General features: G+C 41.0%; 4 protein-coding genes across 6 annotated transcripts; 3 read left to right on the top strand and 1 right to left on the bottom strand.

Annotated features, from left to right (window-relative positions):
• Positions 1-135,385: 135,385 nt before the first annotated feature.
• On the top strand, positions 135,386-237,827 carry MCPH1 (microcephalin 1). Of its 2 annotated transcripts, XM_033142992.1 has the most exons (14): positions 135,386-135,485; positions 137,787-137,878; positions 138,189-138,307; positions 142,908-142,992; positions 143,715-143,829; positions 145,971-146,111; positions 146,874-146,969; positions 147,548-148,495; positions 154,536-154,645; positions 157,973-158,010; positions 159,252-159,414; positions 164,692-164,769; positions 236,365-236,602; positions 237,727-237,827. In XM_033142992.1, exons 1-14 carry the CDS (start codon positions 135,437-135,439, stop codon positions 237,786-237,788), a joined length of 2,334 nt encoding a protein of 777 aa, XP_032998883.1. In that variant the 5' UTR covers positions 135,386-135,436; the 3' UTR covers positions 237,789-237,827. The 2 variants fall into 2 exon arrangements, with proteins under 2 accessions (XP_032998883.1, XP_032998884.1); XM_033142993.1 differs by lacking the exon at positions 138,189-138,307 and having other exon boundaries at positions 135,404-135,485.
• On the top strand, positions 155,571-155,998 carry LOC117043387 (small ubiquitin-related modifier 3-like). The gene is given in 4 exon segments (XM_033142995.1): positions 155,571-155,699; positions 155,702-155,783; positions 155,786-155,834; positions 155,836-155,998. Coding segments are annotated over 4 exon segments (273 nt in total). The 5' UTR covers positions 155,571-155,585; the 3' UTR covers positions 155,864-155,998.
• ANGPT2 (angiopoietin 2) lies at positions 165,217-207,875 on the bottom strand. The gene is made up of 9 exons (XM_033142994.1): positions 207,120-207,875; positions 186,219-186,374; positions 182,855-182,976; positions 179,078-179,310; positions 176,598-176,728; positions 172,769-172,870; positions 171,832-171,998; positions 168,197-168,327; positions 165,217-166,131 (listed from the first exon to the last, which is right to left on the bottom strand). Exons 1-9 carry the CDS (start codon positions 207,408-207,410, stop codon positions 165,971-165,973), a joined length of 1,494 nt encoding a protein of 497 aa, XP_032998885.1. The 5' UTR covers positions 207,411-207,875; the 3' UTR covers positions 165,217-165,970.
• A 21,388-nt stretch (positions 237,828-259,215) lies between the features above and the next one.
• AGPAT5 (1-acylglycerol-3-phosphate O-acyltransferase 5) lies at positions 259,216-285,884 on the top strand. Of its 2 annotated transcripts, XM_033142989.1 has the most exons (9): positions 259,216-259,296; positions 259,603-259,844; positions 262,926-262,995; positions 264,206-264,321; positions 271,198-271,287; positions 272,311-272,401; positions 278,472-278,633; positions 283,116-283,239; positions 284,036-285,884. In XM_033142989.1, the coding sequence occupies exons 2-9, from the start codon at positions 259,626-259,628 to the stop codon at positions 284,259-284,261; spliced, it is 1,098 nt and encodes a 365-aa protein (XP_032998880.1). In that variant the 5' UTR covers positions 259,216-259,296; positions 259,603-259,625; the 3' UTR covers positions 284,262-285,884. The 2 variants fall into 2 exon arrangements, with proteins under 2 accessions (XP_032998880.1, XP_032998882.1); XM_033142991.1 differs by lacking the exon at positions 283,116-283,239 and having other exon boundaries at positions 284,036-284,122.
• Positions 285,885-288,358: the final 2,474 nt, after the last annotated feature.

Below are 288,358 nucleotides of genomic sequence, written 5' to 3'. Positions count from 1 at the left end.
GGAGGCAGTGGAGGACAGGAGTGCCTGGCGTGCTCTGGTCCATGGGGTCACGAAGAATTGGACATGACTAAATGACTTAAACAACAAGCATGAAGTAATGATATTTTATTTCCTCTCAGTCATATGTGTTTGTGGTGAGTAGAGGGCACAAGGAGAAGGGGACGACAGAGGATGAGATAATTGGACAGTGTTCTCGAAGCTACCAACATGAGTCTGACCAAACTGCGGGAGGCAGTGGAAGACAGGAGTACCTGGCATGCTCTGGTCCATGGGGTCACGAAGAGTTGGACACGACTAAATGACTAAACAACAACATCCACTCTGGCCATCTGGAAAGAAACAATAATATCCAAGAAACATGTACATTTTCTGTGGGGAAGGAAAACCCTCTTCCAAATAAGGATTTTAAAAACATTTTGAATGCCTTTTTTGTTTTTAATGATCTTTGAAGTGTCAGCTTCCTGCAGTACAAGAGACAAGCACTCTTCTGTGGAATGAATTGTAGAAAATAAAAATAGAGAAAAAGTTATGTTCAGCATCTGAAATGCAGGGGTTTTCTTGCTGTTGTTTTTAAAATCTTTTACATGTAGAATACTTCCTCGCAGTCACAAAAGAAGGAAGACCCTTAAAAAGCCTAACTGAAAAGAGCTATATTATCTCTTGCTATTTTTCACTGGGAACAGTCGTTTGCATGGTGCTGTGTCCCAGGGACCATCGTAAAAGGATATTGCAACAGTCCCATTGGAAGCCATTCTGCAGCAAGGAAGCCCAGTCACAGCAGAAGGAAATCAGTGTAGCCTGCCCAAGATAACCCAAGATCACAACATTATCACTTCACCTACTGAGGTGCTACCGACGAGGCAAAATGTGTTTCATGGAGGCTAAGACTATCAATGACTACTAGCTACGATGGTTATATTATCTCCAGTATCAGAGAAAGGGAGAGCTATTGCACACTCCCATGAGCATCTGGTTGGCCACTGTGAGAACAGAATGTTGACTAGATGGACCTTTGGTTTGTTCCCACGGGGAACAGCAGATGAGAAAGATGCCCAAATCCGGCCTTCACAATTCTTGTCTCTGCTGCCATCAAGTGGACATCAGCTTCCTGCTATTGAGGAAGGGGACAACAAACTTCATTTCAATTATTCCTCTGCCCACGATGACCGTGTTGCTACTGTATGTTTGTTTCACACTACACAATATTGCATACTGGCGACAATGCCATTACTTTCTTTTCTTCTTCCTCTCCTGATGCCTGACTGCTACCTCTAAAATTATAGGTAACAGAAGGCAGATAACAGCCTGCAAAGTTTGTGGAGGCAGGCACGCACATTATTTAGCTGTGCCTGTCTGCGCCAACACAAGTATTTGTCATACTTCTTGCTTATTACTGAAGTAAAGTGCCACCAATGAGGAAAGTGCCAGAGATATTTAGAAACTGGCAATGTGATCCAACTAGAATACCTCTGGGCTGTGTGCAGTGATACTTTGAAACTTCCAGCAAGTGATCAAAGGGACAGCCTACTGGCTTAGAGTGAGTGCTGCAACTGATAAACACCTAAAACTGTGGACTCTGCAAGCTGCACAAATCAGGAAATGACTTGCTTCACAGCAGACGCAGGGAAAATGTACCTTGCTCAATGTGCTTAGGCTGGATAATATATTTTAACGCTTGTTTCCCCTTGCTTAGTTCTCTCTGGGGCATGGCTTGCTATCAGCTCGATGAGTGACACCTCATGAACAAAATTGGATGGGACAAGGAGAACCTATCCTATAAAAAGGAACTGAAAACAGGTTGTTTTTTTAAAAGAGAGATTTAATAAATAATGGTACCATGACCAGGCTAAGTAGAAAGGCATGAGATATCCACATCATTTTCTTTAATGGTTTTTTTATAATAATAAAAATTACCATTATATTATCCTATATTATGTGCATGATACAGTAGGTCAAATTATGTGCAAAGAAAATTACTAGGAGAGCAAGGGATGGTTGTTTCACATGATTCTGCTGGCTCACCTAGAGCTACGCCTTAATTCGTTAAGGGTAATTCACAACTGAAAGCAGGCTCCTATGAAATATTCTCAACTGGATGGGGAATATCATACACAAGTGGGTGGTTTGTATACATTTCTGCAGCCTGATCCAACTGCTACATCTCTGTGTGTATAATTCTCCATGGCAGCCTTCTCCAATCTCATGCCCTCCCAATGGTTTGGACTACATATCCCATCATCCTTGACCATTGGCCATAATGACTGAGTCTGATGGGATTTGCAGTCTGAAATGTCCAGAGAGCACCAAGTTGGGACAGGCTGCTCTGTTGGGTGAGGAAGCCAATTCCACAGCTCCAGGGGTTTGAAATGCAAGTGCCCTTAGGATTCCATTGATTAAATTTGCCATCTGATATCTTTATTATTTTGTTGAAGTTATATTGAAAAGTGAAGTTAGTGCATTATCTGGTGGGAGAAGAAGAAGAGTTTGGATTTGATATCCCGCTTTTCACTACCCGAAGGAGTCTCAAAGCGGCTAACATTCTCCTTTCCCTTCCTCCCCCACAACAAACACTCTGTGAGGTGAGTGGGGCTGAGAGACTTCCAAGAAGTGTGACTAGCCCAAGGTCACCCAGCAGCTGCATGTGGAGGAGCGGAGACGCGAACCCGGTTCCCCAGATAACAAGTCTACCGCTCTTAACCACTACACCACACTGGCTCTCCCACACTGGGAGGAAGAGAATAGCTCCACTGAGGATCAAGGAAACTTCAAAGCAGAGACAGGGGACCTGTGGCCCTCCATATGTTGGACTACAACTTCAATCAGACCCAACCAGCACAGCCTATCATCAGGGGTGATGGAAATTTATAGCCCAAGAACATCTTGAGGGCCACAGGTTCCCCACCAAGCTCTAAGGCCAACCTGGATGAATGAGGAGAAGCTGCCCTCGATGGAGTGGGGGAGAAAACAGTAGAGTTTTGACACCAATTATACCTCCAATACACTAATGACTTTTTAGCCACTGTGTATCAGCCTAAAAGGGCAAATACCTAACAACAGGGCTACCGGGAATCCCCTACAATACGAATATGAGCACCATGTCCTGAACTAGGTTGATTAGTTCTAGCATTTTTGTCATACTAGGAAAGATTTTCAGTAATGGTCATGGTTGCCTATTAGGGGCATTTCCCCTCTTCCTCCCCAAACCCCTTACACAATGCACATGCGCCAAAGAAACCAGTTTATTTTCTTGTTCTTATGACATTTTGCTTTGCAGCTTCTGCTTTTTGCCTGGCGACGCTCAGGCACATTTCCTGCATGATTCCTGGCTGTGGGGAATCTTCATTCAGATGGGCTTTTCTGCTTCAGAGCAACTGATCATTCCGTTACCAGCTTCATTAGTATAAATTACTGGACCATCTCTCTTGTCCCCTGAGTCTTACTAAAGGTAGCTGTGCAAGGAAATTAGATCAAAGTTAAAGCTTAAGTGCAATAAAACACTACTAAACTTTCTTGAGAAGCACGGAGAGAAATTTACATGCATTGTATGTGAAATATAATTTTTAATGACTCTCATAAATAATACGCTAATCTCATTTTCTTTGCACTAAGCCTTCTCATTTTCACTGGGAGCAGATTTACAGGATGTGAGTTCTGTAATTAAGGCAACTATGTTTTTTGGGTTTTTTTGTCTTTCTAGGTTAGGGTAAATCCCTTTTGTTTATGCCCACCAGCTACATATTGACCATCTTCATTTGTATTAGCAAAATGATGCTGTATTTTAATTAAGTAAATAGAGTTTCTCATTAGGCTAACACTTTGCAAATGTACTCAGGGCACATTATGTTTGAGAATGTTCTTTATCATCCGGCTTAGCCTTGTGCACATGTCGCGTGCAATTACCAAGCCCTGCTAGCAGCTCCAAAGTCCACCAGAAGAACATCTTTGCTGGACTACGTGGCTACAAGAAAAGAGAGCTATTTTTTCCAATTATGGCATTTGAAATATAGTTCAGATGCCATAGTTGAAATATTTCAAAGCACCTGCAAACTTATATGTGAATTGCATCCTTGTAGTGGGCTTCTATGCATGTCTACTCAGAAGTAAATCCAAATGAGTTCCATAGGATTTACTCCCAGGCAGTCAGCAGTATAGTGGTGCTTACCTGAACACCCACCGCCAGCATCTCTGCAGCTTACTGGTGGTAAGGTTGGTGTGGTGCAAAAGCACCAGTGCAACTATTCCAGCACTCTCACAGGTGTGTTTGCACCATGCCACCCTCACTGCCCCTCCTCTCCCTTCTGGTAAGCTCTCAGGTAAGCACTGCCAAGCACTCAGGTAGGGACCCTGCCAACTACCAATGTTCCCAAGTAAGCATGTAAAGGACTGCACTCTAAGCATATTAATAACTGGACATTATTTGGTGGGAATGGGTATTTATTTGAGCTCTGCTGCAGCTCTTGAAAGTGGCTGGCCTGAAGTTCATAAGATTCAGCTACAGAAACTATATGCATTTTCTCTACCTATGTATGGCCTGGTACTGCTACTAGACCTGAAGCTAAACACTAGGTTATTCATTATATGCTAGGACTAAAGTGGGTGATTTACCCACTTCCTGATGACCTCAGAGTTTCCTGTTTCTTCCACGTGACTTCTACCTGTATACAATCCAACAGCGTATGTATAGACCAGCAGCAACTGTGTGCCTGTATACAATTTTTCAAAAAAAAAGGCTGAAATTCCAGGGATCAATTATTTGGCAGCAGATATCGTTCTGTGCAGTGCTGCTCCACAAGAGAATTATCTGCAGATAAGCCGCCTGCTAAAGAGTAAAAAGAAAAAAGAAAAAAAAGGTAAAGGTGAAGGACCCCTGGACAGTTAAGTCCCGTCAAAGGTGACTATGGGCTGTGGCACTCATCTTGCTCTTCAGGCCAAGGGAGCTGGCGTTTGTCCACAGACAGCTTTCCGGGTCATGTGAACAGCATGACTAAACTGCTTCTGGTGCAATGGAACACTGTGACAGAAACCAGAGAGCACATAAACACAGTTTATCTTCCTGCCACAGCGGTAAAAGGTAAAGGTAAAGGACCCCTGACAGTTAAGTCCAGTCGCAAATGACTCTGGGGTTGCGGCACTCATCTCGCTTTACTGGCTGAGGGAGCTGACGTTTGTCCGCAGTTTTTCCAGGTCATGTAGCCAGCATGACTGAAATGCTGTTTACCTTCCCGCCGGAGCAGTACCTATTTATCTATTTGCACTTTGACATGCTTTTGAACTGCTAGGTTGGCAGGAGCTGGGACCGAGCAACGGGAGCTCACCCCATCACGGGGATTGGAACCGCCGACTTCTGATCGACAAGCCCTAGGCTCAGTGGTTTAGACTACAGTGCCACTTGCGTCCCTGCTGCAGCGGTACCTATGGTTTTTTTCAAACTGCCAGGTTGGTAGAAGCTGGGACAGAGCAACAAGAGCTCACCACCATCAAGCCGATTCAAATGGCTGACCTTTTGATCGACAAGCCCAAGAGTCTCAGTGGTTTAGACCACAGTGCCATCCACATCCCTTCTGCAAAAGAGTAGTCTTCACCAAACAGGATAGGTGCAACAGCTGTTGAGAGGAGGCATTCATTCTGTGGGGCTGACTGTCATGCGAGATGGAAAGTCAGGCGGCACTGGGCTCATACCTTCTCCCAAGAAAATGCAGCTGTCAGTCAGGTAGGTAGGAGACAGCTGAACTCCCCCTCCCAAGGCATGTCCAACTGCTTGGTCATTCCTAATGTAGCCCTTTGAATCTTGACCACTGGTGATTTTATTTTATTGATTCAAAATGATATTTTAAAAGTTAACTGAAATGAATTGATTTTATACTTCTCAGTCTTTGTTTATACATATCTGAATATCAAATAAGAGCATAAGAATGGTCTGCTGGATCAGGTCACTGATCCAACTGGTCCAATCTCTTGTTCTAACAGTGGCCAACGGATGTCTATGGAAAGCACCTGAACAGAATCTAAGGACAACAGTACTCAACCCATCTGTGACTTCCAGCAACTGGTATTCAAAGGCATACCGGTACTTCCTCTGACAGTGGAACCTCATCCTCCATGAGTTTCTCTAATCCTTTTTTGAAGCCATCCAGGTTGGTGGTCACCACTACTATTTCTAGGAATGAAATTCAGGTGTTAACTATGTGCTTTTTGAAGGAGTGCTTTCTTTTGTCTGTTCTGCATCTTCAGTTTCTTTGAATGTCTTCAGTTTCTTTGGATGAAAAAAAGCAAATTCGTGGAACAATCCATCAGAATCAGTCCCCCATGTGCAAGTGTCCTTGTGCGGGATTGCAGAAAACAAATATTTCCTTATTTGTTCTCCAAGCACACTGCATCTGCAGTTTCTTTGGATGAAAAAAAAAGCCCAAAATCATGTAACAATCCATCAGAATCGGTCTCTCACGTGCAAATGTCCTTGTGTAGGGTTGTAGAAGACAGATGTTTCCTTTCTTGTTCTCCAAGCACAATGCTTACACTATTCTATAAGTTTTTCAAATCTACACAGATTTGCTTATGTGTTAAATATGAATTGATTGGTCCAGTTAAGATCTGACCATCTCACAAATATTCATGAGAAGCATATTACAAATACAATAACACCTGCAATAATTTTAGATATGAAATAGTATGACGTATACATTGATAAAGTGGTTCTCTTTCCTTTCTGCTGCAATTTTTCATAGTAAGCAGATACGGTGACAACATGTTTAATCTTTCTTACTATCTCTTCCGACTGTAGCTAAAGCATATGGATAGCATTTTTAATGAAACTCTACAGTTCCATAGAGAGAATTTATTGCTGCCTTGTCCTCGAGGTAGCCCGTTATAAATTGGACAATTCATTTCAAAAGATACTCTTTTTATAATAACAATCTCAAACAAATTAATGTTCAAACTCTCTGGATATTTTAATTTCTAAAATAAATCTCCTGTGGGCAACCAGTAACCCTTCCCCTCTTCTTATTGCATCTCTCTGTGGAAACAAATTCATTCTACTCCTTCACTATTGCTTTTCATAAAGTGGGGTAAAGTAGATTAGGATTTGTATAAATTTGCAGAAATAAAACATTTATTTGTGAACTCCAGTTTACAATATTGCCCAAAAAGCATGTTTCTAAGCCAGCATGATTCCTAGTGAAATGCGGGCTCTGATTTGCCCTAATGATACAACCTGCAGCCCTGTCCTATGCATGTTTTTGTACTAATTATTTCAGAAGGGTTTATTTTCAAGTAAGCACTTATTGGATTGGGGCACTAACAATCAACCTATCTACACAGACAATCTACATTATGAAATTGAATTAGGCCCAGAAAGAAGAAGCCTTTCTCCATGCTAAAACACAACTGCAAATCAAAGGTGTATGTTGGGTGCGGAGGGAGCTGGTATGCTCCTATCTGCTGACCACTTCTCACATTTTACATTAGCCTTATTATAATGACCGAACCACATAAAGAGGGGGAAGGAGGTTTTGGTAATGATAAAAGCCTCTGAGCCAAGATGAACTGAGCTACGGTGCTTATGCCAAAAGGAAAAAAAATAAATCACAGGCACAATGAGCATATCAGAAACCTAGTTTAATGGAAAGGATTGGCAAAGTGCAATTATCCCTGGAAACAAAAGTATGGAAAGGAAAGCCTATTGTGGGGTTTTGCTCCTCTGTCAATCAAGAAGTGTAAAGAATCCAATGAACTGGAGAGCTTCAAAGAGAGAGGACGGAGACAACCTGAAGAAGCACTGTGGGTGCTGGCAGACCACAAGATTAAGCAGGGAGCAATTTGAAGTGACCCCCCCCCCTTTCCAGGAAAAATTGCCAGAGCTCTCAGAATCAGACCAAATTTTGGCTTGGGTTTTGGGATTTTTCTGAGGCCAGTGCAGAACCCCAGGAAATACCCTCTTAACTTTAAAAAACAACAAAAACAACAAATACTCTACAAAGAGAGATCAAGCGTTCATCAAATATATACCTGTAAAAAACAGAATTGTCTTATAAAAACTTCAACATATTAAACATATGGTGTCCAACTGACTCAATCCAGAACATCCAGCTGTGGCATCTCATTCTAGAGCTTCCTGTGGCTGCAAATTCCATGAGGCATAACTACTTATAAAAATGTTGTTAACAGTTTCTATCAAATGGTTATCGGAGAGCCTTTCAAAATTTCCAGGCACTCTATGCCATGCCTGCTACCCATAGTCAATAACTTTGATCCAATGAGAGTGACTCGGACAAGGGAACAGATTCTAGATTTGGATAACTACCACTGTCATTTGTCCCTTAGTTTAGACCACCACTAGCATCAGAACTCCATCACACCCTTTGTGCTTAGCTAGGCCTTAGGTGCTTAACCAAGGTGCTGGCTTCTCCTGAGCCAGGATACCTTGAGAGAAGCAAGTTATGTGCAACAGCATCCATATAAATAGCTTTTGTGTGTGTGTGTGAATAGAAGAGTTTGGATTTGATATCCCGCTTTTCACTACCCGAAGGAGTCTCAAAGCGGCTAACATTCTCCTTTCCCTTCCTCCCCCACAACAAACACTCTGTGAGGTGAGTGGGGCTGAGAGACTTCAGAGAAGTGTGACTAGCCCAAGGTCACCCAGCAGCTGCATGTGGAGGAGTGGAGACACGAACCCAGTTCCCCAGATTACGAGACTACCGCTCTTAACCACTACACCACACTGGGTGTGGATCTGTATTTACAGATCTCAAGAAAGACTAAGAACCAGGCATTTGGAGGACTGAGGGTATCTTACTTTTTTTTTCATTTTAGGATTCTGTGGGAACTTCAGTACAGGTATATAATTTCCTGGGTTTATAAGTGGAGCAGGAGTGGCAGTGCTACTAGTAGGTAGGGGCTTATGCAAGTGGGAGGGCATGCAAGAGAGGTCTTGTGGATAATGTGGTTTTCTCCCGTGTAAGTGGGCACAGGAATGCAACCAAAATAAATAAACAGGATATTTTTTTAAAAGAGCCATAATAGCAGTTAGCTGAAGCCATTAAATGGATTTTGCACAACATGTCGGAGCGGCATCACACACTGAATCAATTTGCAATACAGAGGTTACATTTTTAATATGGACATTTGCACACTATTAAAAGGTTGCCGTAAACACAAATTGGACGCTTGGTAGAAGATTAATCATTTACAGCTCATATAACATGCATTTTAAAGGATGTTATTATGAAAGAATCCTAAATGAACAAATTCCATATGGGAAGGGAAACCCTTTATTGTATAACTTTAAAAACCATACACAGGAAACAATGACAAGTAAATAAATTACCGGTAGATTATACCTTCGTTTAGAAGTGAATGTGGAAGTAAATATGCAAAGGCAGCAGACAATATTATTAATATTATGATTACTACTACTACTACTACAAAGCCCTACAATTGAAAATAATGCTTTTATAAGAATATATGCACTTATGCACGTTTGTTTTTAAATGTATAAAAATTTGTTTTTAAATGTATAAAAATTCAGATGTGCTTCATTTTGTAGAGTAAAAATGAGGCTGTGCCTTATTTGAGATGGTGTTTATGTAGGAATTTGGCCTTCACAGGAGAAAGGCATTTCGTTTGGGCCTGAAGAATGGACATAAGTTTGAACAGAAGGACCAGAGGGCCTGTCACCACAGACAGAAAGAAGAGACTTGAGTATAAGCAGCAGTTCATCTAAGGACACTGTACTATAACAGCATGGGAACTACACTGTATTACAATACTTCACCATTTGTTCTAACTACCCAAGTACTATATCCTGATAGTTGTGTTTGTGTATATATATATATATATATATATATATATATCTTTTACACCTAAATTTAACTCAGCACTACAAGTGTGCTGTCCCCAGGCACACTCAGGGATGGTTTTGTCACTTTCAGTTATTTCAGTTTCTCATTTTCCCGGTCATAAATTCAGTTCTCCACATTTTGTAGCAATTCCCTGCACCATCATCATTCTGTTTCGGGCATCTTCACATCACTGGGAATTCTGTAACTTATACAAAAAGAACAAGGGATAGCCCCAAACAAAATATGTGCATGTACTTAGATGAGTCGTTTGCATGACATGGCACTTTATGAATATTCAGGCACACTGATAGAGATGGAAAACATTGGTATAACGCCTCTAAGCATTTGGTCATTCTTCCTTTTGCTTGCTGTTTTCGTTGTTACGTTTCCACTAAGTTAACATCCAGCAGTAGAAAGTGAATGGGAAAGCAGCATTAACTTGGAGCTGAAGTTGCAGTACCCTGGGGTTGCTCTCTCCCTCTCTCTCCCCCAAATGGGGATAAACAGCTACGTTTCATTTGGTTATTTTAATTCATTCGTATATGTGCAAATTAAAATTACCCACTGATTAGCATTAAGGCTGAGTTAACGTAAAACATCCAAGAGGCAGTAAATAAATAAAAATAGCAATCAGAACATTTTGAAATCTGCTGTGTTGACATACATTTGACTTTCATGAGTATGCTACGGATAGAGGTTTCATTTAATTAGTGTATATGGCTGAAGTTTTGCACCCAGGCTACATACACATTAGTGGCTTGAAATGTGGCGAGGTCACTTTTTCCCTGAAAAAAATATCTGTTTGCAAATTACATGGAAACTTGTGCTATGTTCCACTGTATTTATAGAAGTGAAAGTATAGAAGTGAAAGTTCTTTCGAGTTGCGCTGGCAGCCAATTAGCTACAGGACTAAGTTCAAGGTGCTAGTTCTGGTGTATAAGGCTTATATAGCTTGGGACCAGCACACCTAAAATATTGTTTTATATACACAAATGATCAGGTCCTTCTGCAGATGCCCTCTTATCAGGAGATCTGTTCCACACAATATGAGAAGTGGGCTTTAACTGTCATGGCACCTATGTTTCAGAATTCCCTCCGATTTAATATCAGTCACCATCTCTGCTATCTTTCATTGCCTGCTAAAGACCTTCCTCTTTTAACTGGTAGAGCAGTTTACCAGTCTGCATCTGTAACAGAATTGTTGTTGTTGTTGTTGTTGTTGTTGTTGTTGTTGTTGTTAACATGTGTTTTTGCTGCCCTGGGCCCCTTTGGTAGAGAGGGTGGGATATAAATTTAATAAACATATATGCTACAGTTATGGGGGGGAATAGCTCCCAGATAAATGAATATAATACCAAATAGATTTTAAGTTTCTTTCTACAATCCAAATCAAAGGAACCACCAGATGAAATGAGAAATGTTTGGAGATGGAAAAAGTTACCTGCTAAGGGTGGAATATCACAGGCATGACAAAGTAATAACAAATGCTTTAAAAGAGTCTGTTTCTTAAAAGGAAAGCTGTATTATGACAACAGTTGTACTGATTGCTGATTCTTAAATAGGCACAGCATGGTATGTATTTTGATGTTTCAAAACTTACTGGGGTTTTCCTCAGATTTATCTGGACTGTCTTAAACTGCATTGGGGGGTGGGACTGGATTGAATCTTAAAATCCCAGCAGGAACTGCACTGGGGGGAAATGTAGGATAAACTGTGTATGAATGGAATATATGATTTGGAAGGGCCTTATTGAATTATATGTCATACAGAAAGTTCCCAATGATCCATCTTCAGCAATGTGAACCTTCCGATCAGTGTTTAAAGCTGTTTTGCTGCAGATTATAAGGAGTAACCTTTCTCCTTTTAAATTACCACAGAGTACAATCAATATCTTAAAAATGAGGAATGGTTTGGTGTACCTACAACCTGATTGCATGGATTTTCATTTGGAAGTACTATGCAACACTATCCATTTGTGTTTGTTTGTTTGTTTGTTTGTTTGTTTGTTAAATTTGTATCCTGCGTTTCTGCGAAACTAATAATTTCATTACGGTACTGTAATTAGTTAAAATGCTATTCCCTTGAATTGAAAACAACAACCTTTCTTCGGGGAAGTACTTTCACAACATTATACCATATTGGATCTCTAATGATGCTAGTGAAAGGATCTCATTAAGAAGTTGACGGTTCCTCATTAAAAAGGCACCTATTACTTCCTTTGATAATAATCGTAATTCTAAAAGTATGTCATTCTTCATTCACCTGGTTAAAAAAAAAGAACAATGGAAGTGGAATGTATATTTTCCTACAAAGTCCAGATTCATCTGATCCAATAACCAAGGAGATATTTGACAAGACAACGATTTGTTCAATAGTGCAGCTGCTATTGCTTTGACATTTAATAACAAAATATACTATTTAGAACACTGAGGCAATCACAGGTGGTTATCATGTGGCAATTTAGTACAGAGTGAATAACCCATGAAAGTAGCTGCTATGCACATACATCCTATTATATTGCTGCTTCCTCACATAGACACTCTCTGTTGCTGGAGACAGGGCAGCCAACCATGTTTGGTGAAGTGATCCAAGTTTGTAGCATCCAAACAAGTCTACATGTTGAGAGCTATCATAAGATGCAAACTTTCTGGGGCAGCAGAAGGTCACATTCAACATATCTGAGCATTCCCTAATATCAAAAGTTCCTTCCCTGTTAAATAGATTCTGCTCCAACTTTATACCTGATCTACTAGGTGTAAAGAGTCTTTCACTGGTGGAATATTCAAACATACCTACTGTCATTAGCATTCTGAATGATGATAATGATTATTTTTCTCTAGGAATAAATGGCACCTGTGTTGGCATTCCAATGTTTGCTGCCACTCTGGACCAAACAAGAAGCAAGAAGGAAAAACAACAGCATTATTTCGAAAAAGTTAAAAGGATAACACCAAAAAACCAACAACATTCCAACATCTAACAATTGAATTAACAACACGGCTGAATATAAGGCAACAGTGAATATTGAAATTCATATGGAATAATAAAAGATCAAGGCTATAAATGACAATTCTACATGATGAGAAAGGAAAGAGCAGGACTTGGAGTTCCAAATTTAAAATTATTCTACAGTACAGATCGTATAACTTGGCTAATGGACTGGATTATATTTCTATATAGTATTTCTGCAAGAGCTTCGTAGAAGTTGCCTTGCATGTACGCAAAAGACCATAAAATCACATAAAAATGCTATCCTGCCAAATGAAAGCAGCATTCAGTCCATCTGCTGCCCTACTGCTTTGTAAGCTGTGCACATTGTATATTTCGGCACAGCCAGAAACAGTCGTGTACAATGAAAAAGAAAAAGTAGGCCAATGCCTGCATAATGCAAGAGAGTCGCTAGGAGAGTAGGGGCTCTGAATAGGAAACAAGGGTGCTTACAATAGAATATGAGCATCCATGCTTGTTACAAGGCAATCTTCTTGAATATGTAGCTAGACTTGCAGATTCAAAATATTTTTGTATCTCAGCCCAAAGGTTAGAATGGATTCCGGAATGGTTGCTTGATAAATCAGTCCTCCTGCACAACTTCCATCCAGCACAGCTTCTTGGGTAGACTTCTCAATGCCACTTGCACCCAAAATTGATGATGGCACCCAGAGGCTGAGCTTTGGTTTTATTTTAATTTAACGTAGATATTTTGGAAATTTATATCCAGCATGGAAACTTTTTGACCCCGCTTGATGAGCATCTCTCTCTTTTGACTTATAGTTGTATTTCCAACAAACTTTTTTGGGGGGGTGGGTGGTGGTGAGCAATACTAAGAGGATTCTTATTGGCCATATTTTAATGCAAGAACGGGTAGCACATCTTGACATAGGTGGAATATTTCAATGTGGCATAACAATGAAAACAATTACCGTACACTGATTTCACATATAAAAAATGTTTTTTTAAAAAAAAAATTCATTTATGAAAACATTTTTTTAAAAAATCTAATATAAATACAAGACACGTTACAAACAAGGGACAGGGACATGGGTGGCACTGTGGTCTAAACCACTGAGCCTCTTGGGCTTGCCGATCCGTGAGATGAGGTGAGCTCCCATTGCTCTGTTCCAGCTCCCATTGCTCTGCCCCAGCTTCTGCCAACCTAGCAGTGTGAATAGATAAATAGGTACAGCTGTGGCAGGAAGGTAAATGGTGTTTCCATGCACTCTGGCACTCGTCACTGTGTCCCGTTGCACCAGAAGCAGTTTAGTCATGCTGGCCACATGTCCAGGAAAGCTGTCTGTGGACAAACACCAGTTCCCTTGGCCTGAAAAGTGAGATGAGTGCCACACCCCATTGTCGCCTTTGACTTGACTTAACCATTCAGGGGTCCTTTTCCCTTTACAAACAAGCACCAAGACCTGGAAGCATACAGGTCACTCAAGCTTCCTGTCCCTTCCAAGCTACATATATATTCACATAAAGATCCATTTCACATAAACATTTGAGTTACACTCACTGGAAGACAACATGGGCTGACACCCAGTATTCCACTAATGCAGAGATGTCCAACAGGTCGATCGGCATCGGCTGGTCAATCCCCAGGAGGTTCTGGTGGATCGCTGTTGATCGCGGGCTCCTTTTCCTTTGCGTTGTCATAATAGCATCCAGCCCCACCCCCTTGCCCTGTCCTCCATTTTCGCATGATCGCTGGAACGGAAGACGTAGTTTTCGCTGTGAGGTAGATTGTTTATTTCATGATCTTTTGGTGATCGCCTTTCCCGCTTTCCCCTTTACTAAATTTTCCTCTGAAACACGGGACTTTCCTCCCAAAGAGAAGCTCAACAAGTTTGTCCTGAACCCCACAAAAAGCAGGACTTTACTCCCTAAAAATGACTCAACAACTTTGACCTGAGCCCAAAAGGTCTCCAAAAACTTCTGCAGCAGATTTGGGGTGAGGTGCTGCAGTGGAAAGGAGGAGTTTTTTCTACTAACAGTGTCCATTCCCCTGGCAGATGGAAAGCATGAAATTTCATCTACTACATTTACAACAAATCCAGTATCCCTACCAAGAAAACTGCATGGAGAAAGACAACAAATATATATATGACAATACTAAGAACAGGGGGAGAGGGACAAACTTATTTTAGCTAAGCCATCTCATTTTTGATAACTGCTCTCCCTCCTTTGGTGGCCTCAGAAGAAATCTGGACGGTTTTACACTTCTTTTCAAGGAGGCTAAACTTCTATGCATTCCCCCACCCCACCCCCATCTGGACTATAGGATTGAGCCCACAAATAATCAGAGGCTTTTCAGCGCAGTTAAAATCTTCATGTGAACTAGGCGACTATGGGGTTGTGGCGCTCATCTCACTTTCAGGCCAAGAGAGCCGGTGTTTGTCCACAGACAGCTTTCTGGGTCATGTGGCCAGCATGACTAAACCGCTTCTGGCGCAATGGAACACCATGATGGAAACTAGAGCACACGGAAACACCATTTATCTTCCCGTCGCAGTGGTACCTGTTTATCTACTTGCACTGGTGTGCTTTAGAACTGCTAGGTTGGCAGAAGCTGGGACAGAGCAACGGGAGCTCACTCCGTTGTGTGGATTCGAACCGCTGACTTTCTGATTGGCAAGCCCAAGAGGCTCAGTGGTTTAGACCACAGCGCCACCAGCATCCCTACCTCATGTGAATTACAGCACACATGACAGTGTCTACATATGATCTCCCATGCTGACTTCAATGCAAAGAAAAGTGTGCACATTGAAATGAATTGAGTACATTTTGTGGACATGAAAACATCTCATTCTGGACTCCTGGACCTGCAGTGACTCACTAAACTGAAGTGTACCTTTAATTTTACCGCAGAAAAATGCTTTGGAAGAAAAAAGAAAATAAATTTTATAATTAGGCTTCGATGAAAATTAATTGGATTTAAATTATGGATAATGACTATAACTAGTGGATAATGAAGTACATAGCAACAAGAACAACTGGAATGGAGGTTATAATTCAAAGACAAGGATTATGGAGATTTAATTATGACAAATCTTTTCCTCCCACCCACCAGCTAGTTCTCAAACAAATTTGCAGCATTTTACTTTAGCAGAAACATTTGTAGAGTGAAACAATGCCCAGAAGTCTTGCACACATTAAATAACAAAATGTCTATAGAAAGGCATGTAAGTAAGATACAAAGCAAGACTTAAGATACAGCCAGTGTGTTGTGGCCATATAAGAGTGATGAACCATTTTAAAGCACTGACTATATTTATATCTTCATTTTTGGGTCACTGGGAAAGGTATTCTCAGTTTTTTCCTTAACTACAGAGATCTTGGAGATCAAGGGCCTCTCTAGACTGTTGTAGGTTTTTTGTGGATGTATTCTGCAACACAATAATAGCTAACTAGTGGTGGATTAATACTGTACCATCCATGCATTATTCTGCTTTATTAGTTATTCTAGGTTATAGTTAGTGTAGTGCGAAGGTGAAAATCCCATATGGAACCCAAAGTTTTCTCCGTTTCCTCCCCTGTGCACCCTCTAAATCTGTTCTGGGAGTTCTCCCAACCCTCCAGAGAGGATTTGAAGTTAGGCATGGGGCAAGCGAGGGGGGAAATCACAATGTACTTGTGCTAATCCTTGCACTAACAAAAACAATTTCATTGAATACCATGATTGCCATGTGGAGTGGCACTCTTGCATTATAGCACAACAAATGTCAAACAGACCCCCTCCCCAAAACAGTTGTGGCATTAAAATTTGCAAGGTTTCAGCAGGAAGCTATGGGACAGGCAAAGGCAAACTCCGGCCCTCCAGATGTTTCGGACTACAATTCCCATCATCCCTAGCTAAAAGGACCAGTGGTCAGGGATTATAGGAACTGTAGTCCCAAACATCTGGAGGGCCGGAGTTTGCCTATGCCTGCTATGGGACATGCACCAGTTGAAAACAAACCACTAAGACTGCCCCCAAAATATTTGCAGGCACAGGGAGACACCAGCTGAACCTCTCTGGGGAGAGCATTCCACAAATGAGAAGCCACTGTGGAAAAGGCCCGTTCTCATGCTGCCGCCTGTCGTGGAGGAGGCACACAAAGAAGAGCAGCAGATGATGATTGCAGAGTCAGCTCAGGACCACCTGAGGAGAGGCAGTCCTTGCTCTGAGGAGAGCATACAAGTTAACCCAGCATTCTGAAATACAAACTTCTACTACAAAACTGAAGTTGTTCAATTCAGTTTTCTCACATAGTCTGTTTCACGCAGAGGCTTTTAGAAATTGTTGCCATTTCTTTCATAATGTATTGTACCTTTCTGTGTAGCCCGCTTTGCTTTAAATATATATACAGTGGTACCTCGGATTACAGACTCCTCAGGTAACAAACACTTCAGGTTACAGACTCCGCTAACACGGAAGTAGTACCTTGGGTTAAGAACTTCACCTCAGGATGAGAACGGAAATCACGTGCCGGCAGTGTGGCAGCAGCGGGAAGCCCCATTAGCTAAACTGGTACCTCAGGTTAAGAATGGTTTCAGGTTAAGAACGGACCTCTGGAAAAAATTAAGTTTGTAACCAGAAGTACCACTGTATAGCAGAAATCTGAGGCTTATTACACAGTGCATACAAGTGTGCACAGCCATTGGACTATGCAGAGGCGTAGAAAGGTCAGGTGGTACCCAGTGTGGAAAATTTCTTGTCAAACCCCCCCCCATTGATTTCCCCCCCCCCTGCAAAAAATGTTTTTACGTTATTTCATATTTTCTTACAAAGGAATAATAACAAGTAATAATAATAAAAATACTTTTATTTATATCCCGCCCTCCCCGGCCGAAGTCGGGCTCAGGGTGGCTAATTTGGTATAAAATCAAACAATAATTAAATTACCTCCTAAAAACATCTCAAAAATCAAATTAAAGTCTAATTAGATGGCTTTCCACAGGGTTAGGGTTGGGAACAGTAAGTGCTCCAATGAACTGAAATTTCAGCCTTCGCGACATAGGAAAACAGCCAAGTAAACAGCTATTTTGGTGGAGGAGAGTCAATATATTAACCGATATGCATGAAATTTCATATATAGCTATATAATCCCTAGTATAGTAAGATAAGACCTTTGGAGCAGACATTGGTTTTTTTTAAAAAAAAAAATAAAGTTTTTTTTATGAACCGCCCTATTAGGGCAGTAATTGTTCCTTGATAATTTGTCACCCCCTCCATTATGGAACATGGGGCGAACCGCCCCCTACGCCCCCATTTGCTATGCCCCTGGGACTATGGATTCATAAGCGTAGTGTACCTTTACATAGTGGCTCTCTCCATTAAGAAGTCAAGTTTGGTGCATGACAAAACATGCCTAAGTATTCCTCCTGGTGGCATGAAGGCATTTCTGAGGAAGTTTTCTTTCAATGGAACAACAACAATTTTGAATTGAAACTGCAGCCCTGTGAAATGCAGTGGCAGTCCTCTGGCTATTGAATTTCCATGTGTATTTCCAGAAATGCAGAACATCATTATCCAAGTTCTGAACAGACTGGTGTCCTGTGCACAGAGGCATCTGCTAATACCCTATATAGTTTAGTTTACTTTACTTCTCTCACTGGAGTTTTCGTTTAATTTCTTGTATTATTTGTGTGACATTTTAGGGAGAGGGGAGGATGAAGCTCTGTCCCGGAAAAATTCAAAAGATTAAACAGTGTCTCCTCATATATTACTTGTTCTTGAGTGGGAATGTATTTGCATTCAAATACGGATTTTACTTTTGTTCATAATATAATGCTTTAATTCCATTTGCTTAATTAATTCTTAGCACACAAAATTTAAGATTTGGTACTTTGGTAACTAAATAAATAATCCCTTTTTAAAGACTTCAAAGTCTTTTCTAAAAAAGAAAACTTTTCTAAACTTCCCCCCCCCTCTACGAAATTAATTTCACAATCTTAAGGTTACTTAAGCCTCCAGTTGGTTGGCATCTGGAAAACTGATTAGCTGCAATTACTCAGAATATGAGGGGAATCAAAATCTAACTTCCCATTCGAAACTATGGAGGGTGGGGAAGGAATAGTGTAGGGCTGTGGAAGAGTAATGATTAATAGCACCAGAAGCCACCCATCTGGAAGCAGCCAACATCTAATATTCTGGACACTGGCCAACAATGGTACAGGGTCATATTCTAACACTTTGGCTTCGTCTAGTCTAGGGCCTAAGCAGATTGGCTGGAAAAAGAATATTGTATTATGCAAAATGGTCCAGGCACATAGAAATATTTCTTGAGTTCTCTGTAGCACTGCTAGTCTTGTTGTGACTTTCTCTTAGGGGCTGTGCAGCAACCACAAGTTTTGCCTTGTACTTGTAGCATTTGGAAACAACCTAATCTGCTCTGTGTCATTCCAAATCGATTGGCTATTCAGATACATATCCATTCTGTCAAATTCAAAGATCTGTTGGGCCCCCATTGACTCCAATTGGGAATCCAAAAATGACTATACTGTACAGTAATCTGTTTCATTTTCACATAAGTGGATGAAATTTGCAAGCAAAGGAGCACTTTGGAGTGGATTAAACCAGCCAACTTACAGGTAGATCCATCTGTGGGTGGGTGTGCATTTAAAGTTACATTTTTAAAAGATAATTTTCAGCCAGAGTTAGATGCAGGCATGAACACGCTTTCTAAAGTGATGAAGACAGTCGTATGCCAGATAGGTGCAGTTGTTCTCTCACAAGATGTCAGAGAAGGCAATGAGGGGCATGTCAGGAGTGAAAAAGGGAGACTTTGGATTTGCTGGATCCAAAGTCCATCCGTTCTATTAAACATGCTCTCAGAACAGGATGAACAGGACGAAAAGTATGTCACTCCTAGAGCTGGAAGGCTAATTTTCCTTTCAAAACCTCTGGTTTTGTAAAAGGTCAAATCCATGGAAAGCAAAGTCTTTATTATCTTTACCCCGCTGGTGAGAGTCTGACAAGGTTTTGCATGTGGTGTTTCAACTGCCCCAGCAGATCCCTTCTGGTAAAACTGCTCAGCACATGTGTAAACATAGAAAGGCAGAGAGAAAGATAAACAAAGACAGGCAGATAATTTTTTAAAAAGTGTTGTCAGGAAGCAGAGAAAGGGTTAGAAGAAGCAAGAGGAAAATGTATTATATTTTCTCCCTTTTGAAAACTTCCTTCCTCCTGCCCTGTTTTCTGGAGTAACCCTCCTCCTCACAATCTCCTCTGCTCCAGTGTAAATGTGTTGGGGGTTTTTTTCCACTGATGGTTTTGTACTTTCCCCCCTCTTAACAATTCCCTGTTCAGATCTTGTGTGTGTGTTGTGTGTTGTTGTTTTTAAATCCCTTGCCCCTTTGAAAGCTGACATCGTGTGCCGGTTTCGTAACTTATGATTTTTATATGGTTACATTCATGAGGGGAAAATTATAAGAAAGAAGTTGAAACAAACAAACAAAAGAACCTTCTTAGCATTATGAAGCACATTAAAAATCAAGGTCCAGTTGTCCTCTTTCTATTCTTTTTTAACTCCTTTTTCGTGCAATTTAAGATTTGCAGTGATAACTGCTTGCCTCAAGCCTCAGCACAACCCATAATGGCAGCCCAGATGCACTTGCTCATGGAGCAGATTGTCACCACTAGCAAGTGAGCTAGCTAGCCCTTTGACAGCCAATAAAATGCTTTGCTATCACAAACAATGACAACACAGAATGCTGGTTGGTTGGCTCCTTTCCCAAGCTGCTCGGAGTCAGGGAATGCCGTTTACTGGCCACATGGGAGAAGTGGAGAGGGAGAATTTTCCAGTGGAGAAGACGACAGGGTCTAAATCCTGCTTCAGCATTTGCTTGCTGCATCCTCAGATAAGGACATGTGCAGCACAACATGTGTGCTGGCCAGCATCCAGACCACACTAGGAAGTTTTGGAATATGTCCCAGATTTCAAACCTCAGAAGGAGATGACTGGAAAGAATGTGTTGCTGGTCTTCTAAGAAATAAAGCTAAGGGAGGAGGGGAAAGCTATTCAAACTAAGAGGAAATGTGTAAATGGTGCATGAAAACAACAGTTTAATAAACTTGTGGCAATAAACTGTCAGTAGGACAAGAAAATGTTTTGGGTTTTTTGGGGGGTATTGCAGAAATTATCGCATAATGTGTTATGTCCAATGTAGAAAACCAGCTTTATAGAAATGAAGTTCTGGCATGCCCTCATAGGGGGGGGGGGAATGGCTCATCTCTGATGAATTTTGGCACAGTCTTCAAAGACCTTTGAGCCAATATGCTAGTGGTTAAGATTTCAAACATGCTGTTGATAGGTTTTCAACCACTCAGGGAGAATTCAGTCGGAGTGAATAAAAAACTGGAAGTAAATTGTTCGGCCTACAAACCACAGTGTTGTGAAGGCCAACAGGACATCTACTACTATAGCACTCCTGATAGATGAAATCCCCCTTCCTCTCAATTTGGCAAAATTGTGTTTTTAGTATAGAGTTTTACCACCATTTTCTGAGGTACAAAAGTCTCAATAATGGGTGAATACCAGGCAGTGAGAGATTTCACTTTCTTGGGTTCCATGATCACTGCAGATGGTGACAGCAGTCATGAAATTAGAAGACGTCTGCTTCTTGGGAGAAAAGCAATGACAAACCTAGACAGCATCTTAAAAAGCAAAGACATCACCTTGCCGACAAAGGTCCGTATAGTTAAAGCTATGGTTTTCCCAGTAGTAATGTACGGAACTGAGAGCTGGACCATCAAGAAGGCTGATCGCCGAAGAATTGATGCTTTTGAATTATGGTGCTGGAGGAGACTCTTGAGAGTCCCATGGACTGCAAGAAGATCAAACTTATCCATCCTTTAAAAAATCAACCCTGAGTGCTCACTGGAAGGGCAGATCCTGAAGTTGAGGCTCCAGCACTTTGGCCACCTCATGAGAAGAGAAGACTCCCTAGAATAGACCCTGATGTTGGGAAAGATGGAGGGCACAAGGAGAAGGGGACGAGATGGCTGGACAGTGTGCTCGAAGCTACTAACATGAGTTTGGCCAAACTGCGGGAGGCAGTGAAGGATAGGCGTGCCTGGCGTGCTCTGGTCCATGGGGTCACGAAGAGTCGGACACGACTGAACGACTGAACAACAACAACCAGGTTTTGGTTTTTTTAACGGGAAGTATTCACCCTCAAGCATACCACACATGGCAAACTAAAAGGAAAAACATTTCAAAGTAAATATATAGCTGCTACAGGGGGTCTGCATAGATCCAGGATACAGGCAAGGGTAGACAGGTGTTCAAGCCTGGAGCCAGGAGAACTCAGGTCAAAACCTACCTCAGCCCCAAACTTTCAGGTTAGCCTTTAGAATCACTCTGTTTCACTTCTTCAACCCATACACTGGAATCAATTGCCTTGGAAAGTTTTCAGCTACCAAAACAGGAATAGTTGGGTTTCTGTATTAACACACAAAACTCTGGAGAGGGGAGGATTACATGTTTGTCCTTGAACCTCCAGCCCAAATGATATAACAAAACATGTGCAGCACATTTGCCAGTGAAACAAATGGGAGCTGAGAACAGGATAACGAGGCAGTATTAACCTATTAAAACCATTATGTTTGCACTGCTTTTACAATTACAGCAAAGTAAATTGATTTCAAACACAAATCACTTTTTTGGCATTTGTTTATTTTTTTGTATAAATGGTTATTGCACTGCGGTCTGAGATTTGCAGTGTTAACAGCATTCAAATAATGAGCACTGGCATAGCAATTAATTGGGCTTAGAAGGAAAACAAAACTTGTGGGCTTTCATTGAAACCAGTAAGATTTATTAGTTGAGAGAGAGTATTTGCCACTCCCATCTCCATGATAATGTTTCCTTCTCTTGCAAAGTCAGGGAGCTATATGGCAGAGTAGCTGTGGCTAGGGCCATCATGATGCAAACAGTAAGAGAAAAAGCAGTCAGTGCCTCAGGCAAGAAAACAGCAACAAAAATGAGAGCCCTCTTAAGGCATTCAACCCTCACACCAGGATCTTTTGGACAATAACTCCCAATATCTCTTGCCAGCATAGCCAACAATCGATGGTGAAGGGAGATGGGAGTCCTCAACATCAAGAGCATTCCATATTGGCTCCTTCTACCTCATGCAATGAATGGAGAGCAGCAGTCGAATGGACATCCAGAACGGATTGAGTTCAAGAACCAAGGTGCCATTGTATGCTGGAACCAGTTGCAGTGCCCTAAATCCAACTCTGAGATCAGGGATGAGCCTGTTAGCCTCACCCTCTTCATTGTGTTCTTGAAACCAGCTCCATTATCTGCATGATTTAAAAGCCAAGTACAGAAGGCAGATTGTCTCATAAGTTCCCTTCCCATCATGTGGAAGGTAATGAAGAAATGGTGTCATGTTGCTTTTTGATAGCCAAGTCAGGCTGGCTGAATCAGTGCAGCTGGTAATTCCAAAATGCTGCACCAGGTTAACGTGTCTTTCCCGGAGTTAACTTTCGTCTTCCTATCTTTTGGAGTGGTACATCAGGAAACAAACTTAATGTAGGAGGAATCATAATGCATTCAAGAAAGAAGTCTCAACAAAGTAAATATTCAAGCAGTCTTAAAACAAAAGGCATCTACTATACATTGTGTTTGCAATCTGTACACACAAACGCAGAGGCAGATCAGTTGGACTGCAGTGGACTTTGATGTCAGTACAACAAATATTGAAAGCTCAACCAGCATCTAATATCTGTATTAAATCAAATAATAGGAGATGCTGTGTTTGATTAGCTGACAAAGTGGCATTTGCCAATATACGTTTTGCAAGCAACCACAATAGCAAAAAGAAAAAAAAGGTTATGGAAAGAATGGATGCTGTGCCATTTGTGAAAAAGATTTTCCGTTGAATAATTTTACAGAAAGAGAAATAACCAAACAGAAAGCAAATTAGTAAAGGGACATAATGTGCTTCCCTTGATCTTTCTGTTGATCTTGAATTGTCATTGCAAAGGGTGCTGCTTAAGGAATATAAATGGAAATGACCTCTGTGTCACAGAGGTAAATATTAGAGATTAAAATTAGCAAGAAGAAAAACATCTTATCATTCGAGGGGGGAGGGTTAAAGAGATGCTGCAGAATTAGTTCTGTTCTCCATTAAAAATAATACTTGAGATACCTTGTGAAAGATTACATAAAAAACAGACTTTTCCCTTTTTTATTATTCATCTTCATTGATTTTATCCATTGTATGCTTTTTATAATTTCTTTTTATGTGGACAGCTTGTAGAGTTAGTAAATTAAGGAGTATATAAATTCCTTAAATAAAGTTAATTAAATTAGAACTATTGTTGAATTTAGGCAATTGGTTTATTTGAAAATGAAGTATTACTGGAATGGACACAAGGATCCCACCCACCCACCCATGCAGATCCTCTGCTCCCATGGATGTTGATATCTTGATCCCAAATACACTCAATTACTGTATAAGTGAGACGCTTCAGGCATTCTAAACAAGGGCAAGTAGAGGAAGCGCAAATGAATGCAAAATGTCTGTAGAATGAATGAATTTAGAATGTCCTCCACAGGCTGCCTCCTCAATCGAAGTACCTGCATGAGCTATAGAGTATTTATTGGCATCCGTGTGAGAAGTTAGCATGTGCTCAAAGTCCCTTGATGCTTTTCAATTATGGTGCTGGAGGAGACTCTTGAGAGTCCAATGGACTACAAGAAGATCAAACCTATCCATTCTCAAAGAAATCAGCCCTGAGTGCTCACTGGAAGGACATATCCTGAAATTGAGGCTCCAGTACTTTGGCCAGCTCATGAGAAGAGAAGACTCCCTAGAAAAGACCCTGATGTTGGGAAAGATGGAGGGCACAAGGAGAAGGGGACGACAGAGGATGAGATGGTTGGACAGTGTTATCGAAGCTACTAACATGAGTTTGGCCAAACTGCGAGAGGCAGTGAAGGATAGGCGTGCCTGGCGTGCTCTGGTCCATGGGGTCACGAAGAGTCGGACACGACTGAACGACTGAACAACAACAACAAAGTCCCTTTGATTTCAACAGAGCTTACATCTGAGCAAGTTGTTTAATGTGGCTCTTGATTTATTTTATTTTATTTATTGATTTATATACCACAACACAATATATAAAATATAGAACACAATATATGAAATAAAATAAAAAACAATAACCCAATAACATCTCCCCCCCACCCCAAAGAGCCACATTTTAAAAGGGTATAGGATGTCAATCAGGTCAGCCAAAGGCCTGGTTAAAAAGGAACGTTTTTGCCTGGTGCCTAAAGGTGTATAATGAAGGCACCAGGCAAACTTCCCTGGGGAGAGCATTCCACAGACGGGAAGCCACTGCAGAGAAGGCCCGTTCTTGTGTTGCCACCCTCTGGACCTCTCAAGGAGGAGCCACACAAAGAAGGGCCTCAGAAGGCACCACATATCAAGAGCAAAATGCTTTGAGAGTATTTTAAACAACCAAGTGGTATATATATATTTATGAAATAAATAAAAATAAATTAACAAATTGCGGCAAAACATTTCAGCGACCAGCCAATGCTTAAAAGGTGTTAAGTAGGTCTTTATGTTATAGAGATTGTGAGAGGAATTCCAGGTTGCACGAAGGCAATTGCTCCATCAGGTTTTTCTGCTTACTAGGAGCTATCTCCCTCTCCCTGCCTCCACATGCTGTTCCAGGGGTTGTCCTGCCTCCCCCCTCCGAACACTGTAGTGGGGCGGGGGAGGAGAACAGGGGAAGTCCTGTTTCACAAGTGGAAGTCCTTGCACAGCGCTTCTGCTGACAGGCCTCATTAGCTGAATCCAGCTCATCAACTTGGGTTGTGAAAGAAAGTTTCACAGCTATGTTGTACTCATAAATAGTTACAGTACTTGTCTTTCTAATTTATACCTGACCAATGGTGGAGGGAGGGAAGGAAGGGGGAAATCACAATATAACAACAGGAGGACACTGCTTTGAAACAGATAAAATAAAACATATGCAAATCAAAGCAGTATCAAAACCAAAGGAAGCAACATAAAGACAGTAGAAATCTTCAGTTATAAATGGTCTGATGAAATGGAAATCTGTCCAGGACCCATCTAAAAACCAGAAGAGCAGGAGGTCCCACCCGTTCTGTAGCTCTCCTACACACTGAGTCGAAGCAGAGAACACCTGGGAGATGGCAGCTCAGACTCCATGAGCAGGAAGTTCGTGAAACCTTCCTGGATTCTCTCATCGTATCTACAACATTTTATGCATCAACACTAAATCATGGGAAGAGACACAGCTCCCAAGATGGAGGCTTCAGGAGGATGGGGGAAAACTGGGCAGAAGATCAGTTTAAGCCAGGGGTAGGCAACCTAAGGCCCGTGGGCCGGATGTGGCCCAATCGCCTTCTCAATCCGGCCCATGGGCGGTCCAGGAATCAGCATTTTTTTACATGAGTAGAATGTGTCCTTTTATTTAAAATGCATCTCTGGGTTATTTGTGGGACCTGCCTGGTGTTTCTACATGAGTAGAATGTAAAATGCATCTCTGGGTTATTTGTGGGGCTTGTAAAATGCATCTCTGGGTTATTTGTGGGGCAAAGGAATTCGTTCATCCCCCCCCCCCAAAAAAAAATAGTCCAGCCAAACACATGGTCTGAGGGACAGTGGACCGGCCCACGGCTGGAAAAGGTTGCTGATCCCTGGTTTAAGCCAATGGCATCTATTTTAGGGCAAGGGGTCAAAGCCAGATCCACCAATCCCAGGGCTGGTCCAAGACATTTTACCGACTGAGGCAAAGAGCAAGATTATGACACACACACACACACACACACACACACACACACACACACACTATGCCACACTACGTCTGGCAGTTGAATCTCACTTCAGCACTGGCAATGGAACTATATTTACCCCCAGACCTGAGAGCAGTGGGCCAGTTTAGGTGGCCCAGAGCAGCCTGCAAAGCATACCCAGTTCTATCCTCCAACATCTCACTGCTATTCCCTATCTGCCCCCCTCTAGCATCTGCCACCTGAGGCAGCCACCTCACTCTGCCTAATGGTAGGGCTGGCTCTTCTCTGCATCTCTAGAAAGAGCGCCAGGAAAGCCCATTTTGTTTAAGACAAAAGTCTGGGACTCCACGGCAGAAGAATTGCTTCCCGTTTTTGAATATTGAGCTTCATTCATTGTGAGTGCAGGAGATCACCATCCATTTGCAAGTAATCCTCTCTTTGAATTGATACATTCCTCTAAATAGAAAGAAAGAAAGAAAAGCAATCCATCAAACATTTAGTGATTGACTGTCAAATGAATTAGTAATTCCGGCAATAAAAAGGCTGACACGACATGTGCTGCTTTACCAGTGCACGTCTGTTCTGGGATTCTGAGCATTGTAACAAGCTCGGAAAGCCATGCCTTCCTTTTGGAACATTATCACAGAGCTTTCAATTGCGAACGTTCCAAAACTGATCCCCCCGCCCAACGTCATGCCAGCTATGATTATAGCATTTGCATGGCAGCTTGGTTTAAAGAAGAAAAAGTGTGCTGTTTAGAGCCAAAAATGAGTAATTGAGAAGCGTAGCCAAAAGGATATATTGGAAGTTATCTAGTTCAGTATTGTTGCACACCTTACTCTGCTTTCCCAAGTGCCAGAAAGTTCCATGGACAATGTCACTGTGTTCAGTTTCCTTTGGATGGGAGAGATCACTAGAGACTAAGGTCACTTGACTGTTATACCTCCACAACAGCCTTGGGGGATCCAAGGATATGCAGTTTGTTAAGGTGCTGGGAACTGTAGCTCTGAGAGGTCCACACCCTTAACAAACTAAAGTTCCCAAGATTCTCAATTTCAGCTCACTTCAGGTAGAAAAAAAGAGAGACGATGTTTTCTTTCCCTCTTGTCTTCTAAAACTGCTGTTTATCTCACAAACACCTGCCTTCTCCTTAGCTGGAGGGGTGTCACTTTCTACAAGCTCTGATGGGTATCTCATTCCAATACACAGAGAGATTCACCAGCTATCAAGAAACCATCTTCTCTCCATTAGCCCCCATTGATGAAACATCAACCATCCATTCTGGGCTGTTAACCAGTAAATCTGCCTAACAAAGAAACCATCAAGATCAGCAGTCAATAGCGTTATTTGTTCCCAAGCTATATTGTACATAATTTCATAATTGATTTACTCATGAAAGGGTGACTGCAAAGCAACTGGAGATACTTGGTGATGCCTGTACATTTCAGTTCTTCAGAGGGTGTCTAATTATATATTCTAAGCTCCTCGCAGCAAACAAAACCCTTCCATTTTGTTTATTTCTAATGTGCTTTGTGCAGATCTGGAATTCCTGAAAGCACCTTTGAAACAAGATTTTAATGACTCAAAACATGACATCCACAACAAACTGAAACAGTATAACAACATAATATAAGTTTGACAGCTGCTGAGGAATATTTGTACATGGAATTGTGCCTTCTTCATGCCTTGTCATTTATTTAATATTTAGGGTGGGGGGAGTATATGGCTGGCACTGCAATGTTTGTGAATTATTGTGAATGGGTCTCCAGCAGAAGTTCTATCTAGAAGGGTCGTCTGATGGGAGTTGGCAAGTTGACAAAATATCTCTCGTGTTTCTTTAATGGCTTTGGATGTTTCCCTGAGCAGGAATTCCCCAACAAAGTTCCAGACCAAAGCTTTGAGAGGGTGTGTGTGCACACACATTGAGGGAGGTAGAGTGCTTGCAGATGAAATGAGCAAATAAGAAGAGAGAGAGAATGACAGTACAAATATCATGAAAAATGAAAGCAAGTGGAGGCCCTGGGCTAGGAGACCTTGGGAGGCCCAAACTTAATAGCATCATCACAAGAAACAAAATTCCATTCTCTTCTGTATCTACACAAGTAGAACATTGCTGAAATTTTAGCATTGATAAAAATTTTGTTTATAAATTTATTACTTTTAATAAGTTTCCAAAAATATGGAATTAATGAAGACATCCACACAGAGCATATTGTGGTTGTTAATATTGCACATTTGGAAGCAATAGGGTGAATAAAAACGGACTCCTCTTGGAATAAAAAATGTCCAGACCAAAAAATATGGTTTTAAAGCTTTGCTAACAGAATTTGTTCCAAAACAGACACCAAAAAAAATCAATCCAGATAGTTGCATAACATCTTGTGCTTATTCAGCATCTTAGAAGTACTAAATTACTACAAACAGAACTGAAATCAAAGATCTTTCTCTACACAGACTTCATTAGCCTGCATTCTAGCCTGAAGCTACTTCCTCCTTGAGAGAGATCATTAGTACATGTTTCTTCTAAGGTGGCTGGGAACAGAGACAACACCCTCAAAATGGAAATTTGCAACTGAATGCCCCTTCCATGTGATGTAAGTTAGATACCATGTGAGAGCTAGCAGAGGCACATTCTTAGTTAAATTATCAACTTGTTAGGTGCTCAGAGAGCTTAACATAGCTTCAACAGATTTTTCTGTTCCCTTTCACCATTCACCTACAGAGTCATTTTCCATTTCAATGTACAACTAAACAATTATACTTAACAGAACATTCAGAGGGGAATCATAGCTATGTTATAACATTACACTATATACAAAGTCAGAACAGTTTCTTTCAAGCCCTTTCGGATGCAAGCTTATCAATTATATAATTAAAATCAGTAAATCACAGTTTATCATTTTCTATGCAGAGAATGTTTAGATTAGACAGCCATTCTTGGAACGTTGTTGATCACAGATCATTCTTTATCCTTTTTAGTCCAGAAAATTATCTTTCACCATTTTATCTGTAACCATTAAACAAATTTGGGTTAATGATGGTAAATAGGTTTACTAATAAACAAATGAATAATATTTATTTGAAAGCAAGGCCTGTTTACTTTACTGTGGCTTACCCGCAAGCAAGGGGGTTGGGGACAGAATTGCTGCAACTAGGAAACCAGTAATAAAAAAATAAGGAAAATGAAGGCTGGTGGCATTCAAGTCACTGAAAACATCACACACTTCTAACTTCGGCATTTAATATTGCAGGACTGGAACAATAATCCTTTTGTTACATGCTTTATCAGGTCGTGAGATTTCTCAGTGCTTTCTGTTGTGCTGACCCGCCCCAATACATGCCACACTGAATACGTTTCTTGTCTAAACCAGGATGCCATAAGAGAACACCGTTTTCAGCCAGAGTATATTAATATTCAGACCTGTTCTGATGGCACCGAAGCAATGACAGGCAAAAGGAATATCCTCAATGCTAGGCTTAATGTCCTATGTAAGAATTATTGCATTTAGCCAGCTCGGTATAAAACGGACATATTGCATTATTCAATGAGACAGCACTAGCTGCAAAGAAATTACTCCTTCTCCATTGCTGAAAAGAGGCAAATTTTATCAAGCCAAGGGCACTCAGTTTGACAATTTGTGGGGCCATTTGTTCTGCACACCAGCAGCTCCTCTCTTCACCTTGGTTAAGACGGCTGTCAAAAAGAGAGAGAGAGAACATTTATGATTTTGTGCTCTGCGTTCTGAACTCAGAAGTGAGATCTTTACCATTGTGGGAAGCAGCTCAGTCCAGATTCTGCTTTTCAACCAACTAGGAGCCTTGCAAAGGAGGATGCTACCTAGGTTAAGCAGACTACATTTGTTGCTAAAAACCAGTAATCAATTCCTTTTTTAAAACACACACACACACACACACACACACACACACACACACGTAACCTGTTGGTGAGAAATCTAAGCATATGTGAAAACAAATGACATTTTTGTTACGAGTTCTCTTTAAATCATGTGAGTGCTCTAAAAGAACTAATTAGTTAAAAGGTATGTGAATGAATGAGCATAAGAAGCTGCCACATACCGACCACCAGTCCCATCTACACTAGTGGCGAAAACTGTGGAAACCTTTTGGAAAAAGTGTGTTTCTGAAGTTTGATGACTCATAACACCACTTTTTCTTTGGAGTAATGCTATAAAATTATATATCAATGGAAAGATAATTTAATGAAGAATGTAATGCAACAAAGTTTGTTCAATTATCTGTATTCTATCAAAAGCTGTAGCCAAATAACCAGAAAAGGGAAGCACAACTTGCTTAGGTTGATATGCAGTAGCTTTCCTTCATTTGAATGTAGCTAATGAGCATGAGTGTTTAGAGAGCCAATCAGGTGTTATGAGCCATCAAACCTCAGAAACACACTTTGCCCAAAAGTTTTCCACAATTTTAGCCACTAGTGTAGTTTGGTATTGTCCACACACTGACTGGCAGAAGCCTTCTAGGGTTTCAGTCTTACCTAGAGATGCAGTGGATTGAACCATGGACACTAAACCTGTGGTCTTGATATTAAAGCCACCCACTGTTATTTGAATGATGCAGAAAAATCCATGCACCCCAATCCTGGAAGGGAGATCCAGATAGGTAGCTGATATAGACATGCTTATCTTCGTCACAAAGCTCATCCAGCAACACTCAATGGACATAATGGCTGGTGCACATAGTGATGTGGGTCCTTATCTGGACCTTAGTCAAGTGCAAGGTGTGGCTAGTTCTGGGTGAGGATCTTTGAATTACTGACCATCTCATTGTTAGGCCAGTACTAAAATTATTTGGAAGATCCCTGATCAGCATTTGCATGTGATTTCTGTGTTATTCGGTGGTGTTTGCACTCATGGAACAAAGTTTCACTATTGGCTCTGTAACTCCAGCGTAATTGGTAGTGATATATTTACCAGTCTTCCTAATTCTACACTGCCAGAAACTCCAAGCACACCAAGAAGAAAATATATAGATATTTCTCATATATTTCAGGCAAAGAGAACGCTACTGAATTTCAGGCTCACATTGGAACAATTTGCCCTGTTTGCTGTGTGCTCCAGATTTTTGCAGTGATAATACAAAATTGAATTCTATAAGCTGTCAGAGACTTCTATGAAAGATTTGGCAGCTTATTATCACAGGACCTACTCTGCCTTCCACACTTGCAAAAGGCAGCTTGGCTACTTGCGATAAACACATCAGCTGGCCATTTCTGATGAAGTGTTCAGCATAGCAGCCGCTCGCCAAGTTTCAGAAATAAGATGCTTACTTGGAGAAATTAGGCTGTTTTATTGATCTGGGTTTCCAGGCAAAAGTACATTTACATTTGATGAATACTTTCCCATTCTATTCCATGGCAGCACTATGGGCAGATAAGTGCAGGCGCTGTCCCCTAGCTATGTCAAGACAATTGCCTCCTTTGCACATTAATGACACAAGGTGCATCGTTGGCCACGTGACTTCCTAGCCCCACACCCAACAGCCCCACATTAGGCACTGGACCTTAACTGCAGCCCATAGCCATAGATCTCTATTTATGTGAGCTTCCACACATTCTTAACCCTGATATGTATGAAATGGATAAATGTCTGGGAAGTATAGATGTTCATACCTAATGTGTGGATGTTGGAATAGGGCTAGGACATGGGTAGGCAACCAAGGCCCAGGGGCCGGATCCGACCCAGTCGCCTTCTAAATCCAGCCCGCGGACAGTCCAGGAATCAGCATGTTTTTAGATGAGTAGATTATGCCCTTTTATTTAAAATGCAACTCTGGCTTATTTGTGGGGCCTGCCTGGTGTTTTTACATGAGTGGAATGTGTGCTTTTATTTAAAACGCATCTCTGGGTTATTTTGGGGGGCATAGGAATTCATTCATCCCCCCCCACAAAAAAATATAGTCTGGCCCCCCACAAGGTCTGAGGGACAGTGGACAGGCCCCCTGCTGAAAAAGTTTGCTGATCCCTGGGCTAGGAAGTCACATGATGTCAGGGTGGGGTCAATGCTGCACTCTTATTACATAAAGCCCCTTTGCATTTGTGTGATTTATGTGCAAAGGCAACAATAGTGTCCCACAGTGCAGGCATGGAATAGAGTGCACTATCATAGAATACCATAATAACTATCCCGCTTCCGTTCACCTTGGGGGAAAACTTTGATCTCCATTTCTGAGGATCCATCAGAGAGCTGGTCTGGAAGAGACATAGATGCATTTAGAGTTTAAATGGAGATACTGTACAGTTTTGCTATTCTCTACAACAGATGCCCTGATTCTCTACCTATTCACACTTGGGTGTTTATTTTTATGCATTCTCAACATGTCTGATTCTGAGTTCCCAACCCCACTAAGGCTCATAAGTGGTGGTTTTGTTTTCCTTTTTTTTAAAATAAAAATAAAAATGCAACAGTTCCTATGCTTCACAGGAGCTTATCATCATAGCTGTCAACTTTTCCCTTTTCTTGCGAGGAATCCTATTCGGAATAAGGGAATTTCCCTTAAAAGGGGGGGGGAGTTGACAGCTATGCTTAACATCCTGAACCTGTGCTAATCAGGTTGATCAGGTCGTGCACACTGACAAAGCATTTTCGGCAAGAAAATAACCATTTTAAGTGGAAACTAATATGTACTCTTTGAAACTTTCAGTCCTTGGAAGTTCCTCAAGATACGTGTGTGTGTGTGTGTGTGTGTGTGTGTGTGTGTGTTTATAATTTAGAAAGCAGTTGCCAACAAGTGTTAACTACCCCATGTATAACCCAACATGAGCTGCATTTATTAAGTGTGACGCATTTCTTTTAAATAGCTGGACTTAACTGTTTTAGTTTAACCATTACCTACATGACTCATCAGCCTCATGTTTATGTGCAACAGACAGGACCAATCAGAAGGATATAATAGTTTTGGTGGTTAGACTTTGTACCGTAGATCTGGCACCGATTGTGATCAAGCCCCGAACGGGTCCATTGCTATCATGTAATGGGAGCAGGGTCATCTCAGCCATGTTCCCTTTCTACTTCCAGAAACCCTATTTTGATGCTTTCTGCTGACTATGGCTGGTGGGGATCCCACACCTGCACATTCAGTGAGCAGGAGGAAGAGCTCAACACCAACACAGAGACACTGGCAGTCAGTGAGATACAATGGAGTACAGTGGTACCTTGGGTTACAAACACTTTGGGTTACAGACTCTGCTAACCCAGAAATAGTACCTCGGGTTAAGAACTTTACCTCAGGATGAGAACAGAAATCACGCGCCGGCGGCACAGCAGCAGTGGGAGGCCCCATTAGCTAAAGTGGTACCTCAGGTTAAGAATGGTTTCGGGTTAAGAATGGACCTCCGGAACGAATTAAGTTCATAACCAAAGGTACCTCCACCCAGTTTAACTCTATCTCCCAAACATAGCTGTCAACCTTTCCCTTTTTTAAAGGGAAATTTCCTTATTCCGAATAGGATTCCTCGCAAGAAAAGGGAAAAGTTGACAGCTATGTTCCCAAAGCAGGTTTGGATTGATCTGTTATTCACTATCCCTCCACCCCACAAAAATGCCCAAACATGGTAGCCTTTCCTCACAAAAACAGTTCACCAAATGTGGGATGTATGTGTGTAGAGCAACCCTTCAGCTACAGTGGTGGAATATCTTCTCATTACAAGTTTCCAGGCCTAGACTTCCTATTTCCACTCAACATATGTGTGGGCTGCCCTTTGAATCAGGGCAGCAAGTCAGAAAGCACTGTAACAAAACAGTGAAGTTAGTGGACATTCTGCACAGCTTCATGTGTGTAAGCATGGAAGGGTGTCTGGCTTGCTTAAGTGTAAAATTGGTTTGCAGAGGCTGATTTGATTAATGGGGTTTATCTTTTTCTAGGCAGCAGAGTTATGGTCCCCTTAAACTCAACGTATCTTTCCCATGTCATCTTTTTGCAAACAGTGATAGCTTCTTGTGGCGCTTGACTCCGATGGAGTGAACGATGTAAATACTTTATTGCAGAAGCATACATTAGGAAAATAACTGCCTTTGGAGTCAGATAGGTAAGCGTAGGACTTACTCTCCTGTGCAGTGTTTTCAGAAATTATTTATGACAGGACATTAAGTCATACTGAGAGGATCACAAGAAGCTTAATAGAATCCTTGTCCAGATTTACATTCGGTATTATCTAAACAGTTTGCTGAAGCCTACAACTGCTAGGATCAACCAATAAATACTTGAAGAATAAGAAACCATTTGTACAGGACTCCCAAATAGCCAACAAACCATTCAAGCTGTGATTGTGACAATATTTAAAATCTGGATCAGAGGACACATTCTGCAAAGAAACCGCACAAGCGGAATTAGTTTTGCTTCTCCAAATTAATAGAAAGTGGTATTTTTAATGGAGCAGGATAAATACCTAAAATGGCTGTTATGTAATAGAATAAGTGTAAATCTCTCTCAGATTCAGTTGTCCCAGATATCCCATTTGCCATTCTTTTCTTCTGTATCTAATAACTTCACATTTTGCATTACACACTTTACATATGAGGACCTGGCAAGTTAGAAGATGCGTTCTATCTTGTCTTACCATACCTAAGTTACTTAGACATATGAAGCAGCACCTAATCAAGGATCAGTTTCCACTGTTACTGTGCTAATGTTTACTCATCCAGTGATGTAAACACCTCTAAAGTGATTGTCCTGACTATGAGTGCTAGTTCACATGATTATTTATTTTGTCTGTCTGTCTGTCTGTCTGTCTGTCTGTTTGTTTGTTTGTTTGTTTGTTTGTTTGTTTATACCCCGCCCATCTGGCTGGGTTTCCCCAGCCATTTCTGTCTGGAAACCCTGGACCCATAGTGGTGCATTACCTCCACCTCAGATGAAATGTGTAATGAAGGTTATATAAGTTCCTAGTTCCATCAGCCTTCCAACCCTACCTCCTCATTTTTTGTGTGAGAAGAGAATATGTACATATTCACCATGCCATGTGATATCATAGGCATCAAGGATCCACAAAGTAGGGCATTTGCTGAGGACCTACACCTGGATCTGCAGAAGTGAGAAGGTAGGCTCGCAGAGGAAAGGGAGGCATGTCTTCTTCAAGGGCCGTCTTCAGAATATCGGTGATCCACTGTTTGTATAATATCTACATCTGTATCCATTTCGCTGAGGAAGCCAGAGATGGCGAAACAGGGATAGAACAATCCGGATATCCTTGTCCTTTTCTTACTACCTTATGGAATTGCTACTCCCCACGTTTGGATTATTATTGAACTCCATGAAACATCATATGTTTTCAATTTGTCATCTCATGGAACTGCTATATCCAACGTTTGGATTGTTACTGGACTCTATGAACCTTTATATGTAAAATGTACCTTTGTGTTTGGCTGTGTTTTCATTATCTATGAAGTTACCATTTTCCATGCATTGATTGTTTTTGGGCCATATAAATTCAATATATATGTGGAATGAACTTTGAAAGACTTTTATATTTCATTTCTAGATTGCAATACACATTAAGTGATTGATTTGGTGGTTCTTCTAACCTCTTGTTTACACTGCATATTTCATGTAATGGTGATAATAGAACAATGAGATACTAGAATTATGATAATCATCTGGTTACGTTTAGTGTGGTATGAAAATATTCTGTACATAGCCTAGGTTTATTGTTGTGTACTGAAGTGAGAAGGTAGGCTCGCAGAAGAAAGGAAGGCATGTCTTCTTCAAGGGCTGTCCAAAACCTGGGATCAAGGTTTGTGCATCAATGTCCCATGAATCTACAGGTGTCATTGCATTGGATGGTTTAACTAACACTGCAACTAACTAACTAACATTTACTTAGTTTAGTGTTTCTCAAACTTGGGTCCTCAGCTGTTGTTGGACTACAACTCCCATCATCCCTAGCTAGCAGGACCAGTGGTCAGGTATGATGGGAGTTGTAGTCCAACAACAGCAGGGGCCCAAGTTTGAGAAACACTGATTAGTTCAATGGGGCTTATTCCCAAGGCAAGTGGGCACAGAATTGTAGACAGATTGTCTCAACATCCACTTAGAATGTTTTTTGAAGGAATAACGGAGGACATTTGGAAAGGAAGCAAGGTTCCCAATAGGTTTTCACCAGCAACAAAATAACTTACAGTCGGGACTTTTTTGGACAGTGATCACCAGTATGGACTAGCGACACCTCTTTTTTAGCTTGTGCTGACATTAATGACACTTTTATCGATACATGAGTACCAACACCTCTTTTTACCAAAAAACAACAACAAATGAAATAAGAATATATGTTATGCTGCCATTAAGATATTGCTACAGTCATACCTCTGGATACGTTCGCTGTGGGTTGTGTTCGTCACAGGATACGAACACGCCGTACCCGGAAGTACTGGAATGGGTTACTTCCAGGTTTGGAGATTCACGTGTGTGCAGAGGTGTCAAATCGCACCACGCACATGCGCAGATGCGGCGCTTCATGTTGCGTTTTGCTCATGTTGCGAACAGGGCTCCAGAACGGATCCCATTCGCAACCAGAGGTACCACTGTACTTATACTAGCAAAAAGCTGACATAAATTTCACAGGACTAAAATCATACCAGCTAAGCTTCGCAATAGGCTATGGTTGCAATGTAAGATTATCTGTTTAATGTCACATCAGTTAATCAAACCCTAATGATGGCAGCACATCTGACTATCTTAAATAATTCTAGGATATAATACTGTATAAAGGTTGATGTGACTGAAAGTTTGCCAAAACGTAAAATTTTGCTGAAGATGTACTTGCTGAAAGCTGGGAGCAGTGGTAGAGAGAGTTTAAAAAATAATAATGAAAGCCATAAGAATAACTCTTTCCCTGTGTTCTATGGCTTCTTCATTGGTTTCTGATGCAATACAGGCTTCTCTGTTAATCTAGCCATCTGGATCTCTTCCTCAATTTCAAGCTTACTGACAAGAAAATAACAAATGATACATTTCAGAACACGAGACAGTCCGCCAGAGAACAAACCGTGGACAGGTTATTAACAGCATAGACAAGCAACTGCTGAGGATGAATCAGAAATCTAATCCACACTCACACAAATACCTACAGATGTGGTTTTTCACTCTTACTTTTTGCTACTGCGGCTATGATAGGATCAGTGCTAGAGCCCTGTCTGGTCAAGTTGCATGGAATCAATTTCAATCCGTTACCCCCGAGGATGTGGACAGGCTGCTTGGACGTGTGAAACCAACCACCTGTCTCCTTGATCCTTGCCCATCCTGGCTAATAAAAGCAAGCCGGGAAGGGCTGGGCAATGGGCTCTGCAGGGTGGTGAATGCTTCTCTCTGTGAGGGAGCATTCCCAGATCTGATGAAAGAGGCGGTTATTAAACCGCTTAAAAAAAAAAAAAAAACATCTGTAGACCTGGGTAGTATGGCCAACTATCGCTCAGTTTCAAATCTTCTATTCTTGGGCAAGGTGATTGAGTGGGTGGTTGCTGAACAACTCCAGGCACGCCTGGAGGATGTGGACCATTTGGATCCCTTCCAATCAGGATTCAGGCCTCATCATCGGACTGAAACTGCCTTGGTCGTGCTGGTTGATGATCTCTAGTGGGCTAGGGACAAAGGTGATAGCTGCTTCCTAGTTCTGCTGGATCTCTCAGCAGCCTTTGATACAATCAACCATAACTTCCTTCTGGACCATCTAGAGGAGCTGGGAGCTAGGGGCACTGTGATGCAGTGGTTCCACTCCTTCCTCCTGGGCCGTGTCCAGAAAGTGGTGGTGTGGAATGAGTGTTCAGACCCCTGGGCCCTCACTTGTGGGGTGCCTCAGGGTTCCATCCTCTCCCCCATGCTTTTTAACATCTACATGGAGCCGCTGGGAGAGATCATCAGGGGGTTTGGGCTAGGTGTCCATCAATATGCGGATGATACCCAGCTCTACCTCTCTTTTAAATCAGAACCAGTGAAGGCAGTGAAGGTCCTGTGTGAGTGCCTGGAGGTGTTTGGAGGATGGATGGCGGCTAATGGATTGAGGTTGAATCCTGACAAGACAGAAGTACTGTTCTTGGGGGCCATGGGCCAGGCTGGTGTGGAGGACTCCCTGGTCCTGAATGGGCCCCTGAAGGACAGGCACACAGCCTGGGAGTCATTTTGGACTCACAGCTGTCCATGGAGGCACAGGTCAATTCTGTGTCCAGGGCAGCTGTCTACCAGCTCCATCTGGTACACAGGCTGAGACCCCTACCTGCCTGCGGACTGTCTCGCCAGAGTGGTGCATGCTTTAGTTATCTCCCGCTTGGACTACTGCAATGCGCTCTACGTGGGGCTACCTTTGAAGGTGACCCAAAAACTACAATTAATCCAGAATGCGGCAGCTAGACTGGTGACTGGGGGCAGCCTCTGAGACCATATAACACCGGTCCTGAAAGACCTACATTGGCTCCAAGTACATTTCTGAGCACAATTCAAAGTGTTGGTGTTGACCTTTAAAGCCCTAAATGGCCTCGGCCCAGTATACCTGAAGGAGCATCTCCACCCCAATCGTTCTGCCTAGACACTGAGGTCCAGCGCCGAGGGCTTTCTGGTGGTCCCCTCACAGTGAGAAGCAAAGCTACAGGGAACCAGGCAGAGGGCCTTCTCGGTAGTAGAAGAGCTTGGATTTGATATACCACTTTATGACTACCCGAAGGAGTCTCAAAGTGGCTAACATTCTTCTTTCCCTTCCTCCCCCACAACAAACACTCTGTGAGGTGAGTGGGGCTGAGAGACTTCAAAGAAGTGTGACTAGCCCAAGGTCACCCAGCAGCTGCATGTAGAGTAGCAGAGACACGAACCCAGTTCCCCAGATTACGAGACTACCGCTCTTAACCACTACAGCTATCACCATAGTGGCAGCTGCCCTGTGGAACGCCCTCCCATCAAACGTCAAAGAGATAAACAACTACCTGACATTTAGAACAGTGTTTTTCAACCTTTTTTGTGCAAAGGCACACTTGTTTCATGAAAAAAATCACGAGGCACACCACCATTAGAAAATGTTAAAAAAATTAACTCTGTGCCTATATTGACTATATATAAAGTAATTTTTCAATTTTTCCCACGGCACACCAGGCAACATCTCGCGGCACACTAGTGTGCCACGGAACAGTGGTTGAAAAACACTGATTTAGAAGACATCTGAAGGCAGCCCTGTTTAGGGAAGTTTTCATTTTAATGTATTTTTAATCTGTGTTGGAAGCCACTCAGGGTGGCTGGGGAAACCCAACCAGATGGGCAGGGTACAAATAAATTGTTGTTGTTGTTGTTGTTGTCGTCATCATCATCATCATCAAGCAAGTGCTCTTCTTTGGTGTTTAGAGTAGGGTTGCCAGGTCAGGCGCATCCCAGACCCTGAGATTTCAGGGCCTAAACCTGAGACCTAGAGGCAGCCACTGTTGATGTTACAGGGGACCATTCGATCAGAGATGGACAGTGCCTTCATTTCAGTTTATTTAGAGCTCAAAGAATATTATTTGTTCTGACTGACCATTTCTTGTTATTCTTGTTACTCGGGAATTTCTTAAATTCAACTCTCTTAAAAGCAATGCAAAATGAAAAGTCTTTGGTAGACCTGTGCTTTATGTTTACTACGCAAAGTCAAATATGTGCAAAAGCTAAGTGGCAGCATCAAAGCCCCATCAATAATAAGAGTAGACTGTAGATGTGAAACATGTTAATGCAGTCCATGTTGAATGCCTCTGTGGCTGCCCTCAACAGGCTTCTTTTAAGCGTATGCCAAGAAGCACTTAGATAGAAAGTCAATACGGCTGCCTCCAGTGGTGCAGACATTCATGTTATTTACCAGTCCTTGGAAAACTAATCTGGGGTGCATTCTGCATGGATTAAGAGACAAAGAGGGATTAGTGTAAATATTGGTAAACAGTGTATGACAAGATTAAAGGCAAAAGGAGTTCAGACTTCTTGCGGTACATATGCCATGATAATGCAGTCAAACAGCAATTCCCAGTGGAGACAGAAGACGGTTTGTTTAATTGTGCCGTTTCATACTTGGTTCCTGCATTGCACTTAAATATTGTGTGCTATGAGGAAAGGTTGCTGTATTTGAGACTTTACAGGGAGAAGGCAAGTAAGAGAACAGAAGGTTATAGAATTAATCATGGCATGGAGAAAGTGGCTGGAGAAAAATTGTCTCCCTCACTCATATAAAAACTCCCTCACTCACACTAAACAATGAAGATAAATGTTGGAAGATTTGGGGTGGAACTGGCATCCACAGAAGACAGTGATAGCAAGCAGATTGGATGGCTTTTTTAAAGGATTGGAAAAATTCACAGAGAATAAGGCTATCCATTGGGTACTAGCCATACTCCACAATCAGAGCCAATAATGTTTCTGTATACCAGTAGAGAGTGCTTTTGAACACAATGCTGGACTAGATGGGTCATTGGCCTGATCCAGCAAGCTCTTCTTGTGTTGAACTCTGTAAGACTGTGAACTCTGAGAAAGTAGTCTGTTCACATCTCACCTCAGCCATACATCCTCCTTGTACCCTTCGTTTCAAGTTGTCTATGTATAGAGGTAAAGGGTATGTATACCTCTATGTATAGAGGTAAAGGGACCCCGACCATTAGGTCCAGTCGTGGATGACTCTGGGGTTGCAGCGCTCATCTCGCTTTACTGCCCGAGGGAGCCAGCGTACAACTTCCGGGTCATGTGGCCAGCATGACTAAGCCACTTCTGGCGAACCAGAGCAGCACACAGAAACGCCGTTTACCTTTCCGCTGGAGCAGTACCTATTTATCTACTTGCACTTTCACATGCTTTCGAACTGCTAGGTTGGCAGGAGCAGGGACTGAGCAACGGGAGCTCACCCATATAGAAGGCATATGCAAAAAAAGGAAGAGTACAGCGGATGTCTGCAAAGCCACATCTACTCATGTCCAGCTGAACACACATATGGGTTCCATGAAAGCAGGACCCCAGCATGATCAAGTCTCCCAACAACGTGGGGCACTTATGCATGTTCAGATGGGCACTTGGATTGCATCCTGGCTCAGCACGTGGTTGTTGAATGTGTGGAGCCATTGGTGCATGCAACACTGAGAAACCAGCTGTGTAGCCACACATATCTTTGATGCGGATTATTTGCAACGATGGATCCCATAACCTCAGATAAGTCATTATCTCTCAGCCCTCATTTGGGAAGAAGGGTTAACCACCTTAGAGCAATGTTTACAGGGGCAGTCACATGTTACTTTCAGTGAGTGTACAGTCTGTATACCTATGAGATCCTTATGCTTGTAATAGTAAGTTCACATGTGGAAATTTGGGATGCAGCTTCACTCAGAGGCATCAGTTAATTGTGTGAGCAATTTAACATATGTGTCAGTAGTTCATTCATTACCGTTACTGCAATATCTGTGTTTGTGGAGACCTCAAAGTGCGTGTTACACATTGTTGTGGCTACGATCCCTGGGTTGTGAGCCCTTCAAATAGCTATATAAATCCTTTGAGTGACAAAAACAACAAAAAACAATACACAAACTGGCTATCAAAATCTGCACTGTACCAATAATATTGCCACATACTTCTAAGTAAGAAGACTGGTAATGAGAATACACGAAGACAAGATCGTCTACTCTCAACTAAGTGTTGAAATTAAGTGCAAGTTTGACATTTTGGTGTCATGTTTCTCTACCTCAAAAGTGTCTTATAAAATGGCACCTAGCATAACAAAAAAATTCTAATGCTGATGCTGGCATAATGTGGCATTTAGAAGAGTTTAGCCAAAACAAGTTGGCTTAGGTTCCACTTTCAGATACTGGCCTTTGAATTTCCCCTGCTCATCCAGCATTGCAATCATGTCTAGCTACTTATTTCTACCTGACTTTTGGGTACACATCCTTTTCTCACTCCTCCACCCCGTCTTCCTCGGATTATATTGATTTTAGAAAATTGCAGTGTCCTTCTATGGTGATTTTCAAATATGTAAAAGCAGTGGTGGGGAGCCCAAGCCAGCTGAATGTTCGAGTGGGTCTCATTTTATGCCATTAACCCTTTTCCAAGAGTTGACTCAGAATGTTAAAAAGAGACGAAGCCCAAGAAAAACAATACAAATTGCCTAAAACAAAAACAAAACAGCTGATATTTAGAAAGAACATAGCTTTCCACCCTGCAATCATCACCTTGAAGAAATGGGGACTCATAATCAGAAAAGGCAGTAGTATATTTACAACACCAGCTTTCTGTCTGTATACAAAGAGTGCAATTGTCGGATGTCTTTATTTTCTTTAATGCGGAAACGTAGCCTAGAATAGAAATTCCTGCATGCAGGCATTTCACCTCTCTGATTATAATGGGCCACTGAGTACAGGGACCTTCTGTTGCCACAAATTACATCTTCAGAAAAGCCACTGGAATCATGTTGCATGAGCCTCAAGTCTGAAGGATGAAATTATGACCTCCACAACCAGAAAAAAGTATCCTTAACAAGGTTCCCAGATTTGCTGGGATGAATGCCAGGGAATATACGAAAGATGCCTTCCAACTCTATAGTTCTATGAGTCTATGATCCCTAGGGTTGAACCAAATCACTCATTCCCACAGCTTCATAACCCCAGTGTGGCACCTGCTAATATGGGGATGAAGTGGTCACCAATTTACATGATTTGTTAACACCCAATTCAGAGAGTCCAGATTCCACAAGCATTCTTGCCTTGCTGCCTCTTCCGAAACCTCACTTATCAGGGTTGCACAGCAGCGGCTTCTAGTGAGCCCCCCAAGATCTTGTGAGAATTCACAGGGCTCTTGCTACATCTTGCCAGAACCTGGAAGCTTCCACTGCAGCTGCTTCTCCTTGCTTCTCCAGCAGCAGTAACCACATTGGCACCCCTTGAAATCTACCACCCGAGGCAGCCGTCTCAATATGCCTCATAGATGGCCCAGCCCTGACACAAAGTCCATTGTTTAGTTTTGAACATATACCAAGCTCATCTTGAAGAGGCCTGAATAAAAAACACTGGCAGAAGTAATTTGAATGAAGACACCACCACCATCACCATTTTATGTTTTTATGAATTTTAAAGAAAAGAAATTATATTAACTAGGCACTGTTTGACAGGAGTGAACATCTGTGCATTTCCAAATTACAAGGTGGTGATTTGGGTGAGGTTTTCACATGCCCAGATCAGATTGTCCCACTAGTAAGGCATCTTGAGTCAAATTAGGGAGTCCCTAAGGTCATGAGTCTGTGGAATTGAGTGCCCTCCCCCAAATGGTACATCTTTAAGTGACTACTGTCACCCTATGGTTTTTATTGCACAAGACCAGCATTGTAAAGTCTGACCTTGCAAGACAATAACCGCAGCTATCATCCTGAAGTTTGGCAGGCTTTGCCCCTTCAAAAGTGGTGTTGATGCCTGTAAATTGCAACATGGCCTGACAGAAAATTAAAAAGTGTTTTTCTTTCTTTTCTTTTTGAAAAATGAACTTTAGAGGTGCCCTTTCTGAACACACACACACCCCGGATGTTTCTGCTTACCATTTGGCAGGCATAAATCACTCCGGAGCTGCCCCCATGCAAGATTTCAACCACTTCTGTGGAAAGTGGGAACTGGGGGTGGGGGAGTTATAGCAATTTTAAAATTCCCTGTTATAATGAATGGGGGAGAAGCAGAGCTTCATTTTTAACAGATGCAGTTCGGTCCTGAATAACGAGCTGAATTGGAAAGACACAGAGTCGCTCTGGAACAGATTGGGATGCTTCCCAAAGGTGCAGGTGCCAGTCAAACCTTGTGGCCGATACAACACCAGCCAAAAGAGTCAATTTTCAATCATGGCAGATTTGGAAATCCCTGGCAAGCTTCCTGCCTTATAGAACAAGCAAAGGCAAAAACTAGTTTTGCTCAAAAGGGCAGTTTGCTGAGCTAGAAATGTTGGTGACGGAGGTGAGGACCAATAGCTTTTGGATGAAGTTCTTCCTTGGATGGCGAGTGGCTAAGGTTGTGATGCATCACTTTGCATTTTATGGCTGTTTTATTACATTTTTTATTTTACTGCATTTGTATTATTGCTTTCAGCCAATTTGAGAACCATTTGGTGGAAAGGCAGCTTGTTGTTGCTGTTGTTGTACATGATTGGTGTACCACCCTTCATTGGAAGTTCCCAGGGCAGTTCACAACAGAAAAATACTAAGTAAGAATATGAAACACAAAACAAAAACAAAAACAAAAACAAAAACAAAAGCAGATGGTTTTGACTGATGTAAGAGATAGATTGCTGTTGGGTTGTCTGAATTTCTGCTTTCTCAATATATTGGTTTGATATTTGCTTTTGTGTCGATTTGTGTATGTTAACATACAGGTATTGTTTGAACTGTCATGACCTTTGACAATGTAATAAATAAAAAAAATTAAGCTAAATCAACTACAAAACTTAAATGCAGAGGAGTTGAAATGATGGTAAACTTCAGACTGAAACACCAGGTTACTTTTGCAAAGGCTGAAAAAAAAAATGAACGGAAGCAGCAGAAGTCCAGTCAGACGTTCGGCTTCTAAAAGAACATTTGAAAACCAGAATACAGTACTCACTTCCGGGTGTTGATCGTTCAGAAGCCGATTTGTTCAGGATTTGACATCCAAGGTACGACTGTATTAGTGTTCCAAAATGCAAAGAATTCATCAAAATCCAAACTCTTGCTATTATTATTTTTATTAATCTTTTTTTTAAAACAACAGCAACAAACTGTGATACCTCAGACTTTCCCTTATTAGCAGATTTGTTTATTTTTAAAAAAACACCTTATGAATTCTTGTAGATAGGGAACATGAATCTAAAGACTAGCAGGTAAGATCCTATCACTGAGCTCACTGGGATTCACTTCTGAGTAAACATGTTTGTCATGATGGCACACTTGGCATATCTGAAGCAATATTATTCCTTCTAAAGCATAACTTTCAGGTATGCAAGAGCTCATGGTGATGCAGCAGAATCAGGGATATCTGACGGATATATCTATAATCGGAAATCCAGATCAAGAGGAATGCTAATTACAAAAGATTCCATTGAAATGTGGCTACTCTGGGGAGAGACTAGGCATTCTCGAAAGTGGATAATTAGTGATACAACTCATCGACAACCTATACACATGGTAATTGGTTCAATAATGACAACCGTTCTTGCATTAACATTTAGTGCTTGCATGTGTTAAAAAAAGATGCAGTCAACATATGTTAGAATATTTCAAATGGCTGGAGTGCTGCATGAGAATTATTTATTGCAATCAGCATGTGGAAATTATTATTTATTAATTATATTTCTCACCATAAAATACTCCTCTTCCAAGAGGGCTGTGCATACTTTATCTCCATCCCCATTTTATCCACCGCTGGGAAGTATTTATTTACAAGATTTTTACACCACCCTTCCTCCGAAGATCTCAGGAAGGTATACCATAATTAAAGCAGTGAAATAAATCAAATAACAACACTTATTGTGCCGTAATCCTATGCACACTTGTCTAGGAATAATCTCCACTGAACTTGATGAGACTTAGTTCTGAGTGGATGTGTAGAGGATTGTACTGTCAATAGCTACAAGTACAAAAACAGGAACCTAGCAAGTGGCCAATGTGAGAAGGGTTAAAATACTTCACCACAAACACATATGACTGAGAGGAAATAAAATATCATTACTTCATGCTTGTTGTTTGGTCGTTTAGTCATGTCCGATTCTTCGTGACCCCATGGCACACCAGGCACTCCTGTCTTCCACTGCCTCCCGCAGTTTGGTCAGACTCATGTTGGTAGCTTCAAGAACACTGTCCAACCATCTCATCCTCTGTCATCCCCTTCTCCTTGTGCCCTCAATCTTTCCCAACATCAGGGTCTATTCTAGGGAGTCTTCTCTTCTCATGAGGTGGCCAAAGTATTGGAGCCTCAGCTTCAGGATCTGTCCTTCCAGTGAGCACTCAGGGATGATTTCCTTAAGAATGGATAGGTTTGATCTTCTTGCAGTCCATGGGACTCTCAAGAGTCTCCTCCAGCACCATAATTCAAAAGCATCAATTCTTCAGCTATCAGCCTTCTTTATGGTCCAGCTCTCATGCTTAAAGGATAACAAAGGTGGCACTAGGCAAACCTTATTGTGGAGAGAGTTCCACGGACCAACTGCCACAGCCAAGAATGCTCTTTCTCCTTCTGTTCACTATCCATTTTCATCTCAGATTATGGGGAATTCCCAAGGGGGCCTTAGCAATTGACCTTAGCATCTGGGCAAGTAGGCATGGGAGAAGACCTTCCCTTTTAAATCTGGGTCTCAGTGCTGTCATAATGTAACAACAAAGAAGAAACTTGTTTCCCTTTCTGAAGACTTATTTCAGTTCGGACCACATGTTCTTGTTGTTTGCAAATCAATAAAGCATAACTATGCAGCTCACAAAGCGAGGGAATGTGCTAGCAACCTAGCTATGCTAGCTATTGTTTCAGAAAATGTTCTGCTATTTAATACAGTCCCCAGCTGTTTGTCACATAGAAAAGAGAAAAATTGGCGGTTTCAGTACAAAATTAGTTGTAACAGTATTTTAGCTAAGTGACAGACAAAAAAAACCCCCACAAAAAATATTTTACCAAGCTATTGCATCAAGACACCTGCCCATTCACTATGGAAGAACCTACGATCACCAGTGATCGCTAACTGACTCAGGTATTTTTCCCCCCTGAGGTATTGTCTGCTTTCACAAGTCCTCTTCCTAATTTGTGACACTTCGTAAAACTTGATTGTCATGTGCACAATTTTCATCAAGGCAAAATATAGTGTCAAGATGCACTGAAGGCAGAAATGTGGACAGAGAATACATGAAGCATTTGTGAAGCCAGAGGATAGTGATACAAGTCACTTGCTTGGTGTGCTATATATTCCTGCTTCATAAAATACGCTGGATGGGTAATATCCAATGTCAGTCATACTCAGAGAAGATTCTGTTTGGAATATGACTCAATTGGTCAAGAATATCTGCAGGATCAGAGGCACCACGACTACGAATACCACCCACTGGAGAACAACAGTGGTCTATGGTATGATCCAGTAAGGATGTTCTTATGTTCTTAATAACTTATGGGTAGCGAACCATGGACCCAAGTGCCTGGAATTGGGATATCTTAAGGATAATCTCTCCTACTGGCATCTCCTGCTTAGAACCATATCAGCGGTCCTTCTCCACATCTCTCCTACAACCTGACATTCAGTGGCTGGGTGTCAGAGACACTGAATTTTGAGGCACAACACTGTTTTTATAGAATACCTTCCATGGGTCCATCATGGTGTAGTTTTCCACCATGATTTTTTATTTTAAAAGGGGGGTTCTTTGGTATGGCCTATGGTAACTTGACCGCAGGCGAAAGCCGTTATTGTTTTTAGGCATTTTATTTCTTTTGGTATATAAAAATTTAGGTTCCTATTTGAGGAATAATCTGTTTTATGTAGAAAAAAAATGGAATAGACCTCCCTGGACTGACAAAGAGCAAGAGGCATGGGGCAGAATATGGTCTTTTTAAACTCTTAAATCTGCATCCTTTTAGAGAGCTTGCTTTTAGATTGTCTCTAACACCCTGTAAAATCTCAATTATAAACAAGCAATTTGCCATGTACTGCTGGAAAAGAAGTGGCATAGTTCCACACATTAACAGTGCAATCTTTTACCCACTTACCTGGGAATAAGCCCTATTTAACTCAATGGGACTTCAGAGCAGGCATGTACAGAATTGCCTTTTAAACAGGATACCAGGTATATTAGTTTCCTTTTGATCCCATGATAGCCTTGTTGGGAGGAGGAACCAATACAATAAATTACAAGGGAGTTATTGCCAACACATTTCCAAACTGAGGAGAGATGAATGTTTAGCTTAGAAAATAACACTCTGTTACTACGAATGAACCAACAGACAGGGACATGAGCTTCATCACAACGCTTGGTATCACACACCTTTCTGTTTATGGACCTTACAAACCCACTCTGAATCACTGCTTCTGGTCCCTGTGATAGCAAGCAGAAGATATGTGAGATACACCTGTAAGTTAGCTAAACACAAACACATACACACACACACACATCTCAAAAGCCAGAGACCCTAATTTTCCCTGAACCAGGAACAACACCCAGCTGGATGGTACAGCCTGCACAACCTCCACCCTGAAGACTTTCCACCTTGAGACCATGACGCCAAGGTTGCAGGTTCAATCCCCGTATTAGACAGCTGCATATTCCCGGGTTTTTTTTTTTAGTGTTTTTTATTCTTTTCAAATTTATACATTTCGTTAATTTTACAATCCATTTAACATTTCAAAATTTGACTTCCTTCCCCCTCTTTCTGCAGTTCCTTAAATTTATTTTTTCATATCTTCTGCATATCCAAATTCATTTAACTCGCTCGTTAGATTATCTACTGTAAATATATACTCTTATAAAACTGCAAGTTGTTACAATAATCATGATAATGTTTTTATCTGTTTACAATTTATCTGTAAATATCCAATAAACCATTTCCATTCTTTTATTTAAAAAGTTTGTTATCTTGATTTTTTTATTCTTCCGGCAAGTTTCACCATTTCTGCATATTCCATAAGTTTTTGTATCCGTTCTTCCTTTACTGGGACTTCTGCTTCTTTCCATTTTGGGGCAAGTAACATTCTTGCTGCTGTAGTAGCTGACAGCTGCATATTCCTACATTGCAGGGGGTTGGACTAGATGATCCTCAGGATCCCTTCCAACTATACAATCCTATGATTCCATGTACAAGACGGACCTGACCCCTCTCTGACCATGTGCTGGCAGCCTGTGGTCAAAATAGCTAAGGAGGCTTGGCACGCTGCAGGCCCTGTGGTGAGTGCCGCCTGGCATTTTGTCACACACACCCCCTCAGTGGGGACAACCGGGGCGTACCACCACTACCGCACCCCATTCCTCTGCCCCTGCCTAGTTGCAACCAAAAGAATCATCCCCCTTCTCTGGAGGTAGGCCAGGGGGAGAGAGATTTTATTTCTTACCTTTCCCCCACATTGTAAGAATCTTCCATACAATATGGCCACTGGCAGAGGCTGATGGGATTGGAGAGCCACAGGTTCACCATCCCTGCATTAGATTGTAGTCCTTCTCTCTGGTGAGAATCTCCCTTAACTACCGTATGCATATTTTCCCATTGTCAACCTGCAAATGGTTAAATAGCAGCCTTCTTCCTCAATCTATGTTGTTGTTGTTTTAAAAGGATTGTTTTAACAGAGAACAAGAATTATTGGCTTTATTGGCAAATCTTATGTTTGGCTATATCAAGTAAAGAAGCAAAATATTGTTTAAACAAGAACAAGCGACTGTTGCGTTTGAGGGTGTGTGTTTTTCTAGCTAGGAAATTGTCAATCTAGTAATTAAAGGCGTTGAGACTTGGAAGTTTCCATTATCCTTTGCATACAATATAATATTTCCACAATAGCTCTGGGACTGGAACAAAGCAGAAAGGTAAGAAGCTTTTTTGATAACTTTTTTTGCCAGAGAAATTCAGCTTGGGAATACTGTACCCTCTAGCTCTCATCACAAGTAATTACCCTGCAGAAGGAACACAGCCTGAGAAAAGTTAGAACATTACTATTATTACTTTTTGGGATTAAGTAATAAATATTTAAGGCAGTAAAGTTAGCCCATACGGAATGATGAATGAGCACACATAAAGAATCACCTGCCTTCATCTACAGCAGAGGCCTTCTTTAACTAAAACGAATAGCCAAAACTATTATTTTTTTATCCTGCTGTGGCCTTTTATTTTTCATGACAGATTCAACCTTCTGACAACTTCAAACTCTCTTGTGATATTACATGCTTTTATAAATGTTTGGGGTCCTTTGGCACAACAGATCACCATCAAAACCTATTTATAGTGCAATTTTATGAAAGTCTGTACTTGGAAGTAAGCTTCATTAAGTTCAGCGGGAATTATACTCACATGTAGGTGTGTGTAGGTTTGTGGCAACAGGGTGCCACCGAAATTTGATAGCCCAGAGTATGCCACTGAGTGTAGGTTGGGGCACAGGAGAGAAAAAGGGGGCAGTGAAGTACATTAAGTAAAACAAGCTAGTTCAAGTAAATGCTTTGACAAGTAAACTTTCAGAGTTTGTGCTGTCCCAAATTTGTACAATGCTCTATTTGGGCAGGGGCTGCAAAAAAACAAACAAAAAAAAAACCTTCTACCTCCCACTCTTCTGTGGGTTTCTTCAAGACTCCTTACAGACCTTGTTCCCAATACCGACTGCCCAAGCCAGCATTTTCTGTCTACACAGCCAGCATACTACAGTGGTACCTCTGGTTAAGTACTTAATTCGTTCCGGAGGTCCGTTCTTAACCTGATACTGTTCTTAACCTGAATCACCACTTTAGCCAATGGGACCTCCCGCTGCCGCTGCGCCGCCAGAGCATGATTTCTGTTCTTATCCTGAAGCAAAGTTCTTAACCTGAAGCGTTATTTCTGGGTTAGCAGAGTATGTAACCTGAAGCGTCTGTAACCTGAGGTACCACTGTACACTGGCATCCTTGTCGCTCACTAGTACCATGTGATAAGATTCACCCCCCTCCAATCCAGCTCTAGCCACACATATTTATTTACAAATGGCTAGTTGGGGCAGAATGTTTAAGTGTGTAAGCTGTGCAAAGGGGTGGATGGCAGCTGGCTCACGACTGCTTACTGGAACACTGCAGGCATGGGGGAGGGCAGTGGTGATATTGGGTGGGAAATTATGGGAGGAATTCAAAGTTGCGCTAAGGCAACTGGTCTGTCAGGGAAAGCATTTTGACTTGCCAAACAGAACAATTCATCTCCTCTGATTGCATGCTGTTCTGGGGGTTCTCCAGATTCTCCCCAAAGCCCATTTTTGGAGAGTACACAGGGGAAGGAATGGGGGAAAGCTCCACTGCACAAGTAGAAATACTTTTTCAAGGCTTCCACAGACATGGCTCAGTTTAATGCCACCCTAATATTCACAAGTACTGATTGATTGATTGATTGATTGATTGATTGATTGATTAAATGTATATCCTGCCTTTCATCTCCAAGGAGCCCAGGTGGGCAAACTGATAACAATTTAAAAACAAAAGCAAAGCAAAAATGTCCTAAAACAGAGATGCAAGAAGGAACAAATTCCACCACAAAGTGTCTTCAGCACATTCAGTGTCATTTCCATTCCACTGCAGTTTGGTTTCTGCCAAAGACAACATTATCCATGTCCCTGTTATTAATTACATATTAATGTAATTTATATAATGTTACCTAATTTATATAAGTTATGGGATGCAGGTGGTGCTGTGGTCTAAACCACAGAGCCTAGGGCTTGCCGATCAGAAAGTTGAAGATTTGAATCCCCACGACGGGGTGAGCTTCCGTTGCTCAGTCCCTGCTCCTGCCAACCTAGCAGTTCGAAAGCATGCCAAAGTGCAAGTAGATAAATAGGTACCACTCCGGTGGGAAGGTAAACAGCATTTCTGTGCACTGCTCTGGTTCGCCAGAAGTGGCTTAATCATGCTGGCCACATGACCCGGAAGCTATACACCTGCTCCCTTTGCCAGTAAAGCGAGATGAGCACCGCAACCCCAGAGTCATTCACGACTGGACCTAATGGTCAGGGGTCCCTTTACCTTTACCTAAGTTATTAATATAATGTAATCGATGTAATTATTTTCACATCATGTATTTCAATGTAAAGGAAGTGTTAAAACAATGTAGAAAAAAAATCATCGTTAATTTCGTATCTGTTGCAGGCTTTTAGGGAGAAGGGAACCAAGAATGTTGTGAGCAAATACCAGTCATATTTGCTGGATTGCTACCAATCATATTTGCCCAATTAATTTTCATTCTAGACCTAGGATGAAAGCACAAACAGTGGCAATTTCCTCTTCCAGTTCTGTTTTTGACAGAATCTTCCAACATCCCTATTCACAAGTAATGCCTTGCAGTAGGCAAAAAGAACCGATCCAGAGTTCTTAGCACTGATTTGTAAAAAAGAATGCATCTTGTTTAATTGGTGTGGATTAAACCTTTTCATCTCAAAATGATAGGTGTGGTTTTTTAAATTCCTATTTTGTTCCCATAGAGAAGCACCATAATCACACCCCTGAAGATAACAGATATGTGGATTGAGGGGAGGATCCCAAGCAGAAAAGTTGCCTGTTTGATAAAAGGTTGCAAAGACTGAATTGAAATAACATATTCTGTAACATTAGTTTATTCATGTAACATGAGTTTGGCCAAACTGCGAGAGGCAGTGAAGGATAGGTGTGCCTGGCGTGATCTGGTCCATGGGGTCATGAAGAGTCGGACACGACTGAACGACTGAACAACAATTCTGTAGACTTCTTGCCCAGGTGAAAAGGACATAGATTTCAAAAAGCATATCTCAAAAACAGGCAGGTTGGCCAAGCAGCGTCTTGATTGTACACAAGTTTTTATTCTGCTGCAAAAAGGCTTCACAATAGCCACAAACAAGTCAGCAGGAGTTGAGTCCTGAGATAAAAAAAAAAAATGATACATGGATCACCTGTTATATATACTCAGGGCAAAATTTTAAAAAGGCCCTTAACTTGCTTCATATCCTTCATGAAATACTAGGGGCACGAGCTGCCAGGAGCATGTCTCACACAATCTCATCAAAATTAATGGTGCTTTCACAAATGTATCATAGTTCTCTTGAATAACTCCAGTTCATTCAATGGGCTTCTATATGAAATGCAATATGCTCTTTTATTAACTTTTCTAATGGCACTTTCCCAAGTGAAAGGTACTTGACCATTCTTCATCTCTACTCTGGACACCCTAGTCGCTGGGTCACACAGACTGGGATTTCATCAACTACTATCCATAGAGAGACGAAGTTTGAGGAGACACTTCAAATATTGTAGTTACAGGTAGGTAGCCGTGTTGGTCTGCCATAGTCAACACGGTAGGTAGCCGTGTTAGTCTGAAGAAGTGTGCATGCACACGAAAGCTCATACCAAGAACAAACTTAGTTGGTCTCTAAGGTGCTACTGGAAGGATTTTTTGATTTTATATTTTGTTTCAAATATTGTAGTTCAAGATATGCGCCTGGTGCAGTGAGAACCCACAGAAAGCTGGCCAACTAATTCTAAGGTCTGTGGATGGTTCAAAGTCTATTTTGACACTGCCCAATGCAATTCATGTACAATTGAACTACTATATATATGGTGAGCCAAAATGGTGCCCTCCAATTATTGCTGAACTCCAACTCCCATCAGCCCCAGCCAGCATGGCAGGGATGATGGGAATTGGAGTCCAACCGCATCTGTCAGGCACCATGTTGACTTAGCTCCCATCGCTAAGCAGGTTCCTGCACATAGGTCATCTGTCTCTATCACTTCCATAGCAGAGTACATTTGGACTCTGTTGAGCTGTTTCAATGCAGACTTCCACCGATGATGTGAAAAGCCCCTCAACAAACAAATGAGTTGAATCAGCCAATTTCAAATGATCTGAGCTAGTGGTCCCTACTCAACAGAAACTGAACAGGCACGGAGAAGGGAAACAGTGCATGACATTAATGCTACTCCATTGGGCAGTGAGCAGAAATCACATGCCAATTAAAGCATCCCAATGTGGCCATCTAGCAGCAAAGTAATACGGCCAGACTCCAATGCTCAGAAGCGTCCCAAGCTGAGGGGGAAAAAACCCAAACAAACAAAAAGCCATCTTGAAATCACGGTTATCTTTTTATGCGTTTTATTGGGCTCCGGAATTTCCCAGTGGGCTGGTTACTGTTGTTTTATATATTAACACACTTGCTACGGAGTGAGAGTATTGAACTTGAATACATTACCACTTGGGTTGGTTGCCGGCTTGTTGCTTACAAATGGCATTTTAACAGCAGCAATAATGCAAAAAGCTTTTGGTTTTAGAATTTTGGCCAAGCTCATGCTTCATTCCCAGTATATAAAAACAGATATAACCAGGGACGTATTATCTACCAAATTAAAGGAAAGTGTGTTTGTCCAAAGGCATGTTCACATAGTCTATTATTGTCTCTATGCAGTACTCACCATCTGACCCCCTGGGGTGAGTGCATCAAGGCAGTGAATTCAAAACGGCTCCTCTCTTTACTCCTTGGGTAATTTTCACAACCCAGCAAGAGCTTGTAATCAGAACAAAGAGTGATTCCCATGTGTCAATTAAACTCTCTGTTCTTAAATTAGGCTCCATTGTACATTAACACTCCAGAAGAGCCCTCCTGGATAAGACCAAAGAATCAGGCCAAAGCTTAGCAAATAAGCTTAGCGTTTAGCTTACCATCTATCATATGCTTCTGGGAAGCTGACCGACAGGACTAAGAAACCATCACAGGCTGCAGATGCTCAAGGGTATGGAGTGCCAACTGACCTAACTTAGCCTGCTGCAGTCAGCTGTATATTGTACTCAGTGTGCCATTGGTGGTTCCGAATAAGTTTTATTTATTTCTTCAATTCAATTTATAAACCTGCCCTTTCTCATACTGAACCTGTGGTAGGTTACAACAACAAAAAACACCAGCATGAATACAAAATGGGTCAGCACCACACAGGTTTACAGATTCCCATTAGAACAGCTTAAAACCTAGAATGGCCATTTAAATTACCGGTAAGTCTAAAATACATTTAAAAAGTAGGTGGTGGACTCTAACGATAGTATTGCTGCATTCAAATGCTAGTCTTGCCAGCTTTTGTACGTGGAGTGGGTAGGGAAGCCATCTTATCTTTCGCCTCAGGCAGCAAAATATCTTGGACTGGCCCTGCTGACAGGCCAGTGCTAGAGAAATCGTCTAGAACTGGGAGGGTTTATTTGCCACATAGAAATATTTATTATCATTAAATTCAAGACGGTAATATTTTTGCCATCTTGTAGCTATGACAACTTGCTATTGGGGAATGATTAGGCGAACATTTATTAACGGGTTTTTCTGCAAAAAGGCACCTATCACATTGTTTGTGGTGCTTATTTTTAAGCACCGCCGAACAACAACAAAGAGCCACTTAGCCTTGAGCTATCGATGCTTCTGGGAAGCTCTGCTCATTATGCCATTCAACATAATATTAAATGTTAAGTTATTTGCCTTAAATGCGCAATGAAACATGAGGAGAGGCTTTCCATTGAAACAGCAGCACTTATTTAGGCATGAAAAACAGCAACGAGTAGCAATGTAGCATTCACCTATACAAAAAGAGAAAGTAGCTAGCAGTATCATCTATCTTTGCTACTGTATCCAGTAATACTTGTTCCCACACATGTATACCATTGTTGCCAGCACATGGGCTAATGGGGGCAACAGGGTGGATGAAAGGAAGGAGGGGTGTGAAACAGGCATATTTGTAAGCAATAAATTAAGTGCAATTATTATTATTATTATTATTATTATTATTATTATTATTATTATTATTTGCATGGTATGCACTAGCAGAGATGAAATGCTGCTTTTGCCAGTTATACTCAAAGTACTTCCAGAGGGAGATGCCATTTTAGCTGTCGCTGAAAAAAAAAGCAAATAATCTTGAAGCATTGTCAAGGCTAAGTCACTTGCCCCTTTGCTTTCTGTTTGAATAGAATGAGAACAACTTAGTAGGGATCGAACCCTAACAAATTTATCATGGCAAAAGCTTTTTGTTTCACACACTGTTGTCATTGCATTTGTTTCATTTATGAATCGTTTCCCATGAGTGATTCCCAAAGTGATTATATAATGAAATATACAGGTGAAACTTGAAAAATTAGAATATCGTGGAAAGGTTCTTTTCTTTCAGTAATTCAACTTAAAAGGTGAAACTAATATATGAGATAGACTCATGACATGCAAAGCAAGATATGTCAAGCCTTTATTTGTTATAAAATGATTATGACGTACAGCTGATGAGAACACCAAATTAACAATTTCAACTTCGAGGTTCTCATCAGCTGTACACCATAATCATCACAATTATAACAAACAAAGGCTTGACATATCTCACTTTGCATGTCATGAGTCTATCTCATATATTAAACTCCAGTAGCTAATGAAAACAATGGCTTACATAAATGGACTTTTCCATGATATTCTAATTTTTCGAGTTTCACCTGTATAATATAATGAAAACATATACCACTTCCACAAGGATAAAAACAGTTAAAGCAATTGCATGCATAAAACATTTCAACCCGATGGAGATGATAGAGGTAGAAATAGAGATATAGACACACACACTTTTAAACCACCTGCACATACATAAAATAAATTAAACCCAATATAGGTACCAGCTGGGATAAAGTTCTCGTTTTAGAAGGATTGTTGAAAGATGAACATCTTTAGTAGGCATCAAAATGGTAACAGGGAAGGTGCCTCTCAGATATATGATGAGAGGGTGTTTCAAAAGCTAGGTTCCACCACACTAAAAGCCTGATTATGGCATCATGTGGAATGGACCTCCTGATAAAATGGCATCGTCAGGGGCATGAAGTGGTATCCAACTACAGGTCATTGTTAAAACGTAGATATGCAAGGGACTATGAAGGGCCTGACCACCACTTCTGTTTTTCGACAACACATATAGCAGGATCAAGTTTCCAGAGAGGAAATGCTGATATTATGGTGCACCTAAATGTTGACTCACTATATCCCAAGGTCTATGCAATATTCAGGTTTTAACAAATGCAAAAAGCAAAGTGGAATAGACATAATCATCAAAACACACGAAGTCACTCTTCAGATGTTAGAAAAGCATCTTCCTCTGCTTGTAGCAGTGCTATCTTTCTAGAAAAAGAGGTGCCAGAACTCACCATGAACGGCTGCTTTGTTATTGTATAATGGCAATGGCGCCCACCTGAGAGGTGCTGGAACTGAGTTCCGGCTGGGGAAAAAAGCCCTGGCATATTCCACACAGAACTGTTAAATTCAGTATTCTCCAAGGCACATAAAAAGTAAAACCAACTATATTTGTCAATAACAGAGGCAGGGGACAATGACTCAAAAACTGGGCAAAACAAGGAATCTCCCTTATTTTTGCTGCTGAGTGCTGATCTGATTAAAATCCCTTCAGTGCCTCGTGCTTCCTAAACATGGATCCTCATGTCTAACACAAACAAATTGTGGCTCACCTAATTCAGTGACAGTGATTGGAACGCTTTTTTTTTTCTCCTATGAGAGGAACTTATTCTCTAAATGGTTCCTGAAATTTCATTAGATTGTCTCCTGCTTGAACTACAGGCCTTGTCTATTTGATTAGGGGAAGCTAACAGTAATACCAGACTATTGGAGCTAACACAAAAAATGAATTTATCTCAAATGCAGGTAGGTCCAAAGAAACAGGTATTATAAATAGTGCTCCAATATCCAGTCAATAACTGAGCATTTGTGTGAGCCATCCAAAGAAACTTATGTTATAGGGAAGCTGCACAAATGTGGGTTTGGGTAGCCTATGTCAGTGTTTTTCAACCTTTTTTGGGCAAAGGCACACTTGTTTCATGAAAAAAATCACGAGGCACACCACCATTAGAAAATGTTAAAAAAATTAACTCTGTGCCTATATTGACTATATATAAAGTAATTTTCCCACGGCACACCAGGCAACATCTCGCGGCACACTAGTGTGCCACGGAACAGTGGTTGAAAAACACTGGCCTATGTTGATCTCTACATAAAACAACTCTTCTTCTGTAAAATTTACTCTTCTGTAAATTAACATGACCCAGAAAATTGTCTGTGGACAAACGCCAGCTCCCTCGGCCTGAAAAGCGAGATGAGTGCCACACCCCATAGTCACCTTTGACTGGACTTAACCATCTGGGGTCCTTTACCTTTTTACCTTTACCTTTACTCTTCTGTAAACATTTCATTTGGCACTCCAAACCCCTAAGCCCTTTTATTGGCCTGGTTGCTATTTTGTCTATATACTTAAATGTACACTTTTATCCGAATCAAGGTCGATGGTGTGTGATTTTTGGCTAATTCCTCCAAGTAATAAATCTGAGCAGGAAAACAGTGCAGTGATTGGGCCCCTGCCGCCGCACCCACAGTGTGTAATGATCTCTGGATTTAAGACCCCAAATATCACACCTTCATGGTTAAACGTGGATAAGATGGGCCTATAGTCTGCCTCAGTTTCTGGATATTCCAGATATTGTGAGCTAAAGCTCCTATCAATGCTCACCCTTGGCTATGAGGGCTGGAAATTATGAGAGTTGCTGTCACGCACACCTGGAAGTCACCATTTTGGGGGAGCCTGGTCTGCCTCAATCAGTGTCACCTTTGAAATCCTCCATACATTATTTCATCATATTTATAATTATAAGGGGTTGCCTATTTCAATTCCTTTTTGTTTACACCTGCAGTTGTGCTGCTACAAAATATTACAATCATTTTCAGGCGCAGAAGGGTTTTCTGTTAGCTGCAGATGTTGAAAACAACCCACACTAGTTTTTCTCATTGGTATTTATTTGCATGTGGGGTTTTTTTTTTTAAGCATTAGGAAAACAGGTGTGCAAATAAAGCTCTCATTATGTAGAAGATTTTTATTTGACTGCACAGATTAATAAACATTCTCCATCATGAAGAATCCTAGGGAGATGGGCAACAAATACTCTCTGATGAATATGGAAAATGTTTAATGATAATCTTGAAAGCTACATAACCATGATTCTGACAAATGATCGAAACAATTAGATACAGCATAGAAAACTAATTTCTTATCATCCGTAGCAAAGAGTTATATTTATTAAGCATTAATCATGCACTGCACAACACACAAGGTAGGAAACAGAGTGCAATGAGCTCACAGGCTATAACTAGCAAAAACACTAAACACAAAGCATGATTTTTGATGCTGGGAAACAGCAGCCTCCAGGCTGGATGCAATTCATGGAGCCTTCATACGTGCCCTACAGCTTCCCCTGCTCCCCACAGCAATTATGCTCGAAAACAGCCTCCTATTGGGAACCAATGGGAGGCTATTTTCAAGCCTAACTCCTGCACACAGGCCATGGGGGGAAGGTCACAGCTGGGGAGGTAAGATTTAAACCTTCCATCTGCAATGGATGTCCTCCACTACCACCAAAATAACTCCCCATGTGCAGCCGGAAATACAGTGGTGCCCCGCTAGACGAAAATAATTCGTCCCGCGAAAATTTTCGTCTAGCGGGGTTTTCGTCTTGCGGAGCGGCAATGGGAGCCGCGCTCCGCAAAACGAAAAAAAAAAAAAGACGAAATTTTTTCGTCTTGCGAGGCAGCCCCATAGACTTTTTCGTCTAGCGGGGCAGCCTCCCGCTAGACGAATGCTTTCGTCTAGCGAGTTTTTCGTCTAGCGAAGCATTCGTCTAGCGGGGTACCACTGTATACCAGAAATTTGGGTTTACTCAATGTAAGTGGATTAAAGTTGCCTGTAACCCCCTAGAAAAGAATTGACTTTTCTGGTCAAGAAAGCGATGGGGAAATGCTCCAAAAACTATGGCGAACAAGCAATTAATGGGAAGACATATAAACACTCCAAAAGCAAAGTAGGATGAATGCTCGGTGTCATGTAACTTTTAGAAGGGGTTAGTGGGGACCTGGAATGATTTTAGACATTTGATGGCAGAGGGGATGGAGAATTGTTGAGGGAGTGCAGTTAATGGGAACTTGAATAATTTGACAGAGAGAATTAAGAGTAGGGGAGGATTTTAAGAGGCTGGTCGACAGGGCTTGGTTGGTTGTGAACAGAATAGGAGATAGGGTTCGTGAGGTGCTGAGGTGAATGGATTGACAAAGTGAAAGATAGCAAAGAGGGTATAGAATGGCTGACACTCTATATTTGATGAGGGGAACTGTAGAGCAGGCTTTATGTCAGGAGGATTGTTTTGTATTTGTATTTGTAAGCTGCCTTGAGTTTCTCCTTTGAGACAGAAAGTGCAGAGTATAAACTATCCAAATACATAAGTAAGTAAATAGATCATAGCTAGGGCAGGCTGTAAATAAAAAATAATATTTTTATCTTCCAGTTTCTGTGTTTCTGAAATCCTTTAGTCATTCTTGACAAGTTTATTGAGTGTCATTATTATTGCCACTATTATAGTTTGCTTCCTGGTTTTGGTAATTATTTTCAGCCATATCTGAATATGAAAATGATCGTTTCTACAATAGCTTTTTCTTATGGATGAAAACTATGTAATAAATTAATACTGAATAAAGTTCTCTTTCAGCAACCATCTGGCCTAAGAAATTACTGCAATGCTGCTGTTCTATTAATGCTAAACTAACAAATCATGTGCAGCAGTTGGTATGTGACTCTCCTTTTTTCAGAATTCTCCAATGAACACATCAGCGGTGGTGCTATATCTATGTCAGAATACATACTGGCTTTTGTGATGAAAACACTTTAGCATCTTACATTTCTCTGACTGGCACGATAAGGAGCTCCTGATAAAAGGATAGATGTTCCAGACAATCAGGGGGGGTGCACAGTAACTCCCAGTCCTTATATATGTCATCTTTACAATGGGACCACTGTCATCATAGCATTATTTGTATCCACATGGCAAATATGTTAGTGCCTGCCCTAATTCCATGCTACTGCTTTAAATATAGGAAGGGCAAGCAGAGCCTCTGTCGCTGTAGCTAAACTGGCATCCTGCATGAGGAAAATATGCCAATAGCATACTGCTTGCCTTTAATAGCCCTCAATAAATCTTTTACCTATTTTGGCTTGCTGGAATATTGCTCCAGTTAGCAGGAAAGCAGTCTCGAAGATGCTGGGTTGGAGCTGCTGGTCCACACCTATGGACTATAGACTTTGGAATGGCTGCATTCTGGAGAGCTGTTTATTGTGATATTAGTGTTGCTGCTCCCTGCAAATATTTCTGCAGTATCTACACCACCGTTACAGCATCAAAATGCTAGCCTGTATTTTTAACCATTTAATCAGAGCTTACCTTTTCCATGGAAAATTCTGCAATTTTTTTGTTGCCACTGACCCGAGTTTTGGGATGGAAGCATTAATCCACTATATAGAAGCACACCAGAATGTAAAATACAGAATATTTTGACTGCTTGTGGATTGAATACTTTGGCCAAGGTGGGGACTGCTGCCATCACATTTCCCCAGCCTTGTCTCATGCTAGAAGCTGATGTGGGCTGCATTTGCACACAACACTAAGCTAAACTAGGGCTTAGTGTGAATGCATGGACATACAGGTTCCCAGCGAGTAGATGACAGCTGGTTTACTCCTCCTCGGCTCCTTTAGCTTGGTGCAGCAAACAAACCACAGTTTAGTGTGTTGCCCAAACCCAGATTCAAGATTCAACTTTCTTCTCCTTCACCATAAGATGTACCCAAGAACACACCTTGGCTGTAGCAAATGGTTAAGGAAGAGGAGAACTTAGCCATGATCCTGGGCTTGGACAACATACCATGGCTTTACTGCCACATCATACTGAGTTAAAAGGACCAGGAAGAAAGAAGCAAAGCAGATGAGAGTGTTTCTCCAGGAGTTAGCATGTTCACATGGTCCCGGGACACCCTAGTATGGCTTACCGTGTCGTGTGAACCAGGTGACACAGAGAATAAAAGACAGCACTCGGTGGCCATGTTTGAACTCAGTGTGATCTACATCTGAGCAAGCGGGCATAGGTTTGCATTCTAATGTATCCACTAAAGTTGCTTTCGAAAGTATCCCTTTGGCAGGATCCAAGAGACTATGCAACAAAGTTATCCAAGTCACGCACAGGCACCATCTCTCTCTCTTTCTCCACTTGGACAGGTATGTTATAGAAGTCTCTTTTAAAAGAGGGAGAGACAGAAATCACAATATTGAATTCAAAGTATAACCCAGAATCTTAAGTTTAGGAGGAGCAAAATAAATATATAAGCACAAGGGGAGCACGCAAAATGTGTCACAGGGTAGCTTTCCTTCCATCTTGTTCAAATTCACCTGAATCACTGCCAGACACTGCGACAAAACATAGGCTGCCTGCAACCGAAGCCTCGGGAGAGTGGGAGGGAGGTGGGATATTGTACTGTACGTGGTGGAGGAGGGTAGGAAATTGAAGCAAAATGAAGCATATAGAATGAAGGGTGAGAATATAGAGAGTAAGGTGGGAGGGGACGAGGCACTAAATTTTACAGAGTGCTCTGGGGTGCTCATATAGACAGACACACCATATCAGCCGTAAGAAATGCAGTGGAGAGGGGATGGGTTTTTGGCTCAAGCTACTAGTGCAGCTACAAAGACATTACTGAAAATCTTATTATGAAGTTATAACGGGATTTTCCACGAGCATCAAGAAACTGCCTCAGCAAAAGATGGTAACAGATTTAAAAGTATGGCCTGGAGCATGAGACTCTAAGGCAGCCACACACATTCAGAATTGCATTTATTTTATGTATTTTCAAGAAGCCAAGGACAACAAATTTAAGCTCTCGTGAGAGAACATAGTTTTGTGTGTATGCCTGGCGTTTATGAACTAGTCCTTTGCACGTCTAGCCCAACTAAATTAATTTATTATATAACCCACCTTAAAAAAAAAAAAGCTGAAAAGCCTGTCCTGGAATTCTTGTTGTTATTTCAATTTCTTACCTGCGCTTAACCATAAGATGCCAGGGCAGGTTACAGCACTTTAAAAAACGCAATATTAAAATCAGTTCAGAAGAAATCCGTGGTGTTTCTAAGTACACTGCTGGGGGAAGGAATTCCATTGAATTCAATGGAGCCTAGTTTCAAGTGAAGGGCTTTGAATGAGTGCATAGGAAATAGGGGATGAGGTATATTAGGAAAATGTTTTATACAAAGGTATAGAATTCATGCTTTACAATTCTGTTACATGAGCTCACAAAGATAAGGTAACCTCTCCAACAGCGGGTAGATTGAGTTCTGGTAAAGTATGTTCCCAGGAAAGAGACTGAGGAAGATAAGTGCTGCACTGCACCATAGCAGAAAATAAATCTCCAGTCTTGTCAAAACATTTTAAGGCAAAAGGCCAGGCAGAACCTCCATGTACGCGCATATGATCCTCTTATAAATATTCTAGGCACCTGAAGCCCTTAAAAAATGTGTCAAGTAATCCTTGCAAGATTCTTCAGAGACACATAAAAATATAGACAAGCGAACTAGGCAGAACATGGTTAAATTAAAGCATCTTTTGTAACGACAACTACTTAGAGTGAAGCCTACCAATTGCAGGTTGGTACAAATGGGGCATGTTTGAACTGCAGTGCATGGAAGACGGTTTTTATCAAGGCTGTGGTGAAACCTCCACTTCCTGTGCACTGTGGTGCAGGTCAAAATGACCCTTAAATAACAATAAAATTTAACAAATAACTTAAATCAACAATTAATTTTAAAAATCACAAATAAGGAAAAATCAGTGATAAGATTCAAAGCAGTGCAATTAGCATCATTTGCTGTCAAACTAACACTGACAATAGATGTCTAAAGGTAAAGGTAAAGGAACCCCTGATCATTAGGTCTAGTCACGGACGACTCTAGAGTTGTGGCACTCATCTTGCTTTACTGGCCGAAGGAGCCGGCGTACAGCTTCCAGGTCATGTGGCCAGCATGACTAAGCCGCTTCTGGTGAAACCAGAGCAGCGCACGGAAATGCCATTTACCTTCATGCCGAAGCGGTACCTATTTATCTACTTGCACTTTTGACGTGCTTTCAAACTGCTAGTTTGGCAGGAGCAGGGACCGAGAAACATGAGCTCACCCCGTCGTGGGGATTCGAACCGCCGACCTTCTGATCAGCGAGCCCTAGGCTCTGTGGTTTAACCCACAGCGCCACGTCTACTCAGAAGTAAATCAAATTTAATGGTTATTAACATTGGTAAGCGGGCATAGAATTGCGATCTTGGTCTGGATCTAATCCACTGAGAGTAATGAATACAAAAATTGTTGCTATTTGTCAGAAACCTTAACTTATGTGAATACGAACCAGTTTTCTTGTATGGCACGTAATACATTCTACCCAACCAGAAATTTGTTTATTATTACATCAGAAGCATTTTGTTCATATATACATCCTCCTTAGCTCCTTAGCTCTCTTATTGTTTTCCTTTTCTGTCATAATTGAAAATAAAATTCTCCAAAAAGACTTCACTTTTCAGAAAGAACCAGACAGAATCACAAAGCAGACAAGGCAACAACAACAACAACAAAAGTGGGGAAGGCAGGTAGGTTTGTCCTGAAGTAAAATTGTGGGCTTTTTTTGTGAGGTACAATTGTGGGGAAAGAGGAAGTCTCTGAAAGGAAACTGGAAAGCGGGGGGGGAAATAGGTCAGAGGCAATTTTGATGATTGCATGAATGGTCTTTGGAAATCAGCCTGCAGTTTTACAAGTCAACTAATGTAGGCCAAAGGCACATGAAGCAACTTGTAAAAAATTGCTACTGAAATGCTTTCGCCAGCTGAGGTGAAGAAACATAATGAAAACTATCAGAACTATATATATGTGGGTCAGACGGTCTTTGCACTTCAACATCTGGAGGAACAAGTATCAGAACTTCTAATGGAGTCTGTTGTCTCCTGCAATAAATTACTTGCATGTAGCCAGGGATGCAGCTCTTGCTAACAAATGGAAGAGAAGAATTTTCTGAAGTGTTATTAATGGGAAAGGAATAACGGGTTTTTCTTTCTTGGCAGAAAACAAAACAAAAAACCCAGGCACATCCATCTTTGTCACAATTTTGATCTTGTTTACCACAAGCATGGATGACAACATAATAAAGATATTTTTTTTGCCAAGTAGAAGCAGTTACCATGAAGTAAGTATAGTGAAGTCCGAAGTCTTGTGTGCCAGCTTGTTCCCTTTTTCCTGTGTTGCTTTTTCCAATTTTTCAGAGTGTTTTGCCTTTTCTGTGCCTTTTTGCTTAGTGGTTTTGCTTAGTATGTTGGTGTACAATTACTCCCTTCTTTAGACTCGGGAACGAGTAATGGGAGTATTTGTTACAGGCAGGTAGCCGTGTTGGTCTGCCATAGTCAAAACAAAATAATATAAAAAATTCATTCCAGTAGCACCTTAGAGACCAACTAAGTTTGTTCTTGGTATGAGCTTTCATGTGCATGCACACGAAAGCTCATACCAAGAACAAACTTAGTTGGTCTCTAAGGTGCTACTGGAGGGAGTATTTGTGTGTGTGCATGTACAGCCAGTAAGTGAGAGAGGACACCTAGGGATTCCATGCCTGAAAAGGGATTTAAACCCAGTCCTTCTAGGTCACAGGTTAACACGTTGCCCGATACACTGTGCTATCACCTTGTCTCCTGTCAACCTTTAACACAGAAATGGGCAAAGGATGAGGAATAATGGTTAAAAAGTGCACTCAAAGGTAGCCATGACCATGTTAGCCTTCAACAAGGTGGCTATGTGAACTATTTTGCAGAGGGCAACCCTCTATTTGAAGGACTGTCAGAAGGCAGCCATCTACTTAAGGGTTCCTCTGTTTGAGGGATGTCCAGCCCAAGTCTGGTTTAAAGATAAGGAACAACTGAAAGGGAGAGCAGTCTTGAACGTCAGCAGAAAGCAGGCTGAGCAGGCAGCACAGGGCAACAAGTGCCTTCTCCACTTAAGGTGTAATGTATTACTATTTAAATTATAGTAATTATTTCAAAAATGATGTCTGAGCATATAAATTACCACATACACACAATTTGCAAAGTTGAGTCCTTTTTCGTTGGTGCAAGCTATCTCTTTCTTTCTTTCTTTCTTTCTTTCTTTCTTTCTTTCTTTCTTTTTTGACGATACACAAATGGCCAATGCGTAAGTCTGAAAAGATGCACCTCTTGCAGCTCTCGTTTTATTTGTCTGGATCAAAGTTGTGCCTTAGGTTCACTCAAAGGCTTTCACTGGCCTATTTTAATATTCGACACTCCCCCTCCCTTGCCCCTGCCTCAATTAGATAGGCCACGTTGAAAACTAGATACATAACATGATGCTCAAGCTGGGTGCTCCTCAAACCCTTGTGGCTGATTTCCAGTGACCAGGACACCAAATTCAAATCTGTATTAGACATTCAGTATACATCTGGTTTTATTTGATCCCAGACTCCTGATTTGTATCTTCTGGTTTGCTGCTGGGCTGTTGTTGTTTTCTTTTTTTTAATCTCATGTGTATCTCCCAAGGTCTCCTATCTCTGCTCTTGACTATAGTGAAGGACAGCAAAACCAATCAATAATAATAATTTTTAAAAGCCAAGAAGAACATTCCATTTACTCCAAATATAAATTGCACAGCTTAGGCTCGATAGCAATAAACTCTCAACACCAACAAAAAAATCCAGTTACTAACTGGGGATAAACTACCCACTTAAAAACAGATGAAGCAATAGCCACAACTTTCCCAAAGTAATGCAGTACACCCTTGACATTGCCGTGTGTGCTAAGGGAGGCTGGGGGAAGGCAGCAGCTAGAATTCATGGGGAAACTTGAATGCATTTAATTTGGGAGTCCCCAAAACTAGCAAATCATAGAATGACTTTATGATTCTGAAAACATGGGTTTATAATGTAAGAAACAATCCTCAGTGACAACAGTGAGATCTAAGTGCACTTGGGATATTCAAAGCATATGACAGCAGTAAAATAGTGTCTTCCTTTGGTTTTGATCCTTTGCATAACTTCATGGAACATGAATTGATAATAACAACAGACAGTAGTTCTTTTAAAATCACGTTCGCCTGCAAGTTTGAGAACAGCATTGTTTTACTTATTATTTGTGTACTTATTTTCAGCATTTATATTATATTTATTTTCAGCATTTATATTATATTTATATTGGATGCCCAATAATAGATCTTTGGGTGGCGCATAAAGATAAAAGAATGAAATGCAATTTTATACATTCACATTATTGTTACAGTTGCATTTATATTTGTACCCCACATTATCTCCAGGGAGTTCATGTGAGGTCATCTTAATGAGAACTCTTTTATACATAAATGACTGACATTTATAATGGCAGAGTACAGACATCACAGCAAACCATGGTTTATTATGAGAGGAAAGAGCCTGTGTAGCCAACCCATAGATTTTAAAAAAACCACCCTGTGGTTAATTCAACTTCAAATGATGGATTATGAAGCTACTCTCTTTCAACAAGTCACTGTTTATTGTGACATCTGAAGGCAGCCCATTTTGTAACTGTAAGCTATCAGTCCCTATACTCTAAATTCTATCATCATGTGCTTACCTTATTATGTATTAATTGCATGCATTTTAACTCATATACTAATGTATTGTACTGGTGAGACTAATAGAAGCTCTCCTTCATCACATAGTGATATAAGCTGATGTGTTTGTACAATTACGTAAATAAAAATTAACACTTTTGCCCACAAGATGCAGGTTCCTGATGTTTAATTGGAGAAATGTTTCAGGGGGAAGAACCTTGTGTTTGAAACCACATATATGAAATGGAAAGTTTCTGACAGTGAAAGTGGTGTGTGTGTGTGTGTGTGTGTGTGTGTTGTCCACTGCATAGAATGAATGTTGAAAATGTGTGACTCAGCTTAAAAGTCTGAGCTTCTTACACAGTCCAAGGCACTATCCAATATAAAAGACAGTACAAAAACACAAGATATCACTGCCTGCAGGCTTTCTTACAACCTGCCTGGAGGCTTCAGGTCAAACTAGTTGTGACTGTAACTGTGTAATTCTGCCCTGAGTGCAGAGGTTTATTTCTCACAAATTGCTAGCATATGTGGCTTGATCTGTATCAGAACCATAGTACAGCAGCTTAGCAATTTTAACCAATTTGCCTCCTGCTGCATTGGAGATCCTTATCTGCCATTTACATTGCAGAAAAAGGAAGAAGAAGAAGAGGAGGAGGAGGAGGAGGAGGAGGAGGAGGAGGAGGTCCTATTTATTTTAGTGTGTCCTTTTTTGCACCAACTTCAGCACCTTTCCAGCAAGATCTCATTTCACAGGGTCTCACAATGCACAAAAGATCTCATGAGATCTTGCCAGATATTGCAGGGTAGGCGAGGTGGTGGTGACAGTAGGACAGGCCTCAAACGGAGTTTATTTGGATCCTGTCCTCTGGAACAATGCAAAGTAAATTTGCTTCTTTCATTTATATGACATTCCTTCAGATATGAGTTTTTGTTTTGTTTTGATTACTCCAATTTAACAAATAACAGAAGTACTGTGTTTGTCATTTGTGGCTTCTAAAACCTTGAGCAAGACTCTGTGAAGGGGTTGTGGTTAACTTGAGCACTCTAGTTTCCCCCTCCCAGAACCACAACTCCTAATACCCTTAACAAACTATGGTTTCCAGGATCCATTGGGGGAAGCCATGTAGAGTTGTACCTTGGAAGTTGAATGGAATCCACTCCAGAAGTTGATTTGACTTCCAAAATGTTCAGAAACCAAAGCGTGGCTTCCGATTGGCTGCAGGAAGCTCCTGCAGCCAATCGGAAGCTGCGGAAGCCTCATTGGATGTTTGGGTTCCAAAGAACGTTCGCAAACCAGAACACTCACTTCCAGGTTTGCGGCGTTCAGGAGCCAAAACGCCTGAGTACCAAGGCGTTCAGGATCCAAGGTACGCCTTACTTTACTGGATGTGCTTTAAATGTACGGTTTGGATCTGCCCTGGAGATCTCATATCTCTGTTCAATTTTCCCACTGCTCATCATTATATCATTGCAACATGAAAATGGGTAATGTCAAATAAACCAAAGGCAGTAAAGAGACACCTGTTTTACATGGCTTGCACTTTTTAAACTGACAGAAAGAAGAGTCATATCAAGCGCTGAAGGATATATTTATTCTGCTTCACTGTGCGCTGCGTGCCTTGAAAATTACCACAATAAAACAAATGTGCAGTTACTCACTAGATGATGAGTAAATGTTGCTCAGTGCTGTGTATAAGAAAATTGATGGTCTTAAAAGTGTGTCTCAAAAGGGGTTATTTTAGAGCCTTTGCTGATGGAAGAATGAACGGATTATTGGATGAACAAAGGGTTGTCAGCAAGTGTTTCATATGGGCAGGTGCACTCATATGATGTTTAATGCAAAAGTCATCCTGATGACAGTCACTCACATTGTGGTTTGAGGAAATTACCCAGTTGTCGGTAGAAACTAGGCTGCATCTCAAAACCACTGAAGAGTTGGCATAACTGATCGAATGGAAGTTGACCTTTGGAATTAGTGCTAATGGGTATATAGTATCACGAAAAATAATAGGTAATGCTCCTAGCAGAACTTTAAGTGGTACAGACATTGTGGAGGAGGAATCAATTAATCCGCAATCATGGTTACTTAATTCTTTTTGAGAAAACACCATGGGTGGTATTCAACTAAGTTTTGCTTAGAATAAACCCATTGAAATTAAGGAAACTAACTAAATGTTCGTTAATTCCAATATGTCTACTCTCAATCAGTGGTGTAGCATGGGGTGGGCACAGGAGGGGTTGCCCAGGGTGCAAAATTGGTTTTTGTGTGTGGTGGTTTTTTTTTAATTGCTTTATTGAACTTAGAAAAACATAACACAAAATCAAAGTTATCTATTAAAAAAAAATATCAAAATCTGTTACACTTTTTAACAGTCTTCTTTTGGTCCCAACGACTTCCCACCAATTCCATATAGCTTTAAGTGTGTATTTATCTAGTGCACTATTCATCTCTGTTTTTTATAATTACTTATCAAAGATATTGTACTTCCTTAAACTTATTCAGTGGACTACAGAAGCTATTCAAAGGCTGCCACAGACTTCATGCTATTACAATCTTTAATGTAACTTTTAAATAAACCCCATTTATTAAAGAATGCTTGGTCTGCATGGTCTCTTATTTTTCCTGATAGCTTAGCCAGCTCTGCATATTCCATTAATTTTTGTTGCCACTCCAACTTTGATGGTATTTTTCCTCCTTTCCAAAATTTCAACATCTGGTGCTGCCTCAATTCAGCTGCGCACTTCCATTGCTGTGCTCCATTGAAAACAGCTACTACATATAAACCAGGAAGTGACCTCTACAGGCAACAGAATGACTCTTCTTTTCTTATCTCTGTGGCTCCGATCTCCTGGATGACACAGGTGCCATTAGGCTGTTGAATGCACATGCATACTCCATCAATTTCCATCCCTCACACACACCTTTCTGCGCAGCCCTGGACTCTGGCAACCCACGCTGCACCACTGCTCTCAGTAAAACATAGTTGAATGCCACCCACTACCAGTATCCCCACAGGGTCAGCTTTGTTGTTCAGTCATTCAGTCGTGTCCGACTCTTCGTGACCCCATGGACCAGAGCACGCCAGGCACGCCTATCTTTCACTGCCTCCCGCAGTTTGGCCAGGATCAGCTTGGTAGGTTTTAAAGGCCACTGCATGAGCAGAATGCCAAACTAATCCACAAGGAGCTCCTCTAACATTCTTATCTATTGATGGACTACAGCACCATAGGTCAGTAGTGAAGGAACCAAATGCCTGAAGCTTCTCTGTATTTTGAAGGCCTCTTAGAAGCCTAGAAACCTTTTTCTAACATGCTAGTTTTGTATGTCTGAGAAGTTTCCATGTGGAGGAAGCATTCAAACCTTTTTATCCATGTGTGCAGCTTGACATTATTTTATTAATATTTAAAACATTTATAAGCTGCTTTTTAATAGTTCTCATAAAGCTGTTTCCATAAAACTGCAGATCAACGCCAAACACCGTAAATGATATGGTCCCATGTGATATATTTCACAGAAGGCCTGCTGATTGTGCAAAGCTAGTTGTTCCCCTGTCTCCTTTCTGGAGCAAACCTTCTCCATTCTGCATAGCAGAAAATGGGATCTCATACCACGCCAAATTCTCTGTCTACATGGTTGACTGAGGCAAAAATTAGGGTGGTAGAGGCTGAGTGATTTTGGTTAAGAGCTGAGGTGTGGTTTCATTATCAGAAACAACTATATGTTATGTTTCCTTATATACACTGTGCATCCATGCTATCAAATCAACTGGGCTCACAATATGGCAGTCCACAACAACCTTTGAAAGCACCACAATCATTTTTTTTTAAAGCATTTAAAATGATAAAAAATTAAAGTTGCAATACTATTCTTTTTATTTTAGATAGCCAGACAGTATTACAAGTATTATACAGTGGTGCCCCGCTAGACGAATGCCTCGCTAGACGAAAAACTCGCTAGACGAAAGGCATTCATTAGCGGAAGGCTGCCCCGCAAGACGAAAAAGTCTATGGGGCTGCCTTGCAAGACGGGGGGGGGGGGGGAATTTCATCGCAAAAACCGCTTTCTGCCTTGGTGCTTCGCTAGACAAAAAAATCGCTAGACGAAGACACTCGCAGAACGAATTATTTTCGTCTAGCGAGGCACCACTGTATTAACAATTATAAGATTAGAGCATGTATGAATCATGTACAAAAGTATATCAAAGTAAAAATCGCTCACACATTAAAGTATAAATAAATCATCTTAGTTATAAAACACTTGTGTTATTCCAATTTGCAATATATTACAACATTCTTAAAATGATATTAGAAAGAGATGTTGTAGTATTCAGTTTGAACAGATACTGCAATACATTCCCAAATAGCAAATGTGAATTAAATCGATCTTATATTCTATCATTCCAATACAAAATGACCAGACTCCATTTGTCTATAAACTTGTTATCATTTCATCAGCCTTTTGTCTTACTCTAATCAGATTAGTGAATTTGGCCACATTAAAAAGCCACAGTCCTATGCACACACATACAGGTACCTTGGAATAAGTGCCATGAAACTCAGTATGGCTTGCATATGAGTAGATACGATGTCAGATTCCACTGTAATTTGTTGTTGCAAATTTTTATTTGCACTTAATTTGGAACCCATTGGGAACCCAGATTAATTACAGATAGAGTCCAGTGCACAGTGTCCTCAAGGAGCCTAATAGGCTCCAAGGATGGATAGGCTTAGAATTCAGGTAGTCTTAGAATTCAGCTCTATTTCTCAGACTCAGTGGGCAGGTACAAACACAGGGCATTTTCTGCCAACCAACAGTGAACATCTGAGTTGAAGTGAGCTTCAGTGCAAAGAAGTTCACAGAATGATAGCTCACATTCTATATGACTGACAGCAGCTCCCCTTGGCATTATATTTTCTTGACCCTTGCTACTGCAGGGATCATCAGATCTACATATCTTGTATCTGTAAGAAAAGTTCGCTAAAAGTGCTAGAACTTAAATAAATATAGCAAAGCCTAACAGCGTGTGTCTCCTCTTACGGTTTCAGCTTGGGCTATTACCATGGGGAACCAACTAGATATGTTGTCTAAATCCTTACCATGGGAGCCAGGCTAATTGAGATGGGTTTGATGGCATGTGGGTTATGCATCTTCCAGCTATATCTAAGTGCCTTTGTGCTATATTTAACCATATATAATATAGATGCCTGCAGGCCTTATTTAGTGAAAGAATCCCTTTGATGACAGAGCTCAAGAGTACAGTAAGGCACATTGGTTGAAAATGCAAAGATCCTATATATAATTATATATTCACTGAATGCCTAGTACAGTGGGGATGATCTTCCTTGACTGGTTCTTCTAACCATGACCAAAATGTGAAAAATAATGAATTGTGCAACCAATAAAATACAGCTTGGTGCAGGGAATGATCTGGCATCAGCAATAATTGCCATATCACTGAAGCTAAGCAGGTGTGGACCTGATTTGCGACACAATTTGGATGAGAGACTACAGCAAGCTGCATCCCCCATCCACCCCAATGTAATAGCCAGATATATATAATAAGTAATTCTTTTTTTAAAAAAAACCTAATAAAATATAGATATAATTATGAAGCAAATTGCTGACTGGTTAAAGGTACCTCTCCTGGAGGTTTTCAGCTATTAGGGAATAAGCTTGTTCCTTTATTTATGAATATTTCCGAAAATTATTTCAGAATACTACCTTAAGTACAGTACTGGTTCCATTTGTACCAATGACACTTTTTCAAAGCTTGCCGGACATTCATGGCATTGCTTACTACTAGAGATGGGGAAGAAAGTTGATTCAGTTTGCATTTATAGTCAAACCTACCTGATTCACACTTTCCGAAACAATACACAAACCAAAACACGGCCATCCCTCAAAAATCACACTTCTCTGAACTGTGCAGTGCCGTTTTCCAGCCAAGTAATGCATACGCAAATGCATATAAAAGGGAAAACCTAAATAAAAAGTGCATGCATTAGCGAAATAGCATACGAAATGCATTACAGAAGGGGAAATGGTTTTGTGCATATTACGCAAGATTGCATACAAAAATATGTATACAGTCGTACCTTCCAAAACGTTTGGAAACCAAAGCGCAGCTTCCAATTGTCTGCAGGAAGCTCCTGCAGACAATCGGAAGCTGCGGAAGCCCCGTTGCACGTTCAGCTTCCAAAAATAGTGCGCAGACCGGAACAGCCACTTCCGGGTTTGCAGCGTTCGGGAGCCAAAACATTCAAGAACTAAGCTGTTTGAAAACCAAGGTACGACTGTACAGTGGATGCTCAGGTTGCGAATGTGATCCATGCGGGTGGCACGTTTGCAACCCACAGCGTTCACAACCCACAACGCCGCATCTGCGCACACGCAGGGTGAGATTCGGCGCTTCTGCATATGCGCAAAGTGTGATTTAGCGCTTCTGTGCATGAGCGTGTGCCGAAACCCGAAAGTAAACCCTTCAGATACTTCCAGGTTCGGCACGGAGCACAACCCAAAAACACATAACCCGCAGCGAACACAACCTGAGGTAAGACTGTATTAGGGTAAATTTGCCCCGATATTTGCCCTAAAACAATGCTGGGTTTGCATGAGGACTTAAAAATATAATTACAAACTAATATGGAAATGGAGAGAATTGAACTTATCAGTGGAAAGACTAAAACTGAAATTGATAGATTCTCCACCCCTGCTTAAAACTAACAGAAGAGGATGCCTTCACTCTGGTATGGCTCCCCTTTATCACATACACAGCCCAACAATAAGACAAGAATCTACCAACAGCATACGAATCAATATGGCTAACTTGACCCAACAATACTCCCCCACAAAAAAAAATCTCACTGCAGCCAATTAAGGATAACCAACTATGCCCTAGCCCAACACCCACTACCAAGGAAATATAACAAGCAAATAGAAAGAAAACCTACCCAGGTGATGCTGACACAAAACCCCACACCTATGCTAAGTGAAAGAATATAAGTCTTACCACCCCACCCCACTCTCCTCTCTTTTCTTCTCCAACCGTATACTGCTATAACACTAATGTCTCACAACAAACGTAATTGATCTCTAGAGAACACAATCTGAAAAAGAGACAATGCACTTACTTTTGTAAACTAAGAAAATCTTTAACATTTTTTTTTAAAAAACTGACCATATAGACTACTGTGAGTTTAATTAGAAGGAATGCAGAAGTAAAATGTATCACGCAAATGTCTGTTTAAAACCAGAAATCTGATTTCCAGCTATAACTTATGGCACAGGAAGAACATAGTCTCATTTGTGTTCTCCTTTGTTTGGGGGGGGGAGGGAATCCATGATGACACCTCTGAAAGAGCTCTAGGGGAAAGGAGGCGAAAGATTGACAGAAATCTAATGGCTTTTACAGCCTTAGATAACAAATTTGACGCTTTTGGTTCCTGCACAAGCATTAATCAGTCCAGTACATCTTTAGGGGGAACAGAAGGGGGCCTGAAAAAAAAAATGCATTGGAGAAGTATACGTGGAAAACAGCAATTTGAGCATTATGGGGGGTCAAATGTTTAGAGCCGAATATAATTGCTTTAGAAATTAGTTATACAGAGAAAACTACACATGATTAAAATTACATTATGAAGCATTATATATCAAAACCTTCTGAAGTGGTAGCTAAGCGCTCAGAAGCAAAAAAAAAGGGGGTGTACTTAGATATGAAAACATGTATTTTTAAAATTGGAACTAGAAGAATCAAGCTTTTGACTGAATAGTCATTTTTGTGTATAAGCAAATGATAATGGGTGACTAATGTGAGGGCCATAAAAGGCAATCCTATACAGTGGTTCCTCGGGTTAAGAACTTAATTCGTTCTGGAGGTCCGTTCTTAACCTGAAACTGTTCTTAACCTGAGGTACCACTTTAGCTAATGGGGCCTCCGGGTGCCACTGCCACACGATTTCTGTTCTCATCCTGAAGCAAAGTTCTTAACCTGAGGTACTATCTCTGGGTTAGCAGAGTCTGTAACCTGAAGCGTCTGTAACCCGAGGTACCACTGTACATGCTTACTCAAAAATAAGCCCTGCTGAGTGCAATGAGACTTACTCCCAGATAAGCTTCTAAAGGATTGCAGCCTAATATACAAAACCCTCAGAAATCAGCGCAACAGAATTTGTCCTTTAAAAATAATCTCCTAATGCTTTAAAATCAAATAAAATATTTTTGAACCACTCTTCAACTCAGAATTAATTTTATGCAGCAAAGTTGCCAAGTTTGCTCCTATTGCTAATAAATATTAACTAATAGTAGTTGCTTAAAATAATAGTTGCTTAAAAAGCAGAGACATCACCTTGCCGACAAAGGTCCGTATAGTTAAAGCTATGGTTTTCCCAGTAGTAATGTACGGAAGTGAGAGCTGGACCATAAAGAAGGCTGATCACCGAAGAATTGATGCTTTTGAATTATGGTGCTGGAGGAGACTCTTGAGAGTCCCATGGACTGCAAGAAGATCAAACCTATCCATTCTCAAAGAAATCAGCCCTGAGTGCTCACTAGAAGGACAGATCCTGGTGGGAAGATGGAGGGCACAAGGAGAAGGGGACGACAGAGGATGAGATGGTTGGACAGTGTTCTCGAAGCTACTAACATGAGTTTGGCCAAACTGCGGGAGGCAGTGAATGATAGGTGTGCCTGGCGTGCTCTGGTCCATGGGGTCACGAAGAGTCGGACACAACTGAACGACTGAACAACAACAAAAATAGTAGTGATGTAGCATGAATACAAAACAGTTGCTAAGCTGCTGTTAGCTTCTCCAAAAGTTCAGCAAGGCACACGCAAATTTAGTTTATTTGCGGCATTTGTATGCTACTCCATAACATCAAGTTGTTTGGTTGGCTTTGAATAAATAAGTTCTAAAAGTATTAACATAAAATCAAAAGTTACAAGATACAAGTACGTACACCTTTTTCTAACAAAAAATAAACTTTTTTTAAAAAGTACAAGCTTTTTGAACTACCAAATTTGCAAAAGGTGTGTGCTGCTCCAAGCCAGGAAACCTAAGGTCCATTGTGGGCATGCATGCAGGTATTTAAAAAAAAAAAATACAGTCAGATTTTATATACCAGATTTGCTTAGAAGAACAGTCAAAAATGAATTTTTGTGTGTGTGTTGTTGCTCCAAGCCAGACAAGGATTTGGTGTTGCTCTCTTGAAAGACTGTTACTTCCTCTCCCCTCCCTTTTCATCCCCACCTCCTGTACCTGCAAGGGCAGAATTTATTTTTAATACAGATGTTTTGTGCGACAGCAGTTCTGTGCAAAAGAGCTGTTTTAAAAATAAAAATATCAGAAACGTGCCTTCAGCGACAACAGTTGGAAACAAGACAGGCTACATTCTTTGCTTTGGGCTGAAGGAAACAAAATGGAAGTGTTTAACAAAACCAAAAAAAAAAAAAAAGTGCTCACATCATGTGCTTCAATCCATCTACACTGGATTATGTAAGGAGTAGGAAAACCTGAATTTAGCAGGAGGGTTTGCATGATTTCATTTGGATGAAAAGGATGTTGTGCGAATGCTGCAAAGGAGAGAGAGAGAGAGAGAGAGAGAGAGAGAGAGAGAGGAGCAGCTTCGGAATTCTGCAAATTCTGAATTATAGATGCAGGCCAAAACTGTCCAATATCATAGCTGAAATAACCTTTGCACCTGCTGCTGTAGCAAGCAGTAAAGTTGCTTTTTATGACCTGGCTGGGTGAGCATTTGTTGGATAAAATGGAACCTGATGATGTGGAGCAGAGTTGGAGCTCCCGACAGTTCCAAAAGGACGCACTCAATATAGCATTGCTGTTGTGACTCTCCAGCTTGATGTGTTTTCCAAAATAAGACATCACAACGAGAGCAGCGAAAGTGGGAAGCAAGAAGCGTCATTTGCCACTTTCATTGAAAGGTTTCCGACTTGTTGAACTCTGGGGCTTGACTTACAACTCGTTGGCATGCGTTGAGGCAGCAGGTGAAGCCAACCCAACAATTGGAAGGGAAAGTGGTGTCTGTGTAGGAAAGCAGGGGGTTGCTGGGTTCCTGCCATTACACAGAAAGATAAGACATCACATAAACTAACACGAAAAAGGACGGAAAATTGAAAGACATCTTAGATGACCGAAGGTCAAAGCAATGCTTCGACTCCAGAAATATGGCATCAGAATCAGATTGAAGCTCAGTTCTAAATGTACTTGGACCTAAATTATGTTGAAATCAGTGGTATGTGCTTCTGAATAAATGTGGTTAGGTTCAGAGCATGGGGAGGCAGGGAGGGGCAGCTGCTCCTCTAATCAGTAAAAATCAATAAAAAAATACATAGCTAACTGAGGTTCTTTTTTTTTTCTTTCAAAAAATTTATTGGTGTTTCCACATAAAAAGACAACAAATACAAAAATAACCCCCCACAAACAAAATGCCTGCCCCCCCCCCCAACAAAAATCCTTGCTACATCTATGGTTCTGAGCAGTGCTTTTTCTGGGGGTATGAACATTTTGTGAATCTAAGTTTGGCCTCATTGAGGGGGCACTATTTCAATATGAGTAGGCTAAATGAGAGTGCGCCTAAACATCTTTTTAAGGAAAGGGGAAAAAAGTGCTGGTTCTGAGTATTTATGAAGACATAGACCCAGTGATCACAGTTAAATTCCTGGATATGTTTTTCTGTTGTTGTTTTAAATGGAAACACCTCATTTGCATTATCTTGTCAAGTACATTGGGGAAATGTATTTCAGATACAGTATATACAAATCTGTTGCTGGATAAAACGTAATAGTCTGGCACACACAAAAAATGTATTTCACTATACTTTTCTCATATCTCCAATCACATTTGACTTGAATAAGTGAGATGTCTGGGGATTTGGAACCGATCCCTCTTGAAAAGGGAACGCAAAGAGCCCTGTGTTTGTCGCTACGCATGGACACAGACATCTCATCTTAACTCTTGGCACCTGTGATCACAGCATGTCCAGCTGCTGACAAAATGGCAAGGAACGGAAAAATATAACACCTTGTCATACTGACATCTATAAGGTGTCAACTTTTGCTTTCGCTTCTTATTAAAAACTAAGCTAGTGCCATTAGAAATGACCTTATTAAAGGCTATCAACCTTCCTCTGGTCACAAGTTATTAAAGCCACCCTTCCTCTGGTCACAAGTTAAACATGAAAAAGCTACACTGAAAACCTCAATGACTAAGATATAACCAAGCTGAAATAGAAATAAATACATACATTTTAATAGAGACTGTGAAAGCAGCTCCTGGTACTGTGTTCCAAAAGTGTTTTTTTTTATAAAAACAAATAAATCCTAATATAAGGCTAGAGCAATGTCATCACACATGTGGGCAATGTTCCCATGTAGCTCTTATACCATGATGACATCTTATATATGTCTGATATGACTTCTTGCTATCAGTGGCAAGTCGGCCTCATCATGCATAAACGATGTATGTATTTGTTTATATTTCTTACCTGTCCTTCATCAAAGGGCCCTGGCATGTGTGTATGTGTGGCAATAGCATATACAATAGCATATACAAACTGGCCCAGTTACAAATGAAGTACAGTGGTACCTTGGGTTAAGAACTTAATTTGTTCTGGAGGTCCGTTCTTAACCTGAAACTCTTCTTAACCTGAGTTCCCACTTTAGCTAATGCGGCCTCCCACTGCCATCACGCCACCGCCGCACGATTTCTGTTCTCATCCTGAAGCAAAGTTCTTAACCTGAGGTACTATTTCTAGGTTAGCGGAGTCTGTAACCTGAAGCGTCTGTAACCCGAGGTACCTCTGTAAAGCCATTCCAGGTGGAACAGTACAGTACAAATTCAATACAAGTGGTGGGTTCATTGTCAAAGGCCAGGGTAAAAAGGTACACCTCCAACAGGTAAAAAGGTAAAGGTAAAGAACCCCTGGACGGTTAAGTCTAGTCAAAGGCAACTATGGGACGACGGGGGTGTGGTGCTCATCTTGATTTTCAGGTTGAGGGAGCCGGCGTTTGTCCACAGACAGCTTTCCAGGTCATGTGGCCAGCATGACTAAACCACTTCTTGCACAACAGGACACCGTGATGGAAACCAGAGCGCATGGAAACGCCATTTACCTTCCCACCGCAGCGGTACCTATTTATCTACTTGCACTGGTGTGCTTTTGAACTGCTAGGTTGGCAGAAACTAGGACGGAGCAACAGGTGCTCACTCCGTCGAGGGGATTAAAACTGCCAACCTTCCAATCGGCAAGCCCAAGAGGCTCAGTGATTTACTTTACATCTTTACCTTTACATCTCCAGCATACGGTCAAATTGGTAGACACACCTCTGTGGGGAAGGAGTTCAGCAATTTAGGGACTGGGAGAGAAAATCCTCTCCTGGGCCACCATTCATTCACACTTCAACAAAACTACCAAGAGAGACGCCTCTGCAACTCTTAACTCCTGAGAAAGGATGGAGATGGCCTTTCAGCCATTTGTAATGGAGCCCAGAAAGTCCAAAATGAGTGCAGAATGGTAGCACAGCTGCTCATCAGAGGGAATTCCAAAGGGTAGATGCCACCACACTGAAGTCCCAATTCCTATATCTACACAAAAAGGTCTCCTGAGAAGATCATGTCTGTAGGAGGTAATCTCCTGCAGAGTACAGTGATTGATTGGATATGTAAGGGGTGAGATTATTTTTCAGGTATCCCGGTGGGAAGGAGGCAGAAGACCAAAGATGGAGTATCTGACATATACCAAAGTTTTTATCTTCGGCAACACAAATGATAAGACTTCAGAAACCGCAGACCCTCAAAAACTCCAGCAATTCTGGCAATGAAGTTGATCGATGATGAGCTGGGCTAAACTGTCCTCGCCAAATGTAGGAGAGGACATGAAGAAGCAGAAAAGAAACAGTCAGCATTATAGAAATAGTAATCATGAAATTCTCTTTCAAACAAAATACATGTATTGTTCAAACCAGTAGCTTCGAGAGTGAAGTCAATGTCCTGTGACCCTTGTTCATTTTCCTTGGTCACCTAAAGCATAACTAAGTTCAATCACCCATGGAACATTATCAGGGTGGTGAAAGTTGAAAGCATAAATAAACACGGCTCCCCAATTCCTCCCCGCCATTCTCTCGAAAACAGCTTAAACATTTCACAAGATATAATAGAGAGTGACTGCTTCCTCTAAGGGCCCAAATGACAGAAAGACAAAAGGGTTGCCGTTGTCAGGTTTTATATGGCTATAAGTAAGTATTCAATCAATAACCAACTTCAAAAGGGGCCTGTTTAAAGAGACTGCTGCTAGCTGTTAAGGTGGACGTATTATGCATAACTTCTGCCTGAGCCGGGAATTCTATGAATCAGATATGAGGCTAAAGGATGCAATTTCTAAATTGAAAGCAGGCAACTACCAATGTCACTGGAGGCAATCTATAATGTCTTAGTCCTATCACAAAGAGTGCTTTCAAAATGACTTGTTCGGAAAACTAATGTTCCCTATAGTACAGGGAACAGCAGGAATAATGAACCGATACCCCCATAAAGCATTTTGACAAATACCTGGTTTAATTGGTGGCTTTGTTGGGATTAATCTTATCAGAAATGGGTTGGTTTCTAAGTGTATTGGCACCAAGTGGCCAGCAAGCAGCAAGTAGATGTTCTCTTAAGCATAAAAAATGCCTATTAGTATCTCCCTCATTTCTATAAATAGGAGCCCAGCTCTCCACAGATGATAGGACTCAAACCATCATTTCACTGAAGGAACGACAGGTCAAAGATAACTTCACATATGATTGATGATGTTGGTGAAGTGCCTATTATCTGGCTCTTGGCATGGCCTGTCATATGTGACAAGTGGCTCCTTTATTAAGGCAGCCGTACCGCCAGCCCATTCCTAAGAGCTATTTTCCTTGGCAAGGAAATAAGGCAAGCAAACAATTCTGAGCAATTACACACCTGTTCACATGTGTAGAGTTACACACAATCCCTGACTGAATAACCTGGCTTTTTTTTTTTTTTTTAGTACCTATGACATTTATTTAGGTTTTATTTGAATGAGGTAAACATTGCCAATATAAATCCTCAATGCTGGCTTCCTTGTTTTCTGTTTTTAATTAAATCAGCTGCCGAATCCAAACTCCATATGCAACTGTTAAATCTGTCTTAAAGGTCTGCTCTGATACATTTTATTTGAAAGCCATAATAACAAGGCATACAACAGACCCTCCGAGTGTCCCTATTTTCCAGGGACAGTTCCAGCTTTACAGAAGCCGTCCCGATTTCTGATTTGATCCTGGAATGTCCCACTTTTCCTTAAGACGTACAGTACCTATTTTCATTGGAGAAATGTTGGAGTTTACAGAATTATGCGACTCCCGAGCCAAGGAGATAAGTAACTATACAACCTTTAGAAGACACCTGAAAGCAGCTCTGTATAGGGAAGTTTTTTAATGTTTAATGTTTTATTATGTTTTTATATATGTTACAAGCCGTCCAGAGTGGCTGGGGCAACTACGTCAGATTTGTTATATCAAGTTGAATCCCCAAGCTGCAAATAATATGTTCATTCACTATTCATCTACCAAGGATTTGTTATATCAGGTTAAATCGCCAAGCCACAAATAATATGCTGATTTATAGGCTACCATACAGAAGAGTAACTGTGTCCAGTTGGCTCTTCGGGGCCATGGGGTTTCCATACACACTTTTTTTCTTCATTTTAAACATTATTTCTTTAAATTTACTTTTATGGAATATTGCTTTTGAAATATTAGCCTTCCTGAACTACCGAGGAGCAGGTAAAAACTGGAATAAACACAATATATATATATACAACATAATAAAACAAGATGGGGAAAGTGGATTGAGAGACCTTTGCCATACCTACGAATGCAGAGCAATCTTGGTTTGTAAAGAAATCGTGGTGTGGAGGTAGGGGGAGGAAGTTCAAGTGATTTAAAATGGAATCCTAAGCGTGTTTTCCAGATCCAGAGTTCCTCTGTCCTCTGAGGCTTACTTCCTTACAGAGATGGTCAAAGGACTTCCGGTTTCCCGCGGATCGCTAACAGACGCTAGTTTTCAGAGCTCTGAAACAAGCACTCTCCGAGAGGCTAAAAAAGGGGGTGCCGGGCTTCGCAGCCCCCCAAAAGGTCTGGGAGGGCATCCCAGACCTGACAAGGACACGCTGTGGTGTTGGAGGGGTTCCCGCCGTTGAAGGGGACCACAGACGCCGAGCCAGCGTTCCCGCCGCATGGAGAGGAAGCCCGATTCTGGGAGCGACCAAGCGGAGAAACCCCGTTGGAAAGAAAACGCTGGGAAGCTCACGAGTTTAAAAAGGTCAGTCTAAAGGAGCTTAAAAGGAGGACTTTTGCTTACGAAAATAAATTAAAGATTCCTGAAACATCGGGTTATAAGGACGTGAGAGGCTGAGCTGAAGAGGTTTAAACAAAGGAACTTAGGTGTGCTTTCCCAGGCGCTTACGTTACGAGAAAAAGGAGGGGGGAAATCCCTTTGCTTTCTACGCAAATAACTCCGAAAAAACAATATCCCTTTGAACTTTTGGGAGCTGGAAATTGCATGCTTATAACAAAACGGGGGGAATGAAAGCAGAAGAAGAGTCGGAAAGTTTGGAGACGTTAATGTGGGACAAAGTATATTAAAGAGACTCACGGAGATGGTGGTGTAAAAGGAGTGGGCTTGAAGCTCTAAAGAACGTTCCAAGTCCCGGCCAAATGGGGTGGGGAAGGAGAGCGAACTAGTATTACAAGGATTTACCCAGTGCTATAAGGAAAATTTTGAAAGGTTTTGCCAAATCTTGAAGCCTCGGGAGGAGTGAGAGTGAGAGCGAGAGGGGACTGGATACTGTTGTGTGGAGAACGATTTAAACAAACTACCCCGAACACAGCGATTTGAATTAGCACGTTGATCTGCAGAATTGGTCTTGGAAAATAACATTTTAAAGCAAAAGCAAAACAAACATAAAAGTTTAAGCCATATGAAGTGTGCCCCCTGGAAAGAAGGGAAAAAGTGGAAGAATCTTTGATGTAAATAAAAAAGATGAAAGGACCTAAGAAGCTTTGACAGACACCACCTACAGGAAAGAAGAGGAACAACAGATAGGCTAAAAAAAAAGGGGGAAAAAATACAAAAGGAAGTAAGACAGGAAAGCTGCTGCTTTTGGACCTGATTGAAATATAGTGTCGGATCCTTCTTCAGTTTCTTCTTTTTTTATCTTTATTTCTTTTTTACAACCCCTTAGGATCTGCACTGGCCCTCCTCTTTGTGTTTGTTTTCTTTATACGAAAGTTTGAGACCATTGTACAGGAAGGAAATTTAGGAAGGAGGAGGGAACAGAACAGAATTGAATATTTTAATATCTTACTCCAAGACTGCCTGGGTTAGTAGGCTGTATGAACTATATCAGGGCTTTAAGGAAATTGTTGAAAGATTGTGGTTGCCGATATTTAAGTTGTTGATATCGTAGAGGGATTCAGAGTGAGACCAGACAATTAAATACAGTAGATATTGCTGCCATGTCTAATGCGAATAAGAAATCTTCCAGCTCCATGTCATCGGCTGTGACAACAAACTCCAATAGAAGGAACTCAACACAGGAACAAGAAATGAATTTGGAACTGAGAGAATTACTCTTAGGACTTAAGAATGATGTTGCAGACTTAAAAAAGGAGATGAACGACAACACGAGATCAACGGAACAAAAACTGGATAAAATGGGACAAAAAATAGATGAGAATGCAAGAATAGTCTCTGAACTTACAGGGAAGATTAATGACTTGGTGGTTAAGAATTTAGAAACAACTAAGATAGTACAGGACCTAAAAGGGAAAACAAATGCTTTGGAGGAGGGGGTAAAAAAACTTCAAAAGGAAAATAGGGAAAAGAAGGGGGAAATGGAGAAAACTAAAAAAGAAATATCAGACATGAAGCAAACCCATGAAGCAGTCCTCGATGCCATTTCAATGATCGAAATGCATAGAAGGGAAAAAACACTGAGGTTCAGATCGATACCAGAGGAAGTAGATGAGGCAATACAACAAAAGTTGACTGTAGAATTAGCAAAATGGATTGAAATGGACGAGAAGGAGATGGAAAGCAAAATCGAGAGAGTGTTTAGAATTAAATCTAGAATTGCTAAAGAAAATAACTGGCCAGGGGACTGCCTAGTGACGTTTGTCAACATGGAGATTAGGGATAAAATTCTGCAGACCAGCAGTAAGAAACGGTTCAGGATACAGGAGTCGGAAATAATCATACATAAGATAGTTCCACCAAGACTCCTGAGGAAAAGGGACAAATTCAAACCTCTGGTGGAGGTGTTAAGGAAAAAATCGATTGCTCACAAATGGGAATTCCCTGAGGGAATATCTTTTTTCTTCAAGGGGAAGAGGAGAAGATTTCTGACTTGGCCCGAGGCAGATAGATTCTGGAGGACATATAAAGATGAACTGGGAGGTAAAAGACAGCTGGGAGGAGGGACGGACGACAATAAAAACTTATCAGAAGATGAAGAGCTTTAAGCCCTTGAGAAATTTTATTTAGTAAGACTCAGTCTATTTGGGTTCCCCTCTCGCTTTCTCTCTGTTTTATTTTTTCTTTCTTATTTAACAAAAAGTACTCTATAACAAATAAAGTTAATAATGGATATAAAGATTATGACTTGGAATATCAATGGTCTAAATGAAAAAAAGAAAAGAAATAAAGTAGAGCACATACTCGGCAAACAGAAATTAGACTTAATATGCTTACAGGAGACGCACATCCAAAAGCAACACACTAGAGTCCTCTGCAATAAAAAATTAGGGATAGATTTTGTATCTTCAAATAAATCTAAAAAAATGGAGTTGTAATTTATGTAAAACCATACTTGGACCCAAAATTGATTTATACCGATCCACAGGGGAGGGTTGTGATTGTGGAAATATCAGTAAAAGGGGAAAGAATTAAGGTGATTGGTTTCTACGCACCAAATGAAAAAAAAAGTGAATTCTATCAAAAGCTGTCTAAACAACTAGACGTTTGTATAGGAGAAAAGATTATTTTGTTAGGAGATCAAAATGGGGTAGTGAATCCGGAATTAGACAGATCTGTAAAGACAGCCAAAAGAAAACAATTAAAATTACCAAAAACTTTTTTTCAGTTGATAGATTTATTAAATCTGGAGGATGCATGGAGAACCAAAAACCCGTGGAATAAAGACTATACGTACTTTTCATACCCAAATAACTCGGCAGGAAGGATTGACGCCATTTGGCTAACAAAAGATTTAATAACAAAAATATCTAAAACAGAAATCCAACCAAAAACCATCTCTGATCACAACCCAGTGCAGGTAAATTTATCATGCGGGTCAAGAAAAACTACAAGGTGGAGATTAAATGAATTAATACTGAAAGATGAAAAAATAATTGATAAGGCCAGAGTGACGTTAAAAGAGTTCTTTGATTTCAATTTAAACAAGGGTACAGATGCAAATACGGTCTGGGATACCAGCAAGGCGGTCATGCGTGGCTTTTTCATTCAACAAAGTATAATCCTAAGGAAACAAAAAGAGAAAAAGAAGCAAGATTTGCTGGAAAGTATTAAGAAGAGGGAGACTGAACTATATGAGAAACCAAATAATTTTCAAGTTAAGAAAGAGATAAAGATGTTGCAATCTCAATACTCAATGCTATTAAATGAAGAGATAGAGGTGAAATTAAGGTATTTAAAGCAAAGATATTTTGAGTATGCAAATAAACCGGGGAAACTTTTGGCCTGGCAATTAAAAAAGAAAGAGGCAGAGGGATTGGTAAGCAGAATAAAAGTAGGGGAAGAGATAATAGTGAACCCTAATGAAATAGAAAAGAGATTTGCCCAATTTTATAGAGATTTATATAGGGAAGGTAATGAGACGGGTGAAGAAGTAACTGATTATTTAAGAAAAAACTGCCTGCCAAAATTAACTAAAGAGCAAAGAGAAAGTCTAAATGGCCCAGTAACACCATATGAAATCCAAATAGCAATTAAAAAGGCGAAATTAGGAAAGTCACCAGGGCCGGACGGCTTATCAGCAGTATATTATAAGAAATTTGAAGATATTTTGAGTGAGCCATTAAAGAACATCATGAATAATATTCTAAAGGAGGGAACTATGCCGGACTCTTGGAAACACAGCTATATAGTATTAATCCCAAAACAAGGTGGGGACCCTGAATTAATGAGTAACTTCAGACCGATCGCACTCCTCAATAATGATTACAAATTATACGCAAATGTATTAGCAGAAAGATTAAAAAAGATATTGCAGTCTGTGATACATGAAGACCAGGCCGGATTCCTACCAGGGAGGCATATGTTTATGAATACTAGAAACATTATCAACCTGCTGGAATATTTGGAATTAGAAATCAATAAAGAAGCGGCCTTTATGGCGATAGATGCTGAAAAAGCCTTCGATAGGGTTTCCTGGAGGTTTATGATAAGAGCTCTAGAACAAATGGAATTTGGAGATCAGTTTGTAAAAGGAATAGAAGCCATTTATTCAAATCAGACAGCGAAGATCATAATAAATGGAAACTTGACGCAGGAATGCGAAATAAAAAAAGGGGTCAGACAAGGGTGCCCACTCTCCCCACTAATTTTTATTCTAACGCTCGAAATTTTATGTAAGCAAATTCGGGAAGAGAAGGAAATAAAAGGAATAACGCTCGGGAAGAGTAGTTACAAACTTAGGGCTTTTGCGGATGATCTCATAATTACAACGGAACAACCAATTAAGAGTCTGACAAAGGCACTGGAGTTAATTCGAGAGTATGGCAAGGTTTCAGGCCTGAGGTTGAATTTAAATAAGACTAAATTATTAGTTAAAAATCTTCCAATGGCTCAGAGAGACGAATTAGAAAAAATAACACAGATAAAGATCTACCCAAAAATAAAATACTTAGGATTAACAATAACAGCAAAAAACATAAATCTGTACAATGACAACTACTCCAAATATTGGAACGAAATCAAAAAGCAATTGGAGATATGGAACAAACTAAATCTTTCACTGTTGGGACGCATTGCAGCTATAAAAATGAATGTTTTGCCAAAGTTTCTCTTTTTATTCCAAACTATGCCAATTTTAGGAAAAATCAATAATATAGACAAGTGGCAAAAAGAAATCTCCAAATTTATCTGGAATGGCAAAAGACCTCGAATAAAACACAAGATAATGATAAATACTGTAGAAAAAGGAGGACTGGGCCTTCCGGACCTTAAGATATATTATGAAGCTGCCTGTTTTATGTGGCTTAAAGAATGGTGTATACTCCGTAATTGGAGAACATTAGATTTGGAGGACCACGATTTGCGTTTCGGATGGCATGCGTATTTAAACTATGGCAAAACAAAGGTGCACAGAGGCTTCTGTAACCACATAATAAGGAATGCGATATACACGGTGTGGGAAAAATATAAAAGATATATTGAGACAAGGGTACCAAAGTGGATCTCCCCCTTTGAGGCAGTGGCAATGAAACGAAAGAATAATGAAAAAGCAGAATGGATTACATACAATATGTTGCTAACAGAAAGAGGAGATGAATTGGTAGTAAAAAAATATGAGGAGATTAAAGAATATTTATCAAGTTGGCTGGATTACTTTCAAATAAACGAAATTTACAAACAAGACAAGAGGATTGGATTTGGGAAAGAGCCATCAAAATTCGAAAAAGAATGTTTAAATACCAACTATAAAATAATATCCCATATGTATAAGATGTTGGTGGAACATGAGGTAATGGAGGAGACGGTAACTGCCTCAATGACAAAGTGGGCGCAGGATCTGGGCCACCCAATTATGTTTGAAGACTGGGAGAAATTTTGGCAGGTCAATCTAAAATTTACTGCAAACCAGATTATAAGGGAAAATATGTTGAAAATGGCCCATAGGTGGTACCTCACACCGGCTAGACTCTCAAAAATGCATAAATGTGTTGCAAATGTTTGTTGGAGATGTGGAGTGGAAAACGGAGATTTGATACATATGTGGTGGAGGTGCCGAAAAATTAAAGCATTTTGGGGGGAGATATATGATGAATTGAAAAAAATGATGCAAATTGTTTTCCCTAAAAAACCGGAGATGTTTCTATTGAGCATAATAGATAAAGAGATACCGAACAAATTTAAGGAAGTCTTCTTGTATGCAACTGCAGCGGCCCGTTTAGTAGTGGCAAAGGTTTGGAAACAGCAGAATGTACCAAGTGTCGTTGACTGGCAAGTTAAGCTACAAGAACTGGCCGAGATGGCTCTACTTACGAGCAATATTAGAGGAAAGTCTAAGCAGAGATTCATTGAAAAATGGGAATGTTACAAAAATTATGTGTTGAAACATAACAAAAGTTTTGTCAGTATGCCAGCTTTCGAGGAATAAGGGAAGAGAGGTAGGATAAAGGGAGATGGTGGAGTAAATAGATTTTAGAGAATGCATGGGATAGTAAATATATGATAAAGTGCGATGTCGTAAGCACTCAAATTGAATCTCAGTTAAAGCAAGGGGATTTACCAGGAAGTTGGACACAAGGGTTCATATGTATGGGTATGTATATGTATGTATATGTGTATGTATGTAGGTATGTATGTATACATATATGTATATGTAGGTGGGTATATTTGCGGTTTTTTTTTTTTCCTCTTTTTTTTCTTTTTTTTTTCTTTTTCTTTTTCTTTTCCTTTTTTTTTTTTACATTGGTTTCCTTTGGTTTATTTTCTCCTCTTTCTTCCCCCCCCCTTTTTTTTTTTTTTTACTTTTTCCTTTTCTTTCTTTTTTATCTCCTTTCTCCCCTTCTAATATAAAAGGAGGTGGCAAAAGGCAAAAGGTACAGAAGGATGAAAAAGAGACATAAATAATCACTAAGTAAGGTTCCAGATTTTATTAAAATCTTGTGTTTGATGGAGTTGGTTTGGTAAATCAATGAATAAGATCTAAATGTATAGGCGATATGGATTGGTTACTTTGTCATTTGGGAATTTAGGGGGGAACAAGGTATTCTTTCGTTGTTTGTTAATAGGAATTTTTCTTTTGGTGTTTTTGGTTTGATGTGTTTATTAAGTTATTTCCTTATTTTTTACTATGTATCTGTCTATTTGTGTATGTCTTGTGTTTTTGCGGTTTAATAATAATAATAATAATAATAAAATAAAATAAAATAAAAAAAAAAAGAGATGGTCAAATTTGTCTGTTATGGTTCTGTACATTTCTCACATTTGCAGTCTTGATTTCAGTTCTCCACATTTCCTCATGAAATGCTATTAGCACTTTAGTGTGAATTTCTCCTAATAGACAAATTTTAAAGCAATTTTGACTAATATGCACATTTTATCAGGCAATTTCCCCATACGAAATGCATTTTGTGTATGGTATTTTCACTAATATGTACGTTCTTTTGCACATCTTTCCCTTGTGCATTTTGTTGTTTATGTTGTTTGGTTGGAGAACTGCATTGCAAAATTCATAGGAGGGCCCATTCCAAAGGACAGATGCTTTGAGATGTGGAAATTAGGAAGTTTTTCACTGAAATGCAAATGAAACTTCTCCACCCCTACCCCCGTGTGTGTTTAGGGCCGCACTGTAACATCTTCTTTTTGTACTTTCTGTACCGAATGTCTAAACAGGAAATTTCATGTGTTTCTCATCTGCTGAGAATAGGAATAGGAATAGGAATAGGAATAATTTATTATTGGCCAAGTACATTTTCCAACATACTTGGAATTTGTTTCAGCTACATTGCAATGTAAACATACAGACACTGTTCCTCTCACAATACAAAGAAGTAAAGAAACCCCACCCATATTTTACCTCCCCTTAAGCTATACAACTACGAATTTAACAATTTAATGGCACAAGGGAAAAAACTATTCTTGTGCCTGGCCGATTTTGTATATGAAGTCCTGTAGCGACGTCCAGATGGAAGTAAATCAAGCAGATGATGACCGGGATGTAAAGGATCTGCTACAATTCTCTCTGCTCTCTTCCTTACTCGGGTAGCATAAATTGTCTCTATTGAAGGCAAGCTAACACCAATTACCCTTTCTGCAATTCTTACAGCTCGTTGGAGCTTTTTCTTGTCTCTCTTAGAGGCTGTACCGTACCAAGCTGTTATAGAATTACAGAGAACAGTTTCAATGATGCCTCTGTAGAATTGAATCAACACTTCCTGGGACAATTTAAATTTCCTTAGTTGGCGCAGGAAATACAGCCTCTGGTGGACCTTTTTAATAATACTATTGATGTTGCTTGACCAATTAAAGTTATAAGAAATTATGGAGCCCAGGAACTTAAAGGACTCTACTATTACAACCATGTTACCAAGAATGGAAAGTGGTGGCAGAACAGAAGAGTGCCTTCTGAAATCAATTACCATTTCTACTGTAATACTTTTGCATCTAGAACTCATGCATCTCACCACAAATAAAATACAAGCATTCCCATTTCAATCATGATAGAGGAAGGACGAGTCATTCACAGCCTTCTACACCTTTGCAGTGTTGTGAAATGTCTGAAGCAAATTAATCCTACATTAAGTCCAATTAAACACAGTGGGATTTACTTCTGAGTAAACAATGAACAAACAAGGTGTGACAAAATTTAATAAACACAGAGACACAGAAGAGCTGTCTATTCTGTCTCCTCAGAAATAAAGCAAGGGTGGGGCTTCACTATAATGTTTCCTTATGCTTCCCCTCCTCCCTTAATATTCATGGAACACTATTTTGTGATGTTACAAAACCATTATTAGCAGTTCACTGTGAGAAACTCAAAGGATGAACTTCCAGTAAAATAATTATTTAGAAAATTTGATTTAACAGGGCTTAATTTTAAAGCTGTGCCAGCCATGGTTCTGATTAATAATAATAATAATAATAATAATAATAATAATAATAATAATAATTTTATTACTTGTACCCTGCCCATCTGACTGGGTTTTCCCAGCCACTCTGGGCAGCTTCCAACAGAACATAATGCAAAATATAATACAGAATATAAAAGAACACAATGAAACATCAGATATTAAAAGCTTAGCCCACATTTGGGGTACGAACTAGGCGCATGTCCAATTCATTTACTAGCACAGTACAGTCTGCCTCTGAAGACATTTTGGAAACTTGAGCTGGTGCAGAATTCAGTGGCCAGGTTGCTCACTGGAGCAAGATGGTTTGAGCATTTTACACCAATTCTGGCCCGACTGCACTGGCTGCCAATTAGTTTCCATGCCAAGTTCAAAGTGCTAGTTTTGACTTCTAAAACCTTAAGCAGCTCAGGACTGCAATACCTTTCCCCAGATGAACTGACCCAGACTTATGATCTGAGGCCCTTCTTTCGTGTGCTTCTTCCACAAGTGGTCCAGAGAGTGGCAACACAAGAAAGGGCCTTTTCTTTCCTTGAATTTTTCAAATTTTATAAGCATCAAAGAAAAAAGAACAATGGACTTCCCTTTCCCCCCTTTTGTGGATCCTTATGTTATATATCCCCCCCCCCCGTATCTCCTTAATAATTACAATTTTTGATAAATCCTTAACTATTCCTTATTTCAAATTTTTAACCACAATATTTACACCAATCCTGCTATTGAATTTAGTTGTTTACAATAATTTTTCAAATAAATTATATACCTTCTCCATTCTTTATTAAAGGTTACTTCTTCCTGGTTTCTAATTCTTCCCATAGGTTTTGCCATTTTGGCATAGCCCATTAATTTTATCTGCCATTCTTCCATGGTCAGGACTATATCTTCTTGAAAAGAAGAAAGGACCTTTTCTGGAGTGACTGCCTGATTGTGGAATGCTCTCCCCAGGGAAATTTGCATGGCATCAGAAGGTCGGTGGTTCGAATCCCCGTGACGGGGTGAGTTCCCGTTGCTCAGTCCCTGCTCCTGCCCACCTAGCAGTTCGAAAGCACGTCAAAATGCAAGTAGATAAATAGGTCTGGCAGGAAGGTAAACGGCGTTTCCGTGCGCTGCTCTGGTTTGCCAGAAGCGGCTTAGTCATGCTGGCCACATGACCCAGAAGCTGTATGCTGGCTCCCTCGGCCAGTAACGCGAGATGAGCGCCGCAACCCCAGAGTCGGACACGACTGGACCTAATGGTCAGGGGTCCTTTTTAAGGTCTTTAAAACTGGGGGTATTGTTTTCATTTGTTAATATGGTATGTATTTTTGTGTTTTTATATTGTAAACAGCCCTGTGATCTTTGGATGAAGTGTGGTTTAGAAGTTTCATAAATACATAAAAATAAAATGATAAAAATGCAAGAATTTTAAACAAATAAACAATCTTTGGTGATGTATTGTGGCAGGAAAGCCGAAATTCTACCTCTAGGATCAATACCCTGCTTGGTCCCTGGAAACCTTCCATCTTTGCTCCTGCCCAGAGACCCTAATTGAATTTCCTCAATTCATTCAGGCATATCTTGAAACCTTTTTTTTTTTTTTTTGGCACAGGCCTTTGAAACGTGACTTTTCTTTAGAAATCAATCAATATGTATTGATGTTTTAAAATACATTTTATGGAGATCTCGGTTGGTTTGGTTTTATTTTTATATGTTGTATCCCATCTTGTTGCAGCTTATGAATCCATAAGGAAATAAAAGTATATACCAGAAAAAATTGTTCTCAGATGATGCAGACCACAGCTCACTTTGTCAGGAAGTGTGCTGAGATGTGGAGGGCAAGCCCCTGGCCCCTGGGCTATAAGCTAGGCTTAATACGCAGCAAATATTATGCAAATTGAGTGCTCAAGAGACTTGCTCTGTTAGAGCGTGCCAAAAAAAATAAATAAATACTGGGCTGCACAAGGGGGGAAAACCTGTCCTGTGTTGCAAGTAAAATGGAACGCTCTTATAAAATACATAAACATGCATTTAATCAAGAGCAAGGACATGCCTGTGGCCTTTTTTGCAACAGTTGCACAGAAAGCTGTGCCTAATAAGTTCATTGCTGAATGCTAGGCTATCTGAGAAATCGTAGCTTACTGACATTTGTGCTTCAAGCTCTCCTAGAAACACACAATCACCCTCAAGTAGGTAGTATATTTTTTTTTTTAAAAAAAATTTACATTTATTTCCCATTCTTCCTCCAAGGAACACAGGGCAGCAAACGTGGTTCTTCTCCATACCCTATTTAACCCCATAATAACCCTATGAATTAAATTAGACTGAAATAGAGTGCATCTGGTCTGAAGATGTCTAGTGAGCTGCATGGCTGAGTGGTTTTTTGAACCTGGGTGTCCAGGCCTACTCCAGCACTCAAAACACTAGACCACACTGTCTCAATTTTAATATTTTAGATACAGTAATACTAGATTTAAAAGGTAAAGGACCCCTGACAGTTAAGTCCAGTCGTGAACAAATCTGGGGTTGCAGCACTCATCTCGCTTTACTGGCCGAGGGAGCCGACGTTTGTCCACAGACAGTTTTTCCGGGTCATGTGGCCAGCATGACAAAGCCACTTCTGGCGAACCAGAGCAGCACATGGAAACGCTGTTTATCTTCCCGCCAGAGCGATACCTATTTATCTACTTTCACTTTGACGTGTTTTCAAACTGCTAGGTGGGCAGGAGCTGGGACTGAACAACGGGAGCTCACCCTGTCGTGGGGATTCGAACCGCCAACCTCCTGATTGGCAAACCCTAGGCTCTGTGGTTTAGACCACAGCGCCACCCACGTCCAATACTAGATTAGTTCCAGATATTTTATTATTATTCCTTGAAGAAGTTTACAGGACAATATTCAGGCACACATCTTGGTTTTAAAACCAATCATAAGTTTTTTCCTATAACCTTTTGGGGGGATTCTAGTGATGCTTATTTATCAGATTTATATTCTGCCTTTCCACTTATAAAAAAGCTGAAGGAAGCTCAGAACAGGCTCAGGGTTGCCATATGTCCTCTTTTTCCCAGACACATCCTCTTTTTCGGGATTAAAAATTTATGTCCAGGTGGATTTTTAAAATTCGGCAAAATGTCCAGGTTTGTTTTTTGTTTTTTTTTGGTAATAAAATTTGTCTAGTGCATCAGACTCAGATCTAAGGCACCTGCCTAAGCTAGTCTGCAGCAGAGATTCACAACAGAGCAGCATCTTAAACTAGCTACATAATTTATAAATCCCTTCTCATGTGACTGAACTAAAAGGACACTGGCTCAGCTACAAGATCTTGGAGAAGGAGTTTGGGAGGGCAAGAGTTAACATTCCTCTGTCCTTAAGGAAAGTCCATATGTACAAATTAAACAGTTTAATAAATTGTTCTGTGCACACTTATGTTCACAAAGATGTGAACATGAGCCCGAATACTTTCACGTGGAAATGAGGGAGCAATATGTATGTTTGTTTGTTTTTTGTTTTGTTTTGTTTAAAGTTAAGAAGTAGTGGGAAGAGCAGCATTGTGCAAAGACACAAAAGGGAAAACCCTGACTACATTAGGAGGCACATGGTGTGTGTGAGGGGGTTTACACATGGTTTGCCCATGGCCCTGTATACACACACACACACACACACACACACACACACTGCAGGGGAAGCCCAGTTTGTAGGAATAATCATGCCAACCAATTCCTGATGGGATATATATCTTGCCTGAATAGGTCTTTGGTTAAAACAGGGTTTCCCAAACTTAGGTCTCCAGTTGTTGGGGGTCCCCCCCCTTTTTGGACTACAACTCTAGCTAACAGGGCCAGCGGTCAGGGGTTGTGGCAACTATAGTCCAAAAACAGCTGGGGACTCAAGTTTGGGAAACCCTGTGTTAAAACCTTGAATGCAGATCTCATGAGAAATAAAGGCAGCACCACACCTTACTCTGCTATTTCCTACAGCAAACACAATAGAAAGAAAGAAAGAAAGAAAGAAAGAAAGAAAGAAAGAAAGAAAGAAAGAAAGAAAGAAAGAAAGAAATGTACATGGATCTTTAAAACACCTGTATATATATTCTCCAGGTTTCACAGACATACCTACAAGGAGACATGCATACACATATTTTTACTTTCTTGATATGTTGTGGAATACACTTATGTTTTCCACACTGCCTTTGGTACAGAATAAAAAGCAGGGAATTGCACTGAAATTTGGAAAGAGGTATTTCATGAAAAAGACCCAAAATAATGAAGCAGATGTTGTTAAATTTAATTAATCCATTATTCAGTATTGTGCTAATCAATTCATTGGAATTTCTTCAGTTGAATATTTAGTGTTTCATTCCTAATGCCTTTTTAATTAATGCAATTAATGTGTTTACTGTTGCACTCCAGCACAATGTCACGTTGCCAGCACTGCGGCGACAGCCTAAGGGGTTGCCAGATCATAACAGGGATAACTCTCCTGTCTGTTTTAACAGCTCTGTGGCCATCCATAAAAAGAGGCTGCAGCCTCAGCTTCTCCTTCAGCTGCCAGACGGCAATCTCAAGGTTACGCTGTCAACAATCTGGGACAGTGTCTTAAGAAAATAATCAAGTTCTACCTGCCTTTAAAAGCTGGTAATAGTTGTAGCAATGCTATTAGCACAAGATAAGCAAACACCCTTTTGGAAGGGGGGGGGACTCCTTTGAGCTTGCATATGGATATATATTATAAAGGTAAAGGTACCCCTGACCGTTAGGTCCAGTCGTGGATGACTCTGGGGTTGCGGTGCTCATCTCATTTTATTGGTCAAGGGAGCCGGCGTACAGCTTCCGGGTCATGTGGCCAGAATGACTAAGCAGCGCATGGAAACGCCATTTACCTTCCTGCTGGAGCGGTACTTATTTATCTACTTGCACTTTGACATGCTTTCGAACTGCTAGGTTGGCAGGAGCAGGGAACGAGCAACATGAGCTCACCCCGTCCGTCGCGGGGATTCGAACCGCCGACCTTCTGATCAGCAAGCCCTAGGCTCTGTGGTTGTTTAACCCACATCCCCACAGTTTTTATTGCAATCGTCAGAGCATAGGGCAAGCAAGAGATATACGCCACGAGGGATGGTATCTGAGGTGTGGGGAGGAGATTCTAGGAGTGACAGGACTCATGTCTCTTCATAAAAGTCTTCTGGGTTATGTTACCAGAAAATAGGGGGTGTGTGCCTTTTGATGGCCCAACTCCCCAAGTTTCTTACCAGTCAGACACCAATGAGCTGAGGCAGAAATCCAGTGAAAGCAAAGCTGATCTTTAATTATCTGTTGCAGCAGAGTTCCCCCCTCCTTTTTGTCAGGAGTTGAAGGACCCAGAACCAAGAAAAAACACTCTTTTTAAAGGTTTGCAAATGTCAGAAATACATCACACATAATGTGGGGTTACAGTGGCACAGGCAGGTCAAGGGGTGACATTCCTGAAGATTTAGCAAGTTTCACATGGTTACAGACACAGTTTTACGCAAAGCATTTGCATTTGATGAAGACAATTAGGATGGCCAGCAGGCATCCTCTGCACAGAGTACCTGAGCAAACAATGGCAGATTCAGGAACTTCCCCTGATGGCTATCTGCTTATGTGATTTCAGGCTAGGGGAATCATGGAGGATTTCCCACAATGCAAAGAGGCAAGAATACATTGTTCCATGGGGAATCTCAGGTATTCCTTGTTTTAACAGGCTAGAGTGAAGGTATCTGGCATAAGTACCGGTATACACTTATTTTCTTTAAGGTAGGTAGCCGTGTTGGTCTGACGCAGTCAAAATATTTTTTAAAAATAAAAAAAAAGTCCAGTAGTCTCTAAGGTGCTACTGAACATTTTTTTATTTTTTCATATATTTCGACTTATTTTCATGTACATCCTGGGGATAAGTGGCACACAACAGATGTATAAAGAAAGGAAAGGGGGGGTATACAATGGGCATTTTTCTGTTAACAGTTACAGCCTTCCAGTCCTGATTAATTGACTGGTTATAAAGTGAGACCAATCTCCTTCAAATATATATACAGTTGTACCTCAGAAGTCAAACAGAATCCGTTCCGGAAATCCGACCGACTTCCAAAACATTCGAAAACCAAGGCGTGGCTTCCGATTGGCTGCAGAAAGCTCCTGCAGCCAATTGGAAGCCACAGAACCCATGTCGGACGTTCGGATTCCAAAGAACATTCGCAAACCAAAACACTCACTTCCGGGTTCACTGCATTCAGGAGCCAAAATGTTTGAGTTGCAAGGCTTTTGACTTCCGAGGTACAACTGTATATGCAACAAAGTGTGTGTGAGAGATGTACTTGACTTGCCTTTAGTCAGTGGGTTGCCAAGAAACAAATGCTTGCATGAATGTCCTAGTTCCTGCTTGTGACAAGTCAGAGTCTGGGTTGTGGACGCATATCTGCCATGCCACTGGAATAATGACTCCCTCCATCTGTCTAGCCAAGGACTAGGGAATGTGATTCTAAATCCCACCAGCTTCAGCCAATGTGGCCAATGGTCAGGAATGATGGGAGTTGTGTTCAACAGCATCAGGAGGGGCGAAGGTTTCCCTGTCCCTGGTCTAGGCCTACCTGCAAATGCACAGACAAGCATGTCGCTATTTTGATCTGTCAAATTCTGGAGGGCATGCATTCTTCTGCCAATTCTACTGCCCACACTTCTTTCCCAGCTGCTGAAACATAGAATTGTAGAGTTGACCTGATAAGAGAAAACAAGGGAAATTGTGGCTGTATCTTCATCCATGGCTGCAATATTGCTAAAGGGTGTGTGCAGCTCTAGCAGCCAGATATGCAAATAGCAGCTCTAGCAGCCAGATATGCAAATACTTTTGGGGGGGGTGACAGGCAGTCCTAGCAGGCAGATATGCAATTCATTATTATTATTTTTGTTTTGTTTTGTTTTACAAATGAGAGTAATGTCATTTCCCCCAAAATATAAATGTGTAGACAAAGAGCAGGTAAGGGAAATAGTGTGGGTTTTCAAAGTTCAGCTACACAAAAACTACTCAGTGGGAATTCAATGGAGGTATAAAAGTAACATTCCACAATTTAGTGTGCTGAGGCAAGAACTGGAAAAATACTGACCAGAGTTGAAATTATAGGGAGAATTTACAGTAAGTGAGCAGATAATCATTATGCTCAAGTAGGCATTTGGCCAGGTCTCCTATATACTACCATTGCAAAATATGCAGTGCAATCAATTTTTAACAGAAATAAGTCCAGAACCTTTGCTTTTCCAAGTTCAGAAACCCAACGCACTAGATTATGAAGAATCATTTGCTTAACGTTGATATAAAAGCCATGCTCCTGTAGAGACTTAGAAGTTGTTCCTATATGTACCATGAATCAACCCGTGGCTTGCTCACAGCATAAAGCTACAACAGCATAAATCTTTGCAGCATTAGCATTTCCCAAAGAAGAATGTTGCCTACAACAGCTTCTTGATCTGAACCTCATTAACATGTAAGCTGGAAAACTTGCAGGCAGTGCAATATTCGGAGCCCAGTCCTGCCTTCTCCACTGGAGCAAAGGCTCGAGGGCAACCGCAGAGTAAATCCCTTGCGCTGGGAGCAAGCGTTGGCCGAACTCACCGATCCGAATCAGCGGCAAACAGAGGGGATTAGGGAGAGCCCGTTCGCAGTGCACAAATTGCTGTCCAAGAGCTTGTTCAGGCAGGGATGCCAAACAGCCACTTGGAAGTAAAAAGGGCTAGCTGTTTCAGGGAGGTTTGCTTTGGTTTCTGTTGCGTTTTGGGCAGTTTGCTGCAAAAGTAAGAGGCAAGACTATTGCGCGTGTAATGGTGAGCTACTAGTCGTGTAAGCTATGCTCTTGCCTTCATGGTCAGAGGCAATTATACTTAGGAATAAATAGTGGTAACAGTTGCTGGAAACCACAAAGGGGGGGGGGAGCTCTTGTGCTTGGATCCTGCTTGAGAGTTTGCCCCAGGGATCTGGGAGCCACGATGAGAACAGGATACTGGACTAGAAGGGCCATTGGCTTGATCCAGAAGGCTCTTTTTATGTTTCCCTCAGCTGTTTGTTTGTTTGTTTGTTTGTGGTGGTTTCAAGCAGCACGAAGAAGAAGAAGAAGAAGAGGAGGAGGAGGAGGAGGAGGAAGAGGAGGAGGAGGAGTTTGGATTTGATATCCCGCTTTATCCCTACCCTAAGGAGTCTCAAAGCGGCTAACATTCTCCTTTCCCTTCCTCCCCCACAGCAAACACTCTGTGAGGTGAGTGGGGCTGAGAGACTTCAGAGAAGTGTGACTAGCCCAAGGTCACCCAGCAGCTGCATGTGGAGGAGCGGAGACACGAACCCGGTTCACCAGATTACGAGACTACCGCTCTTAACCACTACACCACACTGGCTCTCTTAAGAAAGTCAATTGGTTTTTTTGTGGGTTTTTTTACTGGCTCCATCCTTACACATACCTGAAATTACAGGGTTCTGGGTCCAAATCTGCCAGAATGGTGCAATGGTTGGTGGTTAGAGTGACTAAGACTCAGGAGACCCAGGTTCAAATCCCTACTCAGCCATAAAGTTGAATGGATGACCTTGGGCCAGTCACTGTCTTTCAGCCTAGCCCTAGCCTCTCTCACATTGTTGTTGTGAGAATAAAATGGGGGGGGGGAGTGTAAGACCAGATCAGGAAGCAAATGTTGTTAAGGACCCCAAAAGAGCTGCTGGCAAGTCAGACCAGGCAGTCCTGGCTAGTAGATGGGGAAATAGTCTGAAAAGGAATAAGGCAGTTTGCTTATAGTCCTAGAATAAATCTGCTAGTTTCAAATTCAGAAAAATAAATAGGCTACAATGATTTGGACTATAGGCCAGAGTAATTCCTGAAACATGACTTGAAGCAAGACGTCCTGGGATAACATAGCTCTTTCTTTATAATACAGGACATTTTCTGGTGAGACTGGCCTGCTTGCAATTCTTTTCAGGGAGTTTGTATTCAGCTACCGTGGTCCTTGCTTAATATTCTGCTCTAAGTCTGACCTGCAGCGGCAAGAATAATGCATAATTTGACAATTTGTTTTTTATTCTTTATTTTTTTATTTTTTAAAAAAAGTGCAGAATTTGCATCAACATAATGGATAGAACCATGTCCTTGCATTAATTGCATGTCTAATTCTGGATGGAAGCAAATTTTACAATTAGATAGGAGCACAATATCTTTAATGCTTTCACTTAATTAATATTAATCAGCCTAAAAGCAAGGTGGTGGGCAACCTTAGAAGCTAAGCAAGCCACTCAGTGCCCCAGGGGCTTGAAGCAGAGCCAGTCCACGAAAAGAGCAGAGTCCTGTTGAAATAGCCCCAGCTTTTATTGAACAGCATGGGGTGACTTGTGACAACATCATACCAAAAGAGGAATGCTCACCTTTGTGATTTTACAGGGCCCTCTGTGATTTTGAAAGCTGTGTGACAGACAGGGAAGTCACAGGGGCAGCCATTGCAGCATCTCCACGCTGGTGATAGATCCATATGTCAGTGCTTCCTCACTCACAATGCCCCACATCCTTCTCTCTTGAGAATCAGCTGCTCTGTCACACAGGCGATTTTTATGGTGTGTGTTTTTACTAGAACCATGAGATCTACCAAAGCCTGGAACAAAAGAAATGACATTTATAGAAGAATTTTCAGCCTGGGAATTGGTTTGGAGTACCAGAACTGAATGGTGCCCACAGCCTTCCAAGGTATCACAAGCTTTCTTCATTCTAGCTGTATCATTTAGGGCAAGGAAAGTCATTTTGTTGTCGCCATCGCTAATAGCAAAGAACAAATCCATCCATTTTGGTTTATCTCAGTTACTCATCTTGCCAATGTTGTGTTCAGTTCTCTGCATAGGGGAACTCCTAGGGGCTGAGGTCCCTTCAGCCCCCTCCCTAAAATATTTGAGAGGGATGCCCCCCCCCAAGTTGATGGGCATTGCCAATCAAATGGTGTGCATGCATCATATCATGTGATATGTGGGGTGGGGCTTACTTGCTCCCCCCCATATTTTATTCAAGTTGGCACCCCTGGTTCCCCACATTGCGATCCATATGAAAATTTGTCAGCATTTTAGGGTGAATTTCTCTCAACTGTACATGTATTTGTATGCAATTTTGCCTGATCTACATACTTCTGCAAGCGATTAGCCCAAATGTAGCCAATTTCACTAATATATGCCTTTCAGTATACATTATATCCTCATTTTGTATGCACGGTTTCGTTGGAGAACTGCATCACAAAACCGAGAGAAGTTCAAAGTTCAAAGGATGGATTTGTTTCAGTTTGCATCTTGTTTTGGAAAGTACAGATTAGGCAGGTTCACCTTAAAATTCAAACCGAGCCCACCACTATTTCTTAAACAACTTGGAGTCATAATTCCTTGTGGGTCTACTGCAAATCACCCACAGAGATATTCCTGCTCACCGCCAGCCTGCACAGCTGGTCTTTTTCATTGCCATATGATTAACTTTAATAAAAGTTAAATCAAAGTTCTAGCGTACCTTTGGATATATTCTAACCCTTGCATTATAATATTAAATGCCTTTTCTTACTATGGATCTATTCAGTTCTAGTCTTGTGCCAAAGGGGCATTAGTGCAGGATTGAAAACAAATGACTTCCCGGCACACTCCGGCTCTTAAGGTTTTAGGAAGATTAAATATTAAAAGAACACACACCTGCTTCCATAAACCTGAGCTAAACCGAATGAATCAGGTGCAATACAGGGCAAACTGATGCTTGTAGTATCACAGCAAATAAAAGGAATGCTATGATGCGTCCCTCCTGCATGAGAATCACCAATAACTTTTATACCTCACATCTGTCACCTGCAAAATGGCGTGCAGATGACAAAGCTATTGGTCTGAAAAATTACCGTGCTTAATCAAGAAATACAATGCAACCAACTCCCTTCAGAACAATCTCACTGGATTTTCAGATGATGCCGCTCAGCTGTTAATGAGCGACAGGAAATGCGGCGCAGACGACCAAGGAAGCAGGGAAAAATGTTTACAAATCAAGAGAAAGACTACAGAGGGACGAGGAAGTTGCAAGGCTCAAGCTTCTGAGGCACTGCGTTTTGTAAACTACATTTGTTATGCATGATATCGCGGCAATGTGTCCTCGAGGGTTACAAGATCTGTAGTTATTTTCTAGGCAAGTCAGCCAGTCAAATGTGCAAGCAGAAAGTCTCTTTCCCTCCACTCACCATTCCTCGCTGCTGGTCTCCCTTGCCACTTGCTCTTGGCAAAGTTCCTCGTCTCCCCATCCAGCTGCAATTTGCGTACTGCAGTGCCAACTTCCTGCAATGGCTATCTCAAACTTTCCCTCATTTGTTGTTGTTTCCCCCTTTTAATATGAAGGCAAGAAAATGGTTTACATAAGGAACGTGACTCCTCCCTCAGATGTTCTGCAATCTAGACAGCAATAAGTGGAGGGCATAGGCAGTAAATTTCTAGAAAGAACCACGTGCCTTATATAATGGGTTGACCACCTTGCCCTGAGGGGAGGGAAGAAGAAAGACGCTCAGTCTTGTATGCCTTGTACGCCTCCTTCCGGCAACTCCTGCAGCCAAGCTGGTGCCAAATGTATTGCTCTGCTTTCCTTTGGACCACTTCAGCAAGGCTGAGAAGGGGCACCTGTTGTCTGGTCAGCCCAGGAACCCCATACACACTGCACAGACTTGTGCAGGGCCATCTCATCATAGGGGCTGGGTGGCGCGGTGCACCAGGGCGCCAGGCCCCCCAGGGGCGCCCCCGCGAGCCCGCCGGCATACCGGGCGCCCTCTCCCCAACCCGCGCCCGCTCACGCGCCGGCGGGCGAGCTGCAAGCCAGCTGCCCTCCGGAGCCCCAGCTGGAGCGCAGAGAAGGGCGCGCAAAGCCCCTCATCTCCCGCTCGCCCACCCCCCCTCCCGAGGGGTGGCCAGCGCGGGAGGGAGGTGGGCGGAGAGGCGGCCCACCAGGGGCGCCGAGGGATCATCGCGCCAGGGCAGCAGATCCCTTTAAGACGGCCCTGAACTTGTGCCCTGAGGAGGTCACTTATGGTGCTGCTAAAGCAGTGGTTTGACTTCACCTCCATAGGAGCACCCCATTGTCTCTCAAGGAGGACAGGTGCCAACAACTTCTAGCATAACTAAGTATGAATCTAACTCCATGGCACTTTCTCAGATCTTACAATCCATGTCTCCTGTGCACAAGTTGCATTACCTGCCTTGTGAAGTCCTGTTTTGTAAGTGCTTGCTCTGACGTTATATTTCACTATTTGCACTTTTAAGGTATGAAAAAATGGCTAGCAATAGGAGACATCTTCAAGACCACGCACATCAGACTCATGCCTGACCTTTCTAACACGATGAATTCAAATTTCAGATCTTTCCCATCCAATTTTGTAGTTTTTGTGACCCAATGAGAGTCTGCGAATTCAATTTTTGACTGAAGTGAATATAGTCTTCTAGAAGTAAACTTTTTTGTGGTCAAGGAACCGGTGAAGCAAATCAGTAATATTGTCAAATGCTTTCGTTTTTGTATAGTGTCTTGTCTCTGATTTATGCACATTGTAGCCATAAATAAAGGTAATTGAACATACTCTGGTACTGTGAAGGAAGTCTTAAATCCACAATTACTGTAATTGCAGATTCTTCTACCCCATTTTGCTGTTAGCCACTAATGAGATCATGAATCAAAAATCTGTTGTGTCCACATGTAAAAATGCTTGGTTGAAAAACAGTTTCATTACCCACAATGTATTTTTTTAAAGTAAAAATGGTGTATATTACTGACTACAAAATGAAATACATACTTCCCATAGATACACATACATACATACATACATACATACATACATACATACATACATAGATATGACCAATATGAGGGCCAGAGTCACCCCCTGCTTTTAGGCAGAGTGAGGCAGTGGCCTCAGACAGCAGGTTTTTGGGGGGGGAGTGGAGAGCAGCAAGCCTTGGAGGCATGGGTGGCACCAGAGGGGCAGCAGGGGGCAAACGCTCCCCCAAGCAAGGAGCTAGTCCCCCACTTGCTCCTTCCCCATTGACTATGTCACCAAAATATGACAGAGCTAAATGCATAAGAATAAGTTAGCTAGTATAAGCTATCTTTTTTTTACTGTTATTCTATTAAATAGTCCTTTTTGTTTCTAATTAATAGTATACAGAGAGAGGTGCAAAAAGAATAAAATCTTCTTTTCATCCCAAAATGAACTTGAATTTAAAGAACAAAAGGAATGAAGATCCAATGATTTTCAACATATATATTCAAAGATATTCACAAGATTTATACGTGTTTTCTTTGAGAGTTCATTCACACAAAATCATCCATTAACTTGTCCATAATTCACATCTTGCAATGCAGAACTTTCAATTGCTAAAATTGCTGAAATTGTTATTTTTGGAGAGTATTATTTTGGAGAGAGCATGGCAGAGAATTTATTTAAAGGGTGTTTAATAATAATAATAATAATAATAATAATAATTTATTTATACCCAGCCATTCTGGGTGGCTCCCAACAGAATATTAAAAACATGATAAAACATCAAACATTTAAAAATTCCCTAAACTGTGCTGCTTTCAGGTGTCTTCTTAAGGTCAGATAGTTCTTTATTTCCTTGACATCTGATGGGAGGGCGTTCCACAGGGCAGGTGCCACAACCGAAAAGGCCCTCTGCCTGGTTCCCTGTAACCTCACTTCTCGCAGGGAGGGAACCGTCAGAAGGCCCCACTTAACATAATTTTCACTTACGCGTGGGGGAGTCGCCTGTATTTAAATATGCTATGGAGTAATATGGTAGGAAGGAGTGAGGTGTCTTGCTACACAAGGGTTTCATTTAATAATGCTTAAAGAAAAAACCCCACCCATCAATTCAGTTTGTTTATGTGCACTAGGAAAGTTAAACTGAGTCTCCTGAATATCAACACCATTGTCTTCTAACAGTGCCGCGAAGCAAAATGGCATCTTGCTTCTTCCTATACGAATCAAAGTTTCAGTCCTACAGGAGGCCTATGTGGGAAAACGATTGGTTTCATTGGGTGCCTCAAGCCAAAACATTTGAAGTGTCAAAAAATAAATTTGGAAATGTGTGCATCTGGTAGGTTAATCCTGCAGGTACAGGCCTGTCCCTCAAGGCTTGTGAACTATTATAGAATCTACATTTGGGCCAGTGCCAAATTGGCTTCTTCTTGCTGGCAGTTATCTTTATTGAATACATCATACTAATGCAGAGCCATTATTCATGATCCTTGGAGACTTTTTTCAGCCTTGTACTGCCTTAAAGGCCATCAGTAATTGCTAAAGATTGTAAATGATAGTAAGATTTATGGAATACATCCTGAAAACAGTTATTCATGTGCATATGATTACTTGGCGATTTCAATGGGACTCCGCACAAGAGGAAGCGGGGAAGATTGTCAAAAGTGATGATTCAACTTGATAAACAAAACCCAAAGACTTCAGCAAAGAGCTGAATCAGTTCAGTGCTTGATGTCGGTGGAAGCAAAGCTGGATCAATTCTAAAGGCTTCGGGGGGGGGGGGAGGATCTCACTTTATGGAACATGACGGCAGAACATAATGAAACAAAGTGAATTTGAGACCCGGCTTCAGTTGTGAGCTTACTGGGGTAAACAGAGAAGCTTGATGACGCTTAAATCAGAGTCTATGAGAACTCAGTGCAGAAACTGAAGAATTCAGTTTTGAAGGTGCTACTGGAAAGAAGGTGCTACTGGAAAGAATTTTTTATTATTTTTTATTTTGTTTTGAAGAATTCATAGTAAGAGACTGCAATGCTTAAATACTCTGGAATGGAATTAATATTTTGCATTGAATTTTTGTTGTTGTGCTATCCTATGAATGCTTGCACGTATTACAGAAGCAATTTTTGAGAATTAGAAAAGGACCTACAGGTAATACGTTATTTGCAAAATGCCATTTTTGAATTAATATAGGTATTATGAGGAGCTGTAAAACAGAAAACCATGATAGCAAGTCTCTCTGTTAATGCCTCAGAAGACTATAATACCAAATTTTATGTCATTTAAAAAGTGACTGTGGTCCTAATCCCTTTCCACTGGAAGTTCCATTTTTAATAAGAAATTTATATAATTTAATAGAAATTTGTTATAAAGGTACAGAGTTTAGAACATAAGAATAGCCCGCTGGATCCAGCTAACATCCCACCTAGTCCAGCATCCTGTTCTCACAGCCGTCCGCCAGATGCCCGTGGGAAACCAGCAAGCAGAACATTATTATTATTATTATTATTATTATTATTATTATTATTATTATTATTATTATTATCCAACCCATCTGGATGGGTTTCCCCACCACTCTGGGCGGCTCCCAACAGAATATTAAAAACACGCTAAAACATCAAACATTAAAAACTTCCCTTCAGATGCCTTCTAAAAGTCAGATAGTTGTTTATTTCCTTGACATCTGATGGGAGGGCGTTACACAGGGCAGGTGCCACTACCAAGAAGGCCCTCTGCCTGGTTCCCTGTAACCTCATTTCTCGCAGTGAGGGAACTGCCAGAAGGTCCTCGGAGCTGGACCTCAGTGTCCGGGCAGAATGATGGGGGTGGAAATGCTTGGTATATGTGGCAAGAGTTGTTTGGGATTGTCTGTTGTAGCGGCAATTGGGTGGGCAATTTGTGGCACCCCCCCCCCAAAAAAAAAACTTAACAACTCTGGGCAATCTACCCCCATTTTATTAATTTGGAGTCCCCCAAAATAGCAGGCATGTTATACATGGAGGCGTGTTATACGTGGAAAAATACGGTATGTGCCTCTCCAACAATTTTAAAGACGAACATGAGAAGCCTGTAGCCACAACGTTGGTTGGTGCATTCAACAGCATGTGAAAATCAACCTGTTCAAAACTCTCATTAGTAGACGTGAGTCAGGAATTGCTGCTATGTGGTACGGAAGAATCCCAGAACTTTGTTCCCACTTACCCCCAAGCAAATATAGCAACAATGATAGGTTATTTGAAAACAAACACTGAGTAGAGATGAAAGCAATGATAAAATTAAATGACACAGGACCACAATACCTCAAGGACCACCTCTTTCTCTAACCCAGACCCTGCAATCATCATCTGATGTCCTTCTGTGTGTGCCTTCTCTGTGAGAGGTCTAGAGGGTGGCAACACGAGAGCTGGCCTTTTCTGCAATGCCCCCCCATTTGTGAAAAGATCTCCCCAGAGAGGCTCGCCTGACACCTTCATTACTTATCTTTAAGCACCAGGCAAAACCATTCCTCTTCTCCCAGGCCTTACCCTGTTTCTCCTAAAATAAGACATGGCCATAAAATAAGCCATAGCAGGATTTCTATGCATTTGCGAAATATAAGCCGTTCCCCGAAAATAAGCCATACCCCGAAAATAAGCCATAGTGATGCGGCACCTCCCATTAAAACAGCCTGGAGAGGCGTGGCTATGCAGCGTACTGATGCGATGCGGTTAAAATAAGACATCCCCTGAAAATAAGCCATACTGTGTTTTCTTGAGGGGAAAAAAATATAAGACGGTGTCTTATTTTAGGAGAAACACGGTAGGATAAGTAAACACTCTAAAGGTAAAGGACCCCTGGACGGTTAAGTCCCGTCAAAGGCGATTACGGGGTTGTGGCGCTTGTCTCGCTTTCAGGCCAAGAGCATTTGTCCACAGACAGCTTTCCGGGTCATGTGGCCAGCATGACTAAACCGCTTCTGGCACATCGGGACACCATGATGGAAACCAGAGCACACAGAAACACCATTTACCTTCCTGCTGCAGCAGTACCTATTTATCTACATGCACTGGTGTGCTTTCGAACTGCTAGGTTGGCAGGAGCTGGGGCAGAGCAACAGGAGCTCACCCCTTGCAGGGATTCAAACCGCTGACCTTCTGATCGGTGACCTTCTGTCCTCTGTGGCATTTTTAACTGGGTGTGTGTGTGTGTTGGTTACTATTTATTGGTTTGTTGGTTACTTTTAATGTATTTTCAACCTTCTGTTGGAAGCCACCCAGCATGACTGGGGTAACCCAGCCAGATGGGTGGGATAGAAATAAATTATTATTATTATTATTATTATTATTATTATTATTATTATTATTATTATATTCTGTAATTTTGTGTTTTTATATTGTAAACCGCCCTGTGATCCTCAGATGAAGGGCAGTATTGAAATTTAATAAAGAAAGAAAGAATAAGTGAAAATGAAAAATGCTTGGGGCACCCACATTCCAGGGGTTTTGAAAAATTCCTCACAACTAGGGTGCCGAAAGGAGGCCTTTTCTCTCCCAGACTGCTCTGCAGTCTGTAGGGAGGCTTCATTGCCACGAATGCAGTAAAATAGGATTGAAATATTCAGGGGGAAATGGAAACTGTCCTCATGCTGATGCTTAAGCAGATCCATGCCAACATTAATAGAGAAATTATCTCAATAATAGTCAAGGGCAGCATTGTTGGAACTTCAAGGAAGATTCTCACTTTCATCTATTTTTTCACCACCTTGGGTCACTGGGGGAAAAGAATGTGCCTGTTTGTTTGGCTCCTAGGTGCTAATCAATTGTTAATTATCTTTAACCATATCGACCTGCTCCTACTCTTTGTGCCATATAGATTAATGAATGGCATTATACAGAGCACAATATCACACGAAAATGGAATGGATTCATGTATTATTCACTCCACATAAATATAAAGGTTTTTTATGGGAATTCTGAAAGGTCTCCCAAAAAGGTCTCCCAAAATGGCACTGAGGCTGCAACCCCACCCCCTACTTTCCCGGGAGTAGAATCATATAATCTTAGAGTTGGAAGGGATCCAAGGGTCATCTAGTCCAACCCCCTGCAATACAGGAATCTCAGCTAAAGCATCCTTGACAGGTGGCCATCCAACCTCAATTCAATGGGTCTTACTTCTAAGCAGACATGGTTCAGAATTCATAATTCAATGGGGCTTACTTCTGAGCAGACATGGTTAAAATTGCAAGTAAATGTGCATGTTTACTCAGAAGTAAGTCTCACTGAGTTCAGTGGGGCTTACCCCCAGGTAAGTGGATATAGGATTGCCGCCTAAGGATGATTACAGTCACTCGTGTACATAGGAAAGGAAAACAAACTGTGTTTAAAAAGAGGCCAAGGAGAAAGATAAGAAGAGAAGATAAAGCAAGACTGGAAAATAAGTCCACCTATCTTTAAGAACTTGACTACAATTAGGAAACTGAAACGTATCTTTGGCTTGCCTCAGACACTGATGCCTGTACCAATGTCTGTTGGGTGATGGATGTGGGGCTTCGTGCTCAGAAACATGTACAGCCTACTCTGTGTGAGTAATGTACATGATTTTCTCAGTCCAGGGCCATCCATTAAAAATGTCACACTTTTAAAAGCCCTTAACCCTTTGCCACCCTTTCCTCCATTTCAACCTGTGTTGTACTATGCTGTTGACATGATGAACCAGGCCTATAATGGCCAACTTGCCATGACTTGCTTTCATTTTTTTAAACAAGCAACGTTCCATTTCAGACAGTCAGGGGATCCTATTTTGCGGATTTACTTAGCCAAAACGCACCAGGCATTTAAAGCACATCCAACACACTTAAAACACACAATTCCCCTCAAAGAATCCTGGGAAGTGTAGTTTGTTAACTGGAAACCAGCTCTGTGCAGGGGGAAACTAAAGCTCTCGGGATTCTTTGGTGGAAGTTGTGCACTTTCAATGTGCACCGAATGTACTTTCAAGGAATAGTGTACATCTGCCAAAGTCTCTCTCTTCCTTCCTTCCATCCCACTCCACCCTTTCCATCTATTGCCTAGTTGCTAGTAAAAGTGGCTTGAATTGCTCTAGGAAACCTCCCAGTTAGCCTAGCCAAAGAATAAATTATTTCTGTCTTGAGGTTTCTGAGTCAAATGCAAACCAGAGAAGGTGGTTATCACTGTTTGTGTGCCACACATCATCCATCTATTCATTCCTTCCCCAGCAATTAATGGCTTCACCCTACGGCAAAGAGAGGTGGACACGCCGAGGAATTATGCAGTGCATGCCACATGCCACCAAGAGAGAGCCTGTGGCTACAGAAGCCTGAGATAAATCAGATATATTTACAATCTAACATCTTGGCATTTGTGTAAAAAAGTTTGTTGCTTTGGGCAGGGTGAACTCTACCAATGACCTTGCTTAGCATCCTGTATTCGTAATAGGCTACATGGAAATATATCTCAGGAAATGGCCATGTGTTGGGTGATTTGACACGTCCCTTTGCAAAAGCAAGATTATCCTCCTTTGTATATTTTCTGGTAACTTAATCCACCATGGTTTTAATTGTTCCGATTAATGGAACTTCCACAGTTTGCTAGGGGGGCTACTGAATAACCCAGAATGTTTCTATATTAGGGAACTTCTCAGATCTCACTTATATATTTTTTCTTTTTCCAATCTCCTATAATTGCTAATTATGCCCCCCATTGAATTTACTCTAACCTCTTGCTTCCTTTCCTTGGTATTATTGCCATGCTTCAGCAGGCCAATATAGATGGTTTATCTCTCTCACACAGTTGCTATTAAACTATGGATCTCTAATTCCTAATCTTTCCCCCCAGTCCTTAATCACTTTCATCACAGTTCTCTAAATGCCATCCATTTGATCAACATCTGTCTGCTGTTATAATTTGTATCATCAAAGCACCCAGTCAGGACTGCTTTCGTTCAAACCATAAAGCCAGTTGACTAAAACAGAAAAGCTATAGGTCTCTCTGCTCTTGTTTTTTTGTTTTTATTCCAGAATACGCTTCTTATTAAATATATCTGCCGGGAGGAGATACCTCTGCGTTCTTCTAACATATATGTGCTTTCAAGAAGCTGCGTCTTTCGTAGCAGGATTGCAACATTTCAAACCAGCTAACTCTAAACATAGGAATCTGTCTTTCATTTGGCTGCACATTAGGATTAATTTTTTACTTCACCTATAACCTTCCTTTCTGATGAGCTCTAGACACACACACACACACACACACACACACAGCCCTCATTTTATCCTCACAACAATAGGAACACATGAGAGACCTAAGAGGTTGCCTTACGTATATCAAATCAGGCCATTGGTCCAACTAGCTCATTATTGTCTACAGTATTGTCCAACATGCAGCCCTCAAGGCCTTTTCTGGGGACCCTCGGGAACATTTGAGCCCCCCCACCCCCACAACAGCCCTCAAGTTGCCTTCCCAAAGCCAGGTAAGTGAGGCTCTGGGCTTTGGGAAGGAGGCATGGGGGCTCTAACATGGTCCTAGAGTCCTCCCTCCTCCTTCCTAAAACCTAGTTACTGCTTTCCCAGCTTTGGGAAGCAGAAGGGCGGGCTCTATGACTCTGCCAGAGCTTCACACTGCCTTCTGAAAGCCAAGTGCCTCATTTACCCAGCATTGGAAAGGCAGCATGAGGGCTGGGCTGTGTGTGTCAAATTTTGGCTTTATTCCACCCGCCCCCCATGCCTCACCCATGCACAACAAGGCAGGATGCAGCCTGCAGGTTCTATGTCTAAGTACTGTTGCAGTCCATTTGGTTGGACCGCCCTGTACGTTTTCAGCAGCTCTCCAGAGTTTCAGGTGAGGTCTCTCCCAGCCCTACCTGGAGATGCCAGGGATTTGACCTGGGACGTTCTGCATGGGAAGCAGATACTCAACCATTGCACTATGGGCCCTTCCCCCCAAAATGCAGAGGAACATAGGAAGCAATCCAATGAGGAAGGTTACTCCAAGAGATAGTGACTGCAAGCAAGAGCACACATTTTGTAGTTTCAGATGGAACAATCCCCTTTCTCCTCCTCCCATGTGCTCTCCTGGGAAGCCACTGACACACACACACAGCTAACTTTGAGGTGGATAGGAATGGGTGTTGAATGTATGTATGTGGTTTGTTTGGTTTGATTTATTAGTTTTGTTTTTTCGTTTGATTGAGTGTTTGTTAGAAGTAATGGGTGGTTTTTGACTTGTTCTTGTTGTATTTTGTTATGTTTTATTTGCTTGTTTTTGATGTTTTGATATAATTTTCAATAAAGAATCTTCTTAAAATAATAAAAAAGAATGAATGCCTCAAATAAAATGTGGTAATAGTAACAAATGTACCACTTGTGTTTATCTGTGTGGCCACTGCACTCGTGGTGTTTAACGCTTGATATGGCAGCCATCGGGTGAGGAGCATGCGTACCTGAAGCAGTCTTAAGTTTCAATGTGCCTTCATAGCTACCTCATGAGAAATTATTTCAATTCCTTCAGTGGAAAGAATCTAGGTTCCCTGTGCCAACGACTGAACCTGTCATCTATTCATTCATCACATCCTGCAACCTATATGTAATATTCTTCCATTTCAATGTATGGAAGATGACTGCAAATGACTCCTAGGAATTAATTCGAGCAATGCATCAGTGTTGGTTGGAGTGAGGCAAAGCATCCCGAGAAAGTTGAGTAAGAAAGAGCATAAAAGCAAACTAAGGGGTCCCCTGCTGGGCACAGCTGACAACTTCCTTTGTGGCCATGCTCAATTACCCATTCAAGTACTCCTTCCTTTTAGGCTGTCATAGGATTGCTCATAACCAACTGGATTGCCACCATCCTTCTAAGAGAGCGGGAAAGTGGGCTGACCCGTTTTGGTCACCTCCTGTGGAAAGCTATATTAGCAGGCTTCTCGTACGACGTTTTCGAAATGTAAACACTCAGACTTGGAAAGGCAAAATTGGAAGCGCTGTGCAACACGAAGAGCACTGTGTGAGTTACATTACGAACTGGCCCCAATCTGTGCAAACAACGAAAGGTGAGTGATCACCATTCTGTTTGCTCTGAATGGGGTCAGCATTCTTAGAGCATTCCAGGTGAACGGCGACAACAACAAAGCCTCCAGAGGTTTTTACAGTGTTTGGACACTCAAAACAAATCCCAACTCCCAATCTTGAGTGATGAAAAACCTACCTTGAGGCAGGCGATAGCCCCAGACCCTAGTCTACTTACTATTGGGGGCCAGACTGTACCGCAGAACCTCTGACAGAATGAGCCCTCACTCTTTACATTGTGGATGCCCTTTGCGGGATCACGCACAGTGCTACAGTTCCCAGGGAACTTACTGGCAAACAGGGACTGGCCTGCCTCTCAGTGTTATTATTTGGAGGTTCACGCCCAGCCTCAGTAGTCAAGTTCATTGCTGGGAGGTGGGGCCAGTCCCATTTATATAGAGGGTGGAGCCGACAATACCCAGGCACTTGGCTCTGGAGGTTCACCCACCCTACCCTCCCTGAGTTTAATGTTTTCTTGTTTGCAGGTTAACTTTTTCTTCCTGTTTAGCTGGCGCTGCTACGGTCTTTGACTGGTTGCTGTTGAAGGACTGGGAAGAAATTTACCTGCATTGGCAGGTTTTGTCTCCCCCATAGCAATTTGTCACAAATTTGGCAGTTTATGGCCTTGGGTGGAATCCTTTAGTCTTTTATTCCCTATAATGGGGGGGGGCTGAAGTGGTGACGCACCCCCTGCGGCAGTGATTCCAGGGTCCCCTCTTAAAGGGGTTATATAATGGGTGTCACAAGGCATACACTGAAAAGTTGTCAGTGAACTACCCTGCGTGCGGGGATATGGATTGGGCTACCTGCGTACACATATGTCTTGCAGTGCATCCCCATATCCCATTTACCCTGATGTGCCCCAGTTCCCCTGGCTGGGGGGCTGGGTGGGATGCACGCCCGAGGCCTAAGCCAAGGTCTTCCTACATTCAGAAGTTTAATAAAGATGTGACCTAATTTTAATTCCATAAAACGTTGTCAGAGTCTTTATTCCTTCCTTATGATCCCTGGGGGCTGGGGCTGTTGCAGCCTGGTCACACAAATAGTATGCAGAGTATTGGTTGGCATTGGAGATCCTGGAACTTGTGGTCTTTCAAATGCAACTTGCATTCTGTATGCTCCCATCTTGACTTGCAAGTGCCCTGTGGGTAGCTGCTTCCAGGAACCTTTCGATGAACACAAGAATGGCAACATCTGGGATGGCATGGGTGTAGTCTTCTCTGTGAAGGAGAAGCGAGGTAAGCAAACCAGCTTATTTAACACCCCCACCGCAGCTGTCACCACCAATCTACTCTTATACTGGGTACAGTGGTGTGGCAGTTAGGCTTAGGGTGATGAACAAGACTTCATACCAGCTTCCCCCCAAACTATGCTTTTACTTAGCATTTTAATAAGCCAACAAATCAAACAGCTTTTAAGAAAAATATTTCAGAAGAATAATTTTACAGTTTGAGAGTTAGTGCTACGCAGAGTAGACCCATTCAGATTAATAGATATGGCTAACCTGGTTCTATTAATTTGAATGGGTTTACTATGATTAGCATTTAGTTGGCTACACCCTAATGTATTCACCCATAAGAGCAAATAAACACAGATAAATGCATGCAGTTATACTTGTTCTCAAATGCTTCCCTCACCAGGCCAATGCTCAATTACTTATTCATTTGATTTTGATTTGATTTAATATCTTCTGGGTTCTTTGCTGCTTTTTCCTTGCTCCCTTTTGCTACAGTGGCCCAGCCATGCTCTCTAACACTTTCTTAAAGTCTTTTTGCCCTTTTTTCTCTTGTAGCTCTTCCTGAACTCTGTCAACTACCCTTCTGTTTGACTTATATGCAACATTTTCACTTCCAGTCCCAACCTTTTAGCCAATCAGTGGGCTCCTGGTTAAGTTTCTCTTCTTCTTTAATGGCCAGGTTCCTGTGTTGAACCTTTGACCATCCGAAGTTTTGACCATCCTATAAAGCAAACTTTGGAGCTCATAAAGCAAAAGGAACTGTTCTATAACCCAAAACCAACCACAAAGTTGCTGGAAGTCCTGTTATTTCACACCATCACTGAAAGAAGAAGCACACAAGGAAGGTTCGTGGAATGCCTGCAGAAGACTGCAAAAACAAACCACAGAGGATTCATGTGGAGCATAAACATTTTACTTGCATTATGGTGAATTATTTATTTTTGAGCCAGCTTGTGAGAAAAGCGGAGTTAAGAAATGGTAAGTTGAAAGAGCTTCCATTCCAGAAGCAGATAACATTTTCTAGATTTCACCTAAATTGTCCCCTTGCACAATCTGAGGCATGTTAAAAGTTTGTAAATGATAATGCTACAATCTCTTTATATAGTTAGAAGCATTTTGATCCTCTTTTTCCGCACCCAGATATATCCTGCACAGGAAATCTGTAGATGTTCTACATGCCCTTAGAAGCCTAGTTAAGTGGCCTTGGTCTCCGATATTCTGCCCTTAACTTTCTGTTTTATGCAGCTTCTTTAAAATTAGATCAAATAGTATGGATAGGTTTTCTTTTCTTTTCTTTCTCTCCCGTTACAAAATAAGCCCAAAATGGTTATACTGACGAAGAAGGTTTCTTTGAAGTAATTTCAAATTCTGAACTTCAGGGAGATGTTCTGTGATACTAAATTAAATTGGAAGGATGAACCCCATGGATGGAACAAGACAGCAGATAAAAAGAAGACACAAATTTATTCTGCCTGTATTACTCTCTGTTTGACCATTACTAAAGGCAGTCCATAGTTTGATTCAAAGGCTGATTAATGAAAGAACTCTAACATTTGCACCCATAATAGGATTTCCTTGCTTTAAAGAAAGTTGGGCCTTTTATCTTACCTGATTTTATCGAATAAGGATTCTAATTCTGGGCATTAGCTGTCACAGTCTGGAACATGATGTTACATGAACTTGAATTTTTGCTTGAGTAAGAACTGAAAGACTCCGGGCTTTGTGTGATGGCGAGGTAGGCAATGGTGGACGAGAACACATACAATGGAAGTCAAAGATCTGCTTAGTTCCCATGAAGTGGGATTGTGTTATCCTGCAGGAATTTTTGACTTCCACTTGCCCCTTTGAACAGTATACACAACCACAAACACCTCCTTAGCTTCAAAAAAAGTTTGACATATGGTGCTTGGGTGGTGGGTGGGACTTCTTGGAGGGGGGAATGTAAAGCACCATGAGCTCGTCATACTAGTTTCACAGATCCTTGAATTCTGTCCATAAAATAATTATATAATAATAATAATAATAATAATAATAATAATAATAATAATATATTTATACCCACCCAGGGCAAATTCCAGCACATATAAAAACATAATAAAAAGTCAGACATTAAAAAATTCCCAATACAGGGCTGCCTTCAGATGTCTTCTAAAAGTGGCATAGTTCTTTATCTCCTTGACATCTGATGGGAGGGCATTCAACAGGGCAGGCACCACTACCAAGAAGGCCCTCTGCCTGGTTCCCTGTAACTTCACTTCTCGCAGTAAGGGAACCACCAGAAGGCCCTTGGAGGTGGACCTCAGTGTCCGGGCTAAATGATGGGTGTGGAAATGCTCCTTCAGGGTGGGTGGGTGTGGGCTACCAACCATTGGAAATAACTAGTATAGGTTTTACATTATTTTTCTACTCATTTTTGTATTATTTTGTATAGAAATCCAGTTCTAAACCATGCTGCATCTGCCAGGGTCAAAAGAAAGCATCTTAACTTGTTGTTGTTGTTCAGTCGTTCAGTTGTGTCCGACTCTTCGTGACCCCATGGACCAGAGCACGCCAGGCACGCCTATCTTTCACTGCCTCCCACAGTTTGGCCAAACTCATGCTAGTCGCTTCGAGAACACTGTCCAACCATCTCATCCTCTGTCGTCCCATTCTCCTTGTGCCCTCCATCTTTCCCAACATCAGGGTCTTTTCTAGGGAGTCTTCTCTTCTCATAAGGTGGCCAAAGTACTGGAGCCTCAACTTCAGGATCCAGTGAGCATTCGGGGCTGATTTCTTTAAGGATGAATAAGTTTGATCTTTTTGCAGTCCATGGGACTCTCAAGAGTCTCCTCCAGCACCATAATTCAAAAGCATCAATTCTTTGGTGATCAGTCTTCTTTATGGTTCAGCTCTCACTTCCATACATCACTACTGGGAAAACCATAGCTTTAACTATATGGACCTTTGTCGGCAAGGTGATGTCTCTGCTTTTTAAGATGCTGTCTAGGTTTGTCATTGCTTTCCTCCCAAGAAGCAGGCGTCTTCTAATTTCGTGACTGCTGTCTCCATCTGCAGTGATCATGGAGCCCAGGAAAGTAAAATTTCTCACTGCCTCCATTTCTTCCCCTTCTATTTGCCAGGAGGTGGTGGGACCAGTGGCCATGATCTTAGTTTTTTTGATGTTGAGCTTCAGACCATACCTCTTTCACCCTCATTAAAAGGTTCTTTAATTCCTCCTCACTTTCTGCCATCAAGGTTGTGTCATCAGCATATCTGAGATTGTTGATATTTCTTCCAGCAATCTTAATTTCGGCTTGGGATCTTAATTTAGGAATACTCTATCCAAAGGGAATCAGGATCCTTGGGGAACAATGCTTCATAGTGTTTTACAGCTTCGTTTGAAGAAATCTCTGTTGCTCTGCTGCTTACTAACTTTGAGTCTATTCTTATTAGTCCCTATCTTCTCTTATTTGTCCCTTTGCTGTGCCGCTGCTTGTACATTCGCAGTAAACACACACACACATGCATTTCGAAGAATAACTGAGAGTCAAGCAACGCAGACAACTGGCTGGATGTCTATGCTGGGAGCAGTGCTTCCTCAATGCTAAACTAGCTTGCTGCTTAAAGGCTGGTCGCATTTATTCTTTATCATGACTTTTGAGTGTGCACACCAGCCTGCTAATCCAAGTGGCAACTTAAATACTTATCTGAGAGCACAGCTACTTGTGGGGAGGTACTCTGTTCTGCTGTTTCAAGCCACAATCTTGCAGGAACATTGTTCCTTGTGCTTACTGTCTAGGCACTGGGTGAAAAATTATTTATTTAATGATGCACTGACTTCCCTGGAATAAACCTCAGAAGTAGAACCCTAACCAACAACTCCATATGGCATCTGATGTATTTTACGGCGGTATGTTGGCCAGCCTCTTAGATTACCTAGCAACACTAAATTTAATTTATTTATCTTGCATAAGTATCCCTCTTTTCTTCTGTTTGGCGCGCACATCTCAGCTGCTATAGACTCCTTGAGAGGAGACAAACCATAGATTTAAAAAATGCTTAAAGCAATCTATACATGCAATACCCAAGCCAGGAAAGCTATTGAATAGCTATGCGGTGGATCATCAACACCCTGGGAAATTGTGCAGCTGTTCAATTGTACTAAAAAAGTAGTTTTTCTGAGGGTTTGGGGGGGGCGGAATGAAGCTGTACAGGGGAAATATCCATGGAGCAGCTTTTTATTACTACATCATGCAGACACTCCAGAACAAGTGAATCAACAGACTGTGCCTATTCCACAATTAATGCTCGGTGTGGAAGCAGTCTCTTTCATTGAAATCCTAGAGTTAATATTTTGCAACAACGCTGCCTCATCTGGGCAGATTGGAGCTGAATTTGGGCAGCAACTCTTTTGCTCTGTTTCCGACATACAGTTGTACCTTGGAAGCCGAACGGAATCCATTCCAGAAGTCTGCTCGACTTCCAAAACGTTCGGAAACCAAAGCATGGCTTCTGATTGGCTGCAGGAAGTTCCTGCAGCCAATCGGAAGCCGCAGAAGCCCCGTTGGATGTTCAGCTTCCAAAAACAGTTCGCAAACCAGAACATTCACTTCTGGGTTTGCGGCATTCGGGAGCCAAAACATTTGAGAACTAAGCTGTTCGAAAACCAAAGTACGACTGTATTGTGTTCTGAACAGTGCTATTTTTCTAGAAAAAGAGAACTCACCATGAACACTTCCCTCGTTCTCTTAGAATGGCAATGGTGCCCACCTGAGAGATGCCAAAACTAAGTTCTGGTGAGTTCTGGCTGAAAAAAAGGCTTGGTTCTGGAGAAACTGTTTTTGTGAGGGACAGCTGTGGAAGGGAACTCTGCTTCCTCTTTGAAAACCATGTGCCTTATCATTCCCTTCTGCATGTTTTTCAGAAAAAGCATCATGAACCCAGGCCAGTCCCTCTTTGGAGTAAGACTACAACTCTCTAGTCAATCTCTAGAAGGTTTCATTTTGGGGAAAGCCCTAGCTCAGGGGTCCCCAAACTAAGGCCCGGGGGCCGGATGCAGCCCAATCGCCTTCTAAATGCGGCCCGTGGACGGACCGGGAATCAGCGTGTTTTTACATGAGTAGAATGTGTCCTTTTATTTAAAAGGCATCTCTGGGTTATTTGTGGGGCCTGCCTGGTGTTTTTACATGAGTAGAATGTGTGCTTTTATTTAAAATGCATCTCTGGGTTATTTGTGGGGCATAGGAATTTGTTCATATATAATTTTTTTCCAAAATATAGTCCGGCCCCCCACAAGGTCTGAGGGACAGTGCACCGGCCCCCTGCTGAAAAAGTTTGCTGACCCCTGCCCTAACTCCTCATAAGCTCCATTACTGAAAAAGACCATGAGGCCAATTCCCCTTCAGCCTGAGAAGTTAGCACGACCATCCTCAAACTCCAGTTTATGAAGCTTCCACCACATGGAAGCTCTCCCCATATCAACAAAGTCAAATGCTCCTAAATCAAGATGGAACGATTTAAAGGTAGAAGCCTCATTCAGTGTGGAGACAGAGCCCACAGCCTGAAGAAAGACAAACCCCTACCTAAGGCTCATTCAAGGTTTGCTAGTTTGCCTGGCTCCTAGCAAAAGTAAGACCTCTCTGTGGTGCTAACCTCTGCTTTGGATTTCCTGAGATCTAAACTTCCAGAAGTGCAAGCTGGATTTCGAAGGGGCAGAGGAACCAGAGACCAAATTGCAAACATGCGCTGGATTATGGAGAAAGCTAGAGAGTTCCAGAAAAACATTTACTTTTGCTTCATTGACTACGCAAAAGCATTTGACTGTCAACCACAGCAAACTATGGCAAGTTCTTAAAGAAATGGGAGTGCCTGATCACCTCATCCGTCTCCTGAGAAATCTCTATGTGGGACAAGAAGCTTCAGTTAGAACTGGATATGGAATAACTGATTGGTTCAAAATTGGGAAAGGAGTACGACAAGGCTGTATATTGTCTCCCTGCTTATTTAACTTATATGCAGAATTCATCATGCGAAAGGCTGGACTGGATGAATCCCAAACCGGAATTAAGATTGCCGGAAAAAATATCAACAACCTCAGATATGCTGATGATATAACCTTGATGGCAGAAAGTGAGGAAGAATTAAAGAACCTTTTAATGAGGGTGAAAGAAGAGAGCGCAAAATATGGTCTGAAGCTCAACATCAAAAAAACTAAGACCATGGCCACTGGTCCCATCACCTCCTGGCAAATAGAAGGGGAAGAAATGGAGGCAGTGAGAGATTTCACTTTCTTGGGTTCCATGATCACTGCAGATGGTGACAGCAGTCACGAAATTAGAAGACGCCTGCTTCTTGGGAGAAAAGCAATGACAAACCTAGACAGCATCTTAAAAAGCAAAGACATCACCTTGCCAACAAAGGTCCGCATAGTTAAAGCTATGGTTTTCCCAGTAGTAATGTACGGAAGTGAGAGCTGGACCATAAAGAAGGCTGATCACCGAAGAATTGATGCTTTTGAATTATGGTGCTGGAGGAGACTCTTGAGAGTCCCATGGACTGCAAGAAGATCAAACCTATCCATTCTTAAAGAAATCAGCCCTGAGTGCTCACTAGAAGGACAGATCCTGAAGTTGAGGCTCCAGTACTTTGGCCACCTCATGAGAAGAGAAGACTCCCTAGAAAAGACCCTGATGTTGGGAAAGATGGAGGGCACAAGGAGAATGGGACGACAGAGGATGAGATGGTTGGACAGTGTTCTTGAAGCCACTAACATGAGTTTGGCCAAACTGCTAGAGGCAGTGGAGGATAGGCGTGCCTGGCGTGCTCTGGACCATGGGGTCATGAAGAGTCGGACACGACTGAATGACTGAACAACAACAAAACTCCTCTTGGTCCACATTTCTGGAAACTTGCCAGCCACCTTAGAACCTGACTTTTTGTTATCCCTGCCTGCTGTTCACTGAGCTGACCTGCCTCTGCTCACTGGATCCTGGATGTGGAGTTAATATCTTCCTCCACTGGAACCTGGATCTACGTCTCCTCCAGCAGGGACTGCTGCCTTAAAAAGGAGCATGCTACACTTCGATATGAATCATCATTGTATTTTGTGCTGAGAACGAATTTGGAACAGTGCTCCTTTTACATTTTATTCCCCTTTTGTATCTCTGGGTCCACTCCCACGAAGGATCATGAGTTTATTTTAAAAGAAAGTTAGGGCCAACAGTGGGGTCTTGTCATCTGGGCAACCCAGGTGTGTGTGTGTGTTTGTGTGTATTTAAAAAAATGTGTTTTACCCATTCATCTGATTTTCCTCCTAAAACTGTATGCGTGTTTAGATTTCCAACTTTTTAAACAATGTTACATCATCATAAAATCGTAGGGTTAGAAGGGAGTTGAAAGGCCTCCCAAGGATCATCTGGTCGGACCCCCTGCTATGCAGGAATCACAGCTAAAGAACCCCTGTCAGATTATCATCCAACCTCAGTTTGGAAACCTCCAGTGAAGCAGAGTCCACCACCTTCCAAGCTGAATGTGCACACCTCCATCAGAAACAGGTAAAAAGGTAAAGGTAAAGGACCCCTGGACGGTTAAGTCCAGTCAAAGGCAACTATGGGGTTCAGCGCTCATCTTGATTTTCAGGACAAGGGAGCCAGCGTTCATCCACAGACGGCTTTCCGGGTCATGTGGCCAGCATGACTAAACCGCTTCTGACGCAACGGAACACCGTGATGAAAAACCAGAATGCACAGAAACACCGTTTACCTTCCCGCCACAGCGGTACCTATTCATCTACTTGCACTGGCGTGCTTTCGGACTGCTAGGTTGGCAGGAGCTGGGACAGAGCAACAGGAGCTCACTCCGTCATGGGGATTCAAACTGCAGATTTTCCAACTGGCAAGCCCGAGGCTCAGTTTAGACCACAGGGCCAGCTGCGCATTGAAATGCACTGAAATGTGTGCTTTGAAGGAGAAGGGGTGGGAGAACATCTTGAGAAAGTTTTTCAATGCAGCTCAGATAGTAAAGGAGCCACAGTTGGAAAATTAGACAAAGATTTGATCCCCCTCAAAAATTTGTGGGGAATGGTTGCATAGAAATTGTTGAGCAAATGAAACATTAAATAAGCTTCTTCTCTTGAAGGAGGATGAATGGGATAATGTCTTGAAATGAGGACAACACAAGATTTCAGTACAGACCAATTGCAAGGAGGCTGGGACTCCTTAATGAAGTAAAAACGTTTACAAAAGACATCTTGACAATGGAACAATGGGTGACTGATTGTACTTACCATTCATTTGTATCCTATCCTATCCTCCTTTTAAGGAGGGCAGCATATGCTAGGTTGTTCCATTTTATCTTCACAAACAACTTGGCGCAATAGTTTGGCTGACAATCCAAGCCGGGGCTACCCAATGAATTTTAAGGCTGTATATTGCCGTGGACACAGCTCCTGGTCTAAATCCAGAAAACTAGCCACTATATCACATTGGTAGTCAAGAATGCACCACCTCCTTGAATGATTATCAGTGTGCCAAAAATAATAATCTGGTGTGGATGTACTCTGGATCTAGAGCCTGAGACTCTTAATCTCAGGGTGACGGGTTCAAGCCCCATGTTGAGCAAAAAAAAATCCTGCATTGCAAGGGGTTGGACTGGATGACCCTTGTGGTCCCATCCAACTCTACAGTTCTATGATTCTATGTCTTTTACACAGCAGCTCAGCATTAGGTTTGCTTTGTTTACTAAAGCATTCACCCACTTTCCCTGTATTTAAAAGTCTTAAATAGAAAAACAGTTACGTTCATGAAAGACTAGACACCCCCTTTTTGCTCTCTGTGTTGAGAAAGATGTTTTGTATGTGTATTTGTTTTATCCTTGTGTTTATAAAAGGATTCCATTTGTGAGTGTTGGGGTGGGGGGTGGGATTGGCTTCTCCTGTGATCTGAAGAAGAAATGCCTTGGTAAGCTGTGATCAAAAGAAGAAAAACTTCAGCGATCATTCATTTTAGCAAAAATTAATAAAAGTAGTAAGTCAAAGAAGACAGAAGAGGCAGATGGCAAATAAAAAATGTACATAATTTAAATAATAATAAACCCAGCTCTGCATAAGACCTTTCATTCAGTTTGGGGCCTCTACAAAGTCAAATACAGAAGCAAAGTGCTCCTTTAATCTCAGTATTACATAAATGAAATGCTCTGGAATAATAGTGCTTTCAGAGGAGTACGTTTGCAGACAAACTTTTTACACTGCAAACTTATGCATGTCTGACACCCAGAAGGATGCTTCGCTGAATTCAGTGGTGCTTACTCCCTGGTAAGGTAATGCTGAAATCAAGCATCGCCTGAGCTCTGCGAGTGCAGCTTTCTCCCGATTGAAGTGCAGACCGGGACATTCGCAGAGAAATCAAAATGTTTGTTTTCAAAGCTATTGTACTACCAACCTTACTGTATGCTTGTGAAACATGGACCACTTACAAACGTCATCTCCAGCTCCTCGAAAGATTCCATCAACGGTGTCTCCAAAATATTTATCACTTCACTCAGGGTAACCCCAAGGTACTTCTGTGACACACATACAAAATATCTGCGGGGGGGGGGGAATATGGGGAGGGACGCTCCAAGGAGCCCTCTAATCCTAATGGCAGGATGTTGAGCAACTGAGCCCATTTGGGCCCTCTGTTCATATGTGAAACCTACACAACACAAGTAGGGAGAGGGGGAATAAACATGCTCCACCACCCCATCATGAAACATTCTGGCTAGTGGAGGACAAAAGTCTGAAGGCAGGGAGCCTCTTCTCCTGTGGAGATTCTCTTTGTGATTTAGAACCTCAATTGTGCAGGAAACCTTCACAAATCAGAGGCTGCCAGGGATGGCGTGGGCGAGGGGCAGTTGGCATGCTTGCATATAAAACCTACACAACCTACCTGCTCTCGCATAGGATTTATATGCAAACAGAATGCCTGAACTTAACTTGGGCTGGATCTACACTCACCTTTTAAACGTTATTGGAACGATATTAGAAATGCCGTTCTAAAACGTCAAGACTTGGAAAGTCCTCGTCAGTTTCTTTTTCGCTTTGTTTCAACCTGGTTTCTGGAAGAAGGTTGCTCTGCAACCCCTCTCTGGTGTCACATTGTAATAATGCATTGTGAACATCAAACAATAATGTCATATGGCTATATGGTTATCAGAATCATTCCTTAACTCTTTTTTAGCATTGAAATCCATGAGTGTAGATTGAAAGAGAGGGAGGAAAACCTGGCCACTGGGGTGCAGGTGGGGAGAAGCATGGCGTGGCTGGAACAGGAGAACAGAGGATCACACACACGAGTTCATACACGCATGGCAGAAAGTACTAATCTTTCTGGATAGGTTGCTTAACTTCATGGTTTACATTGAGAAGCTATTTTTCAGTGTCCTCAGAGACAGAAGAGAGACCTCCCAATGGGTTTTTTAAGCCTCTAGAGGGGCGCCATTGATGCTCCCAGCCTGTGTGTGTGTGTGTGTGTGTGTGTGTGTACACAAATTCACATGGGGGTGCCAAACTGGGTCTTTGACCCAAGTGAAATAAAGTATGTCCACTCTACCCCCATGCCACCCAAAAAAGCCAAACCACTAATCTCAAACTAATATGAACTGTCAAATAGAAGTGTAACAGCCACCCCCCCCCCCCCGTAGAAACCTACAGTGAGGGCTGAGTGCGCACACATACACACACAATGAGGAAAATATAATTTACGAAACAGAAGCCTGAATTCTGGTTATTTTTGCAGCACATTTACCATGCTAAACAAATTAACTTAGCTTTCTTCATACCAACAACAGCTTTGGAGACATAAAGCCGTAACCTGGCAGCAGCCCATATGAAAAGAGAACCTGCCGTTTGCATTCAATGCCATTTTCAAAAAAACTATTCAATCCGCAATTATATTTATCATGCTGGAGGTGCTGTTTTGTAGATATTTCTCTGCTTCAAATGTCAGTTCATTGACTATTTTGGTAGATGAGCATCCAGAGGTTTTATAAAGCGGGGATGAGTAAAATCACTGAAGGACTTCTTTCTGAGTAGGTTTTGGGACCTGCTGGAAGCTGTTGTTTTCAAAGTTTCTAAGCCTATTTTATTATGTATTTATTATTAAATGTATACCCTGGGTTATTGGCTGATGGGTGTGGAAAACCCTCCTCACTCCCTCTCTCTCTATAAGGGTCTGGTGACTTCTATTTCAGTGTATCTGAAGAAGTGTGCATGCACACGAAAGCTCATACCAAGAACAAACTTAGTTGGTCTCTAAGGTGCTACTGGAAGGATTTTTTAAATTTGTTATTTTGTTAAGAATCCAATGTTCAGACCAGGTCTCTCCATGGTTTTAAGTTTGGTAATGAGTTGCAATTCAGCAACTTCTCTTTCCAGTCTATTTCTGAAATTCCTTTGTATTAAGACAGCTACTTTGAGATCTTGTATAGAATGTAAAATTGGTTGTTATTTAATTTGTTGTAGTTGTGTTTTTACTTCTAGGGAGGGGCATTTGTGGAATTTTTTGCCTCAGCTGAACAAAGAACTTGGCTAGCCTTGATTACTATGTAGAAGGGGTGGGGGGGCATAAAACAAAGCCTTTACACACAGGAAGGTGACCAAACCACTTTACTTAGAACTCTAAGACACATTAGGCTTGATTTAAAAAAAAAAAAAACCATCTAGAAATCTGTCTCAACTGCTTTAGGACCTAGTCTCTAGCACTCCTGAGCATTGTATAAAACTGGACTGCAACTCCCCACCCTCCAAGTGTCCCTATTTTCCGGGGGCAGTCTCAGTTTTACAGAAGCTGTCCCAGTTTCTGATTGCATCCCCAAATGTCCCCCTTTTCTTTAGGATGTCCCTATTTTCATCGGAGAAATGTTGGCCATGCTGGTCAGCAACATCCAGAAACCATGGATTAAGTCACCAACTACTGTACAGCTTGCTTAATCACATAGAATTTGGCGTTTGCTTATTAACTAATATTGACCTGCAATACATTCAAAATGTTTTTTTTAAAACCCCACAAGTTAAGAGTTTTGCATATTTCTCTTTTCCTGCATCATCACTGCAGAACATTGACACGTAGTATAACGTTACTGAACATATTCATGATGAACAGTTTACAAACATTTGAGTGAACAAACTTGGGATCACAAAATAAATTGTGTGAGAGATATGCAGATTTATTGTGAACTTGAGATAGACTTGGGAGAAAAAAAGATACCTAATCTTTAACAAACAAAGGTCTAAAATAAAACAAGCTCACAACATACTAAAAGGGGGAAAATACAAGGTCTGAGAAAGCAGGCTTAAAAACCTTCAAATTTTCATCCCAGCATAACTCATGTTTACATGAAGACATAAATTTATATCTTCATGTGAAGTTTATATCTTTGTCCATTTGTTATTCCTCTTTATATTCAGAAATAAAAACCATCAGTCTTTATGTATGAATCATTTTGGTTACCCCTGAATTTACTAAATAAGGTATTTATCTCTGCTGGCCAGATAACCTACTTCCTGGGGAGGAAAGGGCAAAAGCAATGTGTCTATAGAAAATGATTGGAAAAAATTGCTAGCTGTGTTCCCTTTTAAGTTTCTAGGTGACTTTCCAAACTCGGTCTAGATCAGAAGGTTATGTAAGAAAGGTTGGATTGAGCAAAAGGAGTGAAAGGAGTATTTGCTTTCCCAGCAATATCCTCTGGAGAATTTGTCTTTGCAACACATGACAGTCCATTTTTTTCTTTCTTTCTTTTCAGCAACTAAAATATTGATTTGCTTTTCTTATATGTATTGCTTTGAATTTGGAAACAGAAGGGGGGTTTAAGTCCTTTTCACAGTGCAGCCCATCTACTAGTTAATCCTTATGACTCAGAGGCCGTTTTTCATAATGTAAGATGTTTAGATGTTGATGCGACTGGAGAAAAACACTATAGTATGAACCTGCATGTCATGTGCCTGAGTCCTGGTACTGAAAACCGATAAACCCCATAATAATAGTAATAATAATAATAATAATAATAATAATAATAATAATAATAATATATTTATACCCTGCCCATCTGGCTGGGTTGCCCCAGCCACTCTGGGTGGCTTCCAACACACATAAAAATAATAATAAAACATTAATAGTAACAATCAGATCCTGTATAAAAAGTCACAATAACTTTAAAATAAACAACTTATATCAAATAAAGCAAGATTCAATCATCCATTAGAATTCAATAGTAAACAGTAAAATTAAACATTAGCAAATAATAATTTAACAGAATGGGGTACAGTTAATATCCTGCACAAACAGAAGATGCTTCTAGACATGTAAATATGACCCTAACTTCCACCAATGCCTCTCCAGCTATGCTTCCTAGTATTATCACATCACACTCTGTCCCAGAAGGTTCCCCAGACCTCAGCAGGATTACAGTGCCACGGAGGAAAGGAGAAAGCTGGAAAACCCTGTTGTAGACAGAGCTCAGCTAAAATTCCTTTTAATCCACAACTTCGTCAAATTAAGACCTGGGTTACTTCCAGACAAACTGTTCATTGAGCATTCGTCTTGATTTAATGTCACAAACTGCAGGAAGGTTATAAGTTATTAGTGGATATTCATTCTGATTATTATCTTTTTTGCAGTATCATGCAAATATCATGTTTGCAGTATCATTACAATATCATGACAAGCAACTGTTAACTCATTACTTTCCTTTCTGGGGGGAAATCAATTTCTTTTTGGTGGGGTGGGAGGACATTGAATTTGTTGTGCAAGAGGGTCATATCCATTTGAATCACGCAGTCTGCCCTTGGTCTTAATTGTTGGCCACCTGGATTCAGTACGAAGAAGAGCTGCTGATATTCCTGATTGTAGAGAGTACAGCTTCTGAAACAAAATATTCTGTAGTTTCCAAAACTTTAATGGAGTTTGAATCAAAGCCTCAGATTTCAACACCATATAGAGCATTTGAGTAAGCACTTTGCTACCAAATATATTTAGGGCAGGTTCAATCAACTTCCCTTTCTTATTGTCATAGAACTTCGTCAATGTCCCTTTGGTTTTCTGTGCTTTGACTTCCACTGTCTCCATATCTTCAGTTCTATGAGGCTATGATTCTATGACACTTCCAAGAGATGGTTTCATGAAAAAAGGATGCCCAGGTATCTAAATAAGCAAGTTTGTTTGATAGCCTGCTGATCCAAGCACCATTTACACCTAGGAATGTGTCTGCCAGAAATCGCAATCTTCATTTTAGAGTAATTTATAGATAGGCTTTCCTGTTTACAGTATGAGCTGAAAACCTCCAAGAGATTTCTGAGGCCCAATTGGGAAAGAGAGAGAGGAGCACTAAATCATCTGCATCCATCAAGACTGAGATTTTCCTGTTCCTAATTACTGGAGTGGAGGAGCTTGTGTTGGCTATATATGACACAAAGTCATTAATAGAAAGGTTAAAAAGAGTGGGAGCCAGAATGCAAACTTGCTTTACTCCTAGCAACATTTTAAAAGTGTCAGTCATACCACCATTTAAACCTACTCTGACCCTCATGAGTCTGCAGTCGATGTTGGCAATTTGAATTTCCCCCCACAGTCTTTTTTTTTTTTTTTACTTTAGATTTCCTCTTTTTTTTATTAAAGATTTTCTTGGTTTACAAAGTGTGTGTAATGTCTCTCGTATTTTTCCATAAAGCATTTTTACAGATCAATTTTAGTTGTTGAGACATTAGGGAGAGGGGGGGGGAGGAAGTGGGTGGGATGGGTAGGGTGGGGAGATGATGTTTTTAGTTTCCTGAAAATATGTAGGGTTTGGTATCAGCGTCACTTGTGTTGGTTCTCTGTTGTTTGCTTGTGTTTCTTTGTTGGTGAGAGGTTGCGATTGGCGTAGGGTTTGATTGTTCATTTGTGGTTGGCTGTGGTGGTCTTTGGTTTCCTGTGTGAGTGGGGTGGGTGGGTGTTTTGGATCAGGTTAGCCATATTGATTTGTATGCTGTCGGTAGATTTTTGTCATTGTCTTGTTGGGCTGTGTGTGCGATGAAGGGGGACCATACGGGGGTGAAGGTGTCTTCTTCTGTTTGTCCCCGCCCACAGTCTATTTTAATGCAGCATAAAGATTGTTTTGATTGCCCTTAGTATATTTTCTTATACTATGGTTCAGAGCAAAACACTGATCAATGGTACTGTGCCATCCTCTGAACCCCACTTGTTACTTTGCAACCAGTCTGATAATTTTTGAAAGGGATACCATGCATATAGCTTTGAGATGTCTAACAAGCTAATTGGCCTATAGTTTTGTAGAGCATTCCTATCCCCTTTCTTATAAATTAGGAAAATGATACTCATTTTCCACCCAGAGGGCATTTAGCCCGTGGCTAAACAGTCATGATATGAAAACACACACACCCTTAATTAATTCTCTCTATGGCAGGATTTGTGTGTGTGTTTCAAAAAAGCAGTGAATATTTTTAAATGCTTTTGATTATAATACAACTCTTATATTTAACTCACTGAAAGTACAGTATGTGGGATTCTAACACATCCAATTATGCTCATTGTTCTACACTACAGTATGATGTTGTTACCCCACCACCCCTTCCTGGATATTCTTTAGAAAATAAGACAGCCAATAATTTCAAGACTGGGGACACAGCTATACAGCTGCAAATAAAACGTTCTAAGTGTATTGTAAAGTGCATTATACAAATTTGACACTAGGTGGCAATGGTGAGCCATGGCAAATTAAATGCATTTTCCAAAAAATAAATAAATTAAAAAGCATTTTCACAACTTTTTTAAAAATATGTATGGAGATTCCACCAGTGCAGGATAACACATACCCAACAGAATGATTTTTGAAAAACGTCGTTTCTACAGCTTCTCGTGGGGCAACCGATGAGATATAAATGCAATAAATTAATTCCTTAATAAGAAAGAAATTACTATTTCCCATGCAAAATTCTATTGCCCAAAATATCTCTTACCAGCTTTAAGAAAAGTAGCTCAGCACTTGGCTGTCATATAACCCATTTCTATTGCACCAAGCACACTGCAGTTATTTCACAGTGGAACACTTTTACTAGAGGCCAGAACACAGACTATCAAGATCAGTATGGGAAGCAATTTAGATAAATTTCCAGTCCGGCTACAAGCAAGGATGAATCATTCTTTGTATGGAATTTAGCCCTGCTCTCACTCTTATTATGGGATTCATTTCTGGGAGGTTAGCATTAGACTTCTTCCCATCAAAATGGTATCTCTTCCCTGTCATTGTCTCCCCTGTCATTTTGACTCTTAGGGAAATGCTATGCCAAAGAGGTGTATTTTTACAGTGTGACCTAGTGGTGGTGAGGCGGTGACATTATCTTATTATCAACATCCCCAAGTACTCGAAAATAAACCCGCTGCTGAGTCAAATCCAGAAGGGGCGATTTGTTAAATTACAGGACACCAAGAGTGAATAAAATTGAAGGCACTGAATCAGGAGAGGCATAAATACCGTGTGCCCTGTTTTTTTCTGGAACCGTTGCCATAAAAAGTCTCATAGCACAAGTATGGTCCCTTTGTATTTTAAAAAGTTTGCCATGTGCTCATTTAAAGTATTGATGATACTTATTCATTGCCATTTTGAACTGAAGTCAAATGTTGCAATTGGTACGGCTGGTGCAAAGGTGCCCAGCCCTGGAGATTGCGTGAGAACTAAGCTATTTTGATTAGCTCTTTAGGGTGAGCCACACAATTCATACGCTGAGTTGCCAATCAACATTTGGGATCATTATAGGCACACACACACCTGACAAGTTTATGCAACATCTTTTTGACCACTCATTGTAGGCAGAAATTATATTCTTTCGGAAGAAAACCTTTTCCATCCTGCAAGATGGAAGAGACAAATGTCCATTTCCCACTTGATTTTTGTATTTTGTAAGTGACTTTACACTATCCCGTTTATAGGTGACATTCACAAGAGGAATCATAAAGCAACAGTTGGGATACCACATTATTGGCAGTCCCCATATGCGCATTACATACTTCCATTAAAATTAGATGGATAAATAAAATACCTTCAGGAATGGATGCTAGATGCTTTTGCAGGAGAATTTTTAAAAGTACTTGCAATTCTTGCACTATAGTGCCATCTACTGTGCCGAACCTGATTTTAAAATGGCTAGAAATTACTATTGCCGCAACATGGTACTCAGCTTGCATAAATATGCCTCTTGTATCTGCCATTTCTTTCACTTTGCCTAAACCAAATGTGGATCTGCTGAACTGTGCATTTTAAGAGTTTCCAGCATTGTCTAATCTTCCAGTGTGTGATTCTAACATTTATTCTGAGAGCTTAGAATAGGATATTAACAGATATACTGGTCTAACACGATGTTGTGCCAGTGTTGTTAGATGTTATAAAATCTACCTTTGGGCACGCACAACCCCCTTCAACACGTGCTGGATTTATAATTTGCCTAATATGGTAAGGTTACCGGATTTTTTTCAATGAATCCGGGGACACTTTTCAACTTCAGTTGATGGGAATGGATTTTGTCAGGGGACTGATTTGTAAATCTGGGGACTGTCCCCGGGAAACGGGGATGTCTGGTAACCTTATAATATGGCAGTCTTGGTGTCTCGACACCAAGGCACCCACATCACATTTTAAGAAGCAAAGGAAGGAAAGGCACATGATGCAAGACCTTGGAAGAGCTGTTGCCTGCTAATTTTAAAATATACAACACCGAACTAGGTGAGCCAATGACTCAGTATGATAGTTTCTTATATCCATAAGCTCATTAGAACAAAATAACATTGGTATTTCCAACAACATCTTATCTGTAGGAACATAGGACACTGCCTTATATCGAGCTGAATCATTAGCCCATGTAGTTCTATACTGGTTCTCAGCATCACTCCCAGGTTTCAGAGCTCCAGGGATTCCAGGCACTTACCCAGGGTTTGGTTTCCTCAGAATTTGGGACAGCGGAGACTGCAGTGTCTGTAGGACATATGGCTTATTGACACACACACACACACACACACACACATTAAAATTAAAATAAAAAAATAAAATCTGAGCCTACAATGGAGAGGCTCAGAGTCAACACTGCAAAGTCTTGCTTCTCTGACAATCATAGCCTTGGATTCTAGCACAGATTTCCACCTGCCACTTGCTTCTAGCTCACTAAAGGTAAAGGACCCCTGGACAAGTTAATTCCAGTCAAAGGCGACCCTGGAGTTGCAGCGCTCACCTCGCTTTCAGGCCGAGGAAGCTGGCATTTGTCCATAGACAGCTTTCCGGGTCATGTGGCCAGCATGACTAAACCGCTTCTGGCACAACAGAACACCAGGATGGAAATCAGAGCGCACGGAAACACTGTTTACTTATTTATCTACTTGCACTGGCGTGTTTTCGAACTGCTAGGTTGGCAGGAGCTGGGACAGAGCAATGGGAGCTCACTGCGTCGCAGGGGTTCGAACTGCCAACCCTCCAATCAGCAAGCCCAAGGCGCCACGCATGACTTAACTCTGGCTTTCGTCTTCCTAACTACCAGCCAGTTGAAGGAAGGAGGCCACCCATTTCTCTTCCGGCACGAAGCTACTTCCTTTCTGTTAATGACCCATGTAGGCCATTGCCCCACCGAGAACCTAGCTTGGCTATTTCAGGAATTAAATCCTTGGTGGATCCAGGAATCAGAAGGGACTCGGGCACACAGCACCAGATTTAGGGTGATGCAAGTGGTTCACATGTACAGGGCACTGAGCTGAGGGGGTGCAAAACAATAATAATACCTGTATTTTTACAGATACATACTGAGATCCATTAAAAAGCAACAGTACCAAAAATAATTACTGTGAAAATAGGAAATATTTTTGTGCAAGGGTGCCAAATTTTGTCTTTGCTATTTCCAAAGTCTGTCCCCACTACCCACCAGCACAACTCATGATACATAAAAAGTGATGATGCATTTAATTTTAAATCTTACAGTCACACCTTAGTCTTATTTAGAAAATGTATGAGGCAAGAACAACACTGGTGAAAGCCTGGCACTGTCTCTTGTCTACTATAGAATTCCCCATTTTGCGTTTCCTTAGTGTAGTGGCTTTGTAGTAAGGTTAAAGCTTATTGGGAAATGATATATAATAAAAAGGATGTTTAAAATAATGTTTGTAAAAAAAAAAAATTAGGAATTATAGGGACAGAACTACCTAAAATGTACAGAAACTTATCCATGTATACAGCGGCAAGAATGCTACTTGCCCCAAAATGGAAAGAAGCAGAAGTCCCAGCAATGGAAGAATGGATACAAAAACTTACGGAATATGCAGAAATGGTGAAACTTACCAGAACAATAAGAAATCAAGATAACAATTTTTTAAATGAAAGAATGGAAATGATTTATTGAATATTTACAGATAAATTATAAACAGATAAAAACATTGGCAGGATTATTGTGATAACCTGCAGTTTTATAAGAGTATATATTTAAAGAAGATGAATAAATGAGCAAATTAAGTTAATTTGGATATGCGGAAGGTATTAAAAATAAATTTAGGGAACTGCAGGAAGAGGAGGAAGGAAGTCAAGTTTTGAAATGTCAAAACGATTGTAAAATTAGTGAAATGTATAAAACTTGTGAAATGCATAAACTTGAAAAGTACAAAATAATAACACATAAAATACAAAATACAATATTGTTGTTGTTGTTGTTCAGTCGTGTCCGACTCTTCGTGACCCCATGGACCAGAGCACGCCAGGCATGCCTATCCTTCACTGCCTCTCGCAGTTTGGCCAAACTCATGTTAGTAGCTTCGTCGAGAATAAATTTGCATTTCCTTAGGTGAGACTCCAGTGAATTCGATTGGGCTTATCCCCAAGCATGGTTGTGTTATAAGGACCGCAACCGGGCACCCCCATCTTAGGCAAGTTCGTGCACAAAACGTGCCTGCCTGCGTTTGGCGGAGTCGCGGAAAACTTGTGCCCAAGGTGGCAACCTAAGAGACACGACGACAAGCACTGTATGCAGAGAACTCGGGCTGCCCAATTTTTATTAAAACCAGGGCCAGATTTCGGTTTAGCTACTGAAGGTAATGGAGCCCTTTATATGCGATATTTTAGGGAGCAGGCTAGCGGGGGTGGGGGGCATTACTTACATCATAGGAGCCTACACAACACAAAACACTGTTGCTGCATGTAGGTTTTATTTTATTTGTTTTTGATTTTATATTTTTGAAATGTACATCCAGTTGGTTTTTTCCTTTAATTTTTTTTTGGGGGGGGGGCCAAGAGAGTGGGGCCCTAAGCTATAGCTTCTTTAGCTTATACGTAAATCCGGCACTGCCTATTAAAACACATGCACAGGCACACACATCTCTTGACAGCAGTCAAACGTCAGGCTTTTACAGCAGCTCAAAAGCGGGGAGAAAAAGCAAACCCAAAATACACCGCCCATGTTGGGAACGTCTCCAAAAGGTGACCTAAGCTTTTGTAAGAGCTCCCTGATTTCCATTGCTTTTCAGCTCCCTGAACGATTCTGTCTTTCGATAGTTGGAGAAGGACGAGGCGACATCCCGCTTTGGAACTTTCTCCGTCCCTTATGACGCTCATAGGGGGGAAAGCCCACGCCCACTTTTACTTTCTCTCTATGGTTTTCGTGAGGCAAGAGCGGGACCGGAAGAAAGGGACGAGAGAGAGGCATGCTCAGTGCGCATGCCCCTGCAGCCGATGGCGGTTTCTTTTGAACCTTCCTCATGGATGTGACCGACGGCCCGCCGCTTTGTGCCCGGCCTGTCCTGACAGGTACCGGCCCGGCGGAGAGGCGGCCTCTTGTCAGGCCTCCCAGTGGGGATGGGGGAGCCCCTGGAGTGCTTTCCCAACATGTGCGGGCAAAGGAGAGCGGGGTCTGCCCGTTTTAGTCGGCTTGGACTGGCGACGGGGAGGGTGGGAGGCCCTCAGGCAGAGGACTTTTTCCAGGTTGGGGTGAAAGCTGGGTCTACGAAGGAGGCAGACTCACGGGCAGGGGCGCGCGGAGGTTGCAGCCTTTTCTCTCCCCCCTCGCACTCGCCCACCCGCTTCTTCCTAAGGCATGTGCGTGAAGTTAACTCTTGGGGGCTCACTAGAAATGTTTGGGGGTTGGGGGAGGGAGCCTCCAGATCAAGTTCAAGAGCCCCTCCGCTCAGCCCTCCTGCTCGTTTTCCATGGCTGACTGTATAATGTGACAGACAGCATGATGTGTACCCAGTTTCTTAATAAATCCCAATTTTAAACAGTACTGAATATACAGTACAGTACCTTCCTTTTTGTACGATGTTGATACTTCCTTAGCTACAGAGTGGTGGTGGTGATGATGATTTATTAAATTTCTATACAGGCCAGCATCTGAAGAACAAGCTAAAAACACCCCCTCCCCCAAAATATATGACTATGCACCTTACACACACACAGTTTAAAAGGATGGAGGTGTATACACACACACACACACACATACACCTGGGTTGCCCAGATGACAAGACCCCACTGTTGGCCTCACTGATGTGGTTCAAAGGAAAGCAGAGCAATACATTTGGCGGCAGCTTGGCTGTAGGAGTATGCCAAAAGGAGGCATACAAGATGCAATGCAACCATCTTAGGCACTCCTCTAGATTTGCGTTGGGTTTACTCCTTAGTTTTTTCTTCTCTCGAGGATGTCCCACAAGGCGGTGAGTAAGGAGAACTATATGGATATGTTGTAAAGTGGGAATTAACTGACATAATCCTGACACTGCACCCTAAAAGTGGCAATATTATTCAACATTTCCTACTATTTAGATCAGGGGTCCCCAAACTTACCTGGCCTCCGTCCAGTTCCTCTGGCGCTGACCGCGCAGTGGGCCAGATCATGCAGTGGGGGAGCGCCAGAGATGTGAAGGCCCGGGAAAAAATCAGAAAAAAACCCGGGTTTTTTCCTGAAGCCTTTTTTGTTTTTTTTCCGAAAAATTGAAAAAATAAAAAAATAATTATGGAATGTTTTATTTTAACATGATGAATAAAATATTTTAAGATAAGGGGTTCAAATATTTTATAAATCATTTCTAAAAAATATGTATGGTATCAGATTATTCTAATTTCTGTGAGGACAAGCATGTCCTAGGTTACAAACTGAACTCTCCAATGCAAGAACAAGATACATTTCTTCCTTAAGGAGGTGCTGTTGTCACCAGAAAAGAAAAAGGTTTCAGTTTTGTTTTTGCATGCGTGTGATATGCATTGGTTCTGTTCCTCTTCACTAGGCCTCAAAGCACTGGAAGAAAATATAGAGCAACAAAAAGGGCCTGAAAGTATATACTTAATTACAGCTCAGAAAATGATTCTGATTAAATTTCATGCCCATTCATTGAAACTTAGTCCCACTTCCTTCTTCAGTTCTTTTTATGAGAATGATTTTTTTTAAATACTGTGGAGAGGAAATATGAATAATTGTTACTTCTGGGTTTTTAAAAATTGTTTTGTGGAGTTTTTTTGGTTTTTTTTTGTTCCACATAAACTAGTAAAAACAGTTCAGGAGATTGTTGCTCCATTTGTTACAAATACAAATAAATAATATTTTAAAAGCAAATTCTGTTTGTAATAATTGTTTGGATACACTATATTTTTAATATGCTAGTTGTGATAATTTTATGCCCATTAAAATTGTCCATAGTTATATTTTATGTTTCTAAAGTAACAGAATGACTTTCAATCTGGAAAAGAAAAAAGAAGTGCTAATGTAGCATTTTTTTCAATTTTTCCAAAAATGTCCGTTTTTTCCAAAAAAAAAGAGAGGAAAAAACTGGGGGGTTTTCTGAGCTTCAAAATTCCCGGAAATTTTACATCTCTAGGGAGCGTGCACACTCGCTTTTTCTGGGTTGGCACGGCACCAGGCCTCCGCAGACCCAGAAGTGCACCGGAAATGACGCTTTGCGCATGCGCAAAAGCTATTTCCGGTGCTGTGCTGACCTGGAGATGGGCAGCCGCGCCGGTAAGAGCGGGCGGCAGCAGCGGGGGTCGTCGGGGGCCGTATCCGGCCCGCAGGCCTTAGTTTGGGGACCCTGATTTAGATCTTTCTTTTTTATTCCTTTATAGGTGTTGTAGCCTATGTTGACGTATGGTCATCCAGCAGAACGGAAAACTACTCTAAAATTTTTACTCAACAACTTATTGATATGGGAGCAAAAGTAAGTTATTCTTTTTTGAAGAAAGCAAAATGATTGTAAGTGTAACAGTTGGTTACACATTGTAACAAATGTTGCTACCTAAGAATATCAATGAATTTAATCACACTCCCCTGTGTGTTGGACTGTGGCCAAGGTGTATAGCAAAGCACTTTAGAATTAATCAGCTTGTTTTTCTGTCTAAATCAAATGTGTTAATGACACATTTTTAAAACCTGCGCATTATCTGCTTACCTAGTAAAGTGGTGTGTCATAATGTATTGCTTTTCAGTACAACTTATAGGGCGATACTTTATGTTCTTATGTTCTATAGGTTTCTAAGACTTTCAACAAGCAAGTGACTCACGTAATCTTTAAAGAAGGACGCTCCTCCACATGGAATAGAGCTCAGAAGGCTAGCATTAAACTAGTATCAGTGCTTTGGGTTGAAAAGTAAGTACTGCCAGTATCTGTAGACTGCTTTTCACCATAGATGGTCACATAGCAATTTGAAGAACAATCAGTAAAACAGTTCATCATCCATATAATGTGGCGTTTAAAGCAAACCAAAAACATGGGTTAAAAAACCCATAAATTTCCTAGTTAAGTGTAATACAACATACTTAAAATGTCAACAGAAATAGAAAGGTCATCACCAAGTGCACCAAGTTCAGCAGGCTGCAAGGTATATCTCAGCTGGGAGGGAGTTTAGCAGAGTTGGGCCCACAATGCTGTGGCTCCTGGTGGCTGCAAGGCATATGTCTGAGACATGGATGACCACGAACGGTGACTCCCTTGAAGACCTCAGTGATCTGGCAGGGATATAAGAAATCAGGTGGTTTTTAAGGTATCCTGGACCCAGGTTGTTAATGGCCTTGTAAATTAATACAATTAACCTTGAACTTAGCCCAGTAATATATTGGCAGCTAGTGCAAGCTTTTAAGGAAGGCAGTTATGGGCTGCTGGTAGTTTGTGCCCATCAACAGTCTATTCTGAGTAAAAATTAGTTGAATACAACCAAGTCTTGAGGTTACCAATGCATGAATCACCATGGCCTGGCAATCCCTGTCCCGGAAAAGCCAAAGTTGGCATATCAGCCATAGCTGAAAAAAGGCAGCCCTACCCATTGAAAATACTGTAGCGCAAGTAACAGAGATGGGTACAGGAACACCTCCAAACTATGAACCTTTTGTTTCAGAGGCAACTGGCCAATCTCCAGGGTATGAAGGGCAAAATACTGAAAGCAGAATGCTAGTAGCATCAGTGTGGATATCAAAAAATGCAGTATGTAGTTGCATATTTGAATAAAATGGTTGCAAGCAACAACTGCTGGTGACAACAATTATGCAAGATCCAAGGCTGAGCCTCTCAAAGGAGGCACACATTGGGGAGAACTCATAGCTCAGAAGTACCTTGCAGAAGGTCCCGAGTTCAATCCTTAGCATTGCCAGTTAACAGCATCTTGGGTACCACAGCAGGGGAAGATCTTGGAGAGTTGCTACCAATCAGAGTAGTAGACAATACTGGGCTAGATGGCCGAATGGTCCCGTGACAGAAGTATATATGTAAGTATCAAGTATTTTTTTTCTAAACAAAATGTTTATACCCAAAGAAGAAAAATGGTACAGTAAAATTCAGTGTAAACTACAAGTGTGAGTGTGTGTGTGTGCACACACACACACACACACACACACACACACACAAACACGTAAAATCAGGATTTCATTTTTGTAATCTTTAGAGACATAAGCCTGGCATGGGCACAGGATATGTCAAAAGGATGAAAAAAATGTAAAGCATAATAATTTCTTATTTGGTGTTCTGGAAACAAGTGCATTTAATTTACCCAATTCTTAAATGGGTTATCTTGCTCTTTATCTGTGCAGGCTGTTGGCTTTGATAGCTGATCTTTCTTCAATTATTTTTATGTTTTAGAATTCATGTTTGATAGCCAAAGCTTTGTTGGCTGTGACATTAATGAAGAATTCTTCATTAATGCTTCAGGTGTATTGAGTTTTGGGAAAAGAACAAGAAAAAGCAAGGGATGTCAAAATTAGCTGTCTGTAGTATTTGCTTAGATCAGCTGAGTATTAAAATTTAATTTTGTGGCGCACCAATGCAATCTGGCAAATGTTTTCATGACTGTATACATTTTCAACTTCATTAGTAAAATATACCAGATGTCTGGGGTATATTTATAATGTGCATGCTTTACAACTGTAAGATCACTAGGTGTCACTAGAAGTGCATTGTTCAGCTACTTAATTTTTTTTTGCTGCTGTCTCATGTTTTCGTAATCTGCATTTTATATCAAGAGATTGCAAATTAGGGATTTTCTGTGTTAACTCCTTTGTTGTGGAACACCCCTGTTGCAGAGTATTCTGCGGCGTAGTTGAAGATGTGCTCTCCGTTCTCCCAGGGCAGTGGATGAGCTTGTTTATTTATAAAGTTTATTGATTACCTAATCAACAAAAGTTTTCTGAGAAGTTCATAACAAGTTCTGACATAATTGAAACATGAAAATATAAGAACATTAATTGAAACACTGTTGCTTTGGAGAACTGATGTTATTTGAGAACAACCCAGCAGTAACCTGCAGTTTAGATCCCTTCAGGATCAGCCCTCCCAGTAGCCCTTGCCATTTCTGTTTTGCTGTGGCAATACAAATACTGGGTGGGGTTAAACTAATAAACTCTGTCAGCAGAACTCCTATGCAAGAACTTTGACTTTCATAATGGGGCTTTCCCCTCTCCGCCCTCCAAAATTGGCTTGGGTAGGGGTTCAGGAGAACTCCCAGCACAGTGTGCAAGGGGAGGAGAAGGAGTATCGTTTCCCCTGGCAAGCCTAAATGCTTGATGTGATGGAATGATAGCCTTATTGCAATGCTGAATTTCTGTGGATGCTTAATGTTTAACAATAGTAAACTAACAGTTTAGTATTGCTAAACTCTAAACATTACTTGCTGCTGTGGTAAAGCAGTACAGACAATCTGCAAGGCCATTTTACTATAGAAAGACCCTACATCAGATGGTATTGGAAAGCCACAGCAGGGAAATCAGGAGGAGGTTGATGCCCTAGGGGTGGCAGATAGCTGCTGGTCTGTCTTAGGAGACAGAACGTTTTGCCTTGAACCTGGAAGGACCCACAACAAAACATTACAATTGTGAAGTGCTCTTATTCGGAGATCCAGCCAGGACCTTCCCCAAAAGAAATTATTCAGCATGTTCTGTCTTCATGTTATTTGAGACCTCCCCCACTAAAATATTCCTTATATGTATACAAAGCTTAGAATTTTTTCAACCATCTTGATACCACACCCTTTTTCATAAGTAGTGCAGTTTCATCTATAGTGTCAAAAGAAGGATAAAATAAAAAATAAAAAAATCCTTCCAGTAGCACCCTAGAGACCAACTAAGTTTGTTCTTGGTATGAGCTTTCGTGTGCATGCACACTTCTTCAGATACACTGAAAGAGGGACTTCTGTTTCAGTGTATCTGAAGACGTGTGCATGCACACGAAAGCTCATACCAAGAACAAACTTAGTTGGTCTCGAAGGTGCTACTGGAAGGATTTTTTATTTTTATTTTGTTTTGACTATGGCAGACCAACACGGCTCCCTACCTGTAAAGAAGGATAGACACTCAGAAAATGAGTTTGTTGGTAACATCATCATATGATGAGTAAAGTTTGACAATGGAGGACAGTTCTTTCTTATAAATAGGCTTTAGAATAACCCTAGAATTTCTTGGAGTGCAGATTGGACAATAGTGCTGCAGAGTAACACAGTAACAGTTTAAGCCCATTATTAGAAAACTGGCAGTTCAAATGCTCTGTGAAGTGTTCACATCATTCATCACACAAAATTCAGGTCACAATCTCTTATCAAAAGATTTACTCCTTTTATATAGATACTGAAAATGCATACCTGCTTTGGGTGAGAAATATTGACCCTGTGTGTTCTTAGAAAATACATGTCAAGACCATTTGATCTATAATGAAATGCTTACACTGAAAACACTTTCATGTGAAAATTAGCTTTTTGCACTTGCACAGATCATAGCTTGTAATTTATATATATAAAGTCCATAATCTCTGAAGCTTCTGTAACAGATCTATGGTTTCCTAGGAAAGGCTGTATATGAAGGCATAGTAGCTGGGAAGAAACGTATCTGTTATACCACATTGCAAATATTTTGTTTTACTTTCTGTTACTGCCTGCTGTGTGTGGATTTTCAAATTTGTCTTGGTTGGTTTGACTAGATTAGGCATGACATAAAAGATTGAAACTTTTTGGCATGCTCACAGATAGGGAAGCTACAGCCATGCATGTTAGCAAGAGGTTAGCTGTTGGTAACTGGCCAATTTTATGTTCCTGAGTTTTCAGGACTGAAGAAATGGCTGATAAAAGTGTAAGTATTAGAAACAGTGTATGTTCTCTCATTTAAATTCCAGTGCTTGTGGTTTCAAAAGAATAGGAAAGACCAAGGATGCTCACTTTGAACATAAAACAGAGTGACTGACATTTAAGCCTTGCCAGAAGGGCTTTGTCTTGAACTCTGGGTGCCAGCAAAACTAAGGAATGTGACCCCTGTCCTTCCTATCCAGTGCCTAAATTACTAGTTTATTTACAGCTTTGTGCTCTATCTTCATTCTAATGAGTATAAATAGAACTTGTAGCATATTAAACGTCCCTTTTACAAGCAGGCAAGTGGTTCATTTGGTGATCTGAGCTTTCTAGAAAAAAATATAACTCTAAGGGATCTTAGATATGATGGAAGGAACAGATGAGAAGTAGACTATAGAATTGTAGATTTGGAAGAGATCCAAAGGGTCATCTAGTTCAATGCAGGAATCACAGATAAAGAATCCCTGACAGATGGGCATCTTAACCTACAGTATTTTTAAAAACTCCAATTAATGAGAATTCACCACCTCCCGAGGTTTGAGCCCTTTGGAGCAAGATACCCTCTAGGAGTTGTGACCAGCTGTGGCTTTGCAAAAACATTATACACTAAAGATATATATGAATTCGTTTTTGTTTTGTTTTGCTCAGATGCCGAGAAGCAGGAGCACATGTTGATGAGTCACTGTATCCTGCAATAAATACTAATGAAGGGTTACCTCAATTTATTAAAAAGGTGTGTATATAGTTTCCTAATGGTCTTGAATGTAACCTTTAATTTTTATTTCAAATTGATCCTAATTAATCTTTGGTCCTCTGAAAGTTATCAGTGGGTTGAATGCTTAAAATTTAGCACATGTGTTCCGAAGTCCAACTTACCTATAAGTGACCTGGGGTTCAGTTAGGGGTGTTTACTAACATTCCAGCCTTGCACCCTGAGAAAATTATCTAGTAATGTTTATTATTAACATTGCAGTTATCAGCTGCCCCCCGCCAACCTTCCTTTTCCCTCCATAAATTTATGGTAGGTCACTCAATTTCTCATATGAAGCCAAAATGTCTGTAGCCTGTTTTTTTTTTTAATTATTATTATAGGTTAGTATGGGATGTGCAAAACCCACCCTTTGGAGTGTTTCAGTTTATCTTACTCAGCAGGCTTCATGTGGATTTCCAAGATAGTATCTCCTTAAAATAAAATAAAAAAGCTGTTCATGCAGTGTTCCTGCAGTTTTGAAATTGCATACTTATAGTGGGGAAACCAGTGCACACATGCTGACAAGACTGCTAGATATGCGTAGGAATGTTTTGGCGGCTGTGCTGTGGCTTGGGGATTGGTGGAAATATATTATACCTTATATACAGTATTTCTATCTTCCCATGTCCTGTGATAAATGTGAAAGAAGTATTATTTCTTAGATTTATGAATGCTTTAAATATTTGGTTGTTGTTCTTTCATAGCACAAATGCATGCAGCCCAAAGACATTGTTAGAAAAGCTCCGGAAAATGACAGGAGACTACAAAAAAGGATCGGTGTTCTGACTAAAGAGTTAGCTATACAAAAAGCAGCAACAGGCAAGTATAAAACCTGTTCTAATGCACTGAAAAGGAATCCTGGGATAGTCTTAAGGAATGGTTTTCCATTTGTAATTGAAACTAATATCAAGAAGTGGAGGCCCCTGTGAAATTTGTAGGGTCAGATAAACCATGAGAAGGGAGAAGGCAAATGTCTTCCTTCACTATTTTGCTTCCTCTTTTTTGTCTTTCCCAACTGATTGATCATTTGTGGAGGAAAGAGGAACAGGAGCAAATAAATTTTCCACAAACTTGTTTCTCTGCAACTTTCTCAAATCCTCCCCAGTGGCCAGTTAAAGGAGGGATTTGGGGTCAATGTGCTCTGAATCCTTTGATTTCCCACTCTGCAGTCTCTGGTTAGAAAGGAGAATCCCAGGCGTGCTCAGCTGTCATACGTAGTTATAGTCTCTGTTCTGGGCTAGCTTCCTCTGCACTCCTCTTTGGCTGGATATATTTCTGAGTCCAGGCCAGCTGTCTACCAGCTCCATCTGGTACACAGGCTGAGACCCTACCTGCCCGCAGACTGTCTTGTCAGAGTGGTGCATGCTCTAGTTATCTCCCACTTGGACTACTGCAGTGCACTCTATGTGGGGCTACCCTTTTTTAAAAAAATTTTTTAATTGATTTTAACAATTTTAAGCACATTACATAACTGTTAAATTTTTTCATTCCCCCCTCTCACTGGGGAGAGAAATTTCATCCCCTCCCTCACAGGAGAAAACATTAAACATTTCAAATTTAACATAATTAACATACAGAAAATCATTGCTTAAGTCTAGCCCCTTTCCTTAGGCCAAACATTCATCCTTTCCTCAATTTCATTATCACTTGACTTCCTCAGTTGCCCCCCATTGAATTCATAATTTATCCTCTTTACCAGTTTCCCAAATTCATAGTCATATCTATATTACCCATCCATTTAAATTTATCTCCTTATCCTTTCACACAAATCATACTATATTAAGCTTAACTCCTTATAGTTTTACTCCTCAGCTCCCAAATTGCTTCTGTGACTCTCCTATATCCTTGTCAAATTTCCCCGATTTAAACTAATTTTACACCTAAATTTCTTCTTTTTTCTACACCCTTCCCTCCCCCGGTCTCAAAAATTTTAGCTAATAATTCTTAACATTCCCACATTGTCACCAATATCCAGTCCATCCGTCTTGACCAGTTATAGAGAGAGAAATAACATTTGTCCTTTTTAACCCACACCAACCCTCCCAAACTCCTGAGCCCAAAAGTCAGTCCACGCTGTCTTCTGATCTCTTCTCTTCTTTTGTAAAGTATTGTTGCATATTTCCTTGTCATCCCAAAGTGCACCCCAAACTGGGCACACCTCGCTTCGCATCATTTGCAGTGAAAAGTTCTTCATATTGTCCTCTTTATAAATTCCAGCATCCTCTTTACCAAACAATCCTTTTATATTAGGAGCCATACTACTCATTTCTTTTCTAATTGACAAATCCTTGGGTGGTTTTCCCCAAGGATACTAAGCATGTGTTGCTTATGCCACCTCATATCTCTATATTGTAGTGCAGGCTTCCTCAAACTCGGCCCTCCAGATGTTTTTGGCCTACAACTCCCATGATCCCTAGCTAGCAGTGGTCAGGAATGATGGGAATTGTAGCTCAAAACATCTAGAGGGCCGAGTTTGAGGAAGCCTGTTGTAGTGCAATAGTAGCTAATGTGAACACCTCCATACGTTCTTGGACTCTCATCAGTTTCAGCCAGCATGGCCAATAGTGAGGAATTATAGGAATCGGAGTCCAATAACTTGTAGACAACACCACATTGACTGCCTCTGTTGTATTGTATCTGTTTGGTTCTTTTATCGACTGTGACTGAATCTGTCATGTTTCAACTTTAATCTCTTGGCCACAATAAACTGAATTGAATATTGAATTGGGTGAATGTCCTGTCCTATGGGGGGCTATAGTTGATTGGCTAGAACCATGAACCAGAACGATATTGTTAGGAGGTAAAGATACACTGCAGCATTCTAGTTGTATTTCCCACTTGTTTATATACGCTTGGAAAGTTTTTGGAAACTTGCTCAAAACCTGTAGCTATTGAAGGTATTGTTAGCTTTACAAACTGTTACATTGAATATTGAATCCTCCTTACAATTTGCCTTTTAGAAACAGATGCACCAGTTTTGTTATTTGAAGATGATGGTTCATTAGTCTACAGCCCAGCAAGTAAAATAAAGTATCAGTGCAGTGCAATGGAGAAAAGAATAAAAGAGATGAAGGAGAAAAGAGAAAATCTTTCCCCTACTGGTATGATTCTATGTTTCTTGTGATTTGTGAAAGGGCAAAAATTATTTTACTTTTTTACTGCTGATGTTTTCTGGGCATTGTCACCATTTTGCCAGTATTTTGCCCCTGAACCAGACCAGATAGTGCTGGAAACATACTGATATATTTTGTTATAGTGTGTAAAACACCTGAGTTGGATGTCTTAAGTTTTGCAGCTTATTCATGGCATATGTTCTCTAAACCCATACATATTGAAGCCTTGTTCATTTGCTCATAATATAAATACGTATGAGAAACGTTGCATTAAGCTTTAGGGTAAATGTTGTGATGGGATGTGAAAGTTTTCCTAGACCCAAGAACATGTTACTTTTTTGTTCTAAACTAGCACATTTGTATTTATTTTAATCATAAATAGACTATTTTCTTTTCATGTTTTCCTTCTCTGCAATATCAAAAAGCAGAAACCAGTAGAAGTGTGGGGAATATTCTGCCTGTCAGATCTAGATTTAAGAACTCCTTTAAGCTGTTAACAATCCTTCACTGAAGATATACAAGTCTCTCAGTATCTTTATGACTATTAAACATTGAACACTTAACACATCTAAAATATTTAAAGCTAATTTGAATTTCTAAATGGCTTGTAAATATAGTACTGTATAGTAGTATATGTATGGTGTCTGCAGCAACACATTAGTATTTAATAAATCTATTCTGAACCTTAACATGTATTGAAATACAAAAATTGAATCTATGAGTTACTTAGCTAATTATTTGCACTTTTAGCTTCACAGATGTCTCAGGGATCTGACTCTAGTTCTAATCCAGCAATGCATGAATCAATTCTTGTTTCTACCAGTTCAGCTTGCGCATTGTCATCAGGTAAAAAGACTTCTAGTATTGTGTATAAATATAAATATAAAATATGGTCTCATGTTAGATAGTATATTATAAATAAGATGTTTTAACAATACATACGGAATTAAATTGGCTATGTGGCATCTTTCAAGGCTTGCACCAGTGGACATGGTGTTTATGATGCTATAGTCATACAAAGGTTAAGGATTGCATGGGATGTTTTACTGAAGAGAGCTGTTGAAATAGACTTTTCTCAGTTATGAGGAGGAAATGCTAAGTTTCTTGATGCTCTAGTACATGTATTTCTAATTGTAAGCATAGAAGTATGACTTTTTAAGTCTCTTGCCTTGTTCAAAACTTCACTGATACAAAGTAATCTCAGGAATTGACCAGTCACAAGTTACTTGTTGCCAAAGGGTGCAATTTTGCTCACAAGGCCATATTCACCAAACCTTGCCCACCCAAACATAAGCTGAAGTCACTGGGGATTAAAGCCTCTAGCAAAAATGACTTAATAGTGTTGTGCCAATTTCTTTGAATCATCATTAAGATGCTGGTTGTTTTCTGCTTTTAATGCAATGTTAATTGCTTTCTGCTTGTAGGAGAGAGCAGTGACCATTTAAACTCAAGTTTCACTAACTTGTTGGGAAATTCTAAAAGCAAAAAGCTGAAAAGGGAATGTAGCAAATGTGTGCCTGAAGTTGAAGGTCCTGGAGAAGTGCTAGGGAGTTCTCCAGTTTATGCAGGTGACTCCAAACATACAACTCCGAAAGAATCCAGTGGCAAACATTTAAGAAATACGTTTTGCTTGGAAGGTGGCTTGCTTCCCACAATGGCAGAAGCTGAAATGTCCTCTGCAGAGAAACACAGTGAAATGAAGGATTGCTTTACAGCTAAGACTGCAAGTCACCTTTTCCAGGCACACAATGACTACAGACTGTCTTCAGAAAAACTGGACCACTTGGAATTTGCTGAAAGTAGCAGCAACTATCACATAAATTCAGAAAGTGAGCTACCTTCTTTTAATCAAAGTCTTTCTCTGGTAGCTGAATGTTCTTCCACTGGCAGAAAGCCAAGGAAACTGAGGAGAAGATCAAGTATTGGATTGAATACCTTGGTAATACGTGAGAGTGATTCTCAGAATGACTTCTTGAAATCAGTGCTCACTCCTGTTCAGTATGCTAAAGACCAAGATACTTCTTTTGAAGATTATTTTTCACCTTCTAACTGTAATAAGCATAAAAGTATACTTAGCCTTCCTTTTCAATGCCTGCAGAAATCACAGAGTCCTGAGCCAGTGTTGCAAGGGTCAAGTAAAACCACTGCAGTATGTAGCAAAAAGAGGAAAAGGGTGGCTGAGATTAATGAGAATACTACAAGTAGGGACCACATGCTGTCTGTACTCCCTTGGAGTAAAGAAAGTGAAACTTTAAAGTGCATGTCAAAAAGGAAAAAAGGAGACACTGAAGAGACCCCAGACTGTCTTCCAAAGCCCAGCATTCAAGAAAAGATTTCCACACCCAGTATAAATAGATGCTTTCCCACAACTGGTAAGTTGCTTCAAAGACTTGAACATCCATAGGGAAGCTACTTAAAAGCATTTGAGAATCTTCATTCTGAAGTGTAGATTGAGAGAGATTTGTTGTTGTTGTTGAGAACACATATTGGTTGAAGAAGACTTCCCTATACATGTAAACAATATTTTGAGTGGGGAAAATTGCAGCAGAAAATACTTCTTAGAGGCCTAGATTTGGAAAACAAATGGAGTGAGAATAAGAGGCTTTTTGATAGTATTCCATAAATGTTTTTGTAACCTCATCATGTGTGGTGTGGATCTTGTTTTTTTAAATCCACCCCACCCCCCACTGGCCCAGTAGTTCAGCTCTGGCACAGAAATAGGGCTTGATCCTGTGGACCCTCCAACAAAAAAGGGGGAGGGATTTGGATGCATCAGTATCGTACCCCCGGAGCTTTCTGCAGGTTCCGTGAGGTTTTGCTGTCTACATGAAGTTAATGTGTTTTTAAAAGTGGAACCGATTTCTTATAAAATCTAATGCTACCGAGAGTTCTTGAATGGTAGAAATCAGAATTACTGTACCAAATTTGGCTGGTATCATTTTTTTAAAGATATATAAATCATGGGGAATCTTCCGCATTTGACTTCCTAAGTATATTATTTACTGTATATTATATTATGGTAAGAATGTGATTCTTACAATGCACGTTGAGTTGTTCATTGAATTACTGAGATTTTAAGGCCTTGATGCTTGGGTGAGTGCCTGGAAGTTGTTTCATGGTCATGTGTTTTATGTTAAATAGGATTTAATGTTTAGGGCTTGCACACTTCTGTAATTTCAAGCAAAATACAATGTATAGTGCATATACACTTGTGTAGGGTAAATCTTTTTTAGTCAAGTGAAAGTGGGGGTAAACTGGTGAAAATGAATCATATGCAGTTAAATGTGTTTTGTGAATTGAATTTTTAAAGAGAACCCCTGAACAGAATTATTACAGATTAAAAATGTATATGATTATTTAAAATGTAGCATATGTAATGAATATAATTTCAGATCATCAGCAAAAATTATTTGATTCTCAAAGCAGGTTTGTCTGTTGCTTTTGTCTCTCAGTTTCAGTGATGTAGATAGTGATTTCAGAATGTACTAAATGTAAAATAATTCATTTATTCTAGTAAAGAGCAAGCTTTTTTAAAAAAGTCAGCATCTTCTATTTATTACAAGTGTTGTTCAGTTCAGTGGGTCTTGCTCCCAAGTATGTTTATATGGGGTTGCCAGTTTATACTTCACTGGCGCTAGTGGAATTTACTTCTGAGAAAACTTGCTCAGGCTTTAATGAGATTGCTTTACATGTAGTCTAAGTAAACCTCGTTGTCATGATTTCTGAAGTCAATGATCAGCCGGAATTCAAATCTCACATTTGGAGTGAATAAATTGATCATTGCATGGAGAAAATAACAACGCTACTGTAAGGTCCTTGGATGGTTGCTCATGAGAAACCAGGCAAAACTCCATCCGTTTCTTTAGTAGCTTTATTGTGCATACTATGTACAGTTCAGAGCTCAAAAGTTCATGTCTGTATCAACCATCTGCAGAATCCGGGAGAAATCTCCGCCTCCCCTCTTTTCATTTCACCCTCCTGCGTATTTGGGGCGACGGAAATAGCGTGTCTCCCTCCTCGCCCATTGAGCGAGAGGAGTGCAGGGTCTCTCCAACATCCCCAGAGCCTCGGCTCTCCAGCTCCTGAGCTGCCTGCCCCTCCCCACTGGAGACTTCACTGCTCCCTTCGCTACTAGTCAGGTGGGGCTGAGGATCTCTGTAGCATCCCGAGAGCCCTTCCACCACCCTGCGCTGAGTCGGGGACAGTTCCCTGACATCTGCCTTACTAACGTCTAAACTGAATGCAAACTTTCCAGCAGTGATGTGAGGTAGAACAATGAATGGATTGATGCCAATTGCAAATATAATACAGAGCAAGTTTCAAAGTTGCAGCTTTATTTGCTAAATTCAAGTTAAATATACATGCTAAATAAACATTTCATCATTTGACCATATAATGAAACGCATCCAGTATTTCTTAAAGTTGGTTCACAAATGTATGTACTGGCCTTTCCTAGTGATAATCTGTTAGCATTGGAGCTACAGTGCATTTTCATCCCATACTCCTTAAGTAATACCACAAGCTCCAGATTGTATGGGAGGGGTTTGTCCCATAGCTCCTCCTTGTGGGTATTTAGCTCAGGGCATACATAGCTTAGTAAACCAGAGCCCTATGCATATAACCAGACACTTCCATGGATTCACCATGGCTCCATCACTTTGCTGCAGCTTTTTACACTAAATCAGATATCGCTTATATGCAGGAGGGGAGTTTCTTACCTTTTTCAGGCAGCTCTGGGAACTATAGAAAGGTTGTTAATCATATATGCATCTGTAGCTATTTGGATCTCTGTCTGATGGTTCTCTTTGGAGTTATTGTCTTTGGCACCTTGAAGATGAGGAAATAGAATATGGCATAAGCTTTTGAAGGCTGAGTCCCCTTAAACATATGCAAGTATAGGGTAGAAATCTTTCAGTCTTGTGAAAATATAAAAATGTCACTCAGATATAAAAATAGTCTCGAGCCCACAAAAGCATGTGCCATAATTTGCTCATTTTTAAGGTGCAACAAGACTTGTTATGTAGCAGCAAACTAAGATATCTACCCCTTTGGATATTGTTCAGAAATAAGTAATAAATCCATACCAAGTGCCATACTACTGCTATCAAATGCTGTTGATAAGTGCTACTATTTCCACTATCCAGTGAACCCTACCCTGCCTCATATTACAGCATCATTTATGTCCTAAAACTTCTAGATTGTGAATCTTCAACCATTTCAGACTCAGGATCCAACTTTAACCCAAACATGCATTTGGGGACCAATTTCTTAATAGTTTACCATATATTTGCATGGTGGTAGTGCTCCTGTTGTGACCCATCTTGGATCAGGCCTGAAGGACCAATATTCGAGCTGATCTAAATCTCTCGTATTTAGGGTAATCTCTCATTCTGTCCTTGTTTCAAATTCACAAGGTGAGCGTTAATAAAAACATTCATGGCGGTTGCACATGGAAGAATGAAGTGCAAAGTGAGTTTCTATTAGTCAGAAAACTATTAGCTGAGTTTCTATTAGTCAGTAAAGCTTGGCTTTCTCTCTTCCTGCTCTACAAAGCCCCCCAAAAGCCTTGGTTCCTGAACATTTTTTAGGGGAGAAGCAACTGGAAATGGATGCTTGTAGCAATCCTCTTCATGCAACCCAGGACTTGACCATGTTCTGCATAAGACCCAGCCTAGTTCCATTTTGAAAGAGATATTTTCTACCACCCTATATTACCAGACTTTAAAAAACTTAATACTACTCCAGTAAAGTATGCTAACTAGAAGCTTTCTCTGCTGGGTGTCCAAGTTAAGTTTACAGTAGGCCCCGGTGATGTATTTGTAGACTCCTGAAAATGCATTAATGTATGTTCAGGGAGTTTCTATAACCGCTGATTACAAAGTCATAAACATTTCACCTCAAATGATACAGTTTCCTGAATTAGTGGGCAACTGAATGCATGTACAGTCATAATCGGCAAGGCTAAAAATTAAACTTGATATTTAGGCAAAAAAATACTATGGCTAGAATCCAAAGAATACAGGAGGAACACAGTATATGGGTCTGGAGCTTACTCTGAAAGGGTCTTGCCCCTTAGGAAGCATGAATCTGTATGGTAAATTTTTTTAAATCAAAATTAAGGTTTTGTACCTACGCCCTCCCACAATCTGGCTCATAAAAGTCACAGAGTAACTTTGTTTAGGGACTAGAACTTCTTAAAGGAGACTTCAGTGACATCAGTCTGTACTTTATCCTAATTGTTGCAAACACAGATTTAATATCGGTAGCTCTGAAACTTACTTTTTTGCCAAGAGAAAAATGCATACAGTCGAAGTTCATATTTCATTTTTATCTAGTATCATCGCTGGTATTAAAAGATGACAGGTGTCTTGAATATCAGCTTTTCTTAAATATACCATTTGCATTGTGGAACAATGGAATTGTGGGTGAATGTACAGGAAAAAATAATATGGAAAAGTTCGCAATTGATTTATGAAAGCGTGTTTGTACTAAATGAATACTATATATTCCAAATAATGGCTATATAGCAAAGTAAAAGACAACATTAAGGCTGCAGTCCTATGCACACTCACCTGGGGGAAAGTCCATATGAGCTTGAAGGGGGGTTACTTCTGAGTAGACATAAATAGGATTGTACTGTAAGCAATCTAAATTATATTTAAACGTACCGGTAATCATCATTAATGACATTATTAAACTTGGCACATTTTAACCGACGGCAATGGGTTCACCTATTTGTTTAAAATATTTTGTGCTGAAAATAGTAGACTGTATAGTTCCATGATTAAAATAATTTACATAATATTGGGGAAACCCATATGTTTGGAAGGAGATCCAGGGTGGGATTCACCTAAGGAGCCCTGTCAATGGAAGCTCTTCCCTCCTCTGTGCACCCCTTCACCCCTTGACATTAACTTGGGGGTGAGGTGGGAGAACCCCCCAGAACAGCATGTGTGGGACGGAAGGGTGGGATCATTGAAAGGCTGGTGCAAATGGAAAGTTTGTAATAGCATGGCATTTAATTCTACATAGCTTGAAACAGTCCATCAGTCACATTTTGAAAAATGTCCATTCTACAAAAATTGCTTTTTTATGTACTGTCAGGGAACTGTCCCCGGCTCAGCGCAGGGTGGTGGAAGGGCTCTCGGGATGCTATAGAGAGCCTCAGCCCCACCTGACCAGTAGCACCTCCTCATCCAGCGGAGGGAGCAGTGAAGTCTCCAGTGGGGAGGGGCAGGCAGCTCAGGAGCTGGAGAGCCGGGGATCTGGGGATGTTGGAGAGACCCTGCACTCCTCTCACTCAGCAGGGCAGGGGAAGTCATACGGGTGGGGGACAAGGTATAGTTATCTTCACAAGGGCTGCCCCTAAGAGGCAGGTGCAAAAAGTTAGAGCACCAGAGGTTAAGGCCCTTTGAGGTGGTGCTACTGCGTTTAAGCTCAAGCTACCCGACTCCATGAAGATACACCCAGTGTTTCATAGGTCTCTGTTGTCAAGGTATAGGGGTGAAGGTCGCTTTCATGGGGGGAGCAGGAGGGGCCGCCGCCACCCAGAATGGAAGAGAGTGATTTCTACAATGAAGCGACAGAAATTCTGGATGCCCGGTGCCGCAGGGGTGAACTCGAGTATTTGGTGGCTTGGGAGGGGGAGCCGGATTCTGAAAATGTGTGGGTGCCAGCAAACACGATTACGGAGGAATACTTGGTGGAGGAGTTCCACGCACTGTTCCCAGACAAGCCCAAACCACCTGGTAAGGCTTTGGAAGGGGTGTTCAACACCATTGATGAGGAGGAGGCAGACTTTTGGGGCTTTCAATCCACGGGGGTGGGAGGAGAGGATTCCGAAGAAGAAGTAGACTGGTCCTTCTCGGATCTATCGCCAGTACCAGAGGGAAGAGGGGAGTGGGAAGCGGTTTTTGAGTCCATGGACGAAGATGTAGGTGACTTTATCAGTTTCCCGCCATCCCCGATTGATCCCCGGGACTGGGAGGAGGGGTTTGATCCCACTGAGGAGAAGACACTGTTTTTGGGGGGTTTCCCTCTTCACCCATTAGGCCCGTTCCTTCGGAGGGGGAGGGGGGCTTTGAGGGGGGGACACGCTATTTCCATCACCCCAAGTACACAGAGGGGTGAAACGAAAAGAGGGGAGGCGGAGATTTCGTATACCGAAACTCTTATGTTGGGGTCAGAACCGGGAGGGGCCACTCCCAGATTCTGCAGATGGTTGATACAGACATGAACTTTTGAGCTCTGAACTGTACATAGTATGCACAATAAAACTACTAAAGAAACGGATGGAGTTTTGCCTGGTTTCTCATGAGCAACCATCCAAGGACCCTACATGTACAGTGCTGCATCCAATCTTACTCCTTTTCCAGATTACTTACTGCTGTTTTGAATGACCTTGGTTTCTAGGTGGTGACAATTTTTCCATGGGTGATGTCAAAGATGGTTCATGTGAATTTTTGTGTGATCAAGTGAATGTTCCTAGTGAGAAATTACTGAGTACCGGGAGACTCAAAAAGGTGAGTGTGCCTAGTCTGAATATCAAGGAACACATACAGTATGCATGGAAGTATGCATATAGGAAGTGCATTATAGGGATACAGCTCTGGAGAAAGACTTCCTTCCATGCATAGCATTCTTAATTTAAATCACCCATCCATCTGATATTTGCCTCACTGGGGAGGGGGGGGGGAGAGGTGCCAGTATTGTTCCTTTCTTCCCCGTCCTCTCCATGGTGAGTTTTAGCATGAAGGGCGAGGGGGGATTAAATCAGGGAATCAACAGCAAGGCTTTTTATGATTGAGCCTTATCAGTGGGGCATGCAGCAAAATGTTGCCGTGTATTCCTACAGAAGTGTTCCTGTACAGAGTTCCAGAAAGCCATTCCGTCCAAACAACGTGGATTCTACTCTGCCCCGACTTTGTTTTCCTCAGTTTCTTTTTCAATTGAAACTCAACATTTCATAGCTATGGCACGGCACATAGCTATGGCACGGCTGTTTCTTGTTGGGGGGCTGGGGGGAGCATTGCCTCCTAATTTAGGAAATATATATAATTATATTTCATGGTTCCCTCAAGCATGCTGATACCTCCCTCTTTTCTTTGTGGTGGCCCCAATTTGGCTCCCGTCTTGTTGGCACTCAACTCCTTGACTTCATTATTGTTGGGGATCAATGCTTAATGGCTCCTAAATTCGGTTTGAAAAGCATTCTGCCTTGATGTATTTTATAATGTTCCTTTTAATTGTTTTATTATAGTCTATATTTTAAGCTGCCTTGGAAACATTTTATTTTGAAGGGTGGGATATCAATGGATAATTTTCCAACTCTACAATTTTATTCTATTATTTTATCTGTCTAGATAGATAGATGCATTATATATTATGATATATTTTAGGAAGACGGCGGCTCCGAGCGCGTGCAGACTTGCTCCTTGAGAGGTCCCTGCCTGACATAACACCATGTCCGAGGCGAAGCCCGAGGAAGGAGTAAAAATGGAGAATGACCTTATCAATTTAAAAGTAGCTGGCCAAGATGGATCAGTGGTCCAATTTAAAATAAAACGGCACACACCACACTAAGTGAACTAATTAAGGCCTATTGTGAGAGACAGGGTTTGTCAATGAGACAGATTAGATTCAGATTTGAACAACCAATTAATAAACAGACATACCTGCACAGTTGGAAATGGAAGATGAGGATACTATTGATTCAACAGCAGACAGGTGGCATGTGCTAAATATCCTGTCCTTTTAGGAAGAGGAATGTAAAATTTCAACTCACTTTATCATGTGTCCTTGGATTTGCTATTAAATAGTAAACAAATGAACATGCCAATCATACAGGAATCTCCTCATGTTCTGAAGACTTTTATCCAAAAAAAAATCCTGTCCCTGATATACTGTGTGTGCAAGTTGAAGCTGCATCTGTGGAAAATTACTACATCATAAAAATGGGTCCAGTCAAAATTAAATTTTCAAATAAGTTGTTGTCTGCTGTCATCTTGTTTCTATAAATTGGTGGCCTAAATACAAGCCTACTGTAAAAGAAGGATACTTACTCCTGGCTTTTGTTGTTTCTGTTTTACTGCTTAATTATGTAATGTAAATATTGAAATATTTTTCCTTGCAATAGTAAGTTTCTCCTCAAAACAGGTGGGTTGAGAAAGAAAGGATTTTACCATTAAACACATGTATTAACTTTAAAACTGTTAATGGGATATGCAGAAAGGACAGTACTTTCAGATACATGCTTAGTGACAGTTTAAGGTAATGCAAATGTACATGTGTTTTTTCATAATAAAATAGCATAGAATAACACAATTTTTTAAAAGTTTAAAACAAAAAAGATATATTTTATATGTCATATATATTCCTATAGAAATATTTCCTATATTTTCCAAGTTCAAGAGTGAATGTCACTTATATTGCACAAGAGGGAGATATCAGCAACCGGGGGCGGGGGGAGAATTATTTAACAAGCTGCCCATTCAGCATGCTTAGTTGCCACTGACTTTGTGGGGAGAGGAATGATGGAGAACTAGGTGGAAGGAAATTGTTACGAAGGGTCATGTTGGAGGTTATGTCCAACAGACGTGTGCACTGAGGAGGAAGACTGCACACTGCCATTTTATTACAGGTCCCACTTATAGTCTATGGGTACAAACAAATTATCAAATGGCTGTAAATTTTTGAGTAGTTGGCAGCTTAAAGTGTTATTTTCAGTGTTGCTCAATTCCATGTACAAACACAGGAATCAAAGTACTTTTCTAATGTCTCTGATGTGGTTGAGAGAGGGTGTGGGGCTTGAGCAACCCTTTGTCTGTGTGTTCTTTAATATACTTCAGTAGGGGAGAGAGAGATTGAATTTATCTGCCCAATGCTTCAATCTGTTCACTTATCTAAATGAAAAAGAGTGGCTAATGCTGACATGTTGCTCTGAAATAATAAAATCACTTGGTGTGTCTTGCAGATTGGAACACACCAAAACTTAATATGATTAGTTAAGGATGTTCAGATTAGGTAATGGTTGCATCACCTCTGTAGGCAGTGGAGGCAAGTCTATACAGTTTTATGAGATATAGAGGCAAGTTCAGGCTCAGCAGACTTCATGTCTAAAGCTACATCCTCCCCAGTATTAAAGAATCAAGGCCGTCAACATGAATAACCAAGAATCCTCTTATTCTTGTAACATGCTGCACTTAGTATTTTCATATTGGGGATATTCACACAACCCTCATTACATGCTGTACACACGAAAGATGCTCTCTCTCCGTCAGTGCATGCTGTGGCCATGACCCCTGCTGACCAACAAAGCAGCAAATTCTGGGCCATTCAGCAATTCCCCACATGTGAATAAGCGCTATGCATACAGAATGATCACAAAACTCAGAGCTGACAGGGTATGCCCAAGCGTGTGCATTGGCAGCGGGAGTGTGAAGCTAGCCGTCATGATCCCACAACCCCGTCCTGTGTCCTTTCAGTGTATAAGAGCAGGGAAGGGGGGACAAATTCCCTCTACTGGGTGTATGATACCATGCTGACACCAAATGGCCACAGATTTGATTAATTTGTTTAGGAAAAAACTTCCTTGAGCATGGCCCAGCACTCAACCTTTCTTCCCAACAGAGGCTGTGTGAACAGAAAACAAAATAAAATCTCGCTTTTACTGGATACTTCTGGCATAACCTTCATCTATGGTACTATATAAACCAGTAAGGGGAAACTTTAATCTTTGTATGATTTACATCTTTGTGTCTTCAGTGGAAGGTTGATAACTACAACTCTGGGTGGAAATATTTCATACTTGTTTGACATGCTCTTCCTTCTTTCCTTCCTTAACCCTGTAGCCTTCAAGAACATTGGTCATGACAAGCATGCCTTCTGAGTAAGTACTAGATATTTTGGTGGCATTCCTGCCTGCGTATATCTTGGTTTGTAGGCCCAGGCAGGTGTTACGAGCCAGTGAAGTGTAAACATGTGAGGCGGGTCAGTGGAACGTTAGTTCCTCTTACCTTCCATCATTGTCCTGTCACACTCAACTTATGGAGGATGATTTTGTGAAGAGGGGAGCTTCTGCTTTCTGTGGAAGCTCCACACCTCTTTTGGAATGCTGAAAAAATGAGGGTTCTCAAATGGGGGAAGAACGTTTGCAAACCTTTGCAAATACAGGAAGCTCCCCTCCTCACACAGCCATCCTCTATAGGTTGAAGGTGACTGGGACGGTGATAGAAGGGGGCAGAGCTAGTGCACTTGTCCTTGCTGTCCTTCTTCGCATATTTACTCTTCATTGGGTCATAATGGCAGCATGATAGAACTAGTATTACAAGGCTACTTAAATGGCAACGTTTGATTGACTACGGTAGGAATAATAGGGCAGCATTCAACTAAACAGTTCTGCTAGCAGAAGCACCAGAGAACTTCTTCTTCCCTGGATCCTCCGGAATGGATTCACAAGGCATCTGGGGAAGGGGTGGAGTTGCATTATGCAACCAGAAATGCTTCTGCTAGTGGAATTGTTTAGCTGGATACCACATATAGAATTGAGCACACCAAGCTATAACTAGCAAAGCTACCGTTAGAAAATATAATATGTTGTGATTAGAAAGTTGAAAGTTAAGTAGATACAGAGTCTTAACTTTTGGTCCTTGGGCTCTGAAGTTTGCTGTAGTTTTCTTATTGTTTTTAAAACACACCATAACAAATCTATTTTTAGTTACTTTCGTGCAACAGGTACTATAGAACAAATGCTATTTTCTAAGGGATGCTACAAATAAGCCAGATGTTGAGGGCAGCTGCCATAATATGCGGATGCACAGCAAGACTTCTCCACGTACTTAGAAAAGAGCATCTGACAAAATTGCACTTTCCTTTCTGTCTAGTGGTGGTTTCTGAAATGCTTGACTGACGGTGCAACCTTCTGTATGTTTATGCAGCAGCTCCCAAATCTTTCTTGTCCTAAGGCTTGTTGCATCCTAAGTCAAGACCAGCATATTTATGCTGATGTTTTTCATTGCTTATGGTTATGTAATGATATGCATTTTGCAATAAAAAAATTACAATTTCGAAAATATTCTTTGTTAGCCACATTAACTTGCATTATTGTCTCCTCTCCATCTCTCTTTGAAGGAAGCAGAATGTGGTTGTTCAGGTGGTGAAGAAGTTGGGAGGCTTTCTGTTTTCAGATGAAGTGCGTGACAATACAAGCCATGTGATTGCAGGGAGCTCCCGTCGTACTTTAAACATATTGATGGGAATTGCTCGCGGCTGTTGGATTCTGTGTTACGAATGGGTAAGTAATATGGCTGACCATCCATGCATTGTTTCTTCTCTTTCCTTAACTATTTGATGGGTCATCTGATATTTTCTTTGGAGGTCTTTAAGCAGAGGCTTGATAGCCATCTGTCAGGAATGCTTTGATGGTGTTTCCTGCTTGGCAGGGGGTTGGACTGGATGGCCCTTGTGGTCTCTTCCAACTATGATTCTATGATTTTTAGCTAGTTCTAAATGAACGCATAATCCTCCGTTACGTGAAATGTTTCAGGTGTGCTGATGATCAGGATAGCTTCAGGTTTTGCAACAGTCATACATAAGGCAATCAATACAAAATTCTGAACTTAAGCACTGTTATTTCCACATTTCTTTTGCATTCTGTCAATGTACAATGTTCCCATTGAGAATTTCTCCCCCCCCCCAAGCAAATCCAAACTGCAGGCATGGAGTTGGGGGCCAGGGTTAATTGGGAATGCAGCAGAGACCGAAGGATTCAGGCCAACCTGCACCCCAAACCAAAGGGAAATTAAATTTAGGATGGATGTTTGCTTTCTGTTGTTAGTAAGTAATCAGGAAACAGAACTAAAGCAATAACTAATTCCACCCATATGGTAATTGATGGCTGTTGCTAGATCATTACATTGGGGAGGAGCCCCTTGTGTGAGTAAAAGGGATAAGCTTCTAATTTCCACATACACACACAGCTGCAGCTCTCTGTTGCATATCCCATATCATGCATCATATCATATCATTCCCCCAACTCTCAGGACTGACTTTACAAGGGAGAGGGGGAGGTGATAAAGCTCCATTGTACAAACAGATTGCTGCTTGCCATTTCCTGGATGGTATCCAGTACAGTACTGCAACTTTTGCTGAACATCTGCAGATGGTTTGATGAACATTGAACTGAACATACATATTAAGCCATGAGTATGTGCTTTATTCATCTAGATTGGGGTGGGGAACCTCCAACTTGCAGGCAAAATTTGACCCAGCACATGTGATGTCAGGTGCGGAACAGGCTGCATCAGCTATGCAGTTAACTTCTCTATGGGGAACTCGACCATGCAGCTGGTCTTTCCAGAAAGCAGGAATGAAGTTGAAGTTAAAGCCTGAGGGGTCAACTTGCATGGCCAAGTTCCCCTTGGGGAATTCGATTGTGCAGCTGATCCCAGCAGAAATCAGCTTTGCTAGCCCTATGCTTGGCACAGGAAGACCATAGCTGTCAACTTTTCCCTTTTCTTGCGAGGAATCCTATTCGGAATAAGGGAATTTCCCTTAAAAAGGGGGGAAAGTTGACAGCTATGAGGAAGACATGGGGCTGGCAAAGGCTCTTGGGAACTGCAGTACTACTGGCTGTTGGGCACTTGGAAAGTGTTGCACAAGGGATTTTGTCAGATGGATGGGCGTCAATCCTCTGGTATCATAATGGCATGAGGTAATTGACAAGTGGGTCATCCTGCTCACTCATCAAAGGTGGCCCACAGGGTTGGGACAGATAAGGATCTGGCCTGCTAGGCCAAAGGATTCCCCACATCAATCTAGATTTTCAATTCACTGTATAGGAGTTGCTTTCAGCATTAAATCAGCCTAAAAATAAACTCCAGAAATAAGAGCGAGGGGTTTACATAATTTTTCTACATTATTTTAAAATCTAATGGGATGAAACACAGACATTCAAAAGAATGGTAAACTAGTATTCAAACTCTGCATAGTTATTTTAAGAAAAATAGATTAAAAGCAAAAGGCAACTGAAGCCCCACTGTCCCAAGATTGGGAAGGAATCAAATACAGCTGCAGAAACAGGAAGTCATTTAATGCAAGGGGATTTCTGTGCCAGATGGATCATATTTTCTGAAACTATGTTGAAATAAATGATATCTGGCTAGATGTTTCTGAATCAGGTCTGTAAATACAACCAATATAGGTATAGCATTGCCTGCAATTGTACATTAATAAGTACTTTTAAACTAAAATTTATACACAACTTATTTTTTGAAGATTTGAAACTGCATTGTCTAATGTTTGCTTTCTGTTTTCCCCTATTTGGTGTTACATTAGCTATACCGGATTCTCTTGAAATGTTGTATTTCACATGTATCTTCTTTTCTCAGTCTTTCCATTAGCAGTGTTCAAATTGACCTGGATAACTTGTGTGTCTTGTGTACTGTGCATTGCAAACTTCTCAAATAAAATAATCTGGTATTTGGGCAGGACAAATTGGAAGAGCCCTTGAGTTCCAGGAACAGGGGAAAAAAGAATGGGGGGGCGGAGTTGAGCCTGGGAAAGGCTCCAAGAATTTGGTGATGGAGCCAGTATTTAATTTCACTTTCTCCTTATTTCTGCTTGTTGTGTGTGAACTGGGGATTGTAGTTTATCGCAAATGCTGGTTTAATTAAACAAGCCTGCTTCATAACCCATGGTTTAAAGTTAGCATATTTTGAAATGGACAAGAGTTTGAGACTAACCCAAGGTATTTGGTTTATATGCAGAGAAAGTCACTTTGAATGTTAGCAATGTCACCCTAAAGAGGGATGCGGATGGCGCTGTGGTCTAAACCACTGAGCCTAGGGCTTGCCGATCAGAAAGTCGGCGGTTCGAATCCCCGTGACTGAGTGAGCTCCCGTTGCTCAGTCCCTGCTCCTGCCAACCTAGGAATTCAAAAGCACGTCAAAGTGCAAGTAGATAAACAGGTACCGCTCCAGCGGGAAGGTAAACGGCGTTTCCGTGCACTGCTCTGGTTTTGCCAGAAGCAGCTTTGTCATGCTGGCTTCATGACCCGAAAGCTGTACACAGGCTCCCTCAGCCAATAAAGCGAGATGAGCACCGCAACCCCAGAGTCGTTCGCAACTGGACTTAACTGTCAGGGGTCCTTTACCTTTAACTTTTAAAAGTCACCCTATCCACTCAGGAAAACAAGATGGGTGTGCAGAAAGCAGAAGATTCACTCAGGCATTTTGCCTAGCACTAAACCATGGTTTATTGCTTTGTTTGAAACTGTCCATTATTGCTCCAAGAGCTCCAAGACAATTGAGAGGCCTTCATTCAACCATTAATGCTTCTGAGCCGCTACCCCTTTGTTGATTTCAGAAGGATTACCATGAGTTGGCAAAGATTTGGCAAGTCACTGGATGCTGTTAGCAATGTTCTTCCCTTACTTACGAGACAATAATTTCATTAAATATTTTATTGGTGAAAATTTGTGACAGAACACATCCCAGTCTTTTTCTTAAATAGAAGCTTGTGGCGGAAGTGACACACATAACAGAGGATGTCATATTGTTCCTGTGGAAAAAGTCATTGAACCGTTTTCAACTGAACTTGTTTTGATCTTTTGTTCAGCTCTCTTTGTAATGGCCCTTCCGGGTATGGGCATGTTAAATCATTGTTATGAACATCCCAGCTGCTGACCACTGATCTAACAATGAATGGCTTTGATTTTTGCTGTCTGTTTTATTGTTTCACACATTATCTAATTTTGCATAGCACCGAGAGACAGAAATTGCCAATGGAGTTAGCTACTGTAATTACAGACAAGTTACAGCTGAGGAAGGACGGCCAGTTGGTGCAAGGAAGCCTAAACTATTTGTTCATATCCTTGCACGTGTGTCCTATGTAGTGTGGGAGCTGAGAATACATATTTTTAAAAAACTTAAGTTTTATTAAATTTTCATAACTTGAGACAGTTTTGAATTGATCCAGATTGCCAAAATAAATCAACAACTGTGCTTTGCATCCGAAACCTTTTTCTAACCATATTGCCAAATAAAAGAAACAATAAACTTGTATAGTCTTGTATCCAAAGAGCACCGGCTACAAGTGGATGGCTTTTTAGGGCTAAAAAGCCATACACAAAGGAGGTTTTCTGACTTCCACCAGGTTTTTTTCCAGTTATAGGCTGCTGAACCACAAACATGCTATCCAGGGGAGTCACTCACACACTCTAAGGAACACAAATTTGGTAGATGCTTGAGGCTGTAGCAAGAAAGTAGATTTTTACTGCAGTTCATGCTGCACAGATAAAGGTAACTGTTTCTCTCTACTTCTCTGTCTCATGGGGCTAGTGGCATAGTTGCAATGCATTTGTATCACCCTACTTCAGGAAGCCGATATAAGATATATTTGAATTTTTCATCAGATCTGTCCAAAACAGCCAAGCAAGCTTGGTTTTCCAGCTCAATCCTACATCAACCATGTTACAGCCCAATCATGTCTACTGTGAAGTAAATCCTACTGATTTCAATTGGGCTTACTCCCAAGTAAGTGGGTTTAGCACTACAGGCTTAGTCAGCAGCAAAAGCAACAAAGGGTTGTGTGGCACCTTTAGCTTTCATGATCATCCTATGCCATAATAAGACAGCATCTGATGACTGTAGTGCATGAAAAGCTATACTGTGCTTCCTTTGTTACTTTCTAAGTGCCACAAGACTTGTTTTTTAACATCAACTTTGGTATTCTCTTGTAGCGGTCCTCATTGCGGAGGCACCTCACTCACCGAAGTACAATTGGTGCCAATCTTGTTTACCTCAAGCCTTTGCCTTAGTTTGATGGAGTGCAATTCCACAGTTGTAGCTTGGTTTTAAGAAAGTTTGGAGTTGCCTATGACTGCTTTAGGTGTGGTGTTTTATCTGTTTGATAGTGAAGGTATTGTTTTAACCCCTTATGCTGTAGCCCACTGTGAGATCATGAATGAACGGTGTGCTAGAAAAGAAATAAGCAGAGCTTGGGCTCAATGGACGGGATCCGAAGACATGGGCAGTTGCTTTCCATTTTCAAAAGAGCACTGAGGTTGTGCTTCTTGAACAGCTGTTTGCCTTGTAATGCAGCAAAGTTGCTTCTCAGACTGAGGGCACCTCAAAAGGAGTCTGTGATGCAGCATGGATGTCTGTTTAAAGAGGGAGGAAAGGAAAGAAAAAAATGCCCCAAATCCCAAACACCTGAAATAACACTGTGGGTCCGACCCATATCGACAGACTTGGAAACCCTTAACCTTCATTGAACTTTTCCTTAGTGTTTTTCCTTGACTTTTAAGTTTTCATCTTGTCTTACTGCACAGTAGAATATCACTTCTGAGAAACGGTTTAAGTAGACTAAAATTTATAGCACCATGTTTTCTTTGCCATGGTACGTCTATATGTCTAATTCATAGCTTTCCAGAATCTGACATGGGGAGTGGAGCCCCAATATAGTGCCGCCTGCTCAACTTCTGATTTATTTTATTTACGTATTCATAGGGACTACTCTTCAGTTTCTGAATACAACTAATTATAGTAATTATAGTTTGATCACTTTGTAGGTGTTGTGGTCACTTGAATATGGCCACTGGATGTCTGAAGAACCCTATGAGCTCTCTGTTGATTTCCCTGCAGCCCCAGTAAGTAATACATTATTTACTTTTTTACTTTTTCAAAAATAAATCAATTTTTATCTTGGAATATGGATCAACAACAGAAGTGTGTTCACAATATATCCAGTCAAATGGTGACAATTCCCCCCCCCCCCTTTACCTTCTCTTGACGAAGGCCTGTTAGTTCGGGAATATTCAAACTTTCAAGTCATGTAACATTTCTAATGAAACCTCCCCATTCACCAGACATGGGGCTGACACCATCCCTTGTGGTGTGATTCCTGAGTGGAAATGTTGTGAAAAGGCTTTTGACACGTGGGTGGGGGCAACCCTCCTGTCAATCATCTTATGTCAGAATGTCAGCTTTCACCTGGGGGGCTGTTCCCAATACTCCTTCTTTAATCCGTACTTAATTCTCAGAGAAAGCAGAAACAGTTTGCTGTTGTTTAAATGCATCCAAAATACCAAGAAATGTCCAACTACTGGGTGTTATTTAAACATAAAGGAACTAGGAAAGAAGAAAAGTGCAATTTTCCTACAAAATATATTTAACCACACAATATGTGTTGCAGGGCTATTCTGACTTTTAAAATACTGATGGAAATATCTGATATATTAAAAGGGGGAAATAGTTGTCTATTATTATATACTTGGTACTAGATGTAAAGCATAGAAATATTTTTTACAAATCCTTATTAAATATACTAGTATGTGCTACCAAATATCCCCAAATATGTGATTACTAATGGCAGGAATCAGACTACAGGAAGTAATTACAAAACAATGCGCTTATGTACATAATTACAACCATGGCGCGAGATAGGAATACAATAAAGATGACCAAATGAGTGTCCCTTGTTTTAAGGTAGTCGTTAAAGTTCAGTAAAAGGGCATAAAGAATCACTTCAGAAGCTTAGGTAATTTCTGTTTATGATCTAGATGTATTTCACAGTTCCAGTTATGCACAAACACCTTAAGCTGGTTGGGAGTCCTTTTATTGTTCTCTTTTGCCAAATCATTATTGCATCAGATACCTCTTCTTGCTTGACATTTAATTGCGATGAAATTCAGTGGCTGTTGAAAACAAGCTGATTCCCGAAGGATATATGTGCACGTTATCCAGGCAGGGAAAAAACCAGTTAAGCTGCATCTGTGGTCTTAAAATATTTGTCAAATATAGTATTTTGAAGTTATTTCAATAGGCACTTCATACAAAGAGCAAATGTTTTTAGAAATCTGCTGGTCGGATCATCATAGTTGTGGCCTTGAGAGAGTAGCCTGCGCCTTTCCAGTAGTACCATTTAATTCCTTTAAATTTGTTTGTGTTCTGTCGCAATGGATAGTACAGACCATTCAGATTGGAAGGACCACATGCATCAAACCACCATCCTGTTTAAAATAAAAATGAAAATGAAAGGGAGTCTGGAAAAAAATAATAAATGCATTGCTTTCAAGTTGTTTATACAAATTCTCAGATTTTTTTTATAAATCTTCAAATAATCACACGTATACAACATAGTAGAATACATGTATATGTGTATATGTTGTATACACATATACAACATATTAGATTTGCATCTTAATGATAGTCTACATAAACCACCTGACACCAGCTGCTCTAGCTACTCTCATTCTAAGTAAGCTGAACAGGAAATGCTTTATATCAAAGACATATATCTTAGTGCACAAGTTCAGCATGATGTAGCCATCTTGGCACTCATCCTGAGAGCCTTGTGCTGGATCAAGTTCTTCAACACACTGGATCAAATATGATCACCCCCTTTTAATTCTCTGCTCAATCAATCAACTTTAAAAGACTCACAAACACAAAAATCCCCGGACCTATTAGCAGGTTTCTTCTCTAGGGGTACCTTTCTTGTAAACACTGTTGTTATACATATTGATCCCAAACCACAGGGAATTATTTCAGGCACCCCAAAATCCCAAAGCTTGCTTTTGCAAGAAAACCACAGCAGCTATCCTTTCTTATGTGGAAAGTATTCATCCCTTCAGAGGAGGCTGCCATGCCTGCAAAAAAAATCCGCTTCTGGGCAACAGAATTCCCTTTGTTGCCATTCTCTATGTTTTATAGTTCCTAGATATATCTACAAATGGTGAGTTTAAAAAATGAGCTGTTCTAGTGGCGCTAGTTACTTTTGCTGGGCCTGCACAGTTATTTCTAATTGTTATTACTATGCGTAATAGCTGTTGCTGCTGTGTTTACAAAGTGAAGTTCCTGTGGTAGGAACATAAGAACAGCTCTGCTGGATCAGACCAAAGGCCTATCCAGCTCAATATCCTGTTTCCCACAGTGGCCAACCACTTGCCTATGGGAATCCCACAAGCAGGATATGAGCTTTCCTATTGCTATGCCCCAGCAAATGGCATTCAGAAGCATTTGCCTCTGATCCTGGAGGTATTGGGAGGAATCCAGGAGTTCAAAAATGCTTAAAGCCCAGTAAGTCCCTGCATAGAGTTAACTGCAGCTGCACCAAGCACGCTGGAACAAAACACCAAACTATAGTTTAGAGTTAGGAGAACTAGCCTAGCCTCCCCCAAGCTCATGCACTCTGCTCCCTTCCCCGCAGCCACAAGGAAGAGGTTTTTTACTATTAGTATTAACTGCAGCCGGTCCACATCAGGCAAGACTGCACAAACTGTGGGCAATATTAACTATGGTTTGTGGAAACAAGCCAATCCATAGTTTATTAGGCTGTCTGGTTTTTGCTAACTGTAGTTAAGAATAACCACAATTTAGTGTTCAAATGACACCTAAAATGGAAGCAGTACCTTTTTTTTTAATCTCCTCCTTGCAGAAAGACAAGATAGGAAGAGGAACATGTGAGCCCGGTGAGACTAGGTATAGTCTTGTAATGATAAACCATGGTTTAGCATTTAGTCCAAATGCAGCCATTATCTAATTCTATGTTGCATCCCGAGGTCCTATTTAGCTATAGGTCACCGTACTTTGTACTCAGGTTTCGTCAGTTAACACTGTCATACTATTATTGTGACATTACACCGGTTCAAAAGGAGGGAAGAAAGTTCATGATTTGACTGTTTGCCATTCCCATATTCTCTTCACTTCCTCTGTCTGTCTGCATATCTGACTTGGACAAGCTACATTGCAGATTGCACCCTTGCAGTCCTAGTGGTTGTACCGCAGTATCGCAGGTATTTTGCTGCTGGGATGCAATCCCAGAACTCACTGTTGTTCTTTTGAGCACAGCCCTGACAACTGTGTCCACTTTTTGGTTAATCAGTTGCATGCTATTTATTCAAAAGTGAGCATCAAAATGGAAAAAAGTGGAAGCCGTCAAATTGCTATATTTCGGGGGTTTTCATGGTTTTGCCCAGATTCCATGGCAAAAATCTACTTTTATGGCTCGATTCAGCGCCAGTAGAAATAGGAAGAGTCTGAAAATAGGAAGTGAGCAGAAAATGCTACTCTTACCTCCTGTTAGCATTTGTGAGCATTTGCAGATGCATTTGTCATTGTCTGCATCCTTTGTGCTAAAACCATTTCCTGGTTGGCTTATGCTGCTTATTTTCCCTGCTGTCCCCGTAACTCCTTTAAGGTGGATCCTGTAGAAAAGCAAAATGGGAAACAAACGAATACATGCTGAAGCCATTGTGGTGGTGAAGTCTGTGCTGGAAAGGAAGCGTTTTCCAAGAAGTATCCTGTTCTGTTCTCCTGTTAATGATCTACTATGTGTCTTTTGCACACAGTATGCCAGGAACTTCTTGTCAACAAAATGTGTTGTTCTGGAAGAGAAATAGCCTTGTTTGCTCCTGAACTGTTGTACTAGATTAGCAAAAACAACAAAGAGGTTTGAATAGATATTAACTGTGACTGAAGGGAATGACAGTCCAGTGCCTTCTGGAGGGACCGCAGGTTCTCTGCTCCCAATCTAAAGCCAAAGAAAGTGTTTTTTCCCTCTTCAAAATATGGTTTTTGTATGCAAATTCACATTGATGGAATTGCTTGACCTATTAAAAGCCATACACTTCTTCAGTTGGGATATAACACAAGTGCTCTGGTGTTTTGGCACAGAAAGTATTCTTCCTTGCAGATCCAAGTTGGAATTAGAAAGCTTACAATTTATATCCCTGCAAGAAGTGGTCTTATTTTTCAAAAGTTCTCAGCCCCCCACTGCTTCTCTTAAGATTCTGAAAGAAAAAGACTTTTCAAGCCAATTGCTATATAACAGTTGAAATATGTCTATTTTTTATGCTAGCATTTATAAACATTTAAGACGTTATTCAGAAAGGAGTCTGATCTCTCTCAGGAGCAGTACAGAGAACCCGAAGGGGATGTATCCAAAGCTTGATAATTCAGTCTCATTGCCCTGATGAAGTGAAGGCCTTTCACATTTTTCTGTTGGTCATTTGAAAATGTCTGTGAGTGGAAGCCAGCAAAAGGCTACAGATATATAGCGTGGGAACATCGCCTCAGATTCAGCACTGAGCATTCAGATGACACATCTGAAGCCATTTTCTGGCAACCGTTCCACCTGTGCATTTGAAAACATTAAATGTCTGACAAAGCCAGATCTAGCAAATGCTTCCTGTATCATCATGGTTTATAAGGACAATACACTGAGCTTTAGAATCTCTATGCACAACATACAATGACTGATGCTTGAACAACAGCAGTTAGTGAGGTCCAGATCAAGTCTCTCCATCTCCCAGTCGAAATTTACACATTTTCTTTTGGTGAAAGTGTGCACAGCTGAAATCACTAGACATTTTAACTCCTGGTGGTACATGCAGCCTTTTTCAGGCTATATCTGTGCATGGATCATGTTCAGTGGATGGCTAGGGAAGACTGTCATTGCTAGTTTATATTGGATTCCCTCAGCAGCTGCCATTTTATTTAATCTGTATCAGTGTTTATTTTGGCTTTTTCTCAGCTGCTTTGCATTTCAGAGTTTTCAAAATGATAAGCAGAAACTGCTTTCAAGTGGTGTTGCTATATAGCTTCACCGTCAGGTTGACTATCAAAATAATCTATGTTTCGTAAGTGAAACATGTTTTCAAACACTACGTTTTGTGGCTCAAAAACTTGGTTGCATTTCAAAAGGACCTATATTTGCAGACGGCTATCTTGTTCTGTAGAAATTGTTTTTTAATAATGTAAATGGGCAAGGGCAATGACCCATTTTGCAAAAGTTACCTTTATAAAGATTATATTGCCTTGATTTAAAAAAAAATATCACTGCTGTAGAGCCTAACTATTTTCAGATGGGGAAATATTTATGTTGGAGTCAGAATGATATTTTGCTTCCTAATGAAGAAGAAACGAAATCTTTCTTTAGGATGTTGCTGTGACCCACAGAATGCTTAAGTGGGCTGTACCTAAGTCAAAACTAATGTCCTTGCTAGTAAATCTTTCTTTGTACTTCGTTTTTTAATATAAGCAGAACTCTGCACAGTCTTGTCTGTCCAGCCCAGCAGCCTGTTCTCAGTGTGCCCAGTCAGACGCCCTTGGGAAGCCTACATGCAAAGGCATAAGCACAACTGCACTCTTCACAATTGTGCTGGCCAGCAACTGGCATTCAGAGGACATAGACATCATATCTAATAGCCACTCATAGCCTTACACCACAAATTTGTTGCTGGAACACCTCTTGGGTTGGGGCAACTGGATAATACGTTTTAAACGGTTCAAATTTTGCTTCCTCTGTTTAGTTTTTGTTGGGTTGGTGTTTGTTAAATGTTTAGTTGGTGTTGGCAGTGACTTTAATTTGGGCACCACTGTAAACTGTTTATTGTTGTTGTTTTTAGTTTGTTTTGATTTATTGGTTTGTTTGTTGCTCATATAGGATATTTTGTTTTTTAATGTTTTATGTTTTGTTGTGTTTTTATATGTGTTGTAAGCCACCCAGAGTGGCTGGGGAAACCCAGTCAGATGGGAGGGATATAAATTAAATTAAATTAAATTATTATTATTATTATTATTATTAGTGGCCATCACTACATATGGATGCAAACTCCATTGTTTAACTATACTTTCTTTTGTCTGTCCTGGTTCTTCCACCATTCAAGCTCCATTGGATGACCTCAGGTTCTAGTTTTATAAGAGGGAAAACCCCATGCTATCCAATTTCTCCACACTTAATAATCTATCATGTTCCCCTTTTACTCTTCCTTTTTTTCTTAAAACAAAAAGGGCCAAATGTTGTAACCTTTCCTCATAGAGGAGTCTCCCTGGCACCTTGGTCATGTTGGTTCCCCTTTCCTGATCCTTTTCCAGGATCAGGAAAGCGAGTCAGTGTGGTGTAGTGATTAAGAGCGGTAGACTCGTAATCTGGTGAACCAGGTTCGCGTCTCCGCTCCTCCACATGCAGCTGCTGGGTGACCTTGGGCTAGTCACACTTCTCTGAAGTCTCTCAGCCCCACTCACCTCACAGAGTGTTTGTTGTGGGGGAGGAAGGGAAAGGAGAATGTTAGCTGCTTTGAGACTCCTTCGAGTAGTGTTAAAGCGGGATATCAAATCCAAACTCTTCTTCTTCCAACTCCAAAACATTCCTTTTGAGGTGCAGGAAATATTATAGAATGGTATGTATGTACAATAAATTACCATGAACTTGTTCATTGACTGTCAGAGCTAGTAAGGCAATGGAAAAGATCCTATGGTGATCTGTACTCAGTGACTGGTGCCCAAACAAAGTGTATCTTTTTCCCAAACTGGGAAGGCTTTGAGTTTAAGTGGAGGAATGGAGAACTGCTTGACGCTTCCTCCTGCCCATTTCTCCATTCAAAATGCCCCCTCAGCAGGTGATTTTCCACCCACAGGGGGAAAGGCATGCTTCTATCTTCAAAACAGTAAAAAGGAGCTTAGGGTTGCAATCCTATACATGCATACTGGGGAGTAATTTCTGTTGAACTCAACAGGGCTTACATCGGAAAGGCCATGTGTATAGGATTCTGCTGCATATTGCATTTAACCATTTCCCAGGAGAAACCATTATCTTTCAAGTCAATATATTGTTTCCTTGTAAGATGGTTATAACATTTAAAAAAAAACAAAATAGTAATTAAGTTTATAGACAAGCAAAGGTCTAGCTCTTTTCAGCGTTGACTTACCTGTATTTTAGTTCTTCGTTTGCAAGATAGAAATGTTCATATAACGAATATGCCTCATTTGCTTCCCAGTCCTTCAACTGTATTCTAAGAACATACTGCTTCTGATTGGTTAGTTGGGAAACTAACTCATTGCCCAGCCAGTACTCCCCAGAAGGATTCCCAAATCCCTGTAATCCAAATTGGACATTTTAACTATTTTAGTTTTGTTTGACTCTGAAGTCAGCAGGTCATGCCATTTAAAAAAAAAATGTTATGGTTGTCAATCTGTCATCACATACAACATTTCAAAATGCCAGAATTTCTGGGTCTTTCTATTTTTTTGAGAAGTAGATTTCAACAAACAAACTTAGGGGTCTGGAAACAAAATGGAACTTTGTGCTTGCTAACTGTGGGGCAAAATGCCAGTGGAAATATCCATTAATTTTGTAAAAAAAAAACCACCATAAATTAAACATCACTGTGTTAATAGCCAATGTGTGAGCTAAAAATTCCTTTTTAAAACACAGATGCCTCTCATGCCGTTAAGGTAAGGCGGGTAAGATTGCTCCAGTTTCACCCGAAGAAAACAGGTAATTAGATAGATCTAATAGTGTTCTTGAAGCGACTAGCATGAGTTTGGCCAAACTGCGATAGGCAGTGAAAGATAGGCATGCCTGGCGTGCTCTGGTCTATGGGGTCACGAAGAGTCGGACACAACTGAATGACTGAACAAGGAACAAAGCTTTATAATTCATGTTAGACATCCAGAGTTTAGTTACTGGGCCTATGGTTTGCCTGTAGAAGACCCTAGTTTCATCCTCCTGCCTTCTCTGGTTAAAAGGAACTTAGGTCCAGAGCTATGAAAGATCTTATAACCTCCAATTGTGTGGGCAACCTCAGTTATAATCAAAGCTATTCAGAAATCAAATTGTTCAAGATTATGGCAATTGTGCCTTACCGCTTTGTACTCCGCCCACGTCCGGTCAAAGTCAACTTTGCCATCTGAGCGTCGCTGAATAATCGTCCAACCTCCTCCGTTGGTCTCCATATCACAGTATGTCTGTCAGTACATACAAACATTGAAATTACTCACATTTCATTTGATTCATTCTATCTGATGGAAATTCTGGCAAAAAAAAAGCATTACTGTAAATGGGAGGACGGAATAGGAAGACACTTACTCGCTCACTTCCATAGCATTTTTGTTGTTGTTGTATTAATAGCTTTTACTCCAACTTTTACTCCAAAGAGCTCAAGGTGGCGCATGCATGGTTCTTCCCCCTCATCCTTTAATCCTCACAACCACCCTGTGAGGTAGGCTAGGCTGAGAGTCTGTGGCTGGCCTAAGGTCCCCAGTGAACTGCTATAACTAAAACGACCTGTTTGCTATGAAAATGTTGTTACCTTAATCCAGGAAGATAGATAACAAGTATGAACTCTAGGATGCTGTGGAGAGAGAAAAACTGCCCTGAGCATGCAGGGGACAAGTCCAAAGTGCTCCTGCACTAGTTGTACACTCCCTGACGTATCAATTGTTCATTTGGAAGTTGAAAGGGAATTGTTGCTTTCTTCTTGCCGCCATTATTTTCCTTATTGTTCTCCATTATAGCCCTTAAAACTGCCTATGCTAACCATCTAGTCCAGGCATAGGCAAACTCGGCCCTCCAGATGTTTTGAGACTACAAATCCCATCATCCCTGACCACTGGTCCTGTTAGCTAGGGATGAGGGGAGTTGTAGTCTGAAAACATCTGGAGGGCTGAGTTTGCCTATGCCTGATCTAGTCTGATGCGGAGGTTTCATGAAACTTAGAGATTCATGAATTCACAGAGGCCTCTCTAACAGATAGGAAAAGGAAACTTGTTGCTGCACTACAGTTCCTATCCTACCTGTCCATTAGCTTTGTTGGCTGAGGCTGATGGGAGTTGACATCCCAACGTCTGTAGGGCTGCAGATTGTGTTGCAAGGAAACCATATTCCTGAAATGGTTAAAATGTTAGCTAAAGTCTCCTTCCATCAGATCCTGCATCTTGCTGCCAATTTTGGTTTCCAAAACACTTCTGGGTTGTTGTTGTTTTTGCTTTTGAATGCCTTTCTTTGTTGCTCTAGGGGAGACCTACATAAAGCTGAAAACTAAGGAGCATTATTAATGGACAGAAGCCCATATAATTAAGGACTAGGTAGGTAGATCGTGGTAGATGGAATGCATCCCCGTCAAAAAAAAATGCATGACTAATTCTAGTTCAGGAGGTTATTTACTATGGCTCTTCAGTTTCCTCAACAGGTTTCAACGTTTCAGCTACTAAAAGGTGTAATTTATTATTTAAAAGGGCAAGGGTTTTCCAAATGGGTGTTGCACTGAAAGAGTAAACAACCATAAGAGTCACAAAATCATTGAAGTGCACAAACAGCAGCCCTCCCTGGCACCAAGCAAAGAGTTTTTGAAACTTCTGCTGCTTGTGGTGTGGCATGATGGTGTGAGGTGTGTGTGTGTGTGTGTGTGTGTGTGTGTTTTGAGGGGGGTGTCCCACTAACCTGCCTCAAGTTGTTGTTCAGTTGCATGTAGGAGGTGAATATAATATGGCCCTCTTAAATTATTATTGTTTCTTAAGAAAGGGGGAAAATGAGATCACGTCTAACAACAGTACAGTGGTTTTTTGCCTTGTCAGTTTTAAGCATGTCAGTTTTACACTGTGCTTTCCAATGAAAGCTTGCAGGGGGGGAAACAAGCCTAGTAAAATACATTGTGCAGCAGTGTTTATAAGTCTCTTGAGAATTTAGAGTCAACATCGAGAGGAAAAAGATCAAAACAGAGTAAACGCCGAGAGGAAAAAGATCAAAACACAAACAGCCAGAGTCTAACAAATGAAAGGCAATTCTGTGTCACCACTCACAAAGTAAGTAAAATAACATCAATAACCTCTGAAATAAATGGCAGTTTGAGATAATAATTTGGACATCTATCCCAGCCTACAAAAAATGTCACCCATATTTTCTCTATTGGTGTAATGGTAGCAATTCTGCAGCTTCCATATGCAGTGATATCCACCAGGACTGCTTCTGCAAAACTTCAGTTTTCAAGGGGTGCTATAGGAGGCTCCATGTAACCTGCACTGAAATGAATGAAGGCAGTGCAATAATAGTGTTTGATGGATTGCACTCCTAAGGCTGTGATAATCCATTAAACTTCTTCTGCAAATAAGAGTCAGTATGATGAAGTCTAAACACTATAATCATTGTATTCTATGTAGCAGTTCTGGGAATAAAAATAGCATCATCAATCATGCTGCCTAATTACCGGCCTAACAATGACCCTGGTTTTGGGTGGGTGTTTTTGTTTTTTTTTTTTTTTAAGAGCTCTTTACAGAAACATAGTAAAACAGTGGTATGCAGAAACCTGACGATTACTTGAAATATGTAGAGCTGACATGTTCCACCACAAGCCTGTTGACTGACTTGTCAGATACTGAGAAGGCTATTGAAGTTACTTACAAAACTGAGCAGATATACAAGTGCAGAATATTGAAACTACAGTGCTAAAAGGGGTTTATGTTTGACGCAGTGAGAGGAGAGCCAATGTGGACCAGATGTTTCTAGTATACTGTCCACCCAACTGCTCTACAATCTCCCTGACCGAGCTGGCAGAGGTAGGCTCAGCATTGGGGTTGGAAAACCCTTTCACGGTGCTGTTGAGGGTGGGGGAAGGCATCTATATCCATGCCAAAATGGATGCCTCAAATGGGTCATCTCAGGACTTCATGGCATCCATGATAGCTATGCGGCTTTCTCAATACATCAGTGGTCCAATACATGTAACTGGTCATACCCTCAACCTGGTCTTTGCCACAGAACAGAATGGAAATACTCTGTTGATTGTGTGTGTGTGTGTGTTCATTGTGAATCCATTGTCATTGTCATCATCATCATCATTTTATTATTTGTACCCTGCCCATCTGACTCGGTTGCCCCAGCCATGCTAAGCACCTTCCAACAGATATAAATAATAATAATAAAACATCAAATGTTATGTTTTATGCCTTTGGGTGTCTTCTAAAAGTTGTGTAGTTATCTCCTTGAAATCTGATGGGAAGGCGTTCCACAGGGTGGGCACCACTACCGAGAAGCCCCTCTACCTGGTTCCCTATGACTTCACTTCTCTCAGTGAGGGTACTGCCAGAAGGCCCTCAGACAGACCACTCTCTGGTGAGGTTTGGGCTAAATCTTCAAGTATGTGGGACCCATTGAGTTACCGGTAGTCTGCTTTTGAAGACTGCTGGTATCTGATAGATTCCTGAATGCTCTGTGGGATTTTCCGGCTGACATATCTGGCACTCCTGTCAAGACTCTTGTTTCACTATGGAATGGTGAGGTGCATAAAGCTATTGAGGGAGTATTTCCCCTTCTTATTTTTTCTTAATTTGTTTGTTCCTTAGCTTCTTAGCTTCCTTCGGTGTATGAATGTGGTTGTGTTGGAAATTTGCAGAAGGGGTGGGACCATTAATCTAGCTACTGAAGAACAATTAGATGAGGACAACTATACATCATAGTGGTCAACAAAGTTTGCAACTGGGCAATCTCCTGACTGTTGATCTACATAAGCATGGACTATGGAAAGCACTCTTAGCACTCTTTTGTAAGATTGTACTGCTATTGTCGCATTTTCCTTTTCTAAATTGGAAAGCAGAGTTTCATGATGAGTTTAAAAGTACATAAAACTGATGCAATGGTATTTTAAAAAAATGAACCAGGATCTGGTCCTGCCTAAATTTAATCAAAAGAATGTTGTACCTTTTTCTCATCTCCTGTGTTTGGCACTGTTAATGTGTAGATGCCACTAGTTGTCAGTCCTGCTTTGAATGCTTCAGCACAGTCCTTGAAACTGATGTGTTCTCCTCCAGTCTCCAGAGCATTATTGGATGCTGAAAAGCAAGTACACATATTAAGCATATAATAGAAATGCATTCAAATGGCCATTGTATTTGAAAAACCTCTAAGAAAACGTCTGCAGAGCTGACATTAGCCATGTACTCTCTCCTCTGTCTCATTTGTTTGAAGCCTTTCAGATTGTTTACCTTTTAGATCTGGTTCATAAATTTGGTTTCCTTAAAGTACAAGGTTGCTTCCAGCTTTTTAATTGTTTTTCCACACTCCTCTGATAGTTGACACTTTTAGAAGCGCCCCCCCCCCCCGACATTGGCAAATGTTCAGGATTTTATTTTTTTCCCACATCGGTGCTGAGGCTAACACAGCTTGTTTACTTGTTTGTGCACTAACTTAGGAGATAACATCAGCAGAAACACGCAGAGTTTTGGAAACATGCTTAACAGATTATCTTTAGGCCTTTGAGGACTGTATTGTCCTGTATAGGGCATGGTGGTTTTGCTTAAAGAAGAAGAAGAAAACATTCTGAATTGGTTCTGTGTTTATTATGTTTGCATAACTGTATTTATAATTATTTGTAAATACAAATGGACCTGCAATAAAATATGTGCAGTGAAGAGTGCAGCAGTTCAGCAAGCCATGCCTTATTTCAGTCGTCTCCCTGCCCCAGTTTTCTTCCTTCTTCCAACAACCAGTCAGTATGCTCAGTCCCCATTGGGCTGCTGTGTTTCCTTTTTTCTTCTTTTTTTGTGCTTCTGCAAAATATGCAGTTCATCAGGCATGCCAATACTGTCTTCATGTGTGTGTATAGTACTCTGTTTTGGCTACATTAAATAAACTCCACACTTGGGGAATGAGTTTGCTCACGGCTTTTTTTCAGCTGGAACTCAGTTCCCGCACCTCTCGGGTGGGCGCCATTGCCATTCTAAGAGAACAATGGTGATGTCTGGCACCTCTTTCTAGAAAAATAGCACTGAGTTTGCTATTAATACAGTGGAACCCCGGGTTACGCACATCCCGGGTTGCGGACGTTCAAGTTAAGAATGGCCGCAACCCGGAAGCGTTTACGGTGCGCGTGCAACGTGCGCGCGAGCCCTGGATGCACAAAACGCTTCTGCGCACCTCACGCATGCACAGAAGCACTCAAATCCTGCTACTTCCGGTTTTTCGGGTTTTTTTGTGTGTTCAGGATACGCACACCCACGTTACGCACGCCGACCTGGAACAGATCGCGTGCGTAACCCGGGGTTCCACTGTATACAGAATCATTGTAATTAATGGTGGAGTAAAAGTTTGTTCATATCTTCTCAATTTCTGAGGCAGTTAACGATTAACAGCAAGCAGCATCCCTGTCACATTTTAAGAGTGTTGCTTTCAATTCTGTGCATACGGCTTGGGAAATTTTGTGTAAAGGGTGAGAGCTAAACCTAATCAACCTCAGAGAAACCCCCTGGAATCGCAAAATCGGAGACTGTGAAGTTCTTTAGTTGGCATTAGCTTGGTCCTCTTCATTGCTGGTGTCACACAAGCTGGAAAAGACAGCCTCTGGCACCTCAAAGGGTTAATTTAATTCTGATACAGTGGTACCTCTGGTTACGTACCGTATTTTCCGGCGTATAAGACGACTGGGCGTATAAGACGACCCCCAACTTTTCCAGTTAAAATATAGAGTTTGAGATATACTCAACCGCAGATACTCCACCCGGCGTATAAGACGACCCCCGACTTTTGAGAAGATTTTCCTGGATTAAAAAGTAGTCTTATACGCCAGAATATACAGTACTTAATTCATTCCAGAGGTCCGTTCTTAACCTGAAACTGTTCTTAACCTGAAGCACCACTTTAGCTAATGGGACCTCCCGCTGCCGCTGTGCTGCCAGAGCACGATTTCTGTTCTTATCCTGAAGCAAAGTTCTTAACCTGAAGCATTATTTCTGGGTTAGCGGAGTATGCAACCTGAAGCGTATGTAACCTGAAGTATATGTAACCCGAGGTACCACTGTACTAGAGAGCAACCAGAATTGTCTTTGGCAGAAGTTAGTCCTCTGTGGTCACACTGTCATGGTGCCAGAGGCTTTGGCCTTGTGGGTGACCCGCAGGCTTGTCATTCTCAGAATTACTATGGTATGAGGTTTGACACACACACAGGAAAGTAGGCTAACCAGATCTCACGCTGGTGCCAGGCTCAGAGTATCTTTGGCCCTCGTCATTCCTTTCTTTCTTACCCACATGGATAGGCAACAAACGGGCCTAAGCCTACGGCATGCCTGTTATAATTATACTTTACACTTGGAAAGAATCTGAGGGTCATTGCGGAGGTGGGGGAAGGCTCACCAAAAAGGAAATTGTTTCTCACTGCAGCAATTAGTGTGTTCTATTCCACTTACGGTTTGGTGTAGAAATCATAGAGAACAGGCTCTGCACAGTCTCCCTCAGATCATGTTGCTGTTTTTGCAGGAATGAGTTGTTGGCTGTGGCCGTGGCCAGCTGTTTTTCTAGTTCTTCTATTGTGGAGTTCTGTCTGGACACGAGTGACTGGAGCTTATCTTTCTCATCCCTAATCGACTGTAACTGGGATGTATGCTTGTCTTCTATATCAATAACTTTTTTTTCCAGAAAGCTAACAAATAAGAGGGGGGGAGAAAGCAGTGTTATTGGTTTAGCACTTTTACGGGGCTAAAGTGAAGGGGGGGGGACAAAACTGAGCCAGCTAAGGAACCACAAGTTTCCACTGTAGGTTCTGGTCAGAAGTTACTTGCCATACAAAGTCTAGTGAGACACCCGAGTGCCTGTCCTGTTCCCCAGCTCCTAACGGTGATCAAAAAGTAAAGTCTTTTGCAAGCTTATACCATGGTTATTTGAATGTAGTATCTAATTCCCTGATCTGTTCCTTACAAATAGTAGTGGGTTTTGCAGTGGGATGAGGTTCCCAGTGCCGTGTTTTAGAACAGGGTTTCCCAAACTTGGATATCCAGCTGGTTTTGGACTACAACTCCCTTCATCCCTAGCTAGCAGGACCAATGGCCGGGGATGATGGGAATTGTGGTACAAAAACAGCTGGAACCCTGTGTTAGAAGAAATACATATTCCTTTGCTCAATGGTCTAAATTATATGACATGAATGCACGGTGCGAATTCAGCTCAATATACACAATAGCCTTTTATTTTGGTCAACTCTGCAGCTTTTTATTTTGCTTAATTCTGCAACTTTCACTCTTTTGGATTATCTATTGTGATTCTGACAACATACTGTAAAAGAGAATCGGGATCTGTGCAGGGCGATAAAGGGGTTTGTGTGGAAGGGAGTCACTGGCCATATGCCGTTAGGTTGTCAGTGGTCTCCCCTGCATTGCGGCAAGATGGAGGGCAGGCTCTCTGCTTAAACATATGTTTTCCAGAGCCAGCCCAATCCCCACACAGTTTGGATAACCCTGATGTTCCCCAGGTCCCCAGACGGGGACTGGGAGAGATAAACGCCCAATGCCTAAGCCAAGGTCTCCCTACATCTGAAAGTTTAATAAAGTTGTGGCCAATTTTAATCCCATAACACGTTGTCATGAGTCATTCCTCACGGGGGTCGCCTGGGGTCGGGGGGTCTCCGCCTGGCCACGCAGTGAAATTCGAGGTTCTCACGATGCTGAATTCTGCCATCAATGCCATGTTTGGTTTTGCTGTATATGCATAAATCATGCAGCCCTGCTATATATGCTCTGCCCTGGATATACCATATTCAAATAACTGCTGATCAGCATCAATCACGTGCATTCGAAGCTGTGTTGGATCAGCAGACCAGATTTCATCTTACACTTCTCCTATGTACGCTGAGAAAATCTTTCACAACTTAAGTCCCATAGTATACTTGTTCTGGCAATATTTGCAGCTTTTTCTGCATGTAGCGAAGGACAAGTGTGTTCAAGTGCTATCCCCGCACTTGCCGCAATAAATCACATTGCAATATTGAACCCATATTTTCTTTGCTCCCCTTGAGTAAAGTATCTTGTTTGCATAAAACAAACCTTGGAGGAGTATGCACAAATATAGCAGGGGAGTGAAGACAAATGTGAAAACATGCCCTTTCCCTTCAGCGCTCATGTTTACCAGAAATGAAAAGTCCTTTCAGCATAGGACTTTGACTGAATCATACAGCTTGGCTCATTTTACATTCAACCCCACACTGTACTGTTGCAAGAATAGGATGACAACCCTATGATTCAAAACGTATTTCATCTTCATTTCAGAAAACAATTCCCCTTTCTCTGCAATATAGCTGTTGATACATCAGCATCTCCCTGTGAGGACTGTTAAGCTGAACAGATGGGCTGATTATGCATTTACTATTGAAAAATTGTGTCGGTAGCAGATTACAGTCCAGTTTGGAGAACAGTAAGGTTGATTTCTCTTCCATGTGAGACTGGCCAACTGCAGATCACGCACGAGGCTTATGGAGTAAGCAAAGTTCACAGTTCCCCCTCTTTCCTCCAGCTAGCCTAATGTGATCCCAGCTCAGCAAGAAATGTTAACAGTTCTGTTGGCCAGCTGTCATTCAAAATGTTCTGGGTAAACAAAAAGAGCCTCAGAGTCCTTTGATGTTGTACACTGAGTATGGATGCAAGCAGGGATCATGTCTGGCTCTCAAATAATACAAAAGGAAGCCAAGAGTGGAATCAAATACTTATCTCTTTGGTGGTTTGAAAATCACAGTAACATTTTTGTGGCATCCAGTGCAGCTGGGCCGCCAGATTTTGCCTGGCAATCAAATAAGCTTGCTCATTAGGAATGAAGGGTGAGTTTCCACCTTTTGGTGGGGGAAATAAGCTGGTAAATAAAGGATATTTCAAATCCACCATCTTGTCACACCAGATAGGTTTAGAATATGGCTCTAGCGGAGCTCACACACTATAGCGAAAGACACACAGACAAGAGATGGATTATTTTGTCATCTGATAGCCAGGAACTCATTCCTATTATATTCCTTGGTATGATCAAGTGGCTGAGATGCAACTTGGTACCTATTGCTAAATAAATAAATAATGCTGCCTTCTGAGTGGGAAAGGCAATGGGATGCCTTTAATGAGCTCAAGAGTTGATCGTCATTCCCCAAATTCAAAGGAATTACACATGTAAGCTAGGTTGGCATCCATTGCCACTTGCTTATTATTCTCTTACAGCTCCCATTACCAACCTGGCCCCCCCTGCAGTTGTTTTGGACTGCAACTCCCATCATTTCAGCCAGCAGAATAGTGGAAAGCTAGGGGTGATGGGGCTTGTAGTCCAAAATATATTGATGGCACCAGATTGGTGAAGGCCATCTTTACAGTATTGCTGAAGTGACTAATCTGCGGAACTATTCTCTTTTTCCAAATTGCATATCAGTTTTTGTTATTTGCAGTCACATGTGGGTGGCATTGTGGGTTAAACCACAGAGCCTAGGGCTTGTCAATCAGAAGGTTGGCGGTTCGAATCCCCGCAATGGGGTGAGCTCCCGTTGCTCAGTCCCTGCTCCTGCCAACCTAGCAGTGTGAAAGCACGTCAAAGTGTAAGTAGATAAATAGGCACCGCTCCGTCGGGAAGGTAAACAGCATTTCCTTGTGCTTCTCTGGTTTGCCAGAAGCGGCTCAGTCATGCTGGCCACATGACCTGGAAGCTGTACGCTGGCTCCCTTGGCCAATAAAGTGAGATGAGCACCGCAACCCCAAAGTCGTCCGCGACTCTACCTAATGGTCAGTGGTCCCTTTACCTTTACCTTTAGTCTCTGCTTATCTATAGGTAGGAGGAAAAGTGGGGTGTTCAAAAGAGGACTATAGTGAGGGTGAAGACTAAAAGCTACAGAACTTAGATCTTATTTCAAATTATGGTTATTTTCATTTCTTCAGCAGGACCTATGTGCATGTCAGTTGAATTCTATATAGGGCACACATGGTCTTGGGAATGAAAAATGTGGCCCCATAACTTCTGGCACATTTCAAATTCCATGCATACAAATAATATTTCCTGGTGTTAAAAAAGTCATCTCCATTTCTGTTCATTGAAACAAAAGACTTGATGCTCATTTGAAATATCCTGAGGGCAATGCAGTTCATCATCTCATTATAGATTTCCCTGCTGGGAATAAAGCACATTTGAGAACAATAATACATTACCAGATAGGAAGAGTTAGTTATTACCTGTTTTTTTCTTGCAGTTTTCCTATCTCGCTGGTCTGATCGGAAATCTGCCTTTCTAGTTTGATAGTTGAAATTGAATGCGCCTGAAGCTGAAGCTCAAGCCTTGTTGTCTGATTCAGTACCTACATTTTGAGAAATGCAATTTTGAATCACATTAGAAATAATTCAGAATAATTTACAAATTAATCCCATCCTAAAATACCTAGACTATCACCACTATTTACCTGAATGAAAGGAAAACAAAAACCTCTTGAAGGTTTGATAAAATGAAAGTGACATTTACTTAAGCCTATATTTGCAGAAGACAAGTTGCAATATATGTGGGCCGTATCAGTCTTGTGTGTCGTTACCTGAGCCATTCCCAGTTTTATGAATGACCAAGGGCATCCACAATTGTAGCCTCCTGGGTGTGACAGCCATTTTGTGGATGTGGTGGTAATAGAAAATCTAAGTTGCCACACTGACTGGAGTCACTTCTAGGTTACTGTGAGTGTACCTGCAGATAGGGTTTGTTTTTCTTTCTTGATTAATCATTCCATGGTTCCAGGTTAGTATGATATCCGCTGCTTAATCTTGAAGTCTCAAGAACAACATCTGTTTTTAAGAATGAGGCAGCAAAATTGTCACATGGACTGTTGCTTAGCATTCCATTCTGCTGCATGCTCCTCATTGTGTTTTAAAATAACTCTTTTAATTCATCAGAATTTGGCTTCAGTTGGCAGGAGGAATTTATTACTCACATCCTTCATGTTGAATGGTCATTGAGGACATGTTTTCACACTTAAGGGTATTTCCAAATTGTTGCAGAGGAATTCATTCATTAATTAGAAGATATTACACACACACACACACACTGCCCTTTATCATATCAAGTTCCAAGGTAACAGACAACACAAAATATTAAGAAAAGAAGATAAAACTTCAAAACGTACCAAAACTTGCACAATTAATTCACCAAAGTCTATTAAAATGCCTCAAAAAATCAAAATGATTTTGCCTGGTACCTAAATTAAAGCCATGTTGGTGCCAGTGATCTTCTTGCGGGGACATTCCATCACTGAGGATACACCGCCAAGAAAACCCTCTTCCTTAGTAATAATATTTGTTCCTCTGGTGAAAGAGGAACATAGGAAGGGCTTCTGTTGAAGATCTTAAAGAGCAGCAACAGGTTGAAATGAAACACACACACACTCCTGAAATTTGGGCCCCATACCATTTTGAATTTTAGATTAGCTAGGAACCAACAACTTCAATTGGGCCCCAAAATAAACTGGCAGCCATTTTTTTTAAAACTGCTGTGATATGGGTAAATAAAGCTGCACTAGTCAATATTCTATACTCAGTCTATACTAACTGAGGCTCCTGAAGCTTCTGAGAACTGTCTTCAAGAGCAGCTCCACAAATAACACATTGAAGTAACCCATTTGGGAGATAACCAGAGCATGGATCACTGTGGCCAGAACTAGCGTCTTTGAAAGAGTAGTCATTTACTTAATCCCCTTACGTTGTTAATTAAACCCATTACAAACTCAGTCACCAGCACAAATATTCAGCTTCTAAGCTAATGCCGACTATAAAAGCATCCTTCAGATGTATGACATTACACATGGTTTGAAACTGATTCATGTGACTTTTAGGAAGCGGTCAAACAAATGTTTCATTTACTCTGCTACTCACACTTTTGACCTTGGACATGAAAAATGGAATAAAGCAGGGATGATTTAGTATTGTTCTGAAGTAGAGATTTAAGTGTTTCTGTCTTTATAGGAAGCAACATTACAGTGCAAATATAGTAGTGATCTGAGAGTCATTGTGTAGCAGAACCCTTTCCCTGGTGTACTTAGTTTACCACATATGATGAACAACCACGTTGGAAGAGCTTTTGAAAATATAACCCCACACCGTCAATCTGAAGTGGTGCATTCCAGAATTTTGTCACCTTGTTTTTGGTCCTGTATAGAATGCTTTTGGTTTTTATACTAACCAATCGCTATGTGCTAACACTAGGTTTTCCTCCCCAGCCACCCTTCACTTCAGTTCAAAAGTCTGGAAAATAACTGTAACTATACACAAGCTCCTCTCAAAAGCTTACTTAGCTTATTCTAAGAATGTAAGGAGTTCTGAAATGAATTTATTATTTCAGAACATCTATATTGTTTTTTCTGTGAATATAATAGTTTGCGGTTACTCCATAATAACCATATTTTTGGATGAGATCTGACTTGAAATCTAAAATGAAGAGCAATTTTTGTTGTTGTTCCAATCTGAGTATGGGAATGTCTCTGTTCCCCACAATTGATTTGGGACTTGAACAACAACTTGAAAAAAATGTGACAATTTATTTTTCTTTGTAGCTTCCTGTTACTCCCTAACCTTTCTCCCACTCAGTTCAATCTTTTGATTTATCCTGCAACTAAATTATAACCATTGAAATGCTCGGGCTTATCCAAGTTCCATTGCAGACTATGCCTTGCATAAAGGGTGCATAACTTAGGTCACTCCAAGTTTTTGCAGCCTGAGTGCTGGAAATTGGACCCAGGTCTGAATTTTGATGCTAGTTCGGATCAGAACTTCTCGGTTTCAAACATTAGTTTGATCACTGTGCTGGTGAATAGGAATAACAGTAACCTCCTTGAAACACTTTGCAAATTAGAGTGCTATATAAACAGCAAGCCTCCATCTGCAGTATACTTTTAAAGCAGTATCATGCCATGTTAAACAGTCATAGCTTCCCTCAAAGCATTCTAGTTTGTTGGTGCTGGGAGTTGCAAGGAGACCAGTTTCCCCTCATAGAGCCATAAATCCTTATGGATCCTCATAATTTTTATAAGAGATCCCCTCAACAATTCATAGGTCTCCCATGTCCAGAAATGTATTCTATGATTGGTTGGTTGCTTTGTTATTACCGGTATGTGAAAAGCACAAAGATCCACAAAGATTTGTGACTAAGATCAGGATTTTTGTGGTGCTGTCAAGCGTTGGAGCTATGATTTATACTGTGCAGTCTACTAATGTAAGTTTTAATTGGCTGATTAGTAGGGCTGGGCGATATATCATCCAAAACTGGTTTGAAATCCATATCGTGATAGCGGTTTCATAATTTTTTGACTTGGCAATGTATTGTGAATCATGATGTGTGTGTGCCATGCAAAAATCATAATGTTAGAAGAAAATGTGAAGCCAGCCAATGTCTTTACATAGTTCCATCCTTAGTTCAGACATTGTGATATACCAGTTCATTGTGATGTTTAGCTGGTGATAGATCACAATGTTGGAAACCAAATATTGCCCAGCCAGACTTAAAGCACACAATATGAGTCCTTTGAGTTCAGAGTTAGCTTCAGCTTGAACGACTGGTACTTACATGTGCTTCAACATCCGTTAATTTGCGGGTCTGTTCAGCGGTTTGATTTAGCAGATTTGTGCCTATTTCAATCATTACCGCCGTCTGGTTCTGCACTGCATTCTGCTGGATCTCCACCATTTCTTTTTTCATGTTATCCTGAATGTAGCTTTCAAGCTGCATGTCGGAAGAAGAAGAACGTTTTATGTTCATGCGCTGTTTTGTTTATTTATAAACATGATTCTGGGTCAATTGCAAAGCATTTCTTAAATTACAGATGTCTCCCCTCCGTTTTGCGGGAGTGGGGGGCGAGAGAGTTTAACAGGCAAAACAAAATGGGGAAGCCTCTTAGAAACCAGAGATTAGCATTTGGAGATGCCTGAGCCAGCTCTGCCTTAGGAATGGGGAGCCAGTCCACTCAGGCAGCAGGTGCTGGTGGGTGCAAGACAACTGCAGGCCCACACTGTTCCCAAGACCCCCTTGCACACCCATTGACAGCCTGTTGTTTTAGGTGGATGCTGTCTTGTTACCAGCGATGAGGTAATATTCAGCTACCAGTCCAGTTGAGTCCTATATGTAGAAAGTGGGCCACCATTTTGTCTTTGCCTCAAGCAGCAAAATGTCTTCGACTGGCCCTGCTAATGGTAACTGCCTGGTGTCCCGGTAGTACATGTAAGGACAGGGAGGATATGAAAGGAGCATTTCATATGACCCTCGGACTTGTCAGCAGTTAACTAGCCAGGTATTCTAATCCACTCCATTTTCACAGTGACCATCCAGTGAAAACTAGTCACTACCCACCCAGAGTTGTAAGCAGTGAGAAAGGGAGAAAATTGTTACACTTCCCATTTGTCTCTATGCTCCCGTATCTCTGCCTGGTAAACACCACTGTCACTATTTTGTCACAATCACCCCTTATTGAGAAAATGTTGGGGTGCCTTTCTCTTTGATTTTTTTTTTATGTGCTTTTGCATCAGTCTGAACTAGAGCTTTCCAGAATTCTTTGGTCTCCAGAAATTCAATATCTCAACGGAAGGGGAAACATCTTGAATCTCGTGTGCATGCATGTAAGTGCACAGATTATGGGTGCAAGACAAGCATCATCCATTTAATGAAACAATAAGTAACCTGTGCTTCAGAATCTAAGGCTATTTTACAGTTAATACACGAGGCAGCAGGTGGTAAAGAAGGGTTTGGTCAGGTGCTGGTGCTCAGTGTGGGGATAAAGTTGCAAATGTACATATATATATATTCACCTGTGCGTCACTGGAAAGAGTGCATTGCTCACACACTTTGAGAAGTTTAACTGACTTTTGATATACGGCTGCTTCCACCCATTGTCACCTCTGGTGGCACTGCGCTGGTGTTAGCAACAGTGGGAATTTTATTTAGATATCAGAACAGCTCAGACAAAGGCTTAAGAGTTTAGTCACCTTCCTGAACCAAGAGTTCAAATGTTTAAGAGCATCTTACACCTTCATTGTTAGCGATTAGACAAGAAGTCTGGTATGCTGTAACAATGCTGTTTGTACATTGTTGCTCAACTTTTAGACAAACAAAACATAAAAAGCAAGGGTGAGAAACGACGTCTTCCTTCTAGGGATGCCAAAATAACAACTGTTTCGAAAGGCTCTCCAGGCACGTCTGCATAATTACTGTTTAGCAGGTCTCGCCAATGCCATAGTCCAAGTTTTTTTTATTAAAAAGGAATAAAAATCCTTTTTTGTATTGTGGATTAGCAAGTACAGTGACTTTGCTTAGACCTTAAAGTCTCTGAAAACTGATTCCACACACACACCATTTTCTGATTTCTGAGAGATGTTCTAAGGTCTCTCCTGCCCCCAGCCAAGTTCTCAGCAGCTAGAAGAGCTCTCATCTCTCACCATTCAATTCCCAACTCAAGCTAGTTACTGTATTCAGTAAAGTCTCATTCCTAATGGGAAATATTATGCTTAATTGTATCTCCTGACAATATTTGTGGGCCATGACCTTTTCTTCTTCCTTCCTTCCCATGTTGCCATTATCTCTTTTGAGCTCCTCTAAATAGGAAACTGTTCTTTAAGTATCGTCTTATTCTAATGCCAGGGTATGCGGCAATGATGTACAGTATAAGTTTTTTTGCTATAAATCTCTGAATTGCATGGCTTTTATTTTGATTAAATTGGTTCTTGGGACTTACTCTTAAGCACGCAGCCCATCCCAATAAGCCCTTTTTAGTGCTAAATTCATTTTCCTGGATGCCAGAAGATCATATATAATCACTTTTTCTTCTCTGAAACCCAGATACCGTAGTTGATATCTGGGCTTAATTTAGACAGCTAGTTACAACTTTCCATCTGAAGACCCTGCATTTTGTCATTTACTGTTTGTACAAAGCCTACCAATTGTTCACCACCCCAGTTTTGCTTAACCGTAATTTATTGGCCTGTGAAAGTTGCCTTGTAGACTCAAGAAGGATAGGTCTGTTGTACTTTGTTACTTCCAGGTAAACTGGGGGAGGTGACAGTGACTGGGGGAGTTCATCCCCAATTCAAAATATTCTCCAGCTATTTCTCTGGACCTTGCCTAACCTGAGGGAAATAGATGGCATGGACTTGTGTACTTTATGGTTGTTCAATCAAAACTGTATGTACTCAGCCTAGCTGTATGTACTCGAAAGTGTCGAGATGATGTATTAAGAGAATTATATGCCACTCACCTTCTCTCAAAAGACATCATCTTGACACTTTCAGGGGAATGGGGACTGGACTGCTTACAGTTGCAAGGAAATAAAAGGAAACATACAGTTTAGATTGAGTACATACCATTCCTTGAACACCAGTTGGAAGTACACGATTAATCATTTTTAAAATAAGAATGGATTTGCCAGTTCCTGTCTGAAATGAAGACTCTCCTTGAACCTTCTTGTTTACGTCTGTTTCAAAGAACAAGTCAGGCACCAGACTAACAAATGGGTTGTGCTTTTCTTGAGACATTTTAGTTGCTCATCCATGTGATTTATAATTCCACATCAATGAGGAATAACTAAAACCTCGCATTTATGAGGACTGAGTTTTCCATATATATATGCATTTGTGTTCTTGGCAGCAATGATTGTTGTATGCGCAACTCTTCACTTTTGCCAACTAAGTGCCACCATTTACAGAAAAGCACAAGTGAATGCTGAAGTACATGATGCAGACGGCTGGTGGGAGGCATCTCACTGAAACAGTCATAAAAATTTAAGCCTGAAAAAGTAAAAGTTACTTGGAGATAATTAGGCTGGAATTTAGAAGGTCCTGGGAATGTGCATTGGAATTCTTGACTTTTCTTTAAACACCAGATCCTCATGCACTCCTTCAGGATGCCCAACGGCATGAGGGGAAAAGCTTCTGTTTGAAAGCCCATTCCTTCATGTGAAACTAGTTGCCCATTTCCTCAGATCCCAGCCTGAGAACAAGTATTGAAGGAACTGCTTTAGGTACCCAAGCCTGAGGGTATTTGGTTCCAGGTTGTCTTGGAGATCAGCCTTTAAAAAGTGGGGGCTTGATTCTGCCTCCTTGATGCACTCCAACATGTCCCTTCTGTGGATTAACAGCAGAAGAGAATTGTGTGAATGTAAGGTCTAGGGTGAATAACAATGGGATAGATCATAGGCAGTGAGGGTTTCCTTTCCTGGAAATCCTTTTCGTCCCATCCCATAGCCTTCTCCCTCCACCTCCAGCTACCGCATAACATTAGCTTCCAGACTTTCACAATGAGTAGTCCAAAGTTGCAATGGAGCTTGCATTTGAACCCAGATCTCGTTGGTCCTAGTGCAGCACCCTAATCATTACAATAGAGGTGAGAAGTACAAGTATTAACCCTGCTGAGGGGTGGGACATGGCAGTGGAGAGGAGAGAATGCTGCTGCCAAAAGTCATTTGCTCCCTTCATCCCTGGATTCTGAGCCTATATCAACAGCTCTTGGAAATCTTGTGAGTTATAAAAGCTTCCATTGTGCCACACAAGGATGCAGGGGTTTTTTTGGGGGGGGGGGCACATGCTCCCTTGGGCATGCAGAAACTTCAAGTAATTCTTTGGTTCCTAGGCAAAGTTTATTTGCTGTATGTGGCTTTTGATGCTTCTTTCCCTTTTTATCCTCACAAAACTCTGTTGGCAGGTTAGGCTGAGAGATGGTGACAGGCCTAAGGTCACCTGGTGAGCTGCACTGCTGAGGGTTTCCTCAATCCTTACCAGGCATTGCAGTCTAACTGCTGCACCACGCTGTCACTCTGAAGCTGCATTCCAATGAAGGCTTCTTCATGAGAAGTACTTTTTGGTGTTTTCATGGAATCAGCTCCGGAGTGACCCAACACCAAAAGATGGATCTGAGAGGCTAAATAAACAAATAAACAGACAAACCTGGAACAAGATTACGAAGTGGAGTAGCTGGGTTCACTTCCACCTGCAATCTTATCCCAGGTATAGCGTTGTACAAAAGTATATTCCAGAAAGTTCAAGACTACAGTACCCATGTACTAATCACTCAGTAACCTTATTGTCCTTGCCTGATTTCATGGTGCGTGTCTCAAATTCAGTACTGAGAAACCACATACCAGATCAGTTTTGCATTATGTGGAAGAACGTACATGAAGTCTTAGAAAAATCTATGAATTTGCTATAGGTTACTATGATGAGTTGTACAGGAACAGCATGCCACAGTAATATGCTGGTTCAATTAGAGGCTCCACCCCACCCAACAATTTACAGGTCATATAAAACCAGAGCAGACATATTAAATACATGAGACTTGGATAAACAAATAATAGTAAGGGAAGGTAGGACTACATAGGTGAGTTAAGGTCACTTAAGGTTTCGTTTCTTACTTTTGTCGCCAAAAAAGCACAATTAATTTGCCCACAGCATTTACTACTGGCTTCTGTTTTCTAATGCAAAGCAGAATATTAAATATGTAAAAAGGTTTATTGAAATACAAAAAGCACAGCTCTTCTTTAGGGGCATATCTTAAAAAAAACACCACCCCTATTAAAATTACTATGAGAGACTTAATAGCATTCACATTTCTTTTTTCTTTTTTAATTGCAATTAGCCGGCAACATTATTTTTTGGGGGGGGGGGGACACACACAGCATGGTGGTGACAATTTATTATTCTGAAAGTGTTCACAATTGATTAACCAGAGTGGACTTTTTAGAAGCCTTCTTCAATCTAGGAGGCAGGATTTTTGTACAATGGTAGGCATTATCATAATTGTGTGGGGTTTTTTATGTATGCAACTTGTTAGTTTACCATTCTGTAATGTTGTTAGTCCAATATTCTAGGGTATTAGAAAGTTAATGAGGAGTTCATCATTTTTTTCCCAGATTATTCCCCTGAAAAACTGTGTAGTTCAAACTATGTGGACTCCCAAATTTTTGCTGGTTGAACCTTCTGTGAAACAATAATAGTATGCCATCATCCTTTTTCAATGGTTTTCTTTTCTTCATAGCATGTTGATCATGCTGTAGGAATTAGAAAACAATAAAACTAATCTGGAGATTTTTTTCTGAGGGAAAAGTAGGATATTTGCCCATTTCAAGTGGTGCTCTAATGTTGCTTATAATGTGCTGTAAAAAAGGACAGGGGTGTGAAATATATATTTATATTCCTATCTCAAAAGAGCCCAGAGAACATGGCCCCCCTCCTTTTTTTTCTTTGCAACAACGCTATGTGGTAGGGCCTGCTGGGAGAGAGTGAGGTCACATCCGCCCCATATATTTATAGCACATGGTTTGCCCTAAGAAAACATGAGAACTGTCGTCTACGCCTCACAGAACTACAATTCCCATTACCCTTAACAAACCACAGTTCCCAAGATTCTTTTGGGAAAGCCCAAATATATGGTGTGCATGAGACCTGGGAATTTTTCCATGTCTTCACTTCATCAGAAAACAACTTGTTTTCGTCAAGTCTTCAGTCAGAAGGGCCTTGGCAGATTATATATTCTTGGCAAAGGGCAATGCGCAGTCACTAATTTGTAATCTATCCTTTCGGATAATCATTGGTCTTGTCTCGGTGTTGGATTTTTTTTAAGTCTGCAAATCCCAGAGAGATACTGTGCAGGAGATACATGGAATAACTTGATTTTGAGAAGGAACCATAGCTCAGAGACAGAGTGCATACTTTTCATGCAGACAGTGGCTTCCCCTAATGCTAAAGTCACCCAGTTCTAGGAAGCTGGGCAGCAATGGCATGGGATGAATGATGCTGTGGACTCCTCCTTCAGAAGCTTCTGACCTTGAAGGTGGTGTGGAAAAGTGCAGGATTACTAAGGTAATGTGAGAAGAGTGCCCAGGATGAGTCCCACTGAAAATCAAAGGGCTTCCTATGTATAGAGTCATAGCTTGGTGCTGTGATTTATTTCAAAATGAAGCCTTGCATTTATAGCAAAAGTCTAGTTTAAAAGGAGTAGGCCGAGAGGGGCTGCCATTCTCAATGGCCTCGCTTTCTTCGTCATTGCAGAGGGGATTCCAGCATTTGCACGTTGTTATCATATACATCCAGTCTGATCTACCAGCTGCTTCAACAAGTATATTCTTAAACCTTCTGAATTCTGTTTGAAGTTTATAGGGTGAATCCATCTTAAACACAGAGGTTCTTGCTTCGGTAGCTTGTTGACTTTGAAAGGGGACATCATGTTTTAGCAACTATCTTTGGCCACATCCCCATGCGATGTGGGGGGATTTAGCTACCATTTATTATTTCTCATGAACAGAAAAATATGGTTCTTAGCTTGCTGCTTAGCTGTGTTCTCATTTTATATAACATTTTAAAGTCATTTTATGCCAGTGCTTTATTGACAGGGTCCCCAGCCCACAAATCATTTATGATACCCTCTTTAAATACTGGCTTTGGACGGCTGGGAAGGGCATGGTTTTCCTAAAAGCACTGGAAGTCAGGCTTATGGATTTCATTAAGGGCTTCCCTTTCCCTTGAAGCAAATGTCACCCTCTATCAGGTTGCATGTAATCCTTTCAATTCTCTTCTGCAAAGCCTAAATTTAAAAGAATTATACTTTCACAATTCACATTTTTTCCCACAAGAGCCTGTTATTTATTTTCTGTCTCTTGTTTTCTGTCCTCTTAATGTTAGATAGGTACATGGATATATTGACATAGTTAGATAGATTCCCAGTAACAAGAATTTAGTCTTGTGAAATTTGCAGCATAACAAGTACATAACTCCAGGCTGGAAAAGAGTCAATTTAAAACTGGTTTGCTGCCCTTTATAGTTCGGGCAGGAAGTCCCTGTAGACCTCTGTTGTTTGTCAAGAAAAAACAATCCTCTTGAGAATGCAGATGGGAATGCTTGAGAAGCCTACAGTATTAATTTTATATACAGCCTGCTGAGAGCGTCTCTGTCAGTCCAGACCTCCAGCTAAGCTTGCCTCTCTTATCTCCTTTTCCTGTCAACAAACAAAAAAGGTGAAAGTAACTAAATGAAAACTAGCTAGACAGACATTGGGATACATTGGAAATGCTCAGGGCAACAAGAATATGTGTGTGTGTGTGGCATGTATATAAGCACAGACATATACCTTCCAGAAAGTTTAAGTGATAACTCTTACAACAGTAAACAAAGATGGAAACCAAAATGCTGGGGAGGAGATTGTCTTAATGAAAACCATTTGTGTGCTAAATTGAAAGGAAAGCTACCGTCTTTGAAGCCAAATGTCTCAATTATGTTTGATTGGTTATTTGAAAATTCTTCTTTGCAATGGTATTCTGTGATTCCGAAGGCTAGAAAAGTGTTACTTGGACTTGCTATTTATTGGTTCTTGAAAGCACCCATTGACCTTAGAGTTTGTTTTGGCAGTACTTGTATGCATTATGAAATTGTGGATCTACCCAAAACTTAAGAACTGGGTCTTATACATACACTTTCTCTCTGCGTAGTAGACGTCAATACTCAGTCTGAAAAATTCCTGCAGACGCTTAAGTAGGGAATAAGCCCCACTGGACAGAAGAGGTTTACTTCTGAAGTTGAACAAACATTCATCATCTTCACCAAAGGCCTTTCTCTGACTACACTCCGTACCTTCAGAGGTCAAACAGGTGGTCTGTGGTTAGACCCAGACTGTGGAATCCTCTCTCTCAGCGAGTTTGCTGTGTGTTTTGTCTGTCATCTTTGAGGCACCAGTCAAAATCCATCCTATCATGGGTTTATTGTTTGTTTGTTTGTTTGTTTGTTTGTTTGTTTGTTTATCTATTGTTATTTTAAATTATTTTATCTGTTGCTTTAACTGCTGGCTCTGCAGTTTTGTTCATATAAGTTTATTGTTCCAGGGTTTATTTCTTACTTTATTTAGTTATTTCATAAAATTTATATACCACTTGAATGTTAAAAACAAAAACCTTAATGAGGTTTACAAAAAAAAAACAATAAAATCATCAATAAGGAGAATTAACAACAATTACTGAAGACTTTCAAGAACATTAGATGCAGAACAGGGTATGGTACAGTATCGATGTGAAAAACCATGACCTTTTAATCATTTCACAGCATTCCAAACACTTACAATATTCCTTTAAGGTTCTGCCTTTGGAACAAAATGTGTGTGAGAATTAGGCAGTTCCTAACAGGCATTATGCCAGACTCGGCATACCACATTTCCGTATGTTGTGCCCACAACAGTTTCTCCAGTTTGCAAACATGCCCACGTGCCCACAAAGTTTAACAGCTCCTGTTTTCAAGCATCAATTTCACTGTGGTTACACGAGCTCTTAATGGAATGCCTAGTAAGAAAATCCTGGGAGCTAGCTGGAGTCTGCTAACGTCTGAATATAGGATGAGTTCCTTGGTTTGGATACTAATATGCCATAATCCATATAATCAATTTCCTCATATAAAAGAGTAGCTTGGCATACGTTTCACTTTTTCCTACTATTGGAATGAACACTGTACTTTTTACAACATTTGCTTTTTCTTAAATTACTCATATAACTGAACCAGTTTGGGTATTAGTGCTGAGCCAAAAAAAAATTCTCCTGCATTTTTTGACATTTCTCCATCAGTTAATGTGGGAGGGGGAACGTATTTGAAAATTATCAACAGTAAGAGAAAAATGTCAGTGCAATTCTCCTGGGAGGGATGTAAGCTTTCTGTTGTGCCTGTGTTACTTTTGAGGTGCCTGAGGGATGTTTTTGGGCATCCTTCCTCTCATTCTCCAAATCACCTCACCAGTTATCTGTACTCTGTGGCTTTCCCAGGTTCCTGCGCCTCACTTAAAAGCCCATTATGAGGAAAGCTTGTCTCATGGGTCTTTTTCAGATCAGGAAGCATGTGGTGCCAGGGGAGGCTGCAGAGTCCTGGAGAGTTGCTCATGGGGAGGGGAGGAGAGACGCCACACACCATCCCTAGCCTCCTCAGAACAACTGAAATTCTAATAATACTGAACTTTAAAGAAAGTGAGGGACAGGACAGCACTGGTATTAAGAAAATGGCGGCCACATAGTACGTGCAACAAGTCAGACAGCTGTTGAATTTTCAATTCCCTACTAGACTGTGTCAGCCATCGTCATGGCTATGTCACTGGTTTATTTTTCCATGTAAAATTGATTTCATTCAGCTCAGTTTCACCATTAAGAAATTCCACCTGAGCAGAGCTTAAGGTTCATTATGCGCAATGTAAAACAGAATAAAGGGGAAACTCACATGTAGACTGTAACATTACTGACCAGCGGAACAGCTTCCCATCAGATGTCAAGTAACTATCATCTTTAGAAGACATCTGAAGGCAGCCCTGTATAGGGAATCTTTTGAATGTGCAATGTTTTATTACATTTAATATATGCCGGAGGCCAACCAGAGTGGGTGGGGCAACCAGACGGGAGAGGTAATATTATTATTATTATTATTATTATTATTATTATTATTATTATTATTATTATGAAACTGTGACCATTTGCTGCTCTCCATCATGTGTAATGTAGAAAGAACAGCAAAAAGCATTTTCCTATGCACATGGGAAGGTCACATTTCTCAGCTACAGATCCCCATTTCACATCACGCTCAACGTTAGAGCTTCTGGGGTGGTTTTGTGAGTGCATATAGGAGGAAATTAGGGAGAACGTTTAGTAAAGAATGTGAGTTGTGCAGAAATCCTTTCTGCTCGTGCACAGGGATCTTTGTATCCAAGCCACAATGCCTAATTGGCGAGTTGAGCCCCCTTCTATTTATGCATCACGGGATATAAATTGCCTTCAAAGATAATTTTATATGCCTCCAGCCCCTGACTGTGAAATGCCTTGCATTCTACTGCTGCCTGTTTTTGTGGAAAGCAGCTTAGTTGGTTTGGCTTTTGTGCTGGTTTTTACACAGCAATAAAGGGACTGCTTTGATTTCCCAAGCATGCTGCTTGTGTTTTAGCTTCCTAAGGGTACCTATTTGCTGGTAGCCAAGCATTAGACCCAACTTAAACAATATTGCACTTGAAGGAAATTGCTCTCAAAATAACACACTTTGAAATAATATAAATCTCTTTCTGCCTGCAGCCCCCTGAGCGCAGCATTTCAGAAGCTACCAAACTATTCTTCCAAAAGTTCATATTGACCTTTCTTAAATATTCACAGAGGTTGTTACGCAACAGGTGGACAAACGTTTCTCAAATATCTGCAATGTTTTCTACTGTGGAGGCACATCTGCTATTGAATAAGAAACTCTTGCTAGAGAAGATTGGAGCAACTTGCAAAGGCAGAGACAGTTCGGTGTGAACCAGTCCTATATGTTCCCAGCTTCTTGGATTTATTCTGCCCAATAATCAAATTTAAGAACAGAATTGATAATAGTTTACTTTAGAATAGTAATATATTCTGTCCAAGCACATAACGTAAGAGTATAAATTTAATATGTCATGAGAACCTGCTTCTTACATTCAGGTCTTGCAGAAAGTGCACCTCACTTGGAGCTATAATGATTACTTATAGGTTGACTTAGACAAGTGATGTTCTACCCCCCACCTTCCCGTTTGTTTCTTTCTTTCTTTTTTCTTGGAAACTTTTCCATCTGGCTAATCTGCTTTAACTTCAAGAAACGGGTCAATCCAAAATCTACAATTTCTAGGCAATAAATTTAAAAAGAAATGGGGCAGAAATCTGATAGGATTCAATCTAATAATGGAATAAGTGGATCTGGCTGTTGAAAAATATACTTCCTTCCCCAATAAATGCAAGCTTCAATGGCTCCACCCAGTCATTTCCAATGGCATCTGAAGCCACACAGGCCAAGCAGAATATATAAAATCAATATATGTTAGATATGTAATACAGGGTAATTCATAATGAAGTATGCCGTTTCCATTTAGAGATTCCATTATGAATCACCCTGTACAATAAAATCAGACTTTGTACACATTGCCTTGCCCTGATCATATGGAGTTGCTGCAGCAAAGTACTTAAGGTCATCTATAACACCATGCGTTATCAACTTACTGAAACCCCAAAATAATAATATTGTCCAGTTTAAAGTTTATTTACAGCTAAGTAGGAAGGTTACTAATTAGCGTAATGATGTTAGGATGCCGCAGGAGTAAGATCCCCACCACCAAGTTCCCTTAGTATGTTCTGATTATCCAAATCCGGGTCATCTTTGATACCTCCTCCATGTATTTTCTCTGTCCAATTCTATATGACACATTTGCACGATGTCGGACAGTGAAACATCCTTGGCAATGTGGGAGAAATAGCCCAAGTCACACAGTGGCATAACCTTGGTCCTTCCTCCTACAGCCTTATTTGCTTTGTAGATGCTTGTTGCATTGGGCCATTTGCTTCTCAAAATCCCTGGTTGTTTGGCCAATTCAACGGAAACTAGGTAGAGTCAAGTAACGTTCAAAACAAGGGATATGTGCCAATGAACTGAAGTATTTTTTAAGAGAGCAAATGTTTTCTACAGGCTTTCTTATGCATTATGTATCTGTTCTGGAATTTTTTTACCTCTTCTTCGCTTGGTCATCTACCAGATTTTGCTAAGTTTTTATACGCCCATACCTGAAGAATTTGTACCTTGCTCTGCAGCTCAGAGACTCATATGTTGTGTAATGAATCACCTAGATACCCTCTTTGTATAGAGAGAGGTTTCTAAGGTCAAAATCGCCATCCACGCCTCTTGTGATGGCACGAATCAAAGCTGAACAACTATATCTGGTTGGTGGCATTTGGTGGTACTGTCAACTAGAGACAACAGTACTTTCTTTAACTGTGGGCCGGAAACCAGCTCAAAGGAAGCTTGGATAAAAATAATCACTAATGGTTTTGCATCACCGCAGAGGATTATTGGTGGACAGGGGAAAGCAGCGTTGCTGACATCTTGCTGTCTGACGCAGCATCCAGATGACATTTGGGTGTATTGGACTAGGACCTGGGAAACCAGGGTTCAAATCTCCACTGAGCCATGAAGCTCACTGGGAGACTTTGTCCAGTCACCATCATTCAGCCTAATCTCCTTCACAGAGCTCTTTGTGAGGATGAAATGGAAATCAGGAGAATCACGTATGCCACCTTGAGCTCCTTGACAGAAATGTGGGATAGAAATAATAAATTGATAGTAATAATTTGCTATGTTAAGCTTGCTAAGATATATAAGACTGAAGAGGTAGAGGGAACGTTCTTTCATATGTGGTGGACCTGTACTTTCCCCCAAAAAACACAACCAGAATCCTTTCTGTTGGGGATAATTCAGAATGAAATTCCCAGGTGTCAAAAAGGTTATTTATGTATGCCACTACTGCAGCCCATGTTTTGTTAGTCCAAAAATGGAAAACGAGCGAGGTTCCAACTAAAGAAGAATGGCAATGAGCTGACAGAATATGTGCAGCTTGCGGATTTAACATATAGAATAAGAGAACAAGAAGAACATACGTTTAGAAAATATTGGAAAATGTTTATTGAATATATGGGGGGAAATTGTGTACACTTGAAAACGCTGGCAGCCTTAAGATAAATTCAACAGTGTAAATATATTTTGATGGTTGTTATAATGGAATACTGAATGGTTTAGTTTATGTGATATATGCAGGGATTTATGATATGCAAAATGAACCATGGAAAGAGAGGAAGGGAAGTCATTGATATTTTAAGTATGTTTAAATGAGTATTCTAAATTGTAAAACAGAAAATTTAAGAAAAAATTATATATAAAAATATAGTAATAACTTGAAAACAGTAAATAAATAGAAATAAATTTTGCTCCCTGAAGCCTCCACCCACTAGAATAATTCCAAATCTCGCCAAATTATTCGTACACCAATTCTTGCCTTCATCTATTTCTCCCACTTCTATGGTGCTACTTGAAACAGGTCACTTCTCCCTGCTGTATGAAATCTGTTATGCTATCTCTCATTCCTGTACACCAAACAATGATTTGAAATAAAAAATCATTGGAACTATTTTGTCTCATAACTAATAAATTTCATGGTAGTGTGGAGCTTAACGCACAACGGATTGGCCTCTGGGGTCTCCTCACATCCCAGAGATCTCAAAAGTATGTTAACACTAAAAATTATGTTAACAGCTGTATTGTAACAGTGTAATAGCTGTATAGTATGGTATGTATTTTCTCCATTAGAATATTAAATGATTTGAAAAGGTCAGTGATTTATTGACATCAGTTCTTTCAAATCATCTAAAGTTTACCCGGTGAAGTGAGCCTATTGCATTCAGGAAGCAAACTGGCCAATGGATGTTACACAAATAGCTTAAAGTAAAAAAAAATTAATTAATTAATATATATTCCAGGCTAAAAGTTGCTTTTTATAAAAAGGGCCTTCTGCTGTACACATCAGTTGTTTGGAGTTTTTGTATTTAACTAGAAGCTCTTGCACAACTTAACTAAAATACTTTTTGGAAAAAAGAATGTTTTCCCACAAATCTGGACAAGCCCAGTGGTCTGTTTTGTGATCTAAAATAGGGTGGGTTGAACTTTGGTCCAGTCATTTTAGGTTTTGTCACAGGAGCTCCTTCGTGGAGCGCAACTGAGCGAGATGTTGCCATTGGTCCATCTGTCTGAATGGCAGTTACATCGATAATTGTAATAAATAAGCTCACCTTCCATGTGCAAAGTAACAGGGGAATGAAAAGTTTGCCTGAAGTTGTGCTTGTTCTCTGTTCTGTGCTATTGAACGGAACTGTTCAAAGTATGGATGGGAAGCCAGCCAACAGACCAGTCAAATGCTGAACACAGTTGAACATGCCTGATAACTGAGTCAGAGCAATTGTCTATCTAGCTCACTATGTCTGGTTTAACTAGCAGTGCCCTCTCCAAGGTCTTTCCCAGCCCTGTGATCTGAGATTCTTTGCTGGGAAGTGCCAGTGATTAAATGTAAGACAGTGAAGCATCTACTCTACCATTGAACTGAAGTTCCTCCCCAGTTGGCTGCCTGTTAATCTGAGCATGGGGAAATATTTTCAGATATTCCATGTAGCCAAGAATGAGTGTGCAGCCAGGAGCATCAGCTCCTGGGGGCTGAGTCCTTTTGGGCCTGCCTATATTTCAGATGTAGGGGCCGTCGCCCCCAAAGTACAGAGCCAACTGCAGCACAGCTCCAGTGGCCAGCTACTTGGGTCGAAACAGTCTCCTGCCAGTGACCAGCACCAAAAGGAGGTAGAGGATAAGCCACTGGGTGTTGAAGCTGCGTGGCCACCAGGTTCTGTCCCTAGCTCCGCCCAACATCCGGACATCATGTGTGTGACATCACCTCCCTCCCATCACCCGTGCAAGCTGGTGCCTCTGGTAGCAGCCTTGCTTATTACTGCGTTTGGATGAGTGAATGAAAGTCTTCTGGAGATCTGCAGGAGTCGGGGTCATGCTCCCTGGTTTAAGAGTGGGCATTACCGGCCTGCCAGCTTTCTCAAGTGAGCTTATTGCTGTCCATTTTCTCAACTGTTTGGCGAGCATCTCTAAACAGGAACAAGGACTTTGGCATTCAGGAACACCAGGAGACGAGCCCATTAGAGAGTCATCATAGTGGTCCTGATCTGGATTGCCAGGTAGCTGGGAAATGATGATTGCACATTTGTGTAGTGCACTGCCATCCCCTGTGCTTTGCATCCCAAATGCATGATGTGTGTCTTCCCACAGCTTCATCTGTAAGAGAACCAAGGAGATAGCCTGGGCCGTGTGGCAATGTGCATTTGGTGACCTTGCATGCAGCTGTGTTGATCTCCCAGAAGTCATGCAGATGAACCAGCTTGCAGAACCATATGCATCAGTCAAGCAACTGCCTGTCCATCACAACCCAGGCCACTTTTCAGACGGGCAAGAGAAAGAGGACAGCAGATCCCATGGTCTCCTCTTTTCTCAACAATAATGACTCTTCAGTTATTGTCCTTAGATTTTTCTTTTCTTCAACTCCCTTTAGGCAGAAGGAACACTAGTCAAGTCAAGTACCTTTATTGGCATCACAATATAAAATGTTTCAGATGACTGGGATAATTAAAGGACAATGGTGAAGCTGTCAAGGGTTATAGGATCACACTGTGGTCATGTGCACTAGATATTCTGCTGCGCCTGGTCTGTTTCCCAAAGGGATGGTTCGTTGGAAACTCTTTTGGGTAAAATTTTGGCTAAAAAGGAAGCTACTAGAGCAGTGGTATCTTTGTCCAGATCTGCCAGGAGAAACCTCATTTGATTTCTCCTCAGGGTTGTGGGACAGAGGTCCACCATTTTACTCAGCATCAATTGGCGAGGTCTGCTATGTAAAGGGCAATCTAAGACAATGTGTTCCATGGAATCTGGTACTTCTTGGTTACAGGCACACCAACGGGCTAGATATGGAGTGTGTGAGAATCTGCCTTTAGTGACTGCAGAAGGGAAAGCATTTAATCTCGCGAGCATAAAGTCTCTTCTATGGGAAGGGAGTAGTAAATCCTTTAGGTACCTGTATTTGGCACAGGTTCCGTAAGGTGTTGTAATACCTAAGGCCTCCAGAGAAGAAGATCTCGGAGTGGAAGGAATTCTATTCGTGCTTAAAGGCACTTTGTCCTAGATGCCAGGGTGATTATAAACAAAAGCTGGCACAGGTCAATTGCATTTGATATGGTGTTTGCATTTGCTATGGAGAGGGGGGTGCACTTTAAAGCTTCTGGGAGGACCTGGCCTCTGAAATCTTACAGATGACAGCAGTTTCTGCAAATAGATGAATTCTCTATTCCCCGCTCACTGATCAAATTGTGAGTAGGGCTCTGCCGGCTAGTCCCACCCCTGACATCAAGCATGCTGGCTTGTCCTGTCCCCTACTGTCTGTGCATTTGGCATCAAAGTCTGCAGCACGAAAGCTTGCAGATATATGTGAAGGCTTCCACATGATTGGGTTCTTGCACAATTGGGTTCCTGGTCAACTGAATGCAGAGATAGTTAAGGCAAGCCAGTATGTCTGATGCTGGAGGTGGGGCTAGCCAGGCGTGGCACTGTTCATGCTACGTGTGCTAAATACCTGACTATTGCCCAATGAGATATAAGTGGTATTTCATTGATCCATTGCCAGCCCTCCTTCAAAAAGCTACTTCCAGCACTCTGGTAGGAGAGATACTTTGTGGAATATGAAACCAGGGTTGCGAATAGGCTAGGTTGCTCTCCGTGAGAGATCTCCCAAATGCTTCTCTCCCGTCAAAACTACAGAGGAGCGCATTTCCAGCAAGGAAGCCCATACACAGCCTTCATTTACCTTTGCATCGTCAGCAACCATTATGCCAGTCTCATCTTGCGCACTCCTTTGATTTACAAGGCCCTGCACTAACTGACAAGCAGCTGCTGCGCCTTCCATGCCGATAAATAAACAGGTTCCCTAGCAACACCCACACCTCCCTTGAATACTACAAATGCATCCCGTGCCTTTTAATTACATGCTCTGTATCACTGATGTTCAGCAGAGGATATAATAACTGCACGGGAAACAATATTATTGTAATACACGTTAGGCTGTCAATACGCTGAGATGTTAGGGAAGAGGAAATGGCAGGAGCCCTGGGCAAGGGGCAAAGATTCCTCTGTATAACAGACATGAGGGGGGGGGAATGGGCCTACAGAAGGGAATGTGAATCTGCACAGCTAAGTATCAGTGTAGGGTTTGGAGAAGTAGAGGCATATTTGCCAGCATTTGTCCAGTTTGAGTGTATATATGTATGCACACTGAATAAAGTTTGTGTGAGAGCGCGTGCAAAGATTTCTTGAGCCATTATTTTGTGGGCATCTCCCCAGTTGGTTGGCACGGTCCTTTCAGAACAGCTAGCGGAAAGTTACCGTAGTTTACTGTCCAGCACAGATAACCTTTAACTATTTTGTGCCTCTCTTGAGAGGGTAGAGCATCTCATTTATCAACATTCCTAGCTGTAATAATGTAACTACACGACCATCAGAGCTGTCAACCCCTTCATCTGATATGTTAGGCTATTTCTGTGAAGCAGCTGTGAATCAAATTAATGGCTGTACCTGTTTGCAAATCACACCAGGGTAAAAGCCTCATTTTTCCATATTTTGAACCTACTGTAACTGTAGACTAACAATGGCAATAGTTGTTTCTTGGAAACAACATTATGTTATAAAGTATTTTAGAAATTGATTACAAGGGAATGTAATATATTGTTTAGCCTATAATGAACTCAAGCAGGCTTTGTTTGTTTTTTCTCCTGCAATACTGGGAAGACTTAAATAAAAACGGAAAATTCCGGGGTTGAGGCAGACTTAAAAGGACGACTGTGGTGCAGAATCTTATATGCATTATAGATTTCTACTTCCTCTTGAATTGTGATTTGCTGGAACATACCATATGAAATTAACCTGTTCTTTTGGTATGCCAGATATTAGTTTTGCTCAGACATCAGACAAATTGGTATTTTTAGAAAAGGTTTTTTTTTTAAGATATTGGAAGATAAGGTGGTGTGCTAATAATAGTGATCTCATTTTAACTGCAAGCCCTTCCATGGCGATTGTGGTTTTCTAGGAACGTCTGAAACACTGGCCTTGGTTTTCTGTTAGTTTCTGGAATGCACAGCAACTCTGACACCTTCCAGCTTCCTATTGTGATTGCGAGGCATCCACAGTGATTTCCACTCTCTTCCATTCAGACAGTTTGGTGTCCATTCAGAAACATAACATTTCCTTTTGATGACTGATTGAAGGTGGGAAATGTGATACTGTGTGAGGATGTAGAATGCATTTGAAACAAAGCTTTTGTGTGTAACTGGTGCTAGAAAGATTTTTTATGTTGGCAGTGTTATTATTTCAAGCACCCTTCAAAAATAAGTCGTTCCTAGGGTTTAGAAAGGCTCACTAAAGGAAAAAGGGGGAATTAAATTTGTTGGATTTTCCAAACCAGTTGAAATGGTTACAAAATGGTGTTCGAGGGCATCCATGTGTTATGTACATTAATTTGCCTTAGCATAAATAAAAGAGTTTATAAATAATGAATTGGAATAATCCCTATGGGTTTTTCTTCGTGTCATTCTTATTTACTATGTTTCATTAGAAAAACAGTTTGGGACATAAGTTGCTTGAGGATAATGAGGGTAAGATAGCACAAGTGCCATATGTTAAAGGAATGACAAGGCAAACACAAAACCAATGTCATCCAATAGAAAGTTAGGGTTTCGTTTAACCCAATGGACCTTACTTCTGCACAATTGCATTGTCAGTTGATAAAATGTAGAAATAGAATGTTTATTTGTTTTTTAAATGGATTGACTGACCTCCAGAAGTAAGTGCCTGGTTTTAATGACTTTGCTAAATGTGCTTGTCATAAAGAAATTCCCAGAGATTTATAGGAAAAAGCAATAAATAAAATTGCTGACCTGAGAAATGTGTTGTGGCAGTCTTGCAATTGATCCTGACTCTCCTAGTTATTTTAGTTTTTTACTTAAAGTAAAAGGGTGGGGGTGTAGAAAGTAAACTTTTTGTAATTCAGTGTTGTTATTTAAGTAAATATAAAAACAATGGACATAAACTTGGGTTCTGAAACCCTTTTCCTATACGTCTGTCTACCTACCTACCTGTCTATATGAACGGTGGCATGACATTTATGTTAAACATTTTGCAGCTTGAAATTCAGTCTTACCGATGCCTACTCAGGAGTAATGCTCATGATGCTCAATGGGATTTATTCTAAAATAATCTGTATAAGATTGTAGTCCATCTATCGGCAAGTAAGGTCTCATTTATCTCAATAGGACAGATATACTTTTGAAAGGATGTACCTAGGATCGTTCTGCTAGATACACAGCTATTTAAACAACCTTCCCCAAAGCATATTTTAGATTATTAAATGCAGTTTTAAATTATAAAGATTACTTTATAATCTTATCTGCTTCTTATCATCGGAAGGTGTGGGACGCATTAGTCTGCAATAACAGCTCATAATACATGTTTGATTAAAAGCTTCAAACAGGGCCTATATTGATTTTAATTTTTTGTGATGCTGTGTTCGTGAGGTGTATTAGAATACACCTTTGCAGCCTTCTCTGTAATGTATATACTGAGATGTTAAATGAGATCCTTTAAAGCGTCAGTCCTCAGCAAGAACCCTTGAGAATTAATCTAACCGAACTTAATGGACCTACCTCTGAATCAGCAAGCTTAGGTTTTCAGCACATGTATTTCATCCTCAGAAGACATGTCTTGTATCATGTGACTTTGCAAGGATATCATGCAGTTAAGCTGCACTTTCTATTCAGTTTGTCTATGATGCGATCCTTTGCACACTTACTTTGAAGTAAACCTCAACTTCAGAGTAAACATGAATAGATTGAACTGTCACACAGTCTAGATAACTGTTCGATACTCTAGAAAGTGATTTAGTTAGCTTTTTCCATGTGGGATGCTTGTTCTCAAGTCCGTTTGTTTGTAACTAACCAATTATCACATATTAATCCATCATAGTCTAGTGGTGCAGGAATTACACAGAGACTTTTAGAACAAAACAATAGTTATCCGGATACCACCCAAAGTAACGTTATTTCACGCACAAAATTGAATCCCTATATCGAAGTCAGCTTAGTCATGCTGGCCACATGACCTGGAAGCTGTCTGCCAGTAAAGCGAGATGAGCGGCGCAACCCCAGAGTCGTCCGTGACCGGACTTAACGGTCAGGGGTCCCTTTACCTTTACCTTTATAGAAGTCAGTAACTTAAGACATTCAAAATGATTAAAATAATATTCACAGATACATTCTGTACCAGTCCACAGAGCTGTTGTTCAAGAATACTGTTGCCGAAGTCCCATTCACATCTTTGGAACTCAATCATATCTCATTTTAAATCATACGTGCACACTGTAGGAAGCCACAATTAACTTTGATTCTTCACAGCCTCTACACAAGAATGACCCCCACCCCCCTCTTGCACATTATACACTATGCTACGGGTACACACAGTGTATAATTGGGCTTCCTGCTAATTTTCCATGGTGTGAAGCTGACCTTAATAATGCTAACTATGGCCTGCAGTGCTAAGCAAATGTAACTGGAAGTAAATTCCACGTATGAAACCCTGCACATCTGACAGTTGCGTGCATGTGAGCTTGCACCCACCGCATGGCATTCTGAAAATATAATATGGATAGAAACAAAGAAGCTGTTTCTAGCTGTTCACAGCATACAGGTTTGAAAGCTTTTTTTCTTTCCTCCCTGAAAAACATGGTACAACATTTTAGAACAAACAAATCAGTTAGCCAGTTGCTCTAGTTCAGGAAACAAAATTCCTCACACTGGATTTTTTGCATGGCTGTAAATAGCATGCAGTCGTACTAAATGTTTTCGACAAAGTTGTTTGTCAAGAGCAAGTGAATGAAATGTTCCGCAACTCAATGTACTCACTCGTCAAAAGGGGAAACAACAAATCAGCAAATTCTGCTGCTGCTGCTGCTTCAAGAGCCCACATGTAGGATAGAAATAATACAGGAATTATTATTTTTTACCTTCATTAGCCACTGCGTGTTGTTTTCCAGGATGTTTTCGAGCAGCTGGAGCCTTTGTACGGAATCATCATAATCTAAAGGTGCATCCCTCTGCACTGCATTGGAAACGTAGGAGGTAGAAGAAGAAGAACGGCAATTTTCTGTTTCAGGCAAAAGGAAAGTGTAGCTGCACAAGCCATGCTGGACTTGGTACTGCTTTTTGCCCAGGGTCTCTATGTTTTTCCTAAAGGAGTTGAATCCCGGAACGAGAACGAGATTGCAGCTCAAAATAAAGCAAACATGCCGCCACATTTTCTCCTTTGTAAATCAGAAGATCAAACGCTGTTAAAGAGCGAAGGTTATCTAGATAGCGTCTTCCAGCAGTCAGTGCCCCACTGACATGTGCGAATCCAGAGGGGGCGGGGGGGGGGTTGAGTCCCAGTTTCTTGTTGAGTCCCAAGCTTGGTTAAAAAGTTGTCAGGCAGATCAGTCTCAGCTGCTGCTAGCTCTGTGGTCCATTTTCAGATTCTGCGTTTTTCTTTTTTAAAAGGATATAATCATCTGCTATTCCAAACTATTCAGTGTCCTTTCCTTCAGCTAGATTGAGAAGAGGACATGTGCAGCTAGTAACATTCCTCTTTCTTGTATATCCGTTATCTTCCTGGTGAGGGTTGCGTTCTGAGGCAGCATGACTGTTTAGAGCATGCTGTTTTATGCATTTAGCGTCCTGCAGGAAGCCTCTCCAGGGGCAAGAATGGATCAGCTAAAGGAGACTCGTGAATTTCCTAAGCACCTCCCCTATCAAGGGTCTCCAGGATGTCTCATTCTTTCTAAAAAAATCTCTGTGTTGTGAGAGGTTTTTTTGTAAAAACAAAACAAAAACTGAGGCTGTATCTGTTACTTTTAATACTTTAAAATTTAAAAACACAGTCACAGGCATTCCTTTGCTTTCTGCTGGGGAGATGTGAAAAGTCCCTTTTGAGTTTAATCTTATAAAGTCAACATTGTATGGTTTGCTTAGCATTTTGTGCAAATGGAAATCTAATTTCCAAACAAAAGCAGACTTCGATACTGTTGGAAATACTTGAGTGAATATTTAGCCCAGAGTATTAAGAAACCTCGGATTATCTCTTAGGCAATACAGAATGCTGGAAATTGGTTTGGGACCATAGAAGCAAGACATTGAATATGTGTTGGCTCTGTTCAGCCATCATGAGTAGGCTTTGTGCTAATATGCTTCCACCTCCCACTGCATTCTATTAATTTCTTTTCGGGTGAGTGCAAACCATAGTTTGCTGTAACATCCAAATTCAGCAAACTATGGTTTGCAAAAGCTACAATGAGCACCCATGATTTCAAGTGTATTCCCAGTTTGTGCACACTGTAGTTTGTCCCAATTCGGGCAGCCTGGCACCCTGTGGTTTCTGTGAAACAAGAAATGAGTGCACATGTAGGAGAATGAAACCCATTATCTTTTTGCTGCTTCCTTACCTAAATGATGGTATGTTCCCCACACTTCCAACTGCAAACCAGAAGTTTGCTTAGGAAGCACATCTTAGCTATGCTTACATCTCATTTCAGTCCCAGAGTACCATGTTTTCCAGATACCTGTCAATGTATCCTCAAATGACCCAGATATTCTGCATGCCAGCTATGCTTCTTTCCACTCCCCCACTTGTACTAAAGCACAAGTGGCCAAGTTGCATCCCATCTGACCCCCAACCTCACTTTAATGCAACCCCTGACCCCAACTGAAGCTGCTTATTGTTCTTGTTCCCACCCCCCTTCTTAAGCTTCTCTTCCCTCTTTCTGTGTAGTCTCAGGACAATTGGAAGGAGCACTATTTTGTCTGATAAAAAAATAAATTGATTGTATTATGTTATTATTTATTTACTTTTTTCCTGGTTGTATAGCTTAGGGAATAGGAGTTTCTTCCTCTTGCAGCTGTCGGTTGAGAGCAAATAGGTAGGTTTCTCCCATTTATAAAAGTCTGTGTGTGTGTGTGTGTGTGTGTGTGTGTAGCATACTAAAATCAGAAAGGAATTACTTTCACTCACATGCCAGCATTAGTGTCCCAAGTATAGGAAGCCAGCAATTGTCCTGAGCTCACCTAAGCCTGACGGGGGGGGGGGGGGAGTCTTTAAAATAGAGGTTGGTGTGCACCACTGTTTTTTGCAAACATAGACCTCTGGGTAACCTCTGAGTTACCAGGTCTGAACTGAATGAAGTTAGAATCCAGCATATGTCCTCCACCGCCCCCGCCGAGTCCCACTTCCACCCATCTTCCAGTCCCCCCCCCCCCCGGGCTTATGCCAATATAAAATTCACCAGCCTCAGCTTAGGGGGCTCAGTCCTAGCTGAGCGAGGAGGGAGCTGCACCAGCATCTCTCTGGCAGAGCCAGGGTGTGGGACTTATGCCAGCATAGCCTGGCTGCACCAGGTATTGGCAGCTAAGCCAGAGATCTGTTGGATCCTAACATCATTCCAGCAAATCTTTGGTTTGCATTGCTCCCTAAGTCTGCTGTACCAGGGGAAACAATCATTTGTATACTTGCTTGAACGGAAGCCAATCAAATCCAGTGAGAGTTACTTTTGAGTAGACCTGCACAGGCCTGGGAATTCTTATCTGAGGTAGTCAGGGTGAATTAGCCAGTACTCATTAGAAGTTTCCAGAGTCAAGTACAAGAGAATTTTGCACAAATGATAATTACAGTGTGTTTAAAGAAGCACAAGAAATAAAATAAAAAGCAGGCAAAGAGTGTAGAGGGCATCCAGTGATGTCTGTCTGCTTACACAACAGAAGTCCGCTTGAGCAATGGGTTTTCCTGTTTCCCTTCATCTTTCCTCCCGCGCTCCCCCCCCCAAAAAAAAATCTGCTCTAGAGGGCTCTCTGGAGCACATTTGTGAAAGAAAAAGCAATCATTCAAGGGCAAACTGCATGATAAGCATCACATGCTGTTTGGACCTAATACTGCTTTAACAAGTGAAGGTGGGGCCATAGCTTCATGGAGAAGCAAAGGTGTTGCATGTGCAAGATCAGGGGTCAGCAACCTAAGGCCCATGGGCCACAAGTGGCCTATGGGGGTCGTTTAACTGCCCCATGGACCCCCGCCACCTGCTCGGTTGGCTCCCGTGCACTGCGCTAAACCGGTGCGGGGCAGAGTGGGGACCGCCTTCCACGATGCTGGCCGGCTTCCCATTGGCTGCAGGAAGCTCCTGCAGCCAATGGGAAGCTACACATAACTCCTCCGCACCGGAAGGAGCACCGGAAATAGTGTTTGCGCATGCTTGCGCGTGCACACACTCCGGCCCGCCGCAGCATCTGTGGGACCATGAACCGGCCGAAGCCACAAAAACTTTGCCGACCCCTGTGCAAGATCCCTGGTTCAGTCCCCAGAAATGCCAGGTAAAAGAGAATCTCGCAGCCAGTGATGTGCCTGAGATCTGCTGCAAGTCGGATCAGGCAATACTGGACTGGACCTGACATAAGGCAGCTTTCTGAGGCAGATACATAAGCATCTACATATTCCAACAAGCTGGCAAAACAGTGAGAAATGCCAGGGGAAGTTTGCAGTAACTTCCCATGTGTTCTTCTGTATTGGATGCAAGCTTGTCTAAACACGCCCTGTAAAAATTATCCCATCCTGTGGGAATCCTAAAATTATTATTCTCCCAATAAGAGGTCCTCTTGAGTAGGCGAGCATTCTTTATTGAGCATGGTCATGTTTTGCTTGGCCAAGTATGTTGAAGTTTGTGGTGGAGAATATGTTCTGTGGATGTGTCAGCCCAATTACACGTTGGCCTCCTCCTCCGGTTGTCCACAGAATGCCCCCTTTCTCTTCAATGTCATTATTAGATCCCTGAGGGAGGGGGGAATGGTTGGAATCTCCCATAATGTCCAGGAATGTATCCTGCGATTTTTACCACAGGATGTCATTAGAATAAGAACAGTGAGGCCCGTGGGGAGATTCTTGGCCATATTCTCCATGGTCTTGGATGGATCCTTTCCTCAGCCATGTGGCTATTTTAGATTTTCTGAGTCACATATGACTTAAGCTCCCAAACTGGTATGCCATTGATAGACCCACATAGTGATCTTAATATAACATGGGCATAATTCTGGTTTCTGTACATGCCAGAGCAATTGCATAATGGTCAGGTCCTCACCACCACCTCTGCAGTTTCGCTCAACATCCAGCCTGGACAACTCCTAAGCTTGCCTGCTATTTTGTGGCATTTTAGTCAGTGCAAGTAAATATAAATGGAACAATTTATTTAGCAAGTCCCCAAGATCTACCAAGTCTGGGTCATGTGTGGCCAACCTGTGGCATACCTACATAGGTAGCACAGTTTGTGGCATGGGCTGGGCCAGAGCTGGAGAGCTTTGAGGCCAAGAGCACAATCAGACCTGCAATCCTGTCTATCTTTCTCTTGACACTTTGCTGCTGCTTCTGTATAGAGTAAACCCCATACATAGTGCTGTGCTTGATGAGTAGCACAGTTAAAATTTTAACTTGTGAAAGCAATGGTTGGTAAAGGAAAGGCCCCAGCAAGTTCTGCTGTGGCAATATACTAACTCTGCAAAAAGTTTTCTAAAATACCTGCAGCCAAATATTCTTTAATATTCTTTCTCCCCACAAATCAAAGGATGTAGTAATGGTTTACTAATCAATCTTGTCTTAAACATTTCACTTGTCACTGACCACACCATCTTCCAGTATCATCTTGCCTCCTGACATCTCCACTATATTTAGAGGAAAATCACCCTTACTGTCTTTGCAAAAACAACATTTGTCATTACCTTAATCCTATTGCTTTTTTATTCCTCCATGCTATTTTTCAGCCATTTTAATACAATTTTATCTAAATTTTGTTGCTATTATGAAGTTGGCACCAGTGCTGAATCAAAAATTTCAAAGTTCATCCAGGATTTCATTCTGCGGCTCTTTTGCGATATATCTGTGCTAGTCTTGGGAATTGTTTGACTCCAGTGTTTCTTAACACACACACACACACACACACACACTCACACACACTTATTCAAAAGCTACAGTACAGCTTTTTCCACTGCCATAATATCACAGAATGATCACTCCAATCCTCAATCCCACACCACTGTCATGTTGGCTCACCAAATACCGATCTGGTTTATTAGACATTTTCTAATCAACTTTTCAAACACCTCCGCTCTGAACTCCTACCTTCATTCTAATCTGTTTTTAAAAGATCTTATGTGTGCACAGCATATTGAAATATGGGAAGCATTACTAACAATTTCTCTTTTGCTTGTCAACATGTCTTTTCCAGGCTTCATGGTTGTGAACACCATTCTCTTTCCATTAATCCCCCAAATCAAATGTCCAACAAGACTGAATCTTTCATCCTCTATTACTGATGTAATTGGTGATGTAAAGGTAAAGGGGCCCCTGACCATCAGGTCCAGTTGTGTCTGACTCTGGGGTTGCGGCGCTCATCTCGCTCTATAGGCCAAGGGAGCTGGCGTTTGTCCGCAGACAGCTTCTGGGTCATGTGGCCAGCATGACAAAGCCATTTCTGGCGAACCAGAGCAGCGCACAGAAATGCCATTTACTTTCCCACTGGAGCGGTCCCTATTTATCTACTTGCACTTCGAACTGCTAGGTTGGCAGGAGCAGGAACCAAGCAATTGGAGCATTGGTGATGTACCAGGTGCTAAATAATCCTGGCATTTCTCATATATTGTTATACAGACATTACCTATAAACCTTTGTCCACTATTGCATTTTTCTACTCTTTTTGGACATCCACAATATATTTCATACTGTAAATTTTTCTGTGGGTCTTTTTTGAACCAATGTGTTGTCCCTGAGAGTGTGCCTTTCTCATTACATCATTCCACATCTGAAATATTCAATCCACCCCTTCCACAATTCTTCTTTCTCCCAGTGATTCGGTCCACCCTTGCCTTCTTTTCTTAACAAATAAATAATGTTATCAGATTTTGCCATTGTAGTAGAGTCTTTTATTTGAATTCTTTGAATTGTATGGAACAGTATTTTCCATTGGAATGTGGAAGCATCGGAACATCACTATTAGTTATCAGATCTTTTGGTACACTGTCGTTGTGGTGCTCCTCTCCCATCCTAGAGAGGGGGCACATTTTTATACATGGTTCCTGCAGAAAATTTAAAGAGAAATAGGATAGAATCCAGTCACTATTACCTTCTCCTTCTTTTAAAATGTACATTCTCTTCTCTTTTCGCAGTGGGTGGAGGAGAGGCTACCTCAGAGGTCTTTTAGGCAGAAAGGCAGGATATTTAAACATCTTAAAATAAGTAAAGTAAGAGAAATCAAAGCCTTTTCTTAGATTGTTAGCCTCTCAGAGATGGAACTATTAACATTTAGAGGGGGGACAAGGGGTAGGAGCACCGCTGTTAGCTACTCAAGCCACAGATAAAAAGGTAAACATCCAGTCGTGAACGACTCTGGGGTTGCGGCGCTCATCTCGCTTTACTGGCCGAGGGAGCCGACGTTTGTCCACAGACAGTTTTTCCGGGTCATGTGGCCAGCATGACTAAGCCGCTTCTGGCGAACCAGAGCAGCACACAGAAGCTCTGTTTACCTTCCTGCACTTGCACTTTGACGTGCTTTCGAACTGCTAGGTTGGCAGGAGCAGGGACCGAGCAACATGAGCTCACCCCACCGCGGGGATTCAAACCGCTGACCTTCTGATCGACAACCCCTAGGCTCTGCGGTTTTCACCACAGCGCCACCCACGTCCCCCTTAAACCACAGATAGAGTGAAATATAAATCAAGTAATTACACGATAAACCATTTTTGTTTGGTTTTCGTATGTAGGTCCTTCCCAGCCCTCCAGTCATCTCTCCTCCTGGCTCATAGCCTATGATGAGCACCAAAACAAAGTCTTTTGAGTCCGAGTTCTTTAATTTGCTTCATATTTAAGTGTGTGTGTGTGTGTGTGTGTGTGTGTGTGTGTGTGTGTGTGTTTCAGACATAATCTTGTCATCTTCATGTTCAGCATGTTCTTCAAATGGAAGTCATTTTTTTGTACTGTGATTTCCTGCTTGTTTTTGATTGATTATACACTTTTAGACATAAAATAGCAAATACTGTCTCAGTATATTTAAAGTACAAATTAGATCTTTCCCGTGTTTTTTTTTTAAAAAAAAAAGTTAAAGGGTGTTCACTCAACATAACTCACCTTGTAAAAGGGGTGAAAGATATAGTTTGCCAGATGTGCTTCAGGCATTTTCTTTCCTGGGAAACAATAATTTCCCCTTCCTTGGCAGTCTTTTTTCCCCTTTAAAAAAAAAAACCCATACAGTATATTACTTAGCTCTTTTAAAAGAGATGCCTGGATCCCACTGCTTTTATCTTTTTACTTCCAGCTGCACAGCCTCTGTTTGACGGGCACTTCTGTGAGATCTTTGGTTCCAACACAGAAAGCATAAACATTTGGGAAGTAGTATAAAACTTTGCAGGCTGACTTGCTTGCAGATCCTCAGTGCACCTCCTTGTAATCCGCCCCGTTGGTTTTGAGTGAGCTTTCATTCCAGTAAAACTTAGGTTGCAATACCCTTCCCATTTATTTATTTGTTTCATTAAAGCACTTCTATGCTGCTTGATATTCAGGAATTCCAAAGGGGTGTGATAAATCCTTTTCTAAATAAAATAAATAAATAAAACTCGGTACCAATGTTAGTGGTCGGTAAGTGCCAGTTGTGAAGAAAGAGATTTAAAGTATCTGAAGAACTTTTGGTGCATGCCTTATCTGATGGAGGACTGTTCCATTTGGAAGGTGCTGCCCTCTTCCAAGGTGGTTGTCAGATAGATCCTTGGTTCAAGAGAGCTTCATCTAAGAATCCCAGTGAACAGGCAGGTCTGTATGACAAGAGGCACCCTCTCAGGTCACCAGGCTCCAAGTTGTTTAGGGATTTGTAAACTAGCAACCAGAGGCATAGGAAGGTCAGGTGGTACCCGGTGCAGAAAATTTCTTGTCAACCCCCCCCCATTGATTCCCCCCCCCCCCACAAAAATGGTTTTACGTTATTTCATATTTTCTTACAAAGGAATAATAACAAGTAATAATAATAATAAACTTTTATTTATATCCCGCCCTCCCCAGCCGAAGTCGGGCTCAGGGTGGCTAACATCAGGTACATAACATGGGTATAAAATCAAACAATAATTAAATTACCTCCTAAAAACAACTCAAAATCAAATTAAAGTCTCATTAGATGGCTTTCCACAGGGTTAGGGTTGGGAACAGTAAGTGCTCCACTGAACTGAAATTTCAGCCTTCATGACATAGGAAAACAGCCAAGTAAACAACTATTTTGGTGGAGGAGAGTCAAGATATTAACCAATATGCATGAAATTTCATATATAGCTATATAATCCTTAGTATAGTAAGATAAGACCTTTGGAGAGGCATTTTTTTAAAAAGTTTTAAATGAACCGCCCTAGTAGGGCAGTAATTGTTCCTTGATAATTTGTCACCCCCTCCATTATGGAACATGGGGCGGACCGCCCCCTACGCCCCACCCTTGCTACGCCCCTGCTACCAACAAACCTTTCAGCTTGGCTTGGTATGAAATTGGCAGTCCATGCAGTTCCTTTGTTGTAAGAAAAACTGCACCTTTTCCCTTATGGGGAATCCAAGAGCCCGTATAGAGTCCTTAAGTAGGTTCCCTTTCGGAAGAAGGAAATAACAGAGGCCAACTAGAGAGTATTGAGAAGCAAGGCAGCTAGTAAGCCTGATCTTTATTAACTGTTGCAACAGGGTGCTCACTGCCACACGCAGGAGGCAGGAGGGACGCCGAACAATGGTGCGCAAGCCCTTATATAGACTTTTGAAGTTTCCCACACTGTAGCCAGAGACCACCCCCCAAAACACCATACATGCATTACAGAAAGAGGCGGTCTGCAGCAGAAATCCTGTCTGCCAGGATACCTGGTAGTGGTCACTGATTGCATTCTTTTGTGATGGTAAATACTTTAATTCCTGAATCCAGGTCACAGGCTCACCCTATTCACCCACACAAGTACGCCCTTAAGACAGGTAAGCAAAAGACAATGGAGAGACTTTCCCATTTCCTTCCTCCTTGCAGAAAAATATTTGAGGTCACTGGGAGAGTCAAAATGACTTCAGGATTGTTCTCCTGCACTATTTTAGACAGGTGGTTTATATACTTACGTATGTGTTTGCCTTGTAAATTTATGAACGCTTATTTTATATTTGGGACCTTGGAATTCTTATAACACCTTTATTACGGGAGTTACCTTCTCACAGTAAGTCGATCCACTGAGCAACCAAGCTGCTGTATTCTACACCAGCTGCAGATTTGAACCGGGCTTAATGGCAGCTCCACATACAGAGCATTTCAATAATCTGGGCTTGAAGTTACCAGAGCTTGGGGCACTGTGGCCAATCTGTCACTGTTCAGGATGGCTGTAGTTGGGGTAGCAGCTGAAACACTTTTAGAAACGTTTAGGTCAATTGACTGTGGATTAAGAAGAAATTGTGCTGTTTTCTCCAGAAAGCCAAGCCATTTTTGTTGTCGACGTTGAATTATTCCTTTCCTTCGGGTGAGACGGCATTTTGCCCTTGCGCCAAGAGAGCCAAGTTCTCAAATATCCTTTGAGCTACTTGACAGAAACAGACAAAGATTCCCAAGAGAATGCACAAAGCAGCAGCAGAGTGTACACAAAGCCCCACTCTTCAAAACAGAAGCGATGTAAGAACTCAGGAGACATCTTGGTGAGGTGGCTGTTTAAGGCGTTGCACTTCTTTCACGGAGGTTAAAATAGTGTGCGCAGTTCCTAGCAGCATTGTCATGTACTATAAACTGCATTAGCATTACTGCTATAGCAGGGATGCAGAATCCAGATGTTTGTGGACTTCAACTCCCATCAGCCCCAGCTGGCCAGCCAACATCTGGAAAGCCACAGGTTCTCCATTTCTGCCATGTTGCCCATGGTCTATCAGTCCTTGTTGAATTCTGTCTCTTTCCCATCACACTCTGTTTTAGCTGTATATCCCTTTGCACCTCATTTTCCTACAAGTGTGACAAGACCAAAGCAATTGCTTGTTTCTATTTCACATCAAAAACTGCAACTTTAACAACTTTAACTGCAACTTTAACGTTATACACAAATACTCTGAGGCAATTAAATTACTTTTCAGTATGTGGCACTGAAGAAGATTGTATGGTTGAAACATGTTTGGGCAACTGAAAGTTTTGCTTATCAGCAATAGGCTGTTGTTACTCTCTTCTAAGAGCATTCCTTGTAATTTATCACTTGGTACATAAACTGTTTTATCTTATTATCTTTTATCTTATTTCAGGGCAACTGAAAATGTGGTTTACCTGTGTAAGGCTGTTAATTGTCTACTCCCTTCTATCTTTTAATAACCATTGAGTTTTATCATTGTGTTTCTCAGCTGTTTCTTCTTATTTTTTTAAATACCTGTAGTTATATAATTAATAAAATTTGCAGAATTTGATGGTCCTGACTTCTTGCATTGTGCTCTGGTGTTGGGTAGTCAGTAATTATTATTCGTTTGATTCTAGTTTCACTTTTGCATGGCTTTATTAGGGTCTGTTTCCATCTACTGAAGAGAGTTAAAATGTTTACGTCTCCGTTCGTCTAAACTATAGCATTTGTTCAGATAGGCTAAAGCAAATCCGTCTCATCCTTGAATGTCTCCAACATTATCTTGCTAAATAAGTCCCATGGACTTTCCCTCCCAAAATACTTTGTTCACCTAAAAGGACTCGCTGATTGTGGATATTTCCAAGTGGTGCACCTGACCTTTAACCCCTGCTAGTTTCAGTCCCTTCACCTCATAAGGAAATCTCAGAACAGTTAGTCAATTGCTAGAGAAACAGGAGGTTTGCCTTGTTGTAGACTTCCCGTTTTCTTTAATCTCCTGCACACCTCTGAATCCTCCATATTATTATTTATTTGTTTAAATATTCATAGACCAAACTTTCATAAAAACGCAGCAGTGCGGAATACAGTGTACAGAATTACAATAAGATCAGTAAAAACATCAATAAATACTGGGGTGGAAAAATATTTCCAGTTCCAAATGTTGTTAATTAACTGGCAATTAATTAATGTTTATTGTCCACATATATTTTAGCCATTTAGACTTAGTGGCACAACCTTATGAATGTCTAGTTGGAAGTAAGGTACACTGTGTTACATGGGGCTTACTCCAAGGTAAATGTGTATGGGATTGCAATTTAAAGCACAGAGAGAAAGAAGTTTTGTAGCATTAAGCTGCTTGCGGTTGTTTGGATGCAGGTTATTTGTATTTTTTTTAAAAATGTATTGCTTATGTATCTATATGAAAGTATTATAATGCATTCCTGTTTTTAGATACGTTGTAAGCCACTCTGTGTAACAAGTGACTTACAAGTCTAATAAAAATAAGATTCAGAATTCGACTAATAAACCTAAATATTTCTTGCAATATGTAAAATGGGTCAAAATATATGAAACCAAAAAAGAATGAAAATTCAAAGCAACACTTTTTATGCTTCCCTCAATCGTCCCAAATTTATTTCTGGTTTAAAACAAAACTTACCCAACCGAAAGGTTTTGGTCCTTAGTTTAGATTTAGAACAGATGGAGGAATGTACTTGAATGAGAAAACAAAGTGCTCTCTATTCAAAATAAATTTTAAGAATGTTAAATCTAAGAATCATTTGGCCAACATTATATAGCGCAGGGGTGGGAAACCTTTTTTAACCCAAGGGTCACATTCCCTCGCAGGAAACCTTCCAGGGGCCACATGCCAGTGGTGGGCGTGGCCAGAGCAATGGGTGTGGCTCCTACCTTTGTATAAGATGCCACATTTCAGCCACACAAACTTCATAGGTTTAGATGCATGTGCTCAGAAATCTCTGTTCAGTCAGGCAACAGGCGTTATCACAGTTCAATGACACGTTCCAAGCTGGTTGGCGGGGTGTGAGGTGGCTTTGGAAAATAGCCATGGCAGATAGATAGATAGATAGATAGATAGATAGATAGATAGATAGGACTCTGTTAAAAGTGACGTGGGTGGCACTATAGCCTAAACCACTGAGCCTCTTGGGCTTGCCAACCTAGCAGTTCAACCTAGCCTGCCAACTTAGCAGTTCAAAAGCATGCCAGTGCAAGTAGATAAATAGGTACCGCTGTGGCAGGAAGGTAAACGGCGTTACCATGCGCTCTGGTTTCCGTCGCAGTGTACATCGCGCCAAAAGCGGTTCGTGCTGGCCACGTGACCTGGAAAGCTGTCTGCGGACAAATGCCGGCTCCCTCAGCCTCAAAAGCTAGATGAGCGCCGCATCCCCATAGTCGCCTTTGATTGGACCGTTCTTGTAAATATAGAACTATTACAGGTTTTATTTTGTTAAGGTTAAGATCATTTTCAGTTGCTGTCAGAGCTGAGCATTATATTTTTGTATTTCTCCCCAGTCTGATAGTTTATGCATTAGGTGTGATCCAAGACTTCCCCAAGACTATCCATTGCATATGAAACACATTCCACTACTTTTCATAACACATAGCAGGGCCACCACTACCATGAGGCAGAACAAGGCAGCTGCAAATTCAGGAGGCAAATTCAGAGGGGTGGAAAGTGGCTAGAAAGGTGGGCCCCATGGCCTTCCCTGCAGCCCCTAAGCTTCCTTCGCTGCCTTGGCATGACCAGTGCACCAGCGAGGCAGCCTGCCTTGGGTGGCATGCTTCTCCCACCCCACCGAGGTGTGGGCCCGGTTCTGTAGGCGGGGTGGGGGAGCATCGGGAGCACATCTTGCCTCAGGTTCCCAAAGGTCTCTGGCCAGCCCTGGCACTTTATTTTACTTCCAAATAGGCCTCATGTCTCCATTACGTAATATATATCTGTATTTAGGCCATTTAGGCTGCAGTGCTATCATCGCTTTTTGGGAGCTGATCTGAACGAAAATAGAATTATTCTACAGCACTTTGCCTTCATGCATGCTACCTTTTAAACAGGTTTCAAGAGAGAGAAAATGTGCATTGTTTTGTACAGGCATGTTTAATGGTGGATTTCAAAGTATTTGCCTTCTTAAGTTGTTTTGATTTCCAAACACCTCCATCTCCGCCGCTTAGGAAGCCTCCCGTTTAAAGCTGGCATTCATGAATCAATCGGTATAAATACATGTTACCTCAACTCTGGAGTCACATGGCTCATTAAAAACTGATGTCAGAGAAAATAAAAAGGAAGTGAGAAATTGGGTAAGAGGAATAAACAATGGTTTTAGAGCAAAGGACATTTGTGGCAACAGCAAAATAATTAGTTCCTGACATCTGTTTCCCTAACAGAAAAAGCAGTTGTATGTTAACCCCTTTATAAATGCAAGCAGTATGTTTGTAGAGAGTTCTGATATGGACGTACACATAGTGAATAGAGTTCCTATAAACTAGACTTCTCATCACAACAAGTTAATACCGCCCCCGGCCCGATTCTTATCAGCTGGTATTTTCTAGCCTGGCTCTAAAGTATAAGTACCAACAAAATGTTCTGATGTACTAAACGTGCCACATTTGTATTGACCTTATTCCGTTCTGATGAAACCAAACTGACCGTTTCCTTCCCCTGTTTCCTTAATGTTGAATTTTAGATTGTAATGTAAGCACCTTGGGGCAGAGCCTGCTTTGTGTGTGTTCCCCAGGTAACTCTGTTAATACTCGGGAGCTTGTTTTAGTCACTCTGGCTCACACCCTAATGCATAACAGTCTTCCTTCACAATGCCTGAAATCCAAGAGACTGCCTGTAGTGCTCACATGTGCAATGGAGCTTTTCAGGGGGCCCTTCCCAACACAGCCATTCACAAGGTTTCCCTGGGGTAGTATTCAAGTTGTTTAAAACCTTTTCTTAAAAAAAAAAAAAAGTGTGTGTGTGTGTGTGTGTGTGTGTGTGTGTGTTTTAACCCACCTTGAGGACCTTAGGGTGAAGGGTAGGAAATAAACAAATAATTCCATAGAATAATGTCAAGACCAAAGTGGGATAACCAGAATGGGCATCCTCAAAACAAAATACAGTTAACCCATTTTAGTTTTCAGCATCCATTTATTTGCCCTGCTGCTTGACCTGCTATATGAAGTTTCCACCTTTTATCCTAATGTCCCAGGTTCTGTCCCTGGCTCTGGGTAGAGTAAACGAAAAGCTCCTCCCTAAATCCCCAGAGGGCTACTGCCAGTCAGTGTAGCCGTATTGAATTGATCTAAGACAGCCATGTGGTCTCATTTGGGAGCAGGCTGCATTCATTTAATGTTCGATATTTTACTAGGTTTTTATATATGCTGTAAGCCACCCAGAGTGGCTGGGGAAACCCATCCAAATGAGTGGGATATAAATAATAAAGTTATCATCATCATCATCATCATCAGTGCACTCTGCGTAGGGCTACCTTTGAAAGTGACCCGGAAACTACAACTAATCCAGAATGCGACAGCTAGACTGGTGACTGGGAGTGGCTGCCAAGACCATATAACACCAGCCCTGAAAGACCTACATTGGCTCCCAGTACATTTCTGAGCACAATTCAAAGTGTTGGTGCTGACCTTTAAAGCCCTAAATGGCCTCGGCCCAGTATACCTGAAGGAGCGTCTCCATCCCCATCGTTCTACCCAGACACTGAGGTCCAGCGCCGAGGGCCTTCTGGCAGTTCCCTCAGTGCAAGATGCGAAGTTACAGAGAACCAGGCATAGGGCCTTCTCGGTAGTGGCGCCTGCCCTGTGGAATGCCCTCCCATCAGATGTCAAGGAAATAAACAACTATCTGACTTTTAGAAGACATCTGAAGGCAGCCCTGTTTAGGGAAGTTTTCAATGGTTGATGTTTTATCATGTTTTTAATATTCTGTTGGGAGGCACCCACAGTGGCTGGGGAAACCTAGCCAGATGGGCGGGGTATAAATTATTATTATTATTATTACTATCATCATCATCATCATCATTTCTGGGCTCATGCCCAACTAAGCCACGATGTGCAAGCACAATAGATAACTATTTCATTGGTGAGTAAAGAAAATTGCATTAGTCCATAAACTACCAATTTTATTTTTGTGAGGTCTGAATTATTGCTGGTCTCACGTACATGCATGTGTGAATGTGGGCGTGTAGTATCTTGAACCCCCAAAAGTCTTGTAGCTCAAATCTAAACTCTCAGCTATTAATCCTGTTGTCTGTGCACAATTCTATTAGAATCACAATATGGTAACAATAAACAATATTATTTAGCAGGAACGGTTTGGGTGAACACCGCAGGGTAGCTGGAATGTACCAAACAGGCCGCAGCGGGGAATGTCATGGTATTTGACCCAGTGTGAATGCAGCTGTTTCTGTGATGGGTATAGGACTCCTGGCAAAGGCTTCGCGCGCTCTCACTCTCTGTTTTGGTCTGTTTCAAATAATATTTTATATTAGAAAAAAGAATGATAGAAAGGCCAATGGCTGTTGGCCTGAGCTCTCTTTGTTTATCGGAATGGAAAGTTACAGAAACATTTCCCAAACGGTTCTGACCTCATTCCAGTTTTTATGTATGTACAGAAAGTCACGAGGAGTGTAAATGTGAATTGGTACCATTTCTGTTGGATGCAGAGAACTCATAACTTTTATGGTCAATTAATATGTAAGAAGTTTATTAAGCCTGGTGAACTGCAGTTCTCACTGCAACAACTTTGACACTTTGTCCAGAGGGACGGCCACAAGTCAGTGTGACCTTCAGCAGACCTTCCAAGTGACCCTATTTTCCAGGAACTGTCCCGGATTTACAGAAGCCGTCCCAGTTTCTGATTTGATCCCAGAATGTCCCTCTTTTCCTTAGAATGTCCCTACTTCCATCAGAGAAGTGTTAGAGGGTATGGTAAAGGTAAAGATAAAGGGACCCCTGACCGTTAGGTTCAGTTGCGGATGACTCTGGGGTTGCGGCACTCATCTCACTTTACGGGCCGAGGGAGCCAGCGTACAGCTGGATCATGTGGCCAGCATGACTAAGCCGCTTCTGGCGAACCAGAGCAGCGCACAGAAACGCCGTTTACCTTCCTGCCAGAGCGGTACCTATTTATCCACTTGCACTTTGACGTGCTTTCAAACTGCTAGGTTGGCAGGAGCTGGGACCGAACAATGGGAGCTCACCCCGTCGAGGGGATTTGAACCGCCGACCTTCTGATCGGCAAGCCCTAGGACATCCCTATTTTCGTTGGAGAGATGTTGGAGAGAACATCTCTATTTTCATCAGAGAAATGTTGGAGGGTGTGCCTTAGCCTCCACAAAGGGTTAGCCAACCCTAGGCTAGAGAAATCTATACAGGTCAGAATCAGCCACATTATCAGCCTTCTGGACCCTGTGTACCTGGGGGATGCTATTCCATTTAACTTTTAAAAAGTCCGATTTTCAGAACTGGGAGGGGGAATTCCAGAAAACAGACAAGGGGAAAGGGGGGGGGTTGCTCATGACATTGTACAGGTGGCCCATAAAAAGTGCATGAACAAAGCATGGCTATTCCAAAGTACATGCGCAGCACTGAATCAAGCCGAAGGGCTGCACCACCATTCATAAAAAGTAAAGGTGTGCGAAACCACATAGGTGCAGGGTTCATATTTTAATATTTTCAAGTATAAAATATCTGAACAAATAAGGAATGATATGTGATAAATCCCAGTGCATTTCGAGTATCACTCTTCTTCGGGGAATCGGCTGAGGAAGAAGGCTTGGCCTGGATCCAACCCATTATATTTAGCAGGGACAGTTTGGGTGAACACCACAGGGTAGCTGGAAAGTACCAAAGAGGCCACAGCAGGAAATGTCATGGTATTCGACCCAGGGCAAATGCAGCTAATTCTGAGATGGGTCTTTTGTTGGCTAAGTCATTGCTCCTTCTTTGTATGTTTGAAATATTGTTATTGTTTTAATTCTAGAAGCCCAAAAGAGTGATGGAAGGGGTAATTGGCATGAGTTCTTGGTGTATATTGGAACAGTAAGCCAAAAAAAAAGAAAAAGGTTCTCAGCCAGCCCAAAAGTAGACGGTCTCTATCTCATTTCAGTTTTTCTGTATATTTGGAAAATAAGCTTTAGTGAAATCCATATGGGGAATATAAATAATAATTACTGGTGTGTGCATTGAATTCAGAAAATTTACACCTTATAAGTTATGGCCAGTTAATGTCTGAAAAGATGTGCCCACTACCTCCCAATAATCTGCTCTGAAGGGTTTGATGACCCTCCGGAACAGTACAGAAAGTGATGTGGGGTGGTTGCATCAGCATCATTTTATTTTCCTTTCCACAAAAAACATCATGCTCAAAGCGGCTTGCAACCCAGAAGCAAAGAATACATCTCAAGATCAACCATCGCAAGAACCATTTCATAATAACTTGCTGAAACTGCAACGTAACAGCAAATATAACATCCAAAAACAACATTTCAGTACAGTGGTACCTCGGGTTAAGAACTTAATTCGTTCCGGAGGTCCGTTCTTAACCTGAAACTGTTCTTAACCTGAGGTACCACTTTAGCTAATGGGGCCTCCCGCTGCCACTGCGCCGCCAGAGCACGATTTCTGTTCTTATCCTGAAGCAAAGTTCTTAACCTGAAGCGTTATTTCTGCATTAGCGGAGTCTGTAACCTGAAGCATCTGTAACCTGAGGTACCACTGTACTGTAAATATAACATGTCAGTTGCAATAGAAGTGGCAATAGAAAAAATAACAAGGGAGCTTGACACTTTGGTTTTGCCTTGGTCCTAGAAACACCCCTCCCATGATGTTGCTCACAGTCCTTCTCCAGCAGCAGTTTCTTAGAAGACTTCCAAAGGCAGGGAGTGGGGTAGCTGGGAACACCCCTCCAACGATGTTGCAAGGAGAAGGGGGAGTCTGCAGAAAATCATCTTTCCCCTCCTTCCTCCAGCGGCAGCCTTCGCTGCATCTGAATCCCTTTGGTGAATGCAAAGAGCACTTCAGTTTTGCCCAAGACAAGCCTGATACCAACCCATTGTCTTTGAGGAGGTGTCGGATAATAGGCAAATCCTGTCTTGAGTTGTTTTGTTCTTCAATGGCTGTTTTACACATGTGGGTCACCACTTAGTATTGCAGTCATGGATTGGCAAAGAAGCATGTTTGAGCTCATCTCTCCAGCTCGCCCTGACAAGCACATAATAATAGATAACTCTTCACTGGCAAGTAGCAATAAAAAAAAAGTTGATTATATATATATATATATATATATATATATATATATATATATATATGCATGTGTAACATGAATTCTTCTTCACTTGACTGTGGGTTTACGTCCCAAGCTTTGAATTGTGTGAAATCTGAATTTTGGGCCCATCTCACGGGGGAGAAGTATTTTGAACCAATGCAAGTTAAAAATGTAAGAAGAAGAATAGAATTATAGAGTTGGAAGAGACCCTGAGGATCATCTACTCAAAGCCCCTGCAATGCAGGAAAATGTAGCTGCCCCATACAGGGATCGAACCTGCAACCTTGGCATTATCAGCACCACATTCTAACCAACTGAGCTATCCAGAACACTCCTGCATCACACCAAAGGCCCATGTAGTCCAGCATGCTGTTGTTCTCATGGTGTCCAAGCAGAAGGTGGTGGAAGCCAGCCTGAAAGCAGGCCTTGAGCACCAACAACACTCTCCCCATTTTCTGTTCCCCAGCAACTAGTGTCCAGAGGCTTCCTGCCTCCAACACAGCAGCTAGTAGCATTTGAATCTCCATTAATTTCTCTAAACCCTTGTACTCTTGTAAAAGTCTTTCATAGATTAGGTTCATCGATTCCAAAGACATCCACCTGAAAGTGTGTTTAGGATTGCAGCCTTAGCTTGTATTTGGAATATAATAGTGCTGTAGTTAAATCAACTGCAATTCACTGTTTGTGTAACTTTGCGCATCAATCTGTTTGAGAAATGACCCTTCTTTACTTTGATTTTTAAAATTTTACACGTAAATGAAAGGAACTTGACATTACCTTCAAATGTCAAAGCAGTATGTGTTAAAGCTTCTGATACAAAATGTGTGAAGATGAGTGTTTATCTTTTGGGTCGAATCCTGATTCCTTGGTTCTTTTAATAGCCTATATTCCACAATTTACTGCTGCTTTAGATAAACAGCTGGAGAAACAGACCTTCGGAGCTTACTATTTATAGTTGTCTTAAATCTTACAAGAGAAAAACCGTAGTTCGTTAGTGTTAGGCAGCTGTTTAGGAATCTTTATTGGCTCTTCCTTATCATTCATTTAGAGCAGTATATCTAGCAATAAAAATGATCATAAATCTGCTTTGCATATTATGCGGACAAAATTGATTTTTCCCCCCTTAAGATGTTAGTCCTGTTTTATATGGAAGGGAGGACTGCTGAATATTTAGACTAGAAATCTGCCTCACGCTATAAATGTTCGCATATCTGTTGGACACTCATAAGTTTTGAACGGACAGAATTTCAGCTGTGAGTCTCTAGAGATTTTTTTTCCCGAGAAACTTACATGTTAAACCTCTAGACACAAAGCTAACTTGCACTCCTTGTTCTACACATGAAGGGCAATTAATTATTCCTGTTGTATCTGCAAGGTGCACAGAGATGTTTTCCAGCCCAAGACAGGAAGAACATTCAACAAATGCCTCTTCTCACTCACTGGCGATAAACAACGCAATAATGATAATGAATTTTCTGCCTCCTTCTGCCCAGCAATGTGCTAATGTCCTATATGAAGAGACATATGCACAAACCAATACCAGCTCTCTTTATTTCTTCCCAAAGATTATATAGCCCCATCTATATGCAGTTATTATTAATTATCATTAATTTAATTTATTGAGCCTGCCCTACACCCTGAGGTCCCAGGGCAGCTTACAACAAATAAAAATAAAAAGAATTCCATTTCTAAGGCTGCTCATATAAGGTCTCGAGTGTATTCCTCTTGTTAGCCCTAAAGCCTGCTACCTATCAGTCTCAGGCGATGACAAATTTTGTATTCTGAGCTGATTATTTTCCCTCCCCCACTTCCTACCATGCATCCCACCCATAGTTAGCTAGTATGAGGACCACCAAAAGGTGGGAGTATGAATAATTCAGAAGAATGCTGCTCATTTTCATTTGCTTGCCTTTTCATGGCTCCCGGCATTTGCAGGAAGCAGATTTATATTTCCGATTGGCATGCTTATTAACATGGGCAGGATTCCTGTGCCTAGCAGGGGCTTTGCCTAATAAACAAGGGAGCAGCTCTTGGGTGCGTTCAGTGCATATCTCCTCTGAATAGTGGGGCATGCGGAGACATGGATCAGCCCAGTCCCTTCAAATGAACGGGCAAGCCATTTGTGCTTGAAACAGTAAATTGGATTTGATAAAAACAGTACAGCAGGCAGTCTTTTTGCGTGCATCAATTGACGCATGGCCACCGACGTGTAGGTGTAGCAGCAGCAAGATGCGTACACGTTAACTCAGTGAAGTTGAGTTTATTTAAAGAAAACAAAGAAAACAACCAAGCCTCTATACTGGAGCTCCCTGCTCTCACGACCTCTGGCTACTCTGTTGATGACTCATCTGAAACTTCAGGGTGGTTCCTCTTCCCTTTAAAACCTCGTGAGAACACCATCCTCTTCCGCCTCCTCTGCGATGACAATTTCCCTTTCTCTTGCACCCCACCCCTCCTGCATTCCTCTGTGGTAAGAGGAGCCGGTAAAGGCTCTGACAAACTCCTTTCAGAGATATTCAGATTAACCCTGGACTGTGCACTTCCCTCAGTCTTATCTCCTGCTGTATCCATGACAACCTGCTCTCCCAGCTCTTGGCTGCTGTCCCAGTCAGACAGCTGCAGCTGCTGTCTACTCGGCTGTAACCTGACAGTAGGTCCTTTTGGACCTGGAAGAGGATGGAATGGAGGGGGCAAAACAGGGTGGAACAGGGGCAGAGCAGGCTTGTGTGCACTCTGTCAACATGTGTGGGGGTCAGGAATGGAAACCCCTGTCAAAATGGTCTCGGCCTATACTAGGGTTGCCATATTTTGAAAAGCAAAAAAGAGGATGCATTTGCCAACTTCTGCTTTTAGCTATGGATCTCTATTATGACACTCATTCTACATACCCATGAAAAAGAGAACATGTCCTGGAATAAAGAGTACATATGGCTCCCTCGGCCAGTAACGTGAGATGAGCGCCGCAACCCCAGAGTCGGACACGACTGGACCTAATGGTCAGGGGTCCCTTTACCTTTACCTTTATGGCAAACCTAACTAGCTCAAACAGTGTAACATTCACTCAAATTCAAATGCTTGAAGGCTCCAATCCTACAGACACATATCTTAAAGTATGTCCTATCAAATACAGTGGGACTTGCTTCTTAATAAATACGTGTAGGGTGATTGCTTTTATAGCCAATTATTTTATTTTATTTTCCCCTGCTGTGTTATCATTTGACTTCAGAAAAACACATATTTAAACCAGCAGTGTTTTGGTTCCTGAATGTGATAGATTGTAAAATTCAAAACAAAGATATTTGCACATGCTTCCTTGCTTTATGTTTTCAGGTGTTATCTTTCCAAAAAAAAAGTTAGATTGCTGGGCTTGATATCTTCTTCTTTCATCTATTGCTTGTAGGGAAGTGTGTGAGAAAGCTGCTACTGAGAGAGAAAAAGCTTGTGATCCCTAAAACCACCCATCTCGCCTTACCCCTGAAAGGGATTCAAAGACCTTGCATTGTACTAGATCACCTATTAGGAGTGTTCGCGTGTTACATTCAACAATAGTTGAACTGTACAAATCAACAAGTATGCACTCTTTCACACAACACTTGAACATTTGTAGGAATGAGTGCAACATGTGAATATGCTGGTGGTTTTGTAGCAGTAGCGGTTGCAATTGCATTTCCTATAGCTTTGCTTTTTAAAAAAATGTGCCCCCAACCGCCACTTAAACCTAAAAAGGATGATTTGTTCATACATAATGATTGCAATGTTATTTTTTAATATACTGTACCTTGTATCCCTCCCCCTGCCCAGTTTAGTAAATGCAGTGTTACTGAAGTCTGGTTAAAATGACTGACTATAGATCACTCACTCTCTTCCCTTTGGAGTCTTCCACTCATCCTCTCAGTATGTTGTTTGTTTCCCCCATGCACCCCCTTTCCTTTCCTTCCTTCCCCTCTTTCTATTGTTTCCCACCTGCTGTGATTTACATCGGTTTGTGTCCCGTGGTATCCTACTGCTGATGCAAGCTTAATTCATTGAGTGGAGGCTTCCATCAGTGGAACAGGGAAGGCTGTGATTTTTGCCAATCTACCCTCCACCTGCCTCTAATGCTTTCCCAAAGGGCCATCAAACCCTCTGAAGCCCATTGGTGGTGCAGAGGGAGAAGGAATCAAACGAAAATTACCTCCATCCCCATGTATGGGAAATGCATCCAGAAGACAAAAATGTATTGAGGAGTTAGTGAACTGACACGGTTACCCTTCCCGCCTCTGTTCCTTTCCCCCTTCCCTCAGCCTTTTTAAGATTTTTGATGGTGTGAGAACTGTCTTCAATGTCCTGAGAACGTTGGGAGGAGGTGAAGCCCCCCACACAGCTGCCTTAATCAGTTGTGGAGGATAATGCTGGGTAACTTCTTTGATGTTGGGCATTGTTTTGAGAAAGTGGGGCATTTGGAGGGGGTGGCTAATGGATGATCTGCACGTAGCCAGTCTTGGAAGCCACACAGGCTATCTATAAAATCGGACGGTTTGGGCAGAGTTTCTTTGAAGCTCGTGCACGGACTGATCGGCCGCAGGGCAGTGCAAACTGAGGCTACCTGGAGGAGATGCTTTGCCGCTTCTTGAGGGCTTCCAAGTGGCAGATTGAAGTGCTTGCTTCAATCTTCAATCTTCTCACTCACTTGTGTATTTTATATCACTTCTGAACCACCTTGCCTTTGGCAAGACACCCCAGTCTGTTGATGGAGACCCCTGCTGCCTCTAAGAGCTTCCTATCAACAGGGTACTAGAGGCGTTTGTCAACATGTAGTGGAAGATGCCTCTTGGACCAAAGACCAGTATATGGCCTACTCAGTTCTGTAAGTCGGTGTATCGCGTTTCTGGTGCTGTATAATAAACAGTTTGACTTTAGTGTATAAAGTGTTCTGGGAGCATCTCTGCCCACCTAAAGCAGAGGTAGCCTATGCAATTGCCTCCAAATTTTGTGGAATGCTGTCAGCCATCATGACTAATGCTCAGGGATGATAGGAGTTAATGTGCACAACATCTGCAGGGCGCCATGTTGGCTACACCTATTCTAGACCATCCATATGGCAAAAGTCGTTTTCTCTTCAAATTCAATAAGAGAATTAACCAGTGCAATGTTCTTTCAGATGTTTGCTACGTCTGTGATGAATGATGCTTGTTTTTCTGGGCTCTTTAATTAGAGTGTTTCTACATTTGCCAAAGAAAATGTTGGAAGGCGGACAAAAACTGAAAATTATTGATGTAATAGCTTATTTGTAAAGGAAACTGAACTTGTTTGGTATTTTATTGAAACAGGAAGTTCAGCAATCCGTCCGCAGGACTAACAAAAAATTCTCAGGTGCTAGTTGAGTCATCTGTTGTTGAGCGCAATCACATTCTCCCCTGATTTGCTTTTAAAGTTTAGTGCAGTTTTTTAAGGAAGGAAATTAAGCGTGGATTTGTAAATCTGTCTTCTAAGAGCTGCCAGCTGAAATAATTCAGCACTGTAAGCACCATGTTGTATGGATTTCTGCTAGACCTTTCTGTTTTAATACATGCCAGGATTTTACAGGTTTTCAAGTTTTCGGGGTGGGGGGGTGGAATTGCAAAGAATGCAAGAATTAGCTTTAAACTAGACGTCAAACTTGAAGTTTGAAGCTGGTTCTTAATTCTTTGCCAAAACTCATGTTTATTCATGTTGACCTTGATGCCATTGTTTCCTAACAGCCTCCAATATTGAAAGACCTGTTCTCATTCCTTGCATGTCACTGTGGATGTAGTTTTAGCAAGAACATCTTTATTCAGAGAAGTAGCTGAATGACTTCAGCCTTTAGCTTTGAATCTGAAAACTTAAGAAAGGTGAACCTATGGTGGCTAAGACCATCCTAAAGCATGAAAAAGTAGGGTATGGAGGTTTTTAAAAAGTTATTTGTAGATTCCCAAGAGGATGGTGTTCCCTTCCCATCACTTATTCTAACATTTGCAGCACAAATGATGCCTGAAATAAAAAGAAAATGTTTGGCACACTACGAGGTACTGTTACGCGTCTTAATGGCATCTCAGCTAAAATTAAAGAATAAAGAATGTGCCCGGACTGTGCTTTTAATAATTGTAGTTTGTTTAAGTAGAACAGAAGGTCTAGCATAATGCGTATTTTGGGTTAATAAAACTTAATGTAGTATTCCATTTACGATGAACTTTGGGAAAGTAATCTTTGGGGAGCATGTTTGCCAGGCTTTCGCTTTCAACAATCTTTCTGATAACTGTTATTATTGGAATAAAAGCTCTTTCAGTTTCAGTGCACCACAGTAATAAACATACAAATGTTGCAAGATTGAAAAGACAAAAAAGGGTTTCTTCATTAGAGAAAAGCTCCCTTGCAATCGCCATACGAATTCTGAATTCATATACAGGTATAGCTTTTAGAAAATCACTTTCATCTAGAATATAGGCACACGTACTTCCTTCTGGTAGAAATTTTATTTGCTATGCTGGAAACAGTGATTCAGACATTTTCAATATGAAATTGAAAATTTGCCAGACAATAGATTCATGTGCCAAACACTTTCACAGAGCGTTCCCACTGGAAGGTTGTATTTCAGACAATTATTGAAATTAACTTTTCTTATCAGTGTGTGAGAGTATTAAGGCTTATCTTGCAACATACAGTGGAAAGGCACATTTTAGTTAAATTCTCCGTGCTCTAGTTTATTTTCCCTCCCCTTTCTTCTAGGGCATGGAACATACTTGAATGATACAAACAAAGAGAGGCAATAACTAAGGAGAAAATACACTTAATATAGCACATTAGTTTTCAACTGGGAATGGACAAATGGTGGAACAGCACTCTTGTCTTCCCTTAATTTCTTATTTGTGAATTTAGCCTGTATACACCTTGCCTCGAGACTTTATTAAGTATTATAATGGATGCTGATGTAATCTCACAGCTTTACATTCTAGAACTGTAATATGTGAGTTGCTTAATATGATCTGGATGTGCAAGAGAGTGGTGGGCCTTTTTGAAAGAACCTGTAAAAGAGTAGTGGGAAATAATTTATAATGAATTGAAAAAAAGGTTTTAAAGCACCTTTCCAAAAACAAACAAAAACCAAAAAACAGTCCTTTTAGTTGGGGATAACTCAGATGGAAATTCCCAGGTGTCAAAAAAGGTTATTTATGTATGCCACTATGGCAGCCCGTGTTCTGTTAGCCCCAAAATGGAAAATGAGCAAGGTCCCAACCAAAGAAGAATGGCAACTTAAACTGATGGAATATGTGCAGCTTGCAGATCTAACTTATAGAATAAGAGAACAAGAAGAACAGTCGTTTAAAGAAGATTTGAATATATGGGGGAAATTGTGTACACTCGAAATCGTGGGCAGTATTAAGATAAATTCAACAGTGTAAATAAGTTTTGATGGAATACTGAATGGTTTAGTTTATATAAAATATGCAGGGATTTATGCTATGCAACATGAACCATGGAAAGAGAAGAAGGGAAGTCATTGATATTTTAAGGTTGTTTAAATGAATACTCTAAATTGTAAAACAGATATATATGAGAGCCTTTTTGATTGGACTCATCTAGGAACATCTTACCAACATCTTACCAACCCAAGTTGGTAAAAGACACTCCTTCTCACCAAGGATACCTGTGGCTTCAGTGACCGAGCTAAATCCAGTTCTGGCTGAAACACTACCCAGGAGGTAGTGTTGCAGGAGGAGGGTAGACTGTCAAAAATCACATGGCTTGATTGGGCATTGGAAACCTCAAAGTGTCCAGCAAGCAACTCACAGAGAAAGTCTCTGAAGTATCCCGTCTTTCTTTCTGTCTGTCTTGTAATTTGTGCTGGCCTTCATCATGCATGTAAAACATGCACAGTTATAATTTTGGGTGTCATACATAGAATATCATACAAACAAAAAGTTGGCCTGTGTATGCTACTGAAAATGATGCTATTTCACAGCTCACTTCCCTGGTGACCGATAGCACATAGGAATGACCACCAGACAGGGATGTTACAAGTGGAAAGAGGGTTGTTGTTGTTGTTTTCAAAATTATAAACTTAAATATGTATGGACAAGTGGACTAGTAACTTCCATGGACATTTAATTCTGCATGTGCCTTTTTGAATGTGGGTGGACAGCACCACACAGGAAACTAGACTTTTCTGTCTGGATTTTCAATTTTTTAAATATGACAACCCTAGCGAACCTACTCTTGTTGATGTCACCTTTTCAGGTGTTCATAGTAGGTGCAATATGGGAAGGGGAATGGCAGCCTCATGCCCTGACCTACAGGTATTCATTAACATTTGTGTGAGAGTTCTCACAGCTAGAAGAATGGAAGTAGATTAATATACTATCCTAAACTCATATATATATATTACTTGATTGCTGCTCCATTGATTTAATGGAGCAAGGAAGCATACCTTTTGATTGCTTTTAAATGTGAACAATTTCTGTGGAAACTGAAGTGCAGTGTCTCTTTCAAAGGATCTGATTGCCAATTCCAATTTCAAATGGACAACTCGCTCCATAGGCTCTGTTCATAATCTCAGTACTAGCCATTCCAGTAGTGCAGCATGTAAGTATGGTATTTAAATGTACAACAGCCCTTGACATCATGGTTTAGAACCTTTCCTCTTTGGCATTTCCTGATTTTACATCTTTATTGTGAAACATAAAATAGAAGCCATTTCTTTTTCCTTGTTCAATTTCCTTGTCTGCTCGAGTACATTGCCAGTACCACTGGAACCACTGTGAAAACAAAATGACTTTTTGTTATGACCACAACAAATAAAAGCTTTCAGGAACAATGTTGAACAAGCAGGAATACAGCACACTCTTTAAATCATGTCCTCCAAAATGTGTAAAACAGCAGGATTACAAAGCAAGTTACATTGTGTGTATGTTCCTTCTAACAAACTCTGGCTCTGGCTGGCTTTTAACATAAACAGAGCTTGTCACTTCTAATCAGCTTCAGGTTGGAAGCTTTAGCGCCGCAAAAGCGATGGGACAATTTTAGCACAATCTGGTTTGATTATTAATTTTAGATAAAGCAAAGCTAGATTAATGTCTCTTGCAGATTGTTTTACTTCTCTTGGATTTTGCTGATTAGCCTAAATAGGCAGCATGGGAGACTATTAAGATGTCTCTAATGGCAGAGAAATGCTATTTCGACTAATTGAAAAGTGTATAAATTGTATTTATCCTGAGGAGGTTCTAACATTTTAAAGAGTGCGTACTTTGTCCATGTTAATTTAAGCATTTAACCCGGGGTTGGAAAACCTGTGACTCTCCAGGTGTTTTTGAACTTCAGCTCCCAACACCACCACCAGCCACCAACCATCACAACATCTGGAGGGCTACCGCGTTAACCGTTTAACCAGATCACTTTGTATTTTCACGAATAAACATTTTTCAGTTTGTTAAAGTCGTTGCAGAGACCTCCCTTTGGCAACTTGGTGCCCTCCAGATGTTTTGGGCTGCAACTCTCATCATTCTATCAATATCTTAACCACAGCTTCAAGATCAGACTCGTGTTCCTTCTCTGTATCCTCTCTCTGGTATGAATTCCAACTCCCTTCCAAGCCTGTAGCTCACTATGATATGTGCACCGGTACTAACCATGGTTAATATACTAACAAGTATTCCCAGTACAGTATCTCAGGGCATCATGCATGGTTCTCTGCCCCTTTCGGGTGAAAACAGGTTTGGGTTAGGAGACTTTTGCTCCTTCTTTCTCAGTAATGTCTACACTGGCAGGTAAGGCTGGGAGAAGCACCATGCCTGAAACCCTGGAGAGCCACTGCCAATCCGTGTAAACCAGATGTTGACAACCTAAGGCCCATGGGCCGGAAGCGGCCCATGAGGGTGCGACGAACCTCCCTGCCAACTACTCTTGTGCTCAAGGGAGAGAAACACATTGTATTCGTGTGTGTGTGTGTGAAGAATACTTGTTGTTCAACTGTTGCCAACCTGACAAGTAAAGATTTATCTTCAAGCTTGTGTAAGGCATCTGTTTTATCACAAATAGCTAACAGAATTCACCTTTCATGCCACGCTAAATCTGTTGGCCTGGGATTCAGTTTATCCAAAGCCCACCCTCCTTTTCCCCCAGCACTCTCCTAGACTGGATCCCTTAACTAACCAGCCTAAAGCGGGTTTTTGTGAAAGTGGTAGATCATTTGCCGCTTAACTCTCCAGCCTCCACTTTACTTAGGAATGTTCTGTACAGCCGCAATCCTATCTTACCTGTGGGGTAAAATCCACCAAGCGCAGGGGAATATACTTCTGAGCAAACACATATAGGCTTGTGCTGTTAGGTGGCTATGCTTTTGGAATTCTGACACATTGTTCATCATATTATTTATTTAGAAATTTATTATGAGCCTTTCAACTTTTATTTTTATTTTTCCCACATGCTTAAGTTTGTCCAGAGATTCATTCTCTCTCTCTCTCTCTCTCTCTCTCCCCCCCCCCCTCACACACACATAGATATATATATATACAAACACACAAATGAGCAAAAGTGTTTTATGATGGAGTTCATATCCTGGTTATCTATTACCGGTACTTGGGCAATAAATGAATAATTCAGTGACCAAACTGCAACAGCAGTATTTTTAAAAACACTTTCATATATGTAGAATCTTTATAATTTGCAGAAATGGAATTCAGACATTGCATTAATATAAGAGTTACACTTTTTATTATTTATTTATTTTAAAAAGAGGGCATTTTGGTTCATTTAAATAAATATCTCTGTGTGTAAAATATATTTTTTTAAATGGGTCGATTAATATCAACGTTGTCCTGACTTTGTTTTCTAAAAATTATAGAGCCCTCTATCAATGTCCTGTGGGTCTCTTCTAGTCTTAGGTATGGGACTTTGGTATATAACTATCACAGTTACCGGTATATCTCGGCTAGCTTTAACTCTAAGACTCTGCATTGGTAGACTTCATGTGCACATGAGCTCTAATCCGCAACAATGCAATTTCTAAAGAGTGCATCAGAATAGTTCCTTTTTTTCTCATCAAACAGATCTGCAGATTTCAACGCTACCTTCCAAATAGAGAAGTTCACCAGAAACTCTTTTCAAATCATCCTGCAATGTTCATATCTCCTGCTAGTCAACCACCCCGTAAGAAACTGTGTGAGCTGGTACAGCTTTGTGGGGGGAAAGTGTGCAAAACTCCCCGCCAGGCTAAAATCTGCATTGGAGAATGCAGGGTTAGAAAGTACATGGACATACAGTGTTTATCGGAAAAATGGATTCTAGGTAAGTGATCTGATTATTACTGTTTAACATAAAGCCATAGCTGTGCGTAAGCAAATCTGCACATCATCCACTCCCATGTTAATTCTCCAGTATACAACATGCACATAGAGCTGTCTCACAAAACTAGTTCTTCCTATGTACCAGAAACGATGGCCCCTCCTCATCAACCACACACAAGCCCTCCGTAATTTAAGGGAAATGTGAATGTGTGAACTTGACAGTGCATAGATATTGCTTTTCTTATTTCAATATCCATAGTCAAACACCTTCCATTTTCTTTGCGCATAAAAAATCCTGTGACTATATCCACATAACACTTCCGCCCACAACGACATTTCCCCATTGGATCACACATGTGTGTGTGGCAAAGAAGAAGCCGTGCCTGCTGGCACTTAGGAAAAACTGACTGTGTGACCCAACTGCTGCTATTTGAGCTGCCTACCAGTCTAGTTGGGACGCGGGTGGCACTGTGGTCTAAACCACAGAGCCTAGGGCTTGCTGATCAGAAGGTTGGCAGTTCAAATCCCCGCGACGGGGTGAGCTCCCGTTGCTTGGTCCCGGCTCCTGCCCACCTAGCAGTTCGAAAGCACATCAAAGTATAAGTAGATAAATAGGTACCACTCTGGCGGGAAGGTAAATGGCATTTCTGTGCACTGCTCTGGTTCGCCAGAAGCAGTTTAGTCATGCTGGCCACATGACTCGGAAGTTGTCTTCGGACAAACGCTAGCTCCCTCAGCCTATAGAGCAAGATGAGCGCGCAACCCCAGAGTTGTCCACGACTGGACCTAACGGTCAGGGGTACCTTGCCAGTCTAGTTGCATTACTGAGCCTGACTATCCCTACACATTTATGTGCATGGAAATTATGAGTGGGCCTTACGCTGTTCCACTTTCTTCTCACAGTGTGTATAAGTGAATATTCAGACTGAGGAATCCTGCAGTTATCTGAATGCAGGATCTCCTTTGAGCTCAGTCTTGAACCTACTAGGCTAGGTGGGTTCAACATCTAGGCTGAAAGGTGATTCTCCCATTTGGTGTGCAAATGGATCTCCCAGTTTAGTGTCTGCATCTATGCAAGTCTGTTGGTCCACTCTAAATAATATCCTTCATTTCCCATCCCCACAGATTCAATCACACAGAACAAGATCTGTCCGCCTGAAAACTACAAATTTCGGAGTAAGTTTTAGCATAAACAATGCCACAATCTTTAGACTTCATCTAGCAAACCGAGCAACTTCCCACTTCATAAATGTATTGAAACATGCTTACTTTTTAAAAAAAATAATAATGCAAGAACCTTCAACATTAAAGTGGCAAAGGACATCTAAGCCCTACACTCAGTCTGTCCAAAGATATAGTCCATGATTTCAAAAAAAGACTGTCTGAACAGTGAATGAGCATCACACAGATGTAAAGCCAAACAGCAATCTGGTTTCACAACCATGTTAGCGTCACAAATGCTACAGTGGGCTGCAAAGAGATACTTTTGTTTATTAAATCCAAGCCTATAAAATATGAAGACGGGGTAGATGAATTTCTAACTTTGCCAATATTTTTGCTCTTTATGTGTATAAAATTTTATTTGCTCCTTTCATACAAATGGCAATAGAAGACTCCCTGCAAATGAGGAACCACCTTTTACAGACAAGCATATGAACCCCTTTATTAGGAAACTTGCTGCCAAGACAGCAATATATCATAGACTGAAATAGAAATAAATAAAAAGTGGCATGTGAACACATGGTTCCCAGTAAAGAGCAGAATATGATATCAAAAATTATTCTTAAAAGTTTGTGTATCATGATCTTCTAGACCTCTCATAAATGTTTTATGCACAAAAACCTGTCATCACTAATTTATGTAACCCAACATACCAAATTGATTTTCTCATAAGCTGTCTTGAAATGAAATTTCAAGTCATGTACAGTGCAACCTCTTGGGACAGCTGCTCGTTTTTATTAGGTGCATATGTAACAGACTTTACAGTGGGAGAATAATAAAGATATTTACAACAAATGTATTTAAATGACGGAGACTGGTCAACTTTGCTTTAAAAAGACATTTTCTACTCGCTCGATAGCTGTGTCAGGTTTTATGCGTGGAGCTTCTTTGTTAAACAGCTCTGATTTTAGCCAAATGCAGGAACATTTGACAAATTGGGAGTCACCAGAGTTTACACTGTTGGCACATGGGTGAAGAGCTTTTTCATATACTGTAGATAGATAGATAGATAGATAGATAGATAGATAGATAGATAGATAGATAGATGCCAAGATCCTCAGAGATCCTTACAAATAAAAATCTCCTCCTGCAGGGAATACTTGGCCCATTTCACACATCGCACAGCAAGAAACCAGGTTTGCTGCCAAGCATACAAGTCGCTTTAGCCAATCTTAACTCCATATTGACTGCATCTGTCAAGATACTGGTTTGTTGCATTGACACTTTTACGCCCTTAAAAATGCAGTGTATGAAAAGGTTCTTGGTTCTCTCCTGTAGATGGAGAGATGTGTGGAAACATTAATCCAGATTGCATAATCTTATCACCCTCTTCTGCGTTTCACTGGGAAACCAGTAAAGAGGCAGAGTTGTGGGGTGGGGACACTACAGTAGAAAGCAATATTAAGGAATGTTCTTCAGCTGCAACTCTCTTCCCAGCCCATGCTGGCTGGGACGGGCGTTTTGGCTAAGATCAAGTGCAGTATCTGTTCTTATCAGTTTAATGCTGGCTGGGATGGGTGGGAGTTGGCGTCCAATAACCTCTCAAGAGCCACAGGTTTCCCATCCCTGCAGTACAACGTAGGACCTAGTAGAGGAACCCTGCATCAGTACTGGGGTCTGTGAAGTGAGAGAAGCATAGCTATTGGCCAGCACTCTGAACCAGTTCCCCAAAGCTGTCAGAGCATCCCCATTTCCCAAAAGCTGCCAGAGCTTTGCATCAATAGAACACTTCATCAAGGAGTACGGCAAGGGATTTCAGTAGAGCAGAGCTGTCTACCTGGGCCTAGGCTGTCTTTTAGTCGGATGTTGCATTACATTATGTTTGTATCACTGCTGCTTGCTCGAATGACAAAAGCAGGCTATCGGAATCCAGTGGTAAGTTCTACCAGGCTATAGATACCTTTCTGAATGTTTTCCACATAGATTTGCTCAGTGCTTTTTTCTGGGGGGGGGGGGACACACAGAGTTACTCATACCCCTAAAACATTTAGTGAATCTAAGTTTGTCCTCATTGAGGGACAGTATTTCAATATGAGTAGGGAAATGAGAGTCCCCCTAAACATTTTTAAGGGGGGGAAAGCATTGGGTTTGCTTTACACGTCACATATATATTCTTGCCATGGCTGTAGGATTTCAGTGCTATCATCAAGAGACATTAAGGTTATTACAACCCAGCACTTAATATCATTCCCTGGATGAACATCATTCAAACACAGATCAATGTTTGCAGAAATTCAATGAATTTCAATATATATTAGCATATGGACTGGCATGTAGCTGGTTTGGAGTTGAGGTTTGTGGGGTGCCAATAGCATTGTAGCATTTACAGCTTTCAGTTTCTGGGGAATGGAACACTTTACACTTCACATTTGGAGTTTGCCTACAGGGCCAGGAGCAGGAAACTTTCATCACCCACCTTTCCTTAAGAAAACCATTATTTCCAAGTACCTATTTCCATTTTCTCGCCATTAAACTACTATATGGGTTCATGAAGTTCAATAGGATATATAAGAAGTGCACTAAAATATGGCTTTGCAACACAATCTTGATACCAAAAATATATCATTTTTTTTCTGTTCAAAGCAATTATTATTATTATTTATTTCATTTCTATACTGCTTTTTATTTTAAGGAAACAAAGCTCAAAGAAAGCTACGTTAAAATATCAAATAAAGCCATCCAGAATAAAACACTGCAGAAGAAAGTCAAATATAAAGTATAAATCAGGACTCTCCTGAAAGAAACTTCTATATAGGTATCTCCTAACAAGCATATGTAGGATGTCAGACATAAGAGGAAATACTACTTCTCCGCAGAAGGGTCTATTTTATTGTTTCTTAAATAAATGGAACTGTTCCCTGACCTTTTAATTCCCCATAACTGTTTTCCATAAAATATCACAAGAAGCAGAAGGTATTAATACTTAACCTTCCACCTAACTGGGCTTCCTGAACTGAAACAACTGTTCTGTGAAGACAGTGTTCTAAATGCCTCAATCCATACACTGTACTGAGGTCCTTTTCATCATAAAGAATAACTTCTTCCATCCACAGCAGCTAGTAATAATGATAATGAGCTTGCCTGGGGATGTTTGATGGCAAGGCTGAAAAACTAATAAGTGGGTGGAGCTGTCATCTCATTTGTGGCGCAGGGTTTTTCCGTTATAGAGGCCCCCAGGCAGCAAATATCATGGATAACAAGCTAGTAAACGATTCTTTGACTAAAGTAGAAGGAATCTGCAGCCTCTTCCCTGGGGCACAGATTTGTTTAGGTATGTATGCCTCCTTTTTCTTGTCGCGTTCTGGACAAACCTTTGAAGCGACCGTTTCTACAGTAAAAAGATTTCTTGAGACTGCTGCTGTTGGCCTTTTGCTGTGTTATTTGGGGATTCCAAAATAATATTACTATTAATACAAAGAAATTTCAGAAATAGACTGGAAAGAGAAGTGTCTGAATTGCAACTAATCACCAAACTTAAAACCATGGAGAGACCTGGTCTGAACAAAGACATTGGATTCTTATCTCATTATACATAACAAAGCTATCTTTAGCCATCTCACCCCTTGCCTTTCCCTGCAAGACTACACCTATCAGCTGATCACCCATTCCCACCACCCTTCTGAGTAATACCCCTCCCCACTCCCTCACTATATTTAAGGATCTGGTGACTTCTGTTTCAGTATATCTGAAGAAGTGTGCACGCACACGAAAGCTCATACCAAGAACAAACTCAGTTGGTCTCTAAGGTGCTACTGGAAAGAATTTTCTATTTTATTATATTTGGGGTCAGGAATAATACCAGCACCCAGTGAACGGCTAAGCATTTTTACAAGCAAAACATCTGAACTGGAGGTGAGTTTCCAAGTGCATTCTGCAACGATTCTGGCATGGTCCCACCTTGTTCCATAGGGAACAGTATTCTCCTATATACCTGTCTGCAGATGCCTCGGGATAAATTATTGGAATGAGAAGTCTTCCATCCACACTCCCATGTATGTATACAGGGGCTGCTCCTTACGGAATTGATTTGCCTTTATAGTGATTCCCTATGCCGATGTTGCTTAAATTTAAAATGAATCCGGAAATGCTTATGAAGATAAAGTCTGGAAAGCATAAACAGATGTGCTGCCCAATCGCTCTCTGCTTTAGCCACCACACTGTAAGCCTCTGCAATGTGCTGTAACAGTTAATGTGGAACCCTAGGCAAAGAGAGAGGGGCAGAGCAATGTCTGAGCTGTATAAGTAGTTGCTGAAATCATTATGACAGGGGAAACTTAAAAAAAAAAAACCAAAAAACTCCCAAGCTCCAGATTAGAAAATAGCATGAAAAGCTTTCAGGCAATATGGGAAAAACGGTGGTCCAGGATATTAGCTTTATAGCCTTCATTCATTAAAGAAAACAGATTGCGTGTACACGTGCATCACTTTCCATCCTGTGACCAGGCAGTCCTGTGTCAGTAGGAGCTTAGACTTGATATTCATATCAAGGAAGTTCTCCCACCTTTGTCCAGGCCATTTCCTCCCTGTTTGTAATCCATTTCAGCTGGGGTGCGTTTGATATTTAGATGTAAATTTCCTGCGTCCTGTATCACGCAGTGGCATGAATGATATCATATTTTGAAAGTATGTAAACATCAAAAATTCCTGAATTGACTCATCACAAAATGAGTTCATTACTTTCTGTTTTCTGCATAATTTTGTTGCTGTGAATGATCCTCGCTGGGATAAGTCGTTTTCATTAGAATGTTGCTCGGATTTTTCTGGCTACCTCTGAGACATCTATAGTGGTATAAACCTAAATCCGTTTCCACATAACAGTGTTGAATAGTGAAAGGCCCATTCAATATAATGAAATAATTAAGAATTCCCTTATTGCATAGCTATTTAAAATGCCCAAGCATTGCAATTTATAATGTATAGTGCTTATCGGGCACATTTCAAGCATTTAAAAGAGCAGATACTATCTCAGTAATCCTTACAGCAGCCTTGTAAGTGATTTTGGTATCCTGCACATTACAAGTAAAGGTAAAGGAACCCCCTGACCGTTAGGTCCAGTCGCGGACGACTCTGGGGTTGTGGCGCTCATCTTGCTTTACTGGCCAAGGGAGCCGGCGTACAGCTTCTGGGTCATGTGGCCAGCATGATTGGTGAACCAGAGCAGTGTACGGAAACGCTGTTACCTTCCCGCCGCAGCGGTACCTTTTTATCTACTTCCACTTTGATGTGCTTTCAAACTGCTAGGTTGGCAGGAGCAGGGACCGAGCTATGGGAGCTCACCCCTTTGCGGGGATTCGAACCGCCAACCTTCTGATCGGCAAACCCTAGGCTCTGTGGTTTAACCCACAGCACCACCCGCACATTACAGAGGGAGGGCTAAATATGAGAAAATTTCGACTTTCAAAAAACCCCACAATAGATTCATGACAAATAGGAATCAAACCATGAGTTTCCTGGTCCACATTCTTAGTTGCAAAGTAAAAAATAAAAAAATCCTTCCAGTAGCACCTTAGAGACAAACTAAGTTTGTTCTTGGTATGAGCTTTCGTGTACATGCACACTTCTTCAGATACCAAGAAGAAGTGTGCATGCACACGAAAGCTCATACCAAGAACAAACTTAGTTGGTTTCTAAGGTGCTACTGGAAGGAATTTATTTTTATTTTTTATTTTGTTTTGACTATGGCAGACCAACACGGCTACCTACCTGTAACTGTTAGTTGCAAAGCTTTTACTAGTTTAAAGGGGGAAACCTTGTCAGGTGTCCAATGATGCTGACTTCTGATGTTGAACCTGAACATGCAGTCATACCCATTAAAAATGGGTCCTACTGAGGATCACTAGTTTAGAACCTAGCGTGTCTCTAGAGCACAGAGAACAGAATAAGGTGTGTCGAACCAGCAGCTAGCAGGTCTTGGAATAAAGTCACACATCACTCCACAGAGCTTATGCACAGGAACAGAAAGAAGTGCCTTGGTGAGATACTTCCACACTGGCTGTGCGAGTCCACCCTTATAGAGAGGCTTCTCCCTCCTTGTCTTGCAACAGCTCGTTTTAATTGTACACAAAGATTGTCAGTTGCAGAGCTGGAGGGCAAAATGCTGCTGCTTTTATGGCAAAGGATTTATATTTTCTCTGACATTGCCCAGGCAACACACACCCAATTACAAGAAAAATCAGAGTCTGGGAAGCAACGATGTTGTTTTGTTCCCAGTAAATTCCATATCTTATTTACAGTCTTTCTTTCTTTCTTTTTTTAAATGATGTTTCAGATATTTTGATACCCAGTGTAAAAAGGATCACAATGCTTGATGACATAAAGCAAGACAATTGGACTTTCAGAAGGGAAAGAAAGCTCTTTAGAGTTCCCCCTGGTATAAAGTTCGTTTACACAGGTCCCTTCCACAGAAACGAATCCCACCCATACTCAGGGAAGTAGCACTAGTGATATTTTTCTATGTTGGCTATACATAGTCCAGAAAAATAAGCCAAGGGCGCTCTCCCATTCACTGAGCTATGAAAGCTAGGAGATAAATATCACCTTAAATCTAGGTTATGGGCACAACAACGGAATGTCTAGGTGTGGTTTTTTTTTAATGACAATAATACAAAGCTGAAAATGAACGAACTGCAGCTAAAATATTACATTCATTTTTCACATGGTCTAGTCTTTCCCCTGCTCACCTCTCTAATATTATCAAGATGGTCTCTTCTCCAGGCTTCAGAGAGTAGCTGGAAGTGAGGAGGCAGAAAAAGGCCCTCCTTTCCTTCCACTCTGCCGTTTTAATCTGAAATCTTAGGTGCGGTACTGCACTCCGAGCTCAGCAACTGCTCGCACTAATGAAATGCCCTGTCGCAAAATGCACCCAGAACAATGGGAGCTTTGAACACTGATGTGGGTGCGTCGCTCGATGAATGGTAACTGTATGTGTGAACTGAGTCCTGAAAACACTTTGGGTGATATGAAAAAGGTGGCGGTGGTATTAGATCTGCGATAGCGTATTCACACATGAAAGACCCCACTTGGTGCTGAAGATAAATTTGTAAACATGCCTCAGTTTTGCACTACCAGTGGTACTTCACCAAAAAAAATGCAAGAGACATTGGCTGTGTTTATGGTCCCTTACAGAAAATTAATGGCAACAGAGGTAAAAAAAAAAACCTGGAAGTTTTATGTGTAGACCGTGCTATTTCCATGCGCTTTGCGTAAATACAAAAAGTACTTTCCGTATACTACTTGTTGTTAGAAGTAGTGCAAATGTTGCACTCCTCTATAGAATTACAAATAAGAGAAATGGGGAAATGGTGGTGTTGGAAATCTGCCAGTCATCTATGAATGGTGGCTACACCATATTTATGAAGTGTCCTTTACTAATTAATTGTATTTTACACCCTGCCTTTCCTCCAAGAAGCTCAAAGCAGTGTTCTCTTACTGCCATTGTATCCTCATGACAACCTGGTCACATAGGCCAGATTGAGAGAAAGGATCCAACCCAAGAATGACCTTGGGTGCAAACTCGGAAGAATGAATAGGAATTTGATCTTGCTTCCCCTGAGTCCTAGTCTAGGACTCCAAGCACTTCATATGTTACAGCAGCAGTGGGATCTCCTTTTATGTGGTTCTGAGATACACTATATTATGTGGTTTTGAAATAAACGGCCTCGGTCCAGTATACCTGAAGGAGCATCTCCACCCCCAAAGTTCTGCCCGGACACTGAGGTCCAGTGCTGAGGGCCTTCTGGCGGTTTCCTCACTATTAGAAGCCAAGTTACAGGGAACCAGGCAGAGGGCCTTCTCGGTAGTGGCACCCGCCCTGTGGAACACGCTCCCACCAGATGTCAAAGAGAAAACCAACTACCAGACTTCTGAGACATCTGAAAGCAGCCCTGTTTAGGGAAGCTTTTAATGTTTAATAGATTATTGTATTTTAACATTCTGTTGGAAGCCGCCCAGAGTGGCTGGGGAAACCCAGCCAGATGGGCGGGGTATAAATAAAAAATTGTTGTTGTTGTTGTTGTTGTTGTTGTTGTTGTTGTTGTTATAATATCTGGCCCCACGTGGGTAAGTCCAATCATGCAGATCTTTCCAACCTGGTCATTGACCAAGGTCCTAAAAAGTTGGTTCCATCCACAAGAAGGATTCATCTAAAAGGCGCTGTGGGTGAAGCCCACAGAAAAGGAGCTTCTACACTCCTCCTTTAACATCTTGAACGGATAGGAGTGCATCTGTTCTGCATTATCCTGCCATCCCTTTTTCAAGGTGCTGGAATCCAAGGAATCAGCTGTATGCACATGCATCTCAAGTTGGATGTTATACCGTACACAGACTCCAGAATCTCTCTGTGTTGTATTGCAGGCTTTTAGTCAAGCTAAGTGAGTATTTTATAAGGGCTTTTTTTTTGTTCTTGTGTTTTCCACATGGCTATCTTAATATCTTCTGGAAGGTTATCACTTGTAAGTGACTGATAAAAGCACATAAATGATTTTGGCTACATCTTTTTAACCAAAATAACTGCTATAAATAGGCAGATAATGTCTGGGATCTCCACAGCCTAAGTGCTATAAATAGTTCTTAACATTTTCCCACTTCATGCTTTTGAAAAGAACATTCTCCACTTCCTTTCTTGAAAAACCCTGGGGAATTATACTAGAGCACCACTGCTCAAATATATATATATGTATTTGGAGAGTTACAAAAACATGGTTAACGAACTTGATAACAGCCACTACAAAATCCATTGAAGGAGGTCAAGTGCACTGAGTTAGCACGGTTCAAGTCATCCTTCATACTAAACTGTCTAACCCAATTATTTGTCTTCAGCTTGCTTCAAGAATAATGTTACTTTCTAACCTTTTATTTAGGGATTTCAGCTGTAGGAATATGGAATGCAGTTGCTGTTCTTTAAGAATTAAAACAAACCATCTAGACCACTAAAATCATCTCTTTAGAATGCCTTTCCTGGGGCATCAGCCTGATTTCAGCAATAAATAACTCCGGTAGGAAAGATGGGCTGTTTTCTGTACAGTGGTTGGCCCTGAAAACAGACTCCATAGGTGCAGTCAAAATGTATGATCAATAAAGAACTAGCAGCTGCCTAAGTTCTAGCACACCCTGCTGGTTGAGACATTAAGAAAGAAGCTGCAACAGATGTAAAACTGGGTTAAGGAACTTCGGGCAGGTTTTTCAGATTTCGTTAGCATTCAGAAATGCATGTTGAGTCATCGTATTGCCATGTATTTTAAACATGGCCCATGTTTTGCATTCAGATGTTCCCGGCTTCACCTCCAGCAGGTGTTGTGAAAGACCTTTGGCTGAGGTCTCATGCTGAGGTCCCATACATTTAAAGCACTCTGAAAACACTTTGACAGTCATGGCTTCCCCCAGAGCATGCAAGAAACTGTTCTTTCTTAAGGGTTTTTAGGGTCTCAACAACTCTCAGCACCCTTAACAAACTACGGTTCCCAGGATTCTCTGTGGCCATCCAAGCAGTGCAAGAGTGCTTTGCATGTATGGTGTGGGTGTGACTTCGACCCTACCAGTCAGAGTAGACAGTACAGGGCTAAACAAATAATCTGACATGGCATAAGTCCAGCTTCCTCTGATAAACCATCCCTGACAGGGCTTAAATGAATGTCGCTGCATGAGGAACAGCGGCTACAGAGGTGCTAGAGGTGGCAGAAAGCTAGCAATGGAGACAAGCAGGAAGTAGACACACAAGACTGAAATAGCCTACAGATTCCCATTTCCATCTCATAAAAGGGGTAGTGTGGGATTGAACGATGGGAAACTGAGAATAGACCAGAGCATGACAAGAACTGCAGATCCCCCCCCCCCGAACACTGATGGACCTTTTCATTGAACAGAAAAAGCAGTGGTACTAACTGAACATTCCTCAGAAGCCTCTTTGCCTTAAGGTCCATGTCAAAAGCAGTCCAGCTTTTTCACTGTGGGTGAGGTACGTCATGCTTCTCATACTCCCATTTTGGTGCAGCCCTACGCATTAAGGGAAATGTAAAAAGACTTGTATCTCCTGGTTTTCATTCAGTGTTCACCTGTTTGCACTTGCTTGCTTCCCCACCCCTCACCCCACGCTTCGTAAATAAAATTACTTTTGCTTCAGTCTTTATTTCGGCCGACTCAGCCAGGACTCCATCACAGTCACTGCAACTTGTTCTATGTCAGTGGCTTGGAAAATTACTCTGAATGGCTTAATGAAGGAGCATCTGCAAACACCATGTTTCGTCGTCACACATAATATAGCTACTGGAGATGTTCTGTGGGTTGCATCTGTGAAATAATCTGGGAGGGGAATAATGCAAGGTTCAGTTCAGTTCATATCCCATCATTTCTCCAAAGATATCAAGGTTGTGTACATGGTTTCCCCTCTTATTTAATCCCCAGACAGGGCTGTCTTAAGCATATGCGGTGCCGGGGTGCAAAGATCTGCCCGGCGCCCCCCCCCCCCAGGTTGCCCAGTCCCAGGCGCGCAGGAGGGCGGAGCTGGCCAGCTGCCTCAACATCTCGCTGGCTTGGTCTCCCCCGAACACGTGGCGCAGAGCCACCCGCAGCAGAAGAGCTCGCCATGGCACTCTGACAGATGGATGGGCTCTTCCCTGGACTCAACTCTTGGGCCCCAGACTCTTGGCCTGGCGCCCCTGAGAGCCCGGCACCCGGGTGCCCCACACCCTTAGCGCCAATGGGTAAGACGGCCCTATCCCCGGAACGATCCTGTGAGGTAGGTTAAGCTGAGAGGCAGTGACTGGGCCTAATTCAATCAGTGTGCTTCATAGCCAAGAGGGGATTCAAACTCAAGTCTCCCAGGGCCTAGTAAAATACTCTAAACACTACACCACACTGGCTGTCATGTAAATACAAACTGAACCATACTCTGTCCAATTCTGGTTCTGTAATATAGCATTTTTCTTTGTCAAAGTTGGGGTGTTGGAGGGCTAAGGATCTGATACAAAATTATCAGCGACCCTCCTAACTAGACTTCTCCAAGATTCATATGGCCAAGAAAGATTAGTAATGATATTGTTCCCTATCATAGTCCTCATACGGTAACTCCCTGTTATATCGTCCATTTAGGACAGCAGAGGGCATAGCTTAAAAACGCAGGTCAGCAAATGCGAATCAAAGTGAGGCTGGCCAGGGATTTGACTGGTAACTGGTTCTAAAATGGACCATTTTTAGAAGGGGGAACCAAGGAGGCAAAATCATAATAATTTTAAAGCCTCCTGAGAACTTGTGCTAATTTAAATATAACTTATTACCACTTCATCCATTTTTAGCCCTGCATTTTGACCCATGTATGAAGCAAATATATATTAAACCATTTGTCTAATCTTGGACAAAATTGTAATGAAATACCAGTATTCTGGTAAGAGGTGGCTCGTGGCTACATGAGAGCTTCAGCAAGCTGAGTTGCCGATCAAGCTTAAGATCAATCTAACTGTTTGCTGAAGCTTTCAGATTCAAGGATGAGCAAACATGCTATTAAAAGCGACGTATTAAACCCTTAGTGCTGGCTTCGCTGAAGAAATGGCATGATTTGGCAGTTGTCCTATAATAGCAAAAGGATTATTCAGACATATATAATTATTTGGATCAAAATGGGAAACTACAAATAGCAAAAAGAAGCTGGCAAACAGCCAGATATGGGAATGGACCCTAAAGATGGAGAGAGAGAAGTCTCAGTAAAACTTAAATTGTGGCTTATTGTAAAAGCAAAAGAAGTTGCAACTTACATGTTAATAACAAGCTGGATCCAGACTTAATCACGCTTAGTGTAGACTCACTGAAATTGCAAGTAACATAAGTTCAGTTGATTTCAATGGGTCTGTTTTAAGGATTGATTTATTTATTTAAAAAACATTTCTATACTGATTAATATTTAAAAATTCTCTAAACGCTGTACTCTATGTAACACTAAATCTAGATGCTTTTAATGTTAGAGGAAATGATGAAATGGTGTCCTAGCTCAATATCATGCAGATCTATTCTTGCACACATTTAAATATTATATTATTTTTGAAATTTGTTAGTGGTCTTTTTTGCCTAGAGGGTGCCCAACTAAGCCTAGAAGATGTCCAATTAGTATAGAAACATATTAGCGGGAACACATAGTCTGCACACACAAAAATAATAAACATAGCATTGAGTTTCTTGCATCATTTTACATAATCTTGGTTTTTTTCAGAGACAGTATTAAATTTTATTATAAGACATTGAAAGATTGGCTATCACAGCCGTTAAGAGAAATTTGCAATAGAATACTAGAAGGAGATAGGGCACCAGAGACGTGGAAAGAAGCCTTTATCACACTGATTTTAAAAACCAGATACTGATAAGACTCTAATGAAAAACTACCGTCCAATATCCCTTTTGAATGTGGATTATAAAATTTTTGCAAATGTTTTGGCTACAAGGTTGAAAAGAGTGTTGAAAGACTATATACATAGAGACCAAGCAGGTTTCTTGCCAGGAAGACAAATAAGTAATAACACGAGAATTATTGTGGACATTTTAGAAAAACTGGAGAGAGACATAAATACAGATGCAGCACTATTGTTTGTTGATGCAGAGAAAGCTTTTGATAAAGTATCTTGGATATTTATGAAAAAGAATTTGGAAAAGATGGGAGTTGGAGAAAAATTCTTAAATGGCATTAAGGCCATTTATACAGAACAAAGAGCAAAAGTCATTGTAAACAGTGTGATATCGGAGGAGATCGAAGTAGAGAAAGGAACAAGACAAGGGTGCCCTATCTCCCCCTTACTTTTTATTACGGTCCTGGAAGTCCTTCTAAATATGATTCGGAAAGATAAACAGACAAAAGGAATTAAAGTGGGAGAGAAGGAATACAAATTACGCGCCTTCGCGGACGATTTGATGCTATCCCTGCAAGAACCAGAAAGCAGTGTCCCCAGAGCCTTGGAATTAATTGAACAATTTGGACTTGTAGCTGGCTTCAAATTAAATAAGCAGAAAACCAAAGTTTTAGGTAAAAATTTGAGTGCAGAACAGATCCAAAGAATTCAAGAAGCCACAGGCCTCAATTTTGTTAAATCTGTAAAATATCTAGGTATCAATCTCACAAATAAGAACTTGAACCTGTATAAGGATAACTATGAAAAATTGTGGATGGAGATAAAAAAAGATATGGAGATCTGGACAAGACTTAAATTGTCGTTAATGGGAAGAATAGCAGTGGTTAAAATGAATGTCCTACCAAGGATGCTGTTTTTATTCCAAGCCATACCAATTTTGGACAAACTAGACTGCTTTAAGAAATGGCAAAAGGACCTATCGAAATTTATATGGCAGGGCAAAAAGCCAAGAATAAAATTTAAGATTTTAACAGACTCTAAAGACAGAGGAGGCTTTGCCCTGCCGGACTTAAGGCTTTATTTTGAAGCTGCAGCCTTTTGCTGGTTAAAGGATTGGTTTAAATTAGAGAACGTTGATGTGTTGGACTTGGAGGGACATGATAATATGTTTGGCTGGCATGCATACCTTTGGTATGACAAGGTTAAAATCCACAGAACTTTTAAGTCTCATATAGTTAGAAAATCCCTATATCAGGTTTGGACTAGATACAAAGACTTGCTTGAGAGAAAGACTCCTAGATGGATCTCTCCAGTGGAGGCCAAGGCATATAAGAGACCGAATATGTCTGCAAACTGGTTAAGATATATGGACATATTGCAGCAGGAAGGGGACTCTTTTAAGCTAAAAAGCTACGATCAAGTAAAAAGTCAGGTCCCCGACTGGCTGCACTATTATCAGGTTTATGAAATATTTAAAATGGACAAAAAAGTTGGTTTTCAAGTAGAAAAATCAAAACTGGAAACAGAACTGATAGAATCGAACTTTAAAAACCTTTCCAAAATGTATAATCTTCTGCTAGAGTGGCATACAAAAGATGAACTGGTTAAATCCTCAATGATAGATTGGGCAAAAGATGTAGGACATAATATTATGATGGATGACTGGGAGAGATTGTGGCAAAAAGGTATCAAATTTACTGCTTGTCATGGTTTAAGAGAAAACATAATGAAAATGGTTTATAGATGGTATTTGACACCAGTTAAGATTGCCAAGATGAATACCAAAATGTCAGATGTATGTTGGAAATGTAAACATGCGAAAGGTACCTTTTTTCATATGTGGTGGTTGTGCCCAGCGGTAAGTGCTTTCTGGGATAAGATTTACAATGAGCTTAAGAAGGTAATGAAAGTTACCTTTTGTAAGAAACCAGAGGCATTTCTTCTGAGCATAACCAATGAAGAGATACCCAGTCAGGATAGAGTGTTTTTTATGTATGCCACAACAGCAGCCAGAATTCTATTGGCAAGAACATGGAAAGGTGAAGAGATACCAACGGTGGAGGAATGGCAGATGAAGATGATGGAATACATGGAACTCGCAGAACTGACCGTCAGAGTCCGGGACCAGAGGGAGGGGAAGGCGTCGCAGGAGTGGAAAAAATTTAAAGACTATTTAGTTAAATCAGTTAAATTGAATATTTGAGCAGAATTAGACAGAACATCGGCTTTGGTAGATATGTGTTAGATATAAATGGTAAGAGGAATTTTTGTTATGTGAAAGATGTATGTGTCAAAATATGTTAAGATAGGTCGTCAAGATAAGATACATAGTTATTGAGATATTTGACTAAGTAAAAGCTAAGTATATTAAAATTTGGGCAAATGTGAATCGAACAATATATAAAGCTACCTTGAAGAAGTATTTGTTTTTTTCTGAAGACAGTGGAGGGAACGGGGGAAGTCCCCAAACAGAGAAGTTAGAAACAAGAAATATACAAAGATAGATATTGGTTAAGGTTTGTATATGTTCTTTTTATGTTCTTATTGCTGTTATTGTTTTGAATGTTGATTATGTTTATTGTTGATTATGTTTAATGTTGATTTTGTTTTTATTGTTTCTTATGTTTTGTGTTGATGTTGCATTCTGTTTTCTCTTTGTCTTATTGGAAAATAATAAAATCTTATAAAAAAAAAAATTATTCAATTTTTTTAAAAGGAACATATAGAAGTTGCTTTAATTTGCCTCTGTTTATTTCAATGGTGCATACTTATTCTAATGTGACATTTACCACTATCTTTTAAGACCTTACAACAATGTAAAGTATTGCATGAAGTACGGTAATGCCAGAAATCATAGTTTTTCAACTTCCCACCCACATCTTGGCTCACATTGCTTGCCTAAATAACCTTAATTCAGCCCTGAGAAAACATATCCAAATAGCAAATACTGTATGCGTCCTAAAAATAAAATAAAATCAAGTTGGCATTGATGGGCAAGGCTGTAGTTTCATGATGACTCAAGGCAGGTTACCCTAACTTGGTAATTTTTAAACCGTGATAAACTGAAAAGAGCACAGCTACTTATTCCCCTGTCTAAGGATCACAAATAGCTGAGCAGTGTGGCATGCTTTAAAAGCTAGCCATTCCAAAGCAGCTGTTTTTAGCACTGAAGATATCTGGCCTGGGACCCTAGGGGCTCTGCCCCATGCCCCCCCCCCCCCACTGCTGGGAGCATGCTCTTTATTAGAGGAGAATGACAGGCAGATCCAGCTCAGGCTGAATCTGAAATCATGACTTTGGGGGGTCCAAAAAAAAAAAAAACCCATCAGTATGGCTGGCACAATTTGTGAATGTGCGCAATGCAGGTGTGAGATGCTCACATCTGAATAATCCATGTAGACTTTGTTGTTGCTTTTTAATGTACTTATATCCTGCTGTATTTTAAAAGGAAAAAACCCAACTTACAACATAAAACAAACATACCGGGTAAATCAGTAAATTGCTTACAAATGGTGTAAAACAATGCCTGAAGTCTGTCTAAAATGTCTGAGGGTTCCTTTTCCTCTTAAAATCTGAGAACTCCCCCTGGTTTGGCATATTTATCCAACCACTGTTTCTATGTTTTTATTAATGGGCAGAGCAGACACTTGGTTATGAGCTATCCGACAGTAGACTCTTAATACAGTAGGGAAACCATGAAGAAATCGGAAACAAAATAAATGTCTCTGAAAATTGGGGTGATGTTCTTGAGCAAAGTGTGGTTGCAGGGGAAATGTTTTCTGAACATTTGTGTCAGAAAATACACTGCATGTTTTGCAGAAGTAGTAAAATTATTAAGCTAGCAGAATGCTTGATGCATGATGTCCCTGGGGTAGCAAGTAAGCAATCAGTACAAACTGTATTTTACACTTTGTGAAAGAATTAGTGAGTCCAGTTCCAAAATATTATTGGAGTGGGGGAAAATAAATTTATAGTGGCAAAGATTCAATAAATATTAAATGTTCAGCTAGTCCATATAAAGGTTTTCAGAAACTGTGACTCTCCAGCTGGAAAGTATGTCAATAAATAAATGTAAATAAAGGTGAAAGATGTGCAAATATATAATAGCCTAAATTAATACTGTTACTGTTTGCTTAAAAGAAATTACATTAGTTGGTTGACTAGTCATCACCATATGATGAATCTATTTCTTATTAGATTACACCACAGTGATATTTTAAAGTATTTTTCTGTGTTCTCCTTTTTGTCCGAACGTGAATGGGTAGAGGTTGAAAGAGATTCCTAAAACACTTTAGACAGGGCCTTTGAGCCATAAATTGAACTTCACCTATTTCCTTTATGACACCAGAATAAATTGCAATTTTATGCTCTCTCATCCTCCCTGCAACTTCTCCAGAAGATTGTTTAAATATTGGTGGGTATCATCCAGCAAACGTGCGGGTTCTATCCCAGCAAACAGCATTCCCTAAATCACCATCCATGGAAAATTCCTCAGAATATACAGTACAGGTAAAAAGCATATTTGTTGCTGTATCTTTTCTACAATGTTGCTGTATTTTCTTTTGGCAAGCCAGAGAAGTGTAAACTTCTCATTACTGCTATTCAACAGTACTGCCCCCCCAAAAAAAAGTTTTCCGTGATCCACAAAACTGTTTTTCTTTCTTTTTCTGTGTTTCTTTTTTTTGGTATGCAAATATTTGTTCTTCAGAGGTGATCCTCTTTCATAGATCTCCTGAGATGGCACTTTCCCGACTTTTATTTTGTCTGAGCTCCCCTCTTTGGGTGGAATTCAATAGGCTGGTTTGTTACTGATTTTAATTTCCATGCTTTACACTACATGCTGATGACTGGTAGCCACATGAGTGATGACACCAAAAATGCTAAGAGGTGGCATGAAATAATATCTGTGGCAGTCCCATACTTCAGGTAAAAAATAATAATAAATACTCTTAGGTAGGTACAACAATCCATAAAACAAAACGACAAAAAAAAATGTCAGCAGAAGTGTGGGAATATTCAGGGAGGCAGGAGAGGATATATTGTTTAATAATATCCTTCATAACTTGCGCTAGCAACTTAGTAGAGTTTTACATTCCCGCTTTAAACACACAGCGGTTAGCTTGTTGCAAGCTTTTTTAAGCTTATCAATATTAGATTCCTGGTAATTCCCCCTTTTACAGGTGAAACTCAAAAAATTAGAATATCGTGGAAAGGTTCGTTTCTTTCAGTAATTCAACTTAAAAGGTGAAACTAATAAATGAGATAGACTCATGACATGCAAAGCGAGATATGTCAAGCCTTTATTTGTTATTATTGTGATGATTATGGAGTACAGCTGATGAGAACCCCAAATTAACAATTTCAACTTTGGGGTTTTCATCAGCTGTACGCCATAATCATCACAATTATAACAAATAAAGGCTTGACATATCTCGCTTTGCATGTCATGAGTCTATCTCATATATTAAACTCCAGTAGCTAATGAAAACAATTGCTTACATAAATGGACTTTCCCATGATATTCTAATTTTTCGAGTTTCACCTGTATCCTTCCTAAAAGAATAGACACGACACAATCTTGTGTAAAGTACGGTATATATAAAAGGCACATTCAGTTCACAGATGGATCCCTGAAGGTAGACTTAGTTACGGAGTATATACATGTGGAATCTATCCCATATCGGAATAGTCCCTTTGTCCTCTGTTGGCTGAAAGAGCACATCTAGCTAAAAAAGCTGTTGCTCCTATGATGAACCAAGTGAAATAGAGAGTGTGTACAGTGTGCCTGTCCTTTTGTATTACCTGGGCAAGTAAAGTCACACCCACCTCTAGTCACATGCAAGAGGAAGTATGTCCCAGTCAGGAGGAAACAGGAAGTTTTCTACTGACTGGACCAAACATTCCCCTGCGAGTTCACTCTAGGAAAACAAGGAATATTGTACTTGACTGCTATCTATGTATCACATCCCACATGAAGTAGAATAAAACAGCAAGAGCAGGCTAAAAACAAGACTGCTGTTTTACAAAGAGATGTAACTCAGTGGCAGAGCATCTGCTTTGCTCTGGCATCTCCAGATAGGACTGGGAGGGACCTTGTCTGAAACCCTGGAGAGCCATTGTCATTCAATGGACAACACTGAGCTAGGTGTGCCATTGGTCTCTCTCCATATGTTCCCATGCCTGGGTCTGGGCCAAAAGGAAGACTGGCTTATTGGGAATGGCATTCCTTTCCTTTCTGCCGCCGCCAAAAAGACGGCATCGAGAGGTAGCAACAGGTACTACTTCACGCAATGTGTAGTCGAACTATGGATAGCTTTAAAAGAGGACTAGACAATTTCATGGAGAGGGCTATCAATGACTGCTAGCCCTGGTGGCTCTGCTCTGCCTGCACAGATGGAGACACAAATGCTTCCGAATACCAGTTGCTGGAAACCATGGGAGGGGAGAGTGCTCTCGTGCTCATGCCAACAGGTCCTTGCAGGAAATGATGGACCTCCTGGTACCCATTTAAAACATGCACAGATGCTTCCCATTTTTCTCCTAATTCCACACCTGAAATCACATCTTCTGGTGTTCATGGCAGTCTGTTATTTTAGATTTCCCTGCAACTTGGAACAACGTAATAACAGTAACAACGACGATAATTTTATTATTTATACCCCACCTATCTGGCTGGGTTTCCCCAGCCACTCTGAGTGGCCTCCAGCAGAATATAAAAACATAATAAAACGTCAAACGTTTTAAAACTTCCCGATGCACCTGTTCCCCTGGCAAGAGATAAGAAAACAGCCACGTGTGCTGAACTCCTTTTATAGGAGCATAAGCATTTTGAATAGAGCCTTGCTCTTTTGATACAAAGAAGGACAAAAAGTGCTGTGGCATAGTAGAATTGTTGTTTTGTTACCATCTCTATACAGTAGCCTAAAGTACAGTTCGTGCTTCTAAACATTACACCATAAACAGAGTGCATTCCCAGAGCAGCTTCCCATGCTTGGTCTAGTAATGAATGTTGGATAAAATAATTTTTTAAAAAACTGTATGCCAGAATACTGTTGCTGGAGTAGAAAGGCGGCCAAGCAGAATGCTTTATCTGTTGAGTTTCTGCCTGTCTCTCAGCTTGTTAATGGCACTGAGTAAACCTGCCAGAAAATGAAACAGAGGAAACCTAAGTTCAAACTCCTGCTAAGTTATGAATCTCCATTACAGATACATTGTGCAAATCTCTCTCCTACCTCACATGACTGGAGGAATAAAAAATAGTCTTCAGCTCTTATATGAGGGGAAATAAAATGTAAGGAAATTATGAGAGAGAAATGCCGTGCTGGTCTATAATAGCAAGGCAAAAAGTTGCACCGTGGTACAATTGCTTCTAGAAGCTTCAGTCTACGCCAGGGGTTGTCAACCTGGCCCTACCGCCCGCTAGTGGGCGTTTCAGGATTCTAGGTGGGCAGTAGGGGGTTCTACGACACAAGCTGAATCCTGCTTCCATCGAGCACTAGTGGGCGGTAAGGACATTTTACCATCCCAGAAAGATGCACTAGTGGGCGGTAGGTATAAAAAGGTTGACTATCCCGAGGGATGGGTGACATGTGGTGTCCCAAATACTGATGGGCTACATCTCTCATCACCCTCAGCATTGGCCAGTGAGATTTTGAATGCCAACCCCATCCCTGGTCCACACAACTGAGACCACCACAGCTACTACAATCCAAACCACTATCTGTCAGCAGTGTCCTTGACGGGATGTCACTGGCATTTCCTGAATTTTTCTCTTGCATGGCGGATTCATTCATCTTATGCGGCCCTTCCACAAAGGACTGCAGGACAGTGTATTTGAGAGTCTCCCCAATTTAGCCTCATAGCCTTGTTGATGTGTAGATCCTTCACACCACTTGCTATCCGGTCCTTTTAACTTGAGGTGACAGGGTCCGAACATGATGGGACCTTTTGCATCCAAAGTATGTGCTTTACTATTATCCCTCCCCAACACTACCCATTAAGCTTTATGGCCAAGTGTGAACTTAAACACAGGTCTCCTCAGTAGAAAAACCAACATTCCGTCCACAGCAAATGGTTTTTGCAAGTGCCCAGTCAAATGAGACATCTATGTGAGCTCTACAGCACCATTAGTGTTTGCAATACCAACTTACATAGATAGTAAGCACATAATAAAGCACCTTTTCATTTCTTGTATTTATATCCTGATCTATCCTGTGGACTCAGTGCAGCTTATAGCTGTGTGTCCCCCCCCCCAAAAAAAAGAAAAATTACTAATTTTTAAATTAAGTTTTCAATTATACATCTCAAAATAAACATTCTACATACTGCTAAATATCCAACCATTTCCCTCCTTATCCTTCCATGGTTCATCCTGTTTGTCTTTCATTCCGACATATTTTACTATAACCATTTTATTCAGTTCCTCACTTTTACATCACTCAAGATTAATGACACTGTTGATTTTATCTTAATAAAACTTGACGTCCTCCCCCCTCTTCCTGCAGTTCCTTAAATTTATTTTTAATATCTTCCGCATATCCAAATTAACTTAATTTGCTGTCCATATTCCATAAACCAGTCCATGCAGAATGTAGGCACCCTATATATAGAAATGAGCAAACCAGTAATATTTTAGTGAACAGGTGGGACCCATTGCTGGAGCCTACACAACACAAAACACTGTTGCTGTATGTAGGTTTTATTTTATTTGTTTTTTATCTTGTATTTTGGAAATGTACATCCAGTTTTGTTTTTTCTTTTGTGTTTTTTTTTTTGGGTGGGGGCACTCAATAGAGTGGGGCCCTAAGCTATAGCTTGTTTAGCTTATCCGTAAACCCGGCACACTTAGCAAAAAAAAAAAAACTAACAAATCAATGCGGCGTTTGGAATCTGCAAAAGAACATTGGCAGGAGGTGCAACTAAAAATAAATAAATCATGAGCTAAGCCCTAAAGTGCGCCTTTACGCGCGCCTTTCCCTTGCCGGGCACGAGAAGGCAAGAAGCGAAAGCGAGGCGGGGAGAGGCAGGCGGAGCAAGTCTTGGCCAACCCCCGGAAGTCTCCGGCGAAGCGGAGGCGGAGCTGCCTCGTCGCCGGCGCCCTTCTCCTCCTCCTCGGTTAGCGGCCAAGAGGCGCGGGGGTGGCGGGCAGGTGAGGGCGTCGCGTGCGCTTCCCGAGCTGCAGGAGGAGCTGCCGGTGGCCGGCTCCCGCTGCTGGCTGCTCCTTGCTTCTCCGTTGCGCCCTTCCACGCTGCTTCCTGCCAGGGCCACCCGCGGGCCATGCGGCCGAGCTGCGGAGCCCTCCTCTTCCTCTTCGGCGGCGGCGCCTGCAGGCTGCGAGGCGTGAGAAGAGGCGCCTCCTCCTCCTTCATGTGGTAGCGGCGTCGCGAAGCCCAGCAGCCGGATCTTCATTTCTTCTTATTTCTTTCTCTCTCCCCCCCCCCAACCCCCTTTAAAGTCAGCCCAACTCTGGCCGGAGAGATGCTGCTGTCGCTGGTGCTGCACACCTACTCCATGCGCTACGTGCTGCCCGCCGCCCTGATGCTGGGCACCGCGCCCACCTACGTCCTGGCCTGGGGCGCCTGGCGCCTGCTCTCCACCCTGCTCCCCGCGCGCGTCTACCACGAGGTGGACGACCGGCTGTACACCCTCTACCAGAGCATGGTGCTCTTCTTCTTCGAGAACTACACCGGCGTGCAGGTCAGGGCGGCTGCTGCTGTGGGCGGGGGACGGGGGGACGGCTGGCGGAGGGGCCACGCCCCCTTAGGGGATTGCTGGGGAGATAGGAACCCACCCCCCTCGTCATCTCCCCACCACCACTACCTCTCCACCACCTCGCGTCTCTGAATGCCAAGCAGGGCAACCTGGCTACAGGTGGGCGAGGCTGCGCTCAGGTGAGCGAGCGGAGGCAGGGGCTGCGCCTTTTTCGCAGCGCGCGCTCTCACTCTCTCTTGCTTGCTTCCCAGCAGAGAGGGGGTTCCCCGCCTCGGTTTGCTCACCTTCCCAGGCTCTGGGTGGCATTGCAGGTGGGAGCGATCTTTTCCAGGCAGCGCTGGGGCTCTGCCTACTTCCTCGATGCTGTCAACACCTAGGTTGAGTACAGCACAGTGCATGCAGCCCTTAAGGTTGTGCACAGCAAGCCTAATTTTCACTGGAGAGCCAGCAGTTTCATTCTGGGAGTGGGGGGGGGGGGGAGGAACCCTTCTTGGTAGTTGCATCCACCCTGTGGAATGCCTTCCCACCAGATCTCAAGGAAATAAACAACTATCTGACTTTCAGAGGACATCTGAAGGCATATAGGGAAGCTTTTAATGTGTGGTGTATTTTTGTTGGGAGCTGCCAGGAGTGGCTGGGGTAACCCAGTCAGATGGACAGCATATAAATAAAACAGGTGGCACAGTCGGTCTAGTCTTCCTTGTAACTCTGGTTCCCAGAAAGAGGTGACCTAGCAGAGGCGGTGGCTGCTCCTAGCAGTGTCTTCCTCCCCACCATTGCTTACCTGCCATACCCCTTTGAGTGGCACGTTCAGTTTGATGCACCCAGCCTTTGCTGCTTACCCATTGTGACGGTGCACTTCTGTCATTCCTTTCTGGCTGGTACATCACCCAGAAGGTGAGTGATTGAAGAACGGAGGAACAGCCCTGCCTCGACTTGCTCTCCACTCTCTGTAGGTGGTAGAGCAGGGAGGAACCTGCTTGTTGAGCCCAGCTCCAGGTTACACAACCTAGAGAGGTAGCCCCTGAGTGGGGGAACCTGTGGCTTTTCAGGTGTTGCTGAACTACATGCTTCCATCATCCTTGACTACTGACCATGCTGATCGGAGAGAAGTGGAGTTCCACAGTGTCTGGAAGACTGCAGGGTCCCTGTAATCCTTTGAATGGCTCAGTATTTGCACAAATTATGCAAGTGTGGTCCTTCCTAGCTGTCTTTGCCACCCATCTAAGGAAAGGCATAGACGGAATTTCTGTGAACAGTAGACTTAAATAAATCCATATATCAGCAGTCCCACTTCTCTGATAAGGCATTGCGTTTTGACTTTCCCTTGTTGTAGCACTTGATGTTGTTGCACCAAATCCTTTTCACTGATTGGAAGCACCAAATCCTTTTCACTGATGAGAACTACCAGTTGCTGTGTATTACAGTGTAGTTTCCTGATCATAAACTAGAATGGCTCCCCAAACTAATAGCTGCTTTTAAAAATGAGAGATCTGACAGGGTATCTTTAGGGCAAGTGCATGTAGTTTTGTTAGAGATCTGGAAATGATAACTTTTTTGGCTGTCAAACCTCAAGGATTGCTTCTCCCCCATATGAACCAACAAGTCATCACCTGAGGCCCTTTCTTTGTGTGCCGCCTCCACAAGAATGCTCTGCCTTGGGAAGTTCGCCTGGCACCTTCATTATATATCTTTAGACGCCAGGCAAAAACATTCCTCTTCCCCCAGGCCTTTGGTTAATTAAACAATATAAGGCCTCTTAAACTGGTCTGGGGCCCAAGGATATTGTTTCTGTTTTTTATTATGGTATACATAAAATATTTTTGTTTTGGTAAATTGCCCTGTGATCTTCGGATGAAGGGCAGTATAGAAATTTAATAAATACATAAAAATAAAATAATAATACAATACATTTAAACAAACAAGCAAACAAAAATCTTTTGAGATGAATGCTAAATGGGATGGTAGTATCCTGATCTTTAGACATGCCAGTTTGGAAGCGAGTTTGGCCATTTGTATTTGGGCAAATGTTTTCAAGGTCAAATGTTCATTTCAGCACTGTTGCCAGCAAGCTAAGGGTACCAAACAGATGTTAGATGGTCCTTTCATTGAGTATGCTTGACTAAATTAGTCACCCAGAGGTCAAAGGCTTCTGCATCCTGTTAACCTTTTCAGTTTTGTGCTTAAAGTACTTTCATCGCTTTTCTCTTCATTCATGAGCTAATGTTTTCCCGTTTCCTTCCCTGCCACTTCTATCTTTCCGCTGATAGTAAAATAAAAACCCAACCCTCTCCCACTTGTGTACCTTACCTCAATCAGGTTGTGTTAAGAAAAAAATATTTTACATATTTGTATCGTGTTTGCTTTTATAAATATGCATACATGTATGCTACTAATTCCACAGGAAGATGGGGAGAGTGTGCTAAAGGGGTTTTCATCTTTTAAAAGGGATTTCAGAGATGGAAGCTGGGTCTCTGTTTAAAGCATAATACATTCCCTCACGTGAAATAATTCCATTATTTTCACATGTTGGTTCTTGAACTGATCAGGTACTGATTGTTCTATAGAAACACTTAAGACAATGCCTGCTTCCATCTTTTTACTGCTGCTTCAATGGGTATTGCATATGACTTTTGCTGTAATTGTGTTTTGTTTGTTTGTAAGCTGCTTTGAGCTTCATTTGAATAAAAAGCAGCTTAGAAATATTATGAATCAAATGACTATTAAGACTTTACCTGAACCGCACTAACATGAACATGTCATGGTTTTGCAAGAGGAAAATTTTTCTCTCTTCTCTCATTGTAAAAGAATGATTGCATTTGAGAGTACACTTTTATAAGCCAATTTGGTTGTACATCCCTTAAGTTTCATAGACTCAGGTAAACGCTTAAGTTATACATGGTCATCCTGACTTTAGCAAAGTGCCACATAAAGTCATAAAACGGTAGTCCTGACATAAAGTGGGAATTGTTAAATCTTCTCTCTCAAGAGTTTAAATAAAGTTTGAACCTAGGTTTTGTTGATGTTCTTCAAGCCATTAAATCAAGTACCCTTTTTCTTTCCCAGATAATTCTGTATGGTGATTTGCCAAAAAATAAGGAGAATGTGGTATGTATATCAAATCATCAGAGTACAGGTTTGTATGCAATTTCCTTACCTGTAAGTGTTTTTTAATTAAATGATTGTTAAAAGCAAAAACACAAAGTGTTAATATAACCACCGAGAATGAAATTCTCTAGATTCAGATACTTGGGATTGCATGTTAAGATTAAATAAACAAAAATGCACGATATGATCCTGATAGATGAGCAAGATAATGGGGCCGTTAAGCTGTTTCTTTGCAAAACAGCCCTCATGTTCTTCCTAACAAGGTGCCTCGAATTTGGATGTGCTTTTGAACCAATACAAACAGTTGTATCCGATGGCAGCTCTTGCACAAAGCAAGACACCCGTGCTTTTTTCCCAGTCCTGCTCATGGCAGCCCACTGAAATGTCATCCCCTAAGCTTGGGAGGAACCTCTGGAAGAAGGTATTGTAACACTCAAGAGGGATGCAATAGGATTGGTGAAAAATGGAGGGGTGTTTCTGCCTTTCATGAACAAAAGTGATTTCCACAGGAAATCTCTGTACAGTGTTCAGTTTTAATTGCATGCTGCTCATTTTTTTTTTGCCAAGTGTCTAATATTTGTTTTGAACTTGGCTGATTGGCTTCATGAATTATATTACACCACTTTTACGTGTATAAGTCGATTTTTTAAATTATAAATTAATGTTTGAGTAATTCTTGACAATTCCCTCCCTCCCAAAAAAGTTCAACAACTGGGCAATCCTCCCCCAAAAAACTCAACAGCTCTCAACTCTCTTGTAAATTTGGAGTCCCCCAAAATAGGGGTCGTCTTATACACAGGGGTGTGTTATACACTGAAAAATGTGGTAATTACTGGAACCCTGTTGTGGTAATTTCAAGAAATCCCAGTACTTCTAGTTCTTCTGATTCTGGTTTTAAGAGCACACTGCTTAACATGAAGGTGTGTTTCTGGTTCGTTGTCTATTGAGCCAGTGTTTCTCAACCAGATCCTTCAAGATATGCATCTATTCTGCGTTGGCAGGAGATTAAAAGTTATTTAGTAGTATTGTGCAAACGGTACAAGCTTTGTTTAAAAAATGAAGAAATGCGTGCTAAAATACTAAAGGGTTGGAAAAAACTTACCTTGCGTTGCCACTGACCGCAGTTCATCTTTCATGTTCATAAGCACAAAAGAATATGAGCATTAAATAATGTTGGGAAGGTTTTTGACATTAGCCTAGGGACATAAATGTTTGAGTTTTGTTTGTTTGTTTTGCAGTTGACTGGATTATAGCAGATATGTTGGCCATCAGGCAAAATGCTCTGGGACACGTTCGATACGTTTTGAAAGACGGGTTAAAGTGGCTTCCTTTATACGGGTGGTACTTTTCTCAGGTAAATCCTAATCCTTTCTCCACATCACATGAAATAACTAGTACTTTCTGCTAAATTTTGACATGCCTCAATCCTGGGCATATTTACTTGGAAGTAAATCCCATTTATTTCAGTAAAACGTAGTCCCAAGGCATGCTGAAGTCATGTCCATGCAATGATTCTGTCTTGATAATGTGTTTGTGTTGCATATTTGAAACAGAATAGTGAAACTTCAACTCTTTCTAGTTAGCAGATTTTATCTGGTAGGGTTAGGAGGTACCCTTTGGCTCTCTAGTCAGGTGTTAAGCAAACTAAAAGTAACTCACTGAACTTGAGACAACGCCTGCTAAGATGCAAAAACGACATGTCCGTGTCCTACACGATTAACAGTACAATTCTGGCATTTATTTATTTATTTGAAGTAAGTCACATGGAGCTCCCAGGTAAGTGGATCCAGGATAAACCCTAAGACAATTTCGTGTGTACTGAATTGAGTCCCACTGAATTCAGTGGTGTTGACTTCTTGGTAACAATATATAGGATTGCACTTGAAACATTTATCCTTTAGTTAAATTTCTTACATATTTCAATCTAGCTTTAATCACATTTAGTCCTGGCTTTGACTCGGTGCATGGATTGTGTTTATTTATGGGATAATATCCTTGCTGTTGCACAGATTCATAATATGTTAGCAAAATTGGGTTGTCTTTCCAAAAAAAGCAAGAATAATTTGATAGATGTCTGCATATGCAAAAATTCACCGAATTGTGGCTTTTATGTCTTTGTCACCTTGAAGTTTCTGATTAAAAAAAAAAAACAAGTAGCCCTTTTATGTCAATGACTTGATTTAGATATGTTCTTATAGTTTCTTATTCTCTTTCCTTTTTGCTTTTTTGCTCCTCTAGTTGAGCTTCATATGGATTTTATCCTAGTAGGCTATCAGGGTGATCTAGTGAGCTGTGTTCCATTAGACACAATAGTTGAAATTCAGAAGATCTTTGGGAGACAAGGGGTAGTGTTTCTCACTAGGTGAGTGTGGTTCCATATCTAAACTCGTGCCATATATTTTAAGCAGAGAGAGATAAGAGCTGTAATGACAATTTCCCACTTCTCTGCATATGGTCCCATAATTCACATCTTGTGTCCCGAAAGGCACAAGATGTTGGTTCGCAGATGCAAAAACACAAGCTGCATAGCACATACCTCCATTTTTCGAACGCCACCCTATGCAATCACTTTAAATGAATGAACCCCTTCTATATTTTCAGTAAATCTGGAGTTGCTTTCTGCTGCCAGGCGGGGATGAGGGGTAGAATTTTCATACATTAGGTTCTTGTAGGTTCCCCTTGTGTCATTCGTTCAGACTAGGGCTGCCATACACCTGGACATTACCGGGATTTCAAATGGGGAATTGACGTCCGGGGGAGAAGGGAATTTCCGAAAGGTGGCGCTTTGTCCTGGATCTTAGGCAAGTCAATCGGGAAAGCGCTTTGAAATATGACAACCCTAGTTCAGACAGAGTAGTGGCTGATCTTCCATGGGTGTGCTGCCATAGAAAATATTAATTACCAGGGTGAGTTGTGTTTTGCCAAGTCCAATGTATGAAACGGCCACCATAAGAATCAATTCAAATGTTACTGCTTCTGTGTGAAGGCCACTCAAAAAGTTGAGAGTAGATCCCTGGATGGATCCAGCCTGATCCATGTGGTCAGTAAACTGGGGTTATTCATATGGTCATCCTGGTGGTAAGTACACATGTTACAGTACCCCCATGGAATCCTTTTTTTTTTTTTTTTGCCTTCTCTTAAGAACCGCAATGTTTGAATCAGACCTAAAAGTTTGGTGCATGGAAAATAGCTTCCCCCTGGAGGAAGCTTTAAATTGGTCTTCATGGCTGTTGCTTCTGTGGTAAAATCTCACCCTGCGTGATCATAAGCAATATGTGACTGCTCACTGAGTGCGTCACCGTGTGGATTGAAAAGCTTGAGAAATAAGATTGGCAGTTTTTCTCCATAGCAACAGGTTTAAAAACAAAACAAAAACTTCTTATGGACATAAGAAAATTGACTCCTCTGTATGACAAAGCGCTGCAGAGAATGATTTTGTAAATCATTCCCACATGGTTGTTAGTTGACATGTGCTAGCATTTGATCTAGCAGGTGCATTGAGAGAAAAATGGACCTTTGGTACCTCATGGTAAACAATGTGGCATGAACTGCAGTCGTTTACTTGCTGGTGTACAAATCAGGCCTTGAGTTGAACCAATGAAGTTCTTTTCCTTTGGCATAGGGACAAGGAGGGATAGCATTGTTTTTACATTGCCTCTTTCCCCTTGTTTCTCAATACAGGTGCTGCAATCCTGTCCAATTTATCTGTTTTACTCCAGAGATATTGAGCGATTTGCAGATTTTTTTTTAAATCTTGCAATAAAATCCAAAAATTAAATAGTCCCACAAATCCTCGAACTGTTTTAATAGCCATAGGCTATTAAAACTAAAATTCCCAGCATCCTTAACAAACTACAGCTCCAAGGATAGCTGCTTGAGAGGAATTCATGTGCTTTAATGCAGTGTTTTTCAACCTTTTTTGGGCAAAGGCACACTTGTTTCATGAAAAAAATCACGAGGCACACCACCATTAGAAAAAGTTAAAAAAATTAATTCTGTGCCTATATTGACTATATATAAAGTAATTTTTCAATTTTTCCCACGGCACACCAGGCAACATCTCGCGGCACACTAGTGTGCCGCGGAACAGTGGTTGAAAAACACTGCTTTAATGTATGGTGTAGTTGTCACCTCTGGAAGTGGTTTTCAGGACAGCCTGTAGCTATGTATTTTTCATCATCGGGGTTATTTGTCCAGTGGTTGAGACCATTTTGTCCCCCTCCTCCTTGCTCTGTAGCCATGTGATAACTGATTATTTCATCGGAATAATGCTGTTGTTGTTTTCTGGAAGGGAAGAGGCAGCAAACTGGCAACGCAAGAAGAGCCCTCCTGGATCAGGCCAAAGGCCTGTTTAGCCCAGAATCCAGTTTCCCACAGGAAACAACCAGCAGCTGTTGGTTTTCTTGCCAGTGGCTATCACCAGGCTGAAAATACCCATTCCTAGAGCTCCATCCTCCTGGAAGCAACCCTCCTTCTCCTGACAGGTGACTAGGGCCAGGTGGTTCTTTTCTTCTCTTGTGCTGCAACCACAGTAAATAAATCTACTTGCTGTCATTTTAGGATAGCTATTTTGTTTACTCCCCATGGTTGTTCAAGATCGTTCATCGGCAGTTTTCCCAGTTAACTTCCAAAAAATACTAGTCTGCCGAGCAGACTTATTCCCATGGATGATGACAAGATTAAAAACTGGGTTTTCCTTTAGATCATGGGTTGTGGATGCTTTTCATGCTGCAAATAGAATTCAGTGGACACCTTCAGTGTCGCAAATCACAGTCTGCAAATTATGGCACTTAAAGGTATTTAAGGGGAAATTCTATTGGGAAGGATATGCAAAGTATATGGAGTCAGTTGGCAGGTATTCTTTTTTTTCTTTTCTTTTTAAATTCTCCCTGACATGCCAAATGGTACAAAAACAAAACAAAAAAACACCACTTCCTCCTCTTCCTGTTGATACTGTGTTGGTGATGTCACTCGCGCTCCACTGAAATTTTCCAGTGACAATTAATTACAGAATTGTGATGGAATGCATATTTCCTACCTCAGATAAACATCCTGTTGTGGAATATATGTGTGTAGGGTCTGAGCATGTAGAAAGCAGAACACAGAACTTTTAAGGAAAACATGCTAGTAAACTCGCCTGTATGCTTCCTCCCCAAGCACAAAACACACTCTTAAATCATTAGAGAATAAATATGAAAAAGCTAATAAGGTATTTATCAGATTCTTGGAGATGTATTCTAATACTCTATTGATTCTCAGTTTAATGTTGATTCCCTGAAAAGTCCTACATACACAACATAGTGGGGTGAAGTGAACATGTATGTAGATAAGAAGTAATAGCTTAAAATGTGGCAGAAAAATATCACCTGATCCACCTGGCTCTATAGAAAACTGATCTCTCAGTTGCAATCATTTTTACTTGGAAGGAAGTCCTGAGGATTTCAGTGGAATTTAGAACTTGTAAACATGTAACTTCATCAGAGGTGATGGTTTTAACATTTGTCCTTTGTGAGATATGTTATAGCTCCCTGTAATTATTTTGTTTCGACCCTCTACTTCTTGTTACTACATGCTTTACCTTATAGCTGGTCAAGCTCATTTATAATAAGTTTCCTATATTAAAAGTTAGGGTTGTGTTTGGCAAAGTCATACTTAGAGTAAATCAGTGGATGTGATAAACCTAAGTCCTTTGATTTCAGTGGGTCTGCTCTGAGTTTGACTTAATCAGATACAATCCAATGTTGTATTGTGCCTGTTGCTTTTCTCTTGAGTAGGCATTGCATGCTGAGCCAGCTGTCTTTGTTTTGCAGACAAGGGCTGCTGAATGCTTTGAAGCAGTTGGCCAAGGTCGAAATTAGGGAATAAGGCCCTAGGGTTGTCATAAAGTGACTAAACATTAGAACCGTTCCCTCTTAATTGATTGTAATAATAATTTTATTATTTATATGTGGCACCTGAGGTCTGCTATAATCCTGATTCTGAGGCAATCCCTGTTGTACTCTCTACATCAGCCTTTCTCAAGCTTGGGTCCCCAAATGCTGTTGGACTGCAACTCCCATCACTCCTAACCAGCAGAATCAGTGATGATTGGAGTTGCAGTCCAACAATATTTGGCAACCCAAAGTTGGGGAAAGCTATTACAGCACGTGCTGAATCAGGCCACATCTAGAGCACTACGTCCAGTTCTGGGTGCTGTAATTTTAAGGAAGACATTGACAGAGCAGTTTTGTTCTCTGTTGTGCCAGAGTACTGTACCAGCAGGCTGGGGAATTGAATCCTTTAATGCCATACTTGAAATGTAACTCTTTTTTTTGTTAACTTGGCACAATAGGGCATTTTATTAATTAACTGCTATGCATGGATGTGTTCATGAATTCATTACAACTGCTTCTTTTAAGTCAAGGCATCTGGTATTAATTGAAGCCATCGGCCTTTCCCTTTCCTTCTCTCTCCTCTCCATTTTGCGCTTGGGGAACCAGTTCAAGAATGAGCCAATATAGCTGCAGTTCTGAAAATGGGTTGCATTCAACATAGTACTAAATAGTGTTTTGCACAAATAGAACAGCTTCTTCTTATTCCCCCCCCCCATGCCTCACCCCTAAATCTGTTCTGGATTTTTACCCTCCCCTAACTTTCCAGAGCAGTTTGAGAGAGGGTAGCCCAGGCTGGGGGTGGGGGGTGGAGTGCAGATGGAGTCCCAGTGCACAATCATAAGTTATTCCACTCTTGCATTTATTTATTTATTTAGTTGCTTACTGCCCACTGGTTTAAAATATTTCTAGTTTATATACCCCCCTTTTGGTTTTATTTCATTGTAAGCATGTCTATAAGCATAAATGTAGGTGTGTTCAAAGGTGGGTTGCTTGGTTTAACAGCATTTTGTAGTGTGACTATGCATGCATCTAGCTCAGGGGTCAGCCTATGGGCCACAAGCAGGCCATGGGGGTTGTTTAACCACCCACTTGGGAACCCCCGCCACCTGCTAGGTTGGCTCCCATGCGCCTTGCTAAACTGGCGCGGGGACCGCCTTCCATGACGCTGGCTGGCTCCTGCAGCCAATGGGAAGCTGTGCACGCCTCCTCCATGCCGGAAGGAGCGCAGGAAATAGTGTGCATGCGTGTGCACACTCTGGCCCACCACGGCATCTGCGGGACCGTGAACCGGCCCAAGCCACAAAAACTTTGCCGACCCTTGATCTAGCTGATATTATTTGCTTTGTATTCCTGTGGGGGAGGGGAGAAGATCATACTTAAATAACTTTTTCTTGGAATGTTTGATTAGTCTCCATATAGAATTGGCTGTGCTTTTAGAAGAATATAACATAGGTGTAGTCCATGAAGCATAACATGAAAGTGTGCTCCCATTTACACTCCATCTGCACTCTACATTTAAAGTAGTATTACTTTATCCCGAGAGTTGCAGCTTTTTAAGGGTGCTGAGAGTTGCTAGGAAACCCCCATTCCCCCTCACAGAACCACTTTTCCCATAGTTCCCTGGGCAGAGGGATTGGCTGTTAAGCCACTCTGAGAATTGCAGTTCTGTGAAGGGACTCTGGGTCTCCTAGCAACTCTCAGCACCCTTAACAAACTACACTCCCCAGGATCCTTTGAGGCAAGCCATGACCGTTAAAGTGCAGGTGCAGCACTAGACAAAGCAAAGCTGAGGAGTTTAGCAAGTTGACTTATGCTTGACTTATTTGTCTGTCTAGCCCATTATCAACTATTTTGTCTGGTAACAGCCCTCCAGGATTTCAACCTGGTAGTGGATCCTTTTAACTGGACCTACCAGGAATTGAACCTGAGACTTTCTGTATGTAAATTTTCCATAGTCCTTCACCTTAGCAAATGGCGACACAGCCTCTCTGCTTATCCCTCAGCTCCCTGTCAGTTTCCCAGCTCTTCTATTTCTTTCCTGATTTCTCTCTCTCTGGAACACTCTGTCTTCTTCAGGAGAGACGGAGTATCACCAATTAATTTTAGCTCTTTAATATCCTTGCTACAGTTTCACCTGTTGGTTTCAGTTTAAACTGTTTAACAAATATGAAAGAGTTTTGCATTAAGTGTAATAATGGGTCTTTTTAGATGGACCTTAGTTTGTATGTATGTATGTATTTATTTATTTATTTAAAATGGCATTTCTGATTTCATTTTTTTTTTTAGAATATTGAAAATCTGTGTACTTTGTTTCATAAATTATTGTCATCAGTATATTTTCTTTCTTTCTTTGCTAGCATGGAGGAGTCTATGTGAAACGAAGTGCCAAATTTAATGAAAGGAAAATGAGGAACAAGTTGCAATCCCAGCTAAAGGCTGGAACTCCAGTAAGATTATATATTTCCTATTTGTGTATGAGTGTGTGTTCTAACTACCATAAGAATTAAAGTGACAAAAATGCTTAGCTCATATGTTGCCGCAGGTGCATGGCTTGCGTTTCTTTCCCCTGCTGAACGGATGAGTGGCTGGAGTGGGATGTTTGTTTGTCTGTCTGCCTGTCGGTTTATACACCGTGTGCATGCCAAAATGGCTTCCAGCATGAAGGAGTCTAGGTTTGGCTTATACACTTACTTTTCCTGTGAACTGATGTTTCCCACGTGGTTAGTAGATAACACTGTACCCTCCCAAAAAACTCTTAGTGTCAGAATATAAAACCTACTTCTGCAGTATCAACTTTCTGGAACCTTTGTAACTGAGTGTTCATCATACCCACCAAAGCTAAATTGCATCCGTTTTTGCATGTCGGGATCAGGAAGAAATCGGCAGAATTCCTTCCTTCCTTCCTTGTCAGCTGAGTGTCATGCAAAGGATAGCACATTCTCTTTGCTTGCCAATACCTATAGCTGTCACACACCAAACAAGGTTTGCTGGCCAGGGTTGTTAGGTTAATTTGTTCCAGTTAAGAAGGCATCTTGTATTTCTTGGTCTTTGTATTATTTAAAGTTGCAGAACATTCAGTTGCAACTGGTTAGGGATCTCTGGACAGGATATAAAGAGAGAGAGATTTGCTCACTGAGCTGTGTTGGTTTACTTTCTCTGACTTGAACCATTTAGTATGTTCTTACACACAATTTTTGTTGCTTCTGCTGCTTATGTTCCTCTGTTAATTTTTCCTTGAAAATTCGGATTCCTTGAATATCAGGATTGCTCATCTTAACTGAAAACGACTGTTATTGCATATGTTTATAAACACGTCATCTGTGTTTTATTCAACCCTCTTCTCCCCTCCCCACTGCGCACACACACACACACACACACACACTTTTCTGTCATACTGTAGCTTAGAAACCATGTTGTGATGCTTCCTTTTTTAAAAAAATTGTGCATATAAATATTTTTTAATTCCACAGATGTATCTTGTGATTTTTCCAGAGGGAACACGGTACAACCCAGAGCTACCAAAAACCATTGCAGATAGTCAATCATATGCTGAGAAAGCAGGTAAGGTGAACTTTGAACAGATAACATTAACTCTTGAGTAGACACAACCCTACAGTTTAAGGATCACCAAGGAGAAAGGGACATTAGTTGAAAAAGAGAGGTTTGACCATAGGTGGGTGGAGAATCTACACGTGAAAGATACAAGTGTGTGGTCTTAGTGTTTGTTCCTTTTCATTGGTACTGCAGATAGCATTGATGTTTAAAGTATAGTCAAACAAGGAAACTTTTTCACAACTTGCAAGATTTATTGCAAGCAAAGTGTGCTAATAAATATTGTGCCCACACGCTTTCTCTGGCATGAGCTTTGCAGAGTACACAGTGTCATTGAAAGCCAATTGAAGTCTCAACGCTGTCTGTCCTTCTAGACAATGAAGGAAAGAACAGCTTGAAAGCTACAACTAGTATTTATTGTAGTAAACAGTAATAATACAGAGTGTTAACAGCATGTACACTCACATCAAACTGCCATTAAATAATCCCTCATACTATGCCAAGAATAACTCACATGTCCGTGTTCACACACACACACACATATATATTTCAGTCAGCATTTAAAAAATGGCAACTAACCCAAAGGGCAGGATTCACCTAGCAGAAGCCCTGTGCAAGAACTTCCCCTTGTGGAAGGAGCAGACTTGTTCCACCTCGCAAGCTGAAATTCTTACACAGGCAAATCATAGTGCAACATTGAATTACACCCAAAGAACTTAGAGTAACCATTTTAAAATGCAATTTGCCAGACATTTTTGAGTGACCATGCTCCTCTTTAGAAGCTTCAATACAGTGAATATTTTCACGCTTCTGAATATTGCATTGGAAAGGCTTAGAATCCCTTCCAATGCTGTGATTCTCTGATATATTGATAATATTATTTGCTGCGCTTATTAGTCATTTATTTAATGAAAAGTAAACTCAGATGAATATAGACTGGACCAGGATTTCCTGTAACAAATTCGTGCACTTTGGTAGTTCAGAAAACAGGGTTCAACTTTCCAGGCAACAAACCTCCTACTTGACGTCTTTGTACTCTGAGTGCATAAAGGTTTAGCTGCAAGTCTGATAATCATGTATCGGTTTCAAGAATCACCTTCTAGTTGGCAAGGCAAGAGGCCAGGCTCTCTTATCTTTTTAATTTTTTTTGCGGTTGTAACATTCAGCCTAACAGTACAAGCTTTGTACTACAGAGCTTCATTCTCTTCACTTAGAATTTATTTTCAAGTGGGAAGGAATTGGAGTAACAGTGGCTGATTATCAGACTTCCTTTCCTAGTCTAAACACAATAAAGCATTCAGAAACTTTTAATTGCTACAGAATTAATACTGCTAGCGTTTTGGCTGGGTTTAGGCTTTGAGAACATACTAAACCATTTTATTTTTTTGTCCTGCATTGGAGGCTAATTGGCTTCTGGGCTCAAATCGAGGTGCTAATTTGACTTTTTAAAGCCAACTGCATTGCGACCTGGATACCTTGGGTGTCTCATTTTCCCCCTTTGTTTCATCTTGAACACACTGTTCAGGATCTGAGTTCTTGCTGCAGATTCCACTCACCTTGTTTTAATGATATGTACTACCTTAATGACTGACACTTGATGTTTGAATTTGTTCTCTTCTTATGTTTTACTTAATGTATTATGTGTTCTTATGTGAGCCACCTTGAATCCACCTTTGGAAAAGAACCATTTTTAATAAATAGGCAAATCTGGTGGTTCACAAGGCTACATCACAGACAAAATAATATTAGGAATAAATATGAATATCAAGGTAAATCTTATTCAAACAGAAGCAAATAAACAACAGAATGTTTTGAGAGCCTCCATTTAGAACACCAAAAATTAAATGCTAAGTTCTCAGCAACATGTTTGGTAACCTTCCCAATTATTACAAAGTCACAGAGCTCTGTTTAAATTCAGGCTTGTGTATAGTCACATGGATACTCAGATCCAAAACATATTTCAGAATTGGAAGTTTCTGAAGTTTGGCTACAATCAGGCTTCTTCAAACTCTGCCCTCCAGATGTTTTGAGACTACAATTCCCATCATCCCTGACCACTGGTCCTGCTAGCTAGGGATCATGGGAGTTGTAGGCCAAAAACATCTGGATGGCCGAGTTTGAGGAAGCCTGGGCTACATATTTAAATATGAGCTTCCAGATTATTTGTTGAATTTGTCATGGCCAAGTACAGTCACAGTCTTCAGCATATCTGCATGCTTTGATAGTGTCTAACATTGTTTTGAGACATAAATGTAACGTAAAAGGTAAAGGACCCCTGGACAGTTAAGTCCACTCAAAGGCGACTATGGGGTTCAACACTCATCTCGCTTTTCAGGCCAAGGGAGCTGGCGTTTGTCCACAGACAGCTTTCCGGGTCATGTGGCCAGCCATGACTAAAGCGCTTCTGGCGCAATGGGACACCATGACGGAAACCAGAGCGCATGGAAATGCAGTTTACCTTCCCGCAACAGCAGTACCTATTTATCTACTTGCACTGGCATGCTTTCAAACTACTAGGTTGACAGGAGCTGGGACAGAGCAATGGGAGCTCACCCCATCGCGGGGATTTGAACCACCGACCTTCTGATTGGCAAGCCCAAGAGGCTCGGTGGTTTAGGCCTCGGCACCACCCGTGTCCCATACAAGTATTATTTAGCACGCGAAAGCTCATATCAAGAACAAACCTAGTTGGTCGGAAGGATTTTTTTTTTTTTTTTGTTCTGTTCTTTTCAAGTGAGGTACATACAGTATTTTTCCTTGGCTAAGCTTTGTGGATGTTTCGTCAAAAGCTTGGAGCAATATTAGCCAAACTGAACGCTTGGTAATAAAAACTATTGCTGTCATAACACTGCATCCGGCACACATGGGCTGGAACAACATCTCAGCAACACAAACACAGTGGCACTTTTGATACAGAATTCACATGCTAAAAAGCTGTGTTAGGTTTCAAAATATTGGCATAGTCTTGTATTGAATAAGTAAACATTTCTGGAATGGCTGCGATGGACCTGACATCAGTGTTGTCCTTGGTTGTAACAAGTGTTGAAGGAATACAGTTTGGTGGAAGCAGTAAAAAAGAGAAAAAGAGAGATATTGTTTGCAGGAAAGTTGGTTAAGAGATGCAGCCCATTCCTGTTGGTGTAGAAAATGAACTGTCTTTAATTACTCTGTAAATGGAGGATTTGAAGCAACCCTCTTTTATCCCAGTTGCACTGTATGTAGTAGAACCATTGGAGCACTGAGCTGTAACCTAATATATCATAGTAACAGTCATGTTGTCAGATTCTGTTTTTTACACAAAATAAGGGCAAGATTGAGACCTCCCTATTTTAATATTGATTTTGGATGGCGGGATTTTGTTAACAGCAGGATACTGGAATTTCAGTTAATGTTTCCAAAAATAAAAGCAGACTGTCTCTTCTTTAAGGAACTCTTGTCTTTCTTTAGTTCACATTTTAAATTATTTCATTTTCCTCTGGTTGAACAGGTTTTATTCCTCTCAATTGCATTACGTTGTTTTATGTTTCAGTGTTGCACTACAGTTCTAAACATGTTATGTGTTCTGCCGTGAACTCCCATTTTCTCATGAAGACGGCACCTCATAATTTTTTTAAGGAACGTGATTGTGAGATTCATTGTAAGTTCCTTTTGTACAAGGACTTGCAACTTACTAAAAGTAAATTTCTTATTATAAAGAGCCAGTGTGGTGTAGTCCTTAAGAGCGGTAGACTCATAATCTGGGGAACTGGGTTCGTGTCTCCGCTCCTCCACACGCAGCTGCTGGGTGACCTTGGGCTAGTCACACTTCTCTGAAGTCTCTCAGCCCCACTCACCTCACGGATTGTTTGTTGTGGGGGAGGAAGGGAAAGGCGAATGTTAGCCTCTTTGAGATGCCTTCGGGTAGTGATAAAGCGGGATATCAAATCCAAACTCCTCTTCTTCTAAATGCATAATAGGAATTTAGAGCTTTACGTATTTCTGCTGTATATTAATATGGTTTAAATAATCTGAAAGTACATATGAACCATAGTTTTGCTTGGAAGCAAAATTTAACCAAATAGGGCAAAATCTTTGAGGGCATGTAACTAAATTTAGGATGAAATGAGCCAGCTGGTCTATCGGTAAAGCCCACCCAACTATCAGGACTCATCTGGGTTTCTCCTTGAGCTACTCATTTGAACCTGGTTGCAGAAAACTGATAGAAGCAGTTGAATAGTCAGTCCAAAGCAGCTCTCTTTGGACGTGAAAGTAGTTATGGGTAAGGATTACGGTAAATCTTGACATTAGGAGGCCCTTGCAGGCTACAATTTATCTAGTGTTCCCCATAGGCTGAAAGTTTATAAAAGGCAGACTTCAAATACTGACCTCTTAAGACTTGAGGAATACATGAACATATTGTGCAAGCTGAGAATACTATTATTTTCCCATGGCTTTCTAGGGGGGGCGGGGATAGTAAGGTCATCTATGCAGTATGGTGTACCATGATTATGTGTGCTTGACAATCTTTGATATTCTTTCACACTTTTCTTTTACCTAGAATTCAATATGCTTAAGATGCTTGCTCTTGAAATTAGATCTAAGCAGTGGTTTTCATTTTGTTTTTCTATGTGGGTTATTTTGGTGCTTAGCTAGTGATCCTTGATGAGATCAGTGGTGGCAGACAGACATCCATGAAACAATGACTTGTTTGCCACCAGGGGCGTAGCAAGGTAAATTGGTACCCGGGGGCAAAAAACATTTTGTCACCCTCTCCCCCCCCCCAGGCATGGGAAGGTCAGGTGGTACCCGGTGCGGAAAATTCCTTGTCAACCCCCCCCCATTGATCCCCCCCCCGGCAAAAATGGTTTTACGTTATTTCATATTTTCTTACAAAGTAATAATAAAAAAACACTTTTATTAATATCCCACCCTCCCCGGCCAAAGTCAGGCTCAGGGTGGCTAACATCAGATACATAAAATTGGTATAAAATCAAACAATAATTAAATTACCTCCTAAAAACATTTCAAAATCAAATTGAAGTCTAATTAGATGGCTTTCCACAGGGTTAGGATTGGGAACAGTAAGTGTTCTCTGAACTGAAATTTCAGCCTTCATGACATAGGAAAACAGCCAAGTGAACAGCTATTTTGGTGGAGGAGGGTCAAGATATTAACTGATATGCATGAAATTTCATATATGGCTATATAATCCCTAGTATAGTAAGATAAGACCTTTGGAGCAGGCATTTTCAAAAAGAATTAAAAAAAAAATCAAAAAAATTTTTTTTCCTTGATAGTTTGTCACCCCCTCCATTATGGAACCCGGGGCGGCTCGCCCCCTTGCTACACCCCTGTTTGCCACAACCAATGTTTCCACCTTTGGTATGCAGAACAATGTTGGATGCATTTATGTGTGGGATAAGTAAGGTACTGTGCATCTTAGCATGCTGTGGCTGAGGCCCATGAACTCTGGGTCTAACCTAGAACATGTCCCAGAATCCTCTGCAGTGCCCAGCAATTCTGTGGCAAATTGTATTAGGGTTCCTGGGCAAACAGTTCCTTGAGGTAGAAAGTTTTCAATACACCAGCCTTGTTCACGCATAACTTGAAGCCAAGCCATGATTTAATGTGAATGAGGAACTTCCAAGAAAGAGATTGTGGTTACTTTGCCCCTCTTTTGGCCAGTTTTGCTGCTCCTTTGTCTTAGCATATTGTCTGGATCTGAACTTGTGGTTGAGCTCTCTGAAAACAAACTTAAGAGTCCTAAACTGTAGGGCAAACCTTGGTTACAGCTCGTGGTTTGTCTTGGGAGAGCTTAAACCATGAGCCCAGCTTCAGACGATGCAGTAAGCCAAACTATAGCATGTCCCAAAGCACAACGAGTGGAGGAAGAGCAAAGCTGCTGCAAAATTGGCTTTGGGAGCCCACATGATTTGGCTTTATGTTATGTGTGGACTGGACCCCTAATTTAATGTGACCTGCAGACTAGAGACAAACAGGAGTTAATATGTAACACTATCCTTATACTCTGGAGGCTTCAGTTCTCCAGGAGAAAAAGCCACTTTTAATACATTTTCAGTATACCTTTTCTCTTGCTTAGGACTTGCTGTATTAAAACATGTAGTGACACCACGGGTGAAGGCTACTCACGTTGCAATTGATTCAATGAGGAACTATTTAGATGCAGTTTATGACATTACGGTAGCATATGAAGGTACTGTGGACCAGAAAGGACAAAGGAAAGTGGCTCCATCCATGACAGGTGAGTATGTGATGTTGAATTAAATTAAGAAAGAATGGAGAGTCTGTTTTGGACAGTGGGTTGGACTGAATTGTGGCCAAGCCATATTTGACAGGTGGGCGGGGCCTAGTATACAGGAATGTGGACAAAGCACTCGTGGAAGGTTTGGGCCAATGATGTGTTCTCAACTCTTGCCCATCATAGTTTGTAAAAACCAGCCAGAAGAGATTGATTGGGTTGGTCTAGAAGTTAAATGCTTCTATGCCAGCTGCCTTAAAGGAAGTGGTGGTGTAAGCTCTCAAGAGGACAATCCTGAGGTTTGTGACAACTACTGCCCAGTTGCTAATATCCCCTTCTTGGGCAAGCAGACTTGAGATGGTTGTGACTGTTCACCTTCATTCATTGCTTGGGGGGGGGGGAACTGATTACCAGGTGTCTGAATCATTTTCATGAGAGGTTTTTAAGCAGAGACTGAGTGGCAACAGATTTCCTGCAATCAGCAAGTGTGTGACCTCTGAGGTTCTCTGACCAGGTATTTTAAGTTCACGTAAGCTTGCCTGCTCCTAATTTTTAGCTGTCTCAAAATGGGTTTTATGAAGATTTCGACTTGATCTCTGGTTGCGATTATTCTCATCCATGGGTATGAAGGACGGTCCAAAATATTTTTTTAATAAACTTCTTGCTCAGGAGACTGGTGGGAAGTCAGACACTTTCCCTGTTCTGATGTTAATTTTGGTACTTGCCCATCCCATTATTCCTGACTAGAAAGTAATGTCTGGTCCATTTACCTCAGAAGTGGGGGACTTTGGCCCTCCAGGTCTTGTTGTATTGCAGCTCCCATCAGCAAACGTGGCCAGTGGTAGTTCAAGAACCTTTGAAGGGCCAGCGTTTCCCTACATCTGATTTATCTGAACCTTACCCCCTTTTTCATCGTGGGTGATCATGGGGTGATCGCAGTGTCTTTCAATGTGGCAATGATAGCCAGGGTAATTGAAGCATCTACCCCTAACCTTGACAGATTAGGCCCTCTTTAAAGGACTGTGGATATCTGTCCCTATCTCCTGGGTCGCTTTTCTGTGTAGAAATACTAGAAACTTCGAAAGCATCCCTCTCTCCTGTTGCACTCTGCCTTTGGCATACTTGCAAGATCTGACTAGTCTCCATTAATTTTGGGGAAACAGCCCTTCAATCACTGTTTTGGATTAAAACCTACATGTCAGCTCTTGGCCTGCGATGAAATTGGGTGCAGGGACTACCATTATAATTTTAAGAATATCGCCTCTTTTATCAAAACAAACTTAAGTGATTTTGTGGGTACTCCTAGGCGTGTGTGTGTGTGTGGTTTTCCTGTTTTGAAAAATGTAATGCATTTAAACTTGTTTATATTTTAGTATTAGTCTTTTAATGTATTACATTAAAATATAAACCCATTTGACAAGACTCAAACTGCTACTTGTTTCTGAGCTTGTAACCTTTTGGATAGTTTTGTACTTTGCTTTCTTTTTATCCATCTTTGGAGATAATGGGTGAAGAGCACTGTGTCACAGCCATTATGATTCATTCCCATTCCTCAGTACCAGTAGTAGAAACATTGTAGTGCTAATGGTTTCGGTGTTCTTGCCATTTAATCTATCTGAAACTATCTTAGTTTTTCCTCCCGTTTCTCATGATTATGGTACTTCTGCAAGCAAACACAGATGCTCATTGATGTTTAGTTTCTACTCCTTTTATTTCCTACGACTGAAAGCCATCCTAGAAATAGTTCCTTTCAAGTCGGTTGCGCTTTTGTTCCCATGAGAATTTGCCAAACACATTCTAATCAGTTTCTGATTCACAGCAAGAAAGTTGTCCCTAATCAAAAGCTTGAGGGGTAATGTATGGTTCTTAATTATGTTGCTTCTTGCGGAGGGACAGTTTTGTTTTATTCCTCCTTCCAAGAATAGCCTTTTGGCAACTTTGGAGGAATTAAGCAACCCATCAAATGCTGGCATTTCAAGCCAATGTTCCTGAAGTTGGATGTAATTTGTACTTAATGAATTGTTGCAATGGGGTTTGGTTTTTTTAGCTTAATTACATAAGCCTTTGGGGAGTTGAGCCGATGTGAAATTAAGGGTCATGGGACTAGGCAACCTTTAGTGGCTCTTATGATAGAATCCAGCTGTTCCTCCGCAAAAACAGGAATGCCATAAATTGTTCTTATCCACTGGTAAGCCAAAGTAGTTACAGTGACATTGTGTCTTTCGGAAAAAAATGAATTAGTCTCGCTAAGATGAACTGCATACAATTAAAATAGTTCCTTGGTCAACTGGATATAATCAAGAGTTTCGTTCTCGCAACTGCATTGACTATTTGTTTTGTTTTTTGAAAGAATCAGAATGGTATTAAGGCTGGGGGGTAACATAGTATGCAGAAGTGAGAGTGGCAGTTTCTCCCACAGTGGTTTCCACACTTTGGAAGAAAAGCTGGAGGGCTGCCATGAGGTAGTTTTGATTTTATGTTACGCCTTCCTTTTTCTTTTTTCTTTTTTTTTTTGCTTTATCCCATGAGTACAGCACTGACACGGTTGAAACGACAACCCAAGATATACCGTATTTTTCGCTCCATAAGATGCACTTTTTCCCTCCTAAAAAGTAAGGGGAAATATCTGTGCGTCTTATGGGGTGAATGGTGGTCCCTGGAGCTGAATTGCCATGGGGCCAAAAGAGGATCCTGCTATTTATTTTACAAAGAGAAAGGGGGGGTGTTGAAAGGACCCCACTCAGCAGCTGATCAGCAAGAGTTCGGGAGAGAGATGAGAGTCCCCAGCTCCCTTTCAGCCCCGCCCCCTTGCCCAGGCCTCCATTGTTGAATGTGCTGCAGAGGGAGGTTGTTTGTTTCCTCAGCAACATGTGACTGGCTGATTAGATTATCTGTCTGGAAACTGTAGAAAAGGCTCCCTTTCCTTTAGAAGCTGCAGAAATGTGAGTTGAACCCCATAAAAATGGGGCTTTTCCTCTTTGCTTTTCCCCCTTTGCAAAAGGAGCTTTGCTTTTCCCCCTTTGCAAAAAAAGCTGCAAAACTTTTAGCTGATCCTCAAAAAAACAGGGCTTTTAGAGGGGGGAAACCAGAAAAATATTTCTTTCCTCCTCTAAAAACGAGGTGCGCCCTATGGTCCGATGCGCCCTATGCAGCAAAAAATACGGTAATGCATTTCAAGGATTTGCAGGGCAACTTGGCACTTGGATGACGAAGAGCTAAATGAGATTGCTTTGCATTGCTTGCACCTGCCCGGGATCCTAAAATAACCTCAGCTAGGGCAAAGGCAACTCTTGTAATGATAGATGCTCCTGACCTAGCAGTGTGTGGCAGAAGTATGGAGAGGCGCATACCTCAAATACTCCTTTTGAAGGGTTCGAGATAAAAGGAAAAAAGGGAAGGAGTGCAGAAGTCCCCAGTGTCCACGTTTCTTCCATGTTACATTCTAAAAAAAAAAAAAAAATCAGAAGGATACAAATTACGATTTATATTGTTCCTGCAGAATGGTATTTTGTGATAAAGGGATATCCAAAACACACAAACCATCAATAAAAGTAAAACTAAGGTCATGGTTTAAAATCCTTTCAGCTGTGCCTAGTACTCTTGGTATCAGAATCCACTCAATGATACATACCGTGGTTCTCGTGTTCCATTTCTTGCATTCCTGGATTTCATTGGGACTTATAAGTCATCTCTCGTTCCTGCTGGCTCTGAACTTTAACCCTGTGGAATTATTCGGGATTCTCTCCTCCCTTCCCTGCCCCCCTAAATACTACTTCATACTCTGATTCTCAAGATCAAATGGATTCAGTAACTTTCATATGTGCACCTGAAGTTGGGTTTTTAGTTTGTGTGTGTTCGTTTTCACATCTCCTGTACTGAACTGTAAAACATTAGGCATCTGGTTGGCCACTGTGGGAACAAAGTATTGGACTTGATGGGCCTTGGGCATGATCCAGAAGGGGTCTTCTTATGTTCCTAACAGTTTCATATATTTGTGCAAGTTTTAGAAGAAGGTGGTGATTTTGACTGCAATAGCCAAAGAAAGAAAGAAGGAAAGAGAAAAATTGTATGTGTCCACTTCAGTGGCACTTAAGAAAGTAACACTCCTACCCTCTATTTTTTAGATTGAAAAAGTATTTTAAAAGGGAAAAAAATACATTTCATACATTATTCAAGGTTTAAGTAGACATTAATGTCCCTGAACATGGATGGAAACAGTGGTGTTATACTCTGCCTTGTGAGAGTACTTACCTTGGAAAAACAACCTAAAAAATTATTTTTTAAAAATAAAAAATATATATAAAACAAATTGAGATCTTGTTACTCAAAGTTCTGACCTTGGAGTAATTTTCAAAAGCCTGTTTCTTTTAAAGAATGCCGAATAACACTGCACAATTACTGGACTTGGCTTTAATTTTACTGAACGACAGTGGAGTTGCTCATGGTGGAACAAGGGTATTCATAACGCTATTTTGGGTTTTTTAGACTTCCTTTGTAAGGAGTGTCCAAGAATCCATATTTATGTTGATCGCATTGCACTCAAAGATATTCCTGAAGAACAGATGTATATGAGAAGATGGCTTCATGAACGTTTTGAAATCAAGGATAAGTAAGTAAATACAGTGATGTGACACAGCTTCTGGAGCAGCATTAATATGGCTTGAAAGTTCCACAGAACTCAACAAAATCTTAACTGGTTTACCATCGATGAAGGGTTGGATCCAGATTTTGCCTTCCATGGTTGTAAAGGCTCCTTCTGGAAAGCTTCTGATCCAGCAAAGGGGTGTGACATCTTTTGCCTGTTCTCTCTTCTTCTTAGCACCACCTATTACGCTCTTCTGAAAGGTTGGAGAACCTTCCGGAACAAGAAAGAGATGGTGCTCTATGCTATGGGAGGAGCAGGGAAAGTACACTTTGCTTTCTTTCAGGGGGTGCTTCTGCTGGTGGGAGCAAAGTTTGGATCCAGTCTAAAATGTTTTCCGCAGACCTTTTGCTTATATTATATAAATGTGTGGATGTCGTGAGTTAATATAGCCAATGTGTACAAGGGGTTGGATTTGGAAAAACTACAAAGCACAATGTTTTTAGAGCATACATTTTAGGACAGAGGTAAACTGATGAATAGTGAAGTATCTTTGCTTGCTATGCCAGGCTGAATTTATGTGACCATTTGCTACATAGCCTACCTGGGCAAAGCCAGGCTGTTCTCCTCACTTGAGTCTATTTTGCTCACTTGAGAGGGAAAAAAAGTGTCCAATTCACATAATGAAGTTTGCCAGTGCAACAGCTACATCTGCCCATTACTATTTGCACATGATAACTTGTGTGACATTTGTGTTCATCACCAAAGTATGATAAGCATGTCACCTTCTCCCCTCCCCCCCCCATCCTTTCTTTGTTCCTAGGTTGCTAATAGAATTTTATGATGCAAAAGATTCTAAAAGAAGGAACAGGTTCCCTGGGAAATGTGTCCGTTCCAAATTAAGTCTCAAGAAAACTTTGCCATCTTTTCTGTTTTTAAGTGGGCTGACTGTTAGTATGCTGCTGACAGAATCTGGACGAAAACTCTACGTGAAAACATGGATCTATGGAACTTTGCTTGGCTGTCTGTGGGTCAGTGTTAAAGCGTAAGGTTCTGCATCTACAGCCAGTGACATTATTCTCCCGTCTTGCACATCACACCAAACTCTTTCCTGAATTTATAAAATGTAAATAAAGCCTTATTAATGGAAAATTAGATGAATTGAGAATTGTGGCCTAAATTTGCCATGGTCAGTGTGGAGAACATATATATGTAATTATGCTCCTGATTTTTTTCTCCCAGAAAAAGCAGCAGAGAGCCAGAATTATAATGCATTTTCCCTCTATGGATGGATATCTATCTGCACATGATTTAATAGAACATGTGATTATAGAGAAACAGCTGAAGTGGACCTCTGAATGTATTTACTGATATTACTTTAGGTTTATATATTTATTCGTTACCCATGTTCCTTAGTTCACTACGGAAATCACCACAGCTGCATCACAAACTAAAAACCAAAGCTAATATCTACCAACACATTTGTTTGCTTTTTTTCCTTTTTAAATTGAGTTTCTCAAATTTACAAAGCAGTTGGTAGAACATGAAAAGCTATTTTTAAAAAATGGGTAAAAACTCTTCATGTGGAAATTACTTTAACATATGCATGATTTAATTATATAACTAGATGGCTTAGTTTTTGTTTGCAACGTTGTTTAATTTTATTCTCGAAAAGGCTTGTGTTCTTGATTTAAAACACCCTGTGTTGGTGCATAAATGATTTTATATATACAATATGTTCAGCTAGTAAGTTGATAATTGAGGCTGTCTTGGTTGTAACCTACCTAGATTTGCAAATAGCATATTGGTACATTTCAGCTACACAATTAGTTTAAGTCATAATATGTGTGCCATAAACAGCAGCGCACATTCCAGTTTCCTGTTACCCCAGGACCACTTCGCACGGGGTATTTTGTCCACAACGAAAACGATGGCTTTTATCAGGAGAAACCATATAGTGTTGCTTGTGAATATTTTGCTGTGAATACACCAGTCGGGAAACAAGAGTTGGTAAAACATTGACTTGTGTGGAGTGGTCCTGAGCCATATGGAACCAGATGAATGCGCCATGCCATGATTGATGCTGCCATGCAGCTTGGAGTATATTTTATGGTAACAAGGAACATCAATGTGTTCTTGCCAAAATGTAGACTATGTGCCTTTTTAATCTACTGATCTTAATTTAACCGAATATTTCACAGCCTGATCATTTAACACTGTAATTTTGGGGTACTTCCAAAGCTTTTCACAGTTGGCGTGCACTTGAACTTGAAGTATGCAGTTTTGCACTGTAGAATAATAGTGAGAGATGCATATTCTATTAGTATTTAATCCACTCACCAATGCGTTTCGTAAGAACCAGTGGTTCTTGTTGCTATTTGGTGATATATTGGGAAAGTATTTCCTGTTGTCATGGGGCTAATTATTCTGTATCAACTAAGGGAAGGGATTCTATTTCGTATCTGTTATTTTGTAAAAACAAAACAAAAAAAAATCAAGATTCTGCTATCAAAATGGAAAAAGATTAGAGTCTATTTTTATCTTTCCGAATTTTTTTCACAATAAGTTTCTGTTGGCCTTGGAATTGTTGAAGACCCATCATGAACTAAAATGCTTGTCTTAGATTTTTAAAATATTAAATACGTTTAGCTTCAGCTATGATGAGTAAGAAACACCTTGTTCTTGTGTGTCCTCCTGAAATTGTATCGTATACTTCATTTCAGATGTTCATCTATGTCATTACTCTCCCTTCTGGTTACTAGAACAGACTTGCTGGTTAAGGGAATAATCTATGGAAGAACAATGTGTTGGGGTTGTAGCCTCTGAGAAAGGATATGCTGTCAATCTCTGTGTCCTAGACATGTTTTATTTTTATTTTTTTGTTAATGGTTTGCCCATCAAACAGCCCAGAAACCTATGGATATCTTTCAACTCTACAACTAAAACAAGCTTCTTAAATTTAATGAGGCAGAACAATTCTTTGGAAGTTGAACAGAAACATTTTAAGTGTTCACAAATTCCAGATTATCTGGGACACAAATCATCTCCTTCGCGAAGCTTTATTTTAAACTTAATATCTTTGGCAAGTTGATGTAGCTTCCCCCATGATTTGTTTATTTTAAAATTGCTATTAATTTGAGGCATTGGCTGCTATTTCAGAACATAAGTAGATATTGACTTACAATTTTAAAAAAGCAGTATGGCAACCTACTGCCTGTTAGTATTGTTTCTGAACTTTTAGACTTTTAATACCTTACTCTATGTAGACAGGTCGTCACTAACCTTTAATGTAAATTGGGTCAATGAATATAACTTCATTGGACACCATGCTGCTACAGCAGTTGAGATACAAGTTTTCATCCGCGGGGTTGTAATTCTGCAAAAACAGAGAACATGCACAGCCTTCAGCCCTTCACACTGAATGGCTCTTTTGACATCTGAAGAGGGCCTTTGTAAGAGAACAAAACTAAGGGCAGACAATGTGATTGTCCCTTTGCCTGGCAGGAATACTAGAACTGAATCACCTAATTTTGATGGAGCATTTATTTGTGGCAAGGAGTAAGCAAGGCCACATTCCACATGTAGCCATGGACACATGAGAATCACTTCCTCATGGTGTGATCTCAGGCTGCAGAAGTTCGTGTGAATCAAGGGACCATCAGATTGGCAGCACTGAGCAGGAGCAAAGTGATTGGGTACGAAAGATGCCCATAATTAGCCCCACCCATATGGTGGATTGACCCTCATGCTTCTCACTAGCGTGGGGTTACACCATGAGGAAGCAAGTCCCATACCTTTGCAGAGCCAGATGAGTTTTAAAGGCATGGATGCTATTGGCAACTTGGAGTACAGTTGGCTTAGTTGCCTGTTCTGTTCTGGATATTCCACTGGGTAAATCTTAGTACTTTTGTATTTCACATCTTTTAAAAAAAAAAAAATGGCTGCGAAAACTTCAAAAGTCACTTTGCCTGAGACCCCTGGTTCTAATCTGCTTAAATTCCTTTTGAGTATCACAAAGGCATAATTAGAAAGGGGGTTGTAAATGTGCAATGAAAACAGGCTCTTTTGAAAATGATTTTTTTTCTCCCTGCCAGCGTTACTCGACAATAGTTGTGTTCACCATATTCATTTTCCTAATTGGTGTTTCTGGTTTGGTCTCAGTCGTTCGGGAAGAGTTGCAGTCCGTAAATGTTTTCGAATATCGCATATTTATATGTGCTGGCAGGTAATAAGTTCAAACTGCGAACTGCATTACAAAAGCAATGAGGTTAGAGGCAAGTACCAAAGAGCAGGGTGGGTGATTTTGAGAAAGTCTCTATTTTGAATTGGGGTAATTATGTAGTTTGCAGAAATGTTTCTTGCAGCTCACATAAATATTTCTTTGGGCAATGAACTGGCAGCTTCTCTTTTCAGTTTAAATGTGAAATCTCTCTCTCTCTCTCATGAAAGGGTTATGATCTGTGCTTATGGAAGAGATACTGTTTGTTCACATTATGGAAACTTACAAGAGTTGTTGCCAGGATTAAATTAAACATGCTTTCCAGTAGAAACTTATTTGAAGGATTATTTTATTGATTTTGAATGTGTGTGATCGTAAGTAAATATTGAAACTGGAACAAACTCACAAATGATTGCTGTGTCTGGCCCATTCTGTCATGTGAAAAGTCAGTCTCAATAGTTACACGGCGTTGTTTGGTTTTAAAGTGCACTTTAAGTCTTTTAAAGTGAGAGCCAGTGTGGTGTAGTGGTTAAGAGCGGTAGACTCGTAATCTGGTGAACCGGGTTCGCGTCTCCACTCCTCCACATGCAGCTGCTGGGTGGCCTTGGGCTAGTCACACTTCTCTGAAGTCTCTCAGCCCCACTCACCTCACAGAGTGTTTGTTGTGGGGGAGGAAGGGAAAGGAGAATGTTAGCCGCTTTGAGACTCCTTCGGGTAGTGATAAAGCGGGATATCAAATCCAAACTCTTCACTTCTTCTTTAACAGACATGTATCTTGCATGGTACTGATGTGATGTTTCAAGGTACAGTATTCAGAATTTATTCATGGCCACTACATTGGCTCAACTTTGTTTGGTTTGGGTGTTTTCTTTTTGGAGGCATTTATCAACTGTGTTGGCCTGCATAGTGTTCATCATAATCACAGTT

This window comes from Lacerta agilis, chromosome 3 (assembly GCF_009819535.1).
Source record: "Lacerta agilis isolate rLacAgi1 chromosome 3, rLacAgi1.pri, whole genome shotgun sequence".
Lineage (NCBI taxonomy): Eukaryota > Metazoa > Chordata > Lepidosauria > Squamata > Lacertidae > Lacerta > Lacerta agilis.
Note: the sequence above shows the minus strand (reverse complement) of the source record. Positions and strands in the feature narration are given on the sequence as shown.

Excerpts from the sequence above, each read along its gene's own strand:
- AGPAT5 (XM_033142989.1), top strand. The coding sequence starts at position 259,626 with ATGCTGCTGTCGCTGGTGCTGCACACCTACTCCATGCGCTACGTGCTG. Across the intron at positions 278,634-283,115 it reads AGTGGCTCCATCCATGACAG|ACTTCCTTTGTAAGGAGTGT; the intron begins GTGAGTATGTGA and ends TGGGTTTTTTAG. Across the intron at positions 283,240-284,035 it reads CGTTTTGAAATCAAGGATAA|GTTGCTAATAGAATTTTATG; the intron begins GTAAGTAAATAC and ends CTTTGTTCCTAG.
- MCPH1 (XM_033142992.1), top strand. The coding sequence starts at position 135,437 with ATGGATGTGACCGACGGCCCGCCGCTTTGTGCCCGGCCTGTCCTGACA. Across the intron at positions 146,970-147,547 it reads AGCTTGCGCATTGTCATCAG|GAGAGAGCAGTGACCATTTA; the intron begins GTAAAAAGACTT and ends TTCTGCTTGTAG. Across the intron at positions 159,415-164,691 it reads GGATTCTGTGTTACGAATGG|GTGTTGTGGTCACTTGAATA; the intron begins GTAAGTAATATG and ends ATCACTTTGTAG.
- ANGPT2 (XM_033142994.1), bottom strand. The coding sequence starts at position 207,410 with ATGTGGCGGCATGTTTGCTTTATTTTGAGCTGCAATCTCGTTCTCGTT. Across the intron at positions 186,375-207,119 it reads ACACGCAGTGGCTAATGAAG|CTTGAAAGCTACATTCAGGA; the intron begins GTAAAAAATAAT and ends TCCGACATGCAG. Across the intron at positions 168,328-171,831 it reads AACGAAGAACTAAAATACAG|GATCCACCTTAAAGGAGTTA; the intron begins GTAAGTCAACGC and ends GCTTTTCTACAG.